General features: G+C 55.8%; 5 protein-coding genes, 3 long non-coding RNA genes and 1 pseudogene across 21 annotated transcripts; 4 read left to right on the forward strand and 5 right to left on the reverse strand.

Annotated features, from left to right (window-relative positions):
* The first annotated feature begins 49,984 nt into the window (after positions 1 to 49,984).
* Positions 49,985 to 118,673, forward strand: ACSF3 (acyl-CoA synthetase family member 3). Of its 12 annotated transcripts, none has more exons than XR_004439083.1 (11): positions 49,988 to 50,142; positions 56,941 to 57,645; positions 58,934 to 59,089; positions 69,066 to 69,220; positions 71,624 to 71,772; positions 77,877 to 77,989; positions 90,585 to 90,711; positions 104,488 to 104,622; positions 105,157 to 105,268; positions 111,572 to 113,343; positions 113,750 to 118,673. XR_004439083.1 is itself a non-coding variant. In XM_033219368.1 (11 exons), the coding sequence occupies exons 2-10, from the start codon at positions 56,980 to 56,982 to the stop codon at positions 106,856 to 106,858; spliced, it is 1,668 nt and encodes a 555-aa protein (XP_033075259.1). In that variant the 5' UTR covers positions 49,988 to 50,142; positions 56,941 to 56,979; the 3' UTR covers positions 106,859 to 106,896; positions 111,572 to 111,698. The 12 variants fall into 12 exon arrangements, 5 of the variants coding, with proteins under 5 accessions (XP_033075258.1, XP_033075259.1, XP_033075257.1 ...); XR_004439084.1 differs by having other exon boundaries at positions 113,916 to 118,673; XR_004439085.1 differs by having other exon boundaries at positions 114,050 to 118,673.
* Positions 93,766 to 96,446, reverse strand: LOC117088227. 2 transcript variants are annotated; one of them, XR_004439090.1, is made up of 2 exons: positions 95,820 to 96,446; positions 93,766 to 93,936 (listed from the first exon to the last, which is right to left on the reverse strand). It is a non-coding gene; the product is annotated as an uncharacterized LOC117088227 (long non-coding RNA). The 2 variants fall into 2 exon arrangements; XR_004439091.1 differs by having other exon boundaries at positions 93,766 to 94,498.
* Positions 118,674 to 120,031: 1,358 nt separating the features above from the next.
* LOC117088228 lies at positions 120,032 to 124,533 on the forward strand (annotated as a pseudogene).
* A 2,607-nt stretch (positions 124,534 to 127,140) lies between these two features.
* CDH15 (cadherin 15) lies at positions 127,141 to 149,249 on the forward strand. Of its 2 annotated transcripts, XM_033219372.1 has the most exons (14): positions 127,141 to 127,270; positions 135,003 to 135,161; positions 135,771 to 135,926; positions 139,747 to 139,891; positions 141,286 to 141,446; positions 142,320 to 142,448; positions 142,929 to 143,114; positions 144,576 to 144,829; positions 145,670 to 145,812; positions 145,998 to 146,237; positions 146,540 to 146,779; positions 147,253 to 147,389; positions 147,535 to 147,693; positions 148,621 to 149,249. In XM_033219372.1, exons 1-14 carry the CDS (start codon positions 127,229 to 127,231, stop codon positions 148,819 to 148,821), a joined length of 2,352 nt encoding a protein of 783 aa, XP_033075263.1. In that variant the 5' UTR covers positions 127,141 to 127,228; the 3' UTR covers positions 148,822 to 149,249. The 2 variants fall into 2 exon arrangements, with proteins under 2 accessions (XP_033075263.1, XP_033075264.1); XM_033219373.1 differs by lacking the exon at positions 148,621 to 149,249 and having other exon boundaries at positions 147,231 to 147,389; positions 147,535 to 147,654.
* Positions 149,250 to 149,514: 265 nt separating this feature from the next.
* On the reverse strand, positions 149,515 to 155,278 carry SLC22A31 (solute carrier family 22 member 31). The gene is made up of 9 exons (XM_033219374.1): positions 154,838 to 155,278; positions 153,284 to 153,387; positions 152,984 to 153,138; positions 152,595 to 152,763; positions 152,240 to 152,385; positions 152,030 to 152,138; positions 151,709 to 151,923; positions 150,884 to 150,995; positions 149,515 to 150,064 (listed from the first exon to the last, which is right to left on the reverse strand). The coding sequence occupies exons 1-9, from the start codon at positions 155,237 to 155,239 to the stop codon at positions 149,758 to 149,760; spliced, it is 1,719 nt and encodes a 572-aa protein (XP_033075265.1). The 5' UTR covers positions 155,240 to 155,278; the 3' UTR covers positions 149,515 to 149,757.
* A 10,439-nt stretch (positions 155,279 to 165,717) lies between these two features.
* On the reverse strand, positions 165,718 to 167,123 carry LOC117088233. The gene is made up of 2 exons (XR_004439092.1): positions 166,974 to 167,123; positions 165,718 to 166,337 (listed from the first exon to the last, which is right to left on the reverse strand). It is a non-coding gene; the product is annotated as an uncharacterized LOC117088233 (long non-coding RNA).
* A 38-nt stretch (positions 167,124 to 167,161) lies between these two features.
* ZNF778 (zinc finger protein 778) lies at positions 167,162 to 178,587 on the forward strand. Its single transcript, XM_033219375.1, is given in 8 exon segments — positions 167,162 to 167,362; positions 170,951 to 171,106; positions 171,916 to 172,007; positions 172,892 to 173,018; positions 174,205 to 174,288; positions 176,077 to 176,153; positions 177,226 to 178,077; positions 178,079 to 178,587. Coding segments are annotated over 7 exon segments (1,404 nt in total). The 5' UTR covers positions 167,162 to 167,362; positions 170,951 to 171,081; the 3' UTR covers positions 178,226 to 178,587.
* Positions 178,588 to 194,173: 15,586 nt separating this feature from the next.
* Positions 194,174 to 201,020, reverse strand: LOC117088234. The gene is made up of 2 exons (XR_004439093.1): positions 198,753 to 201,020; positions 194,174 to 194,882 (listed from the first exon to the last, which is right to left on the reverse strand). It is a non-coding gene; the product is annotated as an uncharacterized LOC117088234 (long non-coding RNA).
* A 17,587-nt stretch (positions 201,021 to 218,607) lies between these two features.
* Positions 218,608 to 265,767, reverse strand: LOC117088235 (ankyrin repeat domain-containing protein 11-like). The gene is given in 12 exon segments (XM_033219377.1): positions 218,608 to 219,643; positions 222,466 to 222,558; positions 226,383 to 226,526; positions 226,662 to 226,760; positions 230,615 to 237,144; positions 237,513 to 237,660; positions 240,009 to 240,151; positions 241,736 to 241,939; positions 242,123 to 242,293; positions 254,752 to 254,832; positions 254,835 to 254,889; positions 265,590 to 265,767. Coding segments are annotated over 12 exon segments (7,941 nt in total). The 5' UTR covers positions 265,677 to 265,767; the 3' UTR covers positions 218,608 to 219,457.
* Between the last annotated feature and the right edge of the window lie 15,650 nt (positions 265,768 to 281,417).

Below are 281,417 nucleotides of genomic sequence, written 5' to 3' on the forward strand. Positions count from 1 at the left end.
GATGGGGTCTCGCTCTGTCTCCCAGGCTGGAGTGCAGTGGTGCAGTCTCAGCTCACTGCAAGCTCTCCCTCCCAGGTTCCCGCCATCCTCCTGCCTCAGCCTCCCGAGTAGCTGGGATTACAGGTGCCGCCACCACACCCGGCTAATTTTTTTTTTTTTCATTTTTAGTAGAGACAGGGTTTCACCATGTTAGCCAGGATGCTCTTGATCTCCTGACCTCGTGATCTGCCCTCCTCAGCCTCCCGAAGTGTTGGGATTACAAGCATGAGCCACCATGCCCGGCCTCCTTTTTTTTTTTTTTCACAGCTTCCTCCTCTCTGTTCTCCACAAGTTGCAGACACCTCGGCAGCCCCACACTCCCCACTCTGCCTGTTGCGATGACTGTGCTGGGTTGGGTCTCCACTTCCTTGTCCTGTGGTTTTGAAAGTACTTCCCAGCAGAAAGCTTGGGTGTGCATGGAAATATCTGGTGTGCAGTGCCTGAAAACACTTCGTTTACATTTCATCCAGTTAAATAATTGTTTATAGAAGGAGGATGAGCCTGACGGACACCCATGAGTTGTCCTGACTGGGAGTGGACGCCATGCTCTGCCTTGGCAGCACCCTGCCCTTCTACTGGCAGTGCCGTTCCCGCCACCCCTTCAGTCCCTTCACAGCCCCTCGTTTCCCCAGGCCCTATCCAAATGCTACACTTCAGTAATGCATCCCTGGTCTCCACTCTGAGCCTCGCCCATCCTCACAGGCATCTCTGCTGCTTATGTGTCCTCTTCTGGACAGCGAGTGCTCTGAAGGCCAGGGACACTGCCTGGTGCCCTCAGAAAGTTCTCTGTGGCATCTGGCACAATGTGGCTTCAACAAGGGTGGATTTATCTGAATTGTGGCTGAAAGGGGGCAGTGGGAACTGCTCTCACTAACCACTCTGGTCTTTCAGTTGGGCCAGAGTGGGCATTTAAAGGCGTGGAGGGGAGTCTGGACTGTCAGAGATTCAACTTCTTTATTTTCTTTTTTTTTTTTTTTTTTTTTTTGAGACGGAGTCTCGCTCTGTCGCCCAGGCTGGAGTGCAGTGGCTGGATCTCAGCTCACTGCAAGCTCCGCCTCCCGGGTTTACGCCATTCTCTCGCCTCAGCCCCCTGAGGAGCTGGGACTACAGGCACCCGCCACCTCGCCCGGCTAGTTTTTTGTATTTTTTAGCAGAGACAGGGTTTCACCGTGTTAGCCAGGATGGTCTCGATCTCCTGACCTTGTGATCCGCCTGTCTCGGCCTCCCAAAGTGCTGGGATTACAGGCTTGAGCCACCGCGCCCGGCCAACTTCTTTATTTTCTAGATGAGGAAATAGATCCAGAAAAGTTTCATAATGTATTTCAATTATGTCATTTATTTATTTATGATTTTTTAAAATTTTGAGACGGAGTTTCACTCTTTTTGCCCAGGCTGGAGCGCCATGGTGTGATCCCAGCTCACTGCAACCTCCACATCCCGGGTTTAAGCGATTCTCCTGCCTCAGCCTCCTGAGTAGCTGGGATTACAGGCATGTGCCACTATGCCTGGCTAATTTTGTATTTTTAGTAAAGACAGGGTTTCTACGTGTTGGTCAGGCTGGTCTCGAACTCCCAACCTCAGGTGATCCACCCACCCACCTCGGCCTCCCAAAGTGTTGGGATTACAAGCGTGAGCCACTGCACCTGGTCTATTTATTATTTTTTTTAAAAGTATCAAACATCAGCCGTGAGTTGGGCTCTGGGGCTAAAGAAAAATTGCTTTGCCCTCAAAAAGCTCTGAGATGATGGAGTAGGGGAAATAGAGGAATAACCGAGTGGCATCCACTCAGGACCCTGCGTGGTGTGAGCTTGTGGGGCAAGCCTGGTACAGACAAGGAAGACCTGGAGGAAGGCAGGCAGGCTGAGCCGTGAGGTCATCAGGAGCGGGCCGGGAAGGGGCATGTCCATGCCACCGGGAGAGCGTGTGGAAGGGCCCCGGGGGCCCTGTGAAGACAGCTTTGAGGGCACACGTGGTGCCCTGAGGATTTGGGGCAAGGGCCCAGTGTGCTGGCACAGAAGGGTGAACTTGACGGGCTGGCAGTGAGGAGCAGCAGGAGGCTCCAAGCCAGGGCAGGGTGGTCCGGAGTGTTGTTTCTCTCCAGCCACCGTGTCTGGACAGGCCAGAGGAGAGGGGGTGTGGGAGGCAGTGGGCAGCCGGGAGCTCTTCCAGAGAAGGGGTTGTGGGATGGAGCAGAAGAGGTGGGCTCTAGGGGAACTGAGGAGGTAGAAGAGGAAACAGACCCCTCCCCACGGCCAATTAGCTGTTCCGAAGCTGAGACCGAGGCCGAGGGCACCTAGGGAGCCTGTGTGCGGCCGTTCGCCCCGCGTCTGTGCTGGTGCTCTGGTCGCGGTGCTGCGTTTTGTTCTCATTGGCGCGGGAAGACACTCGGGTTCACGGAGGGGCAGGAGGTGCCATGACCCGGCTCACACAGCACACAAGCATGGCCGGGGCCAGAGCCCAGCCCTCGGGCTGCAGGTAAGTGCACGACCTCCCTGGGCGTCCACCCGCACTGCAGGGCTGAGCTGAGCAGATGTTAGTGTGTGGCCAGAGCTGCACGTGCACCTGCACACTCAAGGCATGGGTTCACCCGCCCGCACTCACACACAACACACTCCCAGACGGGATTCACCCGCCCGCACTCACACACAACACACTCCCACACGGAGGTTCACCCGCCCACACTCACACACAACACACTCCCACACGGTGTTCACCCGCCCACACTCACACACAACACACCCCCACACGGGGTTCACCTGCCCGCACTCACACACAAGACACTCCCACACGGGGTTCACCCGCACACACTCACACACAACACACTCCCACACGGGGTTCACCCGCACACACTCACACACAACACACTCCCACACGGTGTTCACCCGCCCGCACTCACGCACAACACACTCCCACACGGGTTCACCCGCCCGCACTCACGCACAACACACTCCCACACGGGTTCACCCGCACACACTCACACACAACACACTCCCACACGGTGTTCACCCGCCCACACTCACACACAACACACTCCCACACGGTGTTCACCCGCCCGCACTCACGCACAACACACTCCCACACGGTTCACCCGCCCGCACTCACACACAACACACTCCCACACGGTGTTCACCCCCACACACTCACACACACAACACACTCCCACACGGGGTTCACCCGCCCACACTCACACACAACACACCCCCACACGGGGTTCACCCGCCCACACTCACACACAACACACTCCCACACGGGGTTCACCCGCACACACTCACACACAACACACTCCCACACGGGGTTCACCCGCACACACTCACACACAACACACTCCCACACGGTGTTCACCGCCCGCACTCACACACACACACTCCCACACGGTGTTCACCCCCACACACTCACACACACAACACACTCCCACACGGGTTCCCGCCCACACTCACACACAACACCCCCACACGGGGTTCACCCGCCCACACTCACACACAACACACTCCCACACGGGGTTCACCGCAACACTCACACACAACACACTCCCACACGGGTTCACCCGCACACACTCACACACAAACACACTCCCACACGGTGTTCACCCGCCCGCACTCACAACAACACACTCCACACGGGGTTCACCCGCCCGCACTCACACACAACACACTCCCACATGGGGTTCACCCGCCCGCACTCACACACAACACACTCCCACACGGGTTCACCCGCCCGCACTCACACACAACACACTCCCACACGGGTTCACCCGCACATACTCACACACAACACACTCCCCCACGGGTTCACCCGCGCACACACACACACAACACACTCCCACACGGTGTTCACCCCCACACACTCACACACACAACACACTCCCACACGGGTTCAGCCGCCCACACTCACACACAACACACTCCCACACGGGTTCACCCGCACACACTCAAAGGCACACTCACGTATGGGTTCACCTGCACACACACACACAGCACACTCTGGCGCATGCATGCACACAGGCAGGCCCGTGCTCTCTGAGGTCAGATGGAGGGCATCATTCTGGAAGCTTCCCTGACCCCTGGGTGTCCCAGGCCTGCCCTCTTCCGTGGTGGTGGAGGCCAGGCAGGCCACAGCGCCAGTGGGAGGAGAGGCTGGCTATGGAGTTGGTGCCTGGCGTTCTCTCCTAGCACACTTGGGGCACCTTCCCTGGCAAGGTCGGGCACAAAGGTCAGGTCAGGCCTCCTGTCAGGAACCCAGCAGGACGCTGCATAGCTGAGGCACTGGTACATCCCAAACTGGCCGTGCCCACGGCCTTGCAGTGAGAGCAGGGCCTCCGGCTAGGAACCAGCCTGCTGGCAGGAGGTGGGAAGAAACTTTGTTTTTGGCCCCGGCCTCCTCTGTCCTGGAGCAAGTGGCCACATGACTTGTAGAGGCAGGTGCGAGAGGGGCAGGGCCTGTGCTAAGGCTGGGGGCCCGGGTGTGCCTGGGAGCACAGTTCCTGCCTGCATGCCCCTCCCCGGCCCCACTGCTTCACCCCGGAGCTCCTGCTCTCCTTCCTCTGCTCCCGCCCCTGCCGACCGTTCCTCTCTCTCCCTTCGGATTCATCCTCGCCTCCTGCAGCAACAAAGAAACCACTGCCGCCCCTGCCCCCACCTCTCTCCCCAAGACACGATGCGAGACCTGTTTATCAATTTGCCACTCTCTCTCCTCACCATCTCTCTCCCCGCCTTATTCTTTATCTTTTTCTCTCTCCCTCCTCATCCCCCTCCCCTCTCCCTCCCTCATTCTCTCTCTCTCCCTCTTGAAAAGCAAGAGAGATGGAAGTCAAGATCTTCTCCTGGTGATAATTATTGAAAAGTTCAGCACAGAAGCAGACAGCGATGCTGCGGGGGGAGGGGGGATATTAAAATGCATGTGCACAGCTTGGCTTTGCAGCAGATGTTGGCATAATTAGAGAGGAAAAAATTATGAAATTAATTTGCGGTTCAATGTAAATTTCAGTGATGGGGAAAGCTGGGCTCTAGTCACCTCATGAGCACAGATAGACACGCACACGCACACACACACAACACACGTGCACACACACGAACACATACACAAACACATGTGCACACACACGAACACACACGCACACACATGGGCACACAGGGACACACACACGCACACACACACGGACACCCCAGCTGCCAGGGAAGGGGTAATTGTCAGTCTCGTGCAGGGAGAGAGGATCTGGTGTGAGCAGCGGGGTGCTGGGAGTACAGGGTGGAATTCTGCCTCTTAAAAGCTCAAGGGCAGGGGACAGCGCCCCTCCCCAGGGTCCCAGGCTCATATCCTCAGGTTTGGGGAGGGTGGCCCCTGGCTTAGGACTGAGGCCCACAAGGCTCCCTGAATGTCCCCGACGCACCCAGTGTGCAGGGCCGTTCTCCAGCCTCCAGCAGCTGAGGGCAGGTGGGGGTGTGGACGCCACCACACAGATGAGAGGAGAGGAGCTGGGGGGTGAAGGCCGCGCAGGCTTTGGAGGAGACAGTGGCATCGGCTATTCTGGGGGATGTCAGGCTGGCAGAGGCAAGGAGGTGGCAATGGGGAGTCACGGAAAGTTCTGGAATGGGGCGGCGGGAACAGCGCTGCCTGGGACTCTTGAGCCCCTTGCTCATGGGCTGCCTTCTTCCAGCTGTTCTCCCTCTGCGGCTCCAAATTCCTTCCTGTTGCTCCCGCCCCACCAGGGCCCCAGCTTCGCTGAGGCCACACACAGGCAGCCCCACCAGGAGACCCTGGCTCTTCCCATCCCCCTCGTCCTGCCCTCCACCATTCAGCTGGCTGAGGGACCCTCCACACCTCGGTTTCCCTGTCTGCTCCGTGAGGGCCAGGTGGAGGCCAGATGGGGGCTTTCCACCTGCTGCCCGGGGTGCTGTGCCAAGGACAGGAGAAGAGGCCTGTGAATGAGGCATGTGCCCACCCTGGCCCAGGAATCACCCCACTGTCCCCCTTGGGGGTCTCCAGCCAGAGCCTCGGACTCCTTAGACTCCAGCCCCACCTGCCCCAGGTCTCTTCCTTCCTCATCCTGATGCGTCCTTCATCGTGCGATACTAGGCCTTCTCCTCCAGGAAGCCTTCCCTGACCACCCTCTGAGGGCAGGGTGCTCACAGTCTGGATCAGTCACGGCCGGCTGCATTATCAATGAGGCCTGTGCCCTGTGCAGCCCTGAGCTTGTCTGCGCGGGGCTGCCGGCCCCCAGCATGGCACGCCAGGGTGTGAGGTGCAGGCAGAGAGGTGCTGGCAGGCTGGGGGTTTGCTCCATTCTCTTGGCTGCCTGAGAGTCGTCGACATGGGGGGTTCTCTGCTGACCCTTCTGGACCCAGGGATGTTGGGAGATGGGCCCCCCAGGAACCAAGTATTAAAGGTTGAGACCCCAGGAGACTGGCGGTGAGAAGCCACACCCCTGCAGTGAGTGCTGGGCAGGGAAGGGTCCTGCCTGGCCCTGTAGTGTCCTGAGCCTTGATCTCCACTGTCCTGGGGTGGCCAAGGGGTCTTTCTGCAGGGTCCTGGACAATGGCTCCGGCCCCGGTCGGGTCAGTTTCTGTTTTGGGTGGTGCCCCATGGTCCCGGTCACCCAGCTGTGGCTTCGATACCACATAGGTCAGGGGGGTGAACGTACTCTAGGGAGGCCCCCAGCCCTAGGTGGACACAGGCGCACAGAGAAGACAGGGCCCCAGAGGGTCTCAGTGATCTGTCCAGGTCTTGGGCCTGTGGGCTGTGGAGCCGAGGCTGGACACCAGGTCTGTGTGGACACAGCGTCTGTGCTGCCTGCTGTGGACGGGGACAGGCCTTTGTGGGGGGGTCCAGCTGGAGGTTCCTTGACCACACCCCTCCTGAGACGCTCCTGGTCCCTTGTGCCCATGACATATATTGGGGCTCAGATGGCCACCACCCCCTAAGCTCTGCGCTGGATCCAGTGGCGCTGGCTGCTGGCCCTCTCCGAGGTGCTGAAATGACGTCCAGCGTCTGCCTCAGGTGTAGCAGAGGCCGCCGAGGCCACTGAGGGCTGGGAGGCTCCACATTTCCAATATTTGCTTTCCAAAGGGCGAGGAGAGGAGTGTGCAGGGAGGAGCGAGCACCTAGGCGCTGTGAGAACGAGAAATGGCAGAGGCCAGGCTCCTGGCAGGCCTGGGTGGAGGGTCGGTGTCTCACTTGGGCTGGCAGCCGGGGAATTTCCGGGAAGGGCTCTTCCACCCATCTTTCCCCAAAGCAGCCCTACTGGGCTTCCCTCCAGTCCTGGGGGCAGGGCCGGGGGAACAGCCTCTGCGTCTTCATTGCCCTGGATTCTTTGTTTTAATCCCTGTAAATTTACATCCTTATTTACAACCTAAAAAGTAGAAGCAGAAAAGGAAGTTGAGGCTGGGTGAGTCTGTTGGCTCTCCCGGGTGGGATCCCATACATGTGTGTGTGCAAGTGTCAGGTCTGCAGGGGGTGAGGCTGGACATGGGAACGGACAGCTCGTGGCCAGCATGGGTGTGCAGGGTGAGTGTGCCAGGTGGAGGCGGCCGGTCAGTCCTGGGTCTGTGCTGGGCTGGCCAGAGGTGGCGAGTGTGCATGCTGCTGGCCCACACGAATCCATGCAGTGTGTGTGTGTGTTCCTGGGGTGACTCCCAACAGCCCCCATCCCCTCCTGGACTCAGTAAGGCACTCCCATTTTTCTGACATTTGTGCGCCTCACGTACCGGCAAGAAGTAATTTAGTTAGAAGAAATTAAAAGTTCATGTTAATCGCGCACACTGCAGTATGCAAATGAGAAGCGTATTAAGCTCACTGATGCAGAGACGGAGCCATCATCAGCACTTAACCCTCTGCACGCCGGCTTCCCCTCTGCACGGGGTCCAAGCCTCGGAGAGGCCTCCCTGTTCCCGCGCAGAGGGGACGAGCTATGCCTGGAGCCCTCTCCGAGCTCTCTCCAGATGTCCACCCGGCATGTGATGGCACCCTGGGGAGAGACGCAGGGTCTGAAACCCCCTCAGCTCCAGTTCGAGGCCATGGGTGGTGATGCTTTGGCCAGGCCCTGGGCTCTCTGTGGGGCAGCCTCCTCAAGACTCCCAACTGGCCTGAGGCCACAGCAGAGAATCCCCAAGGCCTGACAGGCCGTGCACACCCCAGAGGGAGGCTCCAGGTGGTGGGTGGTGAGGACGAGCCCCTTGTGGTCAATCCTGCCCCCGCCATGCCGGGCATCTCAACACTCCTTCCTGGGAAGGGTGGTGCTCACCCTGCCTACTTCCCACGGCGGAGATCCGCAGGGCGCAAGTCTGTGTCGGGAGCTACCATCCACACATGCTCGGGCTCATGTCCAGTGCCCACCTGCCGCAGGATGGGACGGTGGCACCCACCGCTCCCCAAGAGCCGCCCTTCATAGCAGCTCAAGGGTCTGCTTCTGCAGTGAGGGCAGAGCCCCAGGGTGACAGTGTCTCCTGCAGGCCAGGCCCCTCCATGAGGCCAGCATCCTGTGCCCTCCCTGTGCTGGCATCTCCCCCCCACGCACTACCACAGACAGATGCCTCCTCGGAGGTTCAGAGGGGTAAGTGGCTGGACCAAGTTATGGAGAAATTTCAAGGAGCAGAGCTGGTGTCTGTCTGGATCCTGATGCCAGGCCCTGCCCCGTGGCCTCCTTGGGCGTTCAGGGGCCCACAGGGCCATGGGACATGGTGGGGGCGCCTGGCCATTTCCTTCAGCACTGAAGAGAGATACTGTGGGGTCCTTCCCAGGTCCTGGTGGATTTTCCCGCAGGGGCTCTTCCTCCCAGCCCAGGAGACAGGGGTGGCCAGAAACCAAAAGAATTTGCCTCAAGCCTCCAAGGCAGCAAGCCCTGGATCTCCCGGCCAGATCAGAGGCTCAGGGCTGGCCAGACCAAGGCATTAGGTTCTGGCCATATGACATGGATGTGGCCCATCTGTGGCCATCCCACCACACCTCTGGCATCGGGAGCTGTGCCTGCAGCCCCTGGTAAGTGGCCAGCAGCCTCTACCCTCACCTGCCTACCATCCGGCTTCTTCCTCTGGCACCCACATTGGATGACAGGTCCACACTTACCCAGCTCAGCCCAGCTCACCTCAGAGCAGCAGGGGCTGGGGCAGACTGCCCACCCTGTCTCCCCGAGGGGCCTGGCCCTGGGTTGGAAGCGGGGTTCCTGCTGAGCTGTGGCCGTCCCTGAGTGCTGGTTTTCATGTAATTTCCCCTGCCTGTCAGACCTAGTTGACAGGCTGGAGTGCAGTGGTGCAATCTCGGTTCACTGCAAGCTCCGCCTCCCGGGTTACACCATTCTCCTGCCTCAGCCTCCCGAGTAGCTGGGACTACAGGTGTCCACCACCACGCCCGGCTGATTTTTTTTTTTTTTTTTTTTTTTTTTTAGTAGAGACGGGGTTTCACCATGTTGGCCAGGATGGTCTTTATCTCCTGACCTCGTGATCCCCCCTCCTCGGCCTCCCAAAGTGCTGGGATTACAGGCGTGAGCCACCGTGCCCGGCCCATACCTGGGTTTTAATGACAGTGAGATGAAGCTGGTTTGTGGATGGGAGGCGGCAACCACTCCAGGGCCAGTCCATGATGTCCATGGCCCCACAGAGGGAGACGGCCTGACTGACCTGGGGGAGTGAGGGTTGGAGCCAGCTCCTCCTGACACCCCAGAGCCATCCCCCAAGGACAGCACCCGCCCAATGTCACTGTCCCTTGTGGGCAGCTGGGGAACCTGACCATGTCCCAGCTCTGTGTCCACACACTGGGGCCCCTACCCGTCCTGTACAGCCAGGCTCCATGTCCACACACCAGGGCCCCTACCCATCCCATAGCCTCTTGGCCTCTGCCGTCGGTTCAGCTTCTGAATCCATTCAGTTTTATCTCACAGTCCCCACAGGAACAGGTGAGGGGGAGAGGTCACCTCTGACCTTTGTTCCTCTGGAACCCACAGCTTGGAGGGACGGCTGTGAGTCCAGGATCCCCCAGCTGGGCTTGGCAGAGTGGGCATGATGCGGGGGGGTCTGTCCTCTGCCCTGAGGGTTCTCAGGCCCACTGGGCACTGACCCTGGGAGGGTGCTAGCAGTCGGACGGCGAGGACCATGGAGAGAGTGCTGGGCTCCCTGGACTCCGGTCCGTACCCGTAGGCTGCTCTCAGTCCTGGCCTCACCCCATCCTGTGCAGGAGGAGCCCAGGGAGACCTGGGCAAGGGGGATGTGGTGCTGGGGCTCCTTCCCTCCCCTCCCACTTGAGCTGACCTCACACCTGCTCTTTGGCACACCTTACTCCCAGCCCAGGTGGGAGGGCGACCGAGTCTGCGGGGTTCAAGTTCTCCAGAGTCCTGGCCCTCCATCCGAGTTCCTCTGCCCCGGGTAACACCTTTCCCTACACTTGCAATCCCCTGAGGGACAAGAGGAGGCAGGTGGTGTCCATGAGCATTTGTCACTGGCTGAGTGCCTCTGGGCCAGTTACTGAACCCCACGTCCCTCCTTTTCTCTGACATCACAGGCACACATCTCAGCCACACTGGGCTGAACCCAGGAAAGGGCCCCACGGCAGCGTGCCTCTGGTACTCAGCTCTAGCAGAGGTGTCCATGGTGAGGTGTCAGCCCAGGAGCCTGGCTAGGTTGGGGGAGTAAGAAAGCGCCTGGCTCTGACTTCCTGGCACTAGGACCAGGAGTGTCCTCAGCCCCTGCTGCTGTCTGGCCCCACCAGCCCTGGATCTCACAGCAGCAGCAGCTTTCCTGGTTCTGGGCCACGTCGGTGTCTTCCTGGCAGCAGTGAACTTCTGTGCCCGGCTGGCCCCCGTGGGTGCCTGTGAGCACTTTCGAAACAGCTCAGCTCCTGGTATCCGTGCCACCCTCCTGCCCAGACCTACAGGTGCCCCGGCCTCCCCGGGCCTCCCACCCAGACCTCAGCATGCCCTTGGCCTACCCGGGCCTCCCGTCCTGGCCTGCGTGGCCATGGCTCTGCAGTTTCCTTTGTTGAACCTGTGCATGGCGCTCACAAGCCCAGGCTTTGCTGAGCACGTCCTGTGTGCCAGGCGTGGCCAGTGACCAGCAGGTCGCCACGATGTGTGGACAGAAGTACAGGGTGGGAGGCTGTCCCGTTGGTCACAGGGTGGTCAGTGGCTGAGCCTAGACTTCCGGAACCCAGGTCTCTGAACCCACAGCCTGTGTCTGGGTCACAGTGTGCTGCTGAGATGGGAGCGGGTGGAGGCATGTGGCTGGGGATTCCCAGGGCAGTAGGCAGTGACGGGTGTGGGGCCAGCCTGCCAGGATGCAGACTCCATGAGTCGGGCTGCTGGGAAGCCACTCGGGGGAGCAGGAAGGGTCTGTGCCAGGTCTCCAGACTGTGGCTGTCGTGGAAAGAGCTTGAACTTGCTCCTATGCGCTCAAGACAGCTGTTGCGGGGTCTTCAACGCTGAGGCCCATGGGCTCCTGGGTGACCTGCATGGGGGGCGTAGATTAGCCCTGAGTGGGGCCAGGCATGAGGGCATCTTAGAACTCATCTAATCCAGGTGGTAAACAGAGGCCGCCCACCTGTCATGGAGGATTGACAAGCAGCGGCGTCCTGGAATTCCCATAAGATGGCAGGAGAAGGCTCTGTGATTGATCCCTCATGCCTGCCGTGGCTCAGGATGGGACCAGCATCTCAAGCTACAGATCAAGAAACTGAGAGGGGAGTGACCTAAAGTCACTGGGAGAGTGGCCTGGTCTGGGCCGGCCTGGCCTCCACCCCGTAGAGAATAACTCAGCTCTGCTCGCTCAGCCTCGTCCCCGTCTCTGACATCCTTCCATTCCCACTCATGGCCCTCTCTGTCTGCCACCACCCTCTCGCCATCCACCACCCTCCTGCCATGGGTGCTTACAGTCCCCAGCAGCTGCCCTCCCGTCCCTTGACCTGGCACTTCCTGATGTGCCAGCCTTCCCAGCAGCAGAGCCTCCCCCGTCCTGAAGAAGACGGAGCAGAGCTCTGGCATCCAGGCGGCGTCTGTGCACAACAGGAACACGGGGACCCCGTGTGTGCCTCATGGCTGCCGTCAGGAGACATGACAGTGGGTGGCTCCTGTCCAGTGCCTCCCGTGCTGGGGCAGGGCCGTGCAAAATGCCGTGCACTCGCCTCATTTGGTCCTCACAAGTGCCTGGTTGGGGGTCGAATGCAGGTGGATGACAAATTCTATATGGAAACACAGCTGTGGAAACTGTCTCCCGGGAGAACTGGCATTGCCAAGCTGCTGTGAGGCACCAGACCCCTTCCACGGGGATGCGCTGCAGCCCTCTCAGTGACCCTTAGAATTATCCTCCACTCCACAGACGAGACGGGGGCACGGAGCAGTGGGGCTGTTTGCTGGCACAGGCCCCAGTCCATCTTCTAAGCCCTGCACAAGCCTTCCCGACTTCTGAGACCTTACAAGCCCTCACCCATATTGGGTCAGGACAAATGGCCCAGGTTCCCCAGGTGTCTGTGGTATGGCCCCAGGCCCCAGGACCTTCCACTCACCTGCTCCGTCGCTTGGAGAAGCATGCTTACCCTACAAGGCCCAGGGAAGATACCACCTCCTCCAGGAAGCCTGCCTTGACTCCCCCAGTGGACGCTTACTCTCCCTGACCCAAAGGCTCTGCAGGACCTCAACCTCTGCCGGCTGCCCCTCTCACCCTGGTGCGGGGGGCAACATGTGTGCTCCCCTCCACCCAGCACTGTATTGACGCCCGGTCTGGGGCTGGGGGAGCACTGTGGAGAAAACAGATGAACACCGTGGACCCAAGTGCCTCTGGTTCCTGAAAACCACAGGTGAGGACCAGCCGAGGAGGGCGTCCCCAGCAGCCCCTGTCTCCATGTGGGGGGCACCCAGGGAGCCCCCATGTGGTCCCTGCAAAGAAAGGGAGCTGTGGCTGAGCCCAGCACGTTGTGTGCAGGGACCGCCCTGGAGTGGACGCAGCGGGAGGGCTGGCTGCGCCTCCCACGCACCCTCTCCCTGAAGCCCCAGACGTGGAGCAGGAAAGAGTTAAGTCCTCTGCCAGCGACTGTGCGAAGGAAGTGGTAAACAATTTTTCTCTCCCTCGGCTAAATTAATATGCAAATTCCTAAACCCCCTCCATTCCCTTCCCCTGCCTTGAAATTAGCGAGGTAGAATGCTTGGGCTAATTACACATTCAAACGAGCAGGCTGCGTTCACCCAGCGCTAAGAGGATGCGGAAAATGATTGTGAGAAGATGGAATTGACATTCGAACGCGGCCCTCCTGGTGCATCTGGAGCCGCTCTCCTGTGCCCAGCAGATGGAACCCGGCAGTGACCGCCGGCCACCCCCTGGCCCGGGAAAGGGCTGCAGCGACTAGCAGTCGGCTCTGCACCCTGGCCCCAGGCAAGGGAAGCGGGGGCCCAAGAGCAACCATCTAGCCTCACTTTTCCCCACCACGGAACCCCACATCGCCAGCCTAGCACATAAAGCCTTTGGTGCTCATGTCCTGAGGTCAGAACCTCAGACGGGGGTGCTGGGGTGAAGGCCATGGCAGGCGGCTGGAGCCACAGAGGCTGGACTGGGTCCAGACAGGGGGCCTCAGGCCAGCCGTGGGAAGCAGAGCCTGGAGCTCTGCCAAGGGGCCTCCATGCAGGGCGGGTGGGGGTGGCAGAGCACTTGGTACCCTCACTGCAGCCACCCTCACCACCAGCCCCAACAGCCACAGCCCCTCCCAAGCAGATGTGTTATAAATTGCCGTTGTAAGTAAAATCTTGCTTCAGAATGGAGTTTCCCTGCAAAGTCAGAGTTTGACTAAGGGGGAAACAGAGGCCAGAGGCTGCCTGGCATCAGAGATGGGTGGGGCCAGCAAGGAGCAGGCGGGCTCAGGAGCCTTGACTCTGAAAGCTAAGATGGGCCAGGCGGGAACCCTCTCACAGGGCCTCACTCTGCATTTACTGGAGAAACCCACCCTCCCTGCCTGTCGGGGCCTGTCTCACCCCATCCTTCCAGCCACCTCCTACCACGCGCCCATCAGAGGCCCCAGACACAGCAGCCCTCAGGTTGCACATCATGGGACCCTCTCCTGGCATGCCCTCTTCCTCTCCTCCATGTCAGGTAACCAATCTCAGGGCCCTGTCCAGATCGACTGCCTCTACCCAGCCTTCTGTCTCTCCCCTCATTCCCTGGGCCACTGCCTTGTGAAGCCCCATGAGGCCTCTTTCATTCTTGTGGAGCGTGGGCGCTTAACATTCCCAAAGTTCAAGTATGTCTTTCCCACTTGTCTCTAAACCCCTGCAGGACACAGCTTTGTGCTGGATCTCTGGAGCACCCATGGCACCTGGTCCTGACCTTAGCTTGCTTAAAGACTGTCCACGGGGACGCTGATGAAAGGATTGATTAGGCAGCCCCCAATCTGCTGGACATGCTATTCGTAGCTGCACATGAGAAGGAGGCTCCTTTAGGAAATGTGTGCCCAGCACTTCAGAGGAAGTTCTGGGAGGATCCACACATTGATCCAAGTCCACTCACGCTGCAAGCAGCAGCATTATCATCACCATCATCATTATCCCTATCATCACCATCATCATCAACATCATCAACACCATCATCACCATCATCACCATCACCATCATCACCATCACCATCATCATCATCACCATCATCACCATCACCACCATCATCATCACCTTCACCATCATCACCATCACCATCATCACCATCATCATTATCACCATCATCATCACCATCATCACCATCACAATCACCATCATCATCACCATCATCACCATCAACACCATCATCATCATCATCATCATCACCATCATCACCATCACCATCACCATCATCACCATCATCATCATCATCATCACCATCACCATCACCATCATCACCATCACCATCACCATCATCACCATCATCATCACCATCATCACCATCACCATCATCACCATCATCATTATCACCATCATCATCACCATCATCATGACCATCACCATCATCAACACCATCATCATCCCCACCATCATTATCGCCATCATCACCATGATCATCCCCACAGTCATCATCACCATCCCCATCATCACCATCATCACCATCACCATCACTATCACTGTCACTATCACCATCATCACCACCATCACCATCCCCACCATCACGATCATCACCATCACCATCACCATCACCGTCACTATCATCCCCAGTCATCACCACCATCCCTATCACCATCCCCACAGTCATCACCATCCCTGTCATCATCACCATCATCATTATCCCCATGCTCACCATCACCATCACCATCCCCATCATCACCATCGTCATCACTGTCACCGTCACCATCATCCCCACAGTCACCACTACCATCCCTGTCATCATCACCATTACCGTTATCCCCATCCTCACCCTCATCATCATTGCAACAATCCTTACCCATTTTCTGGGCATTGACTGGGTACCAGAGGTCATGCAGAAGGGTTTAGACACAGGATCACCTTGAACCTGCACAACTCTTTTGAAGTATATACTATTATTATCCTTGACCTACAGATGAAGAAAGTGAGGTCCCAGCTAGTGATAGAGCCTGAACTTGAACCTAGGTCCTTCTGACACCAAAATTCCAAGTTCATAGCCCTATATTCTTCTCCCCATTTCCTCACAGACATGCCTTCCAATGAGGGGACAAAGACCAAAGGAGTGGCTCATCCAAGCATAAATGGAGACCTCTGAGGCCAGAGCTTAAGTCACGACCTGAGGGGTTTAGATTAGACTAAACCCAAGACTCCCAAATGATGTGTGTTTTTACTTCTCAGAATAACCAAGAGGAAGAGTTTTAGCAACCACAGAGATTCTTGCCTCTCCCAGAATAAGTAAAGACCAGCAGGCTGATGGATTGTGGGTGAGTCAGACCCAACCTGGTGACCTTACGGTACAACCTGATAGGGGCACTCTTGCCAGTCAGGCCAGCAGGTAGGTCAGGGGCCCGGGGTCTCAGGACCTAGAGGCAGTCCCCACCCTCAGTTGGAGAGGACTACAGACCCCTTCACTCCCTGACCTGGAGGAAGATGTGTGAGCCTGGACTGTGGGGGGTGCAGGAGCAGCAGGTGGACTGTCTGCAGGTCCTAGGCCAAGGGCTGACTGGGTCTGGTGACATCCTTTCTGCTGGCCTCAGTTTCCCTCTCTATCCAAGGGTTGACTGGGTCTGGTGACACCCTTTCTGCTGGCCTCAGTTTCCCTCTCTATCCAAGGGCTGTGACTGGGCCTCAGTTTCCCTGTCCCATTAGAGTGTTGGACTAGATACTCTCCAATGACCCTTTTCTTGCCTAAAGTTTTGTGATTCCAAGAGCAGGATGCTGTTAATTTGTCCATCTGTCCATCCATCCAAACCCCAAAAGCATTCACTGGAGGCATCTGAGTGCATGGCCCTGACCTCTGAAGGAGCCGCAGGGCTGCTCTAGGTTCCCAAGAGAAGACGTAATGCCGGAGCGGCCCTCGTACTCACAGAGGAGAAGCAGAAGCCCTGAACCTACAGCCAAAGCAAGACAGATGCAGGGAAGTGCCTCCTCCGAACCCAGGAGGGCCCGTGGAACAAGAACCTCCCTCCTGCCTCCCACCTGCTCCCTTCCTGCCATCCAGGGAGAACAGCCCTGGTTTCCAGGTAGAGGCGTCCAGAGCGTCTGTGCCGGTCCCAACGGCTACACAGATGGATGATGATGTTAAATACTCATCAGCTGCAGTGAGGCTCCTGGAGCCGCCCATGAAGATGTAAGGTGCAACGTGCAGCTCACTCCTAACACCCAGGGCAGACGTTTGTCAGTGCGGGAATGGCAGGTGGGGGAGGAAGACAAATCATCCGGGGCGTGCATCTCAGAGCCACCCACAGTGCTCATCAACAGGGAGCAGCAGCTCTGAACAGCCCAGGAGTGGGTAGGAGCAGAAGTCAACACGCAGGCAGGTAAATGCGTCCCAGCACGGGGAGGGCTTGGAGAAAGGCCTGGAGCATGACCCTTGCATAAAGAAGAAAAGTGGCCGTTCTGGGAGAGGAGCAGTGAGACCCCAGGCTTCGTGGAAGGTTAGACCCCAGAGCACATTTTGGGGGCCTGGTGGGGTGATGGCAGCTGAGACGGGACAAGACCACTGGACTCCACAGGCGCTGGCCTCGGTTCTGGAGGAGGCCGTCCCGGTGGCCACCACACCTGGCCGGGCAGGGCCGTCAGCTGGGACCTAGGGGTGGTCACTGACGACTCTGGGCAGGCGCCTCCAGGAGGGGAGAGGAGCCCCAGCACCTGCTCGCTTCGCTTCCCGGAACCACGTCCCGCCCGAGGGCTGGTGCTGCTGGGGGCCGGGGCTGGCATGCTTTGTCCCTCCACGGGGATGTACGGCCTCGCTGATTCTCCGTGCGCGGCGGCTCGTTCTGGCGCAGCTGCTACGCCGCCCTCCAGGCGCTGGGTAACTCAGGGCTGCAGTGCTGCTGCAAATTAACACCATTTGTTCTGTGGAACGTGCTTTATTTCTACACCACACTCAGAGATTATTACTCTGCCAGCAGCTCAAGGAGCAAGTCGGCTGGGACCTGGGGAGGCGGAGGGAGGATGTGGCCCAAGCGCCCTCCCCCTGCGCATCCCAGCCCATTGTCTGCGTGGGGGAGGGGCCCTGGCCGGATCCCTGGTCAGTGAGCTCAGGAGGGCTGGGGCGACCCGGTCAGGGAGCTGGTACCCAGGAGGGTCCTGGCTGCTTGTGCTGGCTCTGGTGACAACGCCGGGGCTCCAGGACAGACGCTGGCCCTGGTGACAACGCCGGGGCTCCAGGACAGGCGCACCCAGGCAGCTTCTTTTCTGGCTCTGTGGCCTCAGGGAAGCAACATGGCCTCTCTGCGCTTCTATCTCCTGAAATGTGGATGCTGAGACTGTCTCTGTGGATGGTCGTGTCACCATTTCCCTGTCGCTGTAGGTGACGGTTAAGGTTGAGATGAACACTAAAGAGAAAGGCTTGACCCAGAGGCCAGGAGCAAGGGGACGCGGGATTCACAGAGGCCGGGGCAGCCCTGAAGCCCCCGGACAAGCCTGGTGGCCCCTCCCAGCTGGGGGTGGCCCTGCACAGCCAGAGCCGAGCCCAGGGTGAGCCGCGCAGGGGTGTGGAGAGGGCACCCCATGTGGGGCAGGTTGCGGCCCAGAGCGGCCTCGCTGCGGCCACCACCTACGGACCAGAGCCCGGGGCCAGGGTCTCATGGACCCCCTGACTGAGGAGACCCAGCAGAGCCAGACAGGGCCTGTAGACCAACCAGAGGCTGGTGTGGACTCAGCCAGGGCCTGCTCCCTTTTTCTCTGACCTGGGGCACAAAGGTCCCGCCTGTGTGGGACTCACCAACTGGCTGCTTTCTCCTCCTCCCACAGCTCCCAGGCCCTGAAACTTTCCGTCCACCTCGTCTTCTTGGCTTCACCAGCCCTGCCCCAAAGTCCTCCGCCCACATGGCCTGGTGGGGGCTGGTGTGAACACCTGGAGCGCAAGGCTGGGCTAGTTTTACTCAACATCATGAAGTCTGATCTCCGCACAGAACCTGGCATGGTGCCGACACCATGTGTGTGAACACACGGACAGAGGCGTGGACAGATGACAGCAGGTGACCACAAGGCCACGCTGGCCACCACGCAGCTAGTGGCAAGGTGGGCTCCAGGAGCCTGGTCTTATTGGCATGGGGTAAGGAGCTCTCGGCCACCAAGGTACTGAAGGAAGAGGTAGGAAGACCCCTCCTCCCTGGGCCTGTGAGGGTGGTCCTGGACACACAGGCGCTGGCTCCCTCCCGTGCGGGGTGGTGGCTGCCCTCCCTCCAGAGCCCAGTCACGGGGCTGATGTGCCTGCACAGCGACACTGGGCTCTTGGGAGGCAGAGGCGGCAGGGAGGCCTCTGGGCTGGGCGAGGGTGCAGGCAGCTGGACCCCTGACCCTTAGCAGAGCAAAGGGGAGGCGGAGGTCTCGTCACTGTCGCAGGAGGCACAGTGGGCAGTCAGGGTTGGCACAGGGGGAGGGGCTGGCCGGGCGCCCACTCCTTCCTGGGGCTTGTTGGGAGGCTGGCTCCCTTTCCATGGTGTGTGGAGCTGCAGAAGGCTTTATGTCAAGAGGCAGAAAGGCCCAAGAATATTTCATTAGGGAGCGATGTGGGGCCGCCAGAAACATCTGGCAGGAGCCTCTAGGGGGCTCCGAGCCGGCGCGGGAAGCAGCGACTGTGAAATTTGGAGGTGGAGGGAGGAGGGTTGCGGCAGGCGGGAGGGTCCCTATTGCTGCTGTGGCCTGGCAAGCCTGCTCCTCTGGCAAAGGCCAGCCCTGTGTGGGGGCAGCTGTGGGTGAAACAGTGGGGGTGACGGCAGGGCCAACTTCCCCAATTCCCAGACAGTCCCTTGCCCACCCTTCCTACTCAGGCCCATGGCCAGGTCAGAGCAGCGGAGGGTGGGAAGGGGCCTGAGAGAGGGTCTCGATCTGGGGTCAGGCAGGGCTGGAATAGGGTGCCGCAGGGGCGGCACACACCGGGACGTGAGATGGGGCTGTGGGTGGGGCCGGGGGGCCTGCACTTGTTGCTGGAAGCCCAGTGGGCAGCCAGGATCCCCAAAGACCCTTAGTGGGCGAGCTGCCTGCTGGGTTTTCTGGCCTGCGGGTGAGGGGGTGGGGGATGGGAGGTGAGGGGCTGGACCTTGCCCAGCAGAGTGGGAGAAGCCTGGTCCCCAATCCAGGCACTCTCTGTCGTGGGGGCTGCAGCTTCTAGCTTGTCCCACCATGGGGACCATTTTCCAGGTCCCTTGGAGCCCTCGAGGGAGGGGCACCCACTCACACCACTCTCCTCACAACGGAGGTCTGGGACCTACAGGTCCTGATATCCCACCCAGCACAGACCCAGGCCAGGGGGTTCCACCCAGCACCTCGCCCACCCGTCTCCTCTGGGAATCCTAGAATGTGTTGCACCCCGCCCCCCACCCCAAGCCTGAGGGACCAGGGCCTCTGCTGTGCCCCGAGTCCCCGGAGCCTCCCTGCCTGGGTGTTTATCCCACTGACACCCATGCTGCGGCCTGCCCCGCCTGCCCTCCACGCCCGTGCCGTCTGAGGGCAGTGACCTCAGGGTCAGGCCCAGGCGCCTGCTGGGGAAGGTCACCTGCGCCAAGGCCCAACTGAGATCACCCCCACCGCTTCCCCTTTGAAGGGGAAGAAAGGGAAGCCACCGCAATGAAGTGTTGGCCAGAGTTGGGCTGAAGCAGCGCCTCCCGGGGCTGCAGGCTTAAGGGGAAGAGGAGGCTGAGGACGGCCAGTCCCTGGGAGCCCCGCCCCATCCACGCCTCTGGGACATCTCAGGCTGGGCCTCTGCAGGGCTCTGAGCCTTGCCCTGAAGGTCAAGGTCGTCTGGACCAGAAGACCACTGCCCTCCCCCACGCCCCCCAGCCCTCCCTGCCCCTCAGCCCAGTTCGGGCTCCTGACCTTGGCCTCAGAGGCTCCTCTTCACCCCTTCAAGGTGGAGGCTCCCGTGGGCCAGCCTGGCTCTAGGCTCAGAATTTTAAGGTCCATAGGCTCAACTTCCTTCTGGGCTTCGACGAGCTGGGGGCCCAGTCATCTTTACCCCAGCCCCTGCCCATGTGCTCTAATCGGCCCTCCAGTGGAACCTTCTTTCTGGGACTGGACTGGCTGCTCAGAGCATTGACTGGGACAGCGGCCAGCCCAGAGCCCCCGGCACAGCCAGGGCCCCTCTGTGCCATGCCCCTGCCAGGGCGTGGGTCTGGTGTCAGCCTCTGCCAGCTGATGCTGTGTCTGGCCACCTCTGCCATCCTGCTCGCCGTGGATCACACCGAGGGGCCACAGCCAGACACTAGGGCTAACACCCCCAGCCCTGCCGGCTCCATGCTGGCCTACCTGGGCGTCACTCACCTTTCTGCAGGTGAAAATAACCTCTCCCATGGCCCCTATCTCTTTCTGCCCAGCCTGTAATTGCTGGGAAGGGCAGCAGGACTTTGCCTTGGAGCTGCTGGGGAGTCCCTCATCCCGGGCTCCTTCCCACCCTCAGCAGCTGGGCTCGCTGGCACCGTCACCCACACTCCTGCTACCACACATTTGGCGTCTGTCCCATTGTTCTGCACAGGCTCCGAGGCACCAAGCCAGGCTAGGAGCAAGAGGTGGGGCAGGGGGCTCTGGGAAGACAGGAGGGAGGGCAGACGCACTCCCCTAGGAGCCCTGGACCCCAAGGCGCAGACCTGCAGCCTACGCCTGGGGAGAGTGAGCAACACTGGGGGACCGTCTGGGGGACTATATGGAACCGGGCAGAGGGGACCTGGCCCTGGGGGCCCACAGGGCATCAGGCGGAGGTGATGCGGCCGTGAGACCCCAGAGGGAGGCCAGAGTGCTGCAGCCCCCGTAGGCACCCCGTGCTGGCCCCAGCCAGCCCACCCAGCCGAGCTGCTGGCTAAGCCTACCTGGAAACAGGCCCCAGGACGACGCTGGGGGAGCCGGGAGGAGCCGTCCTCTACCAGGCTGGCCCAGACCCCTGGGGAATTCAGCCCTCCCTGACACTGCCACACCCTGTAACCCAGAGGCAGGCCGAGATCCAGCCCCGGCCTCTGGCACCCAACGCAGATGCCAGGTGCCCACGCCCCACGAGCCCGCATGCTTTACCTGCACTGCTGCTGCCGGGATCCACCTGCCCCAGCCGGCCCTCCCCGGCACCTCTGCCAACTGCTGCCGCCTCCCGCCACGGCTGCCAGAGATCGCGGTGAGTTTTGTGGGTGGGCGTTTGGCCCCATGCAGCCGCTGGCATGCGTCGGTGGCACGTGTCCATCCTCACCGCACGCTGCCCGCACCTTCCTCCTCCCTGTGCCTCCGGAGTCCCCAGCGCCAGCTCGGAGGGGAGTTGGCACGAATGGAGGCTGGCCAGCGTCTCGCGGCTGAGTATAGGCACGCTTCTTTTTTTTTGTATTTTAAACGCACAGACATACTCTCACGCGCACACACACCAAGCCCCCACCCCTGACAACACGCATCCCTTCTGTCAGGAGGAGACACAGCCAAGAAAGCCCGGAGCAGGTGGGGGCAGAGAGAAGGGGCTTCGCCTGGTGGAGGAGCCTCAGCCCGCAGCTCCGTCCCTGCCTGTCCCCATTGCTCTCCCTCTTACGTAAACCCCCAGGAAGAAGAAGAGGAAACACGGATCCACGTCACATTACGGAGCCTCCTGATTGGGCGTACCTTCCCCGGCCGGGTCCCCTGGGGCACGTGCCAGCCCCGGGCCACCCTGTCCCCTGTCCAGCCCCCCGCCTCCCCCACCGGCCTGCCACGGTGACCACCCTCAGCCCCCTGCATTCCTTCTCTTGAAAGGCATTTCTTCATCAAGTGCCAACCCTGGCTCCTGTGCGGACACGGCGGCCGGCAAGACAGCAAAGCTGGCCGAGAGTCTGGCGGGACGACCCTGGGGGTTGTTGTCTGCCACGGGCACAGCTCCAGAGTCCTGACCTATGTCTGAGGGGCAGAGGACATCCCGACTGGACGTGAAAGTTCAGCCTCAGGCTGAGGACGGGGTGGAGCTAACACCCTCCAGGGCTGACCCCGAGACTCAGCCCTGAGATGCTCTCAACACCCTGGATACCCCAGAGCCGCAGATTGCATGGCTGGGACTCCTGGGGCCACCCTGGTCCCCAGAAGAACCTGGTCGTCTTCCCTGTGCCCTGCAGCAGAAACACAGGGCCAGTGCCAACCCCCAGGGCATGGCTGGGAGCTGCGGAAGTGAACAGGGGAGCTCCTGCCTGTGGCATCTGCCCTGTGGCTGTCACTCCCCTCACCTGCTCCCAGACCGTGTCTGACAGGTCCCCACCCTGTGCCCTGCACCATCCCACCCTCGAGGCCACGCCCCCTCTGTGCCACCCAGGCTGCTCCTGGTCACAGCTTGCATTTAGGCTGCAACCTCTGACCTCAGGCCCCTGGGTCTTCCTCTGCCCTGGGCGTTCCCAGGCCCCAGGCGGGAGGAGGTTCTGTAAGGTATGGCCTAACCCCAGGAGTGGGGAGGTAAGGGGCCTGGGCTACTCAGCTGACCTTGTGGCCTCGCCCACCTGGAACCCAGCCCTTGCTGCCTCCCTGGGTTCATTCTGTTCCACCACACAGGCCTTCTTGCTGCCCCTGGAATGTTCTGGGAGCTCCTCCACTGAGGCCCCAGCTGTTCCCTCAGCCTGGATGCTCCTCCTGCAGGTCCTGGAGGTGGCTCTGTGGCCCGCTGTGGCTACCCAGCAGGACCTAAGGTCTGAGGCCCACTGTGACCGCTGCAGGTGACATGTGATGTGAGGTGCAGGAGCCGGGAGAAGGGCAAGCAAACCCCGCCTCCCTCTGAACCCTCCTCCCTGTTCTCAGCTCATCTAGAAGAGAAGGGAAGGCTCAGCACGCAGGTCCGCCCAGTGGGAATCAGCACAGACCTGCCAAGCACCCGCAAAGCACTGACCTGTCCTTTAACCTCCCGCGTGCCTGGGTGCATCCTGCTAAAATGAAACAACGTGCGGCAGATCAGTGGGGAAGAGCAGATGTGAACCTGGGACAGTGAACCACCAGCGTGTCCAGCTGTGGGGCTGGGACCACTTCAGGACGTGATCAGATCAAGGGCAGGCAGGAGGGCCGGCCCCGCAGCCACAGTCTGACCACAGAGCGACACTGTGAGCTGGAGTGACCTCTGGGGAGGGACGGAACCTGGAACCATCAGGGAGTGCCTGGCTTCCCCCAACCCTGTGTGGGCAGCTGCTGGTGTCCTGCCAGCCCCCACCCGGGCTCCCCCTGGGCTCTACCCATCACCCTGACAGATGGACTGAGTCAGGGGACTCCCAGTGAGAGTCAGTACCCTGCTGCCGGCAGGTCGCACAGCTCATCCATCACCCGGGACCGCCGGCAGGGTCTCAGGAACCCCAACACCTTCTGAGGCCTCTCGCGGTCAGCACCTCCCCAGCCAGGGCCTCCAGTTCCCGGAGCGGGTGCCACCAGGCTGCTCCCCTGGAAGAGAGGCATCTCCTGATGGCTGCAGAAGGGTCCCCTCTCCTGGGCTCACGGCTCTGTGAGCCTCCCTACCCGGGCTCATGCAGGGCACCTGGCCTCCTGGAGCTGGGGGCAGAGGCTGAGCCTGTCCTGCAGCTCTTGCTGGCCCTGCACATGCAGAGAGGTGCAGACAACAGGCTCAGCTTCTCACGTCCATACCTAAGCTTCCTGAGCAGGATGTGAGGGCTCAGTGAACCTCCAGATTCAAACATCAGAGCCAGTGCCAGAGCCAAAGCCCCATCCCCAGAGCAGGTTAAATGTCATGGTACAGCCATGTGCAGTGGCCGGGTCTGGGTGCTGGGCTGACGTTGTGTGCCTGCCTGGGTGTGTGTATGAGCACAGGTGGACTTCCAGTGTGTGCGGAGTCACATGCGGGTGTGCCTAGGTGTGCATCTGCCTGTGAGTACGTGGGAGAGCATGCCACCCGTGTGTGTGGGCCGTCCACCAGGTGCATACACACCACGAGCCAGTGTGAGTGTGCAGGGCTGCATGTGTGCCCAGGAGCCTCCGTGAATGTGCAGGGATGCGAGTGTGTCTAGGCGTGTGTGTCCGTGTTCACCTGTTTATGTGACTGTGCTGCAGTAGGTGCTGGTGGGCGGGAACCCAAAACCTGCAACAGCCCTGCCTGGCAATGTTCGCCCATTTCTGTGGTGTAAACTCTCCCACCAACTTCAAGCTACGACATGATGTCACTCAATTATGGTGTGGTGTCACTGAATTATGATGTAATGTCACTCAATCATGGTGTGATGTCAATCATGGTGTGATGTCACTGAATTACAATGTGATGTCACTCAATCATGGTGTGATGTCACTGAATTATGATGTGATGTCACTCAATCATGGTGTGATGTCACTGAATTATGATGTGATGTCACTCAATTAAGATGTGATGTCAGGCTGGGCGTGGTGGCTCAAACCTGTAATCCCAGCACTTTGGGAGGCCAAGGCGGGTGGATCACGAGGTCAGGAGATCAAGACCATCCTGGCTAACATGGTGAAACCCCGTCTCTACTAAAAATACAAAAAACTAGCCGGGCGTGGTGGCAGGCACCTGTAGTCCCAGCTACTCGGAGGCTAAGGCGGGAGAATGGCGTGAACCCGGGAGGTGGAGGTTGCAGTGAGCCGAGATCGCGCCACTGCACTCCAGCCTGGGCGACACAACGAGACTCCATCTCAAAAAAAAAAAAAAAAGATGTGATGTCACCCAATTATGATGTGATGTCACTCAATTTGGAGCGGGGAAGAGGGGAGCCCTGTTGGCTCCACAACTGGTTTAGGCGGGTCCAGCACCACTGGCCATGTGTACCTGCCTGCACACATGTGTGACAGCATGAGTGTGATTGTCTTTTTTTTTTTTTTTTTGAGACGGAGTCTCACTCTGTCGCCCAGGCTGGAGTGCAGTGGCCGGATCTCAGCTCACTGCAAGCTCCGTCTCCCAGGTTTACACCGTTCTCCTGCCTCAGCCTTCCGAGTAGCTGGGACTACAGGTGCCCGCCACCTCGCCCGGCTAGTTTTTTGTTTGTTTCTTTGTTTGTTTTGAGATGCAGTCTCGCTCTGTCACCCAGGCTGGAGTACAGTGGCCGGATCTCGGCTCACTGCAAGCTCCACCTCCCAGGTTCATGCCATTCTCCTGCCTCAGCCTCCCAAGTAGCTGGGACTACAGGCGCCTGCCACCTCGCCCGGCTAGTTTTTTTGTATTTTTAGTAGAGACGGGGTTTCACCGTGTTAGCCAGGATGATCTCGATCTCCCGACCTCGTGATCAGCCCGTCTCGGCCTCCCAAAGTGCTGGGATTACAGGCGTGAGCCACCATGCCCGGCCAAGTGTGATTGTCTTGCCTTGAGTCCCTGCATGGCTCTGCGTGTCACTGTGGGCCTGGTGTGTGCGTCTCTGTGTGTGCCACGCTCAGAGCTGGTCCCCCTCAGCTCTGTTGAGCCTCAGTGTCAGCCCCCAGGTGAGCCCTGAGGACCAGCAAGTGGGTTCCTCCTGCTGGGAACTCCCTGGTCACCCCACCCTGCTCCTCTACACAGCCACGGCAGCCAGCATCACTGCAGAGCCAGGGTCCCATGGCCCGCCCTGCAGACCCTCCCGGTGGCTGACCGTTAAGATCAGAGGGAGGCAGGGAGGGCGGGCAGGTGGGTAAGGCAGGGCACCCAGGTCAGCCCCTATAGCCGGCCTCGTTGGCAGGCACCTTCCTATCTTTAGCTGGAAGTGGGTCAGGCTCAGGAAGAGAATTCTCAGGCAATCGTGGGGGCCCGGCCGTCTCGGCCCTTGGCTGCACGGACAGCACTTTCCCAGCCATGCCCGATGATGCTGGGGCAGCCCTCTAGAGCCTGGGGTTTGCAGGGGCACCCCCGAACACCTTGGATTCCACCCCAGGAGGACAGCCTGTGCCTCAGAGTGGCCACCACTCCTGCCTTAATGCGCTCAGGACCTGGGACCAACAGCAAGGTCAGGACGTCCTCACGGGCCTGTGGGGCCAGCCTGCCCTGGGTTGTCTGCTCTTCCTACCTCCCTGCAGGACTGGGATTGCCTGTCCCACCTCACGCAGGCCCAGGGGGCAGAAGTCCCTTGTCCAAGGTCGTGCACCAAGGCCTGGATTCTCTTTTTTTTTTTTTTGAGGCGGAGTCTCGCTCTGTCACCCGGACTGGAGTGTAGTGGCCGGATCTCAGCTCACTGCAAGCTCCGCCTCCTGGGTTTACGCCATTCTCCTGCCTCAGCCTCCCGAGTAGCTGGGACTACAGGCGCCCGCCACCTCACCCGGCTAGTTTTTGTATTTTTAGTAGAGACGGAGTTTCACCATGTTAGCCAGGATGGTCTCGATCTCCTGACCTCGTGATCCGCCCGTCTCGGCCTCCCAAAGTGCTGGGATTACAGGCTTGAGCCACCGCGCCCGGCCAGGGCCTGGATTCTCATCTCGGGTTCCCTTCACCAACCTCGGCTGTCCTTGGGGTCACCAGCCCCAGTGCCCACAGAGCACTCAGCAGTGCCAGCCGAGAGAGAGTGGGCAAAGCCAGGTGGACACTGGAGCCCCATCCTTCTTCCTGTCCTCCTCCTCCTCCCAAGTCAACGCGGGAGCCCCTGCCCTCCTCCCTGTCCTCCTCCTCCCAGGTGGACACGGGAGCCCCTGCCCTCCTTCCTGTCCTCCTCCTCCCAGGTGGATGCGGGATCCTCTGCTCTCCTTCCTGTCCTCCTCCTCCCATATGGACACGGGAGCCCCTGCCCTCCTTCCTGTCCTCCTCCTCCCATATGGACGTGGGATCCCCTGCCCTCCTTCCTGTTCTCCTCCTCCCATATAGACATGGGATCCCCTGTCCTCCTTCCTGTCCTCCTCCTCCCAAGTGGATGCGGAATCCTCTGCTCTCCTTCCTGTCCTCCTCCTCCCAGGTGGACACGGGAGCCCCTGTCCTCCTCCCTGTCCTCCTCCTCCCATACGAATGTGGCATCCCCTGCCCTCCTCCCTGTTCTCCTCCTCCCAAGTGGACACGGGAGCCCCTGTCCTCCTTCCTACCCTCTTCCCAGGTGGACATGTGAGCCCCTACCCTCCTTCCTGTCCTCCTCCTTCCAAGTGGACATGGGAGCCCCTACCCTCCTCCCTGCCCTCCTCCCAGGTGGACACGGGAGCCCCTGTCCTTCCTGTCCTCCTCTCCTCTCCTTGAGACATCTGCAGGACAGGTGCAGGGTGGAGGGAGGGTGCCCGCCAGGCCACTTGCTCAGTCTTGAGCTGGGGTATGAGTGGGGCATTAATGACAGGCAGAGAGGCGTGTGCCCAGCAGGGCCTTGCTGAGTCAGGATGGGAGAGGAGGGGAGGGGCCAAGCTCCTTCCATCCTGGTACACCTCCCACCACCTCCTCCTAGACAGCTGCAGGACCTGGGCCTCTGGGAGCCTCCTTAGTGGGAGCCCAGGCCAGTCTGAGATGGTGCAGTCTGTGCTGGGCTCTCCTGCCCCACCAGCCCTTCCTTTCTGTCCCCTTCACCAGGGCCTGGAGCCTCAAGCTTGGGCTCAGTGGCCACTGGCAACCCAAGCTGCCACCAAGCCCGCGCTGCTTCCATTTCCACACACAGCAGAGGTGCTCACGCCACAATTTCCCTGAACAGTGCAGACGCTGCTATAAGGAAACACGGAGGGATCAAGAGCCGCTGGTTTCCTCCACAGTTAACCAGCGAGCCCCTCGGTACAGGCAGCAGGAGGGTCCCCACTGTCAGGCGGGGATGACAGGAGAGCCCAGTTAGCTTTAACCCTGGCTAACCACTGCCAGAGAGGTGCCAGGGCTGGGCTGGCCTGACTTAGGGGGTAGGGAAAGGATGTTGTGTCCGGTGTCACCCCAGAGATGACCTGGACTGTCAGGGCTGTACACCGATGGGGGTAGCCCCTCCCTGCCCCTGGGACCCAGGCCTTTGGCAAAGGTGGCCAAACCTTGCCTCCAGCCTCAGCCTCCCTGGGCAGCTCGGCCTCCACAGCAGGAAGACCATGGGAGAGTGGCCGAGGGGTGCTGTTAGGGTGGTGGCAGGACGGTGGATACAGGTCCCACCCTTGACCTTCTGCCCTTCGGTGGGTGGATGAAGAAAGCGTGGCACACCCACGATGGAGTACTATGCAGCCCTCAAAAAGGAGCAACGCCATGGGCGAGCCTGGAGAACGTCAGGCAAGTAAAATCAGCTGGGTGTGGAAAGACACACACTACCCATCTTACAAATGTGTGGAATCTAAAAATGCCAATGCCCGGAGAAGCTAAGAGTAAAGTGGTTGTTGCCTGGGGCTTGGGGTTAACCATTGGGATTGAGGAGATAAAAGAAAATAAATAAAACAAAATTTGTAAGGAAAGGCGGAGGACCTAAAATACTTAAAACAATCACTGGGCGCGGTGGCTCATGCCTGTAATCCCAGCACTTTGGGAGGCCGAAGCGGCCAGATCATGAGGTCAGGGAATCGAGACCATCCTGGCCAACATGGTGAAACCCTCTCTCTACTAAGAATACAAAAATTAGCAGGGCGTGGTGGCACATGCCTATAGTCCCAGCTACTCAGGAGGGTGAGGGAGGAGAATCGCTTGAACCCAGGAGGCGGAGGTTGCAGTGAGCCAAGATCACACCACTGCACTCCAGCCTGGGTGACAGAGCAAGACTCCATCTCGGAAGAAAAAACAAAACAAAACAAAATCTTGGCGGGGCGTGGTTGCTCACGCCTGTAATCCCAGCACTGTGGGAGGCTGAGGCGGGTGGATCACCTGAAGTCAGGGGTTCAAGACCAGCCTGGCCAACATGACGAAACCCCGTCCCTACTGAAAAATACAAAAATTAGGCCAGGCTCGGTGGCTCACGAGGTCAGGAGATTGAGACCATCCTGGCCAACATAGTGAAACCCCATTTCTACTAAAAATACAAAAATTAGCCGAGCGTGGTGGTTGTGCCTGTAATCCCAGCTACTTGGGAGACTGAGGCAGGAGAATCACTTGAACCCGGGAGGCAGAGACTGTAGTGAGCCAAGATCGTGCCACTGCACTCCAGCCTGGGTGACAGAGCGGGACTCCACCTCAAACAAACAAAACCAAATCCTGAAACAAGGGAGAAAAAAGTGGAGGCGTCACTCTAGCTGGCGTGGGTATTAAAGCCTCATCCACCGTGACAGTGTTGAGAAAGTGACGTGTGTGCAGCAGGGTAGACTCCCGAACCAACGGAACAGAACAGAAAACCCAGAAAGTGACCCCCACAAACATGCCCACCTGACTTTTGACAGAGGCGTACAAACAATTCAGTGGAAGAAAAGCAGCTTTTCAACACATGGTGCTGGAAGAATCAGACATCTATCGGCAAAAAAAAAAAAAAAAGGAACTTTGACCTAAGTCTCATAACTTAAACAAAAATTAACTCAGAACGTACCCAGAGTAGGCAAACCCATAGGGACAGAAAGCAGATTTGAGGCTGCCGGGGGAAAATCCGTGTATGTTTTTTGTTCTTGCCAGTGACACGTTTGCTCCCGTCACCTTAGGGCGACGATTGTTTGGTGTTGCTCTGTGTTTGCTGTTTTCTAACCCTCAGGAGGTGTGGCACATTTCACTCCATTTCTCACTAGTAGCTAGAGAGAGACTCATCCTGTTTTTTTTTTGTTTTTTTTTTTTGTTTTTTTTTTGAGACGGAGTCTCGCTCTGTCTCCCAGGCTGGAGTGCAGCGGCCAGATCTCAGCTCACTGCAAGCTCCGCCTCCCGGGTTCATGCCATTCTCCTGCCTCAGCCTCCTGAGTAGCTGGGACTACAGGCGCCCGCCACCTCGCCCGGCTAGTTTTTTTGTATTTTTAGTAGAGACGGGGTTTCACCATGTTAGCCAGGATGGTCTCGATCTCCTGACCTCGTGATCCGCCCGTCTCGGCCTCCCAAAGTGCTGGGATTACAGGCTTGAGCCATCGCGCCTGGCCCATCCTGCTTTAATTTTCTAGTACTTGCCTTATTTTTCTCTGACCACGTGTGTGAGGAACCATTTCGCCATGTGTGAGGACTTAGCCTACCTCTGCCTCCCCTGTCACTGCCCTCCCAGGGATACTTATTTTTGTTGGCATGTGAAGAAAACAAAGACTAGTCCCTGCGTGCAGTGGTGCACAGCTGTGGGACGGAAAGGCAGGAGGATTGCTTGAGCCCAGGAGTTTGAGACCAGCCTGGGCAATATGGTGAGACCCCATCTCTACTAAAAATACAAAAAAAAAGCCAGGCACGGTGGTGCACGTCAGTAGTCCCAGCAACGCGGGAGACTGAGGTGTGAGAATCACTTGAGCCCAGGAGGTAGCGGCTGCAGTGAGCCGAGATCGCACCACCGCATTCCAGCCTGGGAGACAGAGCAAGACCCTGTCTCAAAAAAAGAAAATGAAGACTCAGCTGATGGATGTGATTTTGGTTTGCATATGAATTTTTCTTTTGGAATTCTTGGTGGAACTTGCACCCTGTTCCTTAACCATGTCATAGTGATTACTGGCATTTGGGATCTCAGCCTGGCCTTCACGCGGATTCTTTCCTGCTCCCTCCTGTGATTTAAGGAAAGGTTCAGGCTCCTTCCCATGGCCTTTTAGAACTCTGTATGCGTGCGTTCAAGCAACCCCAGCCGAGCCTCAGGCAGACACAGGCCTGTTCTGTGCAGGTTAAATCTACAGGATGAAATCCAAGCTCCACATCCGTCCGCACAGGTCCCCCTGTCCTGCACCTCAGCCCAGCAGGGCTGCCCCGCCACAGGCCCTGGGGTCCTTCCTTCTTCCTGGGGTTCTCCCCTCCTCCTGCAAATCCCCCTCCTCCTTCAGAAGCAGCCCCCAGGTGTGGACACAGCAGGATGCTGAGGGTGCCCCTGAGCGCCCACCTTCTTCCGAGACGGACAGGGCACGCAGTGGACACTGGAAGCATCTGAACTGGTGTGCAGCCCTGATTTCCCGTGGGCTCCACGCTTTCCCGTGGGCTCCTCGCTTTCCTGGTGGGGTCCATGTTTTCCCGGTGGGCTCCGCCCTTTCCTGGTGGGCTCCGCCCCTTCCCGTAGGCTCAGAGCTTTCCCGTGGGCTCCGTGCTCTCTCCCAGGACCAGTGGTCACGGTCCCTCCATGTGCTCACCTCCACCGGGCACTGGCGCCTGCCTGATTTAGGATCTTCCCCGCCCTGGTCTCAGCTGCCCCAGGGGCGCTGGCCCCATCTTCACCTCACACCCCCAAATGAAGTACAGGAGCCACCTGTGGAGAAGTTTTAAGAGGAGAAAAAATACCTTATGATAGAAAACTATGAAGAAGTAAAATAGCAGCTGGGAGCAGCTCCCCTAACCAATCCCTGGCTTCCATGGGCCAGTGGCCAAGACCTGGCCACACGGGCCAGCAGCCTCTTGCCAGGGCCCTGAGCTAACAGCAGAGGCCACCTGCACCCAGGAAGTTTCGTCGTGATTTTCAAGGTCTGACTACCGAAAGGGCGAAGGAATGCTGGGCTCTGGGGGAAGCATTGACCTCCAGCCTCCACCCCCACGGTGAGGAGTGTGAAGCCCCAGGGTGGGTGGGGAGATGCCTTGCAAAAGTGGCCCCGTCCCTGCACCCCTCACCCGTGCCCACACAGGGGCCCTGCTGCTCCCCCACAAGGAGTGGGAACCTTGCAGTTTTGTGGGAGAGACTGTGTACCAACTCCAGCTTAGGCCTTTAGGGGCTCGCCCTGGCTCTCCAAAGCTTTGATCGCCACGGAGATAGCAGGATCGGCAAAGCAGGAGGAGCCCATGAGGGCACGGCTGGAGCAAGGCAGGGCAGGAGGTGATGGGTGAAGCCCGGGGCCCAGGCTCGGTGGGGTGATGGGAATGAGGCATCCCGACCCAAGGACCCCAAGCTGATGGAGACCCACAGACAAGGGGAGGTTGAGGAGCTGTGGGGTCTCCTAGTGGGGGTAGGGGTCTGGGACCACCCAGCCTCAAAGAGGCCGTGAGAATCACAGGAGTGTGTGAGACACCCCACAGTTAAGGGGCATGAAGGGGACCAGGCAGGGTCTCAGAGCCCAGGGCACGGAGGGTGGGAAGAACGGGGTGTGGACAAGGATGGGGTTGACAAGAGGAGGGCGACAAAGTGGGGCGGCCATGGTGGCAGGAAGGCTGCAGTGGGAGGGGAGGGAGTGAGGTTGGTGGGAGCTGGGGAGAGGGCGGGGCGGGAGGGCTTGAGGGGCTCCTGAAGGTATGCATGGAGGCCTACAGAGAAGCCAAAAAGTGCTGGGTTTTGGGTGCCCCCACAGAAACACAGGCCCAAAAGGAAACGGGGAGCCCTGCTCTACCTGGGCCCCACCCTCAAGGGTGGCTGGATGAGTGTGTCTGAGGCTTAGGGTGGTGGTCACGCTCCAGGCCCATCCTGGACGGGGAATTCTGGGCCCTGGAAAGTTGCTAGAGCCTGTGGTCACCTTTGACCCCTGCGGCCTGGCCGCTCCTGACAGCATGAGTTGATCCAAGGACAAAACCAGGACCCCTGGCTTGGAGGGACAGTCCCACGCCCCCTTGGCCCCAGGCTGGTGCACATGCCACCGGGGCCACCCCCACCTGCCTCCCACCGCCGGCACCCCGCTCTCTACCCTCCCAGGCCAGCGCCCCCTTCCTCCCCCGGCACTTCACTTTCTACCCTCGCTCTTCTTCCCTGGCCATGTCTCCTGCTCTGGTCCTGGAGCCGGAAGTCAGGGCTCTGTGCAGATGAGCTCGGGGCAACCCAGGCCCTGCAAACCCTGCCAGGCTTCTGAGCAGCTGCTGACCTGTCCTGCTCCCCTGGAGCCTGACGCCTGCCTGGGGGTCAAGAAGCCTAAGTCCAGCCCCCTTCCACAGGGTCCCTTTAGCTTCTGGGGACACATGGGGGTGGGGTCCAGGTCCCCTGGCCCAAGGGCTGGAGATGCCAGGGGCTCTTCGATTGCAGGAAGGGAGCCCCAGCCAAGTAAGGGAAGGCCAAAGGGGCATGAGGAGGCTCGAGGGTGTCTGCCTGGTGTGGGGTCCCCATCCTGCTCCTCAGGCCAGGCCGCGCACCCCCTCTTCTGGGCTCTGCCCACTGGGCTGCCCAAGGGCCTGGTGCACTCCACCTTATCCAGCCTGCCAAGGCTGCCAAGACCCAACCCTGGTTGTGGGGCTGGAGCATCCTTTGTACGGTGGCTCCGTCTCCCTTCTGCACCGTGAGTCAGGGCTGACGTCTCCGAGGGCTTCCGCACTGGGGGCCGTCTTTGCAGGGGAGTCTACTGGCCCTAACTTGTCTTGGGGTGCTGGAGTGTCCCGGGAGGCCCAAGCAAGAACAAGCTGAGAAAAGGGGGCACAGGTGGCCACGGTCCCAGGTGTGGTCCAGCCAGGCCAGGCCAGAGAAGGAGGAAGGGAGACTGGGCGGGGAGGGCCCGGCCCCTGGGAGTTTCCCAGCCACTGGGGGCCCCGGAAACGTGGGCTGGCCTTCTGCTGAGCGCGTGACCATCCCCCACCCTGGCCATCCGCTGGGCTGGCTGGGCCACATAACCCAGGAGCACTCATGGCTTCCAGGAAAAGAGGTTGTCCAAGAACCCCGACTCTGACCCAGGGGCATGGTTGGCTCAGAGAGTGACCTGTGGGGAGAGGCACAGAGGAGCCTCCCCGGGCCTCAGCCTGGGTCTTGCCTCTGGGCTGTGGGAGGCGGGGAGCCTCGGCCGTGTTCTTGGTTCCACACAGTCCCTGCCCCACCAGATCAGCCCTGGCTTGGTTCTCCACACCGCATCCTGCAGGGGAGGGGTGAGGAATGGCCAACGGCTGGTGTTCAGGGTGCCCTGTGGGATGGCATGGCCCCTCGGCTATCAGGGAGTCCCATTAGACTAGGCTTCTAACCAGGACCTGGGCAGGGGAGCATCACAGTGCTGAGGCCCAAGACTGCTGCCCACCGGCTGCCTGGGTTCCTCTCTGAATCTCAGTCTGCTCGTCAGCCAGGCGGGAACAGCTGCTCGCTCCTGTTCCTTCCCTGTCAGGCATGTGAGACATACCTCCTTTCTCTCCGCCAAGAGTGAACTCCCTTTGACCAGGCCTTGCGGTGGTTCGGGGAGAGACGTCCATGAGGCAAGTGTATCCTGCGAGCCTGGCCCATCACCCAACCTCTAGGCTTCACAAAACTTCAGATCTGAGCAACACGCAGTTGTGACCCTGTGGCTCCAGAGCTCCCTCTCCAAGCGACTTCTCCGGGTCCCGCAGAGCAGGCCCAGCAGATCCAAGGCCAATCTGCTAGGACCCCGGCCTCCCACCCACAGAAGGGTTTTCCTTTGGTCCTAAGTGGCCCTCCTTCCAGCACGGGAGGGAGATCTGGAGCTGCAGGGACTTGCTGGGAGAGCCCGGGGCCCCCAGGGCCGTCCTGCGATGGACATAGCCTCAGCCCTGGCCCCAACTTCTAGAAGAGTTGTGCCTCTCACCACCCACCATGGTCTGGAAGGCACATTCTGAGGTGTCGCTTGCTCTGCAAATCATAACCCAGCTCTGTCTGGTGGCCCGAGGAGGGTGTCACAGACCAGGGACAGGTTTAGAGTTCCCGGGGGCCCAGTCCACCACCCACGGCGTGTGGCGAGGAGGCTCAGAGGGCTGCGCAGTGTCCTCCCCTCTGGGGGTCTGTCCTTGGGGCTCAGTGGCACTCCAGGCTGTGAGAGCAGAGGCGCTGTCCCCAGCCGTCCCCCGATACGGAAGCTGGGCCCTCGCCAGGCTCCTTGGACTCTGAGGGGCTCAGGCTCCCAGAGGCCGCCCTGCCCAGCTGCCCCGAACGGAAGTGTGCAGTGTGTGGGCGTTGGGACATTCCAGCCACCGTGCCTGCTGCCACCCACCCAGGGGACTGGGAAGTGAAATTGCTTGGTCTGTGCCGGGCGTGGCAGGTGAGGGCCGCGTGGGCCCACCAGGCAAATTTCTCAAGGGTGGCATGGGAACCGGTCTTCTTCCAGGTGGTGGTGTCCAAGGTGGTGGTGGTGTCCAGGCACCTGGGGTGGGTGCTGAATGTCCACAGCAGAGGAGAGATGGGCTAGACCCTAGCGGGTGAGGGAGAGACCACCCTGTCCACAGGCTGCCGGCCCACAGGGAGGAAGCGATTCTGCAGCCAATCAGAGGGAGCATTGATTCTGCAGCCAACCAGAGGGAGCATTGATTCTGCAGCCAATCAGAGGGAGCGTTGATTCTGCAGCCAATCAGAGGGAGCGTTGATTCTGTGGCCAATCAGAGGGAACGTTGGGCGGGCCCAAGGGATGGGTTCCCCTGTGGGCTTCCGCGTCTCTCCTCCCCCAAGGCCTCTCGGGGACATGGCTGCTCTGGGTAGGGAGTGGTGACCAGGGCCCCTGTGCTCAGCCCTCAGCGAGTCTTCCCTCAGCACCCTGAGAGGCAGCTGTCCTTTTTACTAACCCCTCCCCTTTTCAGGAGAGGAAACCGAGGCCCAGAGGCAGGGCCAGCTGTGTCATCTGCAGGGCCCATAGAAAATGAAAATGTGCCGGCACGTGGTGGAGCGTCTGTCATCCCAGCACCTCGGGAGGCCCAGGCGGGAGGATCACGAGTTCAGAAGTTCAAGACCAGCCTGGGCAACATAGTGAAACCCCGTCTCTAATAAAAATACCAAAAAAAAAAAAAAATGAACCAGGCGTGGTGGAGCGTCTGTCATCCCAGCTACTCGGGAGGCGGAGGTGGGAGAATCGCTTGAGCCTGGGGGTGGGAGGTTGCAGTGAGCCAAGATCATGCCATTGCACTCCAGCCTGAGTGACACAGTGAGCTCCTGTCTCAAACAAACAAAAAAAGAAAACAATGAGAATGTGTGCCCTTCTTTAAGAAGTATTAAGCATTTCAGGATGGTGGCAGCAGAGCATTGGCTCAGCAGGGGCCCCTCACGCAGTTTCGGGAGGGTGGTGAGCATGCGTGGCTTGCAGGGAGAGGGAGAGCCAGGTCCAGAGGGGCCACAGTGGAGGCAAGAAGGGGACGGAGTGAGGGGGGCCCTGGATCCAAGAGCTTGGTGGCCTCCACTGCCTCGGTCTGTGGTCTGCACAAAGGGCTCAAGTCAGATACGTCCAGGAATCTGGGTCAAACACAGTGATGGGTTTCTGTCCATGGGACTCGTCCAAACACATGACAGACCCCCAAGGGGATGGGAGGGGAGGTTATAGTGTTTGGTGTTCCCCGAACTGCCCAACACGGAACGCTGTTTTTCTTGGGACTTCTCCCAGGACTGGCGGTCTGTGAAACACACGTTGGGAAGGAGAGTTGAGGCCTGGGCCCCAGGGCAGCTGAGGGGCTAAGCACCATGGTGTCCTGACTGAGCAGCTGGGCAGGCCCTCCAGACACCGCTGCAAAGCAGCAGTCCCTACCCCATTCTCTCAGAGTGCTCCAGTCAGCCGCATTCAGCATTGGGTGGTCCCTCCTGGTCCCTCTGATCCTGGCTGGACGGGCTGTGAGCCGTGTCCCTCCTAGTCCCTCTGATCCTGGCTGGACGGGCTGTGAGCCGTGTCCCTCCTGGTCCTCTGATCCTGGCTGGACGAGCTGTGAGCCGTGTCCCTCCTAGTCCCTCTGATCCTGGCTGGACGGGCTGTGAGCCGTGTCCCTCCTAGTCCCTCTGATCCTGGCTGGACGGGCTGTGAGCCGTGTCCCTCCTAGTCCCTCTGATCCAGGCTGGATGGGCTGTGAGCCATGTCCCTCCTGGTGCCCCGACCCTGGCTGGATGGGCCGTGAGCCATCTCCAGACAGGCCGGAGTTTCCCCGTCAGCTGGAAGTTCCTCAGGAACTGCCTCTCCAGGCCTGCCTTTCGGGGAGCCCCTCGCATCTGGCTTCTGCCTCTGCAGGCGACTGTGGATGGCTGTCCCCGCCCACCTAAGCCCCTGTGTTGTTTTCTCTCGAGGTACTTGTCACTCAGGTGAGCAGGAAATGTTTGTGGAACTCACCATGAATCCGCGAGGGGAGGTGGTGGGGAGGCCAGGAGCAGGTGCAGCCTGGCCTGGCCCCAAGACCTGTGGCCCTTCTCCCACTCCATGCAGTGTGGACACAGACCTGCTGCCTCATCGCCACCTTCCAGGAACATTTGCAGAGCCATGTTATGTGGCTGCCCGAGTTCTGGACAGACACCCCAGGAGCAGAGGCTGGCCCTTTCCTGATGAGGGCTTGCTGTGTGGCCCTGGGCAAGCTGCTGGACCTCTCTGAACCTCAGTGTCCCCTTCTGTAGAGTGGAGGTAACACAGCCAGTGAGGACATGGAGAAATAGTGGCCCAGGGAGGCTCATTTACTGAGAATTGTTTCTAGTTTTTTGCAGCGGGGTCACCTGGTGAGTGTTGTGGCTAAAACAAGGTGTCGGGGAGGGAAGAGCCACTCTTCCCGGGGGCTGGCTGGGCCAGACCTGTCACACCACAGCAGTGCCACACCCTGCAAGCTCGCTGCCCAGTGGTACCCATCCCCGTGTGCGTCACGTCTGTGCACCAACTCACATGTCCTGTTCCCGGACTCTTGCTTGCAAAATGTATTGCCCAGAGCAGTCGGGCCCGGTGCCAGCAGCCCTGCCCCAATCTACCTGCCCCAGGGGCTCCTGAGGGAGCCCCGTCCTCCCCAGGGCTGGAGGCTGGACTTCAGCAGGGCGCACTGCAGCCTTACCCCCTTTTCCCTGCTGTATTGTCAGGACCCCTTCCCACAGGAGCCACTGGCCCAGGCTTTGGCTAGTCATGACAGTTCCCCAGTGCCAGGGACCACAGGAGGCCCTAAGAGGGGTCAGTGGCCTCTGTCTCAACTCAGCTCACTCAGGGGCCCTGGGAAGCTGGGGGAGGTTCTGGAGTCAAGCTCCAGCCAGCCCCGTCCCAGCAGCACTGCTGCGGCTCCCCAGGGGCTCTGCTGCATGCTTGGAAGTGAAAATTGCTGATGGGGGGCACGGGTGGGTCCCACAGGAAGACGGTCAGGAAGGGACATGGAGTCTGGCCACAGGTGGTTCTGGGCATTCTCCGAGCTCCTCCACTGACTGCTGTGAGGCCTTGGCAGAATCCTGCATTACCCAAGCCTGTTTCTCCGTCTGTAAAATAGGGATAAGAATACTTCCACCCTCCAGGTTCTTGAGGAGACCAAATGAGGTGACACTCTGTGCATGTTCCTGGCACAAGGAAGTGACTAGCCACGTGCACTGTCATATCAGGGGCACAGGTTAGCCACGTTCATCCTCAAAGGTATCTGGGAGTGGAAGCATTGTTACCTCCACTCACAGAGGAGGAGACCAAGGTACTGAAAGGTTCAGTAGCCCACCTGAAGCCATGCAGCTAGTAGAGAAGGAGCTGGAAATTCAATCCCGATGGTGATGGTGATGATGGTGATGGTGAAGATGATGGTGATGGTGATGGTGACAGTGATTATGATGATGGCAATGATTGTGGTGGTGATGGTGATGATGGTGGTGATGATGATGATGATGATGGTGATGATGATGGTGATGGTGATGATGGTGATGATGATGATGATGATGGTGGTGATGATGGTGATGGTGATGATGATGGTGATGATGGTGATGATGATGATGGTGCTGATGATGATGGGGATGGTGATAGTGATTATGATGATGGCAATGATTATGGTGGTGATGGTGATGATGGTGATGATGATGATGATGGTGATGATGATGGTGGTGATGATGGTGGGGATGGCAGTAGTGATTATGATGATGGCAATAATTATGGTGGTGATGGTAATGATGGTGGTGGTGGTGATGATGATGATGGTGGTGGTGGTGATGATGGTGGTGATGGTGATGATGGTGGTGATGCTGATGATGGGGATGATGATGATAATGGTGATGATGATGATGGTGGTGATGATGGTGGGGATGGTGATAGTGATTATGATGATGGCAATAACTATGGTGGTGATGGTGATGGTGGTGGTGATAATGATGGCAATGATATGGTGATGATGACGGTGGTGATGGTGATGATTGTGGTGGCATTGTTCTTGGCAGTTTATACATATTAACTCATTTAATTCTCACAATAAGCCAATGACCGTGCCTATTTTGCGTGTGAGGACAGTGAAGCAGAGAGAGTAACTCGCTTAAGACCCCACAGCCAGTAAGTGGCAGAGCAGGGACTTGGGGCTACACATTCTGGTTGGAGCCCATGTCCAGAGCCCATGTCCATAGCTGCTTCACTGTCCTGTCCCATGAAGCCATGCTGCTTCACAAAGTATCTCATGAAATTGGGGGAAGAGGCTGAGTTCAGAGCACAGGGTGTGACCCCATTGAGAGGAGCTGGAATTGTGCAGGAGGTGCAGTGGACTGAATGTTTCTGTGCTCTCCAAATTCATATATTGAAATCCTTATCCCGGCCAGGCGCGGTGGCTCACTCCTGTAATCCCAGCACTTTGGGAGGCCGAGACGGGCGGATCACGAGGTCAGGAGATCGAGACCATCCTGGCTAACATGGTGAAACCCCACCTCTACTAAAAGTACAAAAAATTAGCCGGGCATGGTGGCGGGCACCTGTAGTCCCAGCTACTTGGGAGACTGAGGCAGGAGAATGGCGTGAACCCAGAAGGCGGAGCTTGCAGTGAGCCGAGATCGCACCACTGTACTCCAGCCTGGGCGACAGAGCGAGACTCCGCCTCAAAAAAAAAAAAAAAAAAAAAAAAAAAGAAATAGTTATTCCTAGAGTGATGGTATTAGGTGGAGCCTTTGGTAGGTGATTAAGTCATGAGGGCGGACCCTCATGAATCAGACTGCTCCCCTCATGAAAGGGAACCCAGGGAGCTACCAGCCCTCTTTTTGTCATGTGCGGACACAGTGAGAAGCCGGCCATCTGCAGCTTGGAAATGGGTCCTCACCAGAACCCAACCGTGCCAGCACCTTGATCTTGGACTCCAGCCTCCAGAACTGTGAGACAGAGAGGTCTGTTGTGTATAAGCCCTCAAGCCCGTGGTCCTTTCTTATAGCAGCCCGAGCTGTCTGATGCAGGAGGTGAGATTTAAGCTGTACCTTGAAGGACATCTATAAGTGGGCCAGGATGGGAGGGTCTGCCTGGGAATGGAGCAAGGTCTCAGGGGGTGACTCTCACCAACTGGAATCTGGCTCTGGGGAGTGTGAACTCCAGCTGCAGCAGTGGGTCCTGCCTGTAGCCTATGTCTGCCAGCCACACATCCCACCCACCAGCCACACATCCCACCTACCAGATAGGCTGTCTCCCCATGAGGGCAGTTTGGGGGCGTCTTCGCCCAGACCCCTCCCTGTCTATCATGAGTTCGTCCCCCAGGCTGAGCAGAGCCACACATGGCCCCAACAGGCCAAAGTCTACAGGACTCAAGCAGGGATAGCCGGGCACCATAGGGGTGCTGCTGACTGGTGAGAGGGGAGCCCTCCAAGGTATGCCAGGGCCCCTCGGTGCAGCAAGGGGCACGGCCCTCACCCCCACCCCTGACCGCCCCCCCAACTGCCACCCTCACCCCCTGCTGCCGCCCTCACTCCTGCTGCCCTCACCCCCCGCCGCTGCCCTCACTCCCCATTGCTCTCACTCCCCACCGCCCTCACCCCCTACTGCCATCACTCCCCACTGCCACCCTCACCCCCCCTGCCACCCTCACTCCCCACTGCCACCCTTACCCCTCAACACCACCCTCACCCCCCCACTGCCGCCCTCACCCCCTGCTGCCCTCGCCCCCCACCAGCACCCTTGCCTCGCCTGCTCCCTCTGCCTCAAAGCAGAAAAATTCTGGACTTGGGGTAAAAAGCCTGGAGTTGAGCTATATTGCCCACCATTCTGCCTCAGTTTGCTTTTCTGGATAACATGCTGCCTGCTTGCTGTGGCACCAGTGGCTGCCCACCTAACATCACATCTCTTCTCCTCTACCACTGGAGTCCAGTCTGCCCTACTGGGTACCAGCCCAGCTCAGAGGCAAACCTGCCTGGTCTTGGGGGCTGTGATTGAGGGGTTATGGTAGAGGCTTCGGGTGTCCACTGGGAGCTTCCGCAGGGGAACTGGCCTGGTAGGAATGGCTGCTCTGGGGAAGGCAGAACCATCGGGAACCAGCCTCGGGGCTGCAGGCTTCCAGGCCAGCACTCACTCTGGGCAGAGCCACCACCACATTGCTTAGTTGTCCCCACAAATGGGCAAATGGGACAGGAGCCAGGTCACCTGTGTCCTCCGGGAAATGCCCCGGAGGCCAGGTGAGCCGGGCGAGCACTGGGTCCTCCGGGAAATGCCCCGGAGGCCAGGTGAGCCGGGCGAGCACTGGGTCCTCCGGGAAATGCCCCGGAGGCCAGGTGAGCCGGGTGAGCACTGGGTCCAGCTGCTCTCCCCAGCTTCTCTTCTCCTGTTGGCAAACCCAGCATCCGGGAGAAACAGGAAAGACAGACACAGCGTTGGCTGCGTAGGGCTTGTATCTCCCGACCTTCTCATTTGATCCTCCCACCCTATTTGGTTGGTGCCAACATTCATCCCATCTTACAGATGAGTCAACTCAGCTTCAGCGAGACCAGGGGCCTTCCTGGAGATCACAGAGCAAGTGGTGGAGCCCAGGCCTCAATACCTGTCTCCCCTCCACACCTCTGCCGCTCCCTCCCGGTTCCTTTCCCAACTCTGGACCCCACGGGTGTCCTGGGCTCTGCTGCAAGGTTCCTGGCTCCGCTCCCTTCCCGCCTCCTAGGCCGGCGGGGGGAAGTGCTCCCAGCTGGGGTCCCCGTACCCTGACCTGCCCATTCCACTTTCCTCAGCTGTAAAGCAGGGAAGTCAGGGCCCCTCTTTAGGGGCTTGTGGAGTTGAATGGGGTTATGTTGTGTAAATCCCTAAGCCCAGTGCTGGCTCAGAATAAGACCTCAGTTCCAGGTTGTTTTTTTTTTTTTTTTGAAACGGAGTCTCGCTCTGTCGCCCAGGCTGGAGTGCAGTGGCGTGATCTCGGCTCACTGCAAGCTCCGCCTCCTGGGTTCACACCATTCTCCTGCCTCAGCCTCCTGAGTAGCTGGGACTATAGGCGCCCGCCACCACGCCCAGCTAATTTTTTTTTTTGTATGTTTAGTAGAGACGGGGTTTCACCGTGTTAGCCAGGATGGTCTCGATCTCCTGACCTCGTGATCCACCCGCCTCGGCCTCCCAAAGTGCTGGTATTACAGGCGTGAGCCACTGTGCCCGGCCTGAAATAGTTTTTAAAGGAGGAAGAGGAAAGGAAACACTGCAGGTGACCACGTGAACTTGGCTCCTCTCAGCTGGATTCTTGCCCCTGTTCCCTAAACAAACCACAAGGAAGTCGCCTTCCAGCAGGTGCTTGTCATGGAGAGGAACAAGATGACTCTCCCTGGGCCAAGCCTAATCATCGTGCCACCAGCTGCTACTGTCTAGTACCAGACACAGGGCACCCCCACAGCCTCTCCTGGCCTCCTGCCTTTCAGGAGACTCGCTGGCAGGAGTGTCTGTGCAGGTGGGAATGTGCCCTCAGGCATGTTCCCAGCACCGGGGTGCAGGTGGAAGGAGAAATATGTGCCATGTGGTGATAAGCACGAAAGTTCTGCAGGAGCGCACGGCCAGGACTTCAGACACGAGCGCTTCTTCCCTCGCACTCTGTGGTCTGCAAAGGCGGGAGGTGCTGGGGGCTGGCTGGCTCCTCGGGGACAGTGGGGAGCCGTGTAGGAAGGGATACCGAGGCACCGAGGGCCCAGCAGTACCTGGGGAGGGGACACATGGACGGCCGTACTGCACACAGACTGGCTGGCTCCACGCTCACTCTGGCATGGCCGGGGCAAGACGCCCAGCTGTCGTTTTGATTGAATCCAGATGCCCCTCGTACTCGAGACAAATATGCTCTAGGGAACGTTTAAATAAAAACACAAGGATCAGAGGTGTTCCCAGGGCCCGGTTTCATGGGGAGCCAGGGAGAGGGAGGAGCAGCCCCTGTCCCCATACCAATGGCAGGTGGCCCGGTCCCGGGCCAGGCCCAGCTCCCCTCCACCCACCAGCCACCCGGCCACCGGCTGGGCCCCCCTCCGAGGCCATGAATCTTCCTGAATCTGTTTCCTCACCATGTCACCAGGCACCCAGGAGAGCTGCATCTGCAAGTGACCAGGTGCTTGGCCCAGGGGTGGGTGCTGGTGGGTAAGAGTGGTCCCTGTCGCTGTCATAGACGATAATTGATATCTGTCACACCGGGAGCCTGGGCCGGGCAACCTGGCACCAGATCTTCATTTCCTCTCCTGGAAGTGGAGGCCCTGAGGCTTCTGAGCTCGCAGGACTGCTGGGAGGACGAGTAAGAAAAGCAGGTGAAGCACAGAGCCCAAAGCTCTGTGTGGCACCCCCAGTCAGCTGAAGTCGTGGCCCTCACCGCAGCCTCCACCCCACACCAGGCCTGCCCGTGGTGGCTTTCGACAGGTGTCCTTCCGGCCTCAGGGGTTCCTGCAGCAGGAGGTGAGGTGCAGGACAATGCTGGCACGGGCTGGCTCAGAGGCACAGCAGAGCCGGGTCCTGCAGGGCCAGGGGCATCGGCAGTCGCCTTCCCTGGCTGTCAAGGTGTCAGGCAGCTGCCTTTGTGCAGGACACTTATCTGAAGTGCTGGGGCCCGGAGGAGTCTCTTGCATAGTTCCATTTTCTTTTTTGAGACAGAGTCTCACTCTGTCGCCCTGGCTTCAGTGCGGTGGCACAACCTCAGCTCACTACAGCCTCCACCTCCTGGACTTAAGCGATCCTCCCACCTCAGCCTTCTGAGTAGCTGGTACTACAGGTGGGCACCACCACGCCCAGCTAATTTTTAAATTTTTTTATAGGGATGGGGTCTCGACGGGGACCAACCCAGGCTGGTCTCGAACTCCTGGGCTCAAGCAATCTTCTTGCCTCAGCCTCCCGAAGTGCCGGGATAACAGGCGTGAGCCGCCGTACCCAGCCTCTCGCATGGTTCTTCTCACGGGCGCACCCCGCGCGTGCTGGCCCCTCCTTCATGGCCTCCAGCTCCTATTTAGTGAGGGTGTGACACTCTGAGAACTTTCACATGGGTGGTGATGGGACTGAATCGAGTTGCAGGATGCCAGTGTGTATGAGAGTTGCTGCTGTGGAGGACGGCGGCACCATTTCCATGCCCACATGTGGTGCTTGGTCATGGCACATGCGGGAAACTACACCCGCCAATTTCCCTCCCAGAAAACCTACATTTTTCTTCCCAAGACAGACCCTGTATGCTCACAGCACCCTGTTGCTGTCTTTCCTGAGTGGTGTGTGTGCAGGAACCCGCACTGCAGCCACGTCGCAGGGAGCAGGGGCCACGGCCTTGGAAGTCAGCACAGTCAGCGAAATTCCGCAGGGAGCTGGAACTGACATGGCCCAGTCATGTCATGGATGTGCCATGTCATGAACAACTCAAGCATGCACCAGTCATGTGTGGACCTGTCACATGAGGACCTGTCACAGGTGCACCTGTCACGTGTGGACCTGTCATGCATGCCCCAGTCATGTGTGGACCTGTCACATGTGAACCTGTCATGTGTGGACCAGGCTGAAGGCAGGATGCCTCAGCCAATCCCATGCCTGGGCAGGGCGGGGGATGCCTCTGCATGTTCTGAGCTCCACGTACCTGCAGTGCTGCTGAGTGGCCCTCACAGACCCGGGCCTGCCCCTCCTCCCAGGCAGGCAGCTGGAGCTGCAGGGGAGGGTGTCACGGCCAGCCCAAGAGGCCTCATCCGTGCTACTGGGCACCTGCCCTCGCTGTGTGCAGCCCAGGTCACTGAGTGCGTAAATGCACCTCACGTCCGCGTCGAGAAGGCGTGACCAGTGCCTGCTGAACAAAGAAGGTCTGGCCCAGTGTGGCTGCAGCCAGGAGACCAAGGAGACCAGCGAGAGCACTGCCCTTGCACTGATGCTCTTGCTAGGCTCATTGTTGTGCTGGACCCAGATGAGCAAAAGACAGGCCTCCAGCCTGGGGCACCTCGTACCAGCTCTGCAGCCTCGATCGAAATCCAGCCTGGGCACCTCGTACCAACTGCAGCCTGGGCACCTCGCAACAACGCTGCAGCCTGGATCGAAATCCAGCCTGGGCACCTCGCAGCAGCTCTGCAGCCTGGGCACCTCGTACCAACTGCAGCCTCGATCGAAATCCAGCCTGGGCACCTCGTACCAACTGCAGCCTGGATCGAAATCCAGCCTGGGCACCTCGTACCAACTGCAGCCTGGATCGAAATCCAGCCTGGGCACCTCGCACCAACTGCAGCCTGGATCGAAATCCAGCCTGGGCACCTCGTACCAGCTCTGCAGCCTGGATCGAAATCCAGCCTGGGCACCTCGTACCAGCTCTGCAGCCTGGATCGAAATCCAGCCTGGGCACCTCGTACCAGCTCTGCAGCCTGGATCGAAATCCAGCCTGGGCACCTCGTACCAGCTCTGCAGCCTGGATCGAAATCCAGCCTGGGCACCTCGTACCAGCTCTGCAGCCTGGATCGAAATCCAGCCTGGGCACCTCGTACCAGCTCTGCAGCCTGGATCGAAATCCAGCCTGGGCACCTCATACCAGCTCTGCAGCCTGGATCGAAATCCAGCCTGGGCACCTCGTACCAGCTCTGCAGCCTGGATCGAAATCCAGCCTGGGCACCTCGTACCAGCTCTGCAGCCTGGATCGAAATCCAGCCTGGGCACCTCGTACCAGCTCTGCAGCCTGGATCGAATCCAGCCTGGGCACCTCGTACCAGCTCTGCAGCCTGGATCGAAATCCAGCCTGGGCACCTCGTACCAACTCTGCAGCCTGGATCGAAATCCAGCCTGGGCACCTCACACCAACTGCAGCCTGGATCGAAATCCAGCCTGGGCACCTCGCACCAACTGCAGCCTGGATCGAAATCCAGCCTGGGCACTCGCACCAACTGCAGCCTGGATCGAAATCCAGCCTGGGCACCTCGCACCAACTGCAGCCTGGATCGAAATCCAGCCTGGGCACCTCGCACCAACTGCAGCCTGGATCGAAATCCAGCCTGGGCACCTCGCACCAACTGCAGCCTTGATCGAAATCCAGCCTGGGCACCTCGCACCAACTGCAGCCTGGATCGAAATCCAGCCTGGGCACCTCGCACCAGCTCTGCAGCCTGGATCGAAATCCAGCCTGGGCACCTCGCACCAGCTCTGCAGCCTGGATCGAAATGCAGCCTGGGCACCTCGCACCAGCTCTGCAGCCTGGATCGAAATGCAGCCTGGGCACCTCGCACCAGCGCTGCAGCCTGGATCGAAATCCAGCCTGGGCACCTCGTACCAACTGCAGCCTGGATCGAAATCCAGCCTGGGCACCTCGCACCAGCTCTGCAGCCTGGATCGAAATCCAGCCTGGGCACCTCGTACCAGCTCTGCAGCCTGGATCGAAATCCAGCCTGGGCACCTCGCAACAACGCTGCAGCCTGTATCGAAATGCAGCCTGGGCACCTCGCAACAACGCTGCAGCCTTGATCGAAATCCAGCCTGGGCACCTCGCAACAACGCTGCAGCCTTGATCGAAATCCAGCCTGGGCACCTCGCAACAACGCTGCAGCCTTGATCGAAATCCAGCCTGGGCACCTCGCAACAACTCTGCAGCCTTGATCGAAATGCAATGTCTGCGGCTGACGGCCACGAGACTGCAGCCGTCCTCCCGGCTGCCGATTAATTTTACCTTTTGTGCTGCCAGCTGCACAGACTCACGGTGAGAGCTGAGTCCACGCAAGTGCGAGGGTGTGTTCATGCATGCACATGTGTGACTGTGTGAGGGTGTATATATGTGTGGGCATACCTTGTGTATGTGCATGCATGTGAGTGTGCACTGTGAGCAAGTCTGTGAATGTATGTTGGTGTGTCCATATGAGCATGTGTGTACACGTGTGTACATGTGGCATGTGTGACTGTCAGCAGATGCGTGAGTGCAAGTGAGTGTCTGCATGTGTTAGTGTGTGGCTTTGCCCATTGTGAGCATGTGTACTCGTGTGTACACAGGTGTGTGAACACAGACATACAAGGGTACATGGTGTGCGTTCACTGTGCCTGCGAATGTGTGCGTGTGTGTATATGTGTGTGTCAGCATGTGGCTTGCGCACACGTGTCTGTCCACTGTGTCTGTGTGTGCTCATGCATGTCTGCGTGTGGGCATGTGGTGTCATATGTGGACGTGTGAGTGTGTGCACGTGTGGAATAGGGGTGTCTGGCTATATCCGTGTGTGAGTGTCTGCACACGTCTGTGTGTGAGTATTTGATTGTGTGGACATGTGCACACACACAAGCACAGGTGTGGACCATGGCCCTGGGGCCTCTGCTTGTGCTGCCTGTGAGCAGGGGAGACATCCTGAGGAGCCTGCACTCCCAGCCCAGCCCCTGGAGGGACACCCACGGCCCAGGTCTCCAAGGTCCCGACAAGCTGTCAGCCAACTCAGTCCCCAAAGCAAAGCTCCAGTTGGCAATTGAGGACTGGAGCCCAGAATGACTTGTCTGGGGTTTGGGCGCCCAGAGAGGAAGGCCCAGGAAACCCGGGAGGCCCCACAGGGAGCCCAGCCTCCTGTCGGCCAAGGAACAGCAGAAACAGAGGATGGAGCCCACAGGGGCTCCCACGTACTATCCCCAAGTCACTTGTCACCAATAATAACGTCCATGCTTGCAAATAAACTACGTTTAAAAATAACAAAATTCAACATTGCCCTTGTGTGGCATCACTTGGCTTCCCTGGGGTTCTCCAGGAGGAGAGAGGCACCAGGACTCAGTGACGTTGCCCCCGGTGTGTCTGCACATCCTGCAGGACATCCTGGAGCCTCCATCAGCGCCATTCACTCACGGAGTCAGGCCCCGGACCCCAGGCAAGGCAGCCAGAAATGACTCTGTAGGTGGCCCCCGTGCAGCCAGCCCAGCTCCTGCCTTGAGGACACATCGCAGGGCTGGGCCCAGGTGGTTGCTGGGCTGCAATCCCAGGCCCCACCTTCATCACTGTGACCACAGTACCTCTCGGACCCTCATCTGGAAATTGAAAGAGGGTGCAGCCATTGACAAGACGACTGTGGGGGTGGGAGCTCTATAAGCTACACTCATTGTCGGGGGCCTCTATAAACGGCCCCAGCAAACTCCAGGGCTCGCCTCAGGTCGGATGGGGCCCCTCTGGGGCTTCACTGAAATCTCCAGCATTTTCAGAGATCCCAGGAGTGCTGGATGAAAAGAAGACTGGCACCCTTGGTAGGAAGGACCCTCCCCTGATTCTGGAACAGAAAAGGCACAGCCCCTCCTGAAGGCTGGCACCTGCCCCTGGGGCTCTTCTGGCTACCCCGCAGCAGGGTGAGCCCAGAAGGTGAGCGATGAGGCCAAGGTTGTCAGGAAGGAGGGGCAACTTGGTCAACGCTGCCAGGAAGCTCCAACGGCATCTCCAAGGACATGAAGGTCTGAAAAAGAAACAGGAAAATGCAGACATCCCTGCTTAGCCAGGGTTTCCTTTTTTTTTTTTTTTTTTGAGATGGAGTCTCGCTCTATTGCCCAGGCTGGAGTGCAATGGTGCAGTCTCAGCCTCCTGGGTTCAAGTCATTCTCCTGCCTCAGCCTCCCGAGCAGCTGGGATCACAGGCGTACACCACCATGCCCAGCTAATTTTTTTTTTTTTTTGTGACGGAGTCTTGCTCTGCCGCCCAGGCTGGAGTGCAGTGGCGGGATCTCAGCTCACTGCAAGCTCCGCCTCCCAGGTTCACGCCATTCTCCTGCCTCAGCCTCCCGAGTAGCTGGGACTACAGGCGCCCGCCACCTTGCCCGGCTAGTTTTTTGTATTTTTTAGTAGAGACGGGGTTTCACCGTGTTGGTCAGGCTGGTCTTGAACTCCTGACCTCGTGATCTGCCCGCCTTGGCCTCCCAAAGTGCTGGGATTACAGGCGTGAGCCACCACACCCGGACGGTTCTGCAGATAATTTGTACTACTGTTTGCCAGTACATGTCTTTGTGTTATTTGTATTTATTTTAGGGGAAAAAAACTCTCACATTTCAGCCAACTGGACTTTGCGTCTGGCTTTAAATGTTTCCCGCCACTGCCCTCCAACAGTCTAGCTTCATATCCGTGTCCTGGTTCCCAAGTCCCTTCGAGGAGAGATTCTCAAATGCGGTCCGTTTAAAATCACCCAAGAAATACAAAAAGGAGGTAGGCATGATGGCGGGCGCCTGTAGTCCCAGGTACTCGGGAGGTTGAGGCAGGAGAATCACTTGAACCCGGGAGGCGGAGGTTGCGGTGAGCCGAGATCACGCCACTGCACTCCAGCCTTGGGTGACAGAGCGAGACTCCATCTCAAAATAATAATAATAATAATAATAATAATAATAACGCAGGAGCTCGGCGCGCAGACCCCCAGCCCCAAAGCCCAGGGAGTCCCTTTTGGGAGGACGGGGCTAGGCCCAGCAATCCGCATTCGGAGCGGTCCCGCGCGGCGTTCTGATCCGGGCAGCCTGGGGCTGGCGGAGACCACGGCGCCTGCCTCGGCCACGGTTCACGAAAAGCCCGCGGCCCCGACCCCGCCACAACGGGACAGGCGGGAAAGGGGAACGCGCGCGCCCGGAACCCGCCGCCACTGGGCCGCTCGGGGGGACGCGCTTGGGCGACGGACGCGCCGCGCCGGGGAAGCTGTTGGGCGCCGGAAGCGGTTCCGGCCCGAGTCACGACCCGGGGGGACCCGGCCCGACTCCGGCGCGCGCGCGGCGGAGGACGAGGAAAAGCAGTGGCGAGGCAGATCTTGCCCCGCGACCGCGGCTGTCTTGTAGGTGCGGGCGGCGGGGCCCACGGGACCGCGGCGGGGTCGGCCGGGCGCAGAGCTCTCTGGGGGGCGCGGGCTCCGGCGCCCGCACCTGGGTCGCAGCTGGGCTTGAACCATGGCCCGTGGCGCGGCCGCTTCCCCGCGAGCCGCCTGGGGCCGGGCGTCGGCCTTCCCGGGCCACCGAGCCTCTCGTGTTCGGTGGGGAGCGGGGCCCCCCGCGCGGGGACGGGGGAGAGAAGCTGTGCTGACGCCGGGCCCGGTGAGACGGTGGAGCCGGCGGGGTCCGTGTTCAGGCATTCTCAGAGTGAATCGTGTTCGGTTGTGTCTGGAATACATTCACTTCCATTTCTCACTGGGCCTCAGAAGTCACCCTTGAAGTACTCCCCGTTTTAGTTGTTTGCTGTGTGCACCTTGCTGGGCACGTGGGGCACAGCTTCAGAGCCGGCCTAGCTCCTGAGGGCAGGTAGATCCGTGAGCGAACGATGGTAACGTGCGGCCGGGAAGTATTTGGAAGGCCCTGCAGGCAGCCCATTCCCTGGAGAGAGGGAAGGTTTACAGGGGTGAGGCCTGGTGCAGTCAGGAGTTGATGTTGCCGTCCTAAGTCTAAATTCCACCAGGCAGGCCAGGTGCAGTGGCTTGTGGCTGTAATCCCAGCACTCTGGGCAGCAAAGGCAGGAGGATCACTTCTGGCCGGGAGTTCAAGACCAGCCTGGGCAACATGGTGAGAACCCTGTCTCTACAAAAAATGTAAAAATTAGCTGGGTGTGGTGGTGTACACCTGCAGTTCCAGCTACTCGGGAGGCTGAGGCAGGAGGATCGCTTGAGCCCAGTAATCGGAGGCTGCAGTGACCCACGACAGTACCATTGCACTCCAGTGTGGGTGGCAGAGCAAGACACTGTCTCAATAAATAATAAAACTGAAAAAGAAGAGGTGATATTTGAACTGAGCTTGGAAGAATGATTAGGAATTTGCCAGAAAGGGAACGCGTTTAGAGATGGGAACACGAATTGTGTCTGGGGCATAGTTGTTGCTTTCCCAGCCTGCGAGGACAGACTTCGTGATAGGGCCCAGGGCTGAGACCTTGTTGAGGAGGGGTTCACGTGGTGGGCCAGGAGCACAGGTGTTACTCCCGGTGGACCCTGGGAGCTTCGTAGTGTGAAGCCTGGCTCAGGCCTGTGTGCTTTCCGCAGGTGTTGGGGGACATAAGATGAGGCTTCCCTTGCTCTCGCTCCTGTGGCTCTGAACCGTCTCCTCAAGGCAGACAGAAATGCTGGATTAAACTGTGGGCTTGGGATTGTTGTGTCACCTTTCCAGATGGCATTTTTAAAATAATATTTTTCTTCCTAAAATCGATATGAGTTTCAAGTGTATTTTTCCCTTTTGGTTTTTTTGATTTGAATGTCCTGTTCATGAATGCAGTGTGAATGTCTGCTACTTAAAAATGTAATTTTGAAAACAACCCCCCAAACCACAGGTGTGATGCTGAAACGCATCCTGCCCTGCAGGCCAAGCACAGCCCTCCCCTGCCCCACACCCTCCTCTGCCCCACACCCTCCCCTGCCCCACAGCCTCCCCTGCCCCACACCCTCCCCTGCCCCACACCCTCCACTGCCCCACAGCCTCATCAGAGCAGCCACAGGAGGAAGTGCTGGCATCCACTTCAAACACGAGATCTGGGGTGGGGGGCCAGGTGTGGTGGCGAACAGGTCAGGTGCCACTTTATTCATGTTGAAACCAGCCCCTTCATTTGAATGCCAGTGTCATTCTGATCTAGTAATTTTTGTTGTGAGGCTCCATGGGGAGCATCCTGCTGAGCATGGTGCAGCCATTTGTTTTCTGCCTGGCCTGTGCCAGGCTATTCGTACGTTCTCACATGGAGCCTGTGAGGCAGATCTTGTTACTGTCCCATCTTAGTGGTGGGAAGTGAAGGGCTAGGCCAGTGAGAAAATGAGGACAAAGAGAGCCGCCATTCAAGTCGAAGCCTGTGGCAACTCTAAACTCTGCTGTTAACCAGCACTCTGGTGAAGACGGAAAAGATGCATCCCGCTGGCGCTGAATGTGTGTTCCCGAAAAGCCCCAGGGCCTTAGTGGTCTGACCTCAGAACCTGATGGCTAGAACACCGAGAGGTCCTGCCTCCCTCCCCGAGAGCTGGAGAGCAGCTGTGTTCAGTGGTTCAGTGGTTCCAGCACGCCTTCACCTAGGAGGCTGTCCTGGCTCATGCACCTTTCTCAGCTTCTGACTAGAGTCCTTTCCCAGCCACATGGTGACGCCGCTGACCTCGGGTTATCAGGGTGCCGCGTAGCAGGGGTGTGAAGCTGGCTGATGAGGGTGGAAGACCCCTGACTGAACTCCATTTGTTTGGTGGGCAGTGTCCCTCCAACACTGTGCTCCTGGTGGTGATGGGGAGCCCCACGGTAGAAGGGGTCCCAGGGATTGAAAGGTGGGGTTCTCTCTGAGGGAGCTGGGGTGCCTCTGGACCGGGAGGTGTGCAGGAAGACCTCATGGCCATCTGCCCTGAGTAGACTCTGTCTGCTTGTTCAAGGCAGGGCTCTGATCCGGTGACTGTGAGGATTCGACCTCTGTGCTGAAAAGAATTGATGACTGGGTGCTTGTTGGTCTCCAGCCTGAGGGACTTAAAAGCTGGTTTGATGGGGCTGGTTCCATTTTCCACATGCTTGGTGGGAGAATAAATCAGCACCTCGTTGGAGGGGACTTCGTCAGTATTTCTCAAAATTAAAGATGACCCAGCAATGTCACTTCCCGGCATCTGTGCCCTAGACACCCCGAGTGAACGCGGCCGTAGGTGCCAGGACTCTCCCCTTCCCCCAGTAGATGCTGGCTGGGCCAGGCCCTTCTCAGCCTCCGTAGGAAGCTTCCCCACCATGCCCCGCTCTGTCCCTCCTACCCGTGGCCTCTCCTCATAGGACGTGGGCTCTGTGGGAGCTGGGACCGTCTCACACGGGGCCAGTCACGTCTGTCACCTCCCAGGGGTTGGTGGCAGGAGTGCCCAGCCACAGGCAGGGCTCTGGATTTCGCCCAGGAGAACAGCAGTTTCTTCTCAGCCTGCCCTTTGAGTTTGCCCAGCCCAGCTGTGCACGTCTGCATCACCAGCTCTGCTGACCTCTGGGTTTTGTGGGGAATCCACTCTTACTCTTGCATGGCTTCACGCTGCAGGGTGACCCAGGAATTTGTAAAAATGCCGAAGTGGGGGCTGTGTGTGCTCAGCGTGTGCTCAGCGTGTGCACAGCACAAGCATGAACTCGCTTTGTCGGAACTCGGTTCTTTGTGGTCTGCAGAAACCTTTTCTGAGCAGCAGCTTTAGTTAGAGGAAAGCCGTCATCCCCCTTTCATATGCTTCTGTCATATTGAGAAACAGCTAGAGACAATGACAGACACCTTCTATATCCACTCGTGAGTATCGCCGGCTGCCCTAGTGCTCCACTCCTTGGCACCCCAGAAAGCACCGTCCCCTGCACCACGCACCCAGACACTCCCTGTGGTTCTCAGCAGCAGAAGTCTGGCCTCAGGGCCGTGACCCAGAACACCCAGTGCCTGGTCGGTTTTCTGTGTGTGGATTCTCCTTGTTTCCGTGCCCCCACACCTGTAAAGCAGTGCAGGATTGGTTGGAAGTGAGGAAGGAAGCGTGGTGGGGCCGCCCTGGTTTGCTGCTTTCTGAGGCTGGCACAGCCCACGTGCCGATCTTGTGTCTTGTGTCTGGTCAAGCCCAGTTGTTTCCTTGACGTTCTCTGGGTTTCTCTATGGTAGCAGAGTGCAGGTGTGTGGGCGGACCAGCCGTGGCCCTGCCTCTGAACAGATGTGGAGGGCAGAACATGGGTGCCTCACGTCAGGAGATGATGTGGCCTACAGGGCTGACCGTTTGGTAGAATTCAGAGAAGACTCACACAGGACGTCCAGGCAGCCCATGGAGCTGTGCTGCCCTGCATGGCTCGTTTTCCTCTGGCCTGGGCCAGAGGCAGGAGATCCCTCTGCTGGCTGGGACAGGGGCTTCATTAAGAGCCCCAGGCTAGCAGAGAAGGCAGACACCCAAATCAAACAAGCAGAAACCCAGGGCAGTAGTTGAGGGTCTCAAGCACAAAACATACTTTGGTTCTGACAGTTTTCACTGTCATGAGATTTGTTTTGTTAGGTGACGACGAAGTGTTGTATACGGTTTCAGACTAAGAGCAGAGAATAAAAGCGTTTAGTACAAACCGCAGGCGGTGACACGGTAGCTTTCCCCTCGCTAGTTAACGAACGAGCTGTGCTGGAGACAGAGGCTGCCGAACGTGGGCGCAGATCCCGCAGAGGGGCGTGGTGTGCAGGAGGAGGCGCGACAGGGTCGTGGGGTCACTGCTGCCCCTTGGTTTTATTTTATAATGTTGTCTTTAGCTTGGAAATGAACATGCTTCCCTTCCCCCATTGAGTGTTGAGTGTTGTGCCCGTGAGAAGCGTTAGACACACAGCCTGGGTGCTCAGCACAGATGCCCGTTGGCAGGTGTCCTCGCCAGCCTTCCGGGTTACAGCGCGTCCTCGTGCCCGCCCCAGGAGGATGAGCATGTGCAGGCCTTCGCCTCATCGTGCCCCTCCACCTGCTGAAGCAGCTGTGCCTGCTGCTCTTGTGAACTTCGAGCTGGGTGACTTTGAACTTGGCCTCCTTTGCTTTTCTGTGTGTGAACAAGTGGTTGCCTTGTTTGTTTACTGAACAGAGTGTGGTTGAGGCAAAATGCTGAGATGAAACCTAATCTAATATGTGTGTATTAGATGGTAGCATCATTGTCAAAATAATACTCGTTCAAAGTCCCTGAGAACCAAATGGGCAACTTGACTCCACGTGGGCCACAGGCCTGGGACGCTGTCCGAGGGCCACGGAGTGCCCAGGGGTGCTTCCCCAGGAAGGGAGGCAGACCGGCCTATTCTTACTTCAGACGCTGAGGTTGGGACAGCGCAGGACCTGAAGGAGCTATGAAGTTGGGGGCTTGAAACCAGAGCGCATGACTGTTGTTCACCCCAGCAGGCCGCATCGGCGCTGGGAAGGAAACGTGGCCGTTCTGCTGGCCATAAAGAGCCTGAGAAAGCAGATTGTCCCATGCCCTCGTGAGTGGAGCAAAGCTTCGATTATAAAAGGCCAGGGATGCAGGAGCCTCGTGGAAAGTGCCGCCCCTTCTCCTCACTCTGGAATGCGGGGGCTCTGCCCCTGGCCTGTGTCTGCGTCCTGGGGTGGTGTCCCGTGGGCAGTGTCCTCTGGCTGCAGAATGCGTGTTGCAGAGTTGGGCCAGCCCTCACGCATCAGTAGCGTTGTGCCCTGGCTTGTTCTTGGTCTCCTTTCTCTGAATGAAGAATTCCAGCTGACGGCGGGCCTGCACAGCTCCTCCCAGGGAGCCCTCGCTTCCTGCTGATTTATTTGTCATTTAGTAAAGGTTTTTGGGGGAAAGGGGAGAATTATAGTTCAACCTAAAACACATTCTCTAGCCCTGTGAATTGCCTGGTTTAAAGCTTGGCTTGGCTGGGCGCAGTGGCTCACGCCTGTAATTTCAACACTTTGGGAGGCCGAGGTGAGTGGATCACCGGAAGTTGGGAGTTGGAGACCAGTCTGGTCAACACGGTGAACCCCTCATTTCTACTAACAATACAAAAATTAACCAGGCATGGTGGCACGCACCTATAATCCCAGCTATTCAGGAGGCTGAGGCAGGAGAATCACTTGAACCGGGGAGGCAGAGGTTGCAGTGAGCCCAGATCATGCCATTGCACTCCAGCCTGGGTGACAGACCAAGACTGCATCATAGGTAGGTAGGTAGGTAGAGTGAGACTCCATCTCAGATAGATAGGAAAGAGAGAAAGAAAAAATGGTGAGAGAGAAAGAAAAGAAAAGAAGGAAAAAAGCGTGGTTTACACCTGCCATAACCCCAGGACTTTGGACCAGGCTGGGCAACACAGTGAGACCTTGTCTCTACCGAAAAAAAAAAAAAAGCTGGGTGTGGTATCACATGCCTGTGGGCCCAGCTACTTGGGAGGCTGAGGGTAGAGGATGGCTTGAGCCCAGGAAGTCGAGACTATAGTGAGCCATGATTGCATCACTACACCAGCCTGAGACACAGCAAAACCCTGTCTCAAAAAAAGAAAAAAAAAAAAACCCTGGCACCTCACCACATTTCCACTGTGCACCTGTGTGGGAAGGGTCTGAGAGAGGCAGCACCGTGTCTGCCCTGGGGGTGGGGTCTCCAGGCCATGCCTGTTGTGAGCAGGGACAGTGTCTGCTGTGGGGACCGGGTCTCCAGGCCATGCCTGTTGTGAGCGGGGGCTGTGTCTGCCCCAGGGGCGAGGTCTCCAGGCCATGCCTGTTGTGAGCAGGGACAGTGTCTGCCCCAGGGGCGAGGTCTCCAGGCCATGCCTGTTGTGAGCAGGGGCCGTACTGAGCTCTTCTCTGCACTTCCTCCTCTCACGGGTGGTTTTCCAGGCTCAGGATTCTAAAACCCATTATTCAGATGTACCTTAAGTGTATTGAATTTTGTATGCTTCTCCTTGAAATAAACTTACCTAGTTTATTTCATTCAGAATCTTGTGTGATTTGGGAATCATTAAACTAGTGAAGTGAAATAGAAAGCTGAGATGCTGGGCGTGTAGGGAACGTTCCAGTGGCGTGGGCGAGGAAGGCTGGACGCAGCCTGTCTGATGCACTGCCTCATGACTGAAGGTGCAGCAGGCGTACCTGGCTGGGTACTGGGAGGTGTTTTAGATCCTGTCGTGGCTACATTCGGATGGGACGGTTGGGCACTCACGTGCTGTGCCTTGCCTTTCTCCAGGTTGACCCCAGGAGGCTCCCGGGAACACCTGTCAATGCGATGCTGCCCCATGTGATGTTCACCTTCCGGTGCCTGGGCTGTGCCTCGGCCTCCTGCCGGCTGGCTCCTGCGAGACACAGAGGAAGTGGCCTTCTGCACACAGCCCCAGTGGCCCGCGCGGACAGGAGCGCCCCGGTGTTCACCCGCGCCCTGGCCTTTGGGGACAGAACCGCCCTGGTTGACCAGCATGGCCGCCACACGTACAGGGAGCTTTATTCCCGCAGCCTTCGCCTGTCCCAGGAGATCTGCAGACTCCGTGGGTGTGTTGGCGGGGACCTCCGGGGGGAAAGGGTCTCCTTCCTGTGCGCTAACGACGCCTCCTACGTGGTGGCCCAGTGGGCCTCGTGGATGAGCGGCGGTGTGGCAGTCCCCCTCTACAGGAAGCACCCCGCAGCCCAGCTGGAGTATGTCATCTGCGACTCCCAGAGCTCTGTGGTCCTTGCTGGCCAGGAGTACCTGGAGCTCCTGAGCCCGGTGGTCAGGAAGCTGGGGGTCCCGCTGCTGCCACTCACGCCAGCCGTCTACACTGGAGCGGTAGAGGAACCAGCAGAGGTCCCGGTCCCAGAGCAGGGATGGAGAGACCAGGGCGCCATGATCATCTACACCAGTGGGACCACGGGGAGGCCCAAGGGCGTGCTGAGCACGCACCGGAACATCAGGGCTGTGGTGAGTGCCGCCCCTCGCCACGATGGCATTGGTCACGGCGTGGCACTCTGGGTGGGCTCCCGGCCAGAAGCACATCTGTTCATTTGCTTCTCTGTGGAGTCGTTCACGGTTGTCACCGTCCTGCAAACCCGTGTGACATACACGGACACAGGCCCGCAGGGTGTGGCCACTGGCCTCACTGGCCACGCAGGATGGCTCAGGCAGGGGCGAAGCCTTCAGGTGTAGAGGGATTGAGGGGCCGCCGAGTGACCCCGCCAGGACCACGTGGCGTGAGGTCAGAAGGGGCCACTCACCGCCTGCGATGCTGAGGGGCTTTTCCGAGGCCAGCCACGTGTTAGGATACCTGGTCAGGACCCCACGTACACCTGTGTCTTACTCGTTATTTTTGTGTCTTGTGACCGCAGTCACATCTTCACAGAACTCTCCAGCCACATCACTTACTTGTCATTTGTATAGTGTCCTAAAGTCTCCTATGCGGTTGAAGCAATAAAGTAAAAATGAAAGCCGAAAGCCACGAAGGGGAAGGCAGGAAGTGGACCCCACGGAGTCGTGGGTTGACGGAGGCACCATGAACACGCTGCAGGCTAGGCCCCGGGTGGCCTGCGCCGTCACTCCTGGAAGCAGCGCGCCTGTCGGGAGGGTTGGGCTCCGGACTCCTCTGTCCTTGCTGAGGGGAGTGGCACTCACATGTGCTTGTCCCTGGAGCCTGTGCAGGCAGCAGGCAGTGTCCTCCGTGAGACTGGACGGTGGATTCAGTGGGCCGTGCCTCACACTGCTTCTCAGTAAGAGCTGAGGATGCGCTCAGGAGCCTGGCCCTGGGTTCTGTCCTGGCTGAGCAGGTAACAGTAATTCAGAAATCGGCAGAGCTCTGCGAGGGCAGTGCTGTCGGCTGAGCCAGTGGTTGGGCTAGGAGTCGATTCCAGCCTGAATGGCACTGGGTCCCTGAGTCCCAGGCTTGGGCAGGGGCGGAGCTGGGGATGGCGATGCTGAGTCACAGCTCTCTCTGCCTGGTGTCTGCAGAGCCACTCCCCCACTGTCTAAATTCCCTAAAGCCCCTGGCTGTGTGTGGTGGTGTCCTCTGTCCCCAGGGTAAGTGAGTGACCCAGCAGATCTGCTACGGTTTCGTCATAGCAGAAACTGCTAGAGGGGAGCAACAAAAAGCCAGCCTTCTCCTTCCCCTTCCTCAGCTAGGAGGCCCAGAGCTCCTGTCCCTCAGCCCCAGGTCTGTGTGTGCTGCTGCGGACCACAGTCTCGCTCCTGCTCTCAGCTGCGCTCTCGTCCCCTGCAGGTGACCGGGCTGGTCCACAAGTGGGCATGGACCAAAGACGACGTGATCCTCCACGCGCTTCCGCTGCACCATGTCCATGGTGTGGTCAATGCGCTGCTCTGTCCTCTCTGGGTGGGAGCCACCTGTGTGATGATGCCTGAATTCAGCGCCCAGCAGGTGAGTCAGGGTCAGGGCTCCTGGCCGCACCCTCAGACCAGCTGCCTTTCCCTGGTCCAGGTCAGGGCTTCTGGCCACGCCTTCAGACCAGGTGCCTTTCCCTGGAGTGCAGTCGCCCCATCCACAGGGGACACGCCAGTGCCGAGACCCTGGATAGCACAGAACCCTGTACCTACAATGCTTTTTGCTATACATACGTACCTATGATAACGCTGAATCAGTAAGTCAGGCACAGTAAGAGATTAACAGTAACAGAACAGTTATAACCACGTACTGTAATAAAGTTATGGGAAAGTGCTCTCCTCTCTCCAAAATACCTTCTGGTACTGTGCTCGTCTGTTGCGAGACTGCAGTGGGCCACACGTCACTGAAACCGTGAATAGTGAGACTGTGGATGGGCTCCTGGGGCTGCAGCAAACGCTCACACACTTGGTTTAAAATACTGTGAGTTTGTTCTGACATGCTTGGAGGCCAGGATTCTGAGACGAGTCTTGTGGAGCTGACGCTGGGTATGGTGGGGCTGCTCCGACAGGAGGCTCCAGGACAAAGTCCGTTCCTGCGTCTTCCAGCTTCTAGAGGCTGCCTGTGCCCTTGGCTCCAGCTGCTTCATGTCCGGCTCTGTTTCTGTAGGCACACGGCCTTCTTCTCTCCGTAGTCAGGGCTCCTTCGGCTTCTCTTTGTACAGCCTATGCGGATACTCCAAGATAATCTCCCATCTTGAGGTCCTTCGCTTCACCCACCTGCAGTTCCCACCACTGCGTGAGGTGACACATTCGGGGTACAGGGTCCAGGACGCAGGGCGTGGCCCTTTGAGCTACGATGTGGCCACTGTGGCAGCTCTTGGTTACTCCAGAGTACTGGCCCAGTTGGAGAGCTGCTGGCTGGGAGGGTTACTTTGGAGTATTGGCCCAGCTGGAGGGCTGCTGCAGAGTCTGTGTTTCCCCTCTCTGCGTCGCTTCCTCTGTAGTGTCTCCCTTGGAGCAGGCAGGGAGGGGAGGACGTGGCACTGGCCACACAGAGTGCTGGGGTAGAAGCAGTCATCACCGAGCTGCCGTGCACAGCCTTGCCTGTGCAAGACTGTCTCCAGGGCAGATCCGGATGCTGCCTTGGAGGGAAAGGACCTGGGCTCGAGGCGGGACCCTGTGTGCAGCATCGGGCCTCACCTGTCAGTTGGGGACGGCGGTGGCTTTTAGGAGTTGCTGTGGCCCTGTGTGCATTCCAGCTGACTGCAGGCGAGTGCCACTCACCAGGCTGCAGAAGGCATGAGGGGCAGGCCTTGAGCCCACAGGAAGGACGAGGTATGCGTATTTCACAGGTGTAGTGAAGCGGAGCTCTCCAGTGAGACCATGGATGTTTACCAACCTCTGCCCATATAATGAATATGCCTTTTATTCACAGGAAAAAAAGTGTAAAAAGTGAATGTAGGGAAAAGCCCTTAGGATTTGGGTCATATCATGATCGTTCTCAGCACAGAAGAGCCCATCTCTGAGGCCAGATGCCTGGGGTTGGGCTCCTGGTCTGTGCAGGGCTGTCCTGCAGGGCAGACGTCCCGGCCAGCAGAGGCACAGCGCTAAAGCCCAGAGCACAGCAGCCACCAGTGGCTGGTCCCACACTCATTGCTCTTGCCAGGACTCCTCCTGTCTGAGGTCTTTCTGGCCCCCTCGGAGGCTGTGTGGAACTCTGAGGCCTCTGACCGGGAGCTCAGGGCTCAAACCCTAGCCAGGTGTGAATTTCTCCGGGAAGGGGGCCCTGTGAGCGGTCGGCCCCACCCACCTCCCCTCTGCTTCTGCTGCCGCTGGGAGGCCCCGCCCACCTCCCCCGTCCGCTGCCCCTGAGAGGCCCCGCCCACCTCCCCTCTGCTGCTTCTGCTGCAGCTCAGAGGCCCCGCCCACCTCCCTTCTGCGCAGCTCAGAGGCCCCGCCCACCTCCCTTCTGCTGCTTCTGCTGCAGCTGAGAGGCCCCGCCTACCTCCTGCTGCTTCTGCTGCAGCTGAGAGGCCCCGCCCACCTCCCCATTGCTTCTGAGGCAGCTGAGAGGCCCCGCCCACCTCCCTTGTGCTGCAGCTGCCGCAGCTGAGAGGCCCATCCTCTGTCCTCTTCACCACGGGGCGCCCGACCCCACACGGTGGCTGGAGGTGGAGAGAAGGCCTCTCATCTGGCCCTCAACCTCTCTGACCTTTAGTCTCATCCCCGGAAAATAAGAGGTCCAGGGCACATAAGCCCGAGGGGCGTGTAGGAGGGTCTGGCCTGGCCTGGAGCCTGACTCACAGTGGGCACAAACTTGGAAAAGAGAAGGGGCTCTTCTCCAGCCTCCACTGGAGGGCAGGTCTCGAAAGAGAAGCCAGTATGTAGAACAGCTTTCTTTTTTTTTTTTTTTTGAGACAGAGTCTCACTCTGTCGCCCAGGCTGGAGTGCAGTGGCCGGATCTCAGCTCACTGTAAGCTCCGCCTCCCAGGTTCACGCCATTCTCCTGCCTCAGCCTCCCAAGTAGCTGGGACTCCAGGCGCCCGCCACCTCGCCCGGCTAGTTTTTTGTATTTTTTAGTAGAGACGGGGTTTCACCATGTTAGCCAGGATGGTCTCGATCTCCTGACCTCGTGATCTGCCCGTCTCGGCCTCCCAAAGTGCTGGGATTACAGGCTTCAGCCAACTGCGCCCGGCCTAGAACAGCTTTCTAAAAGCAAGTGAGCCAGTTTCTTCACAGATAATAACACTGGGCTTTAGAGAACGACCTCTTTAAAATCTAGCAGTTACTGCCGTGCCAACGAGAGGTGGCTGCCAACACACTTGCGTCATTAGCCGTGAGCACCCTCCACCGCTTGCCAGGGTGCCTGTAGCCACAGAGCCTCCCGAGGGCCCTGTCACCAGGGTCACCTCCTGAAGAGCCTCCCTGAGGCCCCGTCACCAGGGTCACCTCCTGAAGAGCCTCCCCAGGGCCCCGTCACCAGGGTCACCTCCTGAAGAGCCTCCCCAGGGCCCTGTCTCCCTGACACACTCCACATTCTTGTTGGCTTCAGCCCTTATTGTTCATGGACATCTCAGCACTGACCACGGCTGCGATACAGCGCTCTGGTTAAAATGGCAGACACTGAGGTTGCCTCATCTGTGTGGTCCATCCTGGAGACATCTGCCTGGTGCTCTGCTCTAGACCTGTCCTGGCTCCCCCGGTAGGGATCTGGCTTAGTGGCCTGACCCTCCCTGTGGCTGTCTCTGGGGTGCGCCCTAAATGGACACAGCTGTCCTTGGTGAACACAAAGGTGGTTTTGTTGCAGTGAGTTCCCCGTGTGTGCGCTGTGTGGGTGGTGCAGCGCCTGGTGTGTAGGGCCCTTCGGTGCCTTTGCTGTGTCTCTGGGGGCTCCTCTGGGGCTGTTCCCTCGTCTCCACCTTGAGCCCTTCCTTTCCTTTGGCTGTCAGCTCTGTCGAGGGCGTCGGTTTCTGTGCTGTGACTGGGCCTTCTCAACCTGCCCCACCTCGGCCCCAGCTCCTTGGCAGCCTGGCTCTGAACCCTCTGTTGGGGGCTGCCCGGGCACGGACGGTGGCTGGTCTGCCATGGTCACTTGGGCAGAGGCAGCAACAGCCTTTGTTGTGGACTGTGCCAGGGTGAGACGCAGCTGCAGGGGCAGAGGCAGAGCATCTCCCAGGGAGCCAAGGGCAGGTTGGTTCCGTCCTCCCAAGTAAAGAGTGTGTTACTCTCAGGGTGAGAGGCAGGTGGGTGCAGGTGCTGGCACAGACCAGCTGTCAAGGATCTGGACTTTCTCAGCTTGCTTCTTCTCCAGCACTGTGTGAATGACACCACCTGGCTCTTTCCAGTGCCCACAGGCACACAGCTTGGGAGCTGCTGCTGCAGCGTCTCTGCCCAGGGGCATCAGCCATGGGGGTCCCTGCCCTGGGGTCTGTGTCACAAGGGCGTCTGCCCAGGGATGTCTGCTCTGAGAGTATCTGCCCTGGGGTCTCTGCCTGGGGGTCTTCTGTCATATTCCGGACACTGCAGACTGGCTCATTAATGGACACGGGAAAGCCTCAGACCTTCAACGGACACAGGAAAACCTCAGACCTTTAATGGACACGGGAAAGCCTCAGACCTGCACTGTTTCTGACGCTTACTTCGGATTTTTCTCTAAACTATGCTGTGAAAACTTAATTTTTTTTTTTTTTTTTTTGAGATAGAGTCTCGCACTGTCAGCCAGGCTGGAGTGCAGTGGCGTGATCTTGGCTCACTGCAACCTCTGCCTCCTGGGTTCAAGCGATTCTCCTGCCTCAGCCTCCTGAGTAGCTGGGATTACAGGCGCCCGCCACCACAGCCAGCTAATTTTTTGTATTTTTAGTAGAGACGGGTTTTCACTATGTTGGCCAGGCTGGTCTAGAACTCCTGACCTCGTGATCTGCCTGCCTCAGCCTCCCAAAGTGCTGGGATTAAAGGTGTGAGCCACTATGTCCAGCTGAAAACTTAATATTTAAACAAATTCGATGCTGTGGCTACAAAAGATTGCAGCTCTTTTCCATCAACTCCCAGGTTTCAGGGTTTCCAACTTTAGAAATTTCTATGTGTAAAATCCAGCTGTCAGCGTTATTGAATATTGGGGTTCTGTCTAAGATTGTACTGAAGAATGTGTAGGATACAAATGTGAGGTGACCAGACACCTGCGGTGGTATTGTACGATCTTAGACGTGGTGCCTTCAAGTCATCCTGCACAGAGGGCCGTGTGTGTCAGTGCCTGCAGGTGACGGATGGGGTTGGGGGACAGGAGGAGGATGCCGGAAGATGGATGTGCAGCCACAGCCTCTGGAGATCAAAGTCGCCGCAGAGTCGCCAGAGGCTCAGATCAGTCACTTGTCTCCGACAGCGCTGCCCTGGCCGACGTCCTCAGGATGGCAGCATGGACTCAGGAGGGCAGGGCAGCAAATCAGGGCGGCTGGGGGTGGCTCCTCGGAGCAGCCTGCGTGGGAACTGCCATCGGGCGGGGTCTGTGCTGTGGCAGCTCGGGTTAGAGCAATAGGCCTGCTCCTGCCACCTCAGAAGCACTCGCTAGTCAGTCAAATGTTAAGGCGCCCTTCGGGGGGCCTCCAGGTCCTACAGGTCTGGGAAGTGTAGCAGCACATTGGGATGTGCTGGGGGAAGGAGGTCACGCTCGGCTCTCAGTGCCCTTCTTTAGGGCGGCAGCTGCCCTCTGAAGATTTCAATGACTTCCCAGAAATGCCATCCTTCATGTCTTTCACCTACGTGCCTGCTCCCCGCTCCTCAGCTTTGTCCCGCTGTGTGTGTGCTCTCCCCTCCTCAGCACCATCCTACTACACGTGTGCTCTCCCCGCCTCAGCACTGTTCCTCTACACGTGTGCTCCGTTTTCCGTGCCTCAGTGTCACGTTTGTGTTCTGGTTCACTGTACTGTTTGACAGTTGATCTGTGTGTTGCATCAAATGCAGTTTGTTCTTTTTGCATTGCTGTGTTGTATTTCACAGTGTGCAGAAGCCACAGTGTGCTTATCCATTCTGCTCTTGAAAGATTTGGGATTGTTTTCAGTTTGTGGCTATTAGAAGTCACGGTTGCTATGAACATTCTCACACAGATGTCCCTGTGGACATTTCTCTTGGATCTGCACCTCCTGGTGCCGGCTCACAGGCTAGACATATGTTTCATTTGAGTGGAAACTGCGGAAGAGTTCTCATACGTGGCTGGGTGTTTCATACGCCCCAGCCCCAAACGTGGCTGCATGTGTCATACGCCCCCAGCCCCATTCTTCTGGTACCAATTTACTATGTTAGTCCATGTGCACGCTGCTGATAAAGACATACCCAAGACTGGGAAGAAAAGGAGGTTTAATTGGGCTCACAGTTCCACATGGCTGGGGAGGCCTCAGAATCATGGTGGAAGGCAAAAGGCACTTGTTACATGGTGGCAGCAAGAGAAAATGAGGAAGAAGCAAAAGCAGAAACCCTTGATAAACCCATCAGATCTTGTGAGACTCATTCACTATCATGAGAACAGCACAGGAAAGACCGGCCCCCGTAACTCAGTTACCTCCCCCTGGGGCCTCCCACAACATGTGGGAATTCTGAGAGATACAGTTCAAATTGAGATTTGGGTGGGGACACAGTCAAACCATATCAGGAGTCCTTAAATTTGTTAAATTACCCACGCGTCTCCTCTTCTGGTACCTTCATTTGTCCCTACAGAGGTTCTCCAGGAAGCACCGAGCTTCCCCCTAACTCATTTCCCTTCAGCCTGGAGAACTTCTTTTCAGTAGTTCTTGTAGTGCAGCTTTGCTGACAAATCCCTCAATTTTGTTTCACTGAAAATGTTTTTATTACACCTTTCCTTTTCAAAAAGAGTTCTGTCGAGATACAATTCACACACTGTAAAATTCACTATTGTAAATTATGAATTGTGTAGCCATTCCCTCAAACCAGTGTCCATTCCCCCCCCATTCCCAGCCCCTGGCAACCGCAAATCTGCTTTCTGCCTCTACCTTGTTTTAGATGGCAGTGCGTGCAAATGGGTTGCGTCGCACTCAGTCTTTTATTCCAGCTTCTTTCACTTGCAGGATAGTTTTGAGTTTCATCCATGTTCTATTGTGTGCATTAGTAGCTTGTTCCTGAATAGTACTTCATCGTATGGACACAACACATTTTCCTCATCCATTCACCATCTGATGGGCATTTGGACTGTTTCAGTTTGGGGCTATGATGAATAATGCTGCTGTGAACATTTACATATAAATCTCTGTAGACATGCTTTCACTGATCTTACATAGACACAGAGGGATAGAATTGATGGGTTGTATGGTGACTTTCTGTTTAATGTTTTAAGAAACTGGCAAACTGGCTGGGCATGGTAGCTCACGCCTGAAATCCCAGCACTTTGGGAGGCTGAGGCAGGTGGATCCCTTGAGGTCAGGAGTTCGAGACCAGCCTGACCAACATGGTGAAACTGTCCGTACTAAAAATACAAAATTAGCCGGGCACAGTGGTTCACACCTGTAATCCCAGCTACTCAGGTGGCTGAGGTAGGAGAATCGCTTGAACCCAGGGAGCAGCAATTGCAGTGAGCCAAGATCGCACCACTGTACTCCAGCCTGGATAACAGCAAGACTCTGTCTCAAAAAAAAAAAAAGAAAGAAAGAAAAGAAACTGGCGAACTGTTTTCCAAAATGGCTGTGTTGCTATATGTTCTCACCAGCAGCGTATGAGAGTTTTCATTTCTTTACGTCCTGCCAGCACTTGTCACTGGCTTCAGTTTTTCAGTTTGTGTTTCCCTAATGACTACTGATGTTGAGCTTTTTTTTTTTTTTTTTGAGACCGAGTCTCGCTCTGTCACTCAGGCTGGAGTGCAGTGACTCAGTCTTGGCTCACTGCAATCTCCGCCTCCTGGGTTCAAGTGCTTCTCCTGCCTCAGCCGTCTCAGCAACTGGGATTACAGGTGCACAGCTCCAGGCCCAGCTAATTTTTTGTATTTTTATAGAGATGGGGTTTCACCGTCTCTGTAGGTGAAAGGCCAGGCTGGTCTTGAACTCTTGACCTCAACTAATCTGCCTGCCTCAGCCTCCCAAAGTGCTGTGATTATAGGCGTGAGCCACCACACCCTGCCAGATGTTGAGCATTTTTTATGTTTATTTTTACTTTTTTCCTTTTGAATTATTTTTGTAGAGACGGAGCCTCCCTCTGTTGCCCAGGCTGGTCTCACACTCCTGAGCTCAAGGGATCCTCCCACCTCAGCCTCCCAAAGTGCCGGGATTACAGGCGTGAGCGCTGCGCCCAGTGCTGTTTTTTATCTTCTTGTTTGCATCCATATGTAATCTTTGGTGAACTGTCTAATGAAATCTTTTGACCATTTTTTAATTGGGCTATTTGTCTTATTATTGAGTTGTAAGAGTTCTCTGTGTATTCTGGATACAAGTCTCTTTTCAGATGTATAGTTTGCAAATATTCCCTCTAACTGCAGCTTGTTTTTTTATTTTCTTAAAGTGTCTTTTGAAGCACACATTAATTTTGATGAAATTCATTTTATAAAAAATTTTTAAAAATAAATTCATTTTATCAATTTTTAAACTTTATAGATTGTGCTTTATCTCGTCAGAGAAGTCTTTGCCAAACCACCGGTCATGTCATGAAGATATTCCCTTTTGTTTTTTCTTAGAAGTTTTCTAGTTTTAGCTCATACATGGAGGTTTCTGACCCACCTTGGATTAATTTTGCATATGGTGTGAGGTAGGGGTCTAGGGTTCACCTTCTTCATGGAGGTATTCAGTGTGTCGTTGCCATTTGTGAGAGAGATTTATCCTTTTGTCCTTTCCCCTGTTGGGGACTTGGCTTCTTTGCCAAGAATCACTTGACCAGATATCTATGCATTGGTTTGTTTCTGGACTCTCAACTGTGTTCTGTGGGTCTCTTGTCTGATCTTACGCAGCATCACACTGTGTTCATTACTTCTGGTTTATGTCAGTTTTGAAGTTGGGAACTGTGTGTTCTCACCTTTAATCTGCCTTCTGCAATTTATTTTGGATCTTCTGGGTCCTTTGCCTTTTCATGCAAAACGTAGGATAAGTGTATCAATTTCTGCACAATGAAGCTTACTGGAATTTTGGGAAGATTGCTTTGAAGCTGGAGCTCAGCGTGGGAAGAACTGCTGTCTTCACAATGTGGAGTGTTCCCGGCCACGAGCGTGTCCTCTCTCCACCTGCTTGTCTGTTCCCCCTCCCTCCCTCGATGGCGGTGTTGTGGGTGCTGCTCCGCGGGTGCTGCCGTCTCCCGCACTCTGGTCGCCTGTGTCTTTGCTTTCCTGTCTGCGCGTCAGCGTAGATCACGCCCGTTGACTGTGTCTGACTTTTTTCCTCTTTTCTGCTGTGTCTTGTTTGTTATTTGGTCTGTTGAATGAATTCATTTCAGATCTCGTGTTTTTCAGTTTTTCAATTTTTGGCAGCTCCACTTCTCTTTGCAATTCTCCATTTTCCCCACGTTGTTCATCTTTTCTTCTAAATTCCTTAATCTGCTTGTTGCAGTTATTTGAAGGGCCTTGTCTGGCGATCCTGATGTTTGGATTTCCTGAGACTTCTTCAATTTGGGGTCACATCTTTGTTTCCTTACATGCTTTGTAACTTTGAAGAGTTCCAGTCTTTGTCTTTGAAAGAATGATACTATTTCTTCTCCGGAGATTCCTGCCTTTCTCTGCCAGGCAGCTGCGGTGAGGTACTCGTCACTGCCAGAGTCCAGTGAGGAGATGAGATGGGCTAGGGCTGGACTGTGGCATCAGCATCCATCGACCCCAGTTTCAACGCCCTGTGGGCGAGATCTGTCCTGTGTGTTATGGGCCTCCCTTAGGTGCTGAGCCCACAGCACGAAGAGTGCCCTCCGCCCTCCGCCACACCGTTCGGGGCTCCGTGTGGAACACTGGGGGTAGAGAGGGCCATGGAACCAACGTGGCTCACCAGGTCTTCCTGAAGCTTTATGGGCAACGCGAGAAACCGCTAACAAGTGAGGAACTTAAAACATACTTACGTGTAAGCAAGAAATGTTTATTATGGAGTAAAATACAAAATTCACATGACTCTTTTAAATAAAAGACTTCACCGTTCACTAGTCACTGCATGCCTGTGCATACTGGGAAGTGTGCTGACTTTGGGTCTGCGGGCGGGCGGGCGGCCGGTCGGGGCCTCCTGTCAGCTTCCCCAAGGTGCACATCCACCCTCCTCTGTGTAGCTGGAAGAGCCTGGCCACTCACGTCTGTCCAGGTTGCAGATCCCGAAGGCCTTTCCCAGCTCTACTCAAGATTGCTCTCCCCCCACAGGCCAAATGCAGTTGTACCGCGCAACATGGCTTCTGTGGGAAGGGGTCAGAGTCTGAGGCACCCCTTTTAGACGGGAGGCACTGCAGACTCTTGAATGTGAACCGTGAGAACGCGAGAACGCTGTGCCTGGAGCCAGGAGCCTCTGCTACGGCCTCAGTGCCTGCTCATCTTCCTACCGAGTGCTTCCTTTCCTCCGTAGGTTTGGGAAAAGTTCTTAAGTTCTGAAACGCCGCGAATCAATGTCTTCATGGCAGTGCCTACAATATACACCAAGCTGATGGAGTACTATGACAGGCATTTTACCCAGCCGCACGCCCAGGATTTCTTGCGTGCAGTTTGTGAAGAAAAAATTAGGTAAGTGAAAAGAGCCCACTTTCCCGTTCAGAAAGTCTTAAAGATCAACAGATACGACTTATTTCTAATAAATCACTTCTACTAAGTTCTGGGAAGCACTGCTTTCCATTTCCTTTCAATGCTCCCTCGCTCTCTCCCCATCTCTCTCTCTCTCTCCCTGTCTCTCTTTCTCTCCCCGTCTCTCTCTCTCTACCCATCTGTATGTGTATCTATAACCTCATCCATGTTGATAGCTGCTTGGATTCTGTATCGCTCTCTCTGTCATTCTCTGTCTCTCTATCTCTCTCTGTCTCTCTTTGTCTCTCTCTCTCCATCTGTCTCTATCTTTCCATCTATCTGTCTGTCTTCTGTCTCTCCTGTCTGACTCTCCGTCTGTCTCTGTCTTCTCTCTGTCTCTCCATCTCTCTTCATCTGTCTCTCTGTCTGTCTCTCTGTCTTCTCTCTGTATCTCTCCTGTCTCTCCATCTGTCTGTATCTCTCCATCTCTCTTTGTCTCCATCTATCTGTCTTCTCTCTTTCCGGTCCATCTCTCTCTCTGTCATGGAGTCTGAAGGACAAGGGTGAGGACAGTAAGCTGACCCGCTCACTCATGCCTCGTCTGCCCACATGTCCCACGACTCCTGCCTCTACTATGCAATGCCTTCGTGGGCAGCCCTGTGAGCGCCTCCTGCCTGGGGCATGTTCTGCTGCTTTTCCTCTCAGCCCTGCTCCTCCCCTCCCAGCTCCCTGGATAAACCCCTCCCTCCCAGGACGAGCTGGTCTTTTGGGCCACTCGGGCATGTTTGCTTTGCACTCCTGCATGAACCTGCAGGCGTGGGAACGTTTCTTTTCCCTCGTGGCTGTTGGAGTGTGGTTCACTAACTGGAAATGCACACGTGTGGCTCAGGGAGTCTTCACACGCATCACAGGCCCTCATCTCCAGCAGAGTCGTGGGTGGGGTACTTTTTGTGAGAGGGAGGGTTGGTGTGGCGGGCGCGCTGCAGGAACTGAAGGCTTGACTGTCATCCAGTTTCCAGTGGGATGCGTGTGTGTCTGTGGCTGCGGTGCACTCCTCCCAGTCCCCAGGAAGTGCACAGGGAAGCGGCACCTTCGTTCCTGGAGAGGATTCTGGGTTGTCCAAGGCACATGTCTGATCCCACTTTGCTCTCTTCGCCGTTCCTTTGCCCCTTTTCTGTGAGGCCACCGGAGCCCGTGGTTTTGCTGCTGCTACTGCTGGGATGCCTTGGGGCTAGGAAGACCCCGAGCTGAGCCAGATGAGCAGCATGTTTTACCAAATCTAAGGAACAGAGGGCAAGAACGAGGTCAGTGAAGGAGAGGATCAGGTGATTTCCGGGATGACGGAGGCAATGAGACCTCAGCCATCTGGATCTCCCAGCGAGGGTCCTGTCAGTGGTGCCTCCTTGTAAAGCAGGGGCAGCAGCAGGGACCACTCTGCTCAAACCGCAAACAAAAGCACCTTCCCGGCCGGGCGCAGTGGCTCAAGCCTGTAATCCCAGCACTTTGGGAGGCCGAGACGGGCGGATCACGAGGTCAGGAGATCGAGACCATCCTGGCTAATACGGTGAAACCCCGTCTCTACTAAAAAATACAAAAAACTAGCCGGGCGATGAGGCGGGCGCCTGTAGTCCCAGCTACTCGGGAGGCTGAGGCAGGAGAATGGCCTAAACCCGGAACCGGCCACTGCACTCCAGCCTGGGTGGCAGAGCAAGACTCCGTCTCAGAAAAAAAAAAAAAAAAAAAGCACCTTCCCTACTGCCCGTGAGGCTGCAGGAAATGCTGTGTGAGCGGTGCGGGCACTCAGGGTTCTCAGGACCCGTGTTCTCCTGCCAAGCCTGAGCCAAGCGTGTGAGCCAAGACGGCTCCAGCTCTGTGGGCGGTTCTGAGCCCCTTGGGTGTGCCCGGCCCCACCCTTTGGGTGCTGCAGCCGTCCATCCATGTCCACGTTCTCCTGTGGAGCCCTGCAAGCTGAGCTGGCTCTAGTCCCCAGATGTGCCTGGCTGCCGTCCGCAGCACCGTGGCTGTTCACTTGTGATCAGCTGTGTGGTGAGCAGCTGCACGGTCACTGTTGTTCTTGAGCGTGGTTGTGAACAGCGCAGGAACTTTGCAGGGACACCACAGACCCTAAGCACATTTGTTTACCCTCAATAGTTGTTGGACCTGCTTCCTTCTAAAATAAACCCAACAAATCATTTTCAAAAAACAAAGTAACGCCCTAGCGCAGACTGCAGCATTGGTCCCAGGTGTCGCGTGGTAGTGCTGGACCCACGCCGGGGGCTCCTGCTGTCGTGAAGGAGCTGCTGCCTTTGCACACGAGGGCCACGTCCCAAGGGGCTAAATCTGCCACCTTTGCACGCGAGGGCCGCGTCCCAAGGGGCTAAACCTGCCTTTGGTTGTGCCGCGTAGGCTCATGGTCTCAGGCTCAGCTGCCCTGCCCATCCCGGTGCTGGAGAAGTGGAAGAACATCACGGGCCACACCCTGCTGGAGCGGTACGGCATGACTGAGATCGGCATGGCTCTGTCCGGGCCCCTGACCGCCGCGGCACGCCTGCCAGGTACGAGCATTTCCCACAGCTGTGTTCCTCTCCCACTTTGCCCTGAGCCCCCCAAGGTGGGCCAGTCTCGAACCACCCACATTTGGAATGAAAGGCGGCGTGAAGGATGCTGGCCTGTGGGACAGGCCACCAGGCCAGGAGAGCACTCAGGATGCACGGTGACCTGTCCCCTCTGGGCCAATCAGCCTTCTCCCATGTCTCAGTCAGGGGTGGGTGGGGGATGTGTGTGCTGGCTCCTGGCTGGATGACTGGGGAGACAATGGGAAGAACAGCAACACCTGGAACACAGGCGTCGGTGCACGTCTCAGAGGAAGGCCGGGGGCCGTGCTGCTGGCTCCAGACCACATCAGTGGTGGGAGCCTACATCTGTCTGGAGTCTGGGTGCCACGCAGCGCCAGCAGCAGTGCCAGGACAGGTGGGTGTGGTGGGCAGAGTGGGATGAGTCAGGCACCTGTCTTCCTTTTCTAGACGTGGGCTCCTGGTACTGGGCCCCTCTTGTCCAGCCCTGCCTAACACATTCCATTTTGACTTTCATCTGACCCAACCCTTCGAGCCCTGGGTCCTCCACAGGGACTTCTGGGCGCAGAGCCCACTGCTGGGGAGCCGCCCTGCTTATTTCTGTGTAGCCCTTTCAGGCTGTCCAGAGCAGAAGAGAGATCTCAGTGCAGACGTAAAAGTGAGACCATCCCGCACATCTGTCTGTGCAGCTACTTACCTGCAGACACAGTAAAATTCACCCCTCTGGTGTGCAGCTCTGAGAGTCTTAAGAAACATCATCACAGTCAGGATAGAGATAGAGAAGGTTTCCTCACCTCAGAAACTTCCTTCCTAGTGCTTAGCACCCCCTCCACCCCCGAGTCCCAGCCCCTTGTTCCTGTTTCTCTTCCGTTGGTGTTGCTTCTTCTGGGAGGTCACGTGGCTGAATCCTGCAGGACGTGGCCTCTGAGCCTGTCTGCTCCCGCCTGGCTTCTGCCCACAGGCACCTGTGCTGTGTGCATCAGAGTCTGCGCCTTTCACTGCTGAATGGCATCCGTGGTGCTTCCGCCCGCAGTCGCCTGGGCTGTGTGCGTCAGGGTTTGTGCCTTTCACTGCTGAGTGGCATTGTCGCGTGGATGTGCCACCACTTGTGACCCTGTTTTAAGCAATGACACGTAAGATGTTATAAACATTTGTGTGCAGATTTCTGTGTGAACGTGGGTTTTTATGTCACTTGGGCAGATACCTAGGAGAGAGATTGCTGTGTTGTCTGAAGCTGCCGAGCTGTTCCCCAGAGCGGTTGCGCCCTCCCCTTCCCCCTGCGATGGGCGGGGGGTCAGAAGCACCTGTGCTCCAATGGGCGGTGGTGGTGTCTTGTTGCGTTCATGATTCTCTCATGACGGGTGGCGTTGAGCACCTCTTCCAGGGCATTCCATTTTCAATTGGGGCATTTGTTTTCCTGAGTTTTGAGAGCTTTTTAAAATTCTGGACGTAAGTGTCAGCTGTGTGATTTTAAATATCATCTTCCAGCTTGTGGTTTGTCTTCCCGTTCACCTAACAGCATCTTTAAAATCAGGAGTTTTAGATTTTGGCCCAGTTTATCAATTTGTTTTATGAATTGTCTATATGAGGTCCTATCTAATAAATCCTTGCCTAGCCCAAAGTCACAGAGAATAGTTTCAGCTCTTACATTTAGGATGGTGATCCATTTTGAGTTAATTTTTATACTTAGTGCAAGATACGGACCACAGTTCCTTTTTAGTGTATGAACGTCTAGCTTTTTAGCACTGTTTGTTGAAAAGACTCCCTTCTCCATGGAACGGGTGATCTTTGTTGAAAGTCTGTTGACTCCTGGGGGGCCGGCTCCTGGACTCTGCTCTGTCCCGTTGCTCTTTCCGCGTGCCCTGTGGCTCATTCCATGCCTGTCTGATTCCTGGGGCTCTAGGGTAAGCCTGGACATGGGGGTCCAGGCCCAGGCGGGGACCAGCTGGTGCTAGGCAGCGATATGGTGCTGGGGCCTGCAAGGTGAGTGTGAGGGCGGGCTGGCTGCTGGGCTGGGAGGAGGAGAGGCTGTAGGCTTAGGTCCCTTTGCTGGGCCTGGGGAGCCATCGGGGCTGCTAGGTGTATTCTGAGTGTAAAGGGAGGTTTCTGTTTGCCTGGGTCATCATGAGCAGAATGACAGGGCCATGACAGTGAGATCCTCGGCTGCTGTGCAGAGCTGCCAGTGGGGCGGCCACACGGAGTGCAGAGCCTGCTGTGACAGGGCCCAGGGTAGTGAGCAGGTGGGGGCATGTTGTGAAAAGAAGTCAATGCGAGTGGTGGGAAATAGATCCTAGTCTCAGACCCCAGGAAACCACCATCAGTGCCGGTGGCCCCTGCCCTGGGCTGACTCACGCGTCCCCACGGTGGCTGTGCCACCAGCTCTTTCTTCAGTGGCTAGAGCTCCCTGGTGGAAATAAGATGGGGACCTTGAAATCAAATGGGAGTGGTCCCTAGAGTCTCTGTCCTCATCGCCGTCCTTAGTAGGATGTGCTGGTTTTGTCCAGTGCCGCCGGCCACAGTCACCATGTAATATGGACGGAATGAGCAGAGCTCAGCTCACTGAGGGCTGCAGGCTGCAGGCAAGTAAGGACTGAAAGGGTCATGGACTGCAGGCTTTGTCCTCTCTTTGTTCTGGACGTGTGAGCAGGACAGGTTCTGTGTATTCAGAATCTGTCTGCACAGAGAGTTTGTAGTTGACGATGACTGTTTACACAGAGTTGCTTTGTGGGCGTCCTCTCATTTGACCTTCTCAAAACAGCCCCTGTTGTGGGCTCATTTTTTTCCATTCACACGCAAGAACCCATGGAGCCTGCCCAGGGTCATGTGGCTAGTAAGTGACGCAGACACACACACACACTTCCCAGGCAGTCACGCGGCCAGGAGCACGGTGGCCTCTTCAGTGGCCCTGATTGGAGACGACAGAGAAGATGGACAGCGGCCCCCCCCAGCCTTTTTTACTGGAACCAGATACAAGGCTGAGACCAGGAGCAGCCCAGGGACTGCCGTCCACACCGAGGGCGCCAGGAGCAGCCCAGGGACCGCCGTCCACACCGAGGGCGCCAGGAGCAGCCCAGGACCGCCGTCCACACGAGGGCGCCAGGAGCAGCCCAGGGACCGCCGTCCACACCGAGGGCGCCAGGAGCAGCCCAGGGACTGCCGTCCACACCGAGGGCGCCAGGAGCAGCCCAGGGACCGCCGTCTACACCGAGGGCGCCAGGAGCAGCCCAGGGACCGCCGTCCACACCGAGGGCGCCAGGAGCAGCCCAGGGACCGCCGTCCACACTGAGGGTGTCAGGAGCAGCCCAGGGACCGCCGTCCACACCGAGGGCGCCAGGAGCAGCCCAGGGACCGCCGTCCACACCGAGGGTGTCAGGAGCAGCCCAGGGACCGCTGTCCACACCGAGGGTGCCAAGTAGCAGACAGGAGCCCAGAGGCCTGGGGGAGGCTCACCCTACCCGCACTGGAATCAGAACTCCCAGGCGAACAGGAAGGAGCCCCAGACAGATGGTACAGGGAGGGGGTCCCCGGCTGAGAAAGGGGATCCAGAGACCCTGAAGCTTCAGGGTCTTTGGGCAAGAAATGCGAGAGCACCAGTCCCCGAGCCTTCAGCTACCGACTGCAGGTTTCCTCAGGTGCCAAAGACAATGCCTGGGCGCTGGGGACATTCCCTCTTCTCTAAAATAGAATCAAGTATCTAATTTTGTCCTTGCCTCTAAATCACCAGCAGTGTCAGTTCTTTGGTTTGGAAAAAAGTAAGTAAAGTCGCCTCAGCATTAAATCCAACATGCCCCACAAAAGCTCCAAAATGCAGCCTCCTGAGCCGTGTTTCTGGAGGGCACGGTGGAGAAGAGCCTTCGTCACTCTCAGGCTCTAACCCCCACCCTGGTGGACGTGGCTTTGGCACTCGGGTCGGCTCCAGCCGCAGGCTGTGGGCTCACTTGGCCTCACTGCGCAGCGCCCCCTCCGTGCTTGGGGGAGAGAGAGAAGCCGGGTGGAGGGTGAGCTCTGTCGTGGTTATGGTTACGGGCGGGCGTGCCCGGTGCGGTTCCTGTGGAGGGAGATGAATAATTCATGGCCGACGACTGCTGGGCATAATCACACTCTAATTGGAGGCTGAGTTCAGAGGCGCTCACAGCTCCTGGGCCGCTCTGTGGTGTTGACAGGGAGCTCCAGTACCTTACTGGTGGTTTCCCTTCCCTGGGTCCCAGGCACGCAGAGCACCAGGGCATCCCAGACACCAGGACAGGGGCCGCAGGCCAGTCAGAGTTATCAGGGAGGGGCTGGCTGACAAATTTTAGAGGTGAGCTGTGACAGGAAGGCAGTGCCCCCCACCTGCCTGCGGCCGCGCCCATCCACATGGGCCCTCACAGGGCCGGCCTTTGTTCACTCCCTTGAGCTCTCACATCTACACTGTCACATGCCCGGGGCACAACGAATGGCACCTGGAGGGTGGGGGCCCCTCCCTCAATCTCTCTTGGGCAGTGCCACTGCTCGTCTTCTGCAGAATCCAGACACCATCCCAGAGCCTCTCCAGCCTCTGCAGATGGTGTGGGATGGCCACACGGCCTCCCCACCTGCGGCCCCGCCACAACCCCAACTGTGCCGCGTCCTGGTGCTACATCCCCACCCCAGTAGAGGCATCACCAGGAAGAGGTGAGAGGCCGCCTGTGTTGTTCCTGTTCCTGTGAAACGCCCAGAACAGAAAACCCAGGGACACGGACAGCAGACGTGGTGCCAGGTCTGGGGAGGGAGGGTGTGGCGGTCGTGGGCCATGCAGGAGTTCTGACTGGTGCGAGCAGGGGACTGCAGTGTGTGCGGAACACCGCCATGCCGCGCACTGTGAAATGGCAAGTCGTGTGTTACGCGGGTTTCACCCCCATTTTAAAATCTTCAGAAGCAAAACATAAAGGAAGAGAAAGGGTGGGAGAAAGGGGGCTGAAGCCGGCCCTGCCACACCCCCCCATGGTGGTGATGCGGTTTTCTGACCAGAGTGGAGATTCGGGACGTCTGCACACCTGGAACCACAGAGAACTCGCTAGGTGACACTCTGTGCACCACGCTAGCCCGGCTTTGCCTGCGGGACTAACGAGAGCGAGCCAGGCACCAACAGCTCTTCACCAAGCATCTGGAGGCCGGGACGCCCCGTGGATTACAGAGTTTGCTGCACTGACCCTCGATGTTGACCCTGGAAGTGCCTCAAATCTCAGCGTGGACTCTCACACATGATAAGCGTTCAGGCACTTCCCTGACGCAGACCAGGGCAAAGGCTTCACACCCCGGGGTAGACAGGAAGTCCCACCTCTGCTCTGCCCCCAGGTCGTGCCCATGCTAATGCCACATCGCCAGGGCCGCGCTCCATCAGCAGCCTCTGCCGTCCCACCAGCACCCTAAACCCCAGGCATAGCAAGGCTGCGGCAGCCCGTGTGTGCCGGCGGGACATGTCTCGCCCCCTGGGCTCTGCCCCGACCCTGGCCAGTGTAAGGTTTGATTTTAGCCACGTTGGAACTGTGCAGGTGGGGTGGATACACTGAGCAAATCGTGGGTGTCTAATAAATGAGCTACTACAAAGTGTGGTCCACCTGCCACGCAGAGTTCAGGACAGCCCCTCCTGGAGACATAGGGCAGGCCCTGCCTTAGCCCGCCCGTGTCCCGGGCACACACAGGTCCCCTCACCATGGACAGCCCCAGGGCCCTCAGGGCGAGTCGCCAGTGCTCCCTGGCCAGCGAGTGTATAAAAGTGGAGATGACACCAGAATCCGTGGGCAGCTGTGAGGCTTCGGGAGGTAACTGGGAAAGTGATGTCTGAGAGGCCGGGGCAGGGCGGCTCAGTGTGCCACGTGAGCGTCTGCTGTGCTGCGTGGCCATCACTGTGGCATCGGCTGGGCCTGAGCACACCGTGCTCGCCAGCCACATATTGTGTGGTTCTTCACCTGCTGGTTCCTAGGCTGTGTTCTCTCGGGGTCACAGGGCACATCTCTCCCTCCACACAGACTCTTGCACGTGGCACACAGGAGCCCAGTGGAATCCGAGCGCAGGGCGCACTTCTCTCCTCCAGGCTCCCTTTCAGTGTTTCTCCTCTCTCGTAGGTTCTGTGGGGACCCCGCTGCCCGGAGTACAGGTGCGCATTATCTCAGAAAAGCCACAGAAGGAAGGCTGCTCCTACACCGTCCACGCGGAGGGAGACGAGAGGGGGACCAAGGTAAGCCACTCTGCTCTCGGCAGGCTGGTGGCCGTGTGTCCAGGCTGGTTCCCTCCAGGGTGGTTACACTGGTGTGTCTTTCCGCTGGAGGTAGCCTCCTCTCCATGCAGGGGACCGGCCTCCTGGACATTGCAGGTGCCAGCTGGTGTTCTGGGCCCTGCCTGCTGCGTGTTCGTCTGTGCGCTCACAGAGCAGTGGCAGAGGGAGCCCAGGGCAGAACACCAAAGGGACTCACACCCAGACACACAGCTCCTCCCAGGGGCCCTGTCCGTGGGGACAGGCTGACGTGCACCGTGATGGCCTTGGCTGAGGGGAAGAGATAAAGCAGCAGAGGCTGTTGTCGTTGATGGGAATCTGGTTAGAAATACGAACTGGCCTGACCCTGGCACCCGTCCTGAGGGGACGCTGACCACAGGCCCCCAGAGTAGGTGTGGGGAGATTCACAGAGCCCTGCACGCTGAGGTGGGCGCCCGTGCAGTACTCTGTGGCGGCCTCCTCATCTAGTACGTTATTCTAAAACTGACAACGGTAAACGAGAAGAAAGGACATTGTCTCATTTCTGTGAGGATTTTAACGTGAGAATCTGCTCATCACAAGTGAATTCACGTCCCAGAGAAAGTTCTAGGGATTATGGGGAAGTGGAATCTTGATTTAAAAGGAAATTATTTTCTCTAAAGCCAGTATCCACACCTGATACCACACATGATTGACTGTGTTGCCCTGAGGTTTTCAAAGATTGAGGGATCCTGAGTCTCATCTCAGCACATTTCCTTCTCTGTGGCGCCGTCTCAGCCCTCATGGGGCATAACTGAGCTCCCCGCACAGAGGCTGAGGGGCTGTGGGCCCTGCTCTCGTGAGTGAACAGCCACATGCCCTCCTTGGACCTTGGTTTCCACACCTGACCACATGAGGGTTGGAGTGATGGTCGTGGTTGGACGTGTTAGCTCCAGCAAACAAGTAGGACGTGGGTGGCTTTCAGTGTCATTAAATGACACTGAAAGGTGCAGTGGCCGCACCTTGTGTGGAGGACTGCACGATGTGTCCTGCCTGTTCTGGGCCACCTGCAGTGGGCTGTTATCCCCTGTGGCCCCCACTGTGGCCCCCAGAGAGCCGTGGGACACCTTCCTGAAACCCACCTGGGTGACTGCCCCTTGCTGGATACCCGCCTCCCCTGCCCTCTGTAGGGCGGCCTCAGGCCCCAGCCTGTGCTGTTGTCCTGACACCCCTCTCCTAGGATTCATGCCTCTGCCCTGCTAGTACTAGGCTGCTGGCCACACCCCGCATATTGGGTTCCTGAATACACCTGCCCTTCCTGGCTCTCGACTCTGTGCCCTGTGGTACCGTTGCCCACATCTCAAAGACCCCCGAGCTCAGCCAGTCCAGCCCTGTCTGCAGGGATGGGGCTCAGTCTGTGCCTGGGTTGGGGACACCATCTAGTCAGGAATGTCCCCAGCAGACAGCAGAGCGTGAGTGGCGTGTGGAGGAGTGAGACGCCCCGTGGCTGTGCAGCCCTCTCCAGGTGTCAGTCAGCTGACGCTTCTGCCTCTCAGCACCTGCTCTGCCAGAAATGGCAGAGATGTTGCCAGGGAAAGGGGCGGAGCAGGGGTGGGGAGCGTTTCTGTCTTAAATTAAAACAAAACTTAACAGCTTCACACCTGCATTGGCTGCCGCGTCACCTGACTGCTCCTGCCCGAGTTTCTTTAGTTGTTTCTGTCTGCAGATTTCTTCCCTGAAATAGGCTTGAAATAGAAGCAGCAGACTCAGCTCCCTGGGCACCCTGACAGAGGTGCCGCGCAGTGGCCTCTGCGACAGGTGTGCAGGGAGACCCTGCAAGTTGAAGCCACACAGATGCTCCAGGGCTGCTTAAATCTTAGTGTACAGGGGGTTTGCATCTGCTGGCAGCAGGCCCTGGAACATTTCCTGTTCAGCCAAGGAGTCCGTGCAGCAGGTGGGGTACAGCTGCCCTGCAGGGCCTGGCTCCACCGGGGGCCGAGACCCTTACTGGGGAGGAGCACAGCCTGAGGGCCTCAGGGTTTGTGCCCTCTGACACCTGAGATTCAGGGTTCCCAGAGGGGTGGGTGCGTGCCCCAGGACGACCAGGTGACAGCATGGGCGCTGTGAACTCTAAAAAGCCCCAGCATCAGGGACCTGCTGCTCTCTCCTGGGGTCTCATGCGAAGGAACTCCCCACCCCATGCTCACACTCGCAGACACACTTAGTATTTTCATTTGAGCCCCACACAGTGGCCCTTCTCTCCACAGCATCCCAAAGCCCAAACCCCTCAATCCTGCGGTCACAGATCCACGTGGCTCAGGTGAGGCTGTGGCAGTCAGCTGGACCGTCCAATCCACTCTTGTCTGGGCCAAGGTGTGGGTCCCGGCCGGCATCCCTCCCCAGAAGGGCTCCCTCGGGACCAGTTTGTCTCTAGTCATGAGAACAGCTGTCCCTAGGCCTCTGGGATGACTCATGACTCTTCCTGGGCAGATGATCAACCAGGCCTTCGGACTGAACTATGAGGCTTGGTGTCATATTTGTTAGGAAGCAAAGTACCTGCAGGAAGGAAACTGCCCTGTGGGGATGGGAGAACACCGTTCCAGGATCATCCCCGGGTCCAGAGCATCTGGACCCTCCCCAGCTGGCAGCTGGCCTGCCAGACCCAGGGCCCAGCCCCTCCATCACCTTGTCGAGTGGCTGGCTCGTAGCACTCCTCATGTCCTGTGACGTATCACAGGTATCACACACACAGTGAACACATGGGTATCACACATAGACACAGTATGCACACAGGTACCACACACATGCAGTGTGCACACGGGTATCACACACATGCAGTGCATACACGGGTATCACACACAGTATGCACATGGATATCACACATGCAGCACGCACACGGGTATCACTGCGTGCACAGGTATCACACATACATGGTGTGTGCACAGCTATTCCACACATAGATACACACAGAAAATACCCGAAGGAAACACCAGAAGTCAAAATGGCGAAGCTTCAGGCTGAACTGTCCAACAGTGTCATAGGACGTGAGGCATGTGTGCACACTGTGTGTATTAGTATATGATACCCATGTGCACACTGCATGTGTGTATGATACCCGTGTGCACACTGCGTGTATGATACTCGTGTGCGCACTGCGTGTATGATACCTGTGTGCGCACTGCGTGTATGATAGCCGTGTGCGCACTGCGCATGTGTGTGATGCCTGTGCATGCAGTGTGTGTGTGTGATACCCGTGTATGCACTGAGTGTATGTGTTATCTGTGCACGCTATGTGTATGTGTGTTACTTGTGTGCGCACTGTGTCTATATGTGTGAGATACTCATGCGCACACTGCATGTGTGAGATACCCGTGCGTGCACTGCATGTTACCCATGCTCACACTGTGTGTATGTGTGTGATACCCACGCATGCACTGCGTGTGTATGTGATACCCACGTGTGCACTGCGTGTGTGTGTGACATTTGTTGAAAGCCTACTCTTTCTGCATTACATTGCCATTGCCACTTTACTAAAAAATAATTGGACATATTTGAGATGGTGTACATATAGGTTATCTGTTCTGTTCCCTTCATCTATATCTATGTTTTCACTCTTTTGCCAACACCACATTGTCTTGACTATTGTGGTTTTATGGTAGGTCTTAACAATTGTAGTGTGATTTCACCAGCTTAATTCTTCTTTTTCAGAGTTGTGTCGGTGCACATATTAATTTTAGAATTAGCTTGTCTAGCCAAGTGTGGTGGTTTACGCCTGTAATCCCAACACTTTGGTAGGCCAAGGTGGGCAGATCACCTGAGGTCAGGAGTTCGAGACTAGCCTGACCAATATGATGAAACCCCATCTCTACTAAAAATACAAGAATTAGCCAGGCATGGTAGTAGGTGCTTGTAATCCCAGCTACTCGAGAGGCTGAGGCAAGAGAATCGCTTGAAACTGGAAGGTAGAGTTTGCAGTTAGCCAAGATCACACCACTGCACTCCAGCCAGGGCAACAAGAGCAAAACTCCATCTCAAAAAAAAATAAATAAAGGATTAGCTCATCTATATCTACGAAAAGTTCTTTTGAGATCTTGATTGGAAAGCCAGGTGTGGTAGCTCATGCCTGTAATCCCAGCATTTTGGGAGGCCAAAGCAGGCAAATCAGCGTGAGATCAGGAGCTCAAGACCAGCCCAGCCAATGTGGTGAAACCCTGTCTCTTCTGAAAATACGAAAAATTAGCCAGGTGTGGTGGCACATGCCTGTAATCCCAGCTACTCAGGAGGCTGAGGCACGAGAATTGTTTGAGCCTGGGAGGTTTAAGTGAGCCAAGATTGTGCCACTGCACTCCAGCCTGGACAACAGAGTGAGACTGTCTTAAAAAAAAAAAAGAGAGAGAGAGATGTTGATTGCAATTTAGCCATTCTGATAGGGGAGATCACTTTGGGGAGAATTAACAATTACTATGCTGTCTTCCAATCCATGAACATGGTATGTCTCTCCACTTACTTAGATCCATGAACATGGTATGTCTCTCCACTTAGATCCATGAACATGGTATGTCTCTCCACTTACTTAGATCCATGAACATGGTATGTCTCTCCATTTACTTAGATCTACTTTGGTTTCTTTTATGTTGTATTTAGCATATAGATGCTGTACTTGTGTTAGATCTATACGTAAATGTTTTTTCTTTTCTTTACTCTTCTTTCTATTCCTTCTCCTCCTTTTCCTCTCCTTTTTAAACTATTGTAAGTATGGCAGGTGGGTGGTGGGGAGAGGGTTGTTTGTTTTTTGAGACAGAGTCTTGCCCTGTTGCCCAGGCCGGAGTGTAGTGGTGCAATCTCAACTCACTGCAACCTCTACTTCCTGGGTCCAAGTGATTCTCATGCCTCAGCCTCCCAGGTAGCTGGGATTACAGATGTGCGCCACCACACCTAGTTAATTTTTGTATTTTTAATAGAGGCAGGGTTTCACCATGTTGGCCAGGCTGGTCTCAAACTCCTGGCCTCAAGTGATCTGCCTGCCTCGACCTCCCAAGGTGCTGAGATTACAGGTGTGAGCCACGGTGCACGGTCAGGTTTTTGTTGCTGTTGTTAGTTTTCAATTGTTCATTGCCAGTAGGTAGAAATAGAATTGATTGTTGTGTGTTGGCCTCAAATACTTTAGTTGTTACCTTGCTGAATTAACTTACTAGTTTTAGGAGATTTTTGTAGACCTCTTGGGAATTTCTACAAATACAATCATGTTCTCTGCAAATATGAACAGTTTTATTTCTTTCTTTCCAATCTGTATGACCAAAGCCCTGACCAGGACTTCCATATGATATTGAACAGCAGCAGGCGGAGTGGACCTTCTTATTTCTGATCTTAGGGAAAGGATCCAGTCTTTCAGCAAGTGTGTTAGTTACTGGCTTTTTGCAGATTCCATTCTATCTACAATATGCTGAGAGTTTTTATCATTATATGTATGTTGAATGTTTTCAAAAACTTTTTCTGTACTGATTGATTTTTCTTTATTAGGCTGTTAATATGGTAGATTACGTTGAACCAAGCTTTCATTCCCAGGACAAACCCCACTTGGTCCTGGTGGGTCATTTTTTTTATATGTAGTACTGGATTTGATTTGCTAGCATATTGCTGAGTATTTTTTATCTGTATTCGTGATAAATTTTGGTCTGCAGTTTCCCGTTTTTATACTTTACTTGGGTTGTGTTTGAGGGTGATGCTGGCCTCATTCAGTGAGTTGAGAAGTGTTCCCTCCTTCTCTATTTTTTTCTGGAAGAGATTGTGTAGAATTGGTGTTATTTCTTCTTTCAATGTTGGTGGAATTCGCCAGTGAAATCATCTGGGCCTAGAGGTTTTCTTTTCTATTATTACTTTGTGTGTGTGGGACAAGGTCTCGTTCTGTCATGCAGGCTGGAGTGCAGTGGTGCAATCATAGCTCGCTGGAGCCTTGAACTCCTGGGCTCAAGTGACTCTCCCTCCTGGCCTCCCAAAGTGCTGGGATTACAGGTGTGACTATGAATTCAATTTCTTTAGTGCTTATAGGACTGTTCAGGTTATCTGTTGCATCTTGGGTGACTTTTGGTACATATAACGTTTGAGGAATTGGTTCATTTAATCTGTTAAATTTCTTTGTGTAGAGTTTCCCTTCAGGCCGTGAAACCATTAAAAGGTTAATAAGGGACTTCCCATCTTAACCTTTCTGTGGTTTCAGGGCCTGGAGTTATAAATGGCCCCAGTTCCTCATGTTGGTCATTGGTATCTTCTGTTTTTCTTTTTTCTTTGTTATCCTTGTTGGAAGTTTATCTGTTTTATGGCTCTTTTTTCAAAGAAGTCACTTTTGGATACATTGATTTTTCTTTATTTTTCTGTTTTCAATTTCACCAATTTTGTTCTTGGTTTCTTCTACTTGCTTCTGGTTTTTCTCTTTTTCTAGTTGCTTAAGTTAAGACTTTAGATTATTGATTTGGGATCTTTCCTCTTTATAAGGTGTACATTTAATGATATACATTGCCCTTAAGCATTGCTTTAGCTGCATCCCCAAGTTTTTATATATATATAGTTTATAAGTTTATATATATGTAGTTGTTGTTGTTTTGAGACAGAGTTTCACTCTTGTTGCCCAGGCTGGAGTGCAATGGCAGGATCTTGGCTCGCTGCAATCTCCGCCTCCCAGGTTCAAGCAATTCTCCTGCCTCAGCCTCCCGAGTAGCTGGGAGTACAGGTATGCACCACCATGCCCAGCTAATTTTTTGTTTTTAGTAGAGACGGGGTTTTACCATGTTGGTCAGGTTGATCTTGAACTCCTGACCTCAAGTGTTCTGCCCGCCTTGGCTTCCCAAAGTGCTGGGATTACAGGCATGAGCCAGCACGCCTGGCCTAAATTTTGATATATTTTTATTTTCATTTAGTTCAAGTTTTTTTTTTTTTTTGAGACGGAGTCTCGCTCTGTCGCCCAGCCTGGAGTGCAGTGGCCGGATCTCAGCTCACTGCAAGCTCCGCCTCCCGGGTTTATGTCATTCTCCTGCCTCAGCCTCCCGGGTAGCTGGGACTACAGGCGCCCGCCACCTCGCCTGGCTAGTTTTTTGTATTTTTTAGTAGAGACGGGGTTTCACTGGGTTAGCCAGGATGGTCTCGATCTCCTGACCTCGTGATCCGCCCGCCTCGGCCTCCCAAAGTGCTGGGATGACAGGCTTGAGCCACCGCGCCCGGCCAAGTTCAAGATATTTTTAATGTTCCTTAAGACTTCCTCTTTGGCTTGTGGATTATTTGGAAGTACAGCACATATTTTCGAAATATTTGGATATTTTTCCATTATCTTTCTGTTATTGACTTCTAGTTTGAGTCCATTGCAGACATGCTTGGTGTATTTCAATTCTTTTAAATTTGTTAGCTTGTGTTTTATGGCCCACAATGTGGTTTCTTTTCAAGAAGGTTCTGGTGTACTTGAAAAGAGTATATGTTCTGCCCAGGCGCCATGGCTCACACCTGTAATCCCAACACTTTGGGAGGCCAAGGCAGGAGAATCACTGCCCAGGAGTTTGAGCCCAGCCTGAGCAACATAGTGAGACCCCATCTCTACAAAAAGTTTAAAAAAAAGATTAGCTGGGCACGGTGTTACACGCCTTTTGTCCCAGCTACTCAGGAGGCCGAGGTGGGAGGATCACCTGCACCTGGGAGTTGGAGGCTGCAGCGAGCTCTGGATTGTGCCACTGCACTCTTGCCTGGGTGACCGAGCGAGAGTGTGTGGCCTGCTTGCTTTAGTAAATGTCTGTTCTGTAAATTAGATGAAGGTGTTTGATCTTGTTGTTCAGTTCTTCTGTATCCTGGCTGGTTTTCTCACCACTTGTTCTGTTACTGAAAAAGGGGTTGAATTTTCCAACTATAACTGCCTGTTTCTGCTTTCAGTTTTTGCTTCATATATTTTGAAAGTCTGTTGTTTAGTACATTCACATTTATAATGATTGTGTCTTATTGGTGAATTGACTCTTGTTAACATTTGATGCTCTGGTAACACTCTTTGCTCTTAAGTTTACTTTGATGTTAATATAGCTATTTTAATTTCTCTTGATCGGCATTTGCATGTGTAATTGTATTTGAAGGAAATTTCTTATGGACAGCATGCAGTTGGATTATGTGTGTTTTTTTACTCCAGCCTGACAAGCTTTGTAATTGGTATGTTTAGACCATTTACATTTAATGTAATTATTGATATGCTTGAATTTAAGTCTACCATTTTACTGTTTGTTTACTCTTGTTCCCTGAGGGTTTTATTGCTTAACTTTACTGCCTTCTTTGAGGTTATTTTTTCGTATTCCGTTTTAATTTGTCTCAAGTTTTTTAGCCTAAATGTCTTTGCATAGTTTTTTCAGTAATAGTTCCAGAGACTACAATGTACATACTTCCTTTTTACAGTCTCCTTAGAGTCAACATTTCAACACTTCCAGAAGAATGTAGAGCCACATCCCTGCCTCCATGTTGGTTCCTTGCCCTCTGCCGTTAGGGCGTGGTTAGTGTAATACCTATATTGGTTGTCAGCTCCATTAGACAAAATGGTAATTTTTGCTTTCAACAGTCAAAAATATTTTAGAGAGCTTCAGAAGAAAGGAACTCAACTTCATTCACCCAACTGTTTGCCGCTTCTGTTCCTTTTCCTGTATTCCCAGTGTACCAAGTCTCCTTCTGATACCAGATTCTTTCTGTCTGAAGGACATTCTACAGGAATTATTTTAGATCAGATCTGCTTGCAACAAATTATCTTATTTTTCTTCATCTAAGAATGTCTTAGGTATTTTATTTTCCTTTCTGAAGGATATTTTCATTGGATTAGGAATTCTGGGTTAACAATTTTTTTTTAGCAATTTAAAAATATGATTCTTGGCTGGATGTGGTGGCTCATGCCCAGAATCACCGCACTTTGGGAGGCCAAGAGGGGTAGATCACCTGAGGTCAAGAATTTCAGCTGGGCACAGTGGCTCATACCTGTAATCTCAGCACTTTGGGAGGCCAAGGCGGGCAGATCATGAGGTCAGGAGATCGAGACCATGGTGAAACCCCGTCTCTACTGAAAAAAACAAAGCAAAAAATTAGCTGGACCTGGTGGTGGGCACCTGTAGTCGCAGCTACTGGGGAGGCTGAGGCAGGAGAATGGCATGAACCTGGGAGGTGGAGCTTGCAGTGAGCCGAGATTGCACCACTGCACTCCAGCCTGGGCGACAGAGCAAGACTCCGTCTCAAAAAAAAAACAAAGAATTTGAGACCAGCCTGGCCCACATAGGGAAATCCCATCTCTACTAAAAATACAAAAATTAGCCGGGCGTGGTGGCGCACACCTGTAATCCCAGCTACTTGGGAGGCTCAGGCAGGAGAATTGTTTTAACCTGGGAGGTGGAGGTTGCAGTGAGCCGAGATCATGCCATTGCACTCCAGCCTGGGTGACAGAGTGAGAATCTGTCTCAAAAATAATAATAATAATACAGCTCCACTTCTTTCTGGCCTCCATTGTTTCCGTGGAGAAATCAGTGGTCGTGGAAACCTGTGTTCCTCTCTGTGTGTCAGTGACTGGGTTATGATGTGTCTGGGCTTGGGCATCTTTTGCTTTGTCTTGTCTGTGATTCGCTCAGCTTCTTTAATTTATAGGCTTATGTTTTCACCAAATTTTGAGTTTTTAGCCAAATTTTATCAAACGTCTTTCTGCACCTAAGTCTTTTCTTCTGTCACTGCAGTAACATGAACGTTAGCCCTTTGTGTGTTTTGTGTGTACTTTTCCTGGTTATTTTTCTCTTCTGTTCAGATTTTGGGTCATTTCTGTTGCTCTTTCTTCAAGTTGTCAGATTCATTTCTTCATCATCCTTCTGCTCTTGAGCCAATCCGTGACTTTTTATTTCTGTATTTTTCACTTTTAAAATTTTCGTTTGGTTCTGCTTTGTATCTGTTATTTCTTTGTTGAGACGTTCTATTTTTCCATTTATTTCCAAGTGTTTGCCCCTTCTTTTTTATTTGTTCTTTTTTTTATTTTTTATTATTTATTTATTTATTTATTTTTGAGACAGGGTCTCACTCTGTCAGCCAGCCTAGAGGGCAGTGCTGCAGTCTCAGCTCACTGCAACCTCCACTTCAAGCGATCCTCCCACCTCCGCCTCCCAACTAGCTGGGACTACAGGCACGCACTACCACACCTGGCTAATTTTTGTCTTTTTTGTAGAGACAGGGTTTTGCCATGTTGCCCAGGCTGTTCTCAAACACCTGAGCTCAAGCAGTCTGCCCACCTCAGCCTTCCAAGCTCGAGCAGTCTGCCCACCTCAGCCTTCCAAGCTCGAGCAGTCTGCCCGCCTCAGCCTTCCAAAGTGTGCCCTTACGTTTTGGAGCATTTTTATAATAGTGCTTTAAAGTCTTTTTCAGATAATTCCATTAACTATGTCGTTTCAGTGCTGTCGTATTCTTTTTCTATATGAGTTGCTATTTTTCTGTTTTTTTCCTGTGTTGAGTAACTTTGTATTGTACCGTGGACATTTTTAATGTTAGGGATGAGATTCTTGGTCTTGTTGACATTCTATAAAGATGTTGAGGTGTTTGTTTTACTGTGACCTAGTTGGCTTAACTCTGCAAAGTCTGACCTTCCTTCCCTGGGATTGGCCTCAATGTAATTTTATTTTTAGGGCCTTTGCCTTGCTGTCTCTACATGTCCCACAAACGTACTGACCAGTGGCCAGTCTGACCATGGCAGTGGAGCAGATAAAGGACAGCAGTGAAAACATTCACGGAATCAGATAAAGTCCGTGGTTTCATTTGAAAAAACAAATGCGGCCGGGTGCGGTGGCTCAAGCCTGTCATCCCAGCACTTTGGGAGGCCGAGGCGGGCGGATCACGAGGTCAGGAGATCGAGACCATCCTGGCTAACATGGTGAAACCCCGTCTCTACTAAAAAATACAAAAGCTAGCCGGGTGAGGTGGCGGACGCCTGTAGTCCCAGCTACTCAGGAGGCTGAGGCAGGAGAATGGCGTAAACCTGGGAGGCGGAGCTTGCAGTGAGCTGAGATCCGGCCACTGCACTCCAGCCCGGGCGACAGAGCGAGACTCCGTCTCAAAAAAAAAAAAGAAAAGAAAAACCAAGCACAAGGCTCTGAGCGACAGGAGTCAGGAGTCAGGCTGGGCTGCGCAGGAAGCCCTCTCGCCATGCGGGGCAGGTGTTGCACCCCCTGTGGGTGGCGTCAGCCCCTCCTGAGGGGAGCCCAGGCTGGCAGGTTGGCAGCAGGACGACGCGCTGGGCGGCGTCTGCCGTGGGGCAGTGTTGGCTGCAGGACGTCCCAGCATCCTTTCTCCGCGTCAGATTCGTAGGTTCTGCTCTTTTGCTGCCTACTTCCCTGGTCCCTGGTTTTTTGAAGTCCATTCCAGATGGCAGGTGATGAGCCTCGGTGAGACTCTGTACACATTCCTCGACCTCCTGGGTCACAGCCAGACGCTTTCACCGCCCTGCGGAGGGCACTGCCCGCTTTTGCAGTTGAGAAGGGTGAGGGTCGTGGAGCTAGCAGCTGCTCACCTGAAGCCCCTGCTCCTTCCCTGCCCTCCCCAGACCTTCCTGACCTATGAGCTGAGGGCTCGGCTGGTGTCTTCACAGACCCACTGTGTCCAGGGCCTCCCACGTGCTCATGCCATCTGCTCCTGGTGCTGCTGGAACCCCCAGCCCAGGCTCATATAACCCAGCCTCCCTCCTGCTCTCTCCACAGTCACCGTAGAAGAACGGTGAGGCTGTACTTCCTGGGGCCACGGCAGTGCCCGCGTGCGTAACGGGCCTCCAGGAACCCCCCACTCTCGGGCCCCACCTTCCCTTCCCACGGAGTCTTCCCTCTTGTGATTGGTCAGTCAGCCCTGCGGAGGGCACTGCCGGCTCCGAGCTGCCACAGCCCTTGCGGGCGAGGTGTGGACAGATGCCCGCTGCTGTGTTCCCTGGTTTGAGAAACACCCCGAAGGTGGGATTTGGGCACAGGTTTTAGACGTGGACAGGCTGCCTGGATCCAGCTCAGGCCCTGAGTGCTGAGGCCTGGGCCGGTTACATGCTCAAGTCTAGAGGATGGGGTAGGAGCACCTGCTTCTGTGGCTGTTCCGGGAGGAATGAAAGGACACCCCGCTCCTGGCCAGGGCACCACAGAGGACAGCGGGGAGCACCCAGCTCCCGGCCAGGGCACCACAGAGGACAGCGGGAGGCACCCAGCTCCCGGCCAGGGCACCACAGAGGACAGCGGGGAGCACCCAGCTCCCGGCCAGGGCACCACAGAGGACAGCGGGAGGCACCCAGCTCCCGGCCAGGGCACCACAGAGGACAGCGGGAGGCACCCAGCTCCCGGCCAGGGCACCACAGAGGACAGCGGGAGGCACCCAGCTCCCGACCAGGGCACCAGGCCCACGAGGACAGCGGGGACATTAGCTCAGCATGGTTGGCGTCCACCTGTCAAAACCTGCGTTTTCCAAACATCCAACAAAGCGCTCAGTTTCAGAAAGCACGTGGCCCGGGGTGGGCTGGAAGCGGCCCACAAGGTGAAAGAGCCAATCCCAAGAGGGTGTGCCCGGCTCTGACCTCCACCTTCTTCATCCTCCACAGGTGACCCCAGGGCTTGAAGAGAAGGAGGGGGAGCTGCTGGTGAGGGGACCCTCCGTGTTTCGAGAGTACTGGAATAAACCAGAAGAAACTAAAAGTGCATTCACCATGGATGGCTGGTTTAAGACAGGTAGGACCCAGCCCCGTGGGAGTGGAGAAGACCCCAGGGGAACAGGCAAGAACTCAACTCGCTGCCCAGGTTGAGTGGCACCGAGGCTGGGGATTCCCAGAATTTTCAGCCAAAGGCGGAAGATGGAGTGGGGTGGGGCTGGGGGCTGCTGTTATGGTGCTGCCTCCTGAGCACCCAGCCTGCCCACTGGCCGCTAGAGCAGGCTCCTTGGCCCTGTCCCTCAGTGCCAGGGGCCCCGGTGCCCCGTGACAAGGCTTCCACGCTGTCCTCAGCACGACAGCAGCTCTGGCACGCACGTACCCTGACCACAGACGCTGGGCCCCACGCAGCCCGTCCTGGTGGCCCTGCTGCCCCTCGTGGGCTGGGGCACCCTCCACCTCCAAGGTGCACCCCTGCACCTGCACCCAGAGACCTCACCACACCCATGCTCAGCCATACCTGTGCCCTCCGCATCCTTCTCCACACCGCGGTCAGAAGTCAGCGGCCACAGTGCGGTTGGTTTGCAGTGTGGCTGTTCGTTTACTGTTCCACAAATCAGTGCATTCTCTGTGCCTGCCAGAACAGGCCTGTGGGTGAGCAGGAACCTGCCTGCCTGATTGAGGTGGCCCAGGAAGCCTGTGGCGGTCAGGAGAGACGGCAGCACCCCTGGAGCCTGGTGGCAGCCGCCACTGCCACCCTCCTGCTCTCCCTGAGCCTGCCCAGAGCCGCTGCCGCCTGGCCCCTCCTTTGTGAGAAGCTGGCTTGGTCCCAGGATCCCGTGTCCCGCCCCATGGGGCATATTTGGATGATGGATATTTGGACATTTGGGTAGTGGGCGTATGTGGATGGACATTTGGGTAGTGGGCGTATGTGGATGGACATTTGGGTAGTGGGCGTATGTGGATGTGTTACTAGGAGGTCCTTGCTCCCAGAGCTCCCAAGATGGTGCCAAGCCTCGTGTTCTCTGACCTGGGGTTCTTGGCCTCACGGATTCCAAGGAATGGAATCTTGGGCCACGCGGTGAGTGTTATAGCTCTATTAGAAGCTATGGGTCACGGAAGAGAACCGTGGAACCTAGTGACTAGTGTTCAGCTCGATTAGGACAAACCTGGGCACTTAGCCGTGCAGGAACAATGGCAAGCCTTTAGCCTGATCGGTAGCGGCAATGGCCGCCTCACTGGATCATGAGCACAGCAGACACCCTGCCGGATCCGGAGGGATAGAAGTCAGCGGCCGGTCTGCCACGGCAGCCGGCAGCAGTGGTGGACAGCGAGCGAAAGCTCAGCTCGAGCCATAACAAACACGGACCAGAAGAGAGCGCAGTTGCAAGATTTAATAGAGTGAAAACAGAGCTCCCATACCAAGGGAGGGGACCCAAAGAGGGTAGCCGTCCCCGGCTCGAATGCCTGGGTTTATATCCCGACCATTGTCCCTCCCACTGCACTCTCAGGCGATAGATGATTGGCTATTTCTTTACCTCCTGTTTTAGCTTGATTAGCATGTTAGTGAGCTCTCTTTCCTACCTGACTGGTCGGTGTGAGCAAGCCTCCTGCTTAAAGGCGGATGCGGTCGCCTTCCCAGCTGGGCTTAGGCATTCTCAGTTGGCCCAGGAAATCCAGCTAGTCCTGTCTCTCAGATGGACATTTGGATAGTGGACGTATGTGGATGGATATTTGGATAGTGACGCGCGTGGGTGGGCGTTCGGAGAGTGGGACCCCGGTGGGGGTGTGGCTGCAGGTACTCACTGTAGTGTATTTATCCTGAAGATGTGCGCGTTGCTCCTGACCCCTGGGTGGTGAGATTGTGGTGGTTTTTCTTTTTTTTTCTTTTTTTTTTTGGCCTGTCTATATTTTATGCTGAACATCATTATTTTATAATAACCTTTAAGTAATATTTTCTGAAAAGAGAGGCCCATTATCATGCATCAGAATCTGTTGACCCGAAATCAGAAACACATCTGCCCCGTGCCTTTCCACAGGGAGCAGAGCTTGGGGGATGCAGTGTGCAGGCGGGACGGGCTCCTTGAGGGGTGCTGGAAGGGGCCATGTTGGCCGCAGCCTCGCCGCCTCATGGCCTGGCCCTGTGGGTCCCAGAGGCCCTGGAGCATGTGCTACCAAAGGCAGGTGTGCTAGGTGTGTGGTCGTTCCGCACGTTTGCAAAGCGAAGGTTCCGTGAGCCCCTAGAGCAGAGGCCAGTGCCCCACGCAGCATCTCACAGGCTTCCCAAGGTATCCTGGGGGGCACCTTCGTGGGCCGAATGTCAGCAGAGGACCCAGGTCTGGGGCCCCAGAAGCCTCTCTGTGACAGGACATGGTCAGCACATCAAACACTCTTTCCCAGTTTACCTTTTTTATACATCCCCATTAGTGCACACTGACCTGAGGGAACAAGCCTGTCCATGATTTACCTTCAAATGCAGAATTATAGGAACCCGACTAGAGCAGGTCGTGCTCTGAGCCTCCCTCCAACGCCCTCTGAATGCCCCGACCCCAACCTGACTCATGCTGTGGTTCTTTTATTTACTTATTTGTGTATTTATTTATTTATTTATTTTTGAGATGGAGTCTTGCTCTGTCGCCCAGGCTGGAGCGCAGTGGCGCCATCTCGGCTCACTGCAACCTCCGCCTCCCGGGTTTAAGTGATTCTCCTGCCTCAGCCTCCCACGTAGCTGGGATTACAGGCTCCCGCCACCACGCCAGCTAATTTTTGTATTTTTAGGAGAGACAGGGTTTCACCATGTTGGCCAGGCTGGTCTCAAACTCCTGACCTCAGGTGATCCAGCTGCCTCAGCCTCCCAAAGTGCTGGGATTACAGGTGCGAGCTACCGCTCCTGGTCAGTTCTTTTATTTTTAAATTCAGATAAAAAGCTGAAGATATGTTTTTCTTTGAAAGCACAGGAACCACAGCCCTGTGGATTTTGCGAGTCGCGGGGCTCCCTGAGCTGTGGGGAGGGCAGCCGTGTGAGATTTGGGGCTATGAGTGCGGAAACACTCGTAGTCACCAGTGCCGATGCGTATTTCAGCCGGGGCGGAATCGCGTGCATTAATTATTGTAAAGAGATGTCTTTAGAAGAAAATGATTTTGAAATTCAGTTTAATTTCATTGTAATGTGCTGCAAACAGGAAGGGAGTATGTGTGTTTAATTGGCTCTCGGGGGTAAGGCCTGGAAGCCGCATGCCTTTGTCACAGGCCATTAGCGATGCCGCCTGCATAATGAGAGCCTGCAATCAGCTCACAGCTGCCGCCCCTGCCGGGAGAGCATGATATTAAATAGAAATCAGGAGAAATTAAACTTAACCCTTTCCCTGGCCAGCCCCTCCTGCCACACAGATTCTGGCATAAGCTGGCGGGCACAGGGGATGGCCGGGGATGGCTAGACACAGCCAAGGATGGCCAGGATGGCCGAGGCCAGCCTATAGCTCCTCAGCAGTCTCCTCCAGGTCAGGATGAGAGGAGAGGTTGCCAGCTTTGATGCCGGCCGCTCCTGCCCCCCGACCTGCCTCCGTGCCTACAGCCTGCTTCTGCCTCCAGATCACACAGGGGGTTTGTGAGGCCAGGGGTCTCTGCCGCTGCTCAAGGAGATGTCAAAGGTCTGTCTCAAGTAACTGCTCTGACAACCAAAATGATCTCTCCAGATGCTCTGACTCCACATGCCCTCGCTCAAAGACACGTAGGCACATTTGCCGCCTGGGGCGAGTAGAAGGTGACACAGAGGTGGGCAGCTCTGCCGGGCAGGTGCGGGAGCAGCAGCAGCCCCTCCTGGGGGCATCCAGGGATCAGGAGAGGGGCGGTGGGGCAGGCCGGAGTCCCTGCAGGGGTGAATGGGGTCTTAGGCTCCAGCCGGGAGAGGAAACCTGTTGAAGGAGCTCCTTAGAGAAGAGCCAGGGATCCTGGGAGTACCACCAGGAGCTTGCGGGGAAGGATTGAGGGGAGAGCTGGGCCCGAGTGGCCCCATCCCCCAAGGCTGAGCATCAGCCCAGTCACCCGCGTCCCCCACGTGGTCACAGGCACCACCGTTGGGCACTAGCCTAGTTGTCACCCTGTCTGAGGCATGTGGGGGGCAGCAGCAAGGGCCCACTGCTTCCAGGGCCCAGCTGGGGCTCCATGCGTCCCTGGGCACCCCCAGAACCTTCTGTGTCTCAGCCGTTGGGTGCTTACATCTGGGCCAGTGGCAAAGGGTTAAAGGGACCTTGTGATTTAGTTGGGACTCATTGGCCTCAAGAAGCAGAAAATCAGAGGGACAGCAGCCCCAGCCACCAGTTTCCCCTGTGGAGCCAGAGCTCCCCAGCAGGCACTGTGGAGGCCAAGTGGGGACTGGCAGTGTCATGGTCCTGGCCCATGGCCTCGCAGCCTCCCGCAGCCTCCCACTGTGGTAACGAGGTGGACGCTGAGCCCCAGGCCTGATGGCACATTTGAGGTCAGATGGGGACACCTGGGCTGTTCCTGCAGCTGTCCCCTCGTCCAGAAGAGGGACCTTCTCAGAAGCCCTGGGGCCTTTGTCTCATGGACTAAAACTCTCTCCTGGCCATCCTGCCTTCACAGGACACTGGGCACCTCTGTGGGGCAAGGGAAGGAACACAGGCATCCTGGTGGGGCCCCAAGACCCAACCAAGGCTCATCTGGCTGGTGCCAGCCCCTGCGCCAAGGGTGCCGACCAAGGTCAGAGCTGATTGTGGGGATGACAGGTGCTGAAATGGCCATGCCCGCCCCAGCCCCTTCTATCCAGCACAGGGACCTCGCTGGGCCTCCCGCACTCGGCCAGGCTGTGCTGTGAAGCCTCTCTCTTCACTTCTCAGAGCCATCCGTCCACGCTGACAGCTCCTGAGAGGGACCATGTTTTGCTGCCTGCAGGTGCCAAGCTGACTGACGGGCCATGCTGAGGAGGGGTGGCCCCAGCCCTCCTGCAAGATGCCCTTCTGTGCAGCCTGCGGGGCCACCAGGCCCACAAGACGGGCGTGGGCTTCAGATGTATCTTAGCCGGGGTTCCCTAGAAACACACGTGGACTCTGGGCAGAGGGTGAGTGTTTTTACGTGTTTTTAAAAGCCAAAGTTACACACCCGGGGCTTAAAGACCCAAGTGGTTTTAGCAGTTTGAGAAGAACCACAGCCGTGCCCCTTCCCCAGACTCACCAGCTGCTGCTTCTGTGCAGTCTCTGCATCCTGAGGGCCGCCAGCGCCGCCGCCTCTAGACTCCTTTTTACTGCTGTGACTTGACTCCCGCAGAGTAGGCCCCTCCTCGGCGTGGCCCAGCTCAGGCCCTACAGCATCTGCACTGTTGAGACCATGGAGTCGCTGATGAGAACTGAGCCCAGGAGACACTGAGATTTTTCCTCTTTGTTTGTTTTCCAGAGTCAGGAAAGTCTTGGTTTTCTTGGTCTCCTGGTGCCAATTCCTCATGGGCTGGGCTGGTCTCCCCACAGCGCCTCCTTCCCCGTCACCACCACCCCTTCCCTCCTGGCGAGTGACAACTTCCGCTTCCAGCCCACAGCATCCTCCTCTTCTCACTTCCGCCCCAGCTTTGGGGACTGCTTTCCCCTGGGGCTTACTGAGGCAGGGTGTGTAGGGTCAATGCTTGGAGACTTGCGTGTCTCTCCGTGTCTTCGTTCTGCCCTCAGCCTTGCCTGCTGGTTTGGCTGGGTATAGGGTTCTGGGTTCGAAGTCGCTTCTGTATCATTTTCTGGCCTTCAGATTTGCTGGTGCCCCAGCCGTGCAGAATCCTGGCGCTTGGTGACTGCCTCTTTTCTTTTTTTTGAGACAGAGTCTCACTCTGTTGCCAGGCTGGAGTGCGGTGGCGCCATCTCTGCTCACTGCAACCTCCGCCTCCCAGGTTCAAGCAATTCTCCTGCTTCAGCCTCCCAAGAGTAGCTTGGATTACAGGCACCCGCCACCATGCCTGGCTAATTTTTGTATTTTTGGTAAAGACAGGGTTTCACCATGTTGGCCAGATGGTCTCAGTCTCCTGACCTCGTGATCTCCCCACCTCGGCCTGCCAAAGTGCTGGAATTACAGGCGTGAGCCACTGCGCCCAGCCGTGACCACCTCTTTTTAATGTACAAGGTCTCTTCTGTCCCCAGACCCCTGAGCCCAGGTCGAGGAGTCACCAGGTGAGGACTGACCAAGGTCAGGGAGCCGCCGGGTGAGCGCTGAGCCCAGGTCAGGGAGCTGGGTCTCAGGCCATCTCTGGGACTCCCTCTGCCTTCAAGAAGCCTCTTCCACCCTTGGCCCACAGAGGAGACCTGGATGGCACTGGGGTCCAGGTGCAGAAGCCTCCATGTCCACAGCCACCTGAGCTTCCAGCACCTTCCCTCCTGCTGGGCGGTGGCCTCTGCCTGGCCACAATGGAGGCCGCCTGCCCCTCTGAGCCTCAGTCTGTCCTCCCTGCAGCCACCTCCCCTAGCCAGGTGCCCAGGGGCAACTAACTGGTGGTGCCTTTCATGTAACTTGGTTTCCAGCTGCCTCTGCACACACACGGAGCACCTGTTCCAGCCGCCTCTCTCTGCACACACATGGAGCACCTGTTCCAGCTGCCTCTCTCTACACACACGGGGCACCTGTTCCAGCTGCCTCTCTCTACACACACATGGAGCACCTGTTCCAACTGCCTCTCTCTCTACACACATGGAGCACCTGTTCCAACTGCCTCTCTCTCTACACACACGGAGCACCTGTTCCAGCTGCCTCTCTCTCTACACACACGGAGCACCTGTTCCAGCTGCCTCTCTCTACACACACATGGAGCACCTGTTCCAGCTGCCTCTCTCTACACACACACGGAGCACCTGTTCCAGCTGCCTCTCTCTCTACACACACGGAGCACCTGTTCCAACTGCCTCTCTCTACACACACATGGAGCACCTGTTCCAACTGCCTCTCTCTCTACACACATGGAGCACCTGTTCCAACTGCCTCTCTCTCTACACACACGGAGCACCTGTTCCAGCTGCCTCTCTCTCTACACACACGGAGCACCTGTTCCAGCTGCCTCTCTACACACACGGAGCACCTGTTCCAGCTGCCTCTCTCTACACACACACGGAGCACCTGTTCCAGCTGCCTCTCTCTACACACACATGGAGCACCTGTTCCAGCTGCCTCTCTCTACACACACATGGAGCACCTGTTCCAGCTGCCTCTCTCTACACACACATGGAGCACCTGTTCCAACTGCCTCTCTCTACACATACATGGAGCACCTGTTCCAACTGCCTCTCTCTATACACACATGGAGCACCTGTTCCAGCTGCCTCTCTCTGCACACACGGGGCACCTGTTCCAGCTGCCTCTCTCTCTACACACATGGGGCACCTGTTCCAGCTGCCTCTCTCTCTACACACACGGAGCACCTGTTCCAACTGCCTCTCTCTACACACACATGGAGCACCTGTTCCAACTGCCTCTCTCTCTACACACATGGAGCACCTGTTCCAACTGCCTCTCTCTCTACACACACGGAGCACCTGTTCCAGCTGCCTCTCTCTGCACACATGGAGCACCTGTTCCAGCTGCCTCTCTCTCTACACACACATGGAGCACCTGTTCCAGCTGCCTCTCTCTACACACACATGGAGCACCTGTTCCAGCTGCCTCTCTCTACACACACACGGAGCACCTGTTCCAACTGCCTCTCTCTACACACACGGAGCACCTGTTCCAGCTGCCTCTCTCTACACACACACGGAGCACCTGTTCCAGCTGCCTCTCTCTACACACACACAGAGCACCTGTTCCAGCTGCCTCTCTCTACACACACACGGAGCACCTGTTCCAGCTGCCTCTCTCTCTACACACATGGAGCACCTGTTCCAACTGCCTCTCTCTCTACACACATGGAGCACCTGTTCCAACTGCCTCTCTCTCTACACACACGGAGCACCTGTTCCAACTGCCTGTCTCTACACACACATGGAGCACCTGTTCCAACTGCCTCTCTCTCTACACACACGGAGCACCTGTTCCAGCTGCCTCTCTCTCTACACACACATGGAGCACCTGTTCCAACTGCCTCTCTCTACACACACATGGAGCACCTGTTCCAGCTGCCTCTCTCTGCACACATGGAGCACCTGTTCCAGCTGCCTCTCTCTCTACACACACATGGAGCACCTGTTCCAGCTGCCTCTCTCTACACACACATGGAGCATCTGTTCCAGCTGCCTCTCTCTACACACACATGGAGCACCTGTTCCAGCTGCCTCTCTCTACACACACATGGAGCACCTGTTCCAACTGCCTCTCTCTACACACACATGGAGCACCTGTTCCAACTGCCTCTCTCTACACACACATGGAGCACCTGTTCCAGCTGCCTCTCTCTACACACACAGGGCACCTGTTCCAGGCTTGGAGGCTGGGGACTCGGGGACAGAGGTCTCAGGGTAGGGGCTTGGGCTTCCCTCAGCGCTTTCCTCAAGGACCAGGGGCCAAGCTTCACATTCTGTTGCTGGCATCAGTGCCGTTTGGGAGCAAAAGTCCGACAGACTGGTTCTGGGCTTCTCTTCACCCTGTTTCCTGGGATCGGGCTTTGGGAGCTGGTGTCCCTCCAGATGCAGGCTCAGGAACTGGATCTGCACAGCAGAACAGGCGCTGTTCTTATCTTGCGTGCCAGTCAGGACACCCCCCGGCCGGGAGTGCTTCCTCCAAGACCCACAGACAAGGTCTCGCTGGGGGACTGGGGACTGCAGCACCTCACTCCACCCACACTTCCACAGAATTCACATCTGAGTATTGGGAGACTGATTTTCAATGACAGTGGAAGGCAGAGACATGAAATAGCACCAAATGCAAAAGCAGCTCGTAAATCCAGGTCATAGGAGTGTATTGATTGCTACATTGTATCTTTCAGAACAAAACTCCTTTAATGCACACATCAGGCCAAGGAGATACACAGCCCACTGGCAGCCAACTCCAATTGCAGAGTCAATGCATTTTGATAAATAGGTTGTTATAAAAAGTAAAGGTTATTTAACTTGTTTGACGTGCATTTCACAATGATTGCGAGTTGCCCTGGAGCCCTCTGAACCTTCTGAGTCGCCCTCGCTGCCGCAGGACCTCCTCCCACGGTGTCCGACCCACTCTTGCTTGGCTGAGACTTTGTTTTAACCCTGGCTCCAATGCCCCTGAGCCCTTGATAGCAGCATCCCAGCCTGGAAGAACAAAACCAGCCACTCTTCCCCTTGGCAAAAGCACAGCAAGGCGGGTGAGGCAGGCACTGGACAGTCTAGGAATGGGCAGGGAGGTGTCGACCCTCGGAGCGGAGGTTGCTCTGCACTGAGAAACTCAAACAAAGCCTGACACATTCCAAAGGGCAAGGTCAGGGCTGGGAGGGAAGCAGCGGGGCAGCCCCTTTGGGTGGCGGTGCCCAGGCCTTGCAGACAAGACACTGGCCAGGGGAGGTGGACCAGGGGCACTAGGGCAGAGGGGCCATGTGTGTGCAGCAGGAGGGACCCTGAAGGGCCCCGGCCTAGAGGGGGCCTTTGCAAGGAGGATTGCCAGGAACGTCCAGGCCAAGGCAGCCAGGCAAAGGCATCCGGGCAAAAGCGGCCGGGCCAAGGCGTCCGGGCCCAGGAGACGCACATGTGACTTGGGCTTTCTTCTGTGGGCAGTGGGAAGTCTCCCTACACCCAGAAGGAGCTCCAGGCAGCAGTGAGGATGGGGATTCCGACGCTGGAGGGTGGAGCCAGCCCTGTGGTGCTGGCTGGGCTGACAGCAGCACCACCCTCTGATGCCTGGAGTGGGACGGACACACGACTGCCACCATTTGCTGAGGGTCCCCGCACGCCAAGCACGCGCTCTGAGCACTGAGGGTCCCCACATGCCACACATGCATTCTGAGCACAGAAGCGCCTTTCAGAATCGTCCCCGAGACAGGTCTCCGTCACAGAGAGACAGGTCTCCTGCATGGATTGGCTCCGCCCAGTGCTGCCGGGGGAGTCTCAGACTCAGCCTTTTCCCCACAGGTGTAGCTGCCACTGTCTCCAGCACAGAAGCCTGGGGCCCTGAGAATGGCACCGTGCTGCACGCTGAAGCTTGGGGTCCTTCCCTCCGCATGGCTCAGTGGAAACCCTGCGTACAGCACAGCGGGCAGTGGGGCCTGTGACCACCCTGGGGTTGGAGGCCAGGCAGGGCTATCACTGAGAAGCGGGGATCTGGGGCCTGGCGCACAGGAAATGGATGACTCCGCAAGCTGCCCCCACCAGTCCTTCCTGAGCACTGGCTTTAGGAGAAGCATCTCAGGGCAGAGGCAGCCAGGCCCAGGCAGGGAGTGACCCCTGAACAAGGCCTGCAGCGGGGTCTCGGGGCCTGACCGCGCCAGAAACAGCCGTGAGCCAGAAAGGATGGGCAGATACTGACTGCCACCACTCCTGGGATATCTCAGCACCAGGGCTTCAACCCCTGGGGATACACACCCACACCTGCAGACACACCCACGCCTGCAGACACACCCACGCCTGCAGAGACACCCACGCCTGCAGAGACACCCACGCCTGCAGACGCACCCACCCCTGCAGAGACACCCACCCCTGCAGAGACACCCACGCCTGCAGACACACCCACCCCTGCAGAGACACCCACCCCTGCAGAGACACCCACGCCTGCAGACACACCCACCCCTGCAGACACACCCACGCCTGCAGAGACACCCACGCCTGCAGACACACCCATGCCTGCAGACACACCCACCCCTGCAGACACACCCACGCCTGCAGAGACACCCACGCCTGCAGACACACCCACCCCTGCAGAGACACCCACCCCTGCAGACACACCCACCCCTGCAGACACCCACGCCTGCAGACACACCCACCCCTGCAGACACCACGCCTGCAGACACACCCACGCCTGCAGACACACCCACCCCTGCAGACACACCCACCCCTGCAGACACCCACGCCTGCAGAGACACCCACCCCTGCAGAGACACCCACGCCTGCAGACACACCCACCCCTGCAGAGACACCCACGCCTGCAGACACACCCACCCCTGCAGACACCCACGCCTGCAGGGACACCCACCCCTGCAGACACACCCACCCCTGCAGACACACCCACCCCTGCAGACACACCCACCCCTGCAGACACCCCACCCTGCAGACACACCCACCCCTGCAGACACAACCCACGCCTGCAGACACCCACGCCTGCAGAGACACCCACCCCTGCAGACACACCCACCCCTGCAGACACACCCCCAGCCTGCAGACACACCCACCCCTGCAGACACACCCACCCCTGCAGACACACCCCCCCTGCAGAGACACACCCACCCCTGCAGAGACCCCACCCCTGCAGACACACCACGCCTGCAGACACCCCACCCTGCAGACACACCCACCCCTGCAGACACACCACGCCTGCAGACACACCACGCCTGCAGACACACCCACCCCTGCAGACACACCCACGCCTGCAGACACACCCACCCCTGCAGAGACACCCACGCCTGCAGACACACCCACCCCTGCAGACACACCCACCCCTGCAGACACACCCACCCCTGCAGAGACACGGGGGTCTCGCAGTGAGCAGAGAGGTCGGGTTGTGCATCTAATCAGCCATTCATGGGCCTTTCCTGTGTTTGTATCACTCATTCCTTTTATTCATAAACTCAGTTCATGTGAATTTGTTCTTTAACAAGTTATTGCACGATCATAATCCATTCCCGACGTTGGTGTGACTCCCCATGTGATGAGCCCACTCAGAGGGCTGGTGCTACTGGAGATTGGGAACAAAATTGCTCTGTAAACCAAAAAGCAAATTTGTAAAACTTATAAAAAAGATTCACAGAAAGTTAGAAATAACACACAGGAGCTCTTTTTTTTTTTGAGACGGAGTCTCGCTCTGTCACCCAGGCTGGAGTGCAGTGGTGCAATCTCTGCTCACTGCAAGCTCCGCCTCCTGGGTTCCCGCCATTCTCCTCTCCTCCCAAGTAGCTGGGACTACAGGCGCCCGCCACCACACCCGGCTGATTTTTTGTATTTTTAGTAGAGGCGGGGGTTTCACCATGGTCTCGATCTCCAGACCTTGCTACATTGTATCTGTCAGATCTGCCCGCCTCGGCCTCCCAAAGTGCTGGGATTACAGGCGTGAGCCACCGTGCCCCGCCCACAGGAGCTCTTTGTGCCTTCCCTCCAGTTTCTCCCAGCATCGGCCTGGTGCCTAACAGCATCTCTTAATCGCACCGAGCCACCCCGTCGAGGCTGCTCCTGCCCCATGGATGCCACAGCTACTGACACCAGGGAGGCTGCCAGGCGCTTGGGACAGGCTGTGTCCACCCCCGCCCACAGCCCAACCTGTACACCCTCTTCCAGCCGCCCAGTCAGACTACCCCAGGGCCACAGTGAGACTACTTCCCTGGCGGGGACCCTCTCATTTTTCTGCTTCCCATCAGCACAGAGTTCCAGAGCCTGCCAGAGCACCCAGCCCTCTGCCCCATAAATAAGCCGGGAGCCCACCTGGGCACACCCATCCGTCTTGTTTAATAGACTGAGGAGCACGCCATGGATCTCAAGGAGTGGCAAGGCGATGGATGGGGCCCCTCTGTGTCCGACAGCATGATGTATAATGAAGTATATGATTTATTCCAGCTAATAACCCATGTGGAGTGTGGGCGTGTGCAAGCAGATGGGTGAGGCCTCAGCACTGTCCTTACACGCCCTGCATGCTCCCACAGCCACGGGCACACACATGTGCATGCACACGCTCACAGCCACACATACGGTGCCTTCCCAGCTGCATACACGCTCGCGGACACACGCACCACGGGCCCATGCGTCATGAGGCAGCTTTGGGCTGGGAGTGCAGGCTCTGAGGCTGCAGCCTGCTCTCCTGGACTCCTCATCCTCAGTGGCTGGTGGTGTCTGTGTTGAGCTACTCAAGAAAGAAAGAAATGGGGGAAGCTCAGTGCCCACAGGAGGGCTCCAGGAACTACACAGAGGAGGAGCGAGGGCCATGTCATGGCTTTGCCTTAGGAAGGGAAGTGTGGGGCAGCCCCGGCCATTGTTCTAGGACCAGGATGGTCAGGTGCGGGGGGCAGAAGACAGGCACCAGCAGGAGGCTCCAGGCACCCAGGAAAGGCCCTGTCCTCAGCCACCAGTGGCGCCTCTCCCATCCAGAGGAGCTAGACAGTCACTGCTGGACCCCACCGTGGTGGGATGTTGTAAGGTGTCTGGTTCACTTGTTTTGCGAATATTTGGTCTGGATTCTCTTGTGGGCCTGAGAGAAATGGCAGGACAGGGCTTGGTGGGTCTTGGCCCCTCCCTGAGAGCCCTACCTGCATGAGGGGCGGCCCTTTATGCTGCAGTCCCAGGGGTGCCGTCTGGGGGCCTTTGCAGCGGCAGCAGGACAGCCAGGAGGCCCAGCACACCCTGGCATCCATCCTGAGGGAGGGTCAAAGCATCAGACTCTGTGCTTGTTGCTTAGAAAAGGCCATGTGTCCCACCATGACCAGTGGTTATCAATCACTGTGACAGAAACAGGTCCTGAGCCGGCTTACTAATGCAGGGTGTCTGCAGACCATGGGCCCAGCAGGGCTCCTGGCACCTCCAGGTCCTTGCAGGCTCTGGGCCCACTGCTGACCTGACCTGGAGGAAGTGCACACAGCTGAGCGTGGGGATGGGACCCCATGTCATGGGCACAGTCCCACCTTGGGATGCGCATCATGACCACCAGGAATGTGGGCTTACCTGGCATAGCTGCTTCCGCATTGGGGTTGCCACAGGGTAGTAACCAGAGCCCCCTTTCCTCAGAAGACACCATGGTGTTTAAGGATGTCCAGTTAACCAGAGCCCCCTTTCCTCAGGGGACACCGTGGTGTTTAAGGACGGTCAGTACTGGATACGAGGCCGGACCTCAGTGGATATCATCAAGACCGGAGGCTACAAGGTCAGCGCCCTGGAGGTGGAGTGGCACCTGCTGGCCCACCCCAGCATCACAGGTGTGTGGCTGGACTTGAGCCAGGGGGGCCAGGTGAGACGGGTGCTGCCTTCCATGTTTGAGTTTTAGACGATCACGGATGAGGCGACGCTGTCCCAGCTGCCTGCAGGAGTCCCTGTGACACTCACCTCTGCTCCCTGCCCTGGCCAGGGCAGATGGGGCTAGTAGGGGTGCAGCCTGCTCGGTGTTGGAGCCACTGACCCCATGCCCACTGGAGCTCCCAGGCCTGACTGGGCGCAGCTCCCATCTGCATGATGCCTGTGCAGGAGGGTGCAGGGAGAGTGCAGAGAGCCAAGGGGTGGGAAGGCAGAGCCCCTGTGAGTGCCCAGACACCAGATCCACCGTGGGGAGCCCATCCTCACTCCCTCCCCACAGGACCAGCCGGCACCAGGATGGGTGATCGGAATGGGGCCTCTCCAAGGGCAGGCTCCAGGGCTGCGGCCAGACTGCGCGCTTCCTGTGCGTCCAGGCACTCTCCGGCCTGTGAGTGTCACTGAGGCATCCCCGTGTCCTCAAACTGCTCTTCTGGCCGCAGATGTGGCGGTGATTGGAGTTCCGGATGTGACATGGGGCCAGCGCGTCACTGCTGTGGTGACCCTCCGAGAAGGACACTCACTGTCCCACAGGGAGCTCAAAGAGTGGGCCAGGTAGGACTGGGCGGGGTGGGCAGGGGGCACTCATGGGGTCTTGGGGGCCGGGGGTGAGGGCCACCCTAGGTCTTGGCATTGTCCGTCGTAGAGGTGGAGGTGAGGGATCAAGAAAGACCAGCCGTGAGGGTCCTTAGAGACCTGAAGGCCACACACAGGAGGCAGAGATGAGGGCAGGGGGCAGGAGCCGTGCTCAGATTCGACTTGGTGGCAACATTCCGAGGGAGCAGAAACTCACATTCCTGGGCCCAGGCCCTGTGAGGCCTGTGGTGGGTTCCGTCCTAGTCCCAGGAGAGATCCCGAATGAGCCAGGCCAGGCCCATGCAGGAGGTGCATGGAGCTGAGATCCAGGGTTGACACCACCTGGCCGCACGCGCTGGGCCCTTCCCCACCAGGCCACGGGCAGCCTGTCCACCCGCTGCCCCAAAGCCAGTGCTGGGCCCCAGCAGAACTGCAAGGCCCACCCATTCTCCGCTGGCACCTGCACGGCCTCTCCCTCTCCTGCCCTGGGGGTGGGTCTTCAAGGTGCCTCACACACCTCCAGTCAGTTCCGTGGAGACCCCAGCACCATCCCCTCACTCATTTCACTTTCCCCTCCACACCCAGGGCAGGGCCCATTCCTCAACAGCGGCCACCACCCAGTCCGTAAACTCACCTGCGTTTTTTGTTTTGCCGTTACCTTACCCAGAACCTTTCCCCAAGAGCTTTCTCTCACCTGTCTCACACCTAGTGGTTTCTGATGCATGGGATCCACAGACCCTTCCCCTTTGCCAGCAGTGCTGGTGGTCACACACGGGGCTGAACCTAAGCTGTGGCCTCGTCAGAGGCCGTCAGGACAGAAGGGTATCCCATAGGACTGTCAGGACAGAACCAGGCTGAGCTCAGAAAGGAAGCTTTTAGTTTCACCTACAGCAAATTCTTTTTTTTTTTTTTTTAATTTATAAAGAAGGGGTATAATTGGCTCATGGTTCCACAGGCTGTACAGGAAGCATGACTGGGGAGGCCTCAGGAAACTTACAGTCATGGCGGAAGGCAAAGGGGAAGCAGGCACATCCTACATGGCTGGAGCAGGAGAGAACAAGCGAGGGAGGAGGGAGGGTCCACAGAGCAAGCGAGTGGGGAGTGAGGAGCCACAGAAAGAGGGGGGAGGGAGGGGCCACAGAGTGAGGGGGAAAGGAGGGGCCACAGAGCAAGGGGGGAGGGAAGGGCCACAGACCGAGCGAGGGGGGAGTGAGGGGCCCCAGAGCAGGGTGGGGAGGTAGGGGTCACAGAGCGAGGGGAGAGGGAGGGGTCACAGAGTGAGGGAGATGGGAGGGGCCAGGCACTCTCAAACACGCAGTTCTTGTGAGAACTCACTCACTATCACGAGAACAGCAAGGGGAAAATCCACCCCTGTGATCCAGTCACCTCCCACCAGGTCCCTCTTCCAACAGTGGGGATCACAATTCAACAGGAGATTTGGGTAGGGACGCAAATCCAAACCGTATCGTTCCTCCCGGGCCCCTTCCAAATCTTATGTCCTTTTTACATTGCAGAATACAATCGTACCTTCCCAACAGTCCCCCAAGTCTTAAGTCATTTCATCATTAATTCAGAAGTCCACAGTCCAAAGTCTCGTCTGAGACAAGGCAAGTTCTTTTCACCTATGAGCCTGTAAAATCAAAGACAAGTTACTTCCCAGATACAGTGGGAGTACAGGCATTGGGTAAATACACGAGTGCCAAAAGAGAGACGTCAGCCAAAACAAAGGGGCTGTGAGCCCCAGGCAGGTCCAAAACCTAGCAAGGCAGTCACCAAATCGTTTTTTGTTTTTTGGTTTTTTGGTTTTTTTTTTTTTTTTTGAGACGGGGTCTTGCTCTGATGCCCAGGGTGGAGTCCAGTGGCATGATGTCAGCTTACTATAGCCTCTGCCTGCAAGCAATTCTCCTACCTCAGCCTCCCCAAGTAGCTGGAACTATAGGCACGCGCCACCACACCCAGATAATTTTTGTATTTTTTAGTAGAGATAGGGTTTTGCCATGTTGTCAAGGGTGCTCTCGAGCTCCTGACCTTAAGTGATCCACCTGCCTCAGATTCCCAAAATGCTGGAATTACAGGCATGAGCAACCCCACCCGGCCCAATAAATCTTAAAGCCCCCAAATCTCCTTAGACCCGTGTTTCACATCCAGGCTACACCGATGCAAGGAGGTGGCTCCCAAGGCCATGGGTGTCTCCACCCCTGTGGCTCTGCAGGGTACAGCCCCCATGCTGCTTTCATGGGCTGCTGTTGTGTGCCTGCAACTTTTCTAGGTGCACCACATGGTGCAAGCTGTCGGTGGGTCATTCTGGGGTCTGGAGGACAGTGGCCCTCTTCTCACAGCTGCAGTAGCCAGGGCCCCGGTGGGGACTCTGTGTGGGGGCTCCAGCCCCATCTTTCTCCTCTTCACTGCCCTGGAGCAGTGGCCTGAGCTGTATCTGGAGCCCTTTGAGCCCCAGAGCAACAGGGATGCAGGGGCCGGTGTCCCTCAGAGCAGTGGTCGGCAGAGCCGCTCTTCCCTCCAAGGCCTCTAGGCCTGCGACGGGAGGGGCTTCCACGAAGGTCTCTGACATGCCTGGAGATATTTTCTTCATTGTCTTGGCGATGAACATTCGGCTCCTCTTTACTTACATTTCTGCAGCCGCCTTGAATTCCCCCAGAAAATTGGGGTTTTTTTTCCTACCACATGGTCAGGCTGCAAATTTTCCGAACTTTTATGCTCTGCTTCCCTTTTAAATCTAAGTTCCAGTTTCAGGTCATCTCTTTGCTCATGCTTAACAAAAGCGATCTTTGCTGCAGTTCCCAATAAGTTCCTCATCTACATCTGAGTCTACCTCAGCCTGGACTTCATTGTCCGTATCACTATTAGCATTTTGGTCACAACAATTTAACAAGTTTCTAGGAAGTTCCAAACTTTCCCTCATCTTCCTGTCTTCTTCTGAGCTCTCCAAATCATTCCAACCTCTGCCTGTTACCCAATTCCAAAGCTGCTTCCACATTTTCAGGTATCTTAACAGCAATTCCCCACTTCCCAGTACCAATTTTCTGTATTAGTCCAGTCTCACATTGCTATAGATGATGCTGGCAGTTACCTTGAGAAGAAAAGATAGGTGTCGAGTGCTGAGAGAATGCTAGAGAGTTTCAGGGTCCGAGTTTGCAGGAACTGAAGTCCCGATGCTCCTCAGCCCTTGGCTTTCCTCAGACAGGGCTGCCCTCTGCACAGGGACACCAGGCTGCTCGCTCCTACTCTGTGCATCTCTCTGAAGTCAGGCTCCTCATCCAGCATCGTTTGGGCTATGACAGAGGCTGTGAGAAGACCCTGAGACAGGAAGCTGTGTGCAGGGCACTTGAGGGCCCGCTGGTGAGAAGCCACCTGTGAGGGGCAGGACCAGGCAGGGAAGGCCACCAGCCGTGCAGTCACAGCCCAGGACTCTGTCAGTCCTGCGGGAGCCCTGGAGCCAGGCCCTTGCTCTCCAGGCCACTTGCTGTACCTGGCCCACAGCTACCTCCCCTGCAGCCCTGAGTCGTCCTTGCTGTGCCTGGCTTAGCCTGAGACTGCAGTGCTTGTCCATTCACCATGAAAGAAAAAAGGACAGGAAGGGAGGCAGGAGGAAGTAAATTAGAGGATTAATTCAAACATTCCAACTGTCTAATGGGAGTTCCAAAAAGAAGATATCCAGGGAAGAAATGAACGGTCAAATTTCCCCAAACCAAAGGTCATGAGTTTTCAGATTGCAAGAAAGACCCCGAGAAAGCAGAGAGAAAACAGCGTTCTAAGTATCAGGAAGGAAGCGAAACCTCACCTGAGGCCTGCGGTCTCTGATGGGCAGTGTGGCGGCCTGGAAGGCTGCTTGATCCAGTGAAGTCAGCAGTTCAGACGAAACGGATAACTTCCTTAAAAGACACACATTTCCAAGACTGATGCAAACACCAAAACAAACTGAACAGTTCTGAGTTCTCAATTTAAAACTGCAAAGCAGGCCGGGCGCGGTGGCTCAAGCCTGTAATCCCAGCACTTTGGGAGGCCGAGACGGGCGGATCACGAGGTCAGGAGATCGAGACCATCCTGGCTAACACGGTGAAACCCCGTCTCTACTAAAAAATACAAAAAACTAGCCGGGCGACGTGGTGGGCGCCTGTAGTCCCAGCTACTCGGGAGGCTGAGGCAGGAGAATGGCCTAAACCCAGGAGGCGGAGCTTGCAGTGAGCTGAGATCCGGCCACTGCACTCCAGCCTGGGCGGCAGAGCGAGACTCCGTCTCAAAAACAAAAACAAAAAAAAAAAAAACTGCAAAGCAAATACCAGGCCCGAAAGGTTTCACTGGTAAATTCTCTCAAACGTTGAAGGCAAAAAATAAAACCAGACACAACAAAATAAGTCTCTGACGAAACAGCAGGGAGGAACAACTCCTAACTCCCTTTATGGGACCAGCACTACCCTGAAATCCAAACCGTACAAGAAAATGAGAGAACAGTGTTCCCAATGGGCAGACACACAAAATCCTTAACAAACCATTAGCCAATTAAATCCAATTAATGCACAAAAAGATAACACATCATGATCAAGCAGCATTTAAGCCAGGAATAGAGGGTTACTTTCATATTCAAAAATCAGTCCATGTAATTCACCTTTTTTTTTAGATGGACTCTCGCTCTGTCACCCAGGCTGGAGTGCAGTGGCGTGATCTCCACTCACTGCAACCTTTGCCTCCTGGGTTCAAGCGATTCTCCTGCCTCAGCCTCCTGAGTAGCTGGGATTACAGGTGTGTGCCACCATGCACAGCTAATTTTTGTATTTTTAGTAGAGATGGGGTTTCGCCATGTTGGCCAGGCTGGTCTCAACTCCTGACCTCAAGTGATCTACCCACCTCAGCCTCCCAAAGTCCTGGGATTACAAGCGTGAGCCACTGGTAATTCACTGTATTTACAGAATGAAGAAGAAAAATCATATTATTTCAATAGATACAGAAAAAGCATTTGCAAATGCCAAAACCCTTTTATAACAAAAACTCTTCAGAAACTAGGAGAAGAAGGAAAATCCCTGAACCTGATGAGGGAGCCTCTAAAAAGCCACCAGGTGACACCCTGCTCAATGGGGAGCTGCTGGGCGTTTTCCTCCTGTGACCAGGAAGGGGCGTCCGCCCTCACCACTACCACCCAGTCTCATTCAACACAGAGTTTGTCCGCTGTTAGAAGTCAAGACATTGGTTACACGTGGAGGTTGGGAGTGGCTCAGGCAGGCAGGGGGGCTTCTGGGAACCCGGCCGTGTTCTCTTTCAGTCTGGGCGCTACTTAGATGGGGGCAGTTGCTTCAGTAAAACTTTAGAAATTCCTACACAGGCCAGGCCCGGTGCTCACACCTGTAATCCCAGCACTTTGGGATGCTGAGGCAGGCAGATCAGCTGAGCTCAGGAGTTGGAGACCATCCTGCCCAACATGTTGAAACCCTGTCTCTATTAAAAAGACAAAAATTAGCTGGGTGTGGTGGCGGGCGCCTGTAATCCCCGCTACTCGGGAGGCTGAGGCGGGAGAATTACTTGAACCCGGGAAGCGGAGGTGCAGTGAGCCGAGATCACACCACTGCACTCCAGCCTGGGGAACAAGAGCAAGACTCCTTGTCTCAAAACAAAAAAGAATTCTACACATCCCTCACCACACTGTACATAGGACAGCTGGGTGTAAATTACACCTCCATTTAAATACCTATGATAGTTTTATATAACTATAAAATATGCACGTGCCAAAATAAATTTGATAGGAAAATTGGAGCCGGGCATGGTGACGCACGTCTGTAGCACTTTGGGAGGATCCTTTGAGCCCAGGAAGTCAAGGCTTTGGTGAGCTGTGACTGCACCACTGCACTCTGGCCCAGGCAACAGTGAGATCCTGTCCCAGAAAGAAGAGAAAAAAAAGAAAAAAGCGATTTGGAAATGTGGAGGTCGAGGTTGACAGCAACACCGAGGTCAAAGCCACTTGCCCCTGGGGAGGGAGGGACTGGGCTGGGCCGACTCGCACTTGGGCTGGTGCCCTCGCCCAAGGCCTGCATGCACCATGACTTCTGTGGTACCAGTGATAATAGCATGCTGGGCACCTCCTGCAGTCACCACCCCTGGGCTGCTAGGGCAGAGACAGCTGCGGTTGCCCAGGATGCATGGCAGGCCTCAGGATGGCCAAGGCGCCTGGCCAGGCTGCAGGGTCCAAAGGGCACCTGTCCACACTGCTGGGCACCTGAGCTGCTGCTGGGCAGTGTTGGGACGACGCGCCTCAGGCTGTGCTTGTCTCTGCAGAGATGTCCTGGCCCCGTACGCAGTGCCCTCGGAGCTCGTGCTGGTGGAGGAGATCCCGCGGAACCAGATGGGCAAGATTGACAAGAAGGCACTCATCAGACGCTTCCACCCCTCGTGACCCGTGCACCAGGGGCTGGGCACTCGGACTGCGGGTCTGGCGGGGAGCAGCAGACGTCTCCCTCATACCGAGCACCGCGGGGGCCTGTCCGAGACCTGGCCTCCCCTAAGCCTGAATGCCCCAAATCAGGTCACGTAGAATCAAAAACTGCGATGAAATCACCACGTGAGGTCCCCAGCGTTGGGCCAGTTGTTGCAGCTCAAGGAGACCGTCCCTGGTGTCACCTTCACCGCCGACCTCGCCCATGCAGCACGATGCAGCCACGCTCTGGTGTTGCCGGCCCCACGTGCCCACGTCTTCTTGCACACAGTCTGCCAGCGCCCAGCCAGGCCCCTGTTTCCCCTCCGCTCCACCAGCCGAGAACAAGCTCATCCTGGAGGGAACTCATCCGCTCCTCCCTCCCCATTAAAGCACAGTTTATTCCCCGTCTTGGTCTCTCGTGCTGACCTAGCCTCTGGAGACACAGGTGGGGGGCCCTGTTTGCCAAGTCACCGTGACTGAGCCCCACAAGGATACCTAAGTTCCACATGGCTGGCAGCACCTGCCCCGCACACCCTGCCCCTTGCTGGGCGGCCCCACGCCACACAAGTTAGACCCAGGAGCAGGTTCCCTGGGAGCAGGGCTGCCACCCGCTGGGTCCGAAGCCGCCTCTGCATGCCTGCTGCCTTTGACCTCCTGGGGAGGCTGGCTTGAATCTGAAAAGTCAGCCAGCTCTGACCCCAGCCAGACATGGGGGTGCTGCCAGGAGCTGCTCCCAGGCGAGTGGCCCAGCTTCTCTCAGGCACCAGGGGATGGTGGGACTCCTGGTGACCCGCTGGTCCCCAAAGCTGTGGCACCGTGCCTGCTGCTGCCAGCAAAGTCCCATGTGCAGCCTGTGGTAGCTGCCAGCCTGTACCTCCTGCCCCTCCCTCATCAGGGGCCAGGGTGAAACCCCCGCCACCCTCTGCCTTCCCTCCCCCTGCGGCTTCCCGGGCAGGGAGACCATGGGCCCAGCTCCTGCTTCCTCCATTCGCTCCACAGATAGGGCCCGGGCCAGCAGCCCAGGCATTTGGCTGGTGGGTCCACTGAGGCCTAGAAGCCCCCGGGACAGGACGGGCCAGAGGCAGCTCAGGAGTGCCAAGCCGGGCCCACGTTTCCAGCCAACAGAGGCCCTTGGGGCTGCCCTTCCTCCCAGGTGTCCAGGCCCAACACAGAAGGCCTGAGCCTGCTGTGCCTCAGTTTCCCTACTCTGTAAACTGAGGCTGCTGCTCTCTTGGGGCCCTTCTAGCCCTGACCAAGGAGTGGGGGCTTTGTTCCCTCGGGAGTCCTGTCCATGGGGACTAGCTGCACACATGCCCCCCACCTCCCTCCCACCTGGACTCTGTCCCGGTGGCACCAGGGTTGGGAGCAGGCGCCTTAGGACCCATGCAGCGCCAGGCACAGCATGGAGCGAGACAGTGGGCGGTGTGGTAAGTGCTATGGGCACCACTGACCTGGAGGAGCCATGACTCCCGGACCCTCGTGCCAAAGCTTCTGGCCTCGTTTGCTGGGAGGCTGGGAGGAGGCCCTCGTGCAGAACAGCAGCTTGTTGCCGGCCTTGGTGAGAAGGTGGTGAGTGCGCCGGCCAGAGTTAACCATCAGTAACGGGATGTGTGCAGACGGGCGTGGACCACAGGTATGTATGTCTCACACACACCTGCATATATCATATGTATGTGTATCTCACACATGCACCTGCATACCCCACAGGTATGTCAGTCTCACACATGCCTGCATATATCACATGTATGTATCTCACACGTCTGCATACACCACATGTATGTCTCACATGCCTGCCTATATCACGTGTGTATCACACACGCCTGCATGTCACATGTCTGTGTATGTCACACGCCTGCATGTCACATGTCTGTGTATCTCACACACACGCCTGCGTACATACATGCACATGGACACCTATGTGCACACCAGTCCCTCCCTCCCTCCCCCGTCCTCATCTTCAGGCTCAGCCGGCCTGTGGTCACTGTTGCCCGAGGCAGCTGCACTGGGGCCCCGGCTCCCCTCACACTGTGTCTGATCAGGTTGGGACTCGCTCGGCTGCTCTCATCGCGAGGTCCTTGTTGCAGCTGCTCTTGGTGGCCCTTCTAGAGCCTTCCTGAGCGAGAGGACTCCCACTCCCCCCAGGCCCACAGAGCCTGCCTCTATGGGCCCTGGGAGCCGATTCTGTCCCCTCCTCCCTGGCCACAGAGCAGGTCGGTGCAGCCGCTCTCCTGCCTGGAAGAGTAAAGTGGACCCTGTGTGAAAACGTTGACGATGTGGTGAATGAGCAGCTCACCAAATGCATCAATACGAACGATCACACCCCACGTGCATCTCCTCAGCAGCCACAGGAGAGACCAGGTCACTGGAGGACAAACATCCGTGACTGCACCTCCTGATCCATCACCCACGACGGCCACGGCGTCCCCTGCCAGCCGCCGGCACAGCCATGAGCACGGCTCGGGAGCATGCGGTTGTCACGGGATGGACGACCATGGATCTGCCTCTCTCTGAGCAGAAAGCCCGCAGGTCCCCACAGGCGGGTGTGGGGAAGGGGCGGGTCCCGGGTCCGACAGGCACCCCCTGAGCACCAGCCCCTCTGAGGGTGGCCGGAGGGCGCTGCCGCAGGTCCCCACACACCCAGCGTACACTGTCCCACACGCTGGAGGCACCTGCCAGGTTCTGACACCCTTCAAATGCCTTCGCAGGGTTCTCGCACCTGCTGAAGTCGGCGCACTCAGCCTGCTTTGCACATGAGCAGCTGAGGCAGGTGAGTTGAGGGCAGGGTTGTGAATCACAGGCTTGGGGCCAAAGCCCAAGGTCGCCTCCTCTGGCCTGCAAGCTGAGGCTCACACGGGGAGCAGCCAGGCTGGACTGGGTGCAGCTTACGGACATAGCTCGTGCTGCGGGCGACGGCCGCGGCTCCTCCATGCAGCACTGACGCTGCTGTCTGCAGATCGCATCCGGTCAGGAGGGAATGGCCCAGGCCAGGTAAGGCTGGGAGGGCCCAGGATGGACGTGCATTGAGCCAGGCAGGAGATCTGCAGCAGCGGAGGGACGGGGAGGGTGTGGCATGCAGAGGCCGCTCGGTCCTCAGGAGCTGAGCCTCACCCTGGGAGTCTCAAGGAGAGTGTCCCCTGGGCTTAGCCGGCAGCCAGGGCCAGCATGTGATCTGTGGCAGCCAGTCTCAGGGGTGGCCCGGTTCTCAGTCTTGCTGAATGGAGACCCCGAGCTCCTAGGGCAAGGGCAGGCGGGGCAGGGCCGTCCCAGTCAGCTGACAGGAACTGAGCTGAGAAGGCAGCAAGTCGCTGAGTCGCCCTAACAGCAGGGTGGTCCTGCGGGCAGTACTGAGCCCGCCCTGCTGGGCACCCCACAGCCCCTGCGGCTCCCCAGCTGCCACTGAGGCCCAATGTCCTATGAGGAGGCTCCCACCTGTGGGCGGCAGAATGACGGCCCCGAAGGCCCCGCTTCCTCACCCTGGGACCTGGGAGTTCACACAGCAGCGGGGACCTGCAGCTGTGGACGGTCCATCAGCTCCCTCAACAGGGAGGCTGCCCTGGGTGACCCGCGAGGGCACAGGGAACCCCCATCCTGCTAAGTGGAAGAGGGAAGCCGTGGCAGAGGTGAGCGTGAGGGGGCTGGCCGGCCACTGCTGGCTTTGTGAGGGACCCCCAGCCATGGAAATGCCTCCGGAAGCCCAAAGAGGCAGAAAATGGATTCTCCCAGGAGCCTCCAGAAGGAACCTTGGTGTTGGTGGAATCGACGTGGGAGGACTCGGATGTGGGAGGACACGCGGGCGACCTGTCTCGGGTCACACTGGTTCCCAGTCCCCACACCAGCCGGCCTGGGCGGGAACCCTAAGAGTAAGGGAGGGGCCAACGCCAGGCTCTCCTGGAAACTGGCCCCGGGTGCCTCGGTCCCTGTGTCAGTGTGGGGTCTCGGTGGCCGCCCTACTGGCTCCAGGCACTCCCTCCGCCGTCCTGCCGCATGGCCGGTCCTCCCTGGGCTGGGCTGAGGCGCCCTCCATGCCCACTCGTCACAGCCGGCAAGAGCTGGGGGCGTGAAGCCGGGCCCACGAGGACTTGGAGGCAGAGGGGTCTCCAGTGCAGGGCAGGGCAGGGCCAGTTCCCTGGGGCCATCTGCTGTGTCCAGGAGCCCGGTGCTGCCACTGGCCTTGCCCCAATGTCCAGCTCTGCCTTTCATCCCCTCATTCCCTCAGCACCTCCCCCTACCAGCCAAGCTATGGCAAGTCCTTCAGCTGGGACGGCTGGCACCAGCTCTGCCCCCAACAGGTCACTCGGCGGCTCAGAGCCCATGTCCTCATCGGTGACACAGGAACAAGGTGCAGTCGTGCAAGGGCATGAGAGGGTCCCGTGGAAGGCATGTTCCAGAAGGTCCCTAGCCCAGCTCCAGGGATGAGGAGGGAGCGCCATGCAGAGGCCACTCAGCATGAGAGGCTCAGCAGAGGGGTCCCCTCAGTCCCTGACTAGTGGGCTCCCCAGGGCCGTGTCCAGGCTGGGACGGGTGGAGCTTGGTGCCTGCAGGCCAGTGAGCGCATCCTCAGAACCCAGGGTGCTCCCAGGCTGGCCCAGGGCCTTAGGAGCACAGGGTGGGCACAGGACCCCAAGCTCTGCCAGCCAGGCCCTGACCATCCTGGGCCGGCCGCTGCCTCCGTTCTGTGTCCACCCCTGTGCGATGCGGCCTCTCTGGTGGCGCCCATCCCAGCTTCGTTCCCCTGTGGGCCCTGCCCCCGTCTCCCTGGGACACGGGGGTGCGTGTGAATCCACATCAGCGAGTGTGTGTGCAGCCGTCATATACACGTAGATACACATGGGTGCACCTGCACACCCTGGCATCACAGAGGAGGGAGACACCACACCCTCAGTCCTCTCTGTGCCCACCCAGGCAGCCCATTGTCATTGGCTCGCAGGGCATGCCCCCCATTGACAGTCTGACCAGACACTCACAACCATTCAGTTACTCTAGCCACGGAGTCATCAGTCTCCTTCGTTACCACCTGCCGGCCCTGCTCTGCCGCGCAGCGAAGCCCATTAAGACAGCAGCAATGCCAGCAGCACGTGGTGCCTTTAATGCACCAGCCGCGTGCCTGTATTCCCATCCCGATGGGGAAGAGCCGCGTCTTAGCTAGAAAAAAGACGACACCCCATGCCGGCTGAATGGGCCGCCCCCTGGGCGCACACACACACGCTGACAGGTGTGCACATATGCTCACAGCACACACACACAGACACATAAATGTCCACAAACAACACAGATCTGGCCTCAGAGCCACACTCCAGGTGCGGCCGCCCTGGGCCCAGCATCCGTGACAGCCACAGCAGGATCACAGCAGTCTCAAGGGCCGGTCGGGAGCCGGCAGAGCTGGCCCCAGGCTGAGCTTGGGGAGGTGGGCCCAGGCCCGTGACCCACGCTTTCTAATCGGCGGGCGGAGTCCACGCAGCTCCTCCCAGTCTTCACGGAAGCCCACGGGTCCCCCTCCCGCTTCTGCTCTCCCCAGGATAGTGAAATCTACTAATGTGGATTAAGAACATTTTTTTAATAAAAAAAATTTTAAATATTGAGGACAGAAGACAGAAGATTATGGCCAACAAATCCCATGCACTTCACGGCCCAGGTTCACGGAGTCTGAGCCCTCTGGCCTCCTAAGCCTCTGGGCTCTGGTACCAGGTGGACGCCTTCCCCAGCCCATGGGGCTCGCTGCTTACGGGGCCCCGATGCCTGAGTGATGTCGTGGGTTTAGGTTTCAGTGCTGGCACGTGTGGCCCACGGAACGCAGGCTCCTCCGTGAGGACGTTTTTGGCTCATGTGGGGCTTTGCTGTCCCCTGTGTTGCCTGCCTTGCTCTGGTTGTCCTCAGGTCACTCTGTGGGGTGTGCACTGAGCCCAGCCATCGGACCCTCCCCTCCAAGAGCAAAGCTGCAGTCGGCTGCAAGTGCAGCCTCTTTTGCAGAGTGGAAGAATTTCTCCAGAAGATATTCCTGTGAGTGGAATCATGGATCGCAGGCCCAGATGCCTTCCACTTCCTCGATTTTGCCTGATGCCTTCCAAGGAGGCTGTGCACAGCGGGTGTGAGACACCTCATCTCACCAGCGGGCCAACATCCCGACGGGAGACGCTGAGTTTTCACCATGGTGCTGTGTGATGTGGAGTCTTCTTATTGTAATTTGCATTTCCCTGATTACGAGTTAGGTGGAACATCTCGAATATGTTTCTGGGCCATTTGATTTTCCTGCAAGTCGCCTGTTTCAGTTCTTTGCCCATTTCCTGTTGGGCTGGTGGATATTTTTCGTGATCATACGTTGGTTGCGTGGCTGGCCTTTGGCTTCATTTGTTCTATCAAAGCATGTGCAGAATTGTTAAATTTTAATGTATTCAAATGCATTGATCTCTTCTTTCTTATAGTTTGAGCTTTTTGGGGTCTTGTCCTTAAAAACCCTTTCTTACTCAAAGCTCTTCAATATGTTTTCACATATGCTCTTCTAAAAGTTACAAAGCTTTGCTTTTCTCACTGAAGCCGTTAATTCATTGGAAATGCATTTGTGTGTGGTAGGAAGTGCAGCCCTGGTTTTTCCCATGTGGAATTACTGATTTTCCCAGCGCCATTCACGGAGCCACCCACCTCTCCCCACCACGCTCCCCCTGTGGCCCCGGCGTTCCCTGCTCCAGACTCTGCCTGGTCCAAGACCCTGTCTCCAGGCTGCACTGGGCTCTATCCCACCTCCCGTAGCTTCCCCCGAGGCCTGGATGTTCAGCAGGACGAGGCGCCCACTCCTGCCTCCTCCACAACACGGTCTGAGCTGTTCCTGGCCATTTACTCTCTTTTTAGTGTGTGTGTTTATTTGTTTGTTTGTTTGTTTGTTTGTTTTGAGACTGAGTCTTGCTGTCGCCCAGGCCAGAGTGCGGTGACACCATCTCGGCTCGCTGCAACCTCCGCCTCCCCAGTTCAAGCAATCCTCCTGCCTCAGCTTCCTGAGTAGCTGGGACCACAGGCATGTGCCACCACGCCTGGCTAATTTTCTTTTCTTTTTTTTTTTTTGAGACGGAGTCTCGTTCTGCAGCCCAGGCTGGAGTGCAGTGGTGCCATCTCGGCTCACTGCAAGCTCTGCCTCCCAGGTTCACGCCATTCTCCTCCCTCAGCCTCCCGAGTAGCTGGGACTACAGGTGCCCGCCACCACACCCGGCTAATTTTTTTTTTTATTTTTAGTAGAGACGGGGTTTCACCGTATTAGCCAGGATGGTCTCTATCTCCTGACCTCGTGATCTGCCCGCCTCAGCCTCCCAAAGTGCTGGGATTACAGGCATGAGCCACCGCGCCCGGCCCCCAGCTAATTTTCTTTTAAAAATGTAGCAATGTAGCCTGGGCTCAAGCGATCCTCCCACCTCAGCCTGCCATGCAGCTGGGACCACAGACATGTGCCACTGCCACACCCAGCTAGCCTTTAACATTGTTAAATGCTATAAGATCTGCAGGGTTTTTTTCCAATCAAGTTTATAGCTTTTCACCCCATGGATCCCCCAAGGCCATGACAGGCAGTGACCTCCTCTGGGCACCCGCAGAGTCCTCCCCGCCATCTTGGGAGGGCTTGACCGATTTCAGTTTTGTTTGTTTACTAGGCTTTGTTTTACAGTCATTAGTTAAATTTACTAACATTTTTCAACTTCTTGTCTCAAGGGACTTCATTTGAATAAACAGTCTCTTTTTTCTTTTCTTTTCTTTCTTCTGTTTTTTTTTTTTTTTTTTTTTTTTTAGACGGAGTTTCACTCTTGTTGCCCAGGCTGGAGTGCAATGGTGTGATCTCGGCTCACCACAATCTCTGCCTCCTGGGTTCAAGCGATTCTCCTGCCTCAGCCTGCCGAGTGGCTGGGATTACAGGCGTGCACCACCACACCCAGCTAATTTTTTGTATTTTTTTTAGTAGAGACGGGGTTTCTCCACGTTGGTCAGGATGGTCTCGAACTCCCGACCTCAGGTAATCCGCTAGCCTCCGCCTCCCACAGTGTTGGGAATACAGGCGTGAGCCACCACGCCTGGCCAACAGTATCTTTTAGTTGTTGTCTTAGTCAGTGTCTGTGTGTGTGATGAGCTCTCCCAGCGTTTGTGTTATGAAAAGTCTGTACTTGGCCGAGGCGGGCAGATCACCTGAGGTCAGGAGTTCGAGACCAGCCTGGCCACATGACGAAATCCCCGTCTCTACTAAAAATTTGAAAAAAAAATTAGCTGGGCATGGTGGTGGGCACCTATAATCCCAGCTACTCGGGAGGCTGCAGCAGGAGAATCCGTGAGGTGGAGGTTGTGGTGAGCTGAGATCACACCACTGCACTCCAGCCTGGGCAACAAAGACAGACTTCGTCTCAAACAAAAGAAAAAAAAGAAGAGAGAGAGGCGCTGGCCCCAGGACAGGTGTGCATCTGGCCCAACCTTCAGAGAGAGAACCAGGTTGAGGCTGGAAGGGCGAGGGCCTCTGCAGGGAGCGAGAAGGCCAGAAGCTGCTGTCAGGGAGCCTAGCTCTATGTTCAGGCCCAGCCTCTCGGACAGCACTGTGTGCTCAGCAGGGTCTCCCGCCTGATGCCAACGCCCTGGACGTTATCCAGCTGCTCCTGGACTTGTGGCCGCTGCCCAGACTTGAGTCCTGCCTGGGGCATGGCTGCTCAGCCTGGAATCCTGGCCCTGGGGGAGGCTTCGGATCTGTCCGATGGTTTTTGAACCGTCCTGGGTGCAGGCCTCTTTCTGGGCCTCCCCTGGTCCACATCCACTCTGTCTGGAGAAAGAGGATAACAGGAATGGCTGGGTCCTGGAGCCCTGATCCCCTGTAGCTTCCCCAGGATGGCCCAGCCTTTCTTCCCAGCGTGATGGCCACAGAGCCCTGCCTGTGGGCCAGGCCTGGAGGGTCATCAGAGGGCTTGCTGAATAGCCCGTCTCCCATCAGCAGCTAGAGACAGAGATTAAATGTGGGGAGACCCACGGCGTCAGCTAAATTGATTCTATTACAGCGACTGATTTAATCTGAATGGTCATTACTGTGATTTATATGGCTGCTTGGGATTCTTTGCTCCCAAATTTGTTTCCCGTCCACTTGATATTGATTGAAAGATGATAGAGGGGGTGGGGAGGGGTGGGGCTGCCTGGGCTGACTCAGTGACCCCTAACCCGTCCCTCTCTGCCCTGATTGCAGGGGTGCCAAGCACAGCTGTGCTGGGAAGAGCAGGGAGGCAGCAGAGAGGACCCGGTGCCCTCAGTGTCCAGCACACGACCCCTGGCCTCTGCCCTCCCTCCCACCCAGCTCTGGCCCAGAAGCGCCTGCCAGTGCAGGCCAGGCAGCAGCCCCCTGGGCTACAGATGCAGCCAGGGTCCCTCTAACTCCCATCCCTACCCAGTGCCCTTCTCCCTACCCAGGAGCTCCTGTCCTCGCAAAGGACAGCACCCCTGCCCACCCTCCCTGGGCAGCCCGCAGCTCTTACTGCCCTCTCCTGGGTGGTCAGTGCCTGTGGCTGAGTGGGGAGGACAGGTTTTGAGGGGCCTGCTCTGTGTTCCCCATGCCCACCCCCACCACGGGTCCGGTGTGCTCAGGAGGACCCCATCACACAACCTTCCTTCCGGGGCCCCAGAGCACACAGAGCCCCTCCTCCCCTCTGCGGCCCCTTCCTGCTTCCTCTTCCCCCCTCCTCCACCCTTCCTCCTGTCACAGTGTTGGGTTATGGGGATGAAGGACAGAGACAGAGGCCTGGGGCACTGAGGGAGGGACAGAGGCATCCATGCAGCGGGGGAGAGGACAGACGTCCGGAACTGGGTAGAGATGAGTCTGCCGTGGGTGGGATTTGCTGGGGCGGGGGGCGTTCACATGGTGTGGAGGGCTGGACAGCCACTCTCTCCAGGACCACAGCTTCCTGGGCTGGGGCAGGACAAGGCCACCCATGCCCCACTTGCCCTTCTGGGGTTCAGCCAAATGAGGCCCCCACCCCCATGACTCGCAAGGCAGCTGGGAGCTCCGGCACTGCCCATGGGGATGGTCAGGCTTCACCACACCCGGCCGCTGTGGACTCTAGGGGCCTTGGGGGTGTGGGCTGCCCCGCCATCAGCTGCAGCCACAGCCGCAGCCTGTCTTTGGAGGGTGCTGACTGGGGGCCGTTATAGCTATATGGATCCCTGTGAAAGCCTGAGCATCGGGAGGCGCCTGGTGACGTCCGCTGTCTGGTTCTCCCAACGGTGCTGTCCCAGGTCCCCATCTCTGTAGCCAGCCCTGCCCACTCAGCCTCAGCCTTGGTGGGGCCTGGGCTGACCTCAGGAGCCCCTGCTGGCCCGGTCGCCCTTGAACCTTCGCCTTAGCCATCGGGGAGGCTGGGGTGGCCTCGGGGCCAATGCCAGGTGAGACCTTAGGTGAGCTGCACCCCGCTTCCCAGTGCTCGGAGCCAGGGGAAGGGAGGTGGGCGTGGACCATGCTCTGCAGCCCTCCCCTGGGGCATGCCTGGCTGCTGGCCTTCCTGATCCCTGCCCAGGTTGGGGCTGCAGCGTGGAAGTCAAGGCGTCCACGCTGGGTGACGGTGCTGGGCTGGCCTGGAGGGGGCAGGCCTGTCCAGCTTGGACACGGAAGCAGGGAAGGGCCCATCGTTCCCTCCCTGCTCTGCCCTGAAGACCCTCCGGCAATCAGAAGAGCCAGCTGCCCCTCCCCCACCCGCCTCCGCTGGCGTCCCTGGAGCCACACTGCCCCCTGCTGGGGCTGGTGGGTGTGACGGGCCACCAAGTCACACCCGCCGGCCTTCAGTCCGCCCCAGCTACACCTTGAGCCACTGTCTGGTCGGCTCCTCTGTCACTGTGGGGGGATGGACGCAAGATCAGTGTCAGGGTGGCCGGGCAGGACAGGACCCCACCTCCCCAGCTCAGGGACGGGCCTGAGGGATGCCTGGCCAGGCCTGCCACCCCCTGACCCCTTTGTGCCCAACTCCCTGTAGGGCCAGGACTGACCGTCAGGCTCCAGGGACCTGCCATCCCCAGGTCCTCAGGAGGACCAGCACCACCCCACCGACCAGCAGCCCCTCCTGTCCAGCATGTCCATCTGTCTATCTGTGTGTTTTGAATGCCCAAGATTCTTTAAACACACTTGTTGAATATTCTTTTCATGTGTGTTGCAGGGCGGATCGGGGGCTTCTGAACAAAAACAGCACCCCCATACCTGATGGGGACTCCTCTGAGCCCCCCTGGACTGACCCCCTGTGGCCACCAGGGACAAGTGGTGGCCTGAACGTGGGGGCAGCGTCACCTGTGAGCCCAGACAGCCCTAGCACAGTGGAGTCCAGGATGGTCCCAGCTACAGACACTGCCTGGCTTCCTCCACTCCCCAAGAGCCAGCCACATCTCTGTCCCAGGGGAAGCTTACAGGAAACTTATGGGCAGAAGCCCCTCTGTAGGGCCCACTACCCAGAGCCAGCCACAGGTACTCAGGCCAGGGCTCAGGGGCCATGAGGGCTCAGGGGCCGTGGGGTTCAGGGGCCGTGGGGTTCAGGGGCCATGGGGGCTCAGGGGCCGTGGGGTTCAGGGGCCGTGGGGGCTCAGGGGCCGTGGGGTTCAGGGGCCGTGGGGTTCAGGGGCCGTGGGGCTCAGGGGCCGTGGGGTTCAGGGGCCGTGGGGCTCAGGGGCCGTGGGGCTCAGGGGCCGTGGGGTTCAGGGACCATGGGGGCTCAGGGGCCATGGGGTTCAGGGGCTGTGGGGGCTCAGGGGCCGTGGGGTTCAGGGCCTGTGGGGGCTCAGGGGCCGTGGGGGCTGGTGGCCCTAGCCCTTCCAGATCCACTCCCCACCCCTCACTCACTCCGTGGGGACCTTCATCTGCCTAGATGGGTTGGTCTGCACTCTTGACAGTCCCAGGACTGGGTGTCGGCCTCACCCCAACACCCTGGCAGCCTCCAGGCCAGAGTAGAACGTTGGAAGGGCATGGCCCATGGCCAACACCAGGCTCCTGGCCAGGCCCCACCTGTGTCTGCCTCCTCACCCCAGCCTCCTCCAGCGTCAGGCCCTGCCTGTCAGACGGGGGCACCTGTCCAGGGGGTCCTCAGGGAGCACTTGCTGCCTGCAGAGCGAGCCCCCGGAGCCCCCCCTCAGGCCCAGAACGGACACAGCTGCCAGACCAAGACCAGAGACCAAGACCAGACCAAGACCAAGACCAAAACCAGAGACCAGACCAGAGACCAGACCAGAGACCAGACCAGACCAAGACCAGAGACCAGACCAGAGACCAGACCAGACCAAGACCAGACCAAGACCAGACCAAGACCAGGCCAAGACCAAGACCAGAGACCAGACCAGAGACCAGACCAGACCAAGACCAGACCAAGACCAGACCAAGACCAGGCCAAGACCAAGACCAGACCAAGACCAGGCCAAGACCAGGCCAAGACCAGACCAGGCCAAGACCAGGCCAAGACCAAGACCAGACCAAGACCAGGCCAAGACCAGACCAAGACCAGGCCAAGACCAAGACCAAGACCAAGACCAGGCCAAGACCAGGCCAAGACCAGACCAAGACCAGGGCCTCCTCACACCGGGTCCCCTCCCTTGTGTCCAGTGCCACCCAGGTTCCCTGGACGTCTTCCCTCTGCCCTCCACGCCCCGCACCCTGGGTAGGAGCCGCCTTCACACCAGTAACCCCGGCCCTCCAGCCCCCACTGCCTCTCTGGTAATGGAGCTGCACCTGGCCTAAGCCCGGGGCCTCCACAGGGCCCCTGTCAGGCACACCTTGCTCAACCCCAGCGTCCCGCATCACGCCTGCCCCTTAGTGGCTGGGGTGTGCGTGTGTATTTATATTTATACACTGTCATTACATAAATACAATTTAACAATCGAGGGTCAAGCACCGTTATTGCACTGTGCGATTACCACCACGGCGTCTCAGCTGAAAACTGGCACCTGCCTGCATCTGTCGTGAGAAAGCTGGAAATTCCTCAGCCCACTCTGGATCACTGCCTGCAGCGCCGGGAGGGGCGGCCCAGGGCTGGGGGGTGGGGGCACCTCTGGAACATCCAAGGCAGCAGGGCTCCTGGGGGGTCCGGGGCCCTGTTTGTTGTCCCCCAGTTCCTCATACTGGGGAGAGGAAATAGGGAGGGAACTGAGGCTGTGGACCAGGGAGCCCCCTCTACACCTCAGCTGGCCCTGCCCCCACCCCATGCCCATGAGGCGTGTCTCCCGAGCTGGAGAGTTGAGGTGGGCAAGGCAGAGGGCAGGAGTGATGGAGGTGAGTCCTGAAGACCCAAGACTGCAGACTCTGGAAAAAGGAGGGGAATGCCCAGAGTGGGGTCCCAGCTGGAGGCTTGGGGTGCAGAGGGAGGGTCGGGCATCTCCAGGTCCACTAGGAAAGAGGAGTGCTCTTCTAGGGCTGATGGTCCTGCAGCCGAAAATGGAGCCCTGCCCCTCACTGTACAGGACCTCCAGACTCAGGGTACCCAGCCCTTCCCTGCCACCTTCCTCTGACACAAGGGGAAACTGAGGCTGACACAAGGGGAAGCTGGAGAACCTCCAGCCCAAGGCTCCGAGGTGGGACTGGACCCAGGCTCCTGCTTCCTGGCCTTCCTGCTGCCCTGGGAGCACGTGGAGCGGGGTTCCTCGCTGGGGCACCTGCCCCTGGAGGATGACCAGCCAACCAGGGAGCACACCCTCCCACAGTGGCCAAGCCTCCTGCCTCCCTGGCCCTGCCCTGCATTTGGGGCTCACCCAGGACTTGGCCCAGCTTAGCCTTTCCCTTAGAAACTCCCACATCCCATGGAGGAGGGGTTTGGCCTCCGTTTCTTCCCGAGGTGGGTGGGAGGCGGGTGGTTGAAGCAAGGTGGGTGCAGGGTGGAAGAGAGCAGCTGGGGGTGGCAGACGGCAGCCTACCCAGGCCTCTTTCTGGGGGGAGGGCGAACACTTCTACCTCACCCCTGCACTAGTCCTGTGAGGCTGAACACCAAAAGCATTCAGAGGGCTTCTCCACCCCTAGTTTGAAGTCCCTGACCACCGAGGTGGGATGGTGGTCCCCAACAGGCTACACTCTAGCCCCAGAGGCCTCCCAGTCTGGAGATGGACTCTCTGCCCTCTCTCATCTTGGAGCAGTGAGCGCCAGGGACAGTCCTGGCCTGAGCCTCCTGGGCAGCCTGGCCTCCTTCCAAGCAGGCCAAGTGCACAGATGGTGCTTGCACCTGCACAGCCACCCACAGTCGAGAGGAGAGCAGAGGCACCGTGCCTGCTCCCACCACAGAGAGGAACGGGCTTCCCAGCCCGGCTCTGGGGCTGGTCAGCAACCCCCACTCCCCACCCTGCCTGCTCGAAAGAAAGGGTCCTTCTCCTTCCAGCCCCCTCCACCCTCCCTCCAGGACCTCCCTGACCATGCACTGGGCCTGTGCAGGTGTTGAGCCACACCCACGCCCTCCCAGGGGGCGGGGCCTCGAAGAGGAGAGCAGGTGCCACAGTCAACAGGAGGGAGGGCTTCTGGCCAGGTGGCAAGGAGGCTCCAGGAGGGGGCGGCGTTGATCTTGGGCGTTGAGGGATGATGAGAAGGAATTCTGTAGGAAGGAAGGTGCTCTAGGAAGGGGGCCTCGGGGAACAAGGGGATGCTGGAGGAGGCGCGTGGACTGGAGGAATTAGGGGTATCCTAGAGCCGCGCTGGTATCAGAGGCGTGTGAACCAGAGCCGCTCCATATTGAATAGAAGCTGGGTAAAATGAGGCTGCGAGGAGGTGCGTGGAGGGTGGGCCTAGTGTTCACTGGGATGCGGGGAGGCGCAGGAGACGCAGCCAGAGCGGCGAGGGGCCCAAGGAAGTGCTCAGGAGGCGTCCCCCGGCAGGGACTGCAGTGCAGACGCCCCAGAGCAGGGGCGAGCCGGGGCCCAAGGAGCAGGAAATGAAGAAGCAAGGAATCCCAGCTGGTGCCTGACCCGGCCCCACCCACCCTGCCTTCCCCACAGCCCGACGCAGCAAGCCGCGGCATCTCCGACCCAGCCCTGGCCCTGGCCCTGGCCCTGCCCCTGGCCCTGCCCCTGCCAGCCAGAGCCAGGCACGCGCTGTCACTCAGCCCTCGGCCCCGCCCCGGCTCCGCCCTGCACGCTCATAAGGTGTCACTCAGCCCTCGGCCCCGCCCCAAACGCCCCATCCTCCTCTGGCTCCGCCCCACCAGCCACGTGCGGTCACCGCCCCGCAGGCGCACCTGCGCTGTCACTCAGCCCTCGGCCCCGGCCCCGCCCCTTCTGCCCCACTCGCACACGCGCTGTCATTCAGCCTTCGGCCCCGCCCTGGCCCGCCAGAGGCTCCGCCCCACCCGCCTGCCCACATGCTGTCACTCAGCCTTAGCCTTGCCCAGGCCGGCCTTCGGCCCGTCAGAGGCCTCCTTCGTGCTGTCACTCAGCCCTCGCCCCGCCCCTCCCCGCCCCCTTCACACGTGCTGTCTCTGGCCCTGGCCCGCCCCGCGCACTTGCGCTGTCACTCAGTCCGGACTCGCTTCTTCGGGTCGCGGGTGCACTCCGGCCCCGCTCCCGCCTCGGCCCCGATGGACGCCGCTCTGCTCCTCGTCCTCGGGCTGCTGGCCCAGGTAAGGCATCCGCACCTGCGGGGGTCCCCGCTGCCTCCCCAGGCCCTGCGGGACGGTGTCTTCAACTGCAGCCGCACAGGTCTCCCCCAGATCACTGGCCCTGGCCGCCTTTGGGGACCTGTGAGCTGAGTGGCCCCAGGTGGGTGCCTGGGCTGGGGGCGCACTCCCGGGGTTGTGGGGAGTGAGTGTAACCAAACCCTCCACCTGGCGGAATCACCCCCGGGACTGCAGAGTCCTGCTGGGGTCAGGCAGGGACCACCCAGCAGGCCGTGCCCTGTCTTTGGAGGGACCCCTGCCGGGGTCTGGGGCATTGCCAGTCTTGAGTGGAGCAGAGAGGGGGGGAGCGACAGGAGCGCCCCTGTCTGGGGCCCCTGGGGGCCAGGTTTCCATAGGGACTCCCTGCGGCGGGCGCATGATCCCTGGCTAGTCTTGGGTGGTGTCCAAACCCCCCACCCCAAGTTCCCGTCTAGCAGGGGTGGCTGCAGGCCCTGCCCCCAGGAACTCACACTCAGGGCTATTTCTCGATTGGGAGGGCCCAGGCTGAGCCAGGTCCCGACACACAGGACCTTGCCGAGTGGTGTATGGCAGCCCTGGGTTCCTGGGCTTCACCTGGGCCCCTGCAGCAGCTGCCTGGGGTGATCAGGCCTGGGGGCCTGGCCCCCCAGAGGTTGCTGGACTCTGCCTCTAAAAATCTCTGGACTGCTGGCACTGTGGTCTCTCCAACATGGGAGAAAGCCAGCGTGGAAGGAAGCCCAGGCCTCGGCCCCCACACCCGCCATGGGCACTGCCTAGCTAGAGCCACGTCTCCTCACACCCTAGGGGGGCCTGGACATGGAGGATGTGGCCTCAGTGGCTTCAGCCCCCAGGGACTGGGCTGGGGCACAGCTGGCTGTGGTTGGGACGTCACTGGGTACAAGAGGGGAGCCTCTTGCCAGTTTAAGAGAATGCACATAAAGGGCTTAGCGGCACTCTCAACATTCACTGCTCTTGTGGTCCTAGGGTGGTCAGGGAGTGCTGGACACAGTGAGTAAGGGAAGCCACTCCTTTCCCAGCCCCCACTGAAGGGGCTTCCTGAGTCCCCTCATTCCCACAGGCCTCCTGGCTCCAGCTGGCTCCAATTTCAGCCCCTGGCAGCTGACCAGGCGCCTGGCCAGCCAGACCCTCCAGCAGCTGTCCCTGAGGGGCACCACGGCTCCTGCCACCCCCCACTCCCCCAACTGGAGACAGTGGCGGGGGGAGAGTGGTTCAGCATGTGTGCTCACCCCCAGGCTCACTACCCCTCAGCCCTCTGCCAGGGAGCACAGCCTGGGGGGCTCCATGCCTCCAGGGTCTGTCCCCACCTGCCCTGGGGACAGCGTTTCTTCCCTGGCACCACCCGGGCGTGGTGGTGGGGATGGTGTGGGATGGTGGGGGGGCGTGGCGGGGGGGATGGCGGGGGTGGGGGTGGTGGAGTGGGGGTGGGGGTGGGGGGGTGGGGGGGATGTGGTGTGGGGGCGTGGCGGGGGGGATGGCGGGGGTGGGATGGTGGTGGGGGTGGGGGGTGGGGGTGGGGGAGGATGGTGGTGGGGGGGGTGGGGGGGTGGGGGAGGATGGTGGTGGGGGGTGGTGGGGGGGGTGGGGGGATGGTGGGGGGTGGTGGGGAGGTCGGCGCCGGGGAAAACATTCCTTGAGACCCCTCTTCCTTTGGATTTGGGAGCATTTGCCTTTCAACAGGCCCCAGGAGGCTCTGTGGCAGGTGGGGAGGCAGGCAGGACCTCTCCCTCCCCGGAAGCCTCCCCTCTCACTATCCCTTCTTTTCTCCCCCAGGACTGGGGGACAATAGCCCCCTCCGCCGACAGCTGGAGGCTGGAGGAGTTGGTGGAGGTGGGGGCCAGCTGGCAAGGGGTCTATAGCCAAGGCTCAAATTCACTCCACTATGAGGCAAAATATGTCCGTGTCAGGACCCTGCCTGCCCCTCCCCCACCAGCTCAGCTTTCAGGACTATGTGCTCTCCTGGGCAGCCGAGGGGTCCCAGGCCGCCTCCTGGTGAGCCCCCAGGCAGGCAGCGTGGCCCATCAGGGCCTTCTCCAAGTGAGGGGTTGCTCCCCTGCTCGGGCCACCTCTGATTTTTGAGCTCACTCAGCCCCACTTGGAGGGAGGTTGGGGGCAGACTGTCTTCAGAACTGGCCCGTCAACCCTGCTGCACCCACACCATCCCTAGTTGCTGGTTCTACACCTGGGACCCCACCCCAGCTGGGAGGCAGCTGAGGTCTGGGGCAGCACTGCTGACTCACAGAGAACCCCAGCCTGCTGGGAAGGGCCCCACTTCTGCATCTGGGTTTTGGGAGCCCCTTGGTCTCTGGGAGAGTGTCAGCAGCACCCTGGGGGCCAGGCGGAGGCTCTTAGCTCAGGTGACTGTGACCAAGGCCAAGAAGGGAAGTGGCTCGCAGGCCACTGTTCTTCCCACAGTGGCAGGACAGCCCCAGACACTGTGCTTTGGAGGGGACAGCTGCCTCCACGCCTCTTCTTCCACATCCCTTCTCTGAAGCCTGCAGCAGCTAGAGAGGGTGGGGCCCGGAAAAGATGCTGCAGCTGCTCTGGGCCAGGCCGACAGCTGGGGCCATGCCTGGCCATCCAGGAACGGGGTGGCCCCAGGTTCCAGCCTGGGGGAGGGGTTGAAGCCTGAGAAACTTGAGGGGCCTTCACACTCCCTTCCCAGGCAAACCCACCCACGCACCCACCAAGGGTGTTCCTAGAATCTCACAGCATCCTTCCTTGGAAAATCGGGTGAGCAGGAGTGTGAGGTTGGCCCCAGAACTTCTCCCCATTCCCACCCGGCAGTGGTGTCTGTAAACCCCATTCCCACCCGGCAGTGGTCTGTAAACCCCATTCCCACCCGGCAGTGGTGTTTGTAAACCCCATTCCCACCTCGCAGTGGTGTTTGTAAACTCTAGCGAGCGCTCAGTGCATGCAGGGGGCTTTCTCACGCAGCAGCCCCTTGGGGTTGAGTGTCGGGCGAGGAGCAGACCCCAAGAGAGGCGTTAAGTCCCAGGAGCTTGGCTCCAGGGCGGTGACCCCAGACGTCTCAAGGGCTTCAGGATGGTTCCTTCCAGGTTCCTGGCTAAGGGCCCAGTCAAGGATGAGCTTGGGGATGTCATTTTGGAACCACTGTGGGGAAGCAGGTCACTAATGTCCATTGGTCTTGCTTGGCTTGCGTGGGAGACAGAGAGAAGTGGACGGGTGTCCACAAATTCCACCTCCCAGGGTGCTCGCGTCCCCTAGCCCAGGTGCAGGGTTGTGGGCTGGCTGTGTTGATGTGGTTTTGTCCTGGGCACCGGATGTCCCAATCTCCCCAAGCCAGCTCCCAGGCCCTCCCTCCCCTGGCCACGTCTTCTGGGACAGGGGTGGGGTCGGAGGACAAAGAGCCAGCTTTGAGAACCGGAGAGCCGGAAGTGGGCCGTGGCCTGCCTGCCCACCCACACCCACACCAGCTGTAATCTGGGCAAGTGGGCCCTGCCAAGGCACTGCGGCCACTGTGACCTGGTGAACTCAGGCTGTGGACAGGCCTGGGCCCCGGACTCCCAGCCTCTGCCTTGACCGCACCCAGCCCAGTGTGACTGGAGGATCTCCAGTGGAGGCAGCTGGAGGGTGGGGCAAGAGGGCCAGCCCAGGTTTGGTGGCAGCTAGGCAGGAAGCGGATGGAAATTTCTGCCCTGGTGGGGGTGGTCCCTCCCCCTCAGCCATGTGGGGTTCTTATAGCCGGGGGTCTCCCTGCCTCATGCCCAGGCCTAGCCCAAGACAGGCGTGGCTCTGTGGCTGGATTTCCTTCAGAGCATGTGGTTCAGAGCCTGGCTTGGGTCTCAGACCCCATGTGGCTCCTGGCTCTGTGTGGCTTTGGGCAAACGCCTCAGGCTCTGCCCAGAGCTGGGAGATGAGGGGACCACCACAGGCTCCCGGGGGGTTGGGAGGACCAAGGGAGAGGGGGAGAGGCAAGGCCCAGCGCAAAGCTGCACAGCCAGGGCTGGAAACAGACCCTGTGCCCACCGAGGCTGATGAAGGCCCCATGCTGGGCAGGCAGGTTTCCACTTGGCAGGAGCTGCCCTGCCCTGGAAGTGGCTTGTGCTCTGTGGGTGCTGGCAGGCTCTGAGGCCAGGGCCGCCATCTGTCGGCTGGCAGAGAGCTTCCCCGGCAGGGTCCCCAGCCTGGGAGCCTGAGGAGCCCCCACCCCGTCCTCTCCCTGCTTCCTGCCAAAGTGTTTGCTACTCTCTGGACTCCCAGGAGGCCATGGAGGAGGGGGCCCAGGTCCTGCTGGCCGAGGGCCAAGAACCCCATGGAAGTTGGCCTTGGTTTGGATGCTGCTGCCACTGCCTGTGGGGACCTCTGTGTACTGGGCCAGCCTTGGGGACAGGACACAGTCAGAGTGAGAGGCCCCAATGCCTCATCTCGGGGTGGGCAGATGGGCAGCCTGGGCCTTGCTCGTCCACACAGGGTAAGCTGCCAGTGGTGGAGGACAGAGGCCAAGCCTAATGGAGGTTCAGCCTAACAGGCTTCCTGGCCATGCTGACATCTCCTTCCCGGCCCCTGCCCACTCAGACATACCAGCCCCTAGCTGCTGCCTCCTCTCAAGGCCACCTGCCCCCACGTCCCAGCCCCTGCCTAGACTGAAGTCTCAGCAAAGCCAGCAGGAGCAGGCGGCACTGGAGGGCGAGGCATTGGCGCGGGGCTGAGGAGAGCGGGCAGCCTCAGAGCCAGCAGTGGCATGGTGGCCAGAGTAGCCGTGGAGGTCTGTGGTTCTGCAGGGGGAGGGGTAGCCTGGCTTGCCCAGCTCTGACACCCACAGTTCTCAGTGCTCCATTTCATGGGGCACTTGCTCCACCTGGAGCAGGTGCCCCCTTCCAGCGGGGAGCTGGGTGAGAGCTCCCATGCAGGGTCCCACTTACCAGGGCTGACTCAGCGCTCCCTCCACTCGCGCAATGTAGGGAGCTGTTCTAGGTGTTGGCGTGGCATGACCAGCACACCCCTGTGGTAGGCACAGGACCTGGTACCAGCTGGGGAGGCCCATGAGCCTCCCTAGACCCCAGCCCACCTGCTGTCCAGAGGAAGGAGCTCAGGAGCAGGCCATGAAGACGGTGGTGTTGAGATGGGGAAGGAGCTCAGGAGCAGGCCGTGAAGACGGTGGTGTTGAGATGGGGGCCCTGTCTGAAAGGGGAGCTGAGGAGTTTGTGTGTGGTGGGTGGTGTTTGGGGCCCGCTCTGCCCCCAGACTCCCCATCGTCTACCCAGGACCCCCCACACCTCCCAGCCATCCCCCTGCCCCCATGGCAACCCAGCAGCCCGAGGGCTTGTCCTGGATAGGGGTGCCCCAGAGAGCACGGCATGGGGCAGGGGGTCTCTGTCCCCCTCCCCAGCCGGGTGGTGCAGGAGGCTGCCCTGTCTCTACGTTAGGGTCTGTGCCTTGGGGAGCTGCTGCCACCCCCATCACAACCCTGGCCACAGGGCCCTGGAAGCTTCCCACCCTGCCCACCCCAACTCAGCATCTTCCTCTGTAGCCTCCATCACTGGGACGATGCAGATGCCACACCCTGGTTACACGCGGTGAGGGGGGGGGCTCAGGTCTCTCACCCACACAGCCCTGCAGTGGGGGGCTGGGAAAGTCGGGGGACCCTCGCCAAGGCTGATTGAGGCTGTGAGCACTGGGCGTGTGGGGCTGGGTGCTGGCCACACATGGGCCTTAGCCGCAGCGAGACGAAAGGGGACGCAGCTCCTCGGTTTTGCACATTTCAAGGGCTCAGCAGTCCCCTGTGGCCTGTGGGTCTTGGATGATGCAGATCTAGAACATTCTGGCAGCTAGGAGAGCACTGTTGGGTGGGAGGGGGCCTCTGGGGAGGAGGGTCACCCAAGAGAAGGGCCGGGAGCCTGGAGACCCCCAGGACTGGGGGGTGCACAGACAGCTCCTAGCCAGGCCCAGGGCACAGGGGATGGGGAGGGGCAGCCCTGTTTCGTCCTCCCTCATGTCCCTCTCCCCTGCCTCTCCCCCAACCCCGGCCCCTCCTGCCCTCGCCAAGTTCAGGCAGACTCTGTGCCCCCACGAGCTGCACCAGGCATCAGCCTGACCCGGGAGCTCGGGGGTGACCTCCATGTCTGTGCCGAGCCACGTGGGGTCAGCCCAGAGCCATGTCCTGTCAGTTGTGGCAACTTCTACCAGGCTGTGCTTTAGGGTCAGGGTCTTTCAGGAAGAAGCCGTGCAGCCCACCCAGAAACACTGACTCCTCAGGCTCAGGGGGTCCCAAGCACAGGTGTCCTGGAGGTCCCAGGACAGGCAGGACCCACCGTCTCTAAGCTTCCCTTTGACCAAGGTGGGGCCAGGCACCCTGGGAGGCCAGGGCTCAGGCCCAAGGCCCAGGCTAGGAGCTGGGTATGGTGACCGCATTTTTAAAACAAGAAAATTCAGGATGTGCTTTTGGGGTCACTACGAGTGCTCCTCCCCACCCGGCTCTTTGACTTGGGTCCCTTCGTAGGCCTCAGTTTCCCCATCTAAGGGGTGGGTGTGGGGCCATCTGTGGTCACGAAAGTTGCTGACTGTCAGGACTTCGGGAGAATTTGGGGGCAGCTGCCTCCACTTTGGGGTCTTTACTGCCCTGGAGTAGGGTGGGGTGCACGGCGTCTCCCTCTGCAGCCCCATGCTCTGCCCAGGCCTCATCCCCAAGCACTGGGGCTTCCTGTGTGCATTACAAACAGTACACCCCAGCCCCTGATGTGGGAGAGGAGGAGGTGGGCACACCAGAGTCCCAGCAGCTGAAATATTGGGGTGAAGAGGTGAAGACTGCACCAAGGTACCCCATTCTGGGAGAAAGCAGCAAGGCTAGGGGTGGGGCTGCCCCTCTGTCCCCAGCCATGTCTCTCTTAGCTGTGCAGCCACCACAAGCCCCACCGAGGCAGACCTGGCCCCAGCCCAGCCGGTCTCAGAACCCACACCACTAGCATTGACTGCCCAGCCCTGACCTGGTGGGTCCTGACAGACCAGCGCGGTTCAGATGGGGCCACTGTACAAACTGGGGATACATTTCTAGCTGCTCTGGATGGACTGGAGCTGAACTCTCGCATCCTGGGGTTCCGTTCCTACAAAGTGCTTGGAGAGGTGGAGGGGGATGGGGACTTTCCTGCAGGCACCTCCCCTTCCACTCCCCGGGACCCTCCACAGCCAGCCCACCGTGCCCACAGGCACCACCACTGGTTTCTTAGGGTCATTCGGAGTCAAGACCCCCACGCTCTCCCCAGCCCTGACTGGACCTTGCTGTGTGCACGGGGCTTGCTGTGTGCACAGCTACCCTGGCACCTGGGGTGAGGCTGTGCTCCCGCTGGGTGAATCTCAGGTGTCCCTCCCAGCCAGACGCCTGGAACTCTAGCGCTGCCTCCCAGCGGCCACATGCACTCGCCAGGGGCTGCAGACAGCCTGGCTGCTGCGTGGGCCCCGTAGGAAACTCTGGGGCAGCTGGATCGGGGCTTTGAGGGCCAGTGCTTGGGGTGTGGCCACCAAGGCCCCAGCTCAGCCTGATGGGGTGGGGCCCACGCGCCTTTGCCCTTGTGTGACACAGCCCTGTGTGTGGAAGCCGCGGTGCGCCAATGTGCACTGACCCGCGGGCAAGGGAAATGCTGCACCCTGTGGCCTCCTCACCAGCCACAGCTCCCAGCTGCACACTGCCGCCCAGGGCTCCGGGAGACAGTGCTGTGGGACGCATCTGTCTTTGTTGCAGAGCCTCTTCCTGTCTTTGGGGGTTCCTGGACAGAGGAGGCCCACCACCCTGTACCCCTGGCGCCGGGCGCCTGCCCCGAGCCGCGTGCGGAGGGCCTGGGTCATCCCACCGATCAGTGTATCCGAGAACCACAAGCGTCTCCCCTACCCCCTGGTTCAGGTGAGTGGGTAAGGGGGCGGGAGGGGAGGAAGGAGTAGGCTGGTTCCCAGTGGGCCTCCCTCATTCCCTAAAGGTCTCCTGGGAGCCAGTGGGGCCCTATTTCAGGGCAGAGCTGGGGCAGGACTCACCCACCTTGCCAGGGCTCTGGGCTTCCAACCTGGGTCTACAGCAGGGCTCAAACCCTCCCCTTTGCCCCAGGCCGCAGGGGAGTCCAGAGCTGCTCCCACCCCACGTGCGCCTCTGGTGGACACATTCCACGTTAGGCTGCATGCTCGGGCGTGATTTTTGTCTGCGTGTTCGCCGACGCTGAGCAGATGGAGGTGAAGGGGAACTGCCTTGCGGGGTCTCAGCTTCACACGCCCAAAATCGCCCCAGAGACCAGGGCCCTGAGGACACCAGGGGCTGAGCCTGAAATGAGGCTGCAGGACGGGGTACCCTTGGGGCCCCAGGCTGAGCTGTCCCCAGCCCAGCACAGCTCCTCACTGGGTACCAGTCCTAGGAGCCTTAGACCTGCTCTGTTGTCAGCCAGGGAGGGGCCTGAGGGGCTGCAGAGAGGGCAGAGGCCCCCGCCCGGAGCAACTCTCCCCAGCCCCATTTGCTGCCCCACAGATCAAGTCAGACAAGCAGCAGCTGGGCAGCGTCATCTACAGCATCCAGGGACCCGGCGTGGACGAGGAGCCCCGGGGCGTCTTCTCGATCGACAAGTTCACGGGGAAGGTGTTCCTCAATGCCATGCTGGACCGTGAGAAGACCGACCGCTTCAGGGTGCGGAGCTGCGCGGTCCAGCCTGTGCCCGTCAAGCAGGCCTGGTGGGAAGCCAGTGCTCCTCCTCCCCAGCAGGCTTCTCCTCCAGCTCGGTGGGCTTCAGGCCAGACTGCTGCTCCTGCAACATCCAGGCACTCTTAAGTGGGGCCAGGTACAGGGGTCTGGGACCAAGGCCCTGCAGCCTGAGGAGGCAGCTGTTTAGGGTGATGTTCCCATTTAACTGGAGGGCAGACAGAGGTCCCGTGGAGGAGCGGCTTGGTTCTGCCTGGGAGGAGCACGCTGTAGCCGCTGTAGCTTTGTGGCTCAACCACAGCCAGCTCCACACTGGTCCTGGGAGCTCAGGAGTGTCATGAAGAATCTGTAAATAGTGTTTTGTTTTGTTTTGTTTTTTTGTGAGTTGGAGCTTCACTCTGTCGCCCAGGCTGGAGTGCAGTGGCACGATCTCGACTGACTGCAATCTCTACCTCCAGGGTTTAAGCGATTGTCCTGCCTCAGCCTCCTGAGTATCTGGGATTACAGGCACCCACCACCATGCCCAGTTAACTTTTGTATTTTTAGTAGAGACGGGGTTTCACCGTGTTGGCCTCCCAGAGTGCTGGGATTACAGCCCTGAGTCACCGTGCCTGGCCTCCCAGAGTGCTGGGATCACAGGCGGGAGCCACCATGCCTGGCCCCAAAATAATGTTGATCCCAGTGGCCACCACTGTTCTCGGGAGTGGGATTAGTCAGGGAAGAAACCACTGATGTCCCTGGGATTCTGAGGTCTGAGAGAAGGGGCAGTGAGTGCTGGGCACGGTGGTTCACACCTGGAATCCCAGCACTTTGGGAGGCCGAGGCAGGAGGATTGCTTGAACCCAATAGTTCGAGACCAGGCTGGGCATCAAAGTGAGGCCTTATCTCTACAAAAATTTTAAAAAGGCCAGGCGCGGTGGCTCAAGCCTGTAATCCCAGCACTTTGGGAGGCTGAGACGGGCGGATCACGAGGTCAGGAGATCGAGACCATCCTGGCTAACACGGTGAAACCCCGTCTCTACTAAAAATACAAAAAACTAGCCGGGCGAGGTGGCGGGCGCCTGTAGTCCCAGCTACTCCGGAGGCTGAGGCAGGAGAATGGTGTAAACCCGGGAGGCGGAGCTTGCAGTGAGCTGAGATCCAGCCACTGCACTCCAGCCCGGGCGACAGAGCAAGACTCCGTCTCAAAAAAAAAAAAAAAATTTTTAAAAACGGTAAAATAGCCAGCAGTGTTGCTGCATGCCTGTGGTCCCAGCTATACTTGGAAGGCTGAGGTGCCAGGATCCCCCCGGAGATCGACGCTGCTGTAAGTTGTGATTGTGCCGCTGTGCTCAGCCTAGGTGACAGAGGAAGCCCCTCTCTCAAAAAAAAAAAAAAAAAAAAGAAGAAGAAGAAGAAGAAGGGGCCGGGCGCGGTGGCTCACGCCTGTAATCCCAGCACTTTGGGAGGCTGAGGCGGGCGGATCACGAGGTCAGGAGATCGAGACCCTCCTGGCTAACACGGTGAAACCCCGTCTCTACTCAAAATACAAAAAATTAGCCAGGTGTGGTGGTGGGCACCTGTGGTCCCAGCTACTCGGGAGGCTGAGGCGGGAGAATGGCGTGAGCCCGGTTGGCAGAGTTTGCAGTGAGCCGAGATCGCGCCACTGCACTCCGGCCTGGGTGACAGAGTGAGACTCCGTCTCAAAAAAAAAAGAAAGAAAAAGAAAAGAGGATCGGGCGCGGTGGCTCATGCCCATAATCCCAGCAGTTTGGGAGCCTGAGGCAGGCAGATCTCAAGGTCAATAGATCAAGACCATCTTGGCTAACATGGTGAAACCCTGTCTCTACTAAAAAATACAAAAGTTAGCTGGGCATTCTGGCATGCACCTGTAGTCCCAGCTACTCAGGAGGCTGAGACAGGAGAGTCACTTGAACCCACGAGGCAGAGGTTGAAGTTAGCTGAGATCTCGCCACTGCACTCCAGCCTGGTGGCAGAGAGAGAGTCTGTCTCAAAAAAAAAAAAAAGAAGAAGAAGAAGAAGAAAAGACAGGGCAGTGGGAGCAAGAGGAGGGAGCCCTGGAGCCCAGAACCCCATCTATACTCCCTGCAGGCACCTGCCCACCCACAGCCTGCCCAGCCCTAGCCTGCCCACCCACAGCCTGCCCTCTTCCAGCCTGCCCAGCCCCAGCCTGCCCACCCACAGCCTGCCCTCCCCCAGCCTGCCCTCCCCCAGCCTGCCCTCCCCCAGCCTGCCCACCCCCAGCCTGCCCTACCCCAGCCTGCCCTACCCCAGCCTGCCGTCTCCCAACCTGCTCACCCCCAGTCTGCCCTCTCCAAAATGTCATTTGGGGCTGGGCGCAGTGTCTCATGCTTATAATCCTGGCACTTTGGGAGGCCGAGGCGGGTGGATCATCTGAGGTCAGGAGTTCAAGACCAGCCTGGCCAACATGGCAAAACTCTGTCTTTACTAAAAATACAAAAAATTAGTCAGGTGTGGCACGCACCTGTAATCCCAACTACTTGGGAGGCTGAGGCAGGAGAATCACTTGAACCCAGGAAGTGGAGGTTGCAGTGAGCCGAGATCACACCACTGCACTCCAGCCTGGGCAACAGAGCGAGATGCCATCTCAGAAAGAAAAAAAAAGTCTAGGCATAGTGGTGGCTCATGCCTGTAATTCCAGCACTTTGGGAGGCCAAGGTGGGCAGATCACGAGGTCAGGAGATCGAGACCATTCTGGCTAACACGGTGAAACCCCGTCTCTACTAAAAATACAAAAAATTAGCCAAGCATGGTGGTGGGCGCCTGTAGTCCCAGCCACTCGGGAGGCTGAGGCAGGAGAATGTCATGAACCCAGGAAGTGGAGTTTGCAGTGAGCTGAGATTGCGCCACTGCACTCCAGCCTGGGCGACAGAGCCAGACTCTGTCTAAAAAAAAAAAAAGAAAAAGTAATTTTGTACGTGATGTGGGGAAAGGATGCTTCCTGCCTTGCCTTTGCAGGAAGCAAAATTTCCTTTTATTTGCCCCGAATCTTCCTTGAGACTTTGAGAACCAGTCCTTCCATCCCTTACATCAAGTTATTTGAGAATATTTCTCACATGGAAACTGTAATTGTCCCCATTCTCCAAAAGGATGGGAGGCCTTTAAAATGCCGTGTGCACAGGGGAATTAAACTTCAGGAGGAGGCTGGGCGCAGTGGCTCACGCCTGTAATCTCAGCACTTTGGGAGACCGAAGTGTGTCACCTGAGGTTAGGAGTTCGAGACCAGCCTGGCTAACATGATGAAACCTCGTTTCTACTAAAAATACAAAAAATTAGCTGGGCATGGTGGCGTGCGCCTGTAATCCCAGCTACTTGGGAGGTTGAGGCAGGAGAATCACTTGAACCCGGAGGTTGCAGTGAGCTGAGATCACGCCATTGCACTCCAGCCAGGGCAATAAGAGTGAAACTCCATCTAAAAATAAAACAAAAACAACAACAACAAAAAAAACTTCAGGAGGAACCAAGACCATAGAGAGAAAGGGAGGGAGATTAGGAACCCTCTGAGAGCCTTACTTTAGTCACACATGAAGCAGCTGTGAGCTTCCTGGCAGCCAAGGCAAGCAGGGAAAATGGCACCTGCTCTGTCTGCTAAGGGAAGGTGGTTCCGGTTCAGGGACATTCTCAGCCACTGTGACAGATACCCCACCCTGTGCTGTTTCTCTCCTATTTAAGTTGGTGTTTCCAGCTGGAGACAAAGTCTGAACGTGCTGTCTCTTTCGCATGGCCCTAACGGGAGCCACAGAAATTTGGGGGCCACAGAGCCAACCCTTGCTCTGTGTTTGAACAGCTAAGAGCGTTTGCCCTGGACCTGGGAGGATCCACCCTGGAGGACCCCACGGACCTGGAGATTGTAGTTGTGGATCAGAACGACAACCGGCCAGTCTTCCTGCAGGAGGCGTTCACCGGCCGCGTGCTGGAGGGCGCAGCCCCAGGTGAGACAGGATGGCAGCCCTGGGCTGGGAGGGGCTGCAGGGAAGGGCTCTGCGAACCCAGAAATCCAGGATTTCCCTTAAGCAAGAATTCCAGAGGCCCCTCAGAGAGTCTAAAACTAAGTAAACAGGTCTCCAAGGAAGGTCCGTTTCCACAGGTCAACTCATGCTACTTCCCATTTCAATATAAATTTCAAACCCAAAAATCTGAGCCTGGGAGTGGAGGTTTTTCAGGGGTCCTGTTCTCCCCCAAAAGCAAATGACTTCTCCCTCCTGCTAAGGGAGCCATCTGGAGCCAAGCACACCCCATCCTCACCCTGTACTCACGCAGGGTGCGAAGCACCCACAGGCATCTCTTGGTTGTGATTCGCCCCAAACCCGGGTTGGCCTGCAAGCCCCAGTCACAGGCACTCGTTCCCACCTCCCTGGGGGCCCGTGGTAAAGACCTGGCGGAAGGGCACAGGCCCCCTCGTGTCTGGGGCTACTGGGGACTGTGGCCAGGCCTGGCCCAGGCTCAGGCTTGGAGGCTTATATCCTGCCTCAGTTTCCTTCCTGTGTCTGTGGCAAGGCCTCCGCGCCTCGTTCTGTCCCAGGTGACAGACAGCACGTCCTGGCTCCAGCTGTCCCGGGAGGGGGGAGGTCACAGCCGGCCAGGAGCTGCTCCCCAGGGTGGCCCGAAGCCTGTGCTTCCCACCCCACCTCGGTGGCTCAGTCCACCTGAGCTGCCAGAGGGGTCAGGCCTAAATCTCAGGAGAGGGAAATGCGGGGGAGGTGAAGCATAGCCCTACCACATGTGGCTTCCTCTAGCAGCACCTTCCCGAGTGCTGCTTCCCACAGCAGGTGGGGCTGGGGCTCTGGCTACACAGACGCGGTGTGCGTCCTCTGCTCAACTGCCGTGCATCTTCTGCCCAGCCTGCCTGTGTGTCCTCTGTTTTATCCTGCCCATGCATCCTCTGTTCAGCCTGCCCATGAGTTCTCTGTCACCCTGGATGCCAGCAGCTCCTGGAGGCCCCCCGCTAGCTAGCCCAGGCTGACCCAGTGCCCTCAGCCCCTGCACCGGGCAGGCACAGGAGCCAGCACCTGACCCAGGAGCATCCTATGTTCCTGTGCTGCGACCCCATAAACAGCACAAGCTGGGCAAAAGGCTTCCACCACATAGGTGGCCTGGACATGGCGTGGTGGGCTTCAGGGGCAGCGGGAAGCATCTGGACTTGGGGGTTGCCGCGTGTAGGCCGCCTTGGTGACGCGAACAGCAGCATGGACTGACTGCCCCATCTGGGGTCAAGCCGTGCTGGAACCAGGAAGCCTGTGCACACGAGGGCCCCCGCACCCCTCACGATGCCCCCAGCCCATCGGCCCTGTGGATGTTGACCCTCATGCCTCCCTGTGCTTCCCAGGCACCTATGTGACCAGGGCGGAGGCCACAGATGCCGACGACCCCGAGACGGACAACGCAGCACTGCGGTTCTCCATCCTGCAGCAGGGCGGCCCCGAGCTCTTCAGCATCGACGAGCTCACAGGCGAGATCCGCACCGTGCAAGTGGGGCTGGACCGTGAGGTGAGGTGGCACCCCGGCAGCTCCACCCCTCCCTGCACAGCCAGGGCAGCCCATCTCCTGTGCGACCCTCTGCCCCCAGCCTGCCGACCCCAGACACTTCTGTCCCTACCGTCGCTGCAGAGCTGGCAGCGGCCCCAGCTCCTGAGGAGATGGCGTGGGGTGAACCCACTGATTCACAGACAGGAACCGCACTGGCCCGGGCGGGAGGGATCTGGTCCAAGTAGAGCGTGAGGGGCCCGGCACAGGCCGGGGCTCCCCAAGCAGCCCCTTCCCTCTCAGCCTCATGGCAATGGCTCCCCACTAGTAAGTAACTAGCTCCTTCTGTCAGAGCCCCCGCTGCCCCTTGCTTTCGGACTTCTGTGCTCCCCAAAGACGCCCCTTGAGTCAGCCCCGCTGGGAAACCCTCCTGGTTACACTGTGTTACGTGGTCTTTGTCCATTTCTGTCCCTGCCACTAACCACGGCTCCCCAGGGCAGGGTCCCAAGCTCACTGGTATGCTAGGCGCTGAGCACACAGTAGGCGCTCTGTAAACGCTTACCCAGCACACAGTAGGTGCTCTGTAAATGCTTACCCAGCGCACAGTAGGTGCTCTGTAAACACTTACCCAGCACACAGTAGGTGCTCTGTAAACGCTTACCCAGTGCACAGTAGGTGCTCTGTAAATGCTTATCCAGCACCATAGGCTGGGGCAGCACCACAGCCCCATGCACTTAGGATCGGGGCAGGATTCTCAGGGCCACTTGGGGTCTTCAACACCCACTGGGCGCTCCCGTAGGAACCGAGCTGGCCAGGTGGCCTGGCTCCCGCCCCTGACCAGTCCCCATGTGGCCCACCTGGGCCCTCATCTTCTGACCCTGTGCCCCACATCCCCAGGTGGTCGCGGTGTACAATTTGACCCTGCAGGTGGCAGACATGTCCGGAGACGGCCTCACAGCCACTGCCTCAGCCATCATCACCCTTGATGACATCAATGACAATGCCCCCGAGTTCACCAGGGACGAGGTGCTGCTGCTGTCCCTCCCTCAAAAGTAGCCCCTGCTTAGAGCTGCCTTCCCTTCTTGGGCTCCTGCAGAAGGCAGGGGGCTTCATGATGGGCCTGGGGGTGATGCGTGGCAGCATGTGAATGGAGTCAGAGCTGGGAGAGAGGCCCTTGGGGAGAAGCAGCCCGTAGGGCCCTCTGGGACCATCTAACATTGGGGAGCAAGTCTCCCTCCGGCCCTTGCTGTATGGGAAGGGAGCATGAAGCTGAGCCCACAGAGAAGGACTGTGGGGGACCCTGGGGGGCAGTGACTTACAAAACAGACAAACCTGAGGACACCCAGTGGGTGGGGAGCAGCTTCGACAGGGGCAAGGGAGGGTGTTCCTGCTAGGAGGCAGGAGGGAGGGTGGGAGGGGTGGGTGAGCTGAGGGCCCTGAGGGCCCCACCCATGCTTTCCGCCCAGCCCTGCTGGTAACTGGGGCTGGGATCCCCCCCACCACCAGTTCTTCTTGGAGGCCACAGAGGCCATCAGCGGAGTGGATGTGGGACGCCTGGAAGTGGAGGACAGGGACCTGCCAGGCTCCCCCAACTGGGTGGCCAGGTTTACCATCCTGGAAGGCGACCCCGATGGGCAGTTCACCATCCGCACGGACCCCAAGACCAATGAGGGTATTCTGTCCATTGTGAAGGTGAGCGGCCCCCAGCTGGCACACACAGATGCTCCCACTGGGGTCCGAGCCCCTTCCCGGCAGTGTCACATTCCCTGGGCAGCTGGGACCTTGTGTTCGTCCTTGGGTGAGAGAGTGGGGTAGGGCAGCCGGGCACTGTGGCTCAGGCCTGTAATCCCAGTACTTTGGGAGGCCCAGGCGGGTGGATCACGAGGTCAGATCAAGACCATCCTGGCTAACACGGTAAAACCCTGTCTGTACTAAAAATACAAAAATTAGCGGGACGTGGTGGTGGGCACCTGTAGCCCCAGCTACTTAGGAGGCTGAGGCAGAATAATGGTGTGAACCCAGGAGGTGGAGCTTGCAGAGAGCTGAGATCGCACCACTGCACTCCAGCCTGGGTGACAGAGCAGGACTCTGTCTCAAAAAAAAAAAAAAAAAGAGAGTGGGAGGGCATGGAGCCCCCCAGCCTGAGGACTGGGTCCCACGCCATGCTACCCATGGGGCTTGAGGGCCAGAGGCACCACTCTGTTCTGTCCAGCCTTCCTCCCTTTCCTATGAAATCCATGTACAAAAACAGCTGCACACCTGTGTCAGTCTTGGTTCTACCACAGAAACAGAGGCCATAGGAGACACATGCACAGATATGTATGCACGTGTAGATGTGGATGTATTTAGATACTGACACAGCAAGAGATGGACTGCAAGAAACAGGCTCATGAGATGCTGAGGTCTGGCTGGGCAGGTCTAAGGTGCAGACCACAGACCAGAGCTGACGCAGCAGTTTCCAGGTAGAGAAAATGTAGTTTTGCTCTCAAAGCCTTCACCTGAGTGGATAAAGCCAAACCACATCACCCAGGATGATCTCCTTTATTTATTTATTTTTATTATTATTATTTTTTGACTGAGTCTCGCTCTGTCGCCCAGGCTGGAGTGCAGTGGTGCGATCTCAGCTCACTGCAAGCTCCACCTCCTGGGTTCTCGCCGTTCTCCTGCCTCAGCCTCCTGAGTAGCTGGGACTACAGGCGCCCGCCACAGTGCCCGGCTAATTTTTTGTATTTTTAGTAGAGACGGGGTTTCACCGTGGTCTCAATCTCCTGACCTTGCGATCCACCCGCCTCGGCCTCCGAAAGTGCTGGGATTACAGGCGTGAGCCACCGCGCCCGGCCTAATCTCCTTTGTTTAAAATCAAGTGACTGCAGGGGCTGGCGACATCCCCCCCAACGACTCTCACTGAAACCCCTGCAGAGCGTGTGCTTGGACCTTGGGCTTCTCCCCAACCACCACCACACACAACAAGCATTTTAATAATATTATTTGTGCCTTCTCGTCCTGCATAATTTGTTTTTTCAAGGTTAAATAGGGGCAGAAGAAAAGTACAGGTGCTCTGGACAGACCCAAGGAGTGGCTCCCCTGTGGCACCCACCCTCGGGTGCCCACACTTGCATTGGGTGAGTAACAGGCTGTGCTTTCTTCCCTCAGGCCTTGGACTATGAGAGCTGTGAACACTACGAGCTCAAAGTGTCGGTGCAGAATGAGGCCCCGTTGCAGGCGGCTGCCCCCAGGGCCGAGCGGGGCCAGGCCAAGGTCCGCGTGCATGTGCAGGACACCAACGAGCCCCCCGTGTTCCAGGAGAACCCACTTCGGACCAGCCTAGCAGAGGGGGCACCCCCAGGCACTCTGGTGGCCGTCTTCTCTGCCTGGGACCCTGACACAGAGCAGCTGCAGAGGCTCAGGTGGGGCTCCTGAGGCACTGGGGGAGGCAGAGGAGGCTAACGGCCCCATTCCTGCTTTGGGTGCCCCTGATCCCTGGGCTCTAAGGGTCAGAGGGTGTAGGGACCATTTGCTGGTGTGGGTTCCTGAAGGTCTGGAGGGTCTCGAGTCCCAAGCATCCCCATGTGTGCATGTTGGGGTGAACTCACCCCCTAGGGCAGGCCTGGCTCCAGCCTGTGCATGCCACAGTCTGTCCCTGCCAGCCGTGTCCATCCCCGGAGGCCCCTGCTCCCAGGAGACTGGCCGTTCACATCTCATTTCACCCCAAGCCTGGCCCTGTGAATCCCTGTCTGTGTCCGTGGTGCCCAGGAAGGGCGAACACCGACTGGGGCTTAACTAGGTTGCCACACACTGTCTCAGGGCCCTGGACAGCTTGCCTGCCCTCCCTGAGCCTCAGTTTCCTCACCTCACAGGAGGTGCCAGTGACTGCAGCTCCCATCATATTCACATGAGTTGTGTGTACATGTGTATGTGCATACGTGTGTGCACATGTGTGGTACATACGTGTGGTGTATAGGTGTGGGGGGAGGGTTGTGCAAAGTGTGAGAGAGTGTCTATGGGTATGTATGTGCATGTGTGTGCGCTGTGCATATGCATGTATGTGTATGTGGTATATACGTGTGTGTGCATGCATGTGCATGTAAGAGTGTGTGTACACGTGTAGTGTGTGCATGTGTGCATGCATGTGGTAGGTGTGTGTGTGCCTGTGTGTGTTTGCAGTGCATGTCATGCACCCATACCTGACCACACCTGTGGGGCCCTGGGATAAACTCAGATCCCACTCTTCCCCTCCCCTGCATCAGCTACTCCAAGGACTACGACCCAGAAGACTGGTTGCAAGTGGACGCAGCCACTGGCCGGATCCAGACCCAGCGGGTGCTCAGCCCGGCGTCTCCCTTCCTCAAGGGCGGCTGGTACAGAGCCATTGTCCTGGCCCAGGATGATGGTGAGGGGCGCGGCTGGCTTGGGGCTCCCTGACCTGGCCTTGTCCCGGCTGAGCACCCCTGCCGGTGTCCAAGGGCTCTGCCCATTGCCGCCCGGGGGCTCAGAGCTGCACCTCTCTGAGCCGACTGGTGGGGCGGGCTGGGGTGTTGGGGCGGGGTCACCGAGCCACGGCCCCCTCGCCTGCAGCCTCCCAGCCCCGCACCGCCACCGGCACCCTGTCCATTGAGATCCTGGAGGTGAACGACCACGCACCCGTACTGGCCCTGCCGCCGCCGGGCAGCCTGTGCAGCGAACCGCACCAGGGCCCCGGCCTCCTCCTGGGCGCCACGGATGAGGACCTGCCTCCCCATGGGGCCCCCTTCCACTTCCAGCTGAGCCCCAGGCTCCCAGAGCTCGGCCGGAACTGGAGCCTCAGCCAGGTCAATGGTGCGCTCCCCCCACCGCCGCGCTCCCCCCACCGCCGCCCTCCCCGGATCCCACACTCCGTCCCGGGACCAGGGGCAGGAGGCCGAGGGGCGTGCAACCCCGTGGTCCTGCAACAGGGTCCCCCCCCACCCGCTGCATCCTCGTGCGGGGCAGGGTTACTTATCGCGCCCAGAGGACAGAGGAGGGTGGGGGGAACCCAGGCCCAGGATCTCGGGATTATCCACCCTGTCTCGGCGCGAGGAGGACAGGCGAGGTAGGGGCGGCCGCGGGAGGCTCTCGTTCACCACGGGCGCCCTCCGCAGTGAGCCATGCGCGCCTGCGGCCGCGAAACCAGGTCCCCGAAGGCCTGCACCGCCTCAGCCTGCTGCTCCGGGACTCCGGGCAGCCGCCCCAGCAGCGCGAGCAGCCGCTGAACGTGACCGTGTGCCGCTGCGGCCAGGACGGCGTCTGCCTGCCGGGGGCCGCCGCGCTGCTGGCGGGTGGCACAGGCCTCAGCCTGGGCGCACTGGTCATCGTGCTGGCCAGCGCCCTCCTGCTGCTAGGTGAGTGAGCGCCCACCTCCACCTGGACCCTCAGACCCTCGGACCCTCCCCAGGCCGCCCGCTGCTAACTAGCCACGCCCCTTCCTCCCCAGTTCGGGCTCCTCCCTAACCCCGCCCCCTCACTACAATACACGCCCCTTTCCCCCCAGCCCCGCCTCCTCCCCAACGCCACCCTCATTACCAGCCACGCCCCTTCCACTCAACCCCGCCCGGTCTTTGCCAGCCACGCCCCATCCCCCAAGCCGGCCCCTCCTTACCAGCCACTCCCCCTCCTCCACAAGCCCGCCCCCTCCTCCCCAACCCGGCTCTTCCATGCCAGACACGCCCTATCCCAAGCTCCGCCCCCTCAACCCCTCCCCCGGTTACCAGCCATGCCTCCTTTTGCCCCGCCCCCTCCTCCCACCTCCCTCGCAGCCCGGCCCCTGAAGTCGCGTCCTGTTCCTGGCCCCAGCCTGCGTCCCCTCATTCCCCAGTGCTAGTCCTGCTCGTGGCACTCCGGGCACGGTTCCGGCAGCAGTCGCGGGGCAAGGGGCTGCTGCACGGCCCCCAGGACGACCTTCGAGACAATGTCCTCAACTACGATGAGCAGGGAGGCGGGGAGGAGGACCAGGTGAGGGGGCAGGCCTGGGTGGGGAGGGGTCCCCAAGGAACCCAGGTTGCGGGCCTTCATACAAGCTAGCCAGGAGCCTCTACCTGAGACCTCCACCAGAGCCACCGGAGGGACGCCTGGCTCTGTTCCATGTCCTCGCCCACAGGATGCCTACGACATCAGCCAGCTGCGTCACCCGACAGCGCTGAGCCTGCCTCTGGGGCCACCGCCACTTCGCAGAGATGCCCCACAGAGCCGCCTGCACCCCCAGCCACCCCGAGCGCTGCCTACCAGCCCCCTGGACATTGCTGACTTCATCAGTGATGTAGGTGCTCCTGGGGACACCCCAGTCACACTGGCATGCACAGGTGCACACACATACGCACATTTACACACCTGCACATGCTTGCACTTATGCGCCACCCAAGGACACCGCAGAGCAAGATGATGTGCGGGCGGGAGTGTGGAAGCCCCACTGCCACCTTCTGAACTGGGCCCTCAGCTTCCACCCACCATGTAGGTCTTTGCCTGGATGGAGTGGCAGTGGCCACAGCCCCATCCACTGCCCTGTGTCCACCGTAGAGCGGGTGGAGGAGCCCCGGGAGCACCCCCTGGGCTTTGGTGGCTCTCAGTGGTATCAAGGCCCCCATAGGAGCCCCTCTGGATGCAGTGTTCATGATTCCCTGCCGTCCACAGGGTGAACATGAACATGGGAAATCTGGGGTGGGGGGTACACAGGGAACTCTCCTCTGTGCCTGTCTGCACCTGTAGCACCTGACTCAGAAAAAGCCCTCAGCAAAGGTGTACACCCCCAGTTAGGAGTGTGCGTGTCCCCATGAGCTGAGAGGACAGACGTGCAGACAGAGCCTCCAAAAGGCAGGCGGGCCGTCCTGCGGATGGAGGTGTCCGGGAGGTTCAGGCTCTGCCTTGAGTGGACAGGGGCCGCCGGGATGAGGAGAACAGGGTGATGGGGAGCAACCCCTTCCCACCTTGCTGGGGCAGGGCAGAGCCCTGGGGGACGGGCTGGCCGCTGGCCTCATCCTGCGGAAGGGGCAGTCCACAGCCCCCTCTTCACGATCCTGCTGCTGTGCCCTCAGGACGCTTTGCCTCCCCTCAGACCTCGCCCCGGATATAGGCAGCTTCCCCTTTCTGAGCCTCTGCCTTGAGCTGACTTTGCCCTGGGCTGTGGCTGTGGCGGCGGGTCACCTGCTGGCCCCTCCGTGCATCCTGACCTCTCTGGGCCTCTTTGCAGGGTTTGGAGGCTGCAGATAGTGACCCCAGTGTGCCGCCTTATGACACAGCCCTCATCTATGACTACGAGGGTGATGGCTCGGTGGCGGGGACCCTGAGCTCCATCTTGTCCAGCCAGGGCGATGAGGACCAGGACTATGACTACCTCAGGGACTGGGGGCCCCGCTTCGCCCGGCTGGCAGACATGTACGGGCACCCATGAGGGTTGGAGCGAGGGGCCAGATGGGACCACCAGGCCAGGGAGGGTCTTTCTCCCAGGGCACCTCTACCCAGACACAGAGGCCGGACAGCCTGACCCTGGGATGCAACTGGACACGCCACTCCCCGGCTGCGTGGCAGCGATGGCCCCTGCAGAGGCAGCCTGAGGTCACCGGGCCTGACCCCCATGGGCCTGGGGCAGCCTCCTTCCCGCAGGCGAGGGCCCAAGGCTGGGGGCAGAACCTGAGTGTGGATGTGGCAGCCAGGAAGAGGACCCTTCCTGCCGGGGTGGGAAGAGTTTCTCTCCATCGGCCCCATGGGGTTCACCCCCCTAGTCCCACCTTTGCCTCCTACCAGTGGATCTCATCTTTGTATGAAAGACAGAAACCTCCTGGGTAAATCTGAATGAAAACCATGCTAGTCTCTCTCATGTGGGGCGGGAGCCCAGTGCCACACTGACCATGAAGGGGATGGGGCCAGTGAGGCCTGGCCTGGCAGGGACCTGAGAGCCGGGCCCCCATCCCACCCTGCTTGGCTGGGGCAGGAGGCGACCGGGGGCTGCCACTACCTGGACAGGGGCTATGGAGCAGCTGCTGACACCCTGGCTCCTCACTAGTGAGCCCAGAGGTGGGGAGCAGGCACAGGTGAAGCCCCTCCAGGCCCCAGGTGTGGCCTGAGAGAAGAACCAGGGAACCAGTTCCATGGAAGCCTTTATCCTCCATACCTGCTGGGTGTGGCCAGGGAGGAGACGCAGGACCTCCCAGTGCCTGGGGCCTGCCTAGCTGAGGACACATTCATGCTGTCCCCATGGCTCCACCTGCACTGAGACACGGGCTTCTGAGGCGAATGTGTCTCCCCTGGACCAGATGTCTGGGGTACTCAGTCATGCTCCAGGCCTTGACCTCGGTCCCATTCTGGCTCCCAGGGCCACCAGGCAGGACTAGTGCTGCTCGGGGGTGTGGCCGGCCCAGCAGGAGTCAGAGGGCGACAGCAGGGGCAGGTGGTCCTGGCCGGGGGAGGCCCACAGGAGTGGGGACCGACGCAGGCGGTCGGCGTCCTGCAGTGACTGCGGCAGCCCCCGGCTTCGGCTCTCAGGCAGCAGCAGGACACACAGCAGGGCGAGGACAGCAAGGGAGGCGAAGACGACGTGTTGCAGAAAGAAGCCCCGTCGGCCGTGCAGGGCATCCAGGGGGCCAGCTGCCTGGCCCAGGAACCCGGCCCCCAGCACCAGGCCCAGCCCGGCCCCCCTGTGGGAGAGAGTGTGTTGGGGGCAGCTGGTGGGCAGCGGATATGGGGACATGCATGTGACTCCAGAGGGAGCAGCAGGAAGGCCCGGCCTCCGCAGAGGCTAAGGTTTGCTGGCTGAGGATATTAATTTGAAAAATTGTTTTGGAAAAACCTCTTTCCCATCCTGGAGCACTTTTTGCTCTGTTCATTATAAGACTGGAAAGTGACCGGGCGCGGTGACTCACACCTGTAATCCCAGCACTTTGGGAGGCCGAGGTGGGTGGATCACAAGGTCAGGAGTTCGAGACCAGCCTGGCCAACATGGTGAAACCCCGTCTCTACTAAAAATACAAAAATTAGCTGCGCATGGTGGCGCATGCCTGTAATCCCAGCTACTCGGGAGGCTGAGGCAGGAGAATCGCTTGGACCAGAGTTGGAGGTTGCAGCGAGCTGAGATCGTACAACTGCACTCCAGCCTGGCGACAGAGCGAGACTCCATCTCAAAAAAAAAAAAAAGAAGATTGGAAAGTGACGGTTTCCCCTGGAATTCTGCCATTCCTGGAGGCTTCCTCATCTCTACGCCCACCCCGCACACCCCGCTTCAGGCCTGCATGGCCTTCCCTCCCCAGTTCCTGAGTCATCTGCCCAGAGCCTTCTGCAAGCAGTGGCCCCCACCATCCAGGAGCAGGGCAGCGCTTCACCCCGAGTCCTTACTGGATGGAGGAATCACAGGCAGGAACCTGAGTGGGGTGTGGGGACAGGGCCTCCTGTCCACCTGGGCCCTCCTCCCCAGGGGGAGCCCTGGACCCTGCTGTGTGGCCGGCAGCCCTGAAGCTCACCTGATCACCGTGGGGAAGACCTCAGCTGCAAAGAGGCTGCTGAGTGCGGACACAGCCCGGGAGGCCAGGAGCCCCAGGACAGAGAGGGACAGCATGGTCCAGCCTGGCAGATCTGAGGACAAAGGATAGGGGTTCCCAGCCTCTCCCCCAAGGCCTTCCACCCTGGCCACTCAGGGCCCCTCCCCAGAAAACCACACTGCTTGTCTGGCGACCCACTTCCCAGGCCTCCCTCTCCAGCCCCTCTGAGAAACCTGGCAGGGGAACCTGTCCTCTGCAGCCTGATTCCAGCCTGGCTTGGATTCTAAGGATGTTAGAATCCTGACCCCAAATCACAGCCACACCAACCACCTCCACCCCAGCTTGCGCTCAGCTACTGCTCTGCTGTCCACTGTCTTCGCAATTTCGAGAACCGTCCTAAAATCTTGAATACTTTGGAAGCAAGGCCGGCATTTCATTTTGCACCCAGCTCCACACACCATGTGGCCTGCCCTGAGTATATGGGTCCTCCCACGCCAGCCCATGGCCGGCCTCGGCCACCTGGAACTCTGGGAAGAGTTTTACCCAGCCTGGCCTCCCGACCTCTTGTGCCTGTGCTGCATTCTGTGGCTGGGGCAGGTGTTTTAGGCTCAGACAGGCTCCTTACTTTAGGCCAGTCACAAAAGATTCTTTTGGACTTTCCAAAAGGATCAGAGGAAAACAAATAGCCGCTGGCCTTGGGCTGCCGCCCCAGGCTGCTCACCTGTCAGCACTATGACCCCCTGGTGGGGCAGACCCTCAGCCCAAACGCAATGGCCCCTCTATGGCCTGCAGGGTCCCCAAGCTCACACTGGGCCCCGGCGAGGAGCAGCAGGGATGCCAGGCCTGTGGCCATGGTGCCCAGCAGCAGGACGGGGCGGCGTCCACAGCGATCTGCGGTCAGGAGCAGGAAGACCAAGGCTGCCGCCTCCAGACCAGCCTCCAGGAAGTAGGGCAGGTAGAAGGTCGGCACCTGAGGTGCCAGGCTGCGGCGGAAGCTGGCTCTGATGCCTTCACCAACCAGCCTGGGAGAGAGGGCAAAGCTATGGGCCCAGCCAGAGCCGGGGACTCTGGGGACCACACACCCACCCCCGGGGGAATGTGCAGGACCCCAGCCCTTCCTCAACTCACGAGCTGAAGCCCAAGATAAGTCCATTTCTCCAGGTGACTTGGGTGCGCAGGAGCCCCAGTGGGGATTGGTACTGGGGCTGGGGGCTCCCCGCAGACAGCATGGCCAGCTCTGTAGTCACAGAGACATGAGGGAAGCGGGGTAAGGAGCAGTGCCTCTCCAAAGCCCTCCTCCAGTACCCGAATCTCCCTCCTCCCTGGCAGGCGCCTGACCTGTAACCAGGGAGTTCTCCTCCAAGGAACTGTCCTCGGGGTCTACGCCACTGGCTTCTGCAAAGTGCCATAGGATCTTCCTGGCTCGAGCTACCTGACCTGTGGCCAGCAGCCAGCAGGGAGACTCGGGAAACAGGGCCGGGAACCTGCAGGGTTGGTGAGGATGCCCACGGCTCCCTCCACCTCCTCCTGGAAGGAGAGGCAGAGGCCAGGGCTCCCATCCTACCCCCAGGCTTGGGGCAGGACATCACTGTGGTTCTCTGTGACCCTGTGACCCAGCCACTTACCTGGTGTGGGAGGGAAACTACATACTCAGCCCCCACGGGGCTGCTGTCCCAGCGCCCACCACACTTACCCCCAAAAGAGTAGCAAGAGTCCAGTCATCAGGGCTCCCAGCCCCTGCAGAAGACGCCAGTCCTGCACGAGCACAGCCAGGCCGGGCAGCAGCAGGGTGCCTGCCACCGAGAAAAGGCCAGCCCCCACGGAGAAGGCCAGGCGGTGCGGAGGGTCACACAGCTCCAGGCCTGGGCAGACACAGACAGGCTGAGGTGGAGGCCTTGGGGCGGAATGGAACAGTTCCATCGGGAACTGCGGTGACCTATTGGTGACCTGCCCAGGAGCAGGATGCCCAAGGGGGACTCACTGCTCACCCCTGCAGCTCGGGGCGCTCAGCAAGGGAGCCTCAGAGGCCTGCGGGCCACCCACTGCCCCTCCCCCAGTGACAGCAGCCCCCATGGTACTCACGAGCCAGGTACAGGGCGAGGAGGGCTCCTGCCAATGTCCCCCCGTGGAGTAGGCGCAGGACCAGCAGGGTAGGGAAGCTGGCAGCCAGGGCCTCACTGGCCCCCAGGCCTGTGGCCAGCACCAGGGAGGCCACAAAAACTGCCCGGCGGCCAAACCTGGTGGGCAGTGGGGGACATGCTTGGACAGCGTCAGGATAATCCAGGGTCCAACCTTCATCCTGGCAGCACCAGGTCAAGCTGAACCCTGAGAGCGGGCGGAGGGGAGGGCTGCTGGGCAGCAGGAAAAGAGAAGGGGCCTCACCGGTCACAGCCTGCTCCCAGGACGACACAGCCCAGCAGCCAGCCCAGGAGGTGGCTCACCTGCTCCAGCGGAACCTTCCAGCCGTCTCCACACACGAGGTTCCACTGTGGGGAACAGCAGCCATGTGGAGGCCAGCTCAGGACCCTATCCTGTCTCCTCACCAGGGACAGGTGCAAGGAGTCCCCGAATGGCTACCAGAAGGGGCCCTCCATGTCCTGCTCCATCCCTCCGTGGAGAGAAGGGGAAACTGAGGCATGAGAGGACAAGGGGCTTGGTCCAGGTCACACAGCAGCCTCTCTGGACTCTGGCACTCCCTGCAAAGGGGTCGGGGGGATCTGCCCACCCTAAGTTTTCTGCTTGTCCCTAGACAGGGCCTCCCCTACTTCTGCTCTCCCCCCACTTGCGGCCGGATCTCATCCGACCTGTTTCCACCTCCTATTCCGAGGGACCCAAGGGACGGCCACGGTGGCATCATAGACACAGCCCCCATCCCACTCGGCCAAGGGTCATAGCCATGACACAGGCCTAAGAAATGAGCCCCAGCACCTGCACTGGTGCCCACGCCCTCCCTGCCCTGCCCATTTCAAGAGGGACTCGGGCAGCCGCTGGAGAGCTGTGCTCAGCTGCATTTCCCGGTGAGGCCCTTGACCATTGACCTGAGCTCTGCGCCTCCCCCCAACCCCTTCCAGTTCCTGGGTCTTCTTGCCAAGCTTAATCTACTGCTGGGGGCCGTGCTATGCCCGAGATTTTACTTTCAAACCTGACGTTTTGTGAAAGCTGATGGGGCATTCCTGGATCCAGGAGCCAAACAGGAGGGCAGGTGGGAGGTGGGAGGGAGCGGGGTGGAGAGAGAAGCCCGGCGGGTTCCAGATCCCCAGGCAGCCCTTGCGGAGATGTGGCAACCCCGTCCCAGTTTCCACAATGGGGCCAATCCTCCCAGGGTGGGGGTTGGGGGCCGCGGGGTAAAGGCTGCCGCAGGGGTGGGCAGGTCTCGGCCCCAGCGTGGAAAGGGATGAAAGGGGCCTGGAGGTCCCTGCCCCCCACCTCCCCATCTCTTCTCACACAGACCGTCAAGGTTTCCCTTCAGGCAATGCTGCCTCCAGCCCAACCTCCGCGCCCCTCGCCGATGGGAAGCCCGCCTTTCCTAGTCTGTGCTGACCATGTCAGTCCCTCCGAGCAGAGACTCTGCCTTGGCAAGCCAGCCCAAAGCCACGGTCTGCTCCAGACGCTGGTGGTCGTGAGGGCTCCCCCACCGGCGCGGGCCGCCCTCGCCTTCAGCTCCAGTCCCCCTGAGCCCCAGGCCGCCCCGCGCCTGGTAGCCCCCAGGCCCAGATTCAGCCCCCTCCCGGCCCCTGGGAGCCGCCTCTCCGAGGGCCTGGCCCGTGCGCGCGCGTCTGCGACACCGTCGGGCCGGGGCCGCCCCGGAGCGGGGAGCCCAGGAGGACGGCCGGGGGACCGGGGTCAGAGGCGCCAGGGAGGATGGAGAAAGGACACCCAGGGCCTCGGCGGTCTGGGGACTGGGAGGGCTGCGGGGCAGCAGGGACGGGGGCGCACCTGGGTGACCGGGCTTTGTAGGAGGCCGGCGGCGGGCAGCGCGTAGAGCCAGCCGCGTGTGCAGGGCCAGGTGCCGTTGGGCGCGGGCGCGGGGCGCGGACCAGGGCAGGTGCGGGGCGCGGGATCGGGGTAGCGCAGGAGCAGGCAGGGGCTCGGGGTGCGCGTGGGCCCCAGGCGCGGGATGGCGGCGTCCAGCAGCGCGGGTCCGCGCAGGGCGCGCAGCGCGGGGGGCAACAGCGCAGGGTCCGGCCGGCAGTGGTGCCCGGGCTGAGCGGTGAGCAGCGCCTCGGAGCTCAGCGCCAGCCCCAGCACTATGCAGGGTACCCACGAGGCGGCGGCCAGCAGGCGCCGGGCCCGGCCGAAGCCGCCCGCAGCTCTCAGCACCCGCGCCTCCTGCTCCATCGGCCGCCAGCTGCGCTCCGCGCGGGACTGGGCCTGGACCCGGGCGGGCTGCTGGGGCTGGGCTCGAGTCCTGCGGAGGCGGGGTGTGGGCGGGGCCTGTGAGGGCGGGGCCTAAGGCGTGATGGGCGGGGTCTGATTGGGGTGGGGCCCGATCTGGGGCGTAGCGGGGAGGTTGAGGGGCGGGAAGGTTGAGGGGCGGGGTTTGCGGCCGAACAGTGAGGGGGCGGGGCCCAGTGAGGGAGGCACGTGGGAGCCGGGGGGCGAGGCCGCGGCGTGGCCGGGAGCGCTCAGGTGCGCGCGGGGCGCAGGTACACGCAGGTTGCTCGGGGGCGCGCGGGGTCCGGCGGGCGTCCCACGGTGGTCCCCGCGTGGGGCCGGGGGCGTCCGCGCGGGCGGGGCGAGGTCGGGGAGGGAAGCCGCCCGCCCTTCTCCGCTGGGAGCTTTTGGCTGGTTCTGCCGGAGGAGCTCCCAGGTGACCCGCGGGGTCTGAAACCGCCGCTCGGGAGCTCGGGGCCTGCGCGGCGTCTACGGGGCGAGCGAGGGAGAACTGACGCCTTTCGCCCGGATCCTCGTCCCCTTCCGGGAACCAGGTGGGTCGCGTTTATTTTCAAGTCCGATTGTTTTCGCGGTAATTTGCGAGAAACATCACGGTGGATCCTGTGGGTGGCTCCTGAGCTTTCTGACTCCCGGTTTGTCTTGTTTTGCTCTGTCAGTGGGCTCTGCGCTCGCGCGAACATTCGAATTGGCACGTGTCTGCGTTTGAGAACGCCGTTCGCGTCCTCACACTGATCGAGGTGGAGCTCACGGCACACACACCGCGTCGCAGGGCTCAGCTCGGCGCCCCCCGCGGTGTTGCGGGACCTGCACCGTCCCGGGCTTCGGAACAGCCTCTGCCCGAGCGGAGCCGGCCCGTGGGCAGCCGCTCCCCGCGCCCTCCCGGCCCTGCAGCCCCCCGCTCCGCGGACCTGCCTGTGCCGACCTCCGCTCGGTGCACCCTGCGTGCTCTGGCTGTTGTGTTCCGGTGTCTTTCGCTTAGAATCGCGTCTTCAAGGTTCGTCCGCGGCGGAGCGGGGTCAGGCCCGCGCTCTTCTCAGGAGGGAATAATATTCCGTGGATGGAGCCCGCACGTTGCTGCTGTCTTCCTCTGTTGATGGACAGTGGGCTGTTTCCACTTTTTGCCTTTTGTGTCCAGTGACACGATGAACATTTTCGTGCAAGTATTTGGGTGCCCGTTTCCATTTATCTTTGGTGTATGTCCAGGCGTGGAATAGCCGGGCCACAGGCGGTGAACTGTTGGTGAAACCGCAGAACGGTTTTCTGCAGCGGTGGTTCGATTTCACCACCAGCAATACAGGAGGGTCCCCGTTCCCCGACATCCTTGCCAATAACCATCTTCCCTTTTGTTTCAGTAAACAAACTGAACAACAAAAGGGTAAAACACAACAAAACGTATCATCTTAACTATTTTAAGTGTGCAGTTCAGTGGTATCAAATACATTCACAGTATGCTGCAGCCATCACCCCCATCCAGCTCCTTAACTCTGTTCACCCTGTAAAACAGAAACTCGATGCCCCTTAAATAGTAACTCCCCATAGCCCGCCCCCCGGCCCCGGGGAACCAGCATTCTATGTTCTGTCTGGGATTTTGACTACACTAAGTCTGTCTTATAATACGGTATTTTTCTTTTTGTGAATGGTTTATTTCACTTGGCATAATGTCCTCAACATTCATTCATATCCTTCCATATGTCAGAATTTCCTTCCTTTTAAAGGCAGAATAATACTCCATTGTATGGGTATGTCCCATTTGGCTTACCCATTCATCTGTTTCTGTAAACCAGGTTGCTCCCACCTTTGGCAGCTGTGAATAATGCTGTTATGAACATGAAATATAAATATCTCCTTGAGACTCTGCTTTGAATTAGTTTCAATGTATACCTAGAAGTGGAATTGCTGAATCATAGGGTAGTTCTTTTTTTTTTTTTTTTTTGAGAAGGAGTCTCGCTCTGTCGCCCGGGCTGGAGTGCAGTGGCCGGATCTCAGCTCACTGCAAGCTCCGCCTCCCGGGTTCATGCCATTCTCCTGCCTCAGCCTCCCAAGTAGCTGGGACTACAGGCGCCCGCCACCTCGCCGGGCTAGTTTTTTGTATTTTTAGTAGAGACGGGTTTCACCGTGTTAGCCAGGATGGTCTCGATCTCCTGACCTCGTGATCCGCCCGTCTCGGCCTCCCAAAGTGCTGGGATTACAGGCTTGAGCCACCGCGCCCGGCCTCTTTTCTTTTGAGTTGGAGTCTCACTCTGTCACCCAGGCTGGAGTGCAGTGGCACGATCTTGGCTCACTGTAACTTCTGCCTCCCAGGTTCAAGCAGTTCTCCTGCCTCAGCCTCCCGAATAGCTGGGACCATAAATGTGTGCCACCATGCCCAGCTAATTTTTTTTTTGGTATTTTTAGTACAGATGGGATCACAGGTGTGAGCACCGTGCCGGCCAGGGCTTTTCTTTATCAGAATTTTGACTAATGATTCTATTTCCATATTAGTTATAGGTCCACTCAGATTTCTAACTTCTTCATGATTTAGTCTTGGTATATTTAGTGTGTCTGGGAGTGTGTTCATTTCATCTGGGTTATACAATTGGTGGCTGATGTTTTCATAATATTCTTTTACAGTCTTTTCATTTCTGTAGAATCAGTAGTAATGTCCCCACTTTGATTTCCGCTATTAGTAACCTGAGTGTTCTTTTCGTAGTCCATATGGCAAAAAGTGTGTCAATTTTGTTGATCTTTTCAAAAAATCAACTTTTGGTTTCGTCCTCTACTTTTCATTTCTGTTATTTTTGTTCTAATCTTTATTATTTTATTTCTACCAGCTTTGGGTTTAGGTTGTTACTTTCTGGTTCTTTAAGTTGATTTGAGATATTTCTGGTTTTGTTTTGTTTTGTTTTGTTTTGTTTTGAGATGGAGTCTCACTCTGTCACCCAGGCTGGAATGCAGTACTGCAATCTCAGCTCACTGTAACCTCCACCTCCTGGGTTCAAGAGATTCTCTTGCGGCAGCCTCCTGAGTAGCTGGGATTACAGGCATGCTCCATCACACCCAGGTAATTTTTGTATTTTTAGTAGAGATAGGGCTTCACCATCTTGGCCAGGCTGGTCTCGAACTCCTGACCTCATGATCTCCCCGCCTTGGCCTCCCAAAGTGCTGGGATTACAGGCGTGAGCCACTGCACCCGGGCAGGCAAATCTCTTGAACCTGGGAGGCAGAGGCTGCAGTGAGCCAAGATCCCACCAGTGCACTCCAGCCTGAGCAACAGAGCGAGACTTGGTCTCAAAAAAATAAAAAATAAATAACCTCTTTAGTTTGAGTGTAATTAAAAGTGGGTAAATACAGCTGCCAGCAGCCTCCATGTGGCTACTCTGGGTGCACTGCCTGTTACTTGGACTTGGCTCTGCAAGGAGCCTCACCTGTCCTGCAACATCCATTAGAGCAAACAAAGTTTAGCCAGGGAGAGAGGTCCCAATTTTATAAATAACTTGGATCCAGCTCTCTTGTTTAGGTTGCTTTGCTTATGTGATGTGTGTTATGCCTAGCATGGTATCAAATTGGCTGATAAATAAAAGGGCACCCATAAACTAAACAAATGAACAAAATAAGCCCAGGCCGGGCGCAGCAGCTCACGCCTGGAATCCCAGCACTTCGGGAGGCCGAGGTGGGCAGATCACGAGGTCAGGAGATCGAGACCATCCTGGCTAACACAGTGAAACCCCATCTCTACTAAAGATATAAAAAATTAGCCGGGTGAGGTGGCGGGCGCCTGTAGTCCCAGCTACTCGGGAGGCTGAGGCAGAAGAATGGCGTGAACCCGGGAGGTGGAGCTTGCAGTGAGCCAAGATCACGCCACTGCACTCCAGCCTGGGCGACAGAGCGAGACTCTATCTCAGAAAGAAAAAAAAAATTAGTCATGGTGGCCCATGCCTTTCATCCCAGCTACTCAGGAGGCTGAGGCAGGAGAATCACTTGAACATGGGAGGTGGAGGTTTCAGTGAGCCAAGATGGCACCACTGCACTCCAGCCTGGGCGACAGAGCGAGACTCCGTCTCAAAAAAAAAAAAAAGAAATAAGACCAAACACCCAAAGAAGACCAAGTATGGCCACATGCCCATGGACATGACCGAAAGTTACCTTACATAGTTCTGGAAACTCCAGAAACTCTAGAAAGTTCTAAAAAGTCCCTTAATTTGCATATAGTTAAAAGTGGGTATAAATACAGCTGCCAGCCGGGCGTGGTGGCTCACACCTATAATCCGGGCACTTTGGGAGGCTGAGGCGTGTGGGTCACTTGAGGTCAGGAGTTTGAGACCAGCTCGATCAACACAGCAAAACCTCATCTCTACTATAAACACAAAAATTAGCCAGGCGTGGTGGCAGGCACCTGTAATCCCAGCTACTCAGGAGGCTGACATAGGAGAATCATTTGACCCAGGAGGTGGAGGTTACAGTGAGCCAAGATCGTACCACTGCACTCCAGCCTGGGCGACAGAGCGAGATTGTCTCAAAAAAATAAATAAATACAGCTGCCAATAGCCCATCTACAGCTACTCTGCATGCACTGCCTGTGGGGTAGCCATGCTTTGCAAGGAGCAGCCACTCTCCATACATGGCTGCCTCCGTAACCCTGCCTTCTCCTGTCCCAGGCTCACCCTTACGTTCTTTCCTGGGTGAAGCCAAGAACCCTCCTGGGCCAAGCCCAAATTTGGGGCACACCTGCCCTGCATCATCTTGGCAGAACTTCAAAACCTGGTATTTTCCCAGTTCTCCTTGCTGCTGTTTACTTCTCAGTCTTCAGTGTCCTTTTCCATACGTTCTGTCCAGGTTTGGTGGTGTATTCAGCAGCAGAGATGAGCGGAGTACACTTGCTTGCTCTCACCTGGAACACGTACTGGAGGCCCTTCACTGTGGTGGTGACTCACACACAAGCTGCAGTTTGGGGCCAGGCTGCCACCTGTCACTGTGTTGTACTGAGTGTCATCAGAGCCTCTGAGGACTCCCTCCACCCTGTCTTGAGAGCCCTTAGCTAGACTAGGTTCTAGTGCCAGGCAGCTGGCAGCCTGGCGCTCATGGGAGACAAAGGGGCTGGACATGGCGTTTGCCATGCACCTTTGACGGGATGCAGCTTTCACATGGTGGAAGGCCCAATGCCTCATTGTCCAACCTGCGATCTGGGGTCCATCCCATGGGGAATTTGCTCACGCTGACAGATGCCCCGTGGCTCTTGTCTGACCTGTGTCCAGCTTGTGCCTGCCTGACCATGGCTCTGGCGCTGGTAGCCTGCCCTTTTATCCCCCCTGCCGCCCTAGGTCTCCAGAAAAATGCAGCCTGGGCACCCCCCGGTCTTTCCGGCGGAAGGCACGAATTCAACTGCTGCAATAGGAAACACATTCCAAGATGTATTACCTACAGACCCTGGGCAGGGTGGGGTCCAGGAGTGGAAAAGGTTAGTCCTCTGTCCCTAGGTCCCAGGAGGGAAGACTGGGGCAGAGCGAGCGGGACGGGGAGGGGAGCAGGGTGAGGAAGTGGGAGCCAGAGCATGGTAACGACCAAAACACAGTCAAGTCCCCACTTAATGCCGTCCAGGGGGTCTTGGAATTTGGACTTTAAGCAAAACGATATCCAACAGGTCCGTGAATAGTATCATTTTGTTCAGTGTTGCCTTCTTATAATGCTGATAAGAATGAAAATTGGTTTATTTATGTCATCTCCCTTAAAGTCGCAATTTCTGAGAACCTGTTTACATGGACATTGAGGACTTACTGTAGATATACCTAGAAATTCACAGGCAAATGCCTGAATGGCCCCTTTAAAGGAAGTGGGAGACCAGTATGGTGGCTCACACGTATCATCCCAGGCTAAGGCATGAGGATTGCTGAAGCCAGGAGTTCAAGACCAACCGAGGCAACATCGCAAGTCCCCTCTCCACAATTCACAAAAATTCTGTAAGGAAGTGGTGGGAGAGTAGGAAGGAAGCCACTTCCTAGCCACAACAGAGGCCTCTACATTCCCATCTCTGCCCACAGGCGTGGGCCACGGGGTGTGCTGTCCTCTTACTGCTCAAGCTCAGTCTTTTTTTTTTTTTTTGAGGGGGAGTCTTGCTCTGTCGCCCAGGCTGGAGTGCAGTGGCGTGATCTCGGCTCACTGCAAGCTCCGTCTCCTGGGTTCACGCGATTCTCCTGGCTCAGCCTCCCGAGTAGCTGGGACTACAGGTGCCCGCCACCTCGCCCGGCTAATTTTTTATATTTTTAGTAGAGACGGGGTTTCACCGTGTTAGCCAGGATGGTCTCGATCTCCTGACCTCGTGATCCGCCTGCCTCGGCCCACCGTGCCCGGCCAAGCTCAGTCTTTGCTGTGTTTCTTGTTACGCGGTTTTGTTACTCATTCTATACCAAGTTCAGTTTGATTATTTCTGTGCATATTACATTTTGTGTTGTCCCTCTATCCATGTTGGGTTTTGTTGCTTTTTTTGTTTTGTTTTGAGACAGGGTCTCACTCTGTCACCTAGGCCAGAGTGCAGTGGTGCAATCTCAGTTCACTGCAACCTCTGCCTCCCACGTTCAGGAAATTCTCCTATCTCAGCCTCCCGAGTAGCTGGGATCACAGGTGCCCACCACCATGCCCAGCTAATTTTTTTTGTATTGTTAGTAGAGATGGGGTTACGCCGTGTTGGCCAGGCTGGTCTTGAACTCCTGGCCCCAAGTGATCCTCATGCCTTGGCCTCCCAAAGTGCTGGGATTACAGGCGTGAACCCCTGTGCTTGGCCCCATGTTGATTTTTTAAAATTAAGAATGTAAAGAAATAACGTGGTTTGGACATCAGAACTGAACAGAATGTTATCTTCAGAGGACATCTTCCCTGTCCCCATCCTTTCCACCTTGTTCTCCTCCTACTATCCTTTTCAACCTGTGGGTTATTATTTTCTGAATGATCTTATCTGTATTTCCTTGTATTCAACATGAAGAGATAAATATACCTGTATATTTTATTGTCTATTTTCCTTTTATTGTTTTTTTTGAGATGGAGTCTCGTTCTGTCACCCAGTCTGGAGTGCAGTGGTGCGATCTTGGCTCACTGCAACCCCCACCTCCCGGGTTCACACCATTCTCCTGCCTCAGCCTCCTGAGTAGCTGGGACTACAGGCGCGCACCACCATGGCTAATTTTTGCATTTTTTGGTAGAGACGGGGTTTCGCCATGTTGGCCAGGCTGGTCTCGAACTCCTGACCTCAAGTGATCCACCTACCTCAACCTCCCAAAGCGCTGAGATTACAGGTGTAAGCCAGCATGCCCAGTCTATTTTTCTAAAGAAAAGGTTTCCTACTGTAGCTACTGTTTTGCAGTTTACATTTTCACTTAATGGTGTATCTTGGAAATCACTCCATAGGAGTTCATGGAGGTCTTCACCTCCGTGGCTGCAGAGCACTCCACTGCTGGAGGCACCGTACAACACTCAGCGACCCGGCTACTGCAATTGGTAATCTAAGGCATTTTGGAATTGTTCAGAGATTTGCCTTCAGGGAAAATGTTGACAAGTAGGATTGCTGGATTGCACCTGTAGCTTTTTTGGATGTTACCAAATTCTTCTCTGTTCCAGGTGGATGATGTGCCCCAATAATTCCTGCTTCCTGAGATTTATACCTTTGTGTGGTGCTCTCACATCAGAGTAGGGTTGGTCTCTATGACCAGCAGAGTATGACTGAAGTGATGGTGAAGTACTTCCAAAATTAGCTTTAAAATACCACGCACAGGCAGGGCACAGCGGCTCATGCCTATAACCCCAGCTCTTTGGGAGGCCCAAGGCAGGCAGATCACTTGCGGTCAGGAGATCAGCCTGGCCAACGTGGCGAAACCCTATCTCTACTAATAATACAAAAATTAGCCAGGCGTGGTGTCACACGCCTGTAATCTGACTTATTTGTGTGGATGAGGCAGGAGAATCGCTTGAACTCGGGAGGCGGAGGTTGTAGTGAGCCAAGGTAGCGCCACTGCACTCCAGTCTGGGCAACAGAGTGAGACTCCATCTCAAAAAACATAAATAAACAAATAAAATAAAATGCACATATGGAATCTCAGTGTTCAATTAGCTAAACCAATCTTGAAAAAGGCCAGGTGTGGAGGTGCATGCCTGTAGTCCCAGGTACTCAGGATCCTGAAGCAGGGGGATGATTGAGCCCAGGAATTCAAGGCTGCAGTGAGCCATGACTGTGCCACTGCACTCTCTCCAGCTTGAGCAACAGAGTGAGACCTTATCTCTAAACAAAACAAATCACACACACACACACACATTATTTAGCCTTTTTTTTTTTTTTTTTTTAAAGAAAGGAAATCCTATATAACCTCACATGGAATCCAAACAAGCTGAACTCCTAGAAGCAGAGAGTACAATGTTAGGTGCCAGAGGATGGGGTTGGTGGAAGGAACGGGGAGATGTTGGTCAAATGGTACAAACTTGAAGTTAAAGGATGAGTAAGATCTGGGATGTAATGTACAGCATGGAGATTTTAGTTAATACTATATTGTATAATGATTGGAATTTGGTAAGATAGTAGATCTTAACTATTTTCACCACACACTCAAAAGAAGGTGCCTAGGTGAGGGGATGGATGTGTAAATCTGTTTGATCATGGTCATTTCACAATGCGTGCATATATCAAATCATCATGTTGCACAGCTTAAGTATATATGATTTTTAAAAATCTGTCAGTTATACTTCAATAGAGCCTGGGGGAGAAATGGTGCTGGAGAAAACTACATATCTATATGCAGAACAATGGAGCTGGACCCTTACTTTATACCATATATAAAAATTAATTCAAAATGAATCAAAAACCTAAATGTAAGTGCTAATGTATAAAACTCTTAGAAGAAAACATAGAGGAAAAACTTCATGACATTGGAATTGGAAATGATTTCTTGGTTATGAAATCGCCCACAGGCAACTGAAGAAAACTAGATGAATTGGACTACATCAATATTACAAATTTTGTGCATCAAAGGACAATCATGAGAGTGAAAAGAAAACCCACAGAATGGGAGGAAATAGTTGCAAATCGTGTTCGATTAAGGATTAATATTCAGTTTACTAAGAACTCCTGTAACTCAAGAATAACAACAAAATCAATTTAATTCATAAAAGGACTTGTAATAAAGAAGATAACAGATGGCCAATAAGAACACGAAAAGATGGTCAACATAACTCAATGTTAGGCAAATGAAAACAAAAGCCACAGTGAGATCACATTACCCCGGCGGTGACGGCTCCTGGCCATCAAATAGGAGGTAAGTGTTGGTTGGATGTGGTAAAGCTGGAACCTTGTGCACCTGCTCATGGGAATGCAAAATGCTGCAGCAGCTCTAGAAAACAGAACGGTGGTTTCTCAAAACATCAGACAGAATTATGTGACCTGGCCGTTCCACTTTTGCATATATATCCAAAAGTGCTGATAACAAGGATCCAGGATATTTTTGCACACGATGGTCATAGCAACATTATTCACAATAGCCTGCTGGTGCCAAACTTCATACATTCAGTTACTTAAAACATACCCACGTAGTGGCTCACACCTGTAATCCCAGCAGTTTGGGAGGTGAAGGCAGGAGGATCACGAGGTCAAGAGATTGAGACCATCCTGGCTAACATGGTGAAACCCTTTCTCTACTATAATACAAAAATTAGCTGGGCTTGGTGGCATGTGCCTGTAATCCCAGCTACTCTGGGGGCTGAGGCAGGAGAATCGCTTGAACCTGGGAGACAGAGGTTGCAGTGAGCCAAGACTGTGCCCCTGCACTACAGCCTGGACGACAAAGCAAGACTCCCATCTCAAAAAAACCAAAACCAAAACCAAACCAAAACAAAAACATATCCCAAGGTCAGGCGCGGTTGCCACAGTGGCTCACGTCTGTAATCCCAGCACTCTGGAGGCCGAGGCGGGTGGATCACCTGAGGTCGGAAGTTCGAGACCAGCCTGGCCAACATGGTGAAACCCTGTCTCTACTAAAAATTACAAGGTGGGCACCTGTAATCTCAGCTACTTGGGAGGCTGAGGCAGGAGAATAGTTGGAACCTAGGAGGCGGAGGTTGCAGTGAGCCAAGATCGCGCCACTGCACTCCAGCCTGGATGACAGAGTGAGACTCCGTCTCAACATTAATAAATCAATAATACATAAAACACATCCCAAACACGCATAGTGTTGAACCATGTAGCATGTGCTTGCTTTGTATACTTCGTGAAATCTGCTAGCCACAGATAAGATAAATCCTGGGGTTATAAAGACTGCAAGCCCTTGCTGCCCTTCAGAGCTTTGTGACTCAAACACCTGTCAGGTTGCTGAGAAACGTGATCTAGTCATGTGAGCCCTCCCCCTGTCTGATCCCCTTCTTCTCTGGGAGTTCTCTGCGCCCCCCCCCCCGCCCATTTTCCTCTCTTTTCCGAATAGTGAACCCCAATTCGAAGCCTGTGGATAATCTCACGGTGAGTGACTCCCCCACCCCCAACCTGTCAAAGCTTGTGCACCACTGTCATCTCCTGGGCACATCTTGTTTCTTAATCAGCCATGAAATCACATGAACTCCTCACATGTGGTTTTGTTTTGTTTTTCACATTTAGATTCCTGATTCGTTCGGAGTTTATCCCTGTGAGGTCCAGAATGAATTTCATCATTTCTCAGACGGCTAACCATTTGTCTTAGCACCTTTCATTATAAAGCGCATTATTTGTTCCACTGCTCTGAAATTATGTTTATGAACCGAATTACCATGTTACTGGGTTGATGTCTGGATATTCCATTTGTGTTTCCTGGTCATGTGTGAGTAGCACACAGTTTTAATGACAGAGGCTGTTTTCCTATCTGTCCGGCATTGTGCTTTGTCCGCGTCATCTTCGTTATGAGACATTTGTTCCTCCATGTCAACTCCAGGATCAATATGCCTGGCTCAAAAAAAAAAAAACCTTTTCGTATTGTTACTGGAATCATGTGACATTTCTGAATGAACCTTGGGAGAACTCCTGGTATCAGTCTATTTTGCAACGTAGTATAGGTGGTCCTGGCCCCTACGGTACATGAGAAAAACAACAGAAACGCATATTTGAAGGGAAAAATATGATAAACATTTACAGAAAAAAAAAATACTACATTGAAAATGCAATGGAATCAACTGTTAAGAGTTCGGCATGAGGCCGGGCGCGGTGGCTCAAGCCTGTAATCCCAGCACTCTGGGAGGCCGAGATGGGCGGATCACGAGGTCAGGAGATCGAGACCATCCTGGCTAATACGATGAAACCCCGTCTCTACTAAAAATACAAAAAACTAGCCGGGCGAGGTGGTGGCGCCTGTAGTCCCAGCTACTCGGGAGGCTGAGGCAGGGGAATGGCGTAAACCCGGCGAAGCTTGCAGTGAGCCGAGATCCGGCCACTGCACTCCAGCCCGGGCGACAGAGCGAGACTCTGTCTCAAAAAAAAAAAAAAAAAAAAGAGTTCGGCATGATGTTCAGACAGATAAAAAGGAACGGGGCCGCTAACTCCCTGCAGAGATCGAGAGGAGACCGAGCACTCTAGGCACCCGAGGGCTTCTCGCTGTGGCCGAATCCCGGCCGCGCTCGCGACGAGCACTGCCTGGCTGTACCCGCCCAACCTCGCCCTCCTGGTCTGTTCCGGCCCCACCGTCGCGTCCAGAGACCTGATCCTTACGTCCGCCTGGTCCTCCGGGACTATCTCTGCCTCCAGCCCGGTTCCTCAGGGCGCCACGGGGCCCTTCCACACTCTCGCGGAATAAACTACATCCTCTCCACGCCATAGGCCAACGGTTCGGCCCGGGCGCTGGAGGCGGAAGTGACGCCAGAGACGCGCCGGCATCTCTTCCGGCGCCGGCCCCGCCGCCTCCTGTCCGCCGGCTGCGCCAGTACTTGCTGCAGACCGTCCCGGCGCCGCAGAGTTCCGCACGTGTCCTGGGGCCGTCCGCGGGGAACCTGGCCCGGGAGTGGTCGCCCGCCCGCCCCGCGCCCCCGGCACCGCTTCTAGAAGGAAAAGTCGCCGCCGCTCGCGATGGACCCGGGCCGCGCCTCCAGTCCGCGGAGCTGGTGAGAGAGGGGCCTTCCGCTTCCTTCACTTTGATCACTGGCTTTGGCCTTGACGTTTTTTGTGTTTCTGGCACGTTGTGTTGGGACCGAAGCATAAGGTAGACCCCTGAGCGCCCGGGGCGTGCAGCTCCCGGTGAAGGTTACCCTGTGGGGACCAGCGGGAGCGTGCGCCCCTCGCCGCCGGGACTTCCAGGCCCGGCCCCCGGGGAGGAGGGATGTGGCCGTTCTCCCGCCCGGCCTGGAGTAATCGAATCCGCGGTGAATAGCGTGTTTCGACTGTTTTTTCTCACGTTTTGCTTTAAAAAAATCTGAATCTAATAAAAATGTGAACATCTACTACAAGGAATATCCACTGCAGTCGTTTTACTGCATTTTAGCACTGGGCCATGTTTTCTCTCTCCCCCAGTAAATAAACCTTATGGTGAACTATTATTTGAGTATCAGTAAGTTGAAAATAAACTGCACACATGATACTTAACCTTTAAATACTTGGTAAAGCGTCTCAAAGATAAGAACATTGTCCTACTGAAACCACAATACTAGCGTTTCACCTAAGAAAGTTAAAAATAGGCCGGGCGCGGTGGCTCACGCCTTTAATCCCAGCACTTTGGGAGGCCGACGTGGGCAGATCACAAGGTCAGGAGATCGAGACCATCCTGGTTAACACGGTGAAACCCCGTCTCTACTAAAAATACAAAAAATTAGCCGGGCGAGGTGGTGGCGCCTGTGGTCCCAGCTACTCGGGAGGCTGAGGCAGGAGAATGGCGGGAACCCGGGAGGCGGAGCTTGCAGTGAGCTGAGATCGCGCCACTCCAGCCTGGGCGACAGAGCGAGACTCCGTCTCCAAAAAAAATAATAATAATTAAAAATAATAAGGTCGGCTGGGCGCAGTGTCTCACGCTTGTAATCCCAGTACTCTGGGAGGCCGAGGGGGGGGTGGATCATCTGTGGTCGGGAGTTCAAGACCAGGCTGACTAACATGGAGAAACCCCGTCTCTACTAAAAGTACAAAATTAGCCCGGCGTGGTGGTGCATGCCTGTAATCCCAGCTAGTCCGGAGCCTGAGACAGGAGAATCGCTTGAACCTGGGTGTCAGAGGTTGCGGTGAGCCGAAATCGCGCCATTGTACTCCAGCCTGGGCAAGAAGAGCGAAACTCCGTCTCAAGAAATAAAACAATAATAGTAACAATAAGGCCATCCACTGTCTACTTTGTGTGACATCTAGAATTGTCAGCATTGCTCCAGAACTGCACTGTTGGGTATTTTGGGGACTAAGAGTCATTCAAGGTTTTTTTTTTTTTTGAGACGGAGTCTCGCTCTGTCCCAGGCTGAAGTGCAGTGACCGGATCTCGGCTCACTGCAAGCTCCGCCTCCCAGGTTTACGCCATTCTCCTGCCTCAGCCTCCCTAGTAGCTGGGGCTACAGGCATCCGCCACCTCACCCGGCTACTTTTTTGTATTTTTTAGTAGAAACGAGGTTTCACCATGTTAGCCAGGATGGTCTCGATCTCCTGACCTCGTGATCCGCCCGTCTCAGCCTCCCAAAGTGCTGGGATTACAGGCTTGAGCCACCGCGCCCGGCCGCCATTCAAGGTTTATACGTTCCCATGGTTTATGTCTTTTCACCTAGAACAACTCCTGTCGTTTCTGTAGCACCTTATGCCTTTGGGTCCACGAGGTCTCAGATGGCTGAGTTCAGCTTTAGTCACCTCATGTCCCATGTTAGCTGTTCCTTCTCTACTCTGCTGATTCCAAGCCCCAGCCTATTTCTCAAAAGGTCAATGGTCAGCTGCATAGATGACTGTTGAGAGGGTGTAGATTTACTCTAAAATCACAGAGAGCTCTGAGTCTTATCAGTGCTTGCCAGAGGCATCCAACGGCATCCTGTTTACCATGGACACCGTGGCATTGGGTCTGCTGGGTCATTTCCACCAGGTGCTTAAGAAGCTTGTCCTGGCCGGGCGCGGTGGCTCAAGCCTGTAATCCCAGCACTTTGGGAGGCCGAGACGGGCGGATCACGAGGTCAGGAGATCGAGACCATCCTGGCTAACACGGTGAAACCCCGTCTCTACTAAAAATACAAAAACTAGCCGGGCGAGGTGGCGGGCGCCTGTAGTCCCAGCTACTCGGGAGGCTGAGCCAGGAGAATGGCGTAAACCCAGGAGGCGGAGCTTGCAGTGAGCTGAGATCCGGCCACTGCACTCCAGTCCGGGCGACAGAGCGAGACTCCGCCTCAAAAACAAAACAAAACAAAACAAAACAAAACAAAAAGAAGCTTGTCCTGCACCCTGAATGTGCAAGGATCCACACTTGGCACTGGCAGCCTTATAGGCAATTGTGTAGAGCATTAAAGCTGTTATATATGTTGTTCCTAAAGTTAAAAGATCTGCAGGGTGTTGTACCTCTTTTTTGGTTATAGGTGTTATGAGGTGCAGTAACTTGGAGGTGCATATTGGAGGGGATGTCGTTATGTAATCCAGGCTACTGAACTGACAGAAACTATGGTCCCTGAATCACAAGCCCTCTATAGTGTATATTTCATATGAAGGTATCTAAAATGTGTTTATTTCCTGTTCACTGTGTCCAACCAGCCTAATGTCAGCATAGTGTATGAGTGCAGTCTGGGGGTCAGGTCCTCTGGGGATGATGTTAAGGCAGAGAACTGAATATTGCATCCCTTTTTGAAGCAGGGAAAAGAACCTGTGCAGGTGACACCGAACTCAACACATTTGTGGGTCTTTTAGCCCAAAGACTCTGCACACCCCCTCTACCCCCCAGTTTCAGACACCTAGTAGTAAGTACAGTTTATACAAGGAGAATGGACATGTTTTTCTGACATGTGAAACTTTACTGTTTTAGTCACCTCATCAGTAGAATAAGAAAGTACAGCTCTAGATCTACCTTTGTCCTGCTGGGGACTGACCACAGACTCAGGAGTACAAAGTGATGAGACCAGGGTGGGGTGCGGTGGCTCATGCCTGTAATCCCAGCACTTTGGGAGGCCAAGGTGGGCGGATCACGAGGTCAGGAGATCAAGACCATCCTGGCTGACATGGTAAAACCCCACCTCTACTAAAAATACAAAAACTTAGCCAGGCATGGTGGCACGTGCCTGTAGTCCTAGCTACTTGGGAGGCCGAGGCAGGAGAACTGCTTGAACCCGGGAGGTGGAGGTTGCAGTGAGCCGAGATCGCACCATTGCACTCCAGCTTGAGTGACAGCGAGACTCCGTCTCAAAAAAAAAAAAAAAAAAACCAAAAAAACTGACGAGGTGGTTGAACCTGTACCAGCTAACTGTCGTGGTTTACCACTTCCTGAGTGGATGATGTGGGACCAATTCGTGTTATCTGAATCCAGGCTGTTTTACGTATAAACACGGGTGAAATCTGTGAATGGCTGTTCTGATAATTAAATAAGACTTCTGCTGTCTTCTGATCCATATACTGCTCTTCAGTAGGTGACGTGGATATTACTAATCCTCAACAGAGTAAACTGGGTATAGTGGCTTTCACGTGTATCATCTGCAGAAACAAGCTAATGCGTGAGGTTTGATAACTGGGAAGTAATGCTTCTTCGTTATGGTTGCTAGGAAATAGGGATCCAGCCATCCCTGGGTCAGGAGGGATAGAGACTGCACCATCCACATAGATTCACAGGCCGCCCTGTGGTGGCCTTGGCTTCAGGAAAGGAGCATTCAGACGCTTCCGTCAGCCTCCCAGGATGGCAGCCCCTGACCTAGCCCACGGTAAGTCCTGGTGGGGCTCCTCGAGCCTCTGCTGCAGGTCCTGATACACAGTGTGAGTCCCATGGACGGGGCCTGAGTAGTCAAGCTCTGGGTTCCTATTGGAGCTGCTGGAATCAGCCAGAGAACGCTGGCCTGTAAGTCAGCCCCAGTGTGTGTGCTTTGGGGAGGGATGATTCGTAAACCCCATGAGTTTTCTCACCAAGGGCAAATGAAGAGTCACGTTTCTCAGGGCTTACAGTTCCGCATCTACAATAGGAGCCTGTTACCATTTCCTGGTGGGCAGCATAGCTCACAAACCTTTTGTGTCGTCAGGTGAGACAGACTACCCTGGCACTGTATGGCTGTGTGTGTGTGTTTTCCTGAGGCATTGTATGGCTGTGTGTGTGTGTATTTTCCTGAAGCATTGTATGGCTGTGTGTATGTTTTCCTGAAGCATTGTATGGCTGTGTGTGTGTGTGTTTTCCTGAAGCATTGTATGGCTGTGTGTGTGTGTATTTTCCTGAAGCATTGTATGGCTGTGTGTGTGTGTTTTCCTGAGGCATTGTATGGCTGTGTGTGTGTTTTCCTGAGGCATCGTATGGCTGTGTGTGTGTTTTCCTGAGGCATTGTATATCTGTGTGTGTGTGTGTGTGTGTGTGTGTGTGTTTTCCTGAGGCACTGTATATCTGTGTGTGTGTGTGTGTGTGTTTTCCTGAGTGTGCAGCAGTACACGGGAATTTCCCGCTAGGATGGAATGACTTCCAGGTCTGTGAGCATGGCATTAGGGTCAGCTCTGGGCTCTCATGCCTTCTTGCCTTCTTTGTTTTTAGGAGGTCATGTTTCTAGGGACTCAGTCTGCCTTCATGAAGAACAGACACAGGCAGCAGGGATGGCGGCTGGCTGGCTGGTACATTGTTATCAGGTATGCCCAAACTGTGTTTTTCTAAAAATAACATACTGCTATTCAGCAGATAGACAGGTTTCTGTCTGAGCAGATTTATCTCCACAGCCTCACTCAAGGACTGAGTTCCTAGTTGAGCCCCCAGGGAGAAGAGCCTGGCTGGTCAGGTGTGACTGTGAAAATCCTCCCGTATTTCAGTGTTACTTTTTTTTTTTTGTGAAATGGAGTCTCGTTTTGTTGCCCAGGCTGGAGAACACTGACGTAATCTCGGCTCACTGCAATCTCCGCCTCCCAGGTTCAAGCAATTCTCCTACCTCAGCCTCCCAAGTAGCTGGGATTACAAGTGCCTGCCACCACACCTGGCTAATTTTTGTATTTTTAGTAGAGATGGAGTTTTACCATGTTGGCCAGGCTGGTCTTGAACTGATCTCAGGTGATCCACCCGCCTTGGCCTCCCAAAGTGCTGGGATTACAGGCTTGTACCACTGTGCCTAGCCTCAGCGTTACTCATTATTTTGACCCTTGTGCCAAATGCATGCTTCTTATTTTGCTGAGTGCTCTGACACATAGTAAGGAAGGGGAGAGTGTCCTCTCTGGGAACTTATTTCCACATCACGAGTTATCACTTGTTTGTCATGTGCTCAGGAGAGGGATGTAAGACGAGAGGAGCGTCCAGTGAGTGGGTGAGAGAAGTTCACATTGGAGGTGCCGTTCCGGCCGTATGACTAGAGGAGACCGACAGTGTGTGTGTGTGGGCAGGGAAGGGTTCCCAGGACCGCTGGGCCATGGGGTAGACAGTAGGAGACCTCACAGTCCCATGTAGGCGTAGGGCCCCGTTTCCTCATTCTCCAGTGAACACTGATGGACACGTTGAGTGGCTTCAACCATCATGTGTGATGATTTAGGACTCAGTGACCTTTGACGACGTGGCTGTGGACTTCACCCAGGAGGAATGGACTTTACTGGACCCATCTCAGAGAGACCTCTACAGAGATGTGATGCTGGAAAACTACGAGAACCTGGCCTCAGTAGGTGAGGCTGCCACCGTTCTTTGCAGCTTCTGTGGAGCTGATACATGATATGTCCTTACTGTGTTCCAGGATTATTGACGGCAAAGCCGAGTACCATGGGAAATAACAGATATAATGGGCTTGATGCTAGTGTGGTCGTTTCCAGAATGTGGTCCTGGGGTCAGTAGCATCATCATCACGCATCTAGAAATGTGCATTCTGAGGCCGCACCTGTGACACGTTGGATCAGAATGTCTGTTGGGTGGGGGGGCCCTGTCATCTCTGCTTTAACAAGCCCTCCCTGTGAAGCTGACTCACTCTAATGCTGAGAACCACTGGGTAGTAGTTTCCCAAGCGAATGAAGATCTCTTTTTGCACTTCTGTTATTTCCTGTTTGAATAGAAGTCTTAGTGATTTTTACATGTATATTTAAGCCTGAATGTGGGCTTCAGGGATCAGAGATAAACCAGTTTCTTTGGGGCACAGAAAGATGGAGTACTTGCACTTTGAGCTCCTTTGAAACAATTTCACTGCATTCTTTAGAAATGTAGTTCCTGACATGCCACTGCACTCCAGCCTGGGTGACAGAGCGAGACTCCATCTCAAAAAAATAAAATAAAATAATGTAGTTCCTGGCCAGGTGCAATGGCTCATGCCTGTAATCCCAGCACTTTGGGAGGCTGGACGCGGTGGCTCAGGGCTGTGATCCCAGCACTCTGGGAGGCTGGGTGCAGTGGCTTATGCCTATAATCGCAGCACTCTGGGAGGCTGGGTGCAGTGGCTTATGCCTGTAATCCCAGCACTCTGGGAGGCTGGTCACAGTGGCTCAGGGCTGTGATCCCAGCACTCTGGCAGGCCAGGGCGGGAGGATCACGAATTCAGGAGATTGAAACCATCCTGACTAACACGGTGAATCCCCATCTTCTCTACTAAAACTACAAAAATTAGCCGGGTGTGGTGGCGGGCGCCTGTAGTCCCAGCTACTCGGGAGGCTGAGGCAGGAGAATCGCTTGAACCCAGGAGGCGGAGCTTTCTGTGAGCTGAGATTGTGCCACTGCAGTCCAGCCTGGGGGACAGAGCGAGACTCCATCTCAAAAAAAAAAAAAAAACAAAAACAGAAACCAAGGAAATGTAGTTCCTGTTTCATGGGTAGGTTTGTCATCCGCTGCCTGAGCCTCTTCCACTGGTGTCTCTTTCCCTGTGTACAGGACGGGACCTGTTCAAACCCAGTGTGATCTGTTGGCTGGAAGAGGAAGAGGAGTTGAGGGCAGGGCAGAGACGAGTTCTCCAAGGTGAGTGAGTGTGAAGAGCACCCCTGGTCGATGTCAAGTTTAGCAGCTGCAGGAGGATCCGGAGTGTCGAGTTTGGTGGCTGTGGGAGGATTGTGAGCGTACGTTTTAAGATGCATTCTGGGCCGGGCGCAGTGGCTCAAGCCTGTAATCCCAGCACTTTGGGAGGCTGAGATGAGCGGATCACGAGGTCAGGAGATCGAGACCATCCTGGCCAACACGGTGAAACCCCGTCTCTACTAAAAAATACAAAAAACTAGCCGGGTGAGGTGGCGGGCGCCTGTAGTCCCAGCTGCTCGGGAGGCTGAGGCAGGAGAATGGCGTGAACCCGGGAGGCGGAGCTTACAGTGAGCTGAGATCCGGCCACTGCACTCCAGCCTGGGCGACAGAGCGAGACTCCGTCTCAAAAAAAAAAAAAAAAAAAAAAAAGATGCATTCTGGCACAGAACATGAGACCATTGGACTGAAAAGTTCTGGGGAGAGAGAGCAAGACTCTCTCTGTCTCACAAAAAAAAAAAAAAAAACAAAAAGAAAACCCTGCTCTTTTGTTCTTTGAGATTGTGGTGTTTTGTTTTGTTTTGTTTTGTTTGAGATGGAGTCTTGCTCTGTTGCCCAGGCTGGCGTGTAGTGGCACAATTTCGGCTCACTGAAAACTCTGCCTCCTGGGTTCACACAATTCTTCTGCCTCACCTCCCGAGTAGCTGGGATTACAGGCGTATGCCACCACACCCGGCTAATTTTTTTGCTTGCTTGTTTTGTTTTTTGTTGTTTTTTTTTTTCTTTTTTTTTTTTTTTTTTGAGTCGGAGTCTCGCTCTGTCGCCTGGGCTGGAGTGCAGTGGCCGGATCTCAGCTCACTGCAAGCTCCGCCTCCTGGGTTTACGCCATTCTCCTGCCTCAGCCTCCCGAGTAGCTGGGACTACAGGTGCCAGCCACCTCGCCCGGCTAGCTTTTTGTATTTTTTTAGTAGAGACGGGGTTTCACCGTTTTGGCCAGGATGGTCTCGAGCTCCTGACCTCGTGATCCGCCCATCTCGGCCTCCCAAAGTGCTGGGATTACAGGCTTGAGCCACCGCGCCCGGCCTTTTGTTGTTTTTTTTTTTTGAGACGGAGTCTCGCTGTCGCCCAGGCTGGAGTGCAGTGGCCGGATCTCAGCTCACTGTAAGCTCCGCCTCCTGGATTCACGCCATTCTCCTGCCTCAGCCTCCCGAGTAGCTGGGACTACAGGCGCCCGCCACCTCGCCTGGCTAGTTTTTTGTATTTTTTAGTAGAGACGGGGTTTCACTGTGTTAGCCAGGATGGTCTCAATCTCCTGACCTCGTGATCCGCCCATCTCGGCCTCCCAAAGTGCTGGGATTACAGGCTTGAGCCACCGCGCCCGGCCTAATTTTTGTATTTTTGGTAGTGACAAGGTTTCACCATGTTGGTCAGGCTGGTCTCGAACTCCTGACCTCGTGATCCACCCACCTTGGCCTCCCAAAGTGTTGAGGTTACAGGCGTGAGCCACCACGCGCAGCCGAGTTTGTGTTTTTAATGTATGCTCTTTGTCCAGATCTTTCCTGCTTTCTTTCATTGATAATACTGTTTCTGTTCACCATCACATTTGTTTTTTACAGACCAAATGTATTTTTAAATCTTCTAAATTATGACTCCCAGTTCTTATGATTCCAAATTTTATACATAGCCAAACTTCTCCAATCTATCTTTGCTTTATTTTTTTTTGCCATGTCTTATATGAAAACATAACAATGAGTTTGATCGTTTTTAGGTCTTTTTTTTTTTTTTTCTTTTCAGAATGGCGACTTAAAACTAAAGGGCCAGCACTTCAGCAGGATAGATCTTGGTTCAGAATATCAAATGAGACACAAACGGTAAAATTAACAAGAGAGATTTTTTTATTTATCACACTCATGAAAGATAACGGCAATTCCACTATAGAAAATAAGCAAAATTGAGAGGATGTAGAGAAGCAGGATTCACTCAGGTGGGGGTTGTCTGTAGAGAACACTCTGAATGTGTGGAATTTGGGAGGACCTCATCCTGTCTTGAAACTTGGTGCTTCAGACACACGTCAGCACACATGACGAGGTATTGAGATTGCAGAGCTGTTTCGTGAGCACAGACTTTTCAAAGTTAGAGCAGATGGCACAGGATTCCTTTTATTTTATTTTTTTTTTGAGATGGAGTCTCCGTCGCCAGGCTGGAGTGCAATGGCATGATCTCGGCTCACTGCAAGCTCCACCTCCCCGGTTCAAGCGATTCTTCTGCCTCAGCCTCCCGAGTAGCTGGAACGGAACTAGAGGCGTGTGCCACCACGCCCAGCTAGTTTTTGTATTTTTAGTAGAGACAGGGTTTGACCATTTTGGCCAGGATGGTCTCGATCTCTTGACCTCGTGATCCTCCCACCTCAACCTCCCAAAGTGCTGGGATTACAGGCGTGAGCCACTGCTCCTGGCCGATTCTTTCTTTTTTGAGATGGAGTTTTGCTCTTGTTGCCCAGGCTGGAGTGCAGTGGCGTGATCTCAGCTCACTGCAACCTCTGCCTCCCTGGTTCAAGCCATTCTCCTGCCTAAGCCTCCTGAGTAGCTGGGATTACAGGCATGAGCTACCACGCCCGGTTAATTTTGTATTTTTAATAGAGACAGGGTTTCTCCACGTTGGTCAGGCTGGTCTTGAACTCCTGACCTGAGGTGATCCACCCGCCTCAGCCTCCCAAAGTGCTGGGATTGCAGGCATAAGCTACCGCGCCCGTCCTGATGGCACAGGATTCTTGCAGTTGCGCTCCTCATTTGACTTGAAAGACATCTACAGGGCAGGAGCTGCATGCGTGTTATGAAAATGGCAAAAATCGTAATTGTCATCGTCATACTCTGTCTTCAGCTGGGTGAGATCTATGAATAAGCCTCAGCAATCCCCTGACCGCCACTCATTCTCCACCAGCAGGCAAGAAGCCACAATGGAGGGCAGCTCTGTGACCGCACGCAGTGTGGAGAAGCTCTCAGTGAACACTCAGGCCTCAGCACACATGTCAGAACTCAAAATACAGGAGACAGTTGTGTGTCTAATCATTACGAAAAAGACTTTTTTATTCCATGCCAGAAAACTTTGTTCAAAATTGGAGAGCAGTTTTCTGTGTTGGATCAGTGTGGAAAAGCCTTTAGCCCTACTCCAGATGTTGTTTACCAGCAAACATGCACTCGGGACAAACCTCGTGACTGCAGTGACTGTGGGGAAGCAGCCCCTCGTCAGCCCCACCCTCGGGCCCGTGTGGGAACTCATGGTGGAGAAGGAACCTGGAAATGGAAGCAGTGTGGGAAGGCTCTCACTCACTCCTCAGGCTGTGCCACGCCTGTCGAAACGCATGCTGTCAGGAACCCCCACGTATGTAGGGAATGTGGGAAGGCCTTTAGACACACTGCCTACCTTACTAGTCACATGCGAGTCCACACTGGGGAGAAGCCCTGTGAATTGGAAGAATGTGGAAAAGCCTCCCCTGTTGCTTCCAGCCTAACTCCACTTGTAAGAATTGATGCTGCAGAAAAGCCCTGTGAATGTACCGAATGTGGAAAAGCCTTCACTGAGTGCTCAGGTCTTTCTAAACACGTCCACACACACCCTGGAAAGAAGCTCTATGAATGGAAGGACTGTGGGAAAGCCTGCAGTGGGTTTTATCTACTGAATGAACATGTGAAAACTCGCATGAGGGAGAAGCCCTTTGCATGTGTGGTTTGCGGAAAATATTTTAGAAATTCTTCTTGCCTTAATAATCATGTTCGAATTCACACTGGAATAAAACCCTATACATGTAGCTACTGTGGGAAGGCCTTCACCGTGCGCTGTGGCCTTACTCGACACATACGAACACACACGGGCGAGAAGCCATACACGTGTAAGGACTGTGGGAAAGCCTTCTGTACGTCCTCAGGCCTTACCGAGCACGTGAGGACTCACACTGGAGAGAAACCCTATGAATGTAAAGATTGTGGGAAATCCTTCACTGTTTCTTCAAGCCTGACTGAACATGCGAGAATCCATACTGGAGAGAAACCCTACGAATGTAAGCAATGTGGCAAAGCCTTCACGGGGCGCTCAGGCCTCACCAAACACACGCGGACGCACACCGGGGAGAAGCCCTATGAATGTAAGGACTGCGGGAAAGCCTACAATAGGGTTTATCTACTAAATGAACATGTGAAAACCCACACAGAGGAGAAGCCTTTTATATGTATGGTATGCGGGAAATCCTTCAGAAATTCCTCATGCCTGAATAAGCACATTCAGATTCACACTGGAATAAAACCTTATGAATGTAAGGACTGTGGGAAAACGTTCACTGTTTCTTCGAGCCTCACTGAGCACATACGAACTCACACTGGAGAGAAGCCTTATGAATGTCGAGTATGCGGAAAGGCCTTCACCACGTCCTCACACCTTATTGTGCACATAAGAACCCACACTGGAGAGAAACCCTACATATGTAAGGAGTGTGGGAAAGCCTTTGCTTCCTCCTCACACCTTATCGAACACAGAAGGACTCACACAGGAGAGAAACCTTATATATGTAGCGAGTGTGGGAAAGCCTTCCGTGCCTCCTCTCACCTGCGTAAACACGGAAGAATTCACACTGGGCAGAAAGCCTATAAATGTAAGGAATGCGGGAAAGCATACAGTAGGTTTTATCTACTAAAAGAACATTTAAAAACTTACACTGACGAGCAGCTTTTTGTATGTAAGGACTGTGGAAAATCTTTTAAAAATTCCTCATGCCTTAACCATCACGCTCAAACTCACACTGATGAGAAACCTTACTAATGTAAAGAAGGCGGGGAAGCCGTCAGCTACACTCATTCATGTCGAAGACATGAAAGGCCTCTCGCTCTCCAATGCCCATCACTTGAGGAATGTGGCCAGGCCATCAGCATCTCATCACAACCCGGCAGGCAGGAACTCAACCTGGAGCCCTGCAGCAGTAGACACAGAGAAGGCCTCAGTGTGCTCTCAGGCCTTGCTAAATATGGAAGGTATCCAGCGGGGAGAACCTTACTGGCGTGTGATGCGTAGCAGCGCGGTTGCTGCTCTGCCCAGTACTTTGATGATCCCTCGCGATCTCAGTGGAGAAAAACCTGAGGAGGGTGAGAATTGTTGGGAGGTCGTTCTTTACATGACATCATTCCTCAATCCTTAGTAAACAAGGTGATTGACACTTGAGGTGTTATGAATGTACAGAAGATAGGAGTCATTTCCCCGTGTCCTAAAACCTTGTGGGCTAACAGAGACACGTCTTTTTGGGGGTTCTGTAGACGTATTTTGAACCTGTATGATGCTGCACTGATCATTCTTGGAGTGAGGACTGTTCCCTGTAGAAATCCTCCAGTCTGATTGCTATGCTGTCCGAGTCGCAGCCTGGCTAAGAGTGGGCCTGAGGACTCAGATGTGATCCTGTGTGAGCAGCGTAGGCTTTGGTTTGTTAGTCTTTTTTTTTTTTTTTGAGACAGAGTCTCGCTCTGTCGCCCAGGCTGGAGTGCAGTGGCCGGATCTCAGCTCACTGCAAGCTCCGCCCCCCAGGTTTACGCCATTCTCCTGCCTCAGCCTCCCGAGTAGCTGGGACTACAGGCGCCCGCCACCTCGCCCGGCTAGTTTTTTGTATTTTTTTAGTAGAGACGGGGTTTCACCGTATTAGCCAGGATGGTCTCCATCTCCTGACCTCGTGATCCGCCCGTCTCGGCCTCCCAAAGTGCTGGGATTACAGGCTTGAGCCACCGCGCCCGGCCTGGTTTGTTAGTCTTAAGATCCAGATGTCATCCTGCGTGAGCAGCATAGGCTGTGGTTGGTTAGTCTTAAGGACTCAGATGTGATCCTGTGTGAGCAGTGTAGGCTCTGGTTGGTTAGTCTTGCTCTTAGGCATGACCCACCTGTAGGATCCCACACTGGCCAAGGTGGGGGCATAACACAGGTCTGCATTTTATGAAAATGCCCTTGTTCCTCTCCCATCTCTGATCCCTTCAGATAAAACAAAAGGGGGCAAGGAGGGGCAGAGTGGAGAGGGGCGAGGTCAGTGCCGTGAGATGCCCCTGTTTCATGGCCATGGAGGGAGAACCACCCCCGCCCACGTCGGGAGGAGGGAATTCCTGTACCTCAGACAGTGCCGGATGGGTGAGAGCCCTGAGTGTCCCTGTTGACCTCCAGATCCTCTTCATAGCACGCAGAGCAGTCCTGGCAGCTGCTGCAATCCGGCAGTTCTGGGGCAGGAGCCGCTTGTGTGTGCTGCCCCTTTGTGTACCATGAAAACAGACCAGGGACATGGCTGGTCCTGATGTTCCACGGCGCTTGGCACTGTCACTGGCGCTTCCTGGATGAGGCCCTTAAACACACCCAGCAGCAGAGCAAGGCCTCCGTGTCCGTGACACGAATGTGTGTCCTCTGGCTGCAGCAATCTTGGGTTAGGTTTTTTGTGGCCATCGGGGCAGCAGCTGCTTGGTGACTGTTTCTGTGGTGTTGAACCCCCACGGTATAAAGGTAATCTACAGCGAGGTGAACAATAAGTCCTGGACGGACAGACCTGTGCACCATCATGTTACGTGTTTGAAATCCTGGATGGACAGACCCGTGTGCCTTGACGTTACGTGTTTGAAATCCTGGATAGACAGAACCATGCACTTTCATGTAATTACGTGTTTGAAATCTTGGATGGACAGACCCGTGCACCTTCATGTTATTACGTGTTTGAAATCCTGGATGGACAGACCTGTGCACCTTCATGTTACGTGTTTGTTGTGGAGAGAAGTGGGTCCTGCAGTGTTTCTCTTGTGGGATTGAGTGTGACTATTCAGCTCATCTCTTGCCACCTTTACTTACTGGCAGCGACACTGAAGGTCGTCAGATTAGTGTGAACTACCCTCTGGGGTTGTAGTGGCTTCTGGACTGGTCTCAGATGCCATCCTGGTTGGCGGAAAGAAGTCCTGCAGGTCTCCGCTGGAGCTGACTCACAGTGTCTGAGTCCAGAACGTGTGGGTCACAGGTGATGCCACATCTGCATCACCCTGGTGCTCGGACTCCGAGTGACGGCATCCTGAGCAGGCGGCAGCCCAGGCACCACCCTGCCCGATATGCCCACTGGTGGTGGAGACATCACCCCAGCCTAGACCTCGCTAAGATGACTTCCCCTCCCTTCACTGGAGGTGACTTTACACACTTCTGCAGAACCTCCTCGGCAGCGATGCCCATGGACTGGTGTTCCTAAGGCGCAAATTCGATATTTGAGATTCTGTGATGAGCTGAGCTTGCTGTCCGCTAACCCGCGATCCTGGTGTGATCTCAGTCAGAACCTACAGCCCTGCACCTCTTGCCTGTAAGAAAATCTGTTAGGGGTTAGTAGTGTTTATGAAGTCTTGATAATTGATAACAAGTTTTTTTGCTTCACCAGGAGGCACCTGCCTCCTATCAGCCTCTGGGGAGGCCACCGTCTGCCCAGTGCCTTCTCCTCTCCTGTAGCTTTCCGTCTCATCTCCTTACTCCCTTGACTTGGCTTCACACAGAGCCTCTTCTTTACACATTCTAACTGTTCACTTCATACCCTCCTGCAGCAGAACTACAGACCTGCCACCCTGATCATTGTCAAACTTATCCCTTTATCAGCTTTATAACCCCTCAAGGATTTTATCATTCGACCCCCAACATTTCGAAGTGATTTTCTTGAGTAATACCATATGCTGTGATGTGGATGGGATTGGCTTGTCCTCACCAAGTCTCATGTTGAGCTTTGACTCTCAGTGTGGCAGTGCTGGGAGGAGGCCGGTGGGGGTTTGGGTCATGGAGGCACCCTCCTGAATGGTTGGATACCATTCATTCTTGCTCTCTCAAGCCTGGATTGGTTCGTAGGGGATGCATTAGTTACCAGGAGCATGGTGATAAAGCCACGCTGTCCCTCAGGTTTGGCTCACTGCCCCTGACCTTCTCTGCCCCGTTTGACACAGCAGATAGTCCTCACCAGAAGCAGGTTGGATGCCAGTGCCATGCTTGTACAGCCTGCAGAACCATGAGCCAAATAAGCCTCTTTCTAAGTTACCCAGTGTCAGATACATAGCAACGCAGACAGACTAAGACACTACGCATGACGGAAAACCTGGTTATGGGCAGGACTGCAAGTACTGCTTGTGCAGATACCTGTATTTCTCCTCCTTACTCCCAGAACGTGTTCTATGCCACTTAAGGCAACTTACGCTCTCCTGTGTGAAAATCTTCACTCCTGATGTCTGAGGGTTCCTCAGTGTAAGGTAAAACATTAAAGGACCAATTGTATTAATTGTGTTCTGTTTTTTTTTTTATTAGGATACATTTTCATCCTGGGGTGTTGCTGTGGGGGCTAGACCGACCCTCCCAGGGCTAGATCATTCCTAAAGATGGTAAACAACTTGCTGGGAACACGCAGTGCGTATGGAACTCAACTCACTGCATATGCAAATCGACACTGCATATACAACTTAACTCACACTGCATATGCAATGTAACTTGCACTGCATATGCAAATCAGCTTGCACTGCATATGCAAATCAACCATTGCAAGTACTTATTTCCAGCCACTTCCTTTTTCTAACTACCACACCAAGCCAATATTTCTCCTCCCTGAAGTTAGCCCAAGATGAGGCACTAGACAGTGGGATATACTCTGTGCCCTTGGGCCTGCTGGAAGTATGCAGACTACCCAGCCCCAGACTTCATCCTGTCCTGTCCTGCCTTTCCTGTGAAAACCCTGTAGCCTCTGCCTGCCCTGGACCTGACTTCTGCCCCCGCCCAGCTCTGCAGCTTCTCTTGGGCCCTGTCTGCCGTGTTCTGTCCCTTCTCTTGACACTGTGAGTGATAAACTTCGTTTGTGTGTTCACTGACTCACCTTGACGAGTCCACATCCAGGCCCCACCAGTGGTGTGGTTTTCCTCATAGTCTTTCTACCTAAGCACATGTCCATGATAAGGTCTTACCCAGCCCAGGCATTCTTGAACTATCTGTAAGAGCTGCCGTGTTGACTCCTGGGCAGTTTTATTCTTTCTACTGGTTCAGCCTCATTAGGGAGTGACATTTTTTCCAAAGTGGTTGTGAAACAGCATCTCTTTGGGGTGTTGGTTTGCACTTCTCTTGATTATTGATAGTATGAACATGGTTTTACTTATGCTGGCTATTTTCCTTTTTGGATGAAATACCTGGACTTGTTTTTTCCTGATTTGTTTGCTATTTGTTCTTTTTTATAAATAGGGAGGCTGTTGTGAGGTGAGTCACCACTTGTGACGTAGAAGATTGTAGTGGTTTCCACTTGACCTGTTTTCACTTTTGTGATGGTGCCTTAAGGAAAAAGATTTCGCTGGGCGTGGTGGCTCATGCCTGTAATCCCATCACTTTGGGAGGCTGAGGCGAATGAATCACGAGGTCAGGAGATCAAGACCATCCTGGCCAACATGGTGAAACCCCATCTCTACTGAAAATAGAAAAATTAGCTAGATGTGGTGGTGTGTGCCTCTAATCCCAGATCTTTGGGAGGCTAAGGCAGGAGAATCACTTGAACCCAGGAGGCACAGATTGCAGTGAGCTGAGATCACACACTGCACTCCAGCCTGGCAACAGAGTGAGACTGTCTCAAAAAAAAAAAAAAAAAAAAAAGATTTCTTAATCTTGGCATACTCAAATGTATACAACTTTTCCTTTATCTTCATCAGAAATTTATTTTCCTCTAAGGCTTTGAATGCACTGTACTGTTTTGGCTTCCACAGTTTCTATGTTTTATGCCAGGTTGCTTAATCCGTTTGGAGTTGATTTTTGTTGACGGTATCTGTACAGTTTTAATTTCATTTTTCCCACTATGGACATAAAATTTTTATAAGGCCTCTGTTTTTTAATTTTATTTTATTTTATTTTTGAGATGGAGTCTTGCTCTGTTGCCCAGGCTGGAGTGCAGTGGCACGATCTCGGCTCACTGCAAGCTCCGCCTCCTGGGTTCACGCCATTCTCCTGCCTCAGCCTCCCAAGTAGCTGAGACTACAGGTGCCCGCCAACACACCTGATTTTTTTGTATTGTTAGTAGAGACGAGGTTTCACCATGTTAGCCAGGAAGGTCTCGATCTCCTGACCTCATGATCCACCCACCTCGGCCTCCCAAAGTGCTGGGATTACAGGCGTGAGCCACTACACCCAGCCACCTCTGTTTTTTTAATGAAGAAAAGAGGTTTATTTGGTTCACAATTCTGAAGGCCGGAAGGTCCCAAAAGCATGGCACCAGCATCCGCTAGGCTCCAGATGGGGGCCTTATGCCGACTTCTGTTTTCACACAATCAGTGGGAAACAGGTGTCCTAACACTAGTGAGAGAGAAAAATCCCAAAGTTTAGTTTTTCCCGTTCACTTGCCCTGGCCTCCAGGCAGTCCTGCAGCAGCAAACACATCATCGGCCTTAGGAGCTGGCCTGTGAGGTTGACCACTCTGTGGGTGGACAAGCCCCGCCCCTAGAAGAGACATGAGCACCTCTGCATAGGCTTTGAGAATGGAATTGACATTGAAAGCACAACCCACACAATGTTCAATAAAACTTGCCTCCTGAACCTAACTAGGTCACTCACCTGCTTAACCAATATCTCCATCACCCATGGGATTTACAGACCCAGAGTGTTATAACGTAAAATTCAAAAGTGTCCAGACTAGAATCTGAAATTATTCAGCATAGGTGCAACAGCCTTGGGGAGCAGTGTTATGATACAAAATGGCTAATCATGGCCTCAGAATCCTGGAAGGAAAGGAGAAAGTGTGATGTAGTAAAACCACTTGAAAAAATCATGATGAAAAGCTTCTCATATTTGGTGTAAGATAAAAACTTAAGTTTGAAGAGGTTCCATGAGCCCCAGACAGGATAAATTTACAGAAAACCAAGCCCAGGCCGGGCGTGGTGACTCACGCCTGTAATCCCACCACTTTGGGAGGCCGAGGCAGGTGGATCACGAGGTCAGGAGATCAAGACCATCCTGGCTAACACAGTAAAACCCCATCTCTACTGAAAAAAAAAAACAAAAAATTAGCTGGGCTTGGTGGCGGGCATCTGTAGTCCCAGCTACTTGGGAGGTTGAGGCAGGAGAATGGCATGATCCTGGGAGGTGGAGTGTGCAGTGGACCGAGATCGCACCACTGCACACCAGCCTGAGCGACAGAGCGAGACTCCGTCTTGGAAAAAAAAAAAAAAGGCCGGGCGCGATATCTCACGCCTGTAATCCCAGCACTTTCAGAGGCCGAGAGGGGCGGATCACGAGGTCAGGAGATCGAGACCATCCTGGCTAACACGGTGAAACCCTGTCTCTACTAAAAAATACAAAAACTAGCCGGGTGAGGTGACGGGCGCCTGTAGTCCCAGCTACTCGGGAGGCTGAGGCAGAAGAATGGCAGGAACCCGGGAGGCGGAGCTTGCAGTGAGCCGAGATCCTGCCACTGCACTCCAGTCCTGGCGACAGAGCGAGACTCCGCCTCAAAAAAAAAAAAAAAAAATTAGGCGTGGCTCATGCCTGTAATCCCAGCACTTTGGGAGGCTGAGGTGGGTAGATCACAAGGTCAGGAGATCGAGACCACGGTGAAACCCTGTCTCTACCAAAAATACAAAAAAATTAGCTGGGTGTGGTGGTGGGCACCTGTAGTCCCAGCTACGCAGGAGGCTGAGGCAGGAGAATGTCGTGAACCCGGGAGGTGGAGCTTGCAGTGAATGGAGATCACGCCACTGCACTCCAGCCTGGGCGACAGAGCAAGACTCCGTCTCAAAAAAAAAAAAAAAAGGAAAAAAACCAAGCCCAGACCTACCACCATGAAACTGCTGAAAGCTACAGAGTGAAAGTCTTGGAAGGAAGCTGAGAAAATGGACGCAGTGCTTCCAGAAGAACAATTCAATTGACCGGGTTTCTCATCAGAAGCCATAGAGGCCAACAGGAAATGTAGGACCATTTTTCAAGTTCTGAAATAAAAAGAAATACCAACCCAGATTGCTGTATCCAGCAAAATATCCTTTAGGAATGAAACGGAAATAACGATGATGCAATACAAAGAGTAATTGCCTGAAGAGCTGGTTTAAATAAATGGGTACAGAAAACTCTTCAGGAAACCTGGAACAAAGGAAAAGCTGTAGAAATGGTAAATATCTGAGTAAATAGATCAGATTATTCTACTCTTGAGTTCTTTAAAATATATATGATTGTGAAAAACAACTATCACATGGAGTTTCAACTGATGTATATTGAATACATAAGACAACTGCAACATTACGGTGAGGGGCAGGTGGCTGGACGGCGCTGAGGTTCCGCGCTCCATTTCAGTGGCAAAATACCGTTCCAGAAAGACTGGAAAAGCTAAGTATGTATATTTTAATTACTAAAGAAGTATATAGCTGGGCATGGTGGCTCACACCTGTAATCCCACCACTTTGGGAGGATGAGGTGGGTGGATCACTTGAGGTCAGGAGTTCGAGACCAGCTTGGTCAACATGGCGAAACCCCATCTCTACTAAGAAATACAAAAATTAGCTGGATGTGGTTGGGGGCACCGGTAATCCCAGCTACTCAGGAGGCTGAGGCAGGAGAATCACTTGAACCCGGGAGGTGGAAGTTGCAATCAGTCGAGATCGCGCCACTGCACTCCAGCCTGGGGGACAGAGCAACACTCTGTCTAAAAAAAAAAAAAAAAAAAAGGTACAATGAGGTATACTAAAATAGTACAACATGTTAATTGAAACATACTACGAAAAGTGTTAAATAGCCTGAAAGAATTGTGATAAAGGGGAAACTGAATACTGGGAACAAAAGAGAACAAGCAGGTAATGAAGTGGTGGCCGGGCACAGTGGCTCAGGCCTGTAATCCCAGCACTGTGGGAGGCCAATCACTTGAGGTCAGGGGTCTGAGACCAGCCTGGCCAACACACTGAAACCCCATCTCTACTAAAAATACAAAATTAGCCGGGGGTGATGGTGGGAGCCTGTAATTCGAGCTACGTGGGAGGCTGAGGTAGGGGGATCACTTGAACCGGGGAGATGGAGGTGGCGGTGAGCCGAGATCGCGCCACTGCACTCCAGTCTGGGTGATAGCAAGACTCTCTCTAAAAAAATACAAAATAACTGCTAGAGCCGAATCCTATGTAATCAAACACGTTAAATGCACATGATCAGCCGGGCACGGTGGCTCACGCCTGGAATCCCAGCACTTCGGAAGGCTGAGGCGGGTGGATCACTTGAGGTCAGGCGTTCCAGACCAGCCTGGTCAACACGGTGAAACCCTGTCTCTACTAAAAATACAAAAATTAGCCAGGTTTGGTGGCGCACGCCTGTAGTCCCAGCTACTCAGGAGCCTGAGGCAGGAGAATCACTTGAACCCAGGAGGCAGAGGTTGCAGTGAGCCGAGATCACATCACTGTACTCCAGCCTGGGCAACAGAGCGAGACTTTGTCTCAAAAAAAAAAACAACAAAAAACACATGATCTACCCATGCTATTTAAAGACAGGAAAGATAAAAAGTGTGGCCCATCAATATGATATCTACAAGATACTTCAAATACAATGACATAAATAGGGTTAATAGAAAAATGGAAAAGTGTATACCATGGAAACATAATTTAAAAAAGTGGAGAGGCTGTATTTAACATCAGACAATGACTTCAACACAAAGAAAATTACCACAGGGTGTCGAGTGCAGTGACTGGTGCCTGTAATCCCAACACTTTGGGAGGTTGAGGTGGCTGGCTCGTGTAAGGCCAGGAGTTCAAGACCAGACTGGGCAACATGGTGAAACCCTGTCTGTACTAAAAATACAGAATTGGCCAGGCGCGGTGGCTCAATCCTGTAATCCCAGCACTTTGGGAGGCCGAGACGGGCGGATCACGAAGTCAGGAGATCGAGACCATCCTGGCTAACACGGTGAAACCCCGTCTACTAAAAAATACAAAAAACTAGCCGGGCGAGGTGGCGGGCGCCTGTAGTCCCAGCTACTTGGGAGGCTGAGGCAGGAGAATGGCGTGAACCCGGGAGGCAGAGCTTGCAGTGAGCTGAGATCCGGCCACTGCACTCCAGCCTGGGCGACAGAGTGAGACTCCGTCTCAAAAAAAAATAAAAATAAAAATAAAAAAAATAAAAAAATAAATAAAAATACAGAATTAACTGGGCATGGTGGCAGGTGCCCGTAATCCCGCTACTTGGGAGGCTGAGGCAGGAGAATCGCCTGAACCCAGGAGGCAGAGGTTGCAGTGAGCTGAGATAGTGCCACTGCAGTCCAGCCTGGGCGACAAGAGAAAAACGCCATATCATAAATAAATTTAAAAAAGCAAAATGTGATAAAGGCCACAAAAATGAAAAGTTACAAAGTTAATTATATTGATTCAAATTAGTTATGTTAAATATTAGCAAACAATACAAAACCACATAAAGAAAATAATAAACCATGGCCAAGTGGAATTTACCCTAAGACGGCAACTGGTTCAGTTATTAGAAAGCCTATGAAGTACTACACCATATGAATCCACCTAAGAAGATAAGGCATGTGATTTTATCCATAGGTGTGGATGAAGCCTCTGGAAAAATTTAGTACCTATTATTGATAGAAGCACTCAAAATGGGAATTGGTGAATACTTTCTTAGGATGCCTGTGTCCATAGCTATCTGTGTGTGTGTGTGTGTGTGTGTGTGTGTGTACTGGAAGTGTTACCTAATGCAATTGGGCAAAACAGAATTGCAAAAAAGTGAACTATCTCTTGCATGCATTATATGATATACATGAAAAGCCTCACAGAATCAATCAGTAAAAACATTTAGTAAGTTAGAGGAGGTGAAATTGCTGTCAAAAAATAGGTGGTCTTCATCCACATAACCAACAACCAGTGAGGTGATAAAATAGTAGAGAAAACGTATTTATAATAGCAATAAAACAATGCTTAAAAATAAACTTACCAAGACATGTATAAAACCTAAATGAGGAAACTTTTTGTTTGTTTGTTTGTTTGAGATGGAGTCTCACTCTGTCACCCAGGCTGGAGTGCAGTGGCATGATCTCAGCTCACTGCAACCTGTACTTCCTGGGTTCAAGTGATTCTCCTGCTTCAGCCTCCCAAGTAGCTGGGGTTACAGGAACCTGCCACCACACCCGGCTAATTTTTTTATTTTTAGTAGAGACAGGGTTTCACCATGTTGATCAGGCTGGTCTCAAACTCCTGACCTCATGATCTGTCTGCCTCAGCCACCCAAAATGCTGGGGTTACAGGCGTGAGGCACCATGCCCGGCCATGAAGAAACTTTAAAACACTTTTTTTTTTTTTTTTTTTTGCGACAGGGACTTGCTCTGTCCCACAGGCTGCAGTGCAGTGGTGTGATCACAGCTCACTGCAGCCTCCACCTCCAGGGCTCAAGCAATCCTTCTCCTCAGCCTCTCAAGTAGCTGAGACTACAGGTGCACACCACCACACCACGCTAATTAAAAATAAAAAAATTCTAGGCCGGGCGCGGTGGCTCAAGCCTGTAATCCCAGCACTTTGGGAGGCCGAGGTGGGCGGATCACGAGGTCAGGAGATCGAGACCATCCTGGCTAACACGGTGAAACCCTGTCTCTACTAAAAAATACAAAAAACTAGCCGGGCGAGGTGGCGGGCGCCTGTAGTCCCAGCTACTCGGGAGGCTGAGGCAGGAGAATGGCGTAAACCCGGGAGGCGGAGCTTGCAGTGAGCTGAGATCCGGCCACTGCACTTCGGCCTGGGCGACAGAGCGAGACTCCGTCTCAAAAAAAAAAAAAAAAAAAAAAAAAAGACACACATAGACTTGAACACATGGGCAAATTCCTTGTTCTTTGATGAGATGACTTAACATCGTAAAGATCCCATTCTTAATTCAGAAATGAAACATAATCCCAGGTCCAACAGCACCAAAAGCTCTTTGTGGAGTTAATGCAGATTGACCCTGAAGCTCATATGGAAGCACAGACGTCTGATGGTGCCCAAGAAAAGCCACGAGACAAAACTGGTGCTTCCCTGTGGACACTGCAGCACTCTCTGAAGCCACTGTAATTAAAGCATGTGACACATGGCCAGGAAGCAGACAGATGGACAAAAATGGAATATCTGGAAATAGACCTAGCAACATGGAAATTTAGTTCATAAAGGGGTATTTCAGATTAGTGGGGCAAAAAATGCACTTCGTAATGAAAGGTGCTAAGACAGTTGGTGAGCTGTCTGAGCAGGATGGTTTCACATGTGTAAGTTACACCTTTCAGGCTGGGTGCAGTGGCTCACGCCTGTAATCCCGGCACTTTGGGGGGCCAAGGGGTGCAAATCAGTTGAGATCAGGAGTTCGAGACCAGCCTGGCCAACATAGTGAAACCCCATCTCAGCCGGGCACGGTGGCTCATGCCTGTAATCCCAGCACTTTGGGAGGCCGAGGCGGGCAGATCGCAAGGTCAGGAGATCGAGACCATCCTGGTTAACACAGTGAAACCCCGTCTCTACTAAAAATACAAAAGAATTAGCCAGGCGAGTTGGGAGGCGCCTGTAGTCCCAGCTACTCGGGAGGCTGAGGCAGGAGAATGGCGTGAACCTGGGGGGCGGAGCTTGCAGTGAGCCAAGACTGCGCCACTGCACTCCAGCCTGGGCGACAGAGCAAGACTCTGTCTCAAAAAAAAAAAAAAAAAAGAAAAGAAAAAAAGAAGAAACCCCATCTGTACTAAAAATACGAAAATTAGGCAGGCGTGGTGGTGCACACCTGCAATCCCAGCTACTCGGGGGGCTGAAGCAGGAGAATTGGTTGAGCCCGGGAGGTGGAGCTTGCAGTGAGCCGAGATCGCGCCCCTGCACTCCAGCCTGGGTGACAGAGCGAGACTCCGCCTCCGCCCCCCCCCGCCAAAAAAAATTACCCCGTTCACAAGAATAAGCTCCAAATGGATCGGGGTCTCAATGTGGACACATAAAACGTGGGTTATGTGAATGGTTTCGGGGCGACGGGGAAGAGGGCTGGCCAGCAGGGGGCGGTCGCACAGGCAGGCCGGGTTTCCGCGGTGCCTCCACCGGCTCCGGGCTGGGGGTCGCCACTCAGAAGGGGAGGAGGGCGAGGGACTTCCGGGGCAGGACCTCAGTGAGGAACCCGGGGCTGGGGAGGGGCTTGTGAGCCGGTGACACACTCAGCAGCCGGGCGGGAGCCACGGTCAGTACCCTCAGAAGGGCAGCCGGGCCTGGCTGGGATCCTGACAGCCCTGGGGTTTCGCTTTTCTGTGGCTAGCAGGTGTTTGGCACCATTTCACAGGGTGCACAGAGCAGACGGGACCTAGATGAGGACAAATCTGTGGGTTTGGGCTCTGTTTAAAACAGACCTCGGCCAGAGTCTTGAAGAGCAGAATTCCGAAATTGAAGTCACAGAAGATCAAAATCCCTACGGTGTGAAATCCTGAAAATGGCAAATCCCAAAAGACTAAAGGCCCGAAAATCCTGAAAATGGCAAATCCCAAAAGACTAAAGGCCCGAAAATCCTGAAAATGGCAAATCCCAAAAGACTAAAGGCCCGAAAATCCTGAAAATGGCAAATCCCAAAAGACTAAAGGCCCAAAAATCCTGAAAATGGCAAATCCCCAAAGACTAAAGGCCCCAAAATCCTGAAAATGGCAAATCCCGAAAGTCTGAAGGCCCAAAAATCCTGAAAATGGCAAATCCCAAAAGACTGAAGGCTCCAAAATCCTGAAAATGGCAAATCCCAAAAGACTAAAGGCCCGAAAATCCTGAAAATGGCAAATCCCAAAAGACTAACGGCCCCAAAATCCTGAAAATGGCAAATCCCCAAAGACTAAAGGCCCCAAAATCCTGAAAATGGCAAATCCCGAAAGTCTGAAGGCCCAAAAATCCTGAAAATGGCAAATCCCAAAAGACTGAAGGCTCCAAAATCCTGAAAATGGCAATCCCAAAAGACTAAAAGTCCGAAAATAATGTAATCCTTTAAGTAGTTTTCTTGTTTTTATTTATTTATTTTTGAGACAGAGTCTCCCTCGGTCACCCAGGCTGAAGTGCAGTGCCACTGTCATGGCTCACTGCAGCCTCAACCTTCTGGGCTCAAGTGGTCCTCCCACCAGAGCCTCCCACACCGCTGGGATTACAGGCACAAACCACCTTGCCCAGCTAGAGAGTAATTTTTAAACTTCTTTTTTTTTTTTTTTTAGACGTAGTCTCGCTCTGTCGCCCAGGCTGGAGTGCAGTGGCCGGATCTCAGCTCACTGCAAGCTCCGCCTCCCGGGTTTACGCCATTCTCCTGCCTCAGCCTCCCGAGTAGCTGGGACTACAGGCGCCCGCCACCTCGCCCGGCTAGTTTTTTTTTTTTTTGTATTTTTTAGTAGAGACGGGGTTTCACCATGTTAGCCAGGATGGTCTCGATCTCCTGACCTCGTGATCCGCCTGTCTCGGCCTCCCAAAGTGCTGGGATTACAGGCTTGAGCCACCGCGCCCGGCCTTAAACTTCTTTAGAAGACATTTAGACTGGACATGGTGGCTCACGACAGGAATCCCAGCAATGTGGGAGCTCAAGGTGGGAGGATCGCTAGATCCCAGGAGTTTGAGGCCAGCCTGGGTAACGGAGACCCTGTCTCTACGAAAAAAAGTTTAAAAAATTAGCCAGGTGTGGTGGCTCACACCTGTGCTTCCAGGTACTCTGGAGGCTCAGCCAGGAGGATCACTTGAACCCAGGAGTTTGAGGCTGCAGTGAGCTGTGATAGCGTCACTGCACGCCAGCCTGGGCTACAGAGTGAGACCCTGTCTCTAAAAATATATATATATATATTATAAATATATATATACACATATATATATAATAAATATAACTATAGGCCGGGCACAGTGGCTCACGCCTGTAATCCCAACACTTTGGGAGGCTGAGGTGGGCAGATCACCTGAGGTCTGGTGTTTGAGACCAGCCTGACCAACATGGAGAAACCCCATCTCTACTAAAAAAACAAAATTAGCCGGGCGTGGTGGCACATGCCAATCCCAACTACTCGGGAGGCTGAGGCAGGAGAATCGCTTGAACCAGACAGGCATAGGTTGGAGTGCGGTGGCGTGATCTCGGTTCACTGCAAGCTCCGCCTCCCGGGTTCACACCATTCTCCTGCCTCAGCCTCCCGAGCAGCTGGGACCACAGGCGCCCGCCACCTCGCCCGGCTAGTTTTTTTGTATTTTTTAGTAGAGACGGGGTTTCACTGTGTTAGCCAGGATGGTCTCGATCTCCTGACCTCGTGATCTGCCCGCCTCGGCCTCCCACAGTGCTGGGATTACAGGCGTGAACCACCGCGCCCAGCCTCAGACGTCTAATCTTTAGCAAAAGTTCCAAGCCTTGGCACAGATGGTGCCTGCACCTGCACAGCCACCCACAGTTGAGAGGAGAGCAGAGGCACTGGCCTGCTCCCACCACAGACAGGAACGGGTTCCCCAGCCCGTCTCTGGGCTGGTCAGCAACCCCCACTCCCCACCCTGCCTACTCAAAAGAAAGAGTCCTCCTCCTTCCAGCCCCCTCCACCCTCCCTCCAGGACCTCCCTGACGTGCATGGGGCCTGTGCAGGTGTTAAGCCACACCCACGCCCTCCCAGGGGGCGGGATCTGGAAAGGGAGAGCAGGCGCCACAGTCAACAGGAGGGAGGGCTTCTGGCCGAGGTGGCAAGGAGGCTCCAGGAGGGGGCAGCGTTGACCTTGGGCGTTGAGGGATGAGAAGGAGTTCGGTAGGAAGGAAGGTGCTCCAGGCAGGGGGCCTCGGGGCACAAGGGGATGCTGGAGTGTCACTGGTGATGAATCTGTCCGGGTCGGCAGCAACCTCAGTTCTTGCCTCCTTAGAAGAAAGAATTCAACCGCGGGGCATAAGGCAGAGGGAGAGACCGAGGCACACGTCAGCGCAGAAGTGAAGTTTATTAAAAAGCTTTAAAGCAGGAAGGAAAGTATGCCTGGAAGAAGGCCAGGAGGGCGACTTGAAAGGCAAGTGTGTGGTTTGACCTTCTGACTTGGGGTTTGATACAGTGGCACAATGCAGGGTCTTGCGTTACTTCTCCCCACTCACTCAGCTCCTGAGATCTTCTTGGGAAGCTGCTGATTACCAGCTTCAGCTGTTTTCTGTCTAATAGGAGGGTGTCTTGCTCTGGCGCTGGCTGTGACCAATTATTACTTTACAGAGACAGTTAACAACTACCTGACCATCACCTGACGAGGATCAGCACTCCGGCTGCCTGTGTGTGGTGGTGCGGAGCCCTCTTCTGCCCTGCTTATACCCCCTAGCTACCCACACTAACATTTCCTCCCACAGGAGTCCAAGACCCCAATTCTTGAGGGAAAATGGACAAAGGTCAGTCTTCTGTAACTGCTGCCTGCTGACAGGGGGCGGTGGTGGTTCTGAGAGTCTCGGCCTCTTGTTGTCAGGGCAGGGTTGGCTCCATGGGTTACCGAAAGCGGAGCCCAGCCAGGGAGCGGTATCCAGGGAGATGGGCAGGATTTTGCCTCTATCCTGTCCCCCTGATGGGCAGTCCAGGGGTCCCCTGTAGAAGGGTGGCTCTTGAATATTGACAGGACCTATCCCTCACTGAGGACCACCTGGAGTTTGATGACCTGAAGGCGAGAGGAGACAAATCGGGTTATTAGATTTAGAAGAATGTTGTCTGGGCATGGTGGCTCATGCCTGTAATTTCAGTGCTTTGAGAGGTCGAGGTGAGCAGATCACCTGAGGACAGGAGTTCAAGACCAGCCTGGGTAACATTGTGAAACGCCGTCTCTACTGAAAATACAGAAAAAAAAAAAAATTGCCAGGCATGATGGCACGTGCTACTCTGGAGGCTGAGGCACGAGAATCACTTGAACCTGGGAGGAGAAGGTTGCAGTGAGCCGAGATCAGGCCATTGCACTCCAGCCCAGGCAACAGAGCAAGACTCCTTTAAACAAACAAACAAGGCCGGGCACGGCAGCTTACTCCTGTAATCCCAGCACTTTGGGAGGCCGAGGCAGGCGGATCACGAGGTCAGGAGTTCAAGACCAGCCTGGCCAACATGGTGAAATCCTGTCTCTACTAAAAATACAAAAATTGACTGGGCGTGGTGGTGCACGCCTGTAATCCAGCTACTTGGGAGGCTGAGGCGGGAGAATTACTTGAACCTGGGAGACAGAGGTTGCAGTGAGCCCCACCATTGCACTCCAGCCTGGGCGAGATTCAGTCTCAAAAAAAAAAAAAAAAGATTTAGGTAGCTTCACCCGGCTGGCAGACATGTACGGGCACCTGTGAGGGTCGGAGCAAAGAGCCAGATGGGACCACCGCTCGCTTCAGCAAAGTGCCACGGGATCCACCTATTCTGAGGGGCCCCAGGGACACCCACGGCCTCGGTGGTGTCATAGACACACCCCACACCCACCCAGCTAAGGGCCATAGCCATGACGCAGGCCTAAGAAATGAACCGCAGCAACAGCGGCCGCGCCCTCTCTGTCCTGCCCATTTCAAGAGGGACTTGGGCAGTGGCTGGAGAACTGTGCTCAGCGGCATATCCCGGCGAGGTGCTTGACACTTGACCTCAGCTCTGTGCCTTCCCATCCGCTTTCCAGTTCCTGGGTCTTTTCACCCACTTAATCTGCTGGGGGTCGTGCTGTCCCTGAGTTTTTACTTTAAAATCCAACGTTTTGAACATATGTGTACATGTATCTTTATAATAAAATGGTTTACATTCCTTTGGGTATATACCCAGTAATGGGATTGCTAGTCAAATGGAATTTCTGATTCTAAATCTTTAAGGAATCGCCACACTGTCTGCCACAATGGTTGAACTAATTTACACTCCCACCAACAGTGTAAAAGTGTTCCTTTTTCTCCACAGCCTTGCCAGCATATGTTGTTACTTTTCTTTCTTTTTTCTTTTGATACAGAGTCTCGGAGTCTCGCTCTCCAGGCTGGAGTGCAGTGTTGCGATCTCGGGGCACTGCAACCTCCTTCTCCGGGGTTCAAGCAATTCTCCTATCTCAGCCTCCCAAGGAGCTGGGATTATTGGCATGTGCCACCATGCCCGGCTAAATTTTTCTTTTTTTGAGATGGAGTCTAGCTCTGTCCCCCAGGCTGGAGTGCAGTAGCGCGATCTCAGCTCACTGCAACCTCCGCCTCCCGGGTTCACGCCATTCTCCTGCCTCAGCCTTCTGAGTAGCTGGGACTACAGGCGCCCGCCACTGCGCCTGGCTAGTTTTTTGTATTTTTAGTAGAGATGGGGTTTCACCGTGTTATTAGCAGGATGGTCTGAATCTCCTGACCTCATGATCCACCTGCCTCGGCCTCCCAAAGTGCTGGGATTACAGGCCTGAGCCACCACGCCTGGCCATTTTTTTGTATTTTTAATAGAGACAGGGTTTCACCATGTTGGCCAGGCTGGTCTTGAGCCCCTGACTCAAGTGATCTGCACTCCTCAGCCTCCCAAAGTGCTGGGATAACAGGCGTGAGCCACCGCACCCGGAACATCTGTTGTTTCTTGACTTTTTTTTTTTTTTTTTTTTTTTTTTCCTGAGACGGAGTCTTGCTCTGCCGCCCAGGCTGGAGTGCAGTGGCCGGTTCTCAGCTCACTGCAAGCTCCACCTCCCGGGTTTACACCATTCTCCTGCCTCAGCCTCCCGAGTAGCTGGGACTACAGGCGCCCGCCTCGTCGCCCGGCTAGTTTTTTGTATTTTTTAGTAGAGACGGGGTTTCACCGTATTAGCCAGGATGGTCTCGATCTCCTGACCTCGTGATCCGCCCGTCTCGGCCTCCCAAAGTGCTGGGATTACAGGCTTGAGCCACCGCGCCTGGGCGTCTTTTTTTTTTTTTTTTGAGACAGAGTCTTGCTCTGTCGCCCAGGCTGGAGTGCATGATGCCATCTTGGATCACTGCAGCCTCCGCCTCCTGGGTTGAAGCGATTCTCCTGCTTCAGTGGGGTCCCGAGTAGCTGGGATTACAGGTGTGCGCCACCACCTGGCTAATTTTTTGTGTTTTCAGTAGAGACGGGGTTTCACCATGTTGGCCAGGCTGGTCTCAAACTCCTGACCTCAGGGGATGCACCCGACTCAGCCTCTCAAAGTGCTGGGGTGACAGGCGTGAGCCACCGTGCCTGGCCTGTTTCTTGGCTTTTTAGTAATCGCCATTCTGACTGGCATGAGATGGTATCCCGCAGTGGTTTTGATTTGCATTTCTCTAATGATCAGTGATGCTGAACCTTTTTTTGTGTTTGTTGCCTGCATGTATGTCTTGAGAAGTGTCTGTTCATGTCCTTTGTCCACTTTTTAATTTTGTTTTTTGTAAATTCGCTTAAGTTCCTTCTAGATTCTGGATATTAGACCTTTGTCAGATGTATAGACTGCAAAAATTTTCTCTCATTCTGTAGGTCTCTGTTAGCTCTGATGATTGTTTATTTTGCTTTGCAAAAGTTTAATTAGATCTTTAGTTTAATTAGATCCCATTGGTCATTTTTTGCTTTTGTTGCAATTGCTTTTTGTGATTTGATCACTGCAGCACTATTCACAATAGCAAAGACATGGAATCGACCCCAGTGTCCATCAGTGATAGACTGGATAAAGAAAATGTGGTGCATACACACCATGGAATACTATGCAGCCATAAAAAAGAAGCGAGATCATGTCCTTTGCAGGGACATGGGTGGAGTTGGAAGCCGTTATCCTCAGCAAACTAACGCGGGAACAGAAAACTAAACACGGCATGTTCTCACTTATAAGTGGGAGCTGAACCATGTGAACACAGGGTCACAGGGAGGGGAACAAGGCACACTGGGGCGGTTGGGGGCGGGCGGGGGCGGTTGGGGGCGGGCGGGGGCGGGAGGGCATTAGGAAAAATAGCTAATGCATGACCCGCTTCATCCCCATATGATGGATTGATAGGTGCAGCAAACCACCATGGCACACATAACAAGCCGGAACGTCCTGCACGTGTACCCGATATTTAAAAAAAAAAAAAAAATCCGACGTTTCGTGAAAGCTGATGGGGCATTAGTGGATCCTAGCACCAAACAGGACAGCAGGTGAGGACGGGGGACAGAGGCGGGTGGAGAGAGAAGCCAGCGGGTTCCAGGGCCCCAGGGCAGTCCCCGGAAGAGATGTGGCAGTCTCTCTGCAGTTTCCACGTTGGTGGTTGTGAAGCAAATTCCAGGCCCTGCGCCCCAACCGGCGCGGGCCGCTCTCGCCTTCAGCTCCAGTCCTGCTGCGCCCCAGGCCGCCCCGCGCCTGGCAGCCGCCGGACTCTGACTAAGCCCCCGCCCGGCCCCTGGGACCAGCCTCTCCGCAGGCCTGGAACGTGCGCGCGCGTCAGCGGCACCGTCGGACCAGGGGCCGCCCCGGAGCGGGGAGCCCAGGAGGACGGCCAGGTGGCCCGGGGCAGAGGCGCCAGGGAGGATGGAGAAGGGACACCCAGGGCCTCGGCGGGCTGGGGGCGGGGAGGGCTGCGGGGCAGCAAGGAAGGGGGCGCACCTGGGTGACCCGGCTGAGCAGGAGCGGGCAGGGGCTCGGGACGCCCCGGCTCCAGGCGCTGGACTGCGGCGCGGAGCAGCGCTGGGGGCACCGCGCCGGGTTCAGCGAGGATTCCTGGGCGGGGCGCGCGGGGAGCGAAGCTGGCCGGGGGCGGGACCTAGGCCGGAGATGGCCGTGGTGGGCGGGACCTGAGCCGTGAAGGGGCGGGTCTGGCAGGGACGGGGCCTGACTGCGCCGTAGGGCGGAGCCTCAAGGGGCGGAGCTGGCGGTTGATCCGCGAGGGGGCGGGGCCCAGTGAGGGAGGCACGTGGGAGCCGGGGGGCTAGGCCGGGGCGTGGCCGGGAGCGCTCAGGTGCGCGCGGGGCGCAGGTACACGCAGGTTGCTCGGGGGCGCGCGGGGTCCGGCGGGCGTCCCACGGTGGTCCCCGCGTGGGGCCGGGGGCGTCCGCGCGGGCGGGGCGAGGTCGGGGAGGGAAGCCGCCCGCCCTTCTCCGCGCTGGGAGCTTTTGGCTGGTTCTGCCGGAGGAGCTCCCAGGTGACCCGCGGGGTCTGAAACCGCCGCTCGGGAGCTCGGGGCCTGCGCGGCGTCTACGGGGCGAGCGAGGGAGAACTGACGCCTTTCGCCCGGATCCTCGTCCCCTTCCGGGAACCAGGTGGGTCGCGTTTATTTTCAAGTCCGATTGTTTTCGCGGTAATTTGCGAGAAACATCACGGTGGATCCTGTGGGTGGCTCCTGAGCTTTCTGACTCCCGGTTTGTCTTGTTTTGCTCTGTCAGTGGGCTCTGCGCTCGCGCGAACATTCGAATTGGCACGTGTCTGCGTTTGAGAACGCCGTTCGCGTCCTCACACTGATCGAGGTGGAGCTCACGGCACACACACCGCGTCGCAGGGCTCAGCTCGGCGCCCCCCGCGGTGTTGCGGGACCTGCACCGTCCCGGGCTTCGGAACAGCCTCTGCCCGAGCGGAGCCGGCCCGTGGGCAGCCGCTCCCCGCGCCCTCCCGGGCCCTGCAGCCCCCCGCTCCGCGGACCTGCCTGTGCCGACCTCCGCTCGGTGCACCCTGCGTGCTCTGGCTGTTGTGTTCCGGCGTCTTTCGCTTAGAATCGCGTCTTCAAGGTTCGTCCGCGGCGGAGCGGGGATCAGGCCCGCGCTCTTCTCAGGAGGGAATAATATTCCGTGGATGGAGCCCGCGCTGGGATAGGGCCTGGGCCACCCGGTCTGATTATTCCCCCCTCACTGGCGCCAGCCCCGCGTAGACCTCGCAGGTGCCGTGAGGAAGTGGAGATGGGCAGAGTCTGGACACGTGCGCGGGGCCGGGAGGTGCGGGCCGCAGACTGCGCCGCCTCCGAACGCGGAAATCTGCCCCCAGGGCGGAGCCTTCCAGTGTCTTCCGCGCGCCGCGCACGGGTCGGCATATTTCTACTCCGCGTGCGCAGCCCGCACCCGCCGCACGTGCGCTGCCGCGGGACCCTCCAGGAAACCGAGCAGGACCCGCCTTCGGGAGCCCGAGAGCCTCCTTCCCGGGTCTTAATAAACTGTGCATGTGAGATGGAGCCTCGCTCTTTTGCCCAGGCTGGAGTGCAGAGGCGCGATCTCGGCTCACTGCAACCTCCGCCTCTCGGGTTCAGGCCTCAGGCTCTCTAGTGGCCGGGGCTACAGGTGCCCGCCACCACACCGGCGAATTTTTTTTTATTTTTTATTTTTGGTAGAGACAGGGTTTCGCCATGTTGCCCAGGCTGGTCTCCAACTCCTGATCTTAGGTGATCCCTCCGCCTCGGCCTCCCGAAGTGCTGGGATTACAGGCGTGAGCGCCGCACCGGCCTTAATAGACCTTATCTGGAGAAGTGTGTCTGGCCTTGTGTCAGTTTCTGTTGCGTGGCAAGGTGAGAACCTGCGGCGGTAACAGCATGGAGACTGATTCCGCTTGTCCCTTCCTCTCTGGATGGACGCGTGGGTGGTGTCCACTCTGCCCTCTGTAATGGTGCCACGAGGACATTGAGCTCCTGTTCTCAGTTCTTTAGGGTATAAATCTAGGAGTCGAATTGGGAGGTCCTATGGTAATTCTGTGTTTAAACCTTTGTACCCTTTACTATTTCTTTTAAAATAATTTTAAATTTTAATATTTTAAATGATGGCAAAATATGCGTAACATAAAACCTACCATTTAAACCATTTTTACTGAACAATTCAGTGGCATTAAACTTATGTAACCATCATGATGGTCTGTTTTCAAATTTTTTCTTCCCAAAAAGCAAGCACGAGGCCAGGTGTAGTGGCTCAAGCCTGTAATCCCACCACTTTGGGAGGCCAAGATGGGCGGATCACGAGGTCAGGAAATCGAGACCATCCTGGCTAACACCGTGAAACCCCGTCTCTACTAAAAATACAAAAAATTAGCCTGGCATGGTGGCAGGTGCCTGTAGTCCCAGCTACTTGGGAGGCTGAGGCAGGAGAATGGCGTGAACCCGGAGGCGGAGCTTGCAGTAAGCCGAGATGGCACCACCGCACTCCAGCCTGGGCAACAGAGCGAGAATCCGTCTGAAAAAAAAAAAACAAAAACGCATTAAGCAGTAACTCCCCATTCACCCCACGCACCCACTGCTGGTTAATCTCTCTTCTCTCTGTCTCTGAACTTGGCTCCTGTAAGGACCTTGTGTAAGTGGAATATTGCAATATTTGTCCTCTGCCTAGCCTCATGTTCTCAAGGTTCACTCATCTGTGTTGCAGCATCTTTCCATAATTCGTTCCACTTTAGGAATATTGAAACTGGCCCAATTGTCCCATAGAACAGATGTTTATGGTTTCTTTTAAATAAACATAGAAATTGGCCCTCCCAGTCTTAAAACTTGAGAAAGTTACATTTGTCTTATCTGAGTTGCTTTCTCAGGAAACCAGCCATTGGGCCTCCAGATCGCACCAAGAAGCGGAAACCCACCAGATCACAGCATCTGGACAATGAGAGGCCAGACCCCTCACCCCTCATGATTGCCCAGCTGGCCACCTGCTTCCGTTGACCAACTCTTCCTTACCCTCCCTAATTTTCCCACACACAGCTGCATTTCTTCCCTGCTATAAACCCCCTAATTTTAGGCAGTGGAGGAGACAGATTTGAGGCTGAGTTCCCATCTCCCTGTAGCAGCACTGGAGTTGAGCCTTCTTTCCTGGCAGGACTCGGTCTGTTTGTATAACAAGCAGCAGGACCCAGCCTGAACCCCGGCGTTGCAGTCACAGATCTGTGTACAAGTATCTGTTCAAGCTCTTGTTTTAATTTCTCTTTGGTATATACCTGGAAGTGGAATCGCTGGGTCATGGGGGGACTCTGTGTAACTGTCAGAGGAACCTCCAAATGGGTTTCCGAGGTGGCTGCTCTTCATATTCTGGTGAGCAGATTCCCTGTAGCCTTGCCATCACTTACCTCCCATTTTCAGTGATTATGTGAGAAACACGCATTCACCCGTCCAAACCTGAAGAATGGACTCGGAGACTCGAGGAACAGGCAGAGGTTGCCGTGAGCCGAGATCGCGCCTCTGCACTCCAGCCTGAGTGACAGAGCGAGACTCCGTCTCAAAAAAAAAAAAAAAGAAGAGAGAGAAAGGACCATTTAAAATGTTTTCTCACATTTTATTGTAGCAAAATACGCGTAACATAAAACTCACTGTCTAAGCGATTTTAAGTGTGCAGTTCAGTGGTACTAAATACTTACGTCGTCTTGTGCAACTCTCAACCCCATCTCCTTTCTTCCTTTTTTGTTTTTTGAGATGGAGTCTCGCTCTGTTGCCCAGGCTGGAGTGCAGTGGTGTGATCTCGGCTCACTGTAACCTCCACCTCCCGGGTTCAAGTGAGTCTCCTGCCTCAGCCTCCCGAGTAACTGGGACTACAGGTGCACCACCACGCCCAGCTAATGTTTGTATTTTTAGTAGAGATGGGGTTTCACCATGTTGGCCAGGCAGGTCTCGAACTCTTGACCTCAGGTGATCCTATTATGAACATGTGTATAGAAATAGCTTTGAGTTCTTTTCAGTTTGTAGGGGAAATTGCTGGATCATGTGGTAGTTCCATTTTTAATTCAGAATCACCATGGGGTTCTGGACAGCGGCTGCACCATTTTACATCCCATCCGCGGTGTCCGTCCATCCTCACAAAGGCTGGTGCTCTCTGTGCTCTCTATGCTATTCGGTGGGTCCATGTGTCTGTATATGTCTGTCTCTTTTTTTTTGAGATGGAGTCTCGCTCTGTCTCCCACGTTGGAGTGCAGTGGCACAATCTCAGCTCACTGCAACCTCCCCCTCCTGGGTTCACGTGATTCTCCTGCCTCAGCCTCCTGAGTAGCTGGGACTACAGGCGTGCGCCACCATGCCCAGCTAATTTTTGTATTTTTAGTTGAGACGGGGTTTCACCATGTTGGCCAGGATGGTCTTGATCTCTTGACCTTGTGATCTGCCCGCCTCGGCCTCCCAAAGTGCTGAGATTACAGGCATAAGCCACCGTGCCCGGCCACCACCCGATTTTTTTCTATTGATTTCCTGTTTTCAATTTCATTGATTTCTCTTCTAATTTTTATTTAGTGATTTATCTTTTCTTCTTCCTGCTTTCATTGGGTTAATTTGCTCTTCTTCTTGCTTCCTAAGGTGAAACTTTGAATGACTGATTTTAGATCTTACCTCTAGTATACACGTTCAGTGCTATCACTTGGCCACGATACACTGCTTTTGCTGCGTCCCACAAGTTTTGATAAGTTGTTTTATTTTCATTAAAAAAAAAAAAAAAAAAAATATATATATATATACACTTACACACACACACATATATACTTTTTTTTTTTTTTTGAGATGGAGTTTTGCTCTTGTTGCCAGGCTGGAGTGCAGTGGCGTGATCTTGGCTCACCACAACCTCTACCTTCCAGGTTCAAGTGATTCTCCTGCCTCAGCCTCCCAAGTAGCTGGGATTGCAGGCATGTACCACCACGCCTAGCTAGTTATTTGTAATTTTAGTAGAGACGGGGTTTCACCATGTTGGTCAGGCTTGTTGCGAACTCCCCACCTCAGGTGATCCACCCACCTCTGCCTCCCAGTGCTGGGATTACAGGCTTGAGCCACCGAGCCCGGCCCATTTAAAATATTTTTAAAGTCCTCTTGAGATTTATTCTTTGACCAATGTGTTATTTAGAGGTGTGTTATTTAATCTCTTAAGTATTTTGGCATTCTCCAGCTATCTTTCTCTTATTGGTTGCTAGTTTAATGCCATTGTGGTCTGAGAATGGACACTGCATGGTTTCTATTCTTTTAAATTTGTTAAGGTGTGTTTTTACAGCCCAGAATGTGGCCTGTTTTGGTGACTGTTCCAGGTAGGCTTAAGAAGAACACATAGCCAGGCGGGTGGCTCACACCTGTAATCCCAGCACTTTGGGAGGCCGAGGCGGGCGGATCACGAGGTCAGGAGATCGAGACCATCCTGGCGAACACGGTGAAACCCCGTCCCTACTAAAAATACAAAAAACTAGCCGGGCGAGGTGGCGGGCACCTGTAGTCCCAGCTACTCGGGAGAATGGCGTGAACACGGGAGGCGGAGCTTGCAGTGAGCTGAGATCTGGCCACTGCACTCCAGCCTGGGCGGCAGAACGAGACTCCGTCTCAAAAAAAAAAAAAAAAAAAGAACACATATTCTGTTGTTGGATGGAGTGATCTGTAGGTGTCCATTATATCCAGTTGATGGATGGTCCTGTTGAGTTCAACATGTTCTTACTGAATTTCTGCCTGTTGGATCCACCCATTTTTGATAGAGGACTACAGACGCCAACTATAATAGTGAATTAATCTGTTTCTCCCTACAGCTGTCTCTTTCTAAACAAGTTCTTCTAACACGTCATGCAAGACAGGCCTACTGGTAACAAATTTCTTCAATTTATGTCTGAGAAAGTCTGTATTTGTCCTTTAGTTTTGACAGATAATTTTGCAGGGTGTAGATCCCTGGGTTGGTGGTTATCTTTGTCTAAGCACTTTAAATATTTCCCTCATTTCGGCCAGGCACAGTGGCTCATGCCTGTAATCCCAGCACTTTGGGAGGCCAAGGCGGGCGGATCATGAAGTCAGGAGATCGAGACCATCCTGGCTAACACGGTGAAACCCCGTCTCTACTAAAAATACAAAAAATTAGCCGGGCGAGGTGGCGGAGCCTGTAGTCCCAGCTACTCGGGAGGCTGAGGCAGGAGAATGGCGTGAACCCGGGAGGCAGAGCTTGCAGTGAGCCAAGATCATGCTACTGCACTCTAGCCTGGGCGACAGAGCAAGGCTCTATCTCAAAATATAAATATAAATATATATATATGTATATATTTATTTCCCTTATTTCTTTTCTCACTTGTTTCTGAGAACTCGGGTGTAATTCTTACACTTGTTCCTCTATAGGTCTATGTCTTTTTCTGGAGCTTCTTTTGGGATTTTTCCTTCATTTTTGAATTTCTGTAGCTTGAGAGTGATATGCCTCCATGTGGCTTTTCTGGATTTATTCTGCTTGGTGTTCTCTGAGCTTCCCAGATCTGTGACTGCGTATCTGTGACTTGGGGAAATTGTCATTATCGCTTCAGCTCTTTCTTCTCCCTCTCACTCTTCCATTCTGGTTTCCGACGAAAGAATCGCCTGGCCTTCTGAATTTGTCCCGCAGTTCTAGGGTATTCTGTTCTCTTTTTCTCAGTCTTTGCTTTTTAGTTTTGGAGGTTTCTACTGAGGTATCCTCAGGCTCGGGGATTCCTTCCTCAGCCGTGTCCAGAGGTTCCTTCCTCAGCTGTGTCTGGTCTAAAGTCCTCTGAGGCATGTTTTATGTCTTGTCTTTTCTTTTTTTTTTTTGAGATGGAGCCTCGCTGTGTCACCCAGGCTGGAGGGCAGTGGCGTGATCTCGGCTCACTTCAACCTCCACCTCCTGGGTTCAAGCAATTCTCCTGCCTCAGTCTCCCAAGTAGCTGGGACTGCAGGCACCCGCCACCACGCCTGGCCAATTTTTGTAGTTTTAGTAGAGACAGGGTGTCTCTAGGTTGGCCAAGCTGCTGTCAAACTCCTGGCCTCAGGGGATCCACCGGCCTCTGCCTCCTACAGTGCTGGGATGGCAGGTGTGAGCACTGCCTGGCCGTTTCTGTTACAGTATTTCTGGTCTTTGGTGGTTTTTGTTCTTAGGGTTTCCATCTCTGCTTGCAGAGCCCGTGTGTTCCTGCCGACCTCTGTCTACAGTAGAACCGCAGCACATCTATCATCTCCACGATTTTAAATTCTTGGCAGGGCCAGGCGTGGGGGCTCACGCCTGTAATCCCAGCACTTTGGGAGGCTGAGGTGGGCAGATCACAAGGTCAGGAGTTCGAGACCAGCCTGACCAACATGGTGAAACCCTGTCTTTACTAAAAAATATAAAAATACGAAAAAAATTAGCCAGGCATGGTGGCAGGTGCCTGTAGTCCCAGCTACTTGGGAGGCTGTGGCAGGAGAATGGTGTGAACCCAGGAGGTGGAGCTTGCAGTGAGCTGAGATCATGCTACTGCACTCCAGCCTGGGCGACAGAGCGAGACTCCGTCTCAAAAAAAAAAAAAAAAAAAAAGCTGTTGTAAACAGGCCTTTAATAAGGAGGTGGCAAGGCTGGGTGTGGTGGCTCACGCTTGTAATCTCAGCACTTTGGGAGGCCGAGGTGGGAGGACCATTAGAGCCCAGGAGTTTGAGTTTGAGACCAGACTAGGCAACATAGCAAGACCCTGTATCTAGAAAAAATTTAAAAATTAGCTGGATGGGGTGTGATGGCTCACACCTGTAAAATCCTAGCAGTTTGGGAGGCTGATTGCTTGAGTCCAGGAGTTCATGACTGGCCCGTCTTGAATAGTGAGATCCTGTCTCTACAAAAAATAACAAAATTAGCCAGGCATGGTGGTGTGCACCTCTAGTTGCAGCTACTCAGGAGGCTGAGGCAGGAGGACTGGTTACGCCCAGGAGTTGGAGGTACAATGAGCCATGATTGCAGCACTGTACTCCAGCCTGGGCAGCAGAGCGAGTCCCTGTCTCGTGGTCCGGGCAGGAGGAGGTGTTCTGTAGCCCTGCGATCAGGCCTCAGTCTTTGATGAGCCTTTGCCCTGAGATGTGACCATCACACGCTCTCAGCTGTCCCCTGCTACCACCTTTAGAGGCACAGGATGGTTAGAATGGACTTTGCTGTATTTCTCTCCCCAAGGTTAGTTAGGCCCTTAAGACCTCAGTAGCTTAGACTCTGGTTAAACTGTTTCTCCTGAGGGCAGATTTCTGTTTTCTTTTTTCTTTTTAATTTCTGGGATACATGTGCAGAATGTGCGGGTTTGTTACACGGGTATACACGTGCCATGGTGGTTTGCTGCACCCGTCAACCTGTCGTCTAGGTTTTCAGCCGCACATGCATTAGGTATTTGTTCTCGTGCTCGCCCTCCCCTTTCCCCACCCGCTGACAGGCCCTGGTGGTGATGTTCCCCTCCCTGTGTCCACGTGTTCTCATCACTCGACTCCCACTGATGAGTTCGAGAACATGCGGTGCTTGTTTTTCTGCTCCTGTGTTAATTTGCTGAGAATGACGGTTTCCAGCTTCATCCATGTCCCTACAAAGGACATGAACCCATTCTTTTTCTAAAGAGAGCAGAGTGCTCTGGCGTGTTTATTCAGTGGCCACGGACTGAGAAGCAGGAGCTTGGCCCACAGTTCAGTTCTCAACAGGTGAGCGGTCCGGGGTTAAATGTAGGGTTTCTGTACTGAAGAGGTGGACGTGAACAGCGAGGGGAAGAATGTTCGTGTCTTCTGGAAATGGGCGGTGAAATTCCCGCCATCTTCTCTCCTCAGCTGCTTTTGTCAGTTGTGGTGGTGCTGGCTGGAGTGTCATTGAGCGTGGAATTGAGATGATCGTTGAAGCTGAAGGTCTTTGGTGATCTTTTGGTCAGCTGTCCTGGCTCTAGCCGGTCTCAACTGTTCTGGGTGAAAGAGGAACTTGTTATCCCAGGCGTCCTGTTTCTTAAACCGAGCTGGCACAGGGTTGAAGTTCGGCAGTGCAGACCTCACACAGGTCACACACCAGCCCCCAGCACTTCCTCATCTGGTTCAGGTTTTCCAGCCCTGGGTCCTGTGGAGGCGCCAGCCCCGCTCTGCTGTGTCTGTCTCCTGAACTGGGGCAGCGGTTTGCTCTGTGGCCTCTCCTCTCTCACAGACCTAAGGACGGTCGATATTTTCCAGCCTGTTTAGCCTGTTACTTGTTGGGATAGAATGGCAAGTTCCAAACTTCCTATGTGCCGGAGACCTGGGGTCCACGCATTTCCTTAACACCATTGTCTTTCTCCTTTCCTGAAATTCCAAAGACAGGAACGTCAGGCCTTTTGTTTTTCCCCAGCTACCTGAGGGTCTAGTCTTGTCTTTTTTATTCATGACACATCATAACACTTTATTTGAAAATATAAAACTGGCGGGACAAGAGAAATAAAATTTAAAAAACAAACAAGGCCAGGCGCGGTGGCTCACGCCTGTAATCCCAGCACTTTGGGAGGCTGAGGCAGGCGGATCACCTGAGGTCAAGAGTTCAAGACCAGCCTGGCAACATGGTGAAACCCCGTCTCTACCAAAAATACAAAAATTAGCCGGGCGTGGTGGCAGGCGCCTGTAATTCCAGACACTCAGGAGGCTGAGGCAGGGGAATCACGTGAACCCAGGAGGCAGAGCTTGCAGTGAGCCGAGATTGCACCACTGCACTCCAGCCTGGGCGACAGAGCGAGATTCCATCTCAAAAAACTAACTCACTAAATAAACAGAACAACAAAAAAACCTGGCGTCAGTCCTGGTCACTGCGCTCACACCAGCCTCTCCATCCTGGATCCTCTTCCAACTCTGCTTCCTGCTTCAGTGACTAAGATGTCGCCCTTCGCCCCATGCCCAGGAAACTGAAGGTGGCAGTGGGGGAAGGGAGGGAGGCTTGGAGAAGATACCCTGTCACCATCTCCATCCCCCTCTCCAGGACCACGCAGGCCACCTGGGCCCTGACCAAATGGTTCGTTGTCCACCAAGCGAAGCAGAAGGGACAGGTGCGCTCTGTGCAAAACCAAGTCGTGTGCGGGCCCAGGGTGGTGCTTAGGGTCCTTCTTCCGTATGTCACCTCATCCGTGTTGTCACCACTGTCACCTCCAAAAGCCCATTCCATCGTCAGAATATACCACGAGGTCTCGGGTGCCCCCTCGGGTCCCCCCTCACACCCCTCCCCTTCCTCGCCTTCTTTTTGTTGTTGAGATGGGGTCTCATCGCCCAGGCTGGAGTGAAGTGGTGCAGTCATGACTCACTGCAGCCTCAAACTTCCTCCTCGCTCAGGCTCCCGAGTCGCTGGGACAATAGGCAGGCAGCACTGAAACGGGAAAGTTCCCTTGTGCCCCTCGCAGGGGGTGTGATGGGGTGTGGCCGCCGCGCAGCCTCCAGGGGGATACCGACGGGCAGGCTGTGGGGCCCCGACCCCACGGCGGTGTCTCGGGTGAATGCTCACAGCTCCCGAAGCCCCAGTGGGTGTGTGTTCCAGGCTGCATTTTTAGTTTGCCGTCTGTAGGTGGTTTGTGCTCAGCCCTGCCTCATGGCAAAGACCCACGCTTTCTGTATCCCGGGTTCTTGCCTTGGTGTACTGGAAGAATCTGATCACACGTGGGCCTGGAGAAGGGGCGCAAGGTTTTATTCAGTGGAAGGAGCGCTCGGCAGATGGGGGAGCCAGAAGGGAGGTGGTTCTGTCCTGGAGTTGGGCTGCTTGGCAGCCCAGCTCTCCTCCAACTGCCCTGGCCAAACTCCACCAGGTCCCGAGACTGGTGGCCGCTGCTCCCTCGCCGTCCTCCTGCCAACCAACCGCTGGTGTCTTCTTCCACTGATGTGCTCCTCTCCACCTCTGGCTGCCTGTGTCGGCCTGCTAGGGTTTTGGGTTTGTATAGGCCCAGGATGGGGCATGGCGGGCCAGGGTGGTCTTGGAAAATGCAACATTTGGGCAGAAGAGCAGGAGCGCCTGTCTGTCCTCGCCGCCGCCAGGGACCCTCCTTTCGCTACCCAGCACTTCCCTGCTGCACTCTTGTATCTCCACCATGCCCTGGCTATTTTTTGTATTTTCTGTAGAGACAGGGTCTTGCTGTGTTGCCCAGGCTGGTCCTGAACTCCTGGACTAGAGTGATCCTCCTGCCTCGGCCCCGCAGACTGCTGGGATCACAGGGTGAGCCAACGCACCCGCCTCCCTCGTGATCTTTCTTTTTTTTTTTTTTGAGACGGCGGAGTCTCGCTCTGTCGCCTGGGCTGGAGTGTAGTGGCCGGATCTCAGCTCACTGCAAGCTCCGCCTCCCGGGTTTAGGCCATTCTCCTGCCTCAGCCTCCCGAGGAGCTGGGACTACAGGCGCCCGCCACCTCGCCTGGCTAGTTTTTTTTGTATTTTTTAGTAGAGACGGGGTTTCACTGTGTTAGCCAGGATGGTCTCGATCTCCTGACCTCGTGATCCGCCCGTCTCGGCCTCCCAAAGTGCTGGGATTACAGGCTTGAGCCACCGCGCCCGGCGTGATCTCTTTCTTGACTGGTTATTTAGGAGTGTGGTACTTAATTTTCATGTTTTTGAATTTTCCAAATTCTCTCCTGTTATTGATTTCCAATTTCATTCCACTGTGGTTGGAGAACACGCTTTATATTATTGCCATCCGTTTTAAGTCTCCAAGATGTGATCTGTGGCCTAACAAAGAGTCTTTTTGGAGAAGAATCCTGTGCACTTGGGAGGAAAGTCTGTTTTTCCGTCACCAGGTGGAGTGGTCTGGAGGCGTCTCTCAGGCGCAGTTAGTGCTATTCAGGTTTTCTGTTTCCCGGTGTATTTTTTTCCTGTTGTTCGATCCACTATGGGAAGTAAAGGTCCTGAGTCTGAAGCCTCCAGCCATTGTTGTTGAACTGTTCAGTTATCCCCTTTTATTTATAAAAGGATAAATAGTTATCCTTTTATAATCCATTCTGCCAATCTCTGCCTTTTAATTGGAAGGTGTAATCCATTTGTGGTTAATTGCTGTTAAGGACTGCTGCCATTTTGCTGTGTTTTTTTTTTTGTTGTTGTTGTTGTTGTTTTTATGTTGTATGAGTTTTCTTTCTCACCTCTTCTTACTTACTGCCTTCTTGTGTTAAGTATTTTCTAGTATTCCATTTCGATTCCCTTGTTTCTTTTACTACATTTCTGAGTTAAAAAAAAAAAAAAAGATTGCTGTTGGGATTATAATGAACTAAAATCTAGTTTCAATTGACAGTAGGTGAATTTCTTTCTTTTTTTTTTGAAATGGAGTCTTGCTGTGTTGCCCAGGCTGGAGTGCAGTGGTGCAATCTCGGCTCCCTGCAACCTCCGTCTCCCAGGTTCAAGCAATTCTCCTGCCTCAGCCTCCCAAGTCGCTGGGACTACAGGTGCTGCCACCACAACCAGCTAATTTTTGTATTTTCAGTAGAGATGGGGTTTTACCATGTTGGCCAGGCTGGTCTGGAACTCCTGACCTTGTGACCTGCCCACCTCAGCCTCCCAAAGTGCTGGAATTACAGGTGTGAGCCACCGCGCCGGCCAGATAGTGGGTGAATTTCAACAGGATACAAACCATGAACTCCAACACTGTCTTCTCCTCCTCTGTGCTGCAAAGTACACATAGATTACATCCTCATACATTAAAAACCCATCAACAGTTTTTTTTTTTTTTTTTTGAGACAGGGTGGTCTCACTCTGTCACCGACACTGGAGTGCAGTGGTGCAGTCACAGCTCACTGCAGCCTCGAACTCCTGGTCTCAAATAAACCTCCCGCCTTCCAAATGGCTGGGACTGCAGGTGTACGCCACCATACCTGGCCGATTGTTTTTGTAGAGATGGGGTTTGGCCCTGTTGCCCAGGCTGGTCTCAAACCCCTGGGCTCAAGCGATCTGCCCGCCTCAGCCTCGTGCAGTGTTGGGATTACAGGCATGAGCCAAGGCGTCTGGTCAAATTTCATTATCTCAATTGACCTGTCTTCAAGTTTGCTGATTCTTGCTTCTACCAACTCAAAGTCAATTACTTTACTTTTCAACTACAGAATTTCCATTTAATTCTTTTTGAATAATTTATCTCTGTATTGTGTTCTCTATTTGGTGAGACAATGACAGTTTTCATACTACCATTTTAGTTCTTTAAACATAATTTCCTTTAGTGTTTTGAACATAATTAGTAAAAGCTGATTTTAAGTCTTTATTTAAGCTGAGTGTGGTGGATCATTCCTGTAATCCCAGACTTTGGGAGGCCAAGGCGGGCAGATCACAAGGCACAAGGTCAGGAGTTCGAGACCATCCTGGCCAATATGGTGAAACCCCACCTCGACTAAAAATGCAAAAAATAGCCGGGTGTGGTGGCGGGCACCTGTAGTCCCAGCTACTCGGGAGGCTGAGGCAGGAGAATCATTTGAACCCGGGGGGCAGAGGTTGTAGTGAGCCGAGACTGTGCCATTGCACTCCAGCCTGGGTGACAGAGCGAGACTCCATCTCAAAAAAATAAAAAGGCCGGGCGTGGTGGCTCAAGCCTGTAATCCCAGCACTTTGGGAGGCCGAGACGGGCGGATCACGAGGTCAGGAGATCGAGATCATCCTGGCTAACACGGTGAAACCCCGTCTCTACTAAAAAAAATACAAAAAACTAGCCGGGCGAGGTGGCGGGCGCCTGTAGTCCCAGCCACACGGGAGGCTGAGGCAGGAGAATGGCGTGAACCCGGGAGGCGGAGCTTGCAGTGAGCTGAGATCCGGCCACTGCACTCCAGCCCTGGCGACAGAGCGAGACTCTGTCTCAAAAAAAAAAAAAAAAAAAAAAAAAGAAAAAAAAAAAAGAAGAAAGTCTGTAGTAAGTTCAGCATCTGGGCTTCCCCAAGGATGGCATCTGTTGACTGCTTTGCCTCCCATGTATGGGCGATACTCTGTTTCTCTGCATTTTTTGTTGAAAAGTAGACATTTAAAGCAACATAATGAGACAACTTGTTCTTATCCTCCAGGTTTTGTTACTTTGTGGTTTGGTTGCTGCTTCTGTGTGTTTAGTGACTTAACTAATTCTCTCTTCCCTTTGCTGTGTGACCGGTGAAGGCTCTGCACTGCGCAGTTTCCTTCAGTGCCTGATTCCGTCCATCTGTCATCCCTGGCCGGAGGCTTTTCCATACTCCAGCAGGTTACAGTTCTGCTGTAACTTTCGCTTTCTGTTTGCACAAGGCCTCAGTCAGCCAAGAGAGAGATCAGAGACTGTTCTGCCCCTTCCTGGGCATGTGTACAGACCCCCACATGCACAGGGCTTTCCGTGTCCCCAGGAAAACGTCAGTGCTGCCCGGGTCCTCATAGGGTTCTCGTTCCTCACATCCTCCTTTTCGGGCAGGTGCCGGTTGCCCCAGTGGGTAGTGCCTTGGACAGCTGTGTGGTTAAATGGTGCCACTGATGGTTCCTGACAAATGCTGTGGGAAGGGGCTTTTCTCACTGAGTGAACTGCAGGGCAGGTCAGGTTTCACAGGCCTATGAATGCAGCTTTTCCAGGGAGCTGCCAGAGGTCAGACTGAAGCAGGCTGTTTCACCAGACTCGTGACAGGGGTGCTTGGTTTACTCAGCCTGCTGCTCTCAACCCCTCCCAGGAGGGAGTGCACAGGTGAGTGGGTGCAGGAACTGAAGCACGTGCTTTTGGGCGCCGGCAGGAGTGAACTCTGTGTAAGCCCCACAGCAGGGTCCAGGGCTGGGCCAAGCCCCAGAGGGCATGTTACGGGGCTCCTTTAGCTCTGCCGTCCACAGCTGAAGTGTTAGCGGCTCAGTGGGCCCTCTGCCTTTTCGCGTGAGGCTGCCAGTGAGAGGCAGAGGGCCAGGGTGACCACCTTTTGTATCCACCCGTGGCTCCCGAGCTCTTGTTTGGCATCCAGGAAAAATGGGGTTGTGCAAACGAACTGAAGGATGGCAAATGTGGGGATTTTACGGCTGATGAAAGTGGCTGTCAACAGTAAGGGGAGCTGAAAAGGGGACGGGGCGGGAAGGTGATCTTCCGCGGAGTCCGGCCACATCCGTGTCTGCGGCTGGATTCTTCTCTGAAGTTACACTGTCCAGTTGTCCCTCAACGACCAGCTGCTTCTCCTCTCTGCCGGCTGACGCTGGGGTCTTTATAGACACAGGATGGCGGGGGACAAGGTTGGATCACAGCTGGTTTAGGAACAGGCGACATTAGGGCAGGAAAGCAGGGATGGAAGTTCTCACGGTGGGCTGTTGTCTCAGGCTTTTCAGCTTGAGGGTGGGGCTTCACCAGGGACCTGCCCCTCTCTGCCTAGAATTTCTCTGCCTCCTGTCCCCATCAAGATGGCAACAGCTGTCTCTGGGGTTGGACTTTTGTGGGGCTCACACTGAGCCTGCCTCTCCACTAGCTGCTGGGCTGCTAGTTTTCAAAGCACCAGGGAGTCGGAGTAAGGAGGATGAAACATGGCAAGTTAAAATGACACAAAGTTCTCTGCACCAAGATTCAGCTGTTTTTCTTTTTATTTTTTCTTTCTGGAGACAGAGTCTTGCTCTGTTGCCCAGTCTGGTGTGTACTGGTGCAATCTTGGGTCACTGCAACCTCTGCCTCCCGGGTTCAAGCAATTCTCCTGCCTCAACCTCCCAAGTAGTTGGGATTACAGGTGCACGCCACCACGCCCGGCTAATGTTTGTAGTAGAGACAAGGTTTTACCATGTTGGCCAGGCTGGTCTTGAACTCCTGACCTCGTGATCCACCCACCTCGGCCTCCCAAAGTGCTGGGATTACAGGCATGAGCCACCATGCCAAGCCTCAACTGTTTTTCTTTAATAAACATTCATTAAATTATTGCAAGCCTTAGTTAATAATTTCCAGAGTTCTGAAAAAGTTAATGCTGACAATTTTTTCCCCTAGTGTTTTCATTGCTTTTCTGGAGGAGGGATTTTCAGAGGGACTTGCTCTGCTACCCTGGAAGTCCTGTGTCCTTTCTATCACATCAACTCACCCTCTGCTCAGAGGTTCTGACCTGGGACAGAGTCAGTTTCTACACAGCTGTTTGACATTTATCATTTATTTCCCCTTATTTTGAGGGTCTTGACTGCAGGGTAAATGGCTCTGGCTGCTGCTATTTTAATTTGGTGTCTTCTCTTTATTTTGAGATGGAGTTTTGCTCTTCTGGCCCAGCCTGGGGTCCAGTGGCATGATCTCGGTTTACCGCAACCTCCCTCCACCTCCCAGGTTCAAGCCGTTCTCCTGCCTCTGCCTCCTGAGTAGCTGGGATCACAGGCATGAGCCACCACGCCCGGCTAATTTTGTATTTTGAGTAGAGATGGGGTTTCTCCATGTTGGCCAGGCTGGTCTCGAACTCCTGACCTCAGGTGATCCACATGCCTCAGCCTCCCACAGTGCTGGGATTACAGGCCTGAGCCACCACCCCCAGCCGGTATCTTTTTTTTTGAAGACAGAGTCTTGCTCTGTCCCCCAGGCTGGAGTGCAGGGCACTATCACAGCTCACTGCAGCCTCAACCTCCCGGGCTCAGGCGATCCTCCTGCCTCAGCCTCTCGAGTAGCTGGGACCACAGACACACTCCACCTGTTTTTTGTTGTTGAGACGGGGTCTTATGTTGTCCAGGCTGGATGTGAACTCCTGGGCTCAAGCATCCTCCGGCCTTGGCTTCCCGTTGTGATTGTAGGTGTGAAATACCACAGCCAGCCTGATTTTTGGTTTTAAAGACAGGGTCTTGCTGAGCTGCCCAGGCAGGAGGGCAGTGGCTGTTGACAGGCTCACTCATGGCGTGCTATGGCCTTGAGCTCCTGGACTCACGTGACCCTCCTGGGGCAGCCTCCCGAGCAGCTGGGAGTTTCCAGTTTATCTATCACAGGTAATTTCAGATGTGAGTGACGTTCTGTGCCCAGTCATGGGGCTGTCGGGTTTATACCACCTCACTCCCCCAGCTCTGGTGTGCAGCTCGCACTCCGTCCCTGAGCTCTCACTGATACCATGGCTGCCTTCTGACTGCCTGTGGGTCCTTCTCTCTAGCTTCAGTATTCCATTCTGCTTTCCAACAGAGGCAAGCTGGGCCCAGTTCTTTCTACTCTCCTGTGGGACTGTCTTTGCTGTCCCCCAACAGGAAGGAGCAAAGCAGCTCCCTGGTGTGGGGGGAGGTGGAGGCTGTGTGCGGCTCGTTTCTACGTGCTGGGATCCTTCTCCTCCTGCCAGGCTCAGGCCCAGCTGCCACTTGGAAATGGAGACCCCCGGATGGAGACGCTGCACGGTTGCCTGGGCAGAGCAGGCACACTCTATGCAGGGGGCTGATGGCTCATGGGCTTTCCATGAAAACTTCTCACCTCCTTCCAAGTTTTACAAAAGCCACCAGCTTCTCTTCTGCAGCAGAAAAAAAAACAAAACCCGTATTTCTTTCCTTTTTCTGTTGAAGCCTGGGGTCCTACCCCTTGGCAAGGCTTCCCGAGAGGGGGACCCTGTGCTGGGGAGGGGCGCCGGCTTCCCTGGAGTGCCCGGGGTCCAACACTCACTTGCTCTGTGCTTTGGTTTTGGTGCTGATGGCAGTCCTGAGGCCTCTGGAAGAGAAGGGATCAGGAAGGCTTGAGTTTCAGGGCATGGACCCTCTCACCAGCAAGGCAGTCAGAGCCAGCCTGCTCCAGAGCCGGGGTTCCCAGGCAGGAGCCTGGGTAGTGCTGGGGTCCACGGATGTAGGTGAGTGGGTGGGGTTATGCCATCTTCCTCCAGCTCCAGCCAGACCCTCCCAAGGGTGGTCTGATGCCCACACGGGTGCCCTGGGCAGCAGGGTCTCCAGGCTGGCATGCAGGCTCTGGGTATGCTGATGTTTCTCAGTGTTTATTCACAAATCTTCTCTCTGAGGGACGGCAGGCTGTCTCTTGTCCCCTGTGGCAGGAGGCTGTATGGGCATCGCGTGTGTGGCATCTCTGGCAGGTACGAGTCGATACTCCAGCAGACCAGGGTGGGAGCCGGAAGGGAGCTGCTCGTGCCTGACGCCCCTCGTGGGCACCCGAGACGGGGAGGCACAGCATGATGGCCGGGACGTCGTCACCACTGTGGCCTGGAACTGCGGCGTGCTCTGTGTGGCACAGACTGATTCAGGTTTTTCTTTTAAAGCTTAAAGGAAGTTTGTGGCCAAAGTTCTGTGATGGGGGTGGGTCGGGGGTGGGGGTGGGCGAAGAAAACAAAAAACCTGGCCAAGATGGTGAAACCGCCTCTACTAAAAATACAAACACTAGCCAGGCGTGGTGGTGAGCACCTGTAATCCCAGCTACTCGGGAGGCTGAGGCAGGAGAACTGTATGAACCCAGGAGGTGGAGGCTATAGTGAGCCGAGATCGCGCTGTGGTACTCCATCCAGCCTGGGGGACAGAGCAAGACTCCATCTCAAAAACAAAAACCCCCAAAACCCCCACAACAAACCACAGCTAATCCGAACCCAGAAAAATATGCTGGAACCTTCTGGCTTCTCCACACCCTCACCCCAAGCCCATACACGAGGTGGACCACCCTGCTTTTACCCAGGCTGAGCCCTGAAGGGAACAGGAGGGAACCCACAAGAGCTTTGTGCACCGACGGAAGACAGGAGAGAGGGCACGACCCACGCCCACCCCCAACCCCATGCAGGGGCCCGGCCGGCGAGGGAGCTCACAGGGGCCTTGGAGGGAATGAAGGCACTGCCCCTGCCAGCAGCTCAGCCTGGCAGGGCTCAGGGACCCTCCCAGGTCAGGTTCCTCTGCAGGGGACCCAGTGACCAGGACCCCTATTGATTCTGATGCATGGGTGGTCTCTGCAGCTGCCACTCCTTTCCCAGCCCCCAGGTACACGGGAGACAGAGCTCAGAAGGAAAAGGGTGAGGCGTCTCCCTCAACGCACCCTCCCGTCATGCCGGGGGCCAACAGTCTCCTGGAGCCACACTAGCTGGAGGGCCCTGGCAGGCATCCTCTGAGCCAAGACCCAGCAGAGGGCAGCACCCTCGGAGGCGAGGCCTCGCATCTCCACGCTTGCCTGGGCTGCCTTCCAGCCAGGACAGGGCTCTCGAAGTGGGGACCCTCGCCAGCTGCGGCTGCCAGGGACCTGTGGGCAGTGGCACAAGCCAGCCCGCCACAAGCGGAAGCTCAGGGGCGTCCGCCGCTGACCACAGGGTCTGTCCACGGCTGCAGTGCTCAGGTCCGTGAGGAGTGATGCTCCTGTTTCTCTCCAACGTCTCACAGGCCCTGTGGGGCAGATGGCCCAGGGCTGGCCCCTGCTACTTTCCTGCACGGCCCTGCAGCAAGATAGAGGCGCCCTGAGCCCGTCCACACGAGTGCAGGAGAAGCACCTCCATTTAACGGTGAGGAACGGGGTCCTGTCGCCGAGGAGCTGCCTTCACCTGATTTCCCAGCATCCCCAGTCTGTGTAATGGCAGAGGAGGAGGGGAACATGTAATTTGTTTCAAAATTAAAAGCTAACAATTTGGTAGGAAAAAGTTTTTTTTTCCCCAGACAGAAAACATGGCACCCCCATCCCGGCCAGAGCCTGCCTATGGAGTGCAGTGGCGTGATCTCGGCTCACTGCAGCCTCCACCTCCTGGGTTCAAATGGTCCTCCTGCCTCAGCCTCTGGAGTAGCTGGGACTACAGGTGCGCGCCACCACACCCAGCTCATTTTTGTGTTTTTAGTAGAGATGGGATTTTGCCATGTTGGCCAGGCTGGTCTCAGACCCCCGCCTCAGCCTCCCACAATGCTGGGATTACAGGCATGACCCACATCTGTCCTGGGAGTAAGAAGGTCATTGAGAGGGACGACACTGTCTCAGTCCCACACAGCCCCTCTCCTGAGAGGGAGGCACTATATATACAAACAGCATTTTAATTAATTTATTTATTTCTTTACACATAACTGAAAGTGATGTTACAGTACATAAGTTATTTACAACTGTGCAGTAATGTGTTGCAAAATAAATTATCTAGAAGGCAGCAAAAGTACATTGTGAATGTATATAAAACTGTACAGCGTTTACCGATACACTTTTTATATGATTATTGGCTCTGTAGTGTTTCAAGTTATGTTCTCAGAAAGAGAAACAAAATGCCCAAGATTAAAGGAAAGAAGATACAAACCACGTGGATTTGACTCCATTAAAAATACGCCTGGGAGTCCCGGCTCTGTCCCTCAGCCTGGCTCCGCACCAGGTCTTATGCCCAGTCTGAGGCTGTGGCAGCTCTGTGGCAACAGGACCATGGCTGGGATGGGGCTCCTGCCCCTCTGACCTGGAGGTCACTGTTTGTGAGAGGTGGACACCTTAATTTTCTTTAGTTGATCAGAATGGAACAAAAAATTTAAAAAATGCACTCCGCTCTCCAACTCCTGAAATGCCTCTGCAGTTGCTGGAGAAAAGGGCCCGAAGGTCACCGTTTTCAGACAGAAGCTGCCATGTGTGCGCGCCCGGCATGATCTCCTCGTCCCGCCGGGGCCAGTGAGGCTCTGGGGGCTTTGCCCCCGCCGCGGCAGCTGCTAGAGAAGAGACGTGTTTCACCTCCCCGACGTCTGGACCAGTCTGGAAGGGATGGAGACGCTGTGGCCAAGTGCAGTCTCTCTCGGGGTCTCTCCCCGCCCGGTGGACATGGCGCTCCCTCCTCTGCCCCTGGGGCTTAGCAGCAGCCCTGGGCAGCCGTGCGGCCCTTGCCTGCGTCCTGCGGCCATCCCGCGGTGTCACGCCGGCAACAACACAAAGTCGTCGTTGACGTCGACCATGGGCACGTAGAAAGAGGGCACCTCGTTCACGCACAGGGACTTGTGCCCGGCGGGGTCCAGCTCCTGCACCTTCAGCTGCCACTCCATCCTCTGCACAGCATTCAGGGCCGCGGCCTCATGCTGCTGCCGCATAAGGAGGCAGGTCTGTGGGACACACAGCGGGGAGAGAGGGGAGGAGGAGGAGGAGGGGGAGGAGGAGGAGGAGGAGGAGGAGGAGTGAAGGGAGAGCCCCAGACTCTGCCGACCTCAGCTGCCAGCAGGGCCCAGGGCATGACAGGGCTGTGAACCTACCCTGGTATGGGCCAGGCCCCCTGGAACCCTTTGCCCACTGTGGTGCTGCTGGCAGGGGACACATACCCAGGACCAGCTGTACTTGCCCCTGGTGTCTAGTTATCACACGGGGCGGCAGCGCCAGCTGTGCTGGATGTCTGTTCCCAAGACTGCTGTCTGTGGCACCCCCATCCCGGCCCGAGGGCCCTGCCCTGCTCTGGGTCGGCCTGGGGCTCACCTCCAGCAGCCACTGCAGCTTATTATAATCTAACAGCTTTCCTTTCATCATTTTATAATTATTTATGGCCAGTAATAGTCTTACTTGTATTCTAGTAGAAACTATGCCATTTAAAAGTGCACATAACAGGACTGGACTGGGATAGGACGTATTTTGGGAACTAATGGAGAAATTTAAACATGGCTCAGGGAGTACTGGTATGTCACAGCAACTGTGTAGAAAATCTTTTTTTAGATAAAGAGTCTCAAGGCTGGGGAGCAGTGGTGCAATCATGACTCACAGCAGCCTTGACCTCCGGATCCTCCCTCCTCAACCTCCCGAGTAGCTGGGACTACAAGTGCTACCGTGCCCGGCTAATTTTTGTAGAGATGGGGTTTTGCAATGTTGGCCAGCCACAGTGTGGTAATGTCTGTCTCTAAATTTTTCTCAACATATATATATGTATACACTAAATTGTTTTTGAAGCTCAGGATGGATTCACCATCCTCAGTGGGCCATACAGCTTTTATTCGGCAGCTCACACATCATCGCCAGTGTAAATCATTACATGGAATCATGTAACCCTTTGGATGTTCCAAACTCCAGTGAGTCACTGAATTACTGATGGGCCTCTGAGTTTCCAGTGTATTGGATTGTTTCAGTGAATATTTTTATAAATATCCCTAAGGTTTTTAAAAAATTTTGTCACCCAGGCTGGAGTGCGGTGGTACAATCTTGGCTCACTGCAACCTCCGTCTCCAGGGTTCAAATGATTCTCACGCCTCAGTCTCCCAGAATTACAGGCACACACCACCACGCCCGGCTAACTTTTGTATTTTTAGTATTTAGTAGAGACAAGGTTTCACCATGTTGGCCAGGCTGGTCTCGAACTCCTGACCTCAAGTAATCTGCCCGCCTTGGCCTCCCACAGTGCTGGGATTACAGGTGTGAGCCACGGTGCCTGGCCGTATCCCTAAGTAAGTTTTAAATGACTAAAGTGAAATAGCTAGGTGAGGTGGTAAAAGCATTCTGAAATTTGATAGTCAGTTTACTTAATAAAAATCTACTAATTGACGCTTCTCCCAATACTGCAGTGATACCGGCTCCCAACCCTGCAGATGACCTTTAAATGAGATCTTGCTTCATCTGTGGTCCTGATGTTAATGAAGTGAGTATCTTTTCATGAAGGTTGGTCATTTTATCTCCTTTGTGGAATGTCTCTTTATATAAATTATTTTTCTGTGTACCATTTTGCGTATTAGTTTGTAAGGGTTCTGTCTGCACGGATGGTGCTAACCCTATGTGGCATTTTTAATGTATGTACAAAGTCCCAATTTTTTTTTTTTTAAAGACAGAGTTTCGTTCTTGTTGCCCAGGCTGGAGTGCAATGACGTGATCTTGGCTCATAGCAACCTCTGCCTCCCTGGTTCCAGCGATTCTCCTGCCTCAGCCTCCAAGTAGCTGGGATTACAGGCATGTGCCACCACGCCCGGCTAATGTTGTATTTTTAGTGGAGACGGGGTTTCACCATGTTGGCCAGGCTGACCTCAGGTGATCCGCCCGCCCTGGCCTCCCAAAGTGCTGGGATTACAGGTGTGAGCCACCGTACCCGGCCCAAAGTCCCATTTTAATGTAGTCAAACATTTATCTTCTTACAGGAAAGTCTTCCCTGTGTCTTTATGAAGCCTTCAGTTTTTTCTCAGGGCTTTGGTTAGGAAGGGTCTAGTGGCCTGGGGAGGGTGTGGCGTGAGTGACTTCCTGCACCATCACCTTGGGGCTGGCCAGAAATGCACACTCAGTTACAGCTCAGACCTGAGTTTCTGCCTCAGCACAAGCCACGCCCCGCAAATACCCATGGCCCCCACCCGGTAGGGCTGGTGGTTCTCATCTGCGCCCACGAGCTACAGCATGACACATGGGTGCTTGGTTCAGGGACCTGGGTGGTGCTGAGCCTGATACTGCAGGTAGTCAGAGCCACCTGCTCCCGGGCCTGGCTGGCGACTGCACAGGGTGACGCTGACTTTAAAGTTCTGTCACTTGGCAAGTTCCCGCTTTCCGTTGCTTCCTGGTGGCTCCTCCAGGGTGTCCGGGTGAACAGCCCTAGCGCCTGGGACTGAGGGTGTGCTGCCCTTTCTGGCACCTACCCTGCCTCTGCCCGCTGCCCTGGCCAGCACTTCCAGAGCAGTGGAGGGTGAATGCTGGGACCTTAGAGGGGGCTCACGGGGCGGTCCCAGGAGTTCTGACCATAAGCCTAGGGTCCTGTTCAGCTGGCGACAGGAGCCGCTGCCTGCACACCGGGACAGAAGGGAGGACTGAGGCGGCCACACGCAGCGACAGGACCTCACCTCCCTGAAAGCATCGGCCAGGTTAAGAGAATCTGAAATTGTCACCGCCCATCACAGAACTAGGCAGCAGCCTCCCTTGGCCCCAGAGGCAGCTGGAGTGCCCAGGCAGAGCTGGGCGGGAGCGCAACACCAACCTTCATGCGGTCGTACTTGTCGTCCACGTCCTGGAGCCAGGAGATGAACTGGCGGGCGTTGAAACGGTCACGCACTGACTTGTTCTCGTCACCCTGTGGGGACCAAACATGGGGTTTCATCAGGAAACCCAGAGCCCGCGATGGGAAGGCATGCCAGCCTGAGCGATGCTACAGTGACCTTTCTCAGTGCCAGCCCGAGCGATGCCACAGCGACCTTTCTCAGGGGAAAAACCAAAGGGGCAGCCTCATTCCACTGCCCACACACTGACTCACGTTCAAGGCATGGCAGGTGCCACCCTGCCCATCTCTCTAAACAGCTTCCCTAAAGTGCGCGTGGAGGTGGCTGGGCCTTTGTCTCCTGGGCACTGGGTGGCTGCAGGCACCGCCCGAGCTGGTCCCCAGCCCTGCCCCCATGGGACAGTCAGAGCTCAGCCCAGTGCCAACTCCTGGGAGCTACTTTAAGAGACGGAGTTTCGCTCGTTGCCCAGGCTGGAGTGCAGTGGCATGATCTCGGCTCACCGCAACCTCCACCTCCTGGGTTCAAGCGATTCTCCTGCTTCAGCCTCCTGAGTAGCTGGGATTACAGGCGCCTGCCACCACGCCCGGCTAATTTTATATTTTTAGTAGAGACGGGGTTTATCCTGGGAGGGACTTTCTAGGCATGTCATCATCCCTGTGTTCGGGACGATGGGACATGGATAAAATGTCCAGGCTCCTCCCCTTTTTCATGGGCTCAGGGTGAAGCTGACAATGCCGACAGAAACCCACACACCTGCAGGGAGCTCACTTTCCACAAAGGTGCCAAGAACAGAATAACAATCACAGGGAAAGGACAGTCTCTTCCGTAAACGGTGCTGGGAACACTGGCTCCGCGTCGCAGAGGAGTGAAACAAGACCCCTAGCTCTCACCAAATACAAACATCAAACCCAAATGGATGACAGTCTGGAATCCAAGACCTTAAACTGTGAAACCACTACAAGAAAACACTGGGAAAATCTCCCAGTGTTGGGAGATTTGGCCTGGGACAACATTTGGCCTGGGCAAACATTTCTCAAGCAAACTCCCCCCCACTCAGGCAACGAAGTAAAAATGGACGAATGGGATCACATCAAGTTAAAAAGCTTCTGCACAGCAAAGGACACAGTCACCAAGGTGAAAAGACGCCCAACAGAATGGAGGAAATGCCTGCAACCGCTCGCCCGGACATGGATTCAGAACCAGAACATATAAGGCAATTAACTCGATACGAAACAAATCTCATAATCCCATCCAAAAATGGGTAAAAGATCTGAATAGACATTTCTCAAAAGAAGACACACAAATGGCAAACAGGCATCTGAAAAGGAGCTCAACATCAATGCTCATAAGAGAAATGCAAATAAAAAGTACAATGAGGTATCACCCCAGTTAAAATGGCTTTTATCCAAAAGACAGGCAATCACAAATGCTGGCAAGGATGCGGAGAAAAGGGGACCCTCGTACCCCGTTGGTGGGAATGTAAATTAATACAGCCACTATGGAGAACAGTTTGGCGGTTCCTCAAAAAACTAAAAATTGAGCTACCATAGGATCCAGCAATCCCACTGCTGGGTATAGACCCAAAAGAAAGGAACTGGGGGCCAGGCACGGTGGCTCATGCCTGTAATCCCAGCTCCCCAGGAAGCTGAGGCAGGAGAATCACTTGAACACGGGAGGCGGTGGCTGCAGTGAGCTGAGACTGCCACTGCACTCTAGCCTGGGTGACAGAGGAAGACTCAGAATCAAAAAAAGGAAAGGAATCAGTATATTGAAACGGTATCTGCACTTCCATATTTAATGCAACTCTATTTACTATAGCTAAGGCTTGTGTCCATCAACAGATGAAAGGGTCAAGAAAACGTGGTACACACACAATGGAGTACTATTCAGCCACAAAGAAGAATGAGATCCTGTCATTTGCAACAACATGGATGGAACTGGAGATCATTATGTTAAGTGAAATCAGCATAAAAAGACAAACATCACATGTCCTCACTTACTTGTGGGATCCAAAAATCAGAACAATTGAGCTCATGGACACAGAGAATAGAAAGATGGCCACTGGAGGCTGGGAAGGGTTGTAGAGGCTGGGAAGGGTTGTAGAGGCTGGGAAGGGTTGTAGAGGCTGGCAGGGAGGTAGAATGGTTAATGGGCACCAAAAAAAAAAAAAAGACCTAGTATTTGACAGCACAACAGGGTGACTATGGTATGGTCAACAGTAATCGCATTGTATATTTTAAAATAACTTAAAGAGTGTTAACTGGATTGTTTGTAACTCAAGGGCTAAATGCTTGAGGGGATGGACACCCCATTCAAGAAACAAAGGGGGAAGTAATGCTTCCTCGGAAGGTGTGAGAGGCATGAGCTGGTCCTCCTCGTTTTTGCTCTGTACGGAGCTGTCCTAACTGCCTGTCCTTCACAGACTCTCAAGTGGGGTGCGAGAATGCAAACTTATCAGCATCCAGCCCCCGAAGCATCATTTGGTCCAACTCATGTTTTCTTTAAAGAAAATTTGTCGGCCGCGTGAGGTGCCTCACAACTGTTAACTCCTGCACTTTGGGAGGCTGAGGCAGGCGGATCATGAGGTCAAGAGATCGAGACCATCCTGGACATGGTAACACCCTGTCTCTACTAAAAACACGAAAATCAGCCGGGCGTGGTAGCGCATGCCTATAATCCCAGCCACTCGGGAGGCTGAGGCAGGAGAATCGCTCAAACCCGAGAGCCAGAGGTTGCAGTGAGCCGAGATCGTGCCCCTGCACAGTGCCCCTGGCGACAGAGCGAGACTACATCACACACACAAAAAAAGAAAAGAAAATTTGTCACTGTGTATGAGGGACATTGATAAAATACAAAGGAAAGGAAGATCTTTAATGCACTAAGAGATGTTTGCAACTAAACACCTTGGAGCCTCTGGCTGTCACTACACAGCAAAGCCTAGTGCACAGCTCAGAGTGCCCAGGGCCGGGGTGGCGTCATGGGGGGCCACATATGAGGGGTCTTAGTGCAAGGCCTGGACATCGAGGCGGGAATGTGTTCCAGGCACATCCCACTGCGCAGGATATGGGGCCTGGGGCCCAGGCAGCCCATGACCTGAGCACAGTGGGCTCTGAGGAAGAGGCAGGGGTCGATGCAGGGCAGGCAATGGGAGAACCAGGGGTCCACGCGGCCCATATGGACAGGTCAGTGGTGGCTGGAGGAGGATTTCTGAGACAGGAGTGCCCAGCATGTGGGCCGCTTAAAGGCAGACAGGAAGAGCTACCCTGGGGAGAGCTACAAGGCCCTGGCTGCCCACATCCTATGTCCCGGGGACACAACAGGTCAAAGGCAGGGGAGCTGCAGGGGCGGGCGGGAGCCCCACAGCACATGGGCAGGACAGTGACTGCAGTTCTGGGACCCTGAGTCCGGCCCACCCTGGCCCAGATGAGCGGCACACCTGGGTGCGTGTGTCCCCTTAGCCACCCAGTGTCCCTGCTGTCCCCGTACGAGAGCCCCTGGGGCCTGTGCTGTGAAAGCCCTCGATGTGGCAGCCCCAGGGTGCCTGAGAGCTGCTGGTCGAGCCCAGCAGTTTAAACAGAAAACAATGCCAGCCCTGACACCCGTGAGAGGCAGGTAGGGCAGCATGGACAAGTGTCGTGGAGGGACTGAGCTGCTGAGGCCCAACCCAGTGGCCCGAGGGCCTTGCCCGTGAGGGGAGCTGTCTGCTCCAGCCTTCTCGGCTCCTTTCTCAGGCTCGCCCAAGGCTAGAGGCATGCAAAGGACTCTGCAGCCCCTGCAAGGCGCTGAGCACCAGGTAAGTTCCTGGTCAAAGTGCATACCCTATAAAGGGGAGGGGAAAGGGATGGGAGTGGGGTGGGGGCGCTTGAACTCGTGGGCCTGGCATGCTGAGGGGGCCTACCTGGCTCTCCAGGGGCATGTTGTAGACCTCGGAGTCCAGCAGCATTGTGCAGGCGCTGAATGGCACTGCCTGGTTGGCGATGGTCCTGGCCGCCCGGCAGTGAACCCGCAGAATCTCCTGCTCACAGGACACGATCAGCTTCTCCTGGAGGAGGAGAGGAGTGGGGTGAGCTGGGACACAGTCACGCCCCAGGCCCCACTGTCTCAACACAACAGCCCCTGGGGCCTGCGTCATGAAAGCCCTGGCCGTGGCGCCCCCTGCCTGTGCCAACCCACTTACCCGCTCGATGCTGTGCTGCAGACGCAGCTTTCCCCGGACTGCCTCCTGCTGCCTGAACAGCTCCTTCAGGGGCTCCGCCAGGGAGGGAGGGGGTGCGATCTGCAGGCAAAAGGTGAGTGGGGGGTCGGCTGGGGCCGTGGAACTGCACGAAGAACAGTCTGGAGTTCACCGGGGTCCGGACTCAGCCTCCCCACTCCTAGGAGCCTGCCCTGGAGACCTCCTCCAGTCCCAGCAACACAGATACACCAGGAAGCTTTCTAGAAACCACCTATGTGCTGGACACGGGGGAGCGGCCACCTCCACAGGGCCCAGCACAGCACCATGTGGTGAGGAGATGGAGGGCAGGGAGAGACGCAGGACGGCATCTGTGGGCCATCGTGTGCCAAGGAAGGCCTAAAACACAGGCATGAGCACCCAACTGTGCAAAGGAGACACAGAGAGCAGGAGTGGGCTGGGGGTAGGCTGAGCTTCCTGTGTTCACAGGGAGGGCCCATGCACCCCAGATCAGCTTTTCAACCAGGGTGTAACGTGCACAGTGGAATATGAAGGCTGACAACCGAGCCTGTGGTGTTGCAGTGGCTCGGGGGAGGGAAGCGCGCTGGCCCAGGTCGCCGTGGCGGGGGCTGCAGGGCTGTGGGCCGGAAGCGCAGGCACTGCACTCCCACCAGTGGAAGGGTTCTCACAGGGGTGGGCCAGCCATTCTGAAACGACATGCACACCGGAAGTGAACAAGGCAGTAAAGACAGCAGAGACCATCAGGACGAGGCCTCACACTCTTGGAGATACAAGGGCCACACAGAAGCTGGGAGCCAGGCTGAGCCCCATGGTGCAGGGGAGACCTCGGGCCCACAGGGAGTCACGTTTCCAAAGCAGACCCAGAAAACACGGCCGTGTGCTCAGGGGGCCACCCCAGTTGCACCAGGGCCACCGCTCCCCACAGGTGGACCCACACGGGAATGGTGGGGCAGAGAGGGGTGAGTGGCCAAGACCAGCTGGAACAATGAGGGGCCAGTCAGAAACAGGAGCGCATGGGGCGCATGGGCATGTGGACGCACAAGAGGGAGACCAGGAGGAGCTTCTGACAGCCAAGGCTGGGGCAACACATGGCATGAGACCAACGCTGGCGACGCTGGGCACTTGCAGGCGGAAGGGGCGGCTCCTCCTGACAGCAGAGCTCCCGTTAGCAAACACAGGAAAGGAAGACAGGCCCAGCGCCACAGGAGTGACTGCTGCAGACAAGAGCTGTGGACAGCAATGCGCACAATGTGCTGAGAGAAACAGGTTTACACGGTCTCTACGTCTCTTCCAAGACACACACTCACCACAGTGGGAGAGACCTCGACTCACGGTGGACGGGCCTGACCAGGCTTCCAGGTCACGTCACCTATGACACCAGGAGCAAAAGGCCCCGCCTCACGCCTGTGGGCTCCTGCCTAAGAACCATCCTCACAGGCCAGGCCTGGGGCCGCTGACCACACTGCTGACTGACACTGCCCAGAAGCTCCCAACCAGGAGACAGGGCACAGGAGGGCCCGCCACAGCCCGGATACATGGCAGCGTCTCGTCACCTCCACAGCTGCTAAGGCACATTCAGAGGAGGCTGCACGTGCAGCAGGTGCATAAACCCGTCTCTGCTGCTTTTGAACTTTTCTGCCCATCAAAAATCAGTTCAAAATTAATGATTTAGGCCGAGCGTGGTGGCTCACACCTGTAATCCCAGCACTTTGGGAGGCTGAGGCGGGTAGATCACAAGGTCAGGACTTCAAGACCAGCCTGACCAACATGGTGAAACCCCATCTCTACACAAAAGATAAGTTAGCCAGAAATGGTGACGGGCGCCTGTAATCCCAGCTACTCAGGAGGCTGAGGCAGGAGAATTGCTTGAACCCAGGAGGCGGAGCTTTCAGTGAGCCGAGATCATGCCACTGCACTCCAGCCTGGGCAACAGAGCAGACTTGTCTTTAAAAAAAAATTTTTTTTGATTAAAAAATTGAGCTAAGTCTCTCTAGTCCACAGACCTCACTCTGTTCAGCACCACATCCACCCTGCCTCAACAAGCCCAGCCCCCCGTGAGGGTTCTGCATGTGGGGTTTCTGCTGAGATGGGGCCTGTCGGTGGCAGGGATTCTGTGGGCCACCTCCAAGGTGCACAGCCGGGACAGGGCACCGCCCCTCCCTCCGGCTCAGCCCCAGGGCCGGCAGCTACAGCAGGAGCTGTGCCTTGGGCCTCAGGTTGTACCTGGAGCACCTGGCACCTCTGCCTGCCTGGGTCTACGTCTAGGGGGTACTCAAAAGACCAGGCGGGAGGTGCACAGAACATTCCCAGGATTACTCTGATTGTCAAGATTCTAGTGGCTTTTTTCCCTGTATTTTCCAAATTTTCTACAGCAGTCAGACTACTGTTATCATCAATTAAAACAAGAGAAAACAACAGCCAAAACAACAAAAAGCACAGCAGGCCAGAAGGTCTTACTGAGGAGAGATCTGGGGCAGGTTTTTCTGAGTGTCATGACCCAGCTGCCGTCTGTCTCCTGTGGATGGGCCTCCCCAGGGATGGCTGGGGTCAGGCTCCAGGAGAAGGGAAAGGCCACCGAGGTCCCCGTGGGTGCAGAGCCCCTTGTGCTCCCTGGAACAGAGCTCAGAGCTTGGCAGGGTGGGGCCCGAGGGTGCTCGCTCCTGGGTTCTGCACAGTGTCCCCTGATATGTCGGGCAGTAGCACAGACCCAGCCTCACCCTTGGGGCAAGCTCAGCAGACCCTATCATCCTCATCAGAGGGGTGCCGGGTAGCTGAGCCAGGTCAGGGCCAGCATGGCAAGGGGCTCTCAGGTGGCCTGGGCCCACAGAGCCAACGCGTGCTGGCTGTACCTCGCGCCACCTGTGAGTTTCAGTGCCCAGGAAGCCCCAGAAGGAAATGGCCGTTGGTGACCGAGAACCCATTCTGGACATAACACCACACACTCAAGTGAGACGCCTGCATCGACCACACAGTCCACCAGGCAGAGTGTGAGCGGAGTCGCGGGGTCTGGGAGGAGACTCCAGGGAAGAGCCAGAATGCCACACGCTGGGGCTGCATGGACCCCGGGGGGCCTGAGAACAGGAGGGCAGGGGAGGCCATGCACAGCTCAGGCCATCACCAAGGGCAGATGGGTGGACTCTGGCTCTACCATGAGGAACCCCTGTGCCTGCTGGGAAAGACCTCGGTGGTAGGAGGAGGTGGGAACCCAGTCAGGCCCTGCGCCCAGGGCAGAGGGCACAAAGGGGAGGAAGCCCTCATGGGAATGTGCTCAGAACAGGGCCCCATTTGGAGGGATCTATTTTGGGCCCAGACGCAGCGCAAGGGACTGGGGGAGTGGAGGTGATTCCGAGATGTTGCACCTGAGCCTGCAGAGGTCGGGATGATGCCTGGGGAACTGGGGTGACAGGGTCGGGTTGAACAAGGTGAGGCTGGGGGCCGAGGACCAACGTGCCCCAAGGGAGCTACAGCTCTGCTGTCCTACAAGCCCAAGGGAGGAGGTGGGGGAAGGGATCCATCATGTGGGTATGGGGGCTCAGGGAACCCATGTGGGTCCAAGGGAGAAGAGAGCAGGGGCTGGAGACAGAGAGGGTGGCTCTGCTGAGGCCGTCCTGGTGGATGGGGAGTGGAGAAGGGAGAGTGAGCGGCGTGAAGGGGCACCCCACACCAGTGGGACTGCGGTGCACCCGGGGTGAGGGGGAGGTCAGGAGACCAAGGCCTGGCACGGACCAGCTGGAGGAAGGCCCTTGGTCTGCAGAACAGCTGGGCAGCTTCTGGCTTTTGCTTTCACAGCAGAAACGGGGCTGTGTCTACTCAGGTGGGAGAAGGTCGAGAGAGGTCAAGGGCCGGGAGCGGGACAAGATGGGCTGCAGGAAGCCATGACTGGGGGCCCCGGACGCACCCCAGAGAGAGAAGGCAGTGGCTCTCGGGCCCACACTCACCACAGGGATGTGGAGCTTGCTGAGCGGCTTCCCGTCCAGGAGGTAGGAGCCCGTGTAGGTGACGTACTCTGCGTAGCACTGGGGCGCCTGTGGCGTGATGCAGCACAGGATCTTGCGTTTCTCCTCGATCTTCTTCCTGATCTGCAGGTATTCGAAGTAGGGGTTGGCCCTGTCGCTGTGGTAGGGCTCGATGGCATCCAGCTTGATGGCGTCCACAATGGCGGCCAGCGTCTGCTGGATCACCTCCCGTGTCTGCTGCGTGGACGTGTTCAGCTGCTGCTGCAGCTGCTGAGTGGAGCGCTGAAAGCGGCGTTTGCGCGGATGCTGGGCCTGGGCGTCGTCCTCCTCGGAGCCACGGGCCTTGGCCCTGGTGGCCGGGGCAGGGGTGGAGGTGCACTCCTTCTCGGAGGGGGGCGTGCCCTGCTTGCTCTGGTTTGCGAGCATCTGCGCCCGGTTCCTGGTCATGCGCTGAGGGATCTCCTCCACTCTGGGGGCCTTCGGGGCTTCGGCTGTGGGTTTTGGTTCTGGTTCTGTGGCTTCTGGCTGGATGCTGCCGGGAGGGCCTTCGGCTGGGGTGGCAGCATGGGAGGCCTCAATGTTGTCCTGGGGGCCGGCACTGTCCACAGCCTGGGCTTGTGTCACAGTGTCCATGGAGGGGCCGTCAGGGGCACAGAGGGACGCGGCGGGGGAGCCTTCGGCCTCAGCCCCCTGGTCTCCGCTCCCCAGTGGGCGCTGTTCTGGGGGAACGGGTGTGGGCTCCATGCCAGAGTCCAGATCCCCAGGGGCCCTCTCTTCTGGCACCGCCTCTGCCTCCACCGTAGCTTCCAGAGCCACGTCCAGCTTTGGCTCCTCTGAGGGCTCAGGCTCGAGCTCTGCAGGGAGCTGGGTGGAGGCCTGGTCGGGAGGCAGTGCCGGCTGCTCCTCAGCCACTAAGGCAGAAACATCCCCACCATTCACGACCACAGGGGTCCCTGGAGGGATCTTTCCTGAAGGAGCAAGACTTTCTTCTACGGGTTCTGTTTCAACGTCCGGGACATCTTTAGTCTGCAAGGGAAGCTCTGGCAGGGAGAAGGGCCCCAGGTCCAGGTCGTCCTCGGGGCCGGCAAAGGCGTCTGCCCAGGGCACCGGCTCCACCTGGCCGAGGTTAGACAGGCTGTGGCCGCTGTCCAGGAAGCTATTTTCCAGGGGCCCCAGAGCCTCCACCTGAGCCACAGTGGCTACACAGGCGGGCTCAGCGGCCACGTCCAGCGGAGCTTCCGGAAGTGACTTGCAGTTGCTGAAGAAGGACTCCAGCCCGGAGGGAGGGGCGTAAGGAGCCGCCTCGGAGGTGGAGATGGTGGCGGGGACGGCTTCCACCCCGTCTTTGACGTCCTCCAGTCCTGGCTCAGCGACGGGCAGAGTATAGGGGGCAGGAGAGGCGGGAGGGGCGGGGTACGGCGCCTCGGAGGCGGCAGAGTGGAGGGGGTCCGTGGGGCAGAAACGTTTTGGGGACTCGGGGAACGTCTGCGGAGACTTCAGCAGCAGGTCTGAGCCCACAGGCCAGCTGACCGGGGTTTCGGAGGCGCTCCCGATCAGGCTGGAGGCAAGGGCCTGCTCCGTGGGGTGAGCCCACTCGACAGGCTCCTCGGTGATGACGGCGCTGAACGGACCCTCGTCCAGCGGCTCCAGGTAGCTGGGCTCTGGAGGGATGATGGCAGCTGTCGCCTGCTGGTCCTCGGTGGCGTCCAGGTCTGGGGGAAGGGCCCCTTCAAGGGAAGGAACCAGCAGCTCAGCTCTGGGGGAAGGGGAAGGTTTTGCTTGTAAACTTGAGAAGACGCCCTCCGGAGATGGGGTGACGGTGACGACGGCGGCCGGCGGGCAGTGCAGAGCATCGACTTTGGGCGAAGAGAGGCCATAGTCTGGGGAGTAGTACCCTGGGGACAAGCAGGCAAACTTCTCCGCGGGAACTGGGGGCAGGGGCGCCCTGTCTTCCATCGAGTGTGGCACGGGAGAGTCATAGCTGGAGGCAGCAGGAACGCTCTGCTGCCTGAAAAGCTTGTCTCCGACGCTGAATTCCTCCTCAGGGGTCCTCCTAATGTCGACAGAGACTGAGCGGTAAAGGTTTGTGGAGAGAGGCCTTGCAGGAGCCTGGCTGGCGTTTTCCGAAAGCCCAGTGGAAGCCACGGAGAACCTGTCGAAAAAGGATGGGGAGCAGGCGCTGGTGGGAGCGGTGGGCACAGGTGTGGAGTGCTGGGAGTCGGTGCAGTCAAACACGAGGTCCGCATAGTCATCGGCACTGCAGGACGGGGTCCTGGGCGTGTGCATCACCTCCTCGTAGCTGGGGCAGGACAGCACTGACGTAGGGGTGGGTACGCCAGTCGGCCGGCTCTGGTCAGGCCTGGGAGACGCAGGCAGGACCTCCTTCATGTGAGGGCCTGTGAGCCAGTCTTTGGAGTCTGCACCTGATCCTGGGTGTAGCTTATTTTCGGCAGCAGGTGGAATAGGAGTCGACTCTTTGAGCTTTTTGTCTTTAAACGGAGGGTCCAGGCCCGGTGGTTTCTTAGCAGGAATGTCCAGACCCTTCTTCCGCCCGTCGTCTGCCAGCTTCGCCTTCTCCTTGAGCTTGGGGTCTCCCGACCGGTGCCTAAGCTTCTCCATCTGCTTCATCCTCTCCTTGTGCCGCTTGTGGCGCTCCTCAATCTCCAGGTCCTTCTGGGAGAGCATCCTCTCAAAGCTGGTCATCATCAGGTCGCCGTCCCCCAGGAGCTTCTCCCTGGGCCTGGCATCTTTCTTGCCTGGGTCTCTGGATGCCGTTACCTTATCGTTCCCGTTGCTCATCTTCACTGGCTCGCCCTTTTCCTTCTCTGCACTGTCCCTGAATTTCTCCTTCAGTTTGGCGTCGCTGAGCCTCGGGCCCTCGTCCCTTGACTTCTCTTTGAGTGCACGGGGCGGGCTGTCCTTGTCCCTGGTGGCCGGCTTCTGCTCATCCCTGTGGTGCCGCAGGAGGCCATCTGCATGCCTGTCTCGGTGCCTCTCCTTCTCGTCTCTCCATTTCTCCCTGTGTTTCTCTCTCTTCTTCTTCTCTTTTAGGATGTTGATGGCACTAGATCCATAAGGCTTTAGTTCCTTTTCTATTTTCTTGGAAGGTTCTCTCTCGGAATCATTTTTATCTTTTTTTTCGGGAGAAAACAATTCCATGGTTTTATCTAGCTCATCTTCTATGTCAGCTTTCATGTGGTAAGAAACTCCGTAAGCCTCCGCCTCCAAGTCCTTCTCGTACTGGCCAGAGTCCTTCCTGCCACCGCCCTCCTTGTAATCTTCGACCTTCTCTTTCTTCTCTTTCCTGGCTCTCTCTCGCTCGTGGCTCTTCTTGGATGAGGACGAGGAGTGTCTGTGCCTCTCCTTCTCTTTCAGCTTCTCCGGGAGGCAGGTGCTCTCCCTCGGCTTGTCCTCTCCGGGTGGCTCCGTGAAAGAGACCTCCAGGAAGGCAGACAGCCCCGGCTCCTGCCCTCGGTCCGTGAAACTGTCAGAGGAGACCTCACTGATTTTATCATTGGAGTCTTCTCTGTACTCATGGAGAGCCTCTTCTTCCAACTTTTCAAGCAGGCTTTTTTCCGTGTCGGCACTTCTCGAGGACTTCCTCTCCTTGGAATGCTCCTTATCTGACTTCTCCTTGTGTTTGCTTTTGGCCTTGTCTTCAGCAGTGTGCTTCTTTTCCGCCTTCTCAGGGAGCTTCTGTTTACTTTTCTTGTCTTGTGTGGAGTCCACTGAGGCTCTGTCCTTCCTGTCCTTATACTTTTCTGTGGACTCTTTATCCTTCTTCTCCTTGTGCTTGTCAAAGACTTTCTCTTTTTTGTCTCTCCCCCCGTCGGCAGCCCCTCTGTCCTTTCTCTTGTCTTTGGGTTCCTTGTCCTTCTGCCTCTCGGGGTGCTGCTTGTCAGAAGCCTTCCTGTGTCTGTCTGAGGCATAGGCCTCCCGCCCTTCCTCCTTCTCCTGGAGGCCGTCCATCCTCAGTAAGTCGCCGGCCTCTCCCATCTTGCACCCGCTCCCCATGTAGCTGTCTCTGTCGTCTTCACTCTCATCTGTGAAGATGTCTGCGATGTACCAGCTTTTCTCTTTGCCTTTCTTGTCGTCTTTTTTTTCAGAGAAGTCTTCCGAGGTGATCCCAGGGAAAGCCTTCTCCTTCTTCTCTTTCCCTTGGTCGAGAGATGCTTTCCTTTCTTTGTCTTTGCCATGTGTGTCTTTATGTTTTTCCTTGGTATCTTTTTTCTCTTTAAAACATTTATCAAATTCTTTGTCCTTCTGACACTTATCAAGGATCGATTTCTCACTTTTGTCCTTGTCACTGGACTTCTCTTTGTATTTTTCTGGTTTTGTTTTCTCCTTCCTTTCCTTATCGGGGCCATCCTTCTTCTCCTTCTCTCGTGCTGGGTGGTGCCGCTCCCATGGCTCCAGGCCCTTCCCAAAGTCACAGTCGGGCTTGTCCTTGAAGCCACTCTCACAGCCACACTCCTTCAGCTCCTCCCGGTATGCCTCCTCGGGCTTGGCCCTGCCATCCCTGCGCTCCTTGCAGCTCTCCAGGGCGTCCTTCCTGTCCCGCCCTGCCTCTGCGGACTCTCTCCTCTTCTTGTCCTTTTCCGAAAGGTAGCCGGGGACACTTTTATGCTTTTCAGTCTGGTCTTTCCTCTTCTCAGAGTTTTTATCCAAATAGTCCCTGTCCTTCTTTCGGAAGAAGGGCTCTCTGTAGTCTCGCTTCTCCCGGGCCCGGCTGTCCCGCTTCCTTTCCTTGCTGTCCTCCTTCACCGTCTCCAAGATGAGCTTGGCCACAGAGTCGCTCTTTATGTCCCTGTAGTCTGTCACTGGCGAGTCCCAGCTGTCCTCCCCTTTGAAATCAAAGGATGAATCGGACAAGTCAGAAAACCACCGATCTCGCTGATCGTCAGAAAGGCTGAATTTGGTGTCTTCGTTCTCCAGAAACTGATTTTTGTTACAATATTCGTCAAAAGCAGAATCTTCCCTATAAACCTTTTCTTTTTTGAGTTTTTCTTTATCTTCTTTGAAAGTCTTCTCCTTCTCTTTGGAAATTTTGTCCTCTTTTAAATCATTCTTCTTCTCTAATTTTGAGGGCCGGTCTTTTGACTTCTTCTTTCTTTCCTCTTTGTACAGTCTCAGTTTTTCTTCTTTCGGAGACTTTTCCTTTAGCGATTTCTCCTTTTCTGCTTTACTCGAACGGTCTTTCTCTTCTCGGAAAGACCTGCTGATGTCTTTGTTCGTGTCTTTGATTCTCTTCAGTGATTTTTCATCTTTAAAGAGCCATTCTTTTTCTTCTAATTTCATTTTGCTAAGTTTCTCCTCTTTTTTAAAGTGGTCACGATCATGCTTTAACACTTTTAGCTTGTTTTCAGTGGAAAGATCATTCTCTAAAAGTATAGCCTTATCTGACTTCTGCTTGGAGTCCTCATATTCGTAAGTAAAACTTTTCAACTTCAGCTCTTGGCTGATGGAACACTGTCCCTTCTCCTTGTTTTTGTGTTTGTGTTTTGTTTTATGTTTTTTGACAACTTTCCCCTCCTTGTCCAGTTTGGGGACGGCGCCCTCCACACTGGAGAGGAAGGGGCTCTTCTTCTCTGACAGGGAGGCTCGCTTCCTGTGCTCCTGCCTCTTTCTCATTGGCTTCAGTGATTCCACACTGGAGCCCTCAGAGGAGCAGTCAGACTCGCTTGTCAGTCTCGTCCTTGTGGAGTCTGATAAAGAACTGACCTCTGACCAAGCCGGGGAAGAAATGGTTTTCCAATTGTCTGTCCGCCAGTGCTTGGTGTGCTGGTCTGTGTGGTTGGGGTTCTGCTTCTGGGCGGCAGAGCTCCCGTGGGACGAGGTGGAGGAGGCGGACAGGGAGCTGAACAGGGAGGGGTCCTTCAGCACCAGCGGGGACCCCCTGAGGCAGCTGGAGCTCCCCAGGGAGTCCCTGTCGTCCTCCCCACTCTCTGAGGACTCACTCTCCGACTCCGAGGAACAGAACTTGTCATTCCGCTTTCCAAAGCGAACCTCTCTGCCTTTTGTTTCTTTCTTTCGCTTCTTTTTAACTTTATTTTTTTCCTTCTGCTGCTTGGCATTAGAAGGCTCTCGTGTCTTACTACCAGGCAGTATCGTATGTGCCGAGAGTCTCAGCTTCTCTCCTGTCCCCACGGTGACACTCGCGTCCTCCTCGTCCGACGTGTCTGACAGGATACGATGGGACGCTTTCTTTGGTGCAATCGTGTTATTTTTAGTGTAACTTTTAACCTCCATTTTGGGTATAGAGATAAAACTATTGGATTTCGTTTCTTTTCTGTAGTCCTTTTTCAACAGGTGCTTGTCGTCCACCGGAGGAACCCTGTCCTGCTCATCGTCCTCGTCAAACTCATACTCATCCTTGACAGGGACTGTGGCCTTCTGCGGCTCTGGGTTCTTAGCCTTGTGCTTGAGGCCTTTTTCGAACTCGGAGTCCGTGTTGTTGCCGTCGACTGAACTGGAAGGTGCGAAGGACGGGGCGTCTTCCTCTTCTGAGCTCTCTGTTGGAGGCAGGAAGGAGAGGTCACAGGCAGGCTCAAAACAGCTCTCCCCAGAATGGCAGAGGGGGAGGCTCTGCGGATGTGCCCTGTGGCAAGGCTCCCACCCTGCCTCTGCAGAGACTTGCTTGACTCATGGAAACCAGCCACAGGCAGGAGGAAACCAGACAGGGTTGGCATCTTAGAAGCAAGACTGCAGGCTTCTCGGCAGTGACACACCTGGGCAGGGTCTCCCGCAGTCCAGAAGCTCCTGTAAAGCCCCCGGCATCCAAGGAGGAGCTCATCAGAGGGGCAACACTGTGCACACACCACAGGGCAGCTCCTCCCATCCCTGCGTAAGAGAACAAGCAGCTCAGATGGCCGTGACTTACCCGTCGAGCTCTCCTCGCTGGAAGTGTAAGTGCCTTTGCCTAACAGAAGGTTCACCATCGTAGGGGAGTTGGCCACTTTCAGCGGCGTCTCGCCTTTCCTGTTGCTCTGCTGCGGGTTTCCTCCGTACCGCAGCAGCAGTTTCACCACCTACAAGACAGTAACACCCGCGTCAAGGACTGCTGGAGAAGCACAACTCCTCTACCGTTACGCATAACACGGCAGCCCTTTCCAAGAACCCTGGGATTCGACCCGAGAGCGGCCCCTCACAGTCTGAGGGTGTGGGAGCCGAGCGCACAGGGACTGCCTGGCGAGGCTCCGGGTGCGATGGGCGAGGCCGTGGCTCCTCTGTGGGAAGGGCTGCAGCCGCGGGGGCTCCCGCACCCCTCCTGTGCTCTCCTTCAGAAGGGCTCTGCCTCCTTTGGATTTTTTTCCACCATTTCTCTGTTGCTGCGAGGAGATGACTTCCCGGGGATGTCCTCACGGAGGCGCTCCCCACCCGCCAACAGCGAGCTCCTCAGCAGAGCGATGCGGAGTGGCCGTGGAGGGCTCAGGCAGGAGGTCACGGAGAAGAGTGTTATGGAGGGACAGGGGGGACAGAATAGAGGAAACAAAGACCAAGTTTCTGCAAGCTGCTTTATTTTTTATTTTCATTTACATTAGAAAATAAAATAATCTCTCCCTTGCTTGATTTTACAAGGGTAAGGGCGGTCACACGGATGACAGAAACAGCCATGGTGACACTTCCACAGCTCCGTCCACAGCTCTGTCCAGCTGCTCATCACCCGCAACCTGCATTTCCTACGCCCCGAACAGCAACGTACTGAACTCAAGTACAAATTAAATGTAATCCCAACTTCAGTCCAGTCTGAGAGTAGAGCATTCAAAGCATCTGTAATAACGTTTACTATAGACTCTTGTCGCCCACAGAATCAGTTCGTGTGTGACGTGTTCTATGGTTTAATCAGCACAGAGTTCTTATGTGAGTTTTCTATGGCGACCACAAAAACCCTCAGGCTTACAATTCTGGAGGTCAGAGGTCAAGCTGCTGGCAGGGCGGGGTCCTTCCTTTCCTCCATCATGGAGGCTGCTGGCAGAATTCAGTTTCCTGCAGGGCTGGGACGGAGGTCCCCAGTCCCAGCTGCTAGGGGCCACCACACTCCTCGGCCCTCCTCTAAGGCCAGCAGCACAGGTGTGGCCCTCCTCGGGTTCTAATCTCTCCTGCTTCTGGGATCTCTCAGACTCAGCAGGAAAGGCTCTCAAGCTTTAAGGGCCCATGGGGCTGCCTAGGACCTGCAAGATGACCTAGGACGATTTCCCCATGTGAGGCACTCACAAGGTCTGGGGTCACAACACGGGCATCTTGGGGGCCATGATCCTGCCTACCTCACCGTAAATCCTTGACATTTTTCATAATAAAAAAATTTAAAAGTGGTAATTACAGAAATATAAAGCTGCATCGGATGCCCCAGCCCCAACACCGCCCCCAGCGCCATTCCCTTCACACCTGCCCTCCCCCGCAGTACTGAGCAAATCCCAGACACTGCAGAGCCTTTTCCAGTTCATGTCTCTGGAAGGGCCCATAAAAAAAGAAACAGGGTAAACCATCATGCCATTCATCATCTTACCCAAGAGTTTAACGGTCACGTTTTAACATCAAATATGGACTCAGTGTTCTAAGTTCCCTGCTCGTCTCAGAGTCTTCAATCTACCCCCCACCCCACCTGAATGAGCTGTTTCTCAAGTGTGCTCTTTAAGGCCAAGGTGCTGTGGGTGCCAGGACCTCCCACAATGGCCAGGCGGGGCCTGCTGCAGAGGAGCACGACGGGCACGGGCAGATGTGGCCCCGTGTCACCCCCCAGCCTTGCTGTCCTGCCTGCAACCAGGGGCTCTCCACAGAGCTTTGGTGATGACGTCGGTGAGACCCGCCCCATCTCCAGGCAGCACCCCTGCTTTCCTGCAGGACGGGGCTGTCAGGCACACCACGATCTCTCTCGCCTGCCACAGAGGCTGAGACCTCTCAGTGCCCTCTGCTCCTGGGCCAGCCACAATGGCCACTTTCTAAATCTTGAGTCTATGGTTCTGTGCACTGGCCACACCTCTTGGTGTTACCTCATTCCAGACGAGGGTGGGTCTGCCTTGCAGGTCTAAGAGCCCCACAGTGGTGACGGGGACCGGCAGCAACTCCTGCAGGCCTCCTTCCACTTGGTGTAATCCTTCACCTGCTCAAATCCAACCAGACCTACGTGGCTGGCGGATACGAGCCTTTTCATAGATGGTAGGTGCTGCGAAACCTGTGAGAGGCCATCCAGGTGCTGACCCAGGAGGGGAAAGCTGGGGGCAGACAGAGGGCACAGCTCGGCCTTCAGGGTGGGCAAGGCAAAAAGTCGCTTTCCAGTGCCCCACACCATGAAACCGGCTAGCTACGGGGACAAAAAGCTACAGAACCACCCAGATGCCAGGACAGGCCGGATGTGTGAAGGATGGGGGATGCCAACCTTGTAGTGCCCGTTGTTGGCAGCGTCGTGCAAAGGCGTGTCGTCATCCAGGCCCTTGGTGTTCACCTCCGCACCTGCGGCCAGCAGCTGCTTCGCAACGTCATAGTAGCCCCGGTTACAGGCCTCGTGCAGCGCCGTCCAGCCTGGAAACAGACACTCAGGACGTACGTGATTTAATCCTGGGAACTCCCCTCCTGTCTCTGGAGGCAGCACCCTGAGGATGGGCTAAGGGGCGGGGACAAGCCAGGTGGGGAGCTGCCCTGTCGTGAGGGCTGCCGTTTAGGAAGCAGGTGCCAGCCCAGAGAACCCCTCGCTTCTCTTTACTGTGGCACCCCTAGCACAATCCGTATCTAGCTTGTTAACCCTACAGACTAACAACCCACAGGGCTGACCTGCAGCAGTCACCCTAAAGGGGTAGGAAATCAGTGAACACAAGTGTCGTAAACAGCGGCCTCGTCCTCCCTCATCTGGAGGTGTATGTGCCTTTGTAAAACACGGAAGGGAAACCTCCAGTGTTGGAAACAGGGAAACTGAGGCTGAGAGAGCCTCCTGAAGGCTGAAGAGCTGCTACAGCAGGAGCTCCAGAGGCGCCCAGGCTCGGGCTGCATGACGAAGGCCGCCCTGGGCCGGCAGCTTCTGCCTGGGGAGCTTGGAGCCCACCATCGGATGGTGTGGCCGCATGCAACGGTGGAAACGGAGCTCAGCCCCATGGGAAGCACATGGCAGTGCCCTGGAGAAGTTTCTTTTAGAAAAATGCTTTAAAAAAAAAAAAAAGGGTGCTAAATTAGGTTTGGGTCAGACAGCTATAAACCAGGGCAGTGGGAGAAATCTAGAAGAATTCTACCCAGATGATTTCATTCATCTGTTCTCCTTACGCTATGAACAGACAGTTCTGGGACATGTGGACCACCCATGGTTTGATGGGGCATTTATGGAAAGAAGAGACATTAAACTCTAATCACAGGCCTTTAAGCCCCCGGGCTGTGTCAGGTCTGGGGAGACTCAGTTCTGTCCGGGTCCAAGACAAGCCCCAGGACCCAGCCCCGTGAAGGGAGGGAGTCCAGTCCAGGGTGTGGACCCAGCCGGGCTCCCGGCACAGGGGCACCCTCTGCTGGAGAATGCAGCCACTTGCTAGACACACCAGGGACAGGCCCCTCCAGGGCCTGGAAGTGAGGTTTATGGAACACAGCAGAGCACGATTTAAAATTCCTCAGTCCTCTTAAAAATAGGCCAGGCATGGGGGCTCACAGCTATAATCCCAGCACTTTGGGAAGCCAAGGCGTGAGGATTTCTTGAGGCCATGAGTTCAAAACAGCCTGGGCAACTCAGCAAGACCCTGTCTCTACAAAAAATAAAAAAATTAGCCAGGCGTGGTGGCGTGCGCCTGCACTCGGAAGGCTGAGTTGGGAACATCGCTCGAGCCCAGGAGTTCAACGTTTCAGTGAGCCGTGGTCACGCCACTGCACTCCAGCCTGAGCAACAGAGCGAGACCCTGTCTAAAAATAAAAATAATAAGACCCAGCAAACAAGTTTACTTTGAAATACTTTCCAAGAAACATTGATTTCTTTTCAGCAACAGCGAACCCCACTGGAGTGAGTGTGGCTGTGAACACCCTGGGCCCTGCAGAGCAGATGCACAGCCCACGAGGGCACAGCCCATCCGACCCAAAGGCAGGCTCAGGGCTCCAGTGGGGCCCTCTGGCCCCTGCCAGGCACAGGGCGCCCACCTGCGAAGTCCTTGACGTTGACGTCCGCCCCCTCGCTGATGAGCTCTTTGATGCGCCGGGCGTCCCCGCGGATGGCCGCTCGGTGCAGGCGGGTCTCTCCACGCTCGTTTCTCTTGTTCACTTTATCTTTGGTTTTTGAGGCAGAGTTGGGCGTTCCCTTCTGACACACTGTAGACTGGGAGGGGTGCTTTGGTGTGGTGTCCACTGCAGACCAAGGAGGGGACAGGGGGGCGTTACTGTGGGTGGCCCTGCTTTCTCAAATCCTCAAGAGCCCAGGTCACCGTCACGAGGTCCCTTTGCACAGGGCTTATCCTCAGCATAGCCACGAGGCTGCGACCAGGCAGAGCCCCTTCCCTGCACCAGGGACCACCCCCAGGCTGGGCTCACCTGGGCTGTTGGCAGACTCCTCGGCTGTCATCTGCATGAGAAGGGCCACCTGCTGGCGCTCGGAGAGGGGGTAGCCAGCTCGGATTCCAGACAGCCCCATGCCAAAGAGGAGCCCGGCCTTCCGGGTGACAGGCTCCTTCTTAATCCTCTTCCGCTCAGGGCCCTGCTTTTCTGTGAGGCGGGCGAGGGAGAGAGGGAGGAGAGATTTCATGCCACGGCGTCCTCCAAACCCAGGTCCTTACCTAATGTTACGGAGCCCCCTGCGTCCACCTGACAGCTGACAGAGCAGAAAGGAAGGTCTGTGAGTGGGGAAAGCACAGCGGTGCTGGGAGCGTTGGTGCCACCCACCTCACCTCTCAGCAGTGACTGTGAGACCATTTAAACACCTCGTTACCAGCCCCTCAAGTCCGCTAAGCCTGGACCTCCACCGAGCATCCACTCACTCCAGGCACCTCTCCTGGGCCTCCCCAGACCTCGTACCACACATGAATGCGGTGGGACAGCTTAGCACCGGTGACCTGGCTCACACAGGACAGGTCTCTGTTAAAACACGTGCCTGTAATTAAATTCCACCTTCCCCGTCCCTCCTCCAAACAGTGCAGATATAAACATGGCAGACACAGTTTAAAACACATCAGTAAATCAAGGCCAACTGGTCAGTACTGTACCTTTCTTCTTGCTTCTAGGAACCTCCATCTCATGCCATGGTGCTTCGAGGAGCGTACCAGCCTTGCAGCACCACAACAGGGACTGGGCTGGAGGCATCTAAAGGCATCAACACAGAGCACTAACAAGACACGGTGTGAGAGCTCGGCTGTTTCCACCTCAGCCTCCTCGTGACAAGCACACCCTGCACTCGTCTGACCCGTTAGAGAACACTCGGCCAGCGTCTAACACAACTCACGTGCTGTGTCTTCTAAAAGAGGCAGGAGGCAGGGGCGGGGAAGAGAAGACCCCAAGCACTAAGAGTCAGGGGCACAGAAGCTGCCTCCTCCTCTGCCTGACCAGTGCCCTCCTGTGGATGGAAATCAGGGGCCAGAAGGTCATGGGGTGCAAACTGCAGAGGTGCAGCACAGAGACAAGGCTCTGCCAAGGCCTGACTTGGGGAAGAAGGGCCACCAGGGAGACATGGGCCTCTGAGGCTCTCCTCTGAGGCTCTCCCTCCCCTTCCGTTCAGCATATCCAAGAAGCCTCTCTCTTCAGGACTGAACTTCTCCCTCAGCTGGTTTGACCCTAGAGAGGTGGGTGACATCTGTGACAACGGGCTAACTGGACCCCACACCTGCCGGTCGCTGGAACACAGAAGGGTCTTAACTGGTCTCTTGGCTCAGTTCCCTTGCTGTTCACCACCACAGTCCCCGTGAATCTGCCCGTCGCTTTCCTAAGAAGACACTGCCCACCCACCCTAGCTCTTTCCAAGGTATCTGAGGCTGACTTCTTAGGAACTAGGTCTGGGGCATGCTGAGAATGCGGATGCTTATGTCCTATGGGACAAGCCTGCAGGAGGGCACACACCTGGCCACATCGACCTGCGTCACATTCATGGGCAAAACCCCAAGTACTGCAGGCTGCCACTGCCACCACCAGCGAGTCTGTCAACAGTCCTCAGTGCATAGATCTGAGACAGCCCTTGAACTCTGGCACCAACCCCTCACATAACACGGCAAACACAGTGGTGGGGGAGGTGGACTCGCCACCGGCCAGTGAGCCCCAGCCCACAGCCATCACTGGCGTAGCCACACCTCAGCAGCGAGCTTGAGTCACAGGCGCCGAGTCGGGCGCTTGGCCGTGGGTCTCTATGCGCACACCCCATGCTTTCCCTGCACCCTCCAGCTGCCCGGGGGCCGGCCCTCCCCAGGCCTGCTTCTCACAGCCACCTCTATACGCACAACACAAGCAGGCCTGCAGCTGCCTCTCTCTAGGAAAGAGGTGGCGAAGCTGCGGGAGAAACCCCAGCTCCCCAACAGATAGCCCTCAAGTTCTCCTCTCTCCGGGAGGGGGCCCACGCTCACCGAGCAGCTGCTCTGCCCACAGTTGCCTGGAAAAGCAGCTGAGGACCTCTGCAGGGCCCTGAACCCCACGACCTAGCCATGCACACTCAGAGGCCTGTTCTCTCCGTCACCCAGAGCAGGGGAGTTAATGTTTTGGAGACATGAAGCCCCTGAGAACATGAGGAAAGCAGAATCCCTGAGATACAGACTTTGCAAAGCAGCACACAGCACAGGAGACTCCTGGGAGCATACGGCATCTCCTTATTCCACTGACCATCAGAAGTCAAAAGCGAGTGGGCCCTACTCTGCTGCCATGTGGCCGCCAGGGGTGGACACAGGGAGGTGGGGCGGTGTTGGGGCCGCGGAGGGAGGAGCTGGGGCAGAGTTGGGACTGCGGAGGGAGGAGGTGGGGTGGTGTTGGGGCTGTGGTATGTTCAGATCCCAAAATGCAGATGTTACCATGCCCTTAAGTTATCAAAGGATCCTAGGAGGCGTGTGTCAGGGGAACAGGCAGAGGCAAAGGTGTTCCTGAGAAGTCAGGCTTTAGAGTGGCAGGCCAGGAGACCACGCTGCACCCTCACTCTGAGGGGCAGTGAAGAGCTGCTTTCTATGGCAAACAGAACATGTCCCGCTCCTGCAGTGCAGCCATCTCAGGTGCAGCCCACACCCTATGTGTGCAGACTGGGCAGGACTCAGTGCCCCAGTGACTTCCTGGGGAGGCTCCAGGGCCCGAGCCTAAGGGTCAGGGCCACATCCCTCCCGCTCCTCACCAGGCCCTCCTTCTGCTTCTGCTCTGAGCTTTGGTGAAGAAAGACTGAGTTGGCTTCCCTCACGTGGCCAGGTCAGCTTTACAGGGCTCCCAAAAATTCGCATGGAAGGTGCTGCCAACCTCCTGGTGAATTCTGGTGCCTGGAGCCACCACAGGGACCTCGCTCTGCCCTAACTCAGGAAGAGCTTGCGCCCAGGAAGCAGCAACTTTTCACCCAGCTCTCCCAGTCCCGAAACAGGACACTGTACTTGTCCTGACACAAAGAAAGTCCCATATGAAACCAGATCTCCCAGGATGCCAATTTCTCCACTGTGAAGCAAGCACCTGCAGCTATGAGCATCCACAAGGCCCACAACACGTACCAGACACCACCCGAGCTCCGGAGCCCAGCAAACCTGCAAGTCTGTCAGGTCCGAGACACTGCCCACTCCAGGGGCTTCTGGGATAGAGGGAAAGCCCCACCCACGGAGAGAGACCCCTGTGTGCCACAGCCTGCGTGTGCCACAGCCTGCGGCTCAACAATGCCTGCTCTCCATTCCAGCCCAGCAACACCACGGTCTGAGAGCAGCTGAGCGGGTCCCTGATGTGCACACACGCCGCAGGCACCTGCACTGTCAGGCGCCACAGAAGTGGGTCCTGCAGGGGGGTCACGCACTGCCTGCCTGCCCCTCCTACCCCAGGCCTGGGCTGATCTGGAGCTGTGCGCCACTGAGAAAGGCCCCTCTGACAGGAGAGGCTACAAAACCTGCTCCCTGCCCCTCCACACAGTGCAGAGTATAGCGGGTGTGGGGTGTTGTCTGCGGGTAACAAAAGGCTGAGAGCATCTGGAGATACCCCTAGGAACAATCAGCAAGTTCCTGGGGGCATTCTGCAAATTTCCTGTCTCTACTGTCCGAATAGAAGTCAAATACAATTTCTATGAATTTCAAATGGTATTCACCAAGTTGCAAAGTGGAAAACTGGCAGGTCTAGGGACTGAGTCCCGGCTACAGGCAGATGTGGCCCCGGGTGGGGGGTGGGAGCAACTCCACAGGACTCAGAAGCCCCCTTCCACTCCTGCTCTGCAGTCGGAAAATGGCCTGCAGGCCCTGAGGGCTTTACAGGCTAAGGCAGCCTGGGGCTGAGGGCAGAGGTCCAGGGAGAGCGGTGGAGGGCGCCAGGAAAGGCTGAGTCTTCCCAAGTCAAGCGTGTCGGTGGTGGCCCCTCTGTCCACTGGCCTGCGCCTGGGCGGCCACCCACCTCACCTTTAAGGAACAAGGCCTGTAGGGCCTTTCTTCAAACCATATCCATCTTGCCAGCCCTCTGAGGTGGGCAGCACCTCAGTACCCAGCTGGCCAATGGGAGATTCCACAGAACCCTTCCCTCCTCAGCACAGAGCTGAGACCTCCCCTCCATGAGCCCTTTCCTGCTGCTGGAGCATGGCCTTGGCCCGGGGCAGCAGGGGCTAGAGTGGACGATGCTTTTGGGAGCTGGAGCCCATTTCCTGCCCCTGCATCCAGCCAAGGCCTTTCTGAGGCAGCAAAGAGACTGGAGTTGAGCTTCCTGGGGCAAATGGCAGCAGCACCTGGCTCTGTGCAGGTGGGATGGGGGGGTTGTGACCTCCCTGGGGGTGCTCTGTGCAGGTGGGATTGGGGGGCTGTGACTTGCCTGGGGGTGCTCTGCAGGGAGTGTCTTCTCTATCTGGCTGCCTTTTTTTTTTTTTTTTTTTGAAACAAGGTCTCACTCTGTAGCCAAGGATGGAGGCAGTGGCGCAATCTCAGCTCACCACAGCCTCCACCTCCCAGGCTCAAGTGGCCCTCCTACTTCAGCCTCCAGAGTAGCTGGGACCATGGGTGGCTGTGCCACCACATCTGGCTGCTTTTAACGTCCTCCCTTTGCTGTTGTGAAAACTTCATGTCAGAGTCATATTTAAATGTCATATTTAAATGTGTAATTATTGTTCTTTCTCCTGCTTATAATTCATTACACTTCTTGAATTTGAGGCTTGTGTTTTTATGAACCTTGAAAAGCCCTCTGCTGCCGGCCTCTGGAGCCGCCGTCTCCCTGCCCTGCTCTCAACTCTGCCGAGGTGCCTGTTGAGCTGCATTGTCTCCTCCACAGCTCCCCGCTTCCTGCAGGCTTCCTGTCTCATTTTCATTCTGTGCTCCAGTTTAGGCAATTTCTTTTGTTAGAACTTCCAGTTCACCAATACTTTCTTAGGTTGTGTCTAATAAGCTACATCATCTGCCCACTGGGTTTCTTATTTCAGTGATTCTAGTTTTCATTTCCAGATATTCCATATGCTTTAGAAACATCTGCATGATACTCAATGGTTTTAAATCCTCTGATGAATACTGTGCACTTAACCATCCCAGCACGTGAGGTCCCTGGGGCTGACCCCTGCTGACTCTCTCAGGACAGCTTTCTTCCTCAACGTCTGTAATTCCAACCGGGCTCTTCGTCTGTCTGCACTCTGGGAGCCGCGAGGCCTGGATGAGGAAGGTGTGTCTCTCCAGGGAGGGTTTGCTTTTGTGGTGGTGGGGGCCTCAGGGAGTGCGGGGCATTTCCAGCAATGGCACAAATACAGATGCCAGCCCCACCGGAGGGCAGGACTGGGTCAGAAGTCTCTGTGGTGACCTCTCAAAGCCCCTCATCCTTCCTCAGTACCTGTCCCTCTTAGCTGGGGGAACAGTGTCTGCTCAGATAGCCCAAAGTGTCCAGGAAGTGTGGCCTTCTTGAGAGGACAAACTTTCCGTGGGGTCTGAGCTCAGAGCCCCTTCCTCTACCTCCCTGGGAGGTCTGAGGTTGGGCTCCAATGCAGAGACCCTGAGGTAGGGCCGCAGGGATGTGGAGCTGTGTGGCCTCTGCTACTCATCCGAACAAATGCCTTTTGTATCAATCATTTAGCACCTCTAATTTCTAGGCTTTTCTAGCAAGTCTTTTAGGGGACACAGGCCACGATACTGTCAACATAGGAAAATGTGCGACTCCTGCGTCCCACCGTCAAACTCAAAGACATCAAAATACATTCTTGATTCTGCTACACAAAGGGATGTTTCCATGGTGATATTTTCAAACAAGAGAAAGTTCACGGCCAATGGCGGTTACAACTCATGGAACGGATGGGCAGGGCCGGGTGCAGCTTTGTGGCATGGCTGCTGCTCACAGATTCTGTCCACTTCACTAAAACCAAACATCTGGCCTCATCTGGATGTTCACAGCCATGAAATACAGCACTTCTGGCCAAGAAGTCTAATCACAGCCGATCTACACGAGGCAGATGGTCCAGATCACCAAGTTCCCACCCAAGCACTGAGCTCAACTCACACAAACGAGGGCGCAGGGGTCCTCCCACCGACACCCCCTCGGGGCAGCAAGACAGGAGCTCCACAGAGCCTGTCCTGGGCCAACAAGAGAAGCTGGCAGGGCCCCCGCTGAGTCCTGTGAGCCACCGTGTGTGGTGAGAATGGCTTCTCCTTCCAATCTCCAGGTTTCTCTCTGTTTCTGCCTTCTTTCTGTCAGTTACCATTATTGATCATTTAAAGAGAGACAGGGCCTACCCCGTCAGCTGCGTGACCTCAGCCCTCCTGCCTGCCGATGGGAGCTGGGGTCATCTCTTAGGCCTTTCAGCTTCAGCTTCCTCTGCAGTATATGTGAATGGGTCATACAGAGATGAGGCTGTGCGTCCAGCCCTTGCCTGCACGACCTCCATGCCTTCCCCATCTCCAGGCCAGGGTGGGGTGGAAGGACCAGTTCCACAGGAAGCTTGTGGAGGCAAACAGGGTAACGTGGCAAGGGTGGGAAGGAGCAGGGTCTAAGCCCCATGGTGGTTTCACCAGCATTCAGCTGTCACTATGGTGAACAGCAAGTCAAGAAGGAAGGAAGCAATGTTGGCAAAAGGGCTCAGATGACAACCAAACAGAACAGTTTCCCACCCGGGGTCTCCGTTCCACACACACAGCGTCGTGGGTATTTTAAAATAAACAAGATCAACGTCCAAACCTGCACTGAGGCCTGAGTTGTGTCCGTCACTCCTGCGGGGGCACAGGCCTGCCTGGTCGAGTGTGTAGGTGGTGAGAGCACAGGGCGGGGGGGGGGCTCCTCTGTCAAGGGGCCACAGCTCCTCACACAGCAGAGCTTTATGGATGAAAGGGCTGAGAGGCACAGAGAGGTTGAGAAATGGGCCCAAAGTCCCACAGCAGGGAGCCACGAGGCAGCAGATGGCCCCCGCGTGCCCCGCCTCACTCGGCTGACTGCTCCCACAGCAGCCACCACCTTTTCCTGAGTCCTGGGGTCCTGTCAAATTGCTGAGCCTGGGGTGGTCTTGTGGACCCCAGCTTGTCTGTGTTGTGTTGACAACATGGGCCTGGCTATCGGCCCAAGTGCACTTCTGAGGGGAGTCAGGGAGGCCTCTGCTGCAGCTTGGGGAATATCGAATTTTAAACAGAAGAACCTTTCCTCTGTATGAGAAACTGCTTACATCTAGAGAGGAAAAATGGCTGAGAAATAGGAGGACCGGAGACCAATCACGCGGAGTTCTTCATCATGTGAAAATACTTTATTTTGATGTGCTTTTTCAGGAGTGCCTGAATGTGGTGGCTCTTAGGGTAACCCCAGAATCCTCACTATGGCAACAAGACCTGGCCACCCCCTCACCTCGACCACCACAGCCTTTGCTGCAGCCCCACTCCGCCTCCCCGCAGGCTGCTTGCATGCCAGTATCCACTGGCCGAGCATCCTCTGGCAGGACCGAAGTCCTCTGTATTCAGAGGCCGACCTTACTTTCCTGAGGCTCAGGAGGTAGCAGAGGGTCCGGCTGCGGCAGGGGCCCCGTGTAGCCAGGAAAGGAGGAAGAGTCTGCTGAGGTTTCTCGGGAAGGAGACGGTGTGGAAGTGACTGTGGCTCTGGTCCTGCCTGGTAGGAGTTCTACAGGGGAGGGGCCTGGCCTTGGGCTGGCCCTGCTCTGCGTGGGATCCATGCCCTGCATGGGGTTCTTGGGGTCTGTGCCCTGCATGGGGTCTTTGCCCTGCGAGGAGTGTGTGGGATCCGTGCCCTGCATGGGGTGCTTAGGGTCTGTGCCCTGCGTGGGGTGCTTAGGGTCTGTGCCCTGTGTGGGGTGCATGGGGTCTGCTATGTGCTTGGTGAGAAACTGCATCAGGGCTGCCCGCCGTGTTGCTAACATCCCCATACACGTGAGTGCCTCGGGACCCTCATCAAGACACTGAGCTGAGGCCACCGGTCCACAGCACACTGCAGTGCACACGCCCTTCCTGGCAAGAGGCTCCCGGGGTGCCATGCTCTCCAGGCACCTGCCCTGCCTGTGAGCACAGCCTGGCCCCTGCTGCACTCTGCTCTTTCTGCCCGCTCGGGTCCACTGCGGCTGAGTGGATGGGAGAAGCCTCTTCCACTTCACACACGCGTCGCCTCTAGCACTGGGCAAGGTCTGGCATTCAGAGTTCCAAGATCCCACAGACCCCAGTGGCTAGGTCTGTCTTCCCTCCAGGAGATCCCACAGACCCCAGTGGCTAGGTCTGTCTTCCCTCCAGGAACGGGGAAGCAGGAGCCGTCAGGGCAGCCGTCTCCTATCTGAGGCACCGGGAACAAACATGACGTCAGGAAAAGACTGAAGGTGCCAAGCACCTAACGCTGAAGGAGCCAGCATGTGCCCGTCAGCACTGCAGAGCGCGCACCCCAGGCACCAGATACCAGGGCGTTATTCACAGGTCAAAGCAAAATAAGAAAATCATAATTTTTCCCCTTGTTCCAAAGAAACATCCACGTGCAGAGGGCAGGCAGCTTCGGCCCACGGCGCTCCTGACGAGGGCTCCCTCGTGGCTGCCCCAGGACAAGCAGGACCCCGGCGGTCCTAGGCAGGGAGAAGCGAGACTCAGGGTCACAGACGAAGGCGCAGGAGAAACAGCGGGGCAGGAGGCTCCCCAGAACCCCAGGGAGGCCAGGCAATGAGGCACAGCAATCTCAAAAACATGCGCTGATTGACTGATTATTTATTTATCTATTTTTTATGGACAGGGTCTCACTCTGTCGCCCAGGCTGGAGTGCAGTGGCGCGATCACGGCTCACTGTAGCCTTGACCTCTTGGCCTCGAGGGACCCTCCTGCCAAAGTGCTGGAAGGGTGTGAGCCACTGTGCCTGGCTACTTTTAGATTTTTTAAGTTTTGGGAAAACTTACACATATGAAACACTGGACAAACTCGTATAATTTGAAGCAAATCCCAGGTATCCCATAATTCAATATGAAGCTTTCAGTGATAAGGGTTTTTAAACTGAGGCCCCATTGAGGTGGGAGACGACAGACTTCAAAAGCAGATACGAGAGGCCCCAGGCAGACAGGGCAGGCAGGATGGGATCAAAGTCCCAGGGCTGGTCTGAGAGGGCTCGGTGGGCAAAGCTGTCTTGGGACCAGGACATGGCAGGTGCCTTTCCACTCCTTGCTGCACCCACAGCCCTTACAGAGGTCTGGTCCTGGGACAGGCTCTTGCCTGACACTCTGGAAGGCGCAAAGGTGATTGTATCACATGCTCACATCTGCCTGGACAGCCTCCAGGCTGCTGTGTAGGGACCACGCAGAGGCATAGCCTTGGGGACTGCTTTAAACTGCGCTGATTCACGACAGACAGAACCACGCTGTTCTTGGCAGGCCGCCCCTAGCCCTGACTAAGCACTGCAGAGGCTGCATCTCCATGGGACTGGACCACGGGCAGGGCTGACTCCACCCTGCGTGTGGGAGGCGGGAAGCCATCCCCAAGGCAACACGGAAGTCTCTAAGGGAGGTGTGCCAGGCTCTCCCACTTGGACACAGCCAAGGTACCCGGGACGGTGGTGACCCTGCATCCCTCCCACCATGGCAAGGGGGACTGGCTGTGCCTGCTCAGCAGAGGGCGCTGCAGGGGCACTGCAGAAGGAGGGATGCCTGGGGGCACCCACACCTCTCCAGAGGGGCCTGACTCCTGGGGACCAGAGAAGAGTCTCTTGTCTGTCACGTGTTGGTTAACCCTGCACCAATGTTTCTCTTCTCATCCCTGCTGTGGCCACCAGAGGGGTACAGCCGAGGTGTGCACCTCTCCCTCCACCCCGCTCATTTCTGAGCAAGAACTGCTCCTCTGGGGGAAGGAGGGGACGCAGCGTGTGAGAGTCACAGCACCCAGCAGCCTGCCTCCTAGCCCAGGGTGGGGCTGAACGCACTGGAGTTGGACTTGCTACTATTTATTTATTTAGAGAGGGAGTCTTGCTCTGTTGCCAGGCTGGAGTGCAATGGTGCAATCGTGGCTCACTGCAACCTCCACCTACTGGGTTCAAGCAATTCTCCTGCCTCATCCTCCTGCGTAGCTGGGATTACAGGCATGAGCCACTGCACCCGGCCGTGGACTCGCTACTTTAAGAGGGTCCTGGTTAAAATGCAAGCTTCTAGGATAAGCAATGCTCCACATTCATACACCAGAACAATCTTCCTAGGAAATCTAGTTTTGCAACATTAAACAAGAGGTTATTAAAATTGGCCCCAAAAGGGTGATAAACACAGGAGGACAAATACTACATTTCTTAGGTCTTTTTGTCACAGTCCTTGCCTGGAAAATTCTATTTTCAAAATGTTCTTTACTGTTTTCCCACCTCACAGGGATTCTCACCTACCCTGTCCTCACCTGGGCCTGCCCCTCACAGAGAAAGGACGTGGTGTTCAACACACAGTTCTAGGAGTGCTCAGGGTAGGGCTGTGGCAGAAAACATCCCAGAGACCCACAGAGAGTGAGAACGGCCTCAGTGGGCCAGCAGGGCTGGCACGAGGCAGGCACTAACCATCAACAGACAGACCCTGGAAGGTGATGACAACACAGCAGAGCCCTGGGGAGAGCTTCTCTCCACGATGACGAAACGGCCACCACAAAGAGACCTGACCAGCCAGACGGGGTGGGCACCGGGTAGCCCTGGGAACGCCATCTTACCAAGCGGGATCGTTCTCCTAGGGAGCAGAAGCAGATGCTTGTCCCACTAACCCTTTCAGCAACACTTCCAGAGACATCACAGAAACACCTCAAAGGTCTGAGGCCGACTCCACGCAGCCACCGCACAAAGAGCTAACAACTATGCGTCCATGTGACGGCCTTCCACCACCACAACCAGCATGGGACCAAGAAGAGCAAGCACAGGGTTCTTAGGCCTGGACTGATTTTCTCTAGGCCTAAAGCCCAAGAGGACACAGCACCGTTGGGAGCTCCCGGGAGTCGCCCAGGCCCTCCCTTCTGGGGGCTTAGGTCGTAGGGCCTGTCCACACATTCTGTCCACTCACTTCCCTGTGCCTCCCAACGTTCTTCCTTGGAGCTGTCTGCTGCTGGGAAGAGGAGTCCTCCCGGGCCTGTGCTGGTGTCCCTGCAGCCTTCCTGTTCCCAGATGTGCTGGCCCAGAGACAGGAGCCATGTGCCTGGCACTGCACCTGCCCCTCACTTCCCACCTGGGAAAACCAGCCCTCTCCGCTGGCCTTTCACTCGGCAGAGTCTCCACCTGGCTACTGTGAGCACATCCCTGGAGCACCCACACAGGACAGGAGGGGCCATGGGCCTGCGGCAGCCACACAATCACAAAGGCTGAAGCTTCCTGAGCTGTGGTGACAAAAGCCAGGGCCTGGATTCTCTTTACTGGCTGTGCCTGCTGCCGTTCCTCTTCAACAATCTCCTTAGTATCATGAGCCCCTATCACCTGGACCACTTCCCCATCTGCTCTCAAACCCACATCCTGGCACAGCCTCTACGCCTTGTGCTATGGCTGCATTCAAGGAGTCTCAGGAGGCCAGGGACAGAGCCCAGGGCCTGACGCAGCACGTCAGGCCAGCTCACTCCAGGCTTTGTGGCCAGCTTAGTGCTCTACTGCCTCCAACCTTCCCCAGCAGGGCTGCAGAGAAGCTGGATGACCAGGAGGACAAGGAGACCTCTGAAAACAAGAATCACCAAAGAACAAGCATGGCCAGCGCAGAGGCCTGGGCTCCCCACTGAGCAGCTCAAGACAGAATCTACTGGAAGGGGCACTGCAGGAGGCGCTGAACGCACCAGGAGTGTGTGCACATGAACACACAAGGGCTTGCACATGGGCACATACGCACACACAGGCATGAACACGCACACATGGGCACACACAAGCACACGGACATATGCACATGGGCGCACATATACACAGGCACACATGCACACACAAGCACACATACATGGGCGCAAACACAAATACACACATGAGCGCACATATACACAGGCACAGACGGGCACACACACGGGTACACACACGGGTACACACACAAGCACATACATGGGCACATGTACACAGATACACGGGCATGTGTCCATGGGCACACATGGGCACGCACACACACACAGGCACACACTCTGGCATAGGCACATGCACACAGCACACGCACTCCTGCTCTGCAGCCTCAGACCCCACCTGCGCTTGGGAAGACTTCCCTGCCTCCTGCTCACTTTTAGGGCTCCCTTTGGTTCTTACTACAAGCAATGGAGTTTCTTCCTGTGCCTTTGTGGCCCTGAGGGGAACCACTGTCTCCCTCCTGTGTCCAGCTGTCAGAAGACCCACAGGTCAGAAGCCCTATACTTCGCCCAGGGCTGGACACGCACCGGGTGCATCTCCACGCGTGTGGGACCCGAGAGTAAAGCTCTCCAATCAGCCCCGGGGGCCTGAGCCTCGGGTGAAGAGGAGGTGGCACGTGGGGGCCTATGCCCCGCCCCTGCTGCCCCTTGCCTGGACGGCGTGCAGGGTGCTACCGTGGGTCCCAGTGCAAAGCCGGAGGTGCGGGGACTGGGGACGCCCTGCCTGGGCTGCTCCGGGCAGCCTGTGGAGGGCTGAGTGCAGGAGGGGCCGCGGGCTGGTACCTGTGTCCGAGTCCTTCTGCTCCCCATTGGCGCCCGCAGTGAAGGGCAGCTTCCGCTTGCTGGCTCGCTCCCTCACCTCCTTCCGCCATCGCCACGCTCCAGTTTTGGGGTCTTGGTTAGAGAAACTTTATCTTTATCCTAGAAAAGAAAGGGATACTTTCAATCATGATTCCCAAATTGCATTCTTAAGCCCTTAAGATTTTGTTTCATGTGCCAGGAGAAGCAAATCTCTTATTGGGCAACGAACACCCTCCCTGCACCCCGGGGTGTGGCTGTGTGAGGCTGGTCACTGACTGCAGGACCTTCGCCCAGAAGCCTGGGGCCGGGCTGTGGCTCAGCCCTGATTCTGGCCCATTTCTCATCCTGCACACCGGAGGGACGCTCAGGAAATCACTGGTGTGTGTGTGGAGAAAGCAGAGGAGATAGACACGCGCTACCTCCCACTCCACTCCTGCCTTCCTGGGAGGTACTGAACAATGAGGAAAAACAACGGCTTTGCCTTCCCAAAAGAGAGGCGTTGCCACGCACAGCCACGTTCCCATCAGAAGCCGCCTGTGGAGTGAAGGCCAGCAGGGTCTCCAGGCGGGGCATGTCTTCAGGTGAGTGGCCGGGTGTGGCTCCCTGTAGCCTGAGTTCTGAGTTCTGGCAGAGCACTTCTTACTCTGCCTGTTTCACACTGGCTGTGCAGTAGTTTTGCCTTTTCCATTCCTGAACGTGGACTTTTCCACTGTTCTAGAGGCCACTGAGCAGCCCCTAGCCCCATCTCTGCCCTCCCTGGAGCTCCAGGGAGGAGCCCCTGTGGGGTAGCAGAGCCCCTCGCAGGCCAAAATGCAGGGCCCACCCACCAGGCAAGAGGCAGGGCAGGGACTGTGAAGCCCCAACTCCATCCAGCCCGGCTCCAAGGTTGGCCTTGAGCAAGCATTGCCTCAATGGCATAATTCACTGGCTGGAAGACATGCCCTGGGGATGGGGAAGGGAACCCGTGTGATGGACGCACACAGCGCTCGGGACTTGGGGAGGCAGACGGTGTGACACACAGCCCCTTTCCCCATCAGTAAGCCTTCTTTCTGGAACTTTCCCTAGGTAAGCTGCCGGCAAATACTGTGTGCAGTGGTCAGCGGTACCTTCAGAGCACTGGAGGCCTCAGCTGCTCCAGGGCTGAGATGCCCAACTGTTCCTGGGAGAAGCCCAAGCACCCCCAGCCACGGTCCTGCCTCCTGGGACCCAGATGCATATTCTAGCTTGACTGATCAACACGGCATCCACCAAACCTGGCAGTTCATCAGACATCCCTGAGTGACCATCAGAGCGCTTTTGAGAACATGCTGCAAAAGCTCAGAGGGCAACTGGGGTCAAAGAGAAGTTGCCAAGCAGACTGGAGCCACGGCAATGTGCCCACCTCTCCAGTGAGACACGGGGACAGGAGGAGGGTCTCAGATGGATCTCTGGGGAGATGGGGCCTCAGGAACGTAACACCCTCCCCAGCAGCGCAGGTCCTTCCAGCCCTCGGCCTGGGTGCCCAGATGCAGCTCATCTGCTGCCTGGCTGCAGCTCCACTGAGCTTTTCCATGGCCCCCTCGGAGTGCAGTCCCCACCTGGAATGAGAGAGGCATCCTCCTCGGGGCCGGAGAATGGCAGGAAAGAACGGCACACACCAGGAAGAAGCTCCAATCTTAAACTCCTTCCTCCAAGAACACTCCTGGCCCAGTGTGTGGGTTCCATCAGACATGTGAAGAGAGGCTGCCATAACGCTACTTTCAGAACCTGATGAGGGCTGGGTTCTACTACACATGTGAAGAGGCCACCATAACCCGAATTTCAGAATCTGATGAGGGCATTCTATGATAAGAAAATTATAAACCAACATACCTTATGAACACAGACATGATACATATAACAAGATAACACAAATGATAGGAACAAGAATAGATTAGAGAATGCAAGAGATTTAAAAAGCAATGTATTTCACCACACTAAGAAAATAAAGGAAAGAAAACCATGTGCTCATTTCAACAGCTCCAGAAAAGGCCTGTGATGAAATTCTACAGTTTGTGATGTGGGAGGAAAGCCCCAAACTGATCAAGGCTTCCGGGAGCCTGGACAGAAGGAACACTGTCCTCAGGGCCCTGGTCAAGGCAAGACCGCCTACAGGCACCTCCGCCAGGCACTTCACAAAAGAAAACACCCAGACAATGGACACCCGAAACGGTGGTTCTCATCCGGAAAGTGCAAATGACAGCCATGAGGAGATGCACACCAGCACCTCCACCAGGACAGCTGGGAGAAGACAGACTCAGCAGACCCCAGCAAAGCCGTCGAGGCTTCAAGGGAGAGCTGCAGGTGCGTTTCCCATGACGCATTCACAAATAAGCACAAGGCTGTTCAAAGGCTGTTTTGTTCATAATACAAAAAATGACACAACTAAACTGCCCATCCAAAGGCAAATGAACAATTCTAGAATACAAATGGAATACCGCCGGGGATGTGAGCCGTGAACACGGGGGGGTGTGTACCATAAACACGGGGTACGCACCATGGAAAGGGGTGTGCATGGCATAAACACCGAGAGTGAGCGCCATGAAAACGTGATGTGCACGGTAAACACCAGGGGTGCACGCAATCAACACAGGAAGTATGTGCAGCCTCGTGGAGCAGCCCTACGCATACAGTGGCAGATGCATCTGGCAACCAAGCTGGGAACATCTGTACCCCAAAGAGAAGCCCTCCTCTGGAATCAGACTGGGCTCAAGCCCTTTCTTCACACATGGAAGCTTCTAGAAGACAGCACAGGAGGACATGTTCACCCCCAGAAGAAAACACACACCACACCACCATGTGACGTCACCACGTGCCCGTCCACACACCCGTCAGCGTTGCTGACGCCAGGCCCACACATTGAGCGCTGGCAGGGATGCGGGCTCCCTGGTGGTTCTTGGGGCTCACTGGCTCATCGACAGAAGGGCCCACGAATGCTGGGCATGGCCACAGCCACGAAGGGAGAGAATGCCGAATGCCAACAGTAGCCAAGTCCTGCAAGTCAGACACTGGGGAGCAACCAATGTCTCCCACGGAAACCTCAACAGCCAAAACCTTCCAGTGGAGACAGAAGTCAGGGCAGAGGTGACTTCTGAAATGGGGAATGTTACTGAAGGCCCCGAGGACTCTGGAATATTGTGTATTCTCACCTGGGTGGTGATTATCCCTGGTTTTACAGATGAAATTACCAGCTATAATAACGCATATCTATAGTTCACTTTAAAAGCTCACAAGTTTCTTTTTCACCTCCCAGCTCCTTACACCTCAACGAGCTGTGGAGGGAAAAGCAGCAGTGTGACACAAGGCTCGCCTCCAGCTGCCCAGAATGGGGAGTATGGCACAGCCACCAGAAAGGCGGCTGCCATCAACCTGGGCTCAGAGCCTGCCGGGCAGCTGGGGTGGGACAGGCCCTGTTTCGGCCCCTCTGAGCTTTCCTCACCAGCACAAGAGGACTGTCGGCAGGAACCACCTGCATGTACTACAGAATGTTCTCATTTTCTAAATGCAAATACCTCAAACATTAAATCCAATCCTTATCAGGCACCTCCTGTAAAGCCCCATTATGCCCCAAGGACCACCAGATAGTGACGGCCATGGCACAAGACCCTGCCGGGCCCACCAGCCCGCTGGTCACCTGGCTCCTCCTCATGACCCGAGGTAGGCTCCATACACGTCACATGCAGATTCTCCGTCACACCATGACTTCCACTCATGGGAAGCACACACACAGCAGAGAAAGTTGTAGGGACTGAAAAACGGCCATGTCCAGTGGACACCCTTCCCCGGAGCTCAATCTCTCTTATACGAACGAGACTCATGTTGTCCACCGACTGCAGCACCGAGAGGTCATCCAGCCTCTCCAGTTCCATTCCCGGCTCAGCTGCCTTAGTATCTGAACTGCCTGTGTGTGGGGTCTGCCTGTGTGTGGGGTCTGCCTGTGTGTGGGGTCTGCCTGTGTGGGATCTGCCTGTGTGTGGGGTCTGCCTATGTGTGGGGTCTGCCTGTGTGTGGGATCTGCCTGTGTGTGGGGTCTGCCTGTGTGTGGGATCTGCCTGTGTGTGGGATCTGCCTGTGTGAGGGGTCTGCCTGTGTGTGGGGTCTGTGTGTGGGATCTGCCTGTGTGAGGGGTCTGCCTGTGTGTGGGGTCTGTGTGTGGGATCTGCCTGTGTGCGGGGTCTGCCTGTGTGTGGGATCTGCCTGTGTGCGGGGTGTGGGGTCTGCCTGTGTGTGCAGTCTGCCTGTGTGCGGGGTCAACCTGTGTGTGGGGTCTGCCTGTGTGTGGGGTGTGGGGTGCGGGGTCTGCCTGTGTGCAGGGTCTGCCTGTGGGCTCTCTTCTGTTCCACTCACCCATGGGCCTGTCCCGCTGCCAAGAGGAAGCACAGTACCTCATGCCTGCAGCTTCAGAGAAAGCAATGACACTACACTGCATCCTCCAATTCTGTTCTTTCTCAAGGTGGCTTTGGTTATTCTAGGTCTTTTGAATTTCCCTATTAACTTTGGAATCATCTTATGAATTTCTACCCAAAAAAGCACACGGGGATTTTGGCTGGCATCACATTGACACTAGACATCCATGTGGAGAGAGATCCAAGGGTCTCCTGATAATGAATACTGTATCACTCTACATTCAAATGTTGCTTAATTTCTCTCAGGAATACTTTGCAGCTTTCGGGGTACAGGTTTTGCAGCACATCTTTGGTCAAATTTACCCCCAAAACTATCTGTATTTTTGATACTGCTGCAAACATATTTTTACAATGTCAGCCCTCTATTATTTATGAGTATTTAGAAATACACTTCTGCATACTGGAACACCCCAGTACGCTCACTGATTCTTGCAGCTTTTGGACAGACGTCTTGGGCTTTCCTCACTAGATGTCTCTGAGTAAAGACAGTGTTCCTCTTTCCTCTCCAGCCTGACTTCCATGTAGGTGACCGTGCTGCCTGCAGCCTGTGGGACGATGCTGATGGCAGTGGAGATGGCCAGTGTTTGTCTGTTCTCAATTTTAGGTGGAAAGAATTCAGTCTCTGACGTTAAACATGATGTCAGTTGCAGGTTCTCACAGATGCTCTGTATCAGGCTGAGGAAATTCCCCTCTATTCCTAGTTTGTGCAATTTTTTAAAAAAACAATGAGTGTGTTGACTTTTGTCAAATGTTTTTGCCGCCTTAGTTGGTGTGATCACAGGGTTTTCTTTTTTCCGTCTAATAACAGAACAACTCAAACTGATTGATATGGGAGGTTCAACCTTGAGTTCTTGGAATCAGCCCTGCTTGGTTGGTCATGGTACATGATTCATTTTATTTTATAAACTGATGAACTCAATTTGCTAAAATTCTTTCTAAAATGTTTATGTCTGTGTTCGTGAGGCCACTGGTCTGTGGTCTTCTTATCCTGCCGTGTCTTTGTCTGGCCTTGGCATCAGGGTAGTACTCACACAGCAACTGCCCATCTAGATACAAAACAGGAACCTCTATGCTCACCTCACACCACACACACAATAACTAGAAATGGACCATAGACCTACATCTAAGAACTAAAACTATACAACGTACAGAACACAGGAAAAACTTCTGTGACCTTCATTTGCCAAAGACAGGATTTTAAGAGAGAGCATGAGTTCTAGAAGAAAAAATTAAATAGAGTGGACTTCTATCTTGGGAGTTGGGCAAGAGTGAAGACATGGGGGCTGCTCAGAGCACCCTATGCACCACTGCCTAGGGACCCAGAGCCAAGGGGATTTCCTTGGCTTTTTCTTCTTCAAGTGGGAAGTGTCTGCTTTATTCTAATAATGAAAATCAGGAACACAGGGAAGGACTTCCACTTCTTTCTTCTTCCCCGACACAGACTCTCACTCTGTCAGAGTGAGACAGTGAGACAGGCTGGAGTGCAGTGACGAGATCTCAGCTCACTGCAGCCTCTGCCTCCCTGATTCAAGCAGTTCTCCTGCCTCAGCCTCCTAAGTAGCTGGGACTACAGGCACGCACCACCACGCCCAGGTAATCTTTGTATTTTTAGTAGAGGTGGGGTTTTGCCATGTTGGCCAGGCTAGTCTTGAACTCCCGACCCTGGGTGATCCTCGTGCCTTGGCCTCCAAAGTGCTGGGATGACAGGTGTGAGCCACCACACCCGGCCAAGAACTCCCACTTCTTAAAGGTGATGTGAGAACCTGAGGAGCTCGGTGTTCACAGTACCAGGTGAGCCTCAGTGCAGACAGCATGTGGCAGAGCAGAGAACACAGAGAATGCAAATTTGCTGCTTCAGAGCTAAACCTCCGGTGGGAGGAGATGAGGACGGCGTGTTCTACAGAGAGGAGTAAGGCAGGGGAGGGCAGGGCGGAGGCAGCGTGCAGGCGTGTGAACCGGGTGGTGGGGGAAGCCCAACTGTCAGGTGAGCAGAAATGGCAGGAGCTGGCCAGCCACAGGCCCTGTACTCTGAGCCCTAGGACTGGGAAGAGAAGTGGACCCAAGTTCAGCAAGCCTGGCAAGTCTGGCTTTCTCTGTGATGCTGCTCTATGTCCTTTTCTGCCTTAGTGAAACGATGGACAGAAACCACCCTCTCCAGGCACCCACGCGGGCCCACAGCGGCCTCGGGGCTGTCTGAGCCCAGCTTCACCCTCTTGTGTTCTCGCCATCAGACACGGCCTCCTGCTGCTCCCAAAGCATGAGGGTGAGTTCTGGGCTCTGTTCTGAGTACAGACCCCATCCCAGACCTGCTCGTGAAGCCACAGCCTGAGGTGGGACATGCCGAGGCCCGGCCATGCGCTTCCCAGCTTCTCAGCTAAGGTCACTCTGGAATACTTATCTTGGGGGACATAGCTCACAGCTCCCCACTTGCAGTGCTGACAAAGCTACCTTTGGGAAGGGGCCTCAGACCAGATGTGAGTCTGTAACTGGCACAGACTGGGGGTGTTTCTGCTGAGACTCGCTGGGGGGCCCACATGCTCAGTTCTCAACTGCAGCCTCCATGCCTGTGGGCGCCACCTCCAGCTTCTCGGCCTCAACACCGCTTGCTGGGTCTGAGCGGGGCTGCGAATGTGGGTTCCTAACAAGCTCCAGCCGCTCAGGTGACTCTGCTGGTCGGAGGACACACTTTGAGAACCACCGAGTGGAGTTCAGGGGGCTGTGAGGCCGTCTGTGCTCTGAGTGGCGTGCCCAGAGCTCAGTGAGACGGGGTGACTGTGCCATGGGGCTGGGGATGACACTGTTCTCTGTGGCCCCGGACACCTTTGGATCAGAACACACTCAATGATGCAGACACCTGATGGTTCTTCCTGAGGCAGCTCGGTGGTTCTGGGATTCCATGGTAGGCAGTGGTGAGAAACTGTCTCCAGGAGGGGCCCTTTCTCTGCCACTGTGCCAACTGGTGCAGCCAAAGGGACACGCACAAGCTGTCAGGTCAGCACGGCGTCAGGATGTACTGCAGAGTCATGGGCTCCGTTTCCATCTTCCATGTGTATGTCACTGAGATCACGATTCTTTTGGAAAAATCTAAAAATAGATTGTTTTTGATAACATAAAACTGTATCTGGAGAAAAGGGAGTTTATGGTAGAAAACTGAGCAGAAACCATTTCAGCCTGTACCAGGAGAAGGCAGGTCAGACGTGTGCACCTGAGTTCTGGCACTCTGAGATCACTTCCTCCCTAAGGAATACAGCCTCTTCTAATAGCAGCTGCAACCAGGAGTGCGTCTTCCCAGGCATTCTATTTCAAGCTACTGTTCAAGCTAAGAAAGCTCCACTAGGCCTGAGAGCTCCCTACTCCCTGTAATGCATTTAAAATTTGTCTGCCTGCAGGAGGAAAATGCCTGACTTTACTGTGAGTAGCTGGAAACAAACCAACAAACAAAACAGGACAGGCTGGTTGTGGTAGTTCATGCCTGTGATGCCGAAGCTGAAGGATCACTTGAGCTCAGAAGTTTGAGACCAGCCTGGGCAACATGGTGAGACCTCGTCTCTACAAAAAAATACAACAATTAGCAGGGTGTGCTGGTATGCTCCTGTGGTCCCAGCTACAAGGCAGGCTGAAGTAGGAGGACTGCTTTGAGCCTGGGGCGGTGGGGCAGGGTGGAGGGGTGTGGAGGGATGCAGAAGTTGCAGTGAGCTGAGACTGTACCACTGCACTCCAGCCTGGATGACAGAGCCAGACCCTGTCAACCACCCCTCCCAACACACACACACACACACACACACACACACACACTCTCGAACCCAGAACACAGCTACCTTACTGGAAAAGCCCAGAGTGAAATCCACACATCCCTCACAGCACATGTGTGAACAGAACTCCCATCGACAACATCAGGACCAGTTTATCAAGTCTCTCTTCTCCTTAAGCAAGAGAACAACTCCAAGGAGCTGAGAGCAGGCGCCTGCAAATCACGACACCCTGCCTCGTGCGCCAACACGACCTGCTCTCTGTGGCTCTCTGGGCCTTTCTCGTCTCACACTACCCTGGCTGGACGGCCTTCCCTGCAAGTCCACTGACGAAGGGCTCCACCATGCCCAGCCTGCTGGTGTGTTCAGTGGCTCAGAGAACCACCTCCTCAATCAGCATTTCTGAGACCTGAGCCAGGAGAGCTCCCTCCTCCCTCCACTGCTTGTTCATCTTCACCGGCCCAGGTACAGAGAAGAACGGGGAGTGACAGTCGCCACCTCACCATCAACGCCAGGGCCAGGCTCTCCTTTCCCCACACGCCTTCTGCATCCTACCCAGGCCACCACTACCGCCCTGACCCTAAAGCCTGTGGGCACGGAGCTGGGGTCCTCTAGGAAGCGCAGGCCCAGTTCACTGAGCGGTCCCTTCACACAGCCACTCCAAACTCCAGCGTCAGACCCTCGAGGGCACAACCCAAACATCTCTGTTCACAGAGCACAACCCAGGTGCAGAAGCCAAGAAATCCTTTCACAGACATTCTGAGGTCCCAGGAACCCCACCCGCATCACCCATGTGAACATAACAGGGTTCTGATCCAAACACACGGTTCACGCCTCCACACACTCTCGGCGAAAGCACACCATCCAGCACCTCTTTGGGAGACAGTGCTCCCTGGAGGCACGGAGCATGCTGAGACCGAAGCTTGGGGGTGGTGGCAGGAGCTCAAGAGGACGGCGGCGAGGCCTGGGCTGTGTGCACAGTACTCTGCACCCTTGCAGAGCTGGGCTGCTCCCCGTGAATGCCGAGTCCCAGGACCCAACCCCACAAGATGAGGAAGGTGAGGCCAGGGTGGCAACATAAAGCTATCCCAACGCTCTGAGCACTTAGCCACAGAAGAGCAGGAACCACCAGGAAGCGTGACCTGCCCTCGTGCCTTTCTGCCTCACCGCTGAAGGCGCACATCGGCACCCTGACACCCACCTCCTCAGGAGCTCAGCAGGACACGCCCATCCCAACGGCCAAACCTAGACTTTCCACAGGCTTCACAGACAGGTGCGTCCCCGCGTGTGAGCTCGGCAGTGTGGTGCTGACCAAGCACTGGCTTCAGCTCATCCTTCACTGCTGGCCGCAAGCCATGGGACCCACCCAGCCCTGCACACAGCACCAGAGCTCGGGACTGAGCGAGTGGGAGCAGACGCCTGGACACTGCCCAGACATCAAGGGTCTCAGAGCTGCTGTCGTTCAGCACCTGCACATGTCCGTGTTCACAACATGCTTCACAATTCACCAAAAAGAAGTGAACTCAATCGCCACCACGTTGTTGCTGAGAGGAAGGCGGTCTTGCTGGTTATGTTCCCATGTGGAATCCCTGCTGAGCTCACACCAAACCCACAATGTGAGCAGAGAGGCCGCAGCACAGCAGCACAGGAAGCAGCGAGAGGCCTCACAGGCCTGGGGACCAGAAGACAGCCCAGAGCAACCGGCAACCAGGAACACAGTGAGGGGACCCTGCCCACCAGGGACCACCGAGGGTCAGACAGGTTACAGATGAGCGGCCTGCCACACAGGCCAGGCAGTCAGGAGCAAGGAGGCACCAAGATCAAAGGACGACAGCGGCAGGATGGCAGGAGTTGACACGCATCCTGCACAGCACGGCCCTGCCTCACCATTCACTCCACCAGACACTCCTGTGCCTGCTGCAGAGACAGGAAGCTGACTCAGGAGACACCTGACTTGTTGACAGTCACAAAGATAACATATGGCAAAGCCTGAACTTGAACCCCGATCTGTCCAAGTTCACATTCGCTGGGCACACCCCAGAACTCGGCGTCTTCCCCCACACTGCAGGACAGGAAGTCTGCACTTCCTAACACCTCAGAACCCAGCAGCACCCGCCAATACTGCAGGACAGGAAGCTTGTACCCCAGGAAACTGCATCACCCCCCACACTGGAAGGCAGGAAGTCTGCACCCCAGGAATCAGCATTAAGCGCATACGAATAAAATGCAGGGGTTTAGATTTACATCCCACTTTCCTATTCATGTTTGGAATAAACCACAGTTGGAAGTAACATGCCCCAGCAGTGCTTGCAGTCAGGATACCTGAATGCCTGACAGGCCTAACGGAAGCCAGGACAGAAATCCTGGATTTCTGGGGGTAGAACGTGCAGCCACATTGAGGCTCAGGCCAATTTCTGTACATAAAGCTATTATTTAACACTTGACTTTGGTCCCCAGATAACAAATACAAAAAAGCAAGGCCACTTTTGGAAAGATCACTCCTCACCACCCTCTACACTCCTGCCTGCAGACAGAGGCACAAAGAACGGGCCGGAGGGCGGAAAACAGGCCACGCCCGGGCAGCATCCCGTTCCCGCCTCATCCCCATGTGGGTGGGTGAGCGTACAGGGGTGGGGGGCAGCGTTACCTTTTTCCCAGTCTGCTTCTCCACCATGTCGCTGCTGAGGGGAAGCTCTTCCTGCTGTGGTGCTTTAGGGCACCCGCCCTTGGGCATCGTCCTGCTCCTCACCCGATCTTCATTTACACGGCCGGCCCTTCGTCATCAACCGTCTGCTGCAAAAGAGAAGACACACAAGTCACTGAACGCAGAGGCAGCACCAACTCATCCACTCTCACACAGACTCAGTGACTGGTCAAGGCAGGCAGCTGTTCTGATCAGGGCTGGGGCCAGGGCCAGGCCCAGGAAGCAACTCCTCAGGATGCGCCTCCCATGAAGGGGTCACCAGCAACAGGAATGGCAGCTTTGAGCAGGAAGGAGAACAGAGAAGGGTCAAGCACTTCGTGGGGGCAGAAGGGGACACACGGTCCAGGGTGTGGCTGTGTTCTGGGTGGCAGTCAGCAGCACCTGGATCCTGGGTCCCACCTGGTACAGAATGCACCCAAAACGGTCAGGCGCCACAAGGCAGTCCCTTCCCCGCAGCACAGGCAAGCTCACGACACGCAGTGCAGTACCCCAGCCCTCAGGTCTGGCAGGTCACGTCCACAGCCTCAGTCTCACAGTCCACTCACCACCTGGGAAGGAGCTCCTGTCCCCACCAGGCCTGTGCTTTTTGCACACCCAGTTCCTAACTTGGTGGGCCAGGGGTGTCTCTGAGGGAGTCCCGGCAGCTCCGAGGTCCCAACTCCTCGCCCATGGAAGCAGACGCCCCCCTGGGCCTCAGGCTCCAGCTCCTGGGTTTCCCAGGAAATCTGAGGACACATACTGTATAAATCATGTTTTATTTGTATTTATTAATCATGTTTTATTTTAGGAAATTTTGGCATCTTAAGAAGTTTCTGGCCAGGGAGAGACTGCCCCTCTCAGGGCTGGCAAATTCGTAGACAGTCAAGGGCTTCCATGCAACCCAATCACCTTCTTACCCAACTCCACACCCAGGCCAAGCCCTGCCTGAAACCCTGAAACCAGCGCAGAGCCAGGTAAAGGAAACTAGAAAGCACGCCTACAGCACAAAGGCTGCAAGAACTTTCCAAAGTAGCCACTCCCAAACGACTCGCTCTGCCCCGTCCCACTCTTCCTGCAGAAAACCCAACAGGCAGTCGGGGGAGGCCTTCCCCGAGCCCCTGCTTCCCACTCCCGGCCCCTGTGGTTGAGGCGGCCCCTCTACGACACGCAGTGCCAGCGCACTTCCTCCTTCCCAGCCTCATCCTGGTCTCTTCTGTGGCGGCACCAACTTCACCACGCCACACCTGGCACGGACCCTCTTAGAGCACGGGCCTCCTCCCTGCCTGCAGGCCTTCTGGGTTTGTTCACCATCACAGTCAGGCCTCCCAGGTGCACTCACAAGAGGAATGGGGGACATACCTATGCCCCCATGCCCAAAGCCACTGTCCTCCTGTCATGTCCTCGCCACATCGTCAGTTAGAAAACATCTCATACAAACTGAACTGTGTACGCGTCTCCGCTCTTTTCGCCACATCAGCACCTCTGTGTGTGACCATGCTGGGAGAAGCAGCTTCCACAACTCGCTTCCCCTGTATTTACCCATCTCACTCATGCACTAAAGCCACTCGTGTGGCTTTTAAAACACGACGTGTAGACCTGTGAGCCGCAGCTCCACTCTGAGCCTCTCCCACCTCCACCCTGTCAGCTAAAGGTTAGGCCGTGTGCCACCCGACCCTGGACGCAGGCTTGGGCGAGACCACAAGATGCTTCTCCTCCAACACCATCTCATGACCTGCTTTGTCTTTCCAAAATAAATGATAAAATCCCACAAAGTGCTGTCTTGGTATTTAACTGGCAGAAGAACACATCTAAAGTTATGCTGGAGAGAGGGACAGGTCGCGTCAACGTAGTCACTGCCTGTCGCCTCCACCTGCAGTGCAGGTGAGCAGGTGTTTCCATCCATCATCCCTGATGGCTGAGGCCAGAGCTATTTTCTCCCTCTACCTGAACCTCTGAATTTTACATTCTCTTCCAGTTTTCCACCACAAAACTGGAATGTCTCAGCCTGGAGAACTGGCATCTCAGCACCTGACTCAGGGAAGGCTGTTCAAACGTACGGCTGTTGAGAAGCTCCGTGGTAACGTTTAGAAGTTTAAGGGTTATCAGGAAGTAACGTTTTAAAAAATCCAGACTGTCTGCTCTCATGATGGAAAAATGGGGCCTTCACCATGGTAGAGTGCACTGTCCTGCTCCCAAATGTGAGTCTGTGGCCCATGGACACGCTCAACAGCCCTGGTGTGGTCAGGAAATAGACCCCACAGCCGACGGACGGCGTCTGGGCCCCACACTGGGGGCTTATCACTTCACTCCTCAAACACCCCACTCTCTCCACGTCCCTAGCTTGGTGCTAGGCCCAGGCACCTTCCCCGATGGACCAGGGATCTGCGAGTCCACTCAGGAGGTAGAGGAAGTGGGTGGCACCCCCCAGGCAGAATACTTTTCACGGCCTGCAGCACTGTGAACCCTCCAGCGGCTCAGGAGTGTTGTCCCAGGTGGACGCTGTGTTTTCTGGAGGTTTCTCCCGCCACCTGCATGACGACAGCTAAGACCATCCAGGTTGCTGCCCTTCCAGGACCCTCATGCCCGCCTGGCCTTGGCTACATGTTACCGATGGCCACGATGTGCTTGAGGCCCTGAAACCCCAGCCCCCGCCCTCCGTGAACCAGCACCCTCATCACAGCCATCGAGATGGCGACAGCTGAGACGTGCTGCTGAAGCATCTGGGTGGATGTGGATGAAGCTGGTTTGGATGTAGCTGCCATCTGGCCCATCCTACACCTCCCAGGACCCGTCTGCAGGCACCAGGCGTGCAGCACGCAGTCCACTCTAGAGTCTTTGTCAATGGGAGGCCAGATGAGGACAGAGGCTCCAGCTGCTTTTGTTCTCTTCCAAAACTTGCCATCCCAGTCCTCCCGGAAGTTGCCCTGGTGATGCCTTTGGCACCTCTGGCCCCCACACCGCCCTGTGTTCCCTCCACCGGGCTCAGGGCTGGTCAGCCTCACCCCTTGCCATGAAATGGCAGCCAGGGGCTGCACGGCACTCAGGAGTCAGGACCACAGGTCTGCTGACTCGTGGGCGTTGTCCGAGGGTGGGGGCTGTGGCAACGCCCCCGGCCTCCCTGGCAGAGCTGTCACATAAAGCAGTCGGAGAAGCTGACAGTCCCCTCTTTACACAGTTCCGCTGCTGCCCGGGCCTGGCCCCTGTGCCTTCTCATCACGATGCCGCACAGCTGACCACACAGCAGGAGCCACCAGGTCTCACTCCCGGGAGAGATTCTTCCCTGGAAGGTGACTTGGCTGTCCCTGCCTAGACGCATTTTAAGTGCCTAAATCTCCCTCATTTCCAAGTTATCAGGCAAAGTCTATTTTAAACTCATAACCCTTGAGTCAGCAGGAGACTGAAACACACCTCGGGGCACTGGGGCTGACTCATGCCCTGTGGTGAGCAGCACGGGCCCCGGCTCGCAGGAAGGGAAATGCAGAGCCGCTGCTGAAGGGACCGGCCAGCACCCGGCCCTTACCAGCTCCAGGCCACGCCTTCCTTGTTACTTCACCTCCTGACAGCAACGGTCCCGGCTTTGTGGACTGCCAGGGTCACCGAGAGTCCAGGGTGGCAGGAGCCCCCACACGAGCCACCGGCATACTCCCTGAGGCAGAAGCCACGGCGCCAACGCTGTGGGCTCAGGGAACTTGCCGATTACCTGGCAGCCCCGCGTCTGTGCCAAAATCAAGACACAACTCAGCCCAGCAGAGTGGACAGCGTCTGGGGCCAGCTCTGGGATCCAGGGCCAGCGATGCTGGACATAGCCATCCTTGCCGGTCCGCTCCACACTGCGGGAGGCCCTGCGGCCCAGAGGGGCTCCGCCTCCCCTGCAGTGGGGCTCAAAAGACAATCCTTACACAGACATGACAGGAACAATGATGCCCTGCTCCTCCCTGAAGGTGGCTTCGAGAGCACTCAGGGGTGAGAGATGCTGTCAAGACCGGCCCAGGGAAAGCACGGGGCAGGTTTCCTAGCACCCACCATGCGCCAGCAAGCACAGTCTTCGCCTAAACCATCCAGGCACCGCGCCCTCCCCCTCCGCACCCACAGGAGCCCAACTGCCACTCCCTCCACTCCACAAGAGATGCAGCGAGCACCAAAGAGCCCTCCTCCAGGACCAAGCCTGACACAGAAGGGGTTACACTGACTACTGCAAGGTCAGTTTAGCAAAACCCCAGGAATTTCAGCCTATCTGGTCTCTTCAGCTCACAAGTGAAGAGCAGGCACTGGTGGGGAATCCGGAGCTGCCTCTCCTGGGCTTCTAAGATTGGAGCTGGGCCAGGACGACCCTGAGACACCTGTGCGGCGGGCAGGATTCCTGCAGGGCCAGGTGTGGCGCAGGAGCTGCGGGGAGGAGGCTGCGGGGCGGGGTGGGGAGCGGGGAGCTGTGGGGCGGGGGCTGCCCAGGAACACTCCTTGCCAGAGGCCTTGGCATCACCAGGGAGTCCGTGGACCATGGAGATTCACAGGTCCTCTCGGGCCTTCTGAACCCAAACCTGCACTTTAATCATGTTCTGTTCTGCACACTAACATCTGAGAAGGGCTGTACCAGAAAAAACTTGTAATGACACAATTCATTCTGAAAACTCACAGAAAAAAAAGACTTCTTTGGGTTTGCACTGCCCCTTCAATAAAGGGATGGAATGTGAGTAGAGCTGCCCCTGTACAACTGGGCTCTGGGTCTGCGCTATGTGGGTTCACTTACACCATATTTTCTTCCACCCCTGCCTCTCCTGAGACCGCAAGACCCATCTCTCCTCTTCCTCTTCAGCCTCCTCAATGTGAAAACGAGGACGACGAAAGCCATTTGTGGAGACCTGCTGCTGCTGCGCGAGGCTTAAGTCTATTTTCTCCTCGTGATCTTAGTCTTTTCGCATCTCTAGCTTGCTTTACCCTAACGGTAACAGTAGAACACACGTAACATACAAAATGTGCGTGACTGGTTTTATGTGGTCAGGAAGGCTCTGGTCAACAGAAGGCTGTTGAGTTTGGGGAAAGTTAAAAGTTATAAACTTTTCAACTTTTCAACTGCACGGGAGGCTGGCGCTCTCAACCCGTGTTGTTCAAGGGTTCGCTGTAATTTGTAGTAAAACACCAAGCCCCCTTCCACCTGGGTAAGTCTCTCTCCCTGAACAGATGTGACATTACCATCCAAAGACTCCCAGAGAGAAAGAGAACACTTCAAATTCAGATTTGTCTTCCACAGTATATTGATAGAACAGGGCTTACGTACGTCCTGGGCAAATGCTCCTCTCCTTATGTAAGTGAACAACTCCACCAACCACCAGCTTGTGTAACGACCAAACGTTTACATATCAAATGGTGCCCAAAGCCCCTGAGAAGGGATGTGATTCAGCTCCTCCCCTCACGCAGGCACGTGGCCTCGGAGGCCCAGGAGGAGGAAGACGGGGAAGTCAGCAGCCTGGTGAAAAAGGGGAGGGAAGCCCTTCAAAGGAAGCTCTCCAAGAACCTTCAATCCCAGCTCCAATTCCAAAGACAGGAACACACTTGTGATTGAGAGGATCAAACACCAAAGGCCTGTTTGCCTTGAGGGGGATACTGGGGAGGATGGGAAAAGGGGAGTGAGGACCAGCTGGAAGCAGCAGTCCTGTGTGGCACCGTGGCTTGCTCCCACCTTGGCCCTGGGCACAACCCTGCATGGTGATGATGCCTGGCCTGCCTGCAGCACACGGCCATGCTCCAGATACCTTATCTTTATCTGAAGAGTTCTTTTGTTTGTTCATTTGAGGCAAGGTCTGGCTGTGTCGCCCAGGCTGGAGTACAACGGTGTGATCACAGCTCACTGCAGCCTCCTCCTCCTGGGCTCAAGCTATCCTCCCACCTGAGCCTCCCAAGTAGCTGGGAGTACAGACCCATGGCACCATGCCTGGCTAATGTTTGTATTTTCTGTGCAGCTGGCTTTCGTCATGCTTCCCAGGCTGGTGTCTGTCCCAGGCTGGTGTCTGAAGGATGCTTTACAGCAACCCCTCCCTGCCTTTTCTGGCTGAGCCCTGCGGTCTGTCGTGCACTCTATGGAAAGGAGGAGCGCGTTCTCCAGCGGCTGCGTCAGGAGTGGTGCCCTGTGCACACCTCAGAGGGAGAGAAGATGCCAACCGACTGAGCGGAGGAAAAAGAAAAAAACGAGAAAAGGAAAAAGAGCTGCACACCTTGCGGGCCTACTGTGTGCAAAGCCCTTGAGTGACACATCCCATGGCCCACAGCACTGTGGCCAGCCTGGGTGTGGAAGAGAAGTACCACTGGCCTCTCATCTCTCACCATCTCAGTGGGCAAGGGCAGAGCAGCTGAGGGCAGGGGGGCAGAGCCGAGGGCAGCGGGGCAGAGCCGAGGGCAGGGGCTGAGCCGAGGGCAGGGGGGCAGAGCCGAGGGCAGGGGGGCAGAGCCGAGGGCAGGGGGGCTGAGCCGAGGACGGTGGGAGGGGCAGAGCCCAGGGCAGGGGCAGAACTGTGGGCAGGGGCTGAGCCAAGGGACAGAGGCCCTCCCAGGCACCGCCTGACAGTCCACATCAGCGTCTCTGTCTCTGTCCAGCCTCCACACATCCCTGCACGTTCTGAAGAGCCCTCCCCGAGAGTCCAACTCTCTCCTTCCTCCTCAGGGCCACATCAACTGTGGGGTTCCGCTATCACTTTGTGGAAAAGGCTCCTAACATGGGTGTCCTCCCTCTCACCCCATAAGCCAACTGGCCAAGACCAGGCGGGTACCACAAACCACGGGGTAGAATCTCTCTGCTATGGTCTGAATGTTTGTGTCAGCCCCCACACACCCCAAAATTCACAGGTTCAAACCAAACCCCCAGTGCGCCCGGCTAATTTTTATATTTTTGGTAGAGATGGGGTTTCACCATGTTGGCCAGGATGGTCTCCGTCTCTTGACCTCATGATCTGCCCACCTCAGCCTCCCAAAGTGCTCCCCACCCTCTGTGCTCCAAGGCACACAGGCTCTCTACTGCAGCCCCGTTTTCCACTTATATTTTCTGTTATCACAGGGTGGGCAGCAGCACCGAGAGGGCGTTCAGCATCTCTGGCCTCTGCTTTGGCCCCTCACACACATGCTTGGTCACTAGGCTGTGGAACATAACAGAGGCCCCTTGCTCCAGAAACACGGGCCACCCGACAGGAGCGTGGACACAGGAGGTGGGGCCACGTGGTGCCTCACAGAGGAGAAAAAGCCAGGAGGGCGGCAAGTGGGCGCAAAGTTCTCAGCTTTGCTAAGTCATCAAGAAAACGCAAACTAAAACCAACGTAAGTGTGAGGGTTACTACTGAGTGTCAACTTGACTGGACTGAAGGACGTGAAGTGCTGTTCCTGGGAGCGTCTTGAGGGAGCTGCCAAAGGAGATTCACAATTGAGTCAGCGGACGGGGAGAGGCAGAGCCCCCCTCCATCTGGGTGGGCACCATCTCATCAGCTGCCAGCACAGCTAGAGTAAAGCAGGCAGAGGAACGCGGAAGGACCGGATTGGCTGAGTCTTCCAGCCTCCATCTTTCTCCCATGCTGGATACTTCCTGCCCTCGAACATCAGACTCCAAGTGCTTCAGCTTTTGGGCTCTAGGGCCTACACCAGTGGTTTCCCAGGGGCTCTCAGCCTTCAGCCACAGACTGAAGGGTGTGGCTGTTGCTTCCCTACTTTTGAGGTTTTGGGACTCGGACCGGCTTCCAGGCTCCTCAGCTTGCAGACAGCCTATTGTGGGACTTCACCTCGTGATTGGTGAGTCAATACTCCCAATAAACTCCCCTCCATGTATACATCTATCCTATTAGTGCTGTCCCTCTAGAGAACCCTGACTCACACACTCAAGTACTGGCGAAGAGGTGGAGCAAAGCAAACTGGTCCATTCTCATCAGGGCCAACTCACGCATCTGGAAATCTCTACTCACAATGAACACAAGTGTGCCCTATAGCCCAGCAATGCCATTCTGGACACACACGTCCAAAAGAAAGGCAGGCACACACACACGAGAGACACGTGCAAAATGCTTCACAACAGTGGGGTTTGCAGCGTGTCACTACGATGCGAGGATGGAACACTACACAGCAGAGGAAGCGAAAGTACCACAACTTAAGTCAATCTCACAAATAATGTTGAAGAACCCTGTCTCTACGAAAAATTTAAAAATTAGCTGGGTGCTGTGGTGCACGCTGGCAGTCTCAGCTACCAGGAAGGCTGAGGCAGGAGGATCACTTGAGCCCAGGAGGTCAAGGCTGCAGTGAGCCAAGATCATGCCACTATACTCCAGCCTGGGCATCAGAGCCAGACCCTCTCCCCTGTCCCCTGTCCCTCTCCTCTCTTTCTCTCTTTCTCTTTCTCTCTCTCTCTCTCTCTCTCTCTCTCTCTCTCACACACACACACACACACACACACACACACACACACACACTCATAATGTTGGGGACAAAATACATGATACATTTACATAAATTCTGAACATAGCAACTACAGTACTTAGGGATGCATACTTAGTAGACAAGACATCATCGAAGCATGGAAAATGGCTGCTTGGTGGATGGAATTGGAAGTGAGGGTGAAACGGGTTCTAAGTGAAGGCTGCAGAGGCATTTGCTTGGTCGTATGCTGAGCTGTCCATGTTGACTGTGTGGACGTTTGGGTGTTGTGCTGCGTTTCAGCTGAAGCAGTGTTGCAGAAGGTGACAGACACAAAGGCCACAGTATGTCCTTGCAAGGCCTCAGAGGTGTCCCTGACCTTTCGCTGCAGGACCTGCTCTTCTCAGGGGTCCTGGCCTCCCAGAAGAAGGAGGCCCCGTTGCCCTGCTAGGCCCTACTGGGACCCTCAGGGGCACGCGCATGATGAGGGGCAGCTTGAGGCTTCCCACCACGTCGGGCAAGCCTAGTCATGCCCGACACACGCTGCAGGGCACCCACTGCAGAGTGCAACAGGGAGCCTGGAGCCTACCAAGGAGACACACACAGTTCTGTGAAGACGGAGGGGAAGAGGAGCAAGGAAAACGCTTCTTTTACACAGAAGGCACACCAAGATACAAAGTAAACGTGATGAAGACAACGAAATGTAGGCGTGTGTGTTAAAGGTACAATTGCACAGCTAAAAAGAACCACGGCCATAAGGCAGGGACAGCAGATGGAGGGTGACTCAGCAGATATCCTCCCAGGCTTGCGAGTGTGGAAATAAACACATGGAAGTGACCAGCAGAGAGAACACGCAGGGAAGAGGAAGGTTAGAAAGGTCAGGGGTGTCACGCACCGCTGCTGGGAATGCAGGGGAGGACGGCCAGCAGGTGACGCAGCCACCCCGCCCCCGACCCTGCAGCACGAGGTGCACCTCACCCAGCAACCAGCTCCCAAATTACACCAAAAGGGCCAGGCACGGTGGCTCATCCCTGTGGTCCCAGCTACTCAGGAGGCCAAGGCAGGGGGGTCATTTGGGCCCACGAGTTTGAGACCCGGGCAATGTAGGGAAACCTCATCTTTACAAAAATATTAAAAAATTAGCCAGTTGAGGTGGCACACACCTGTAATCCCAGCTCCTTGGGAGCCTGAGGCGGGAAGACCCGTTGGGCCCAGGAGGTCGAGGCTGCAGTGAGCTGAGATCGCACCACTGCACTCCAACCTGGGTGACAGAGCGAGACCCTATGTGAAAAAAACCCAAACCCCAAACCAAAAAAACACAACCAGGGCATGAAAAGGTGCTTGGCCCTGCAGCATCTCCTAAGAAAGGGGCTGAACACAACGCCACTTGCCAGGGGCTGCTGGTGGCATCCGGGCACATCTGTCCGTGGGGTTGACGGGACGAACGAGGTTCCGCAGACACATGGCTAGGCGGAGACGCAGAGAAAAGCGGGTGCAGCAGGAAGTCTACTTGGAAATGCAGAGCAACACCTACACTTCTGTTAACAGTAAAATACGTGAGGCTGGCTCGACTAGCAACCCATGTCACCCCCATGCCAGCAAGCTGAAGAAACATCACATCAGCAGCACGGGTGCAGGAAATCACGTGGCAACATTCAACTCAGGATAAAAACTCCCAGCAAACAAGAGTGTGGAGAAACATCCAACACGATCAAGGCCATCTACCAAGAGCTCAAGGCGGACGTGATCAAGAGTGACGTGCTAAAGGCTGCAGACGAAATAACATACAGGGTGGAAAGGAAGAAATGGAATAAAACTGTCTCTCTCTGAAGACGGCGTAAGTGTCCATGTCGAAAATCACAAGGAATCTATCAAAAATTCCAAGAAACTTTATTTAATAGAGTTCAGCAAGGACACAGAATCCGAGATCAACACACAAACACCCGTCCTATTTCTGCAATAATCATGAAAACAAGAAATAAAGACACAGTACCATCCTATTTCTGCATGCTAGCAACGATCATATGAAAACAAGAAATAAAGACAGTACCATTCTATTTCTGCATGCTAGCAATAATCATATGAAAACAAGAAATAAAGACACAATACCATTTACAGGTGCTCCAAATAAAAATAAAATGCTTAGGTTCAAATGGAACAAAACTAGAAAAACCTATACAGATTTTAGGAAAAAACAGGAGAAAATCTTTAGGACCTAGGGCCAAGAGTCGTTAGACATGGCACCAAAAGCACAATCCATAAAAGAAAAAAACTGATAAAACTACCTCGACAAAATTAAAAACTTTTGCTCTTCGAAAGATGGCGTTTAAAAAGTGAAAAGACCAACTGCAGACGGGAAAAGATCTGCAAATCACAAGTCAGGTAGTAAGCTTGTATGCAGAAGAAAGAAATATCAAACAACAAACATGAATTAGAAAATAAGAGAAAAGACACAGACATTCAGCGGAGGTGCACGTGCTGAACAAGCCATGAAGACACTCAACATCCTAAGCTGTTAGGGAAATGCAACTTAGAACCGCAGTGGGATATTACTGCACACCTATCCGAACAGCTAAAATACAAACTACCCAAGGATGCCGGAGAGGATGCAGAAAAGCTGGAACTCTCTCGCTTGCTGTGGGAATGGGAAGTGGTGCTGCTGCTCTGGAGAACAGCAAGGCAGCCTCAAGAACCTAAGTATGCGCTTGCTACCCCACTCAACAACTGCACCCCAGGACATTTATCTGAGAAAATGGAACCTCATGTGCACACGAAGACCTGCTGACAATGTTCACAGAACTTTTACTGACAACAGACAATAGGGAAAACCCTTCAACGGTGTCCTCCAAACTGGGTTTCGTTCACATCACGGCATCCCCTCAGCAGTAAAAGGGAGGGCTATGGATACACCCAGGAGCACAGGCCCCTGCTGACTGAGTACACAACGCCCATCGCGCAGGTCACTCCCTGTGGACTCCACTCCCACGGCTTCCTCCAGGAACCAGGGGAAAACAGGTGAGGACTCCATGAGGAGGGCTCATGTCTGTCCGTGGCTGTCAAGGAGGCTCTAGGACCTGGTATCCAGGATAAGACAGGAGGATCTGAATCAAGTCTGCAGGGCAGTCACCCTGCCTTCCAGGGTCACGATCCCAGCCACACTGGGGGAAGGCGGGGAAGGGCACAAGGGATGCTGCTATTTTCGCAACTCCCTGTGAGTCTATAACGATTTCACAGAAAAAAGGAAAAAAGGGGGAAAAACACAAACAAGGGGTATAAGGAAACTCCCATGGGTGATGGAAATACTCTATACTTTTATGTGGTAGTGTTTCCCCACCAGTATACATTTCCCAAAACCCACTGAACTGTACATTTAAAATGGGTAAAGTTTATAATATGTCAATTGTAATTCAATAAAGCTGTTAAAAAATTAACTAGTAACAGAAAAGAAACTTAATTCCCCTAGAAAGACAGAAGGAAAAAAGTAAAAAACAGCGTGAAGCAGGAGGTGAAAGCTCCCTTCAGAAGGAATAAAGTAGAAAACAGCATGAAGCAGGAGGTAAAATCTCCCTCTCATTTCCTTCATGAACCTTGTTTTGTGTATTTGGCTTTGGAATCATGCATTTTACATCATTTTAAACCCTAAATATAAAATTGGGCTGGGTGCAGTGAATCCCAGCAGTCTGGGAGGCCGAGGCAGGCAGATCACATGAGGTCAGGAGTTCGAAACCAGCCTGGCCAACATGGTGAAATCCCATCTCTACTAAAAATACAAAATATTAGCCGGGCTTGGTGCTGCGTGCCTGTAATCCCAGCTACTCAGGAGTCTGAGGCACTGGGAGGCAGAGGCTGCAGTAAGCCGAGATCACACCACTGCACTCCACTCTGGGTGACAGACAAGAGTGAGACCTTGTCTCAAAAACAGAATAAAATAAATAAAATAAAATAAATGTAAAAACATAAAAGCTTAAGTATTCACATTAAATATAAACATTTTAATAATGTTTAAAATGATTTAAATATATTTCACTGACATTAAACATTTTAAGGATTTAAAGCATTCAATATAAAAATACAAAAAGCAATCTCTAAAACTTCAAAAAGGAAGAGGAAGCAATACACTGAGCTGTGTGTCCGGTCAGGGGCAGGACACAGAGAGCATTTGTCAACAATGGCCATGTAGCCAACACCACAGCAGAAGCATTCCTGACACCACAGCTTCTGGGCGGGCGGGAAGGCTGGGGGCCTGGCTCAGGATGTGAGCCAGGTGCTAGTGGAGAGGAAGGGGCTGCTTCCCAGGCCGCAGCGCGCACACTGGGAGGGCTGCTGCTGGCTCTGGCAGAAGGTCCAAAGGCCTTGGTGCACAGACACGGCTGTAGACGTGTGGACATGTCCGTGGGGCTGCGTGAGGGTCCTCGTGCCACGGCAGCGGGCTTCCGCAGTGCAGCGACTGAGGGGGTGGCACGGAGGAAGCCGCGGCACCTCTTGTGTCAGAATTTCCACGGCTTCACTTCCACCTCATCCTGTTCCTCCTGGGTGAGTTACAACGTCCAGCCCACACTCGAGAGCAGAGAATGGCATTCCACTTCTGAAGGGAGGAAGACCAAAGATTCTGTGGACATTCTTTAAACTGTTCCACCAGTGGCTTCTGATGAAAACCTGGTAATTTGACTGTACAGTTCTCGTTAGTGCCATACGCCCTAAGGACAAAAATTAAAATTTTGAAAAATATTATAAGCAAAAAACCTTCCTTTTTTTTTTTTTGAGACAGAGTCTTACTCTGTCGCCCAGGCTGGAGTGCAATGGTGCCACTCACTGCAATGTCTGCCTCCCAGGTTCAAGTGATTCTCCTGCCTCAGCCTTCAGAGTAGCTGGGATTATAGGCGCGTGTCACCACGTCCGGCTAATTTTTGTATTTTCAGTAGAGACGGGGTTTCGCCATGTTGGCCAGGCTGGTCTTGAACTCCTGACCTCAGGTGATCTGCCTGCCTTGGCTTCCCAAAGTGCTAGGATTACAGGCGTGAGCCACTGTGCCCGGCCTGATGAAATACATTCTTAATATTGACTTCATTTGTTTCTTTTTACTCTATAATGAGGCTAATAGAAAATTAAAAATTAGATGCACAATTCACATCACATACCTCATGGACAGAACAACTCTATGGGACAAAGACCCCGATCTCTGACAAACAGGGAAAAATCCCAGAAAAAAGGACAAAGGGAGAATTTACAGATTAAAGACTTAAAAGACATGAAAGAATCTTAGTGTGTAGACCCTGTTTGGAAACCAGTTCAAAGGAAGAACTGCTGAAAATGGCACATTTAGGACACAGCCTTTTGATACCGCTGGGTGTGTGGTGCCGCTGAGGAAGTTCAAGGCACCCACCGATTCAGCGAGACAGAGATATTTATAGGTATATATTTAGATACAGGGTCGCCTCCGTCTCCCAGGCTGGAGCGTAATAAAACAAACTCCCGGGTTCAAGGGATCCTCCTGCCTCAGCCTCCCAAAATGTTGGGGCTATAGGCATAAGCCACCACACCTAGCCTTAGTGTAAGATATGGTGATGGTTTTGAATGTTTTCGGCGAATGTGATGGTGTGGTCTCGGGTTTGGTTCTGATAACAGGCTGGGATGGCTCCTGCACGTGGGCCCCACATGCTGGGAACCGTCATCACCACTGTGTTCACCACACTCTCTCTTAAGACGGACATACAAAACATCCCATAAAAATTTAAAAACTCAGTAGGGTGCAGTGACTCATGCCTGTAATCCCAGAACTTTGGGAGGCTGAGGTGGAAGGGATCGTTTGAGACCAGACTGGGTAACACGGCAAGATCCCATCTCTAGATATATATATATAAAAAGATAATAATCTTAAAAGACAAAACGCCAGAAGCTGCAGAATGTGTCAAAGAAATGACTTCCTTATGTCTTAAAGAATCCTCACAATAAAGGACCATTTTACAAGCAGACTATAAACACTGCAACAGACAAAAAACTCAAAACCCAACTCATGAGAAACACCTGGTGAGTGCTCTTCAGTTCCGTGGAGTCCTGGGATGGCCCAAACACCTCTGGCGGGCTGTACCTACTCAGAAGGAAACACCCAGCCCCCCAAGTCCCGGAGGGCAGAGATGCCTTCCACCTCCACAAGTCCTTCCACACCGGCACCACCTGCACCTGCAGCTGGGGAGGTACGAGCAGCTCGGGGGAGAAACGACACCTGCAGGCCAAGACAAATGCAAGAAAACTGAGCCTCATTCGCTGACTGATTCTCACCAACTTCCTCTACCAAATGAGGAGAAGAACACATTCTCTTAAAAGATTTTGTGAGGATTAAATGAAAAAGTCCTTTGTAAACAGTAAAGCACTATCTAAATCCAAGTTACTACCACTGTAATGGCTTTAGAAAAAAGCAGAGGACAAACACAAGGAGAGAGGCACTGAGAGACCAGGCGGGGCTCTCCCTGGAGCCTGGTCTGCACTGCCCTCTTTGAGCAAAGTGCCTCGCTGCCCTGACCTCCCTAGTTTCACCCTCCACACCTCTAAGGAGGTTATCCTGGTACAACTGAGAAAGAAAGGAATTCACTTAGAAACATCCACTTCTTTCCTTTATGCTCGTATTTTTTATTACTCCTCAGGGCTGCTTTGTTTTTTAATGCAAGGGTCCACAGTTGAGAGCGTAATCACAAACTCAAGAAACAAGAACTGCAACAGAACAGAGGGGCTGCCCCAGGCTTCTCAGCCACTTTCCCATCCCGTGCACCCAGGGGATTTGACACGTGGTTCCCCAGAGCGACAGGGAACCCCCAGGGAACAAGGGTCCCCTGTGAGGCATGCAGAAGCACCTGTCCCTGGTCTGAGGTCACTGGATTCAGTGCCCAAGCTCAACAACGCTCTGGGAACTCTAGCACAAAGATACAGTACTGCATCCCAACTTTTGGGTCATGCCTAAGGTCAATTCCAGGATCATTTTAGCATGTTATACAGCCATTGAAGATAAAAAATATTTTACTTTTTAAAGTAGCTTTAGGTTCACAGCAAAACTGAGCATAAAGTACAGAGGGTTCCCCTGCACCCCGGGGCTCAGCATCCCCACAAGAGCGGCCGTTTGTTACAGCCGCGACCCCCGTGGACACAGCGTCATCACCCACAGGCCACACGACCTCAGGGTCCACCTGGTGCTGTGCAGTCTATGGTTGGACGAACGTATCCTGACGTGGACCCACCGCTGTGGTATCATACAGAGCAGTTTCACTGCCCCAGGTCCCCCGTGCTGCTGCTCCACATCCCTCCGTCCCTCCCTCTCCCCAGCCACCGGCATTGCTGATCTTTGTGTTGTCTACACAGTTCTGCCCTTTCCTGGATGTCAGAGTCGGAACCTGAACATGCCCTTTCCTGGATGTCAGCG

Source organism: Trachypithecus francoisi, unplaced genomic scaffold, assembly GCF_009764315.1.
Source record: "Trachypithecus francoisi isolate TF-2019V2 unplaced genomic scaffold, Tfra_2.0 Lachesis_group10, whole genome shotgun sequence".
NCBI lineage: Eukaryota > Metazoa > Chordata > Mammalia > Primates > Cercopithecidae > Trachypithecus > Trachypithecus francoisi.

Bases quoted from the DNA above. Each gene is read 5' to 3' on its own strand.
- SLC22A31 (XM_033219374.1), bottom strand. From the start codon at position 155,239: ATGGAGCAGGAGGCGCGGGTGCTGAGAGCTGCGGGCGGCTTCGGCCGG. The intron at 153,388-154,837 runs GTGCGCCCCCGT...TGTTCCCCACAG, and splicing joins TACAAAGCCCGGTCACCCAG to TGGAACCTCGTGTGTGGAGA. The intron at 153,139-153,283 runs GTGAGGCCCCTT...ACTGCCCACCAG, and splicing joins CTGGGAGCAGGCTGTGACCG to GTTTGGCCGCCGGGCAGTTT.
- CDH15 (XM_033219372.1), top strand. From the start codon at position 127,229: ATGGACGCCGCTCTGCTCCTCGTCCTCGGGCTGCTGGCCCAG. The intron at 141,447-142,319 runs GTGAGGTGGCAC...CCACATCCCCAG, and splicing joins AAGTGGGGCTGGACCGTGAG to GTGGTCGCGGTGTACAATTT. The intron at 142,449-142,928 runs GTGCTGCTGCTG...CCCCACCACCAG, and splicing joins CCGAGTTCACCAGGGACGAG to TTCTTCTTGGAGGCCACAGA.
- ACSF3 (XM_033219367.1), top strand. From the start codon at position 56,980: ATGCTGCCCCATGTGATGTTCACCTTCCGGTGCCTGGGCTGTGCCTCG. The intron at 57,646-58,933 runs GTGAGTGCCGCC...CGTCCCCTGCAG, and splicing joins ACCGGAACATCAGGGCTGTG to GTGACCGGGCTGGTCCACAA. The intron at 71,773-77,876 runs GTACGAGCATTT...CCTCTCTCGTAG, and splicing joins CGCCGCGGCACGCCTGCCAG to GTTCTGTGGGGACCCCGCTG.